Here is a 222,750-nt window from a genome sequence, read left to right as displayed (position 1 = left end):
CAGGTGTGGTCTCACAGTTCACAAAGTGCTATCTGCATAACTCACACATTGCCCTCTGCTGGTTCAATTGGGATTGGACCATGCTATATAAAACTTTGACAGTAGAGGGCAGTAGAGAAGCATGAGCATAATTGTACTGTCGGCATCAAGTGCACAGTAGGTATTCACGGTCGTGTACTCGTCTAACACAAGTGACTTCAGCATATTCTTGACAACACTCACCCTTTTTCAGCGGCATGCATTTAAAAAAGACTTGGCTTCCTGCAAGAATAACTCCCATGATGATACTGATTTTAATAGTTGCATAAACAAGAGACTCAACCTTTCTAATGGTGTATTTATCTATTTCATTAGCTTGTCAAAATCAAAGTTTGAATCCAGAAATGACACTGCACTATTTTTATATTTTTGCAATTATTCCCAAAAGTACCATTTGACTTTTTAAGCTGTTATTCTCCTATTAATGTGATCAAACACTGCTTGTTGGGGACAGGTGAGTAGAGTTATCTTCATGTAATCCTATTTTTAGAACAAAATGCAGGGATGCGCAAGTCTCCATAGCAACTCTTCCTGCTTCCATGATTAAATGTTTCACATGTCAAGAGAAATGAAGAATTTGGTCATTTTTCATATCAAAAACCTTCTACACCCAATGAGTTCATTCTCAATGGATTTTCACTACCATGTGGTAATGGACCAGATCCTTTCAGTCCCAGCGTTAATGCCATATGGTAATTCAGACTCTCACCTCCAGGTGAAGTTAGAGGTAGCATTTGAGGTAGACTACAATCGGCTCCAGTACAACATATCTTCATTGTCAAATAAGTCCATGACATACAAAAAAACCCAACACAACCACTGATGGTCAAGGAATAAATTGGCTACAAATCATTTTAATAATCAATTTAATAACTCTCCTGTTACTAAACATGAGTTTGATGGAAACTTTGTGACAATATTGCATTTACAAATTTTTGAAAGTATGATCCAAATCAGCGTTTCTCAACCGGGGTGCCGTCTGTCTTCATCGGGGGTGCCGTCAAAATATTCTGATGTGAAATAAAAAACTATAGTTTTAAAAATTGAAGTTATTATACGCTTTAAAAATCATTAAAATTTTTCATATGACCAGATCTCTCAAGTTTGGTGGGCGTGAGCTTTTTTTCAGGCGGGGGGGATTGGAATATGTCGCAATGGTTAGTGTAGCGGCTGTGTGTGTGTGTGTGTGTGTGTGTGGTTGGGGAGCGGGGTGGCTAAAGTCTACCAAGAAACAGCACGATCTATATTCTGATTGGTTCAACCTGTTATAATATACAACCGATGGATTGGCTGAATATGCTGCGCTGTGCGGCGATTAGATTATTTAAAAAATAAATTAATAATAATAATATTCAAGCGTGAGAAATTCCATGTGTGGTGTGAGAGCGTGTGAAATCGTTAAATATGCGTGAGTTTCATGCTCAAAGCGTGCATATGACCTGCATATGACCCTTACCAAGGTCAGCACGTGATTACGCAGGTTTCCCACTGACTGTAAGTCACATTGATCTGCTCTTTGTCTTAATAATCAATTCAATAATAATCAATTTTTGTGTTATGTTGCCGGGAGATGGTTGCAGAGAGTATGTTTTCAGGGTTGCCAACTCACGCATTGAGCGTGAGACACACGCATTTGACTGTTTTCACACGCTCTCACGCCACACTTCCGATATCTCACATCCGAAAAAAAAATCTTGTTTATTTATTTGATCCAGATATATGATTCAATGAGTTACTAGTTCGCTCTGGCGCCAACCACCCGCGATCGATAGATTGCGATATAATACTTAATCTGTGTCCATTTTATGTTCACACCCCCCCCCCCCCCCAACAAAACTGTTTTTAACGCATTGTAAACTGGGGTGCCTTAAAATTTTGCATGCATATAAAGGGTGCCACAACTGAAAAAAGGTTGAGAAACACTGATCCAAATAATTACAATGCTGTTACAGTTTCACCAGCAGATGTCACTAGTGAGTGATTAATGAAGCCTCGAGTAATGAACCTTTTTGCAAAGCAAAGAGTTGGAAAGCTTCATTGCTTCATGAGGCTTCATTTGCCCATCACTGTAACGTTGCAGAAGCAACGGAGCGAGGAGACGGACACAAATGCAGAGATGAGCGAGATTTAATACAGGGAATACCAAAACCGGAGTCGAAAGAACAGGCAGGGGTCATAACGTAGGGGCAATCCGAACACGAAACACGACTTGACATAACTCAGGACTAGGAAAACAAAACACGGGTAAAACGTAGAATAACTAAAACAAACAGATAACACTGGGCAGCAAACGGGGAGTACTCACGAACAACAGGATGACTGGCATGAACGGAGAACCACGAAAGCATGGGTAACAGGAACACGATACAGAATGAACAAAGCATAGGCCGACTGGTAGACAAACAAAACCATGGATACTAGACAGGGGGGATACTGGGACTTTTATACAATGACATTTAACGAGGGACAGGTGATGGCAATGACACTGGGGCATGGCAACAAACAAGGAATAAACGCGACAAACGAGCAGGGCGGGACAAACAGGCAGGGAACACGGACATGAGGGAACCCAGAGTGACAGCTACGAGAGGGGGCGTTGCCCTACGTGACAATCACTAACAAAAACATCAAGTTATTTGAAATTGTATAGTGGACACACACACTTAGCTTCAGTTCTCTCTGGAAATTGGACAAACCATATTGCCTGTGTTTTACAGCCACTTGTGGGTGAGTTTAGTATAGCTGTGATGACTCTTAGAGCACAAATGCAACACTTTTGGGACAGGTGTGTGGCTGAGTGCAATTAGAACTGTGATGTGGGTGACCTCTGGTGGCCATTCAGATGTAGTGCAGGTGCATTAATGATAATAGGCTTAACACACTACTATCACTACTATGTCCAGAGACTTATAAACAAATGACCATCAGTTCAAATAAGTGTATGACATTTAACAGTTTGTGATGGTGATTTTGACAGTCACTGATCAAAGATGCTCCATAGTCACAGCAAATGGTGCTTCACAAATAAATGAGGGCTAATGGTGCCACATTTGAGGCAGTGTTTCCAGGTGGACTGCACAGCTCTACAGAGACAAACACTTGTTGACTTGCTTGTTTGGCAAGATTTTGTGAAGAAAAAACATGACAGCTGTATTGCTTATGTCGTGAAGTGAAATATACAAAAGTTCAAATTTTTTCACTGTTCAAAGCATGGACGTACTTTGGGGGGGGGGACCACTTTTTCAAAAGTCGGTTTTGGTGCCATGCAGGTTTTACGGTTAAAAACAAATATTTAAATAGCGACAAATCAAGCGTTAGGACCATGCAGAAAATGACCGCTCCGAGTTCTCACGCTAAACCCGCCCCCCCAGGTCAAAGATCGACAGACACACCAACAATCCCCCCCCCCCCCCCCCAATCAACGTTTGACACGCACACCAACCCCACCCCCCCTCCTTTCCCGCACCCCAGTACTCCATTTGTGTCCCCCCCACCTATGAAATCAAAATTTCATCCATGGTTCAAAGTCTGTGATAGTTTCCTGATATTGTTTCCATCTAAACAAAAGCAGGATTTTCGTTTAGAATGTAATACAAAAAAATAAAGCAATCAGAAGAGATAGCCTCTGAATGGAACTGATAGCCTCTGCATTGGCCGGGAATACAGCTATTCGCAACGGTCCCCTGCGTGGCAGGCGAGAATTCTACCGCTGACCCACCAATGCTTGTTCAATGTCTGTTTTATGTTTTATTTTTCCTGAGAGAGTTTCCATGTAAACAAAACCAAGTTTTTTGTTTGTAAGGTAATACTAGAAAATAAAGCAATCATTTGTCTGGAATGGATAAACTCTGCCTTGGCCTGGATTTGGACCCTGATTGGTTCTAATTCTGGTGTTCGATAACTGATCCCACTCTAGTAATTTCCCGATACACCAAGGCAACACCTAATCCAATCAGCCAGTGATCTAAGTTCCAAATACATATACGTCCCCAATGTCTTCCAAGGAGAGAGGTGCGAGATAACATACATAACTACATAAAGTAGTACATAAAACTTTTAAATATTAATAATAAATAAAAAATGTAAAACAACAACTACCACCAGTGCAAATGTGTGCAATATGCCTACTGCAACATTGTTATTGTATCAAAAGTGCATCTGAAAAGAACGGAGGAGCATATGTGTGTTTTAATATATATTTATTTAAAAACTTGCTTAGCTAAGCTAATAATAGCACCTACTAGCATTGGGCAGTATGACGACAGTATTGTAAAACTGTGGCAGTATATTAACCACGTGATGTGATGCAACTTGCTAAAGCTGTACAGTCATGGCCAAAAGAATTTTGAGAATTACACACATATTTTCACGTGATCTGCTGCCCTCTGGTTTTTATGCGTGTTTGTCAGATGTTTTTATCACATACAGAATTCTGAATCTGAGTCCATTCTTGCACAATCAATGCTTGCATTTTGTCAGAATGTGTACGTTTTTGTTTGTCCACCCGTCTCTTGATGATTGACCACAAGTTCTCAATGGGATTAAGATCTGGGGAGTTTCCAGGCCATGGACCCAAAATCTCTATGTTTTGTTCCCCGAACCATTTAGCTATCACCTTTGCTTTATGGCAAGGTGCTCCATCATGCTGGAAAAGGCATTGTTGATCACCAAACTGCTCTTGGATGGTTGGGAGAAGTTGCTCTCAGAGGACATTCTGGTACCATTCTTTATTAATGGCTGTGTTTTTAGGCAAGACTGTGAGAGAGCCGATTCCCTTGGCTGAGAAGCAACCCCACACATGAATGGTTTCAGGATGCTTTACAGTTGGCATGAGACAAGACTGGTGGTAGCGCTCACCTCGTCTTCTCCGAACAAGCTGTTTTCCAGATGTCCCAAACAATCGGAAAGGGGATTCATCAGAGAAAATGACTTTAGCCCAGTCCTCAGCAGTCCACTCCCTGTACCTTTTGCAGAATATCAGTCTGTCCCTGATGTTTTTTCTGGAGAGAAGTGGCTTCTTTGCTTCCCTCCTTGAGACCAGGCCTTGCTCCAAGAGTCTCCGCCTCACAGTGCGTGCAGATGTACTCACACCTGCCTGCTGCCATTCCTGAGCAAGCTCTGCACTGCTGGTAGCCCGATCCCGCAGCTGAAACACTTTTAAGAGACGGTCCTGGTGCTTGCTGGTCTTTCTTGGGCGCCCTGGAGCTTTTTTAACAACAATGGAACCTCTCCTTGAAGTTCTCGATGATGCGATAGATTGTTGACTGAGGTGCAATCTTTCTAGCTGTGATATTCTTCCCTGTTAGGCCATTCAGGTGTCATTCTTACTCATGGGTTAAAGCAAGAAATTTTCATTTGACTGAAAAATTTTTCCTGGCAAAAGACAATGCCAGCAATTACTGAAAATGTAGTGTAGTTGGGACACGGCCTCTTTTGCCTAATTCTACACAATAAACACATTTATAAAGTATATTTATCTAAACAGCCTGTGTAAGGAGAGAAGAGAGAATGAACACCTGAGCAATAAATGTACATAAATGTTTATATAATGGAGTTATCTGGGGGTCCTCTTCCAGAAAATTATTTAAAGATCAAGTCAAATTTAGTGAATCCTGGTGAGAGGTATGAAGCTCTCTTGTTTTTATCAGATTCACCATCGCAAAAACATAAGCCGTAAGATTACATGCTTTAAGTAGGTATGTTACAAAACATTAACACCACTGGATAGAGCTTTTAAATACAAACAGAACAACAGCATCCATGTTAAGCCTGGTTTAAGCCTTTATACTTGACGCAGCACGAGTGGCGTGAGCAGCACGAGGGTCCGCACGCCGAAAATGACGTAATCGCGGTGGCTCCACCCGTGCGCGAGAGCCTCGCAGTTTTGTAACTTCGCGCGCACAGCGCTTCAGCGCAGTGAACCAAGTCATGTTTGCCGGGTTCATACACCTTTATAAGGTGGAATTAAAGCACTTGTACGTCACTTTCAAGGTCAATTTCAACGCGTTCTCAACGTTAAATTTAAGTTAAATATTTATACACATACTCGAAATGACTCGAAATAATTGGCTTTTTATCACATTAATGGTGGTTTATTTTCAAAACGCCCAATCTTAACGACTTCACGTTCTCTCATGTTTCGTCCTGGAATTACAAGAGGCTCGTATTTGTTAACGTAATAACTGTTCAGTCAGACAGATATTTGTTGTGAAACGAAGTAGTTACATTTTCAAGCATTTTAAAGTACTTTAGCCTAAATTCCAGCACTAATGCAACATTACAATTGGTCAGGTAAATGTTCATTCCCCTGTTTTGAGGGGTGTTTCTTTATACTACCACATATTGCTTCGGACTACACTGCAAAAAGAATGTGATGCAGCAAGTAGCCTCCGCCGTTCGCGCAGGTGTACAGAGTCGCGCGCTACGATCACGCCAGGCAGGAGGGGGGTAAAAACTTTTCTACGTAACATCCGCAAATCTGAAGGCGGAATGAACCGCAAGTCAATCAAATGACACCGTCGTCATCCATCCAGCGCTGATGAGCGCCAGTGAGAATCATATTTCGGCCACAAAACAGATAGCACGCGCGTGTGTTGTTTATTATGATTTGACGGATTTTTTCCCCAAAAAAATCAAATGAGGGAAATCCGTCGTAGTGACGGAGAACTTTAACCCATGTTCTTACTCAGTGGCGGACTTAGCAATTTGGGGGCTCAAGGCGAATTTAGCTAGGGGGCCCATCAACATTAATATGCGAGAAATAAGTTCAGGTTCACACTACACGATTTTAGGCTGGTTTTTCAGTCGCCGACTGTTTTTGTAGATCGCCGACAGAAACTGTGGTCGGGGGCAAATCGGCGATCACTCTGCGTGTATAGGGCTGGGTATTGATTCAAATTCCAAGAACCGATCCGATTCCGATTCTGAAGATTAAGAATCGATTTTTTTCGATTTAATCCGATTTAATCGATTCGATCCGATTTGATCCAATTCGGGGTTTAGTGTTATTAAAAATGTATTTGAGCTGTTTCCTGACTGTGTACAGAAGCAACATGTTAAAACTAGTATTATATCGATATTAATCAGCAAATAGTTACTGGTAGTTGGTAGTTACTGATGGCTGGAAGACTGGTGAAAAGGGTCATCATAAATTTACCTTCAAGAAAGGTAATCCAGGACAATAAACAGAGGACATCTTTGAGGTGTCTATATCTGCAACAGTGGGCTCCTACTGGGACACTAACCAGTGCATTATTATTATGATTGAAATAATTAAGAATTCACCCAAAAGCTGTTGCAACCAAATGCATTTTTATTTTAAAAGTGCTCACACTTAATAAACTGAAAGTATAAAATGTAAACGTGTATTTTTCTTTAAAGTGAGAATATAAGAACAGAACTCCCACATTACGGTCCCCGACCCCTCCGTTTTGGGCGTGTTAACTTCGTCTGCGTCTAATCGTCTACGTCGGTGTATCTCAGTGGGTGCGGGTGCGTCTTGTGATAGTCCTCACCTGTGGCTCGTCTCGTAATCACGTGGGGTTGATGTGGTTTGTCTATTTAATTTGCGCTCGAGCAGCGTCCTGTGCTCGTCGTTGTTTGAGTCACACATGTTCTATGTAAACGTGTTTTATGTGCGCTGTCTGCGCTTCGGTAAATGTAATAAACGTAACGATTTGGAAAGTGCAAGGATTCTGTCTCGTCCATCGCCTTGCGCCCAACGTTACAAGAACATTTTAAACTTTTTTTTTTTTTTAAGTTTTTTGTAACACTGGGTAAACTGTCAGTGACACGGACTAACTGTAAATAGTCACTGACACTGGATAAACTGTCCTTCTGTTTTTAGATTGCCGATTTGACTATCGTCGTTACCGGCACTGTCCGACGCCAGGTCGTTTTACAGTTAGTTAGACCGAGCACGCCTGCGTGAATTGAGGCGGGGGTAAAAGTTCACCAAAAAATCGATATTTGGACGTACGAATCGATAATCAGATCATCATATGCGAATCGATTCTGAATCGGAAAATTGATTTTTTCAACACAGGCCTAGTCGTGTAGTGTGAACTGCTGAAAGACGCTCGCCGAGCCGTCGTAGAGATCTAGCATGTTTAATATCAAGCCTAGTCGGCGACTGAGAGTCAACAGCAGCGTCTAGCTTCATACAACTTTACTACAACACTGTGTTTAAGTTATTGTGACAGCACTGGAGAAATAGTGCGATTGACTATATATATGTTCACTGCAACGGAGAGATGAAATAATTCTGGCAATTTGGGACTATGGAGTGGTTAAACGGTAAAAAAAAATAATAATAATAATAACGAAAATGTTGAGTACATGTACATTGTTTTTTTCTTCTACGTGGTGTTGCTGGTTCTCGTGAGAGTTTCGTTTTCGTGTTCTCGTGTTTTTGGACGGCAGCCAGATGAGTCGGCGATTCCCCAGTCGTTTAATGAGCCCGCGTCGCCGATCAGTCATGTAGTGTGAAAGCCAAAACAACTGAAAGACTCGCGATTACAGCACAACCAGTCGTGTAGTGCGAACGGCACAAAAACCTGACGACTGAAAAGTCGTGTAGTGTGAACCTGGCTTTAGCTAGACAAGGGGGCCCTACTGTGGGAGGGGCCCAAGGCAATTGCCTAGCAACGCCTCTATGCAAAGACCGCCTCTGTTCTTACTTAATCATTACAGATTGATCTCCAGCCCTGTCCTCATCAACACCCTCACCTGTGTTAATGGAGCAATCACTGAAACGATGTTAGCTGGTCCTTTTAAGGCAGGGCTGCAATGAAGTTGAAATGTGTTTTGGGGGATAAAGTTCATTTTCTAGGCAAATATTGACTTTTCAATTAATTGCTGATAAGCTGATCACTCTTTATAACATTCTGGAGTATATGCAAATTGCCATTATAAAAACTTACACAGTAGACTTTGTAAAAATTTATATTTGTATCATTCTCAAAACTTTTGGCCATGAGCGTATGTCGAGTTATCAAGGGTTTTGACTGCCTGAACTCGAACAGGCTCGGCACAGAGGACGCAGGAAACAACTCAGCTCAACTTCATCTCATTTATTTGATTCTCTCGTTGAAAACCAAAGCAGGTTGATAACCTCAAAGAGAAGACAAACAATCATACATTTGTTTACCCATGCACAAGCAAGCATATTGATTGCAATTTTAATAAGTTAAACAAACTCATATTAGTATAATAAATAATATAAACTCATTCTTATACAAACACAAGGTGAGGAAGGAGGTAAACTACATACCAATAGCATCTCTGTGCTCTGCTGACTCAAACTGCACACAGCAAACAGACAAAGGCCTCCCAGGTGCTCTCCCAGGTTACTCTTCCTCTCTGCTTTCTGAACACCAGGTGAACATTTGGGCCCTCTACTGCCCCCTAGCACCCTCCATGCACCAAGCAAGCATTCACCACCTCCCAGTGTGACAAAATAAATGTGAATAATAAAATGATACCAGCATATAGTGCACAACCCAACACTATACTTTGAAAAATGGGGCATTTAAGGCATTTTGCGCATCCATTAAAAAGATCTGTGGGCGGGGTCAGCAGTTGGAGCTCACTGATTGGTTATGGAGTGGTGGTGTTCACTAATATCATAGAGGGGAAAAAGCCACAATGACGACGAGTGTTAGTTGTGAGTCAAGTGAGCTGGTTTCAAAGAAAAACACCACAACTATTGGCAGCATTTTGGATTTGTTTCAAATAAAAAAGAGAGCCAGCAAACCGCCAAAGATGGAAACACATCAAACATGCATTCTCATATTGAATCTAAGCACCCTTCAATTACACTTCAGCAGGTTCTCGAAAAGTTACCACATTAATTGGAGCTTTTGTCAAATACAAAAAATACCTGAGATGATAGAAGGCGAATACACTAGCAACATCTGAAGTTTCTGCTTATTGTAGAGTCTCTGATCAACGAGAATTAAGACCAGCATATTTATTGAAGGGGGGGGGGGGGGGTGTTATGAGGTCTTTTCCGATTTATATAATGAGTTTAGTGAAGAGGGTAACTGACGCTATCACTTGCTAGCTATTAACTACCTTTCTGAAGAGAAACCCATTATATTACCTCTGTTTTTTGCCACCTTTCTTCCTCCAATTTTCTCCTTGTTCTACACTTGTTCTACCCCTGACATCCCTTTTTGACATCTTTACGGGGGGCGAATAAATTGTAAAATAAAATATTTATATCGTGAAATAAAATATTTTTTCCACGTCTCAATGCATATAAAAGTGTGTTTATAAATGGAAATATTATTATTTGAGTGATGATGTTGAACACGTAAAATAAATACTTAAATTAAATGCTTGTGGAACTGGGAGTACAAGAGTGCTTATGGAACTGAAAGACTTGAAACTGCAACAGATGGAACAAATATAAATTATTGATTTTTATTCAAAAAAAGAAGCTTTTTAACAGTGTTGGCAGGGCTCTCAAGTTTTGGATTCATGTCAGAGTGTGAGAGTTGTTGACGGGGGGGGGGTGGCGAACGTTAGTTGTTGAGCGGGGGGGGGGGGGGGGGGGGGAACGTTAATTGTTGAGCTGGGGGGGGGGGGGTTTGACCGTGAGATGTTGAGGGGGGGGGGGGGGTTTGTATATATCGCGATCGGTCGCCAGTGGAGGGCGACATAGATATGGATCGGAGGTAAATAAACTAGATTTTGTGGAAGTATGGCGTGTGAGCGTGTGAAGACGGTCAAATGCGTGTGTCACACGCTCAATGCGTGAGACTTGAGAGCCCTGGTGTTGGGGGTTGAGTCGATTCCTTTTCTTAGATATAATTTTGCCAGCCTTAGAAAACACCCTTTCACATGGCACAGAGGAAGCTGGATTGTATAAAAATGTCAATGCTAGCTGATGTAAATGAGAAAATTGTACATGTATGAGCTCCTTAAAACCCCCATCTTCCACAATGGAAAAGGGCTGGGAGTCTTCGATGACCATATTAATTAGGACATCATCCATCATTTTCTTTGTGAAATCTGAAACAAAATGTAAAGGGGGACATTATAGGGGCCAACCACATGATATAAATAAATCAAAAAAGATGATCTATTACTTTGACTGGTGGACCACTGTCAGCAGACTGGGCATGCTCATGTATTGATGATCTATTACTTTGACTGGTGTCTGGACTACTGTCAGCAGACTGGGCAAGCACATGTATTGATGATCTATTACTTTGACTGGTGTCTGGACAACTGTCAGCAGACTGGGCAAGCTCATGTATTGCTCTGTAATGTCGCAGCATGGAGGGTGTGTTGTTGCTGTAAGTGAGCTCCTTATGACACAGCAAGCACTCTACCTTCATTAGGAAAAAAAACACAAGGAAAGGTTATATATACAGGGTTGCCAACTTTTCAAGATCGCTTGGAGTGAGATTTGAACCTGGAGGGGGTGGCGAACGTAAGTTGTTACTGGGCGGGGTGTAAAATAAACACAAATTAAGTATTATATCGCGATCGGTCGATCGCCAGTGGTTGGCGCCAGAGCGAACTAGTAACTCATTGAATTATAGATGTGGATCAGAAGTAAATAAACGAGATTTTTTTTCGCCGTGAGGAATCGGATGTGTGGCGTGAGAGCGTGTGAAGACGGTCAAATGCGTGTGTCTCACGCTCAATGCGTGAGAGTTGGCAACCCTGTATATAGGCTATGGAGAAGGTCATAATGATGAAACTTAAATACAGCTATGATCTACTTTGTTTTGAGCAACCAATTCGAAATGTTCCCACACAGGAGAAGTCCTCATCTTTCTGGGTGGCTCCATGGTGGACAGGCAGAAACCTACCTAGCTTACAACCAGTGGCGGACTTAGCAATTTGGGGGCTCAAGGCGAATTTAGCTAGGGGGCCCATCAACATTAAAATGCAAGAAATAAGTTAGCTAGTCAGGGGGGCCCCTACAGTGGGCTGCAGTGGGAGGGGCCCAAGGCAGTTGCCTAGCAATGCCTCTATGCAAAGACCGCCTCTGCTTACAACTAGTCTAGTCTATAATAATAATAATAATAATAATAATAATAAATAATAGGTGATCTAATCTATATTATAACAGAACTTTAACCACTACATCTAACTAATTAACCAATGCACACCTCTCACACCAAACGCCAACTCAAAACCCACAAAGGGCCGCAAGGCTCAAACCCCCTTTATGTGATTGTGACCCTCAAAATGAAACGATGACGTGGCCCACTGAATCCGAGGCCTCGTTTGTCAGTGCATTCATTGCATTATGTTAGAAGGATTACAGTAATGAGATGAAATATTATTGTAGTCTGCTGTTCATCTAGGCCAGGGGTCACCAACCTTTTTGAAGTTGGGAGCTACTTCTTGGATACCAATTATTGCGGAGGGCTACCAGAAAGAAAGTTGTTGAGCGAGGGGGGGGGGGGGGGGCGGATGGGGGGGGTGGCGAACGTATTGGGAATGGGTATTGGGTTCATGTGCGCGTGTCAATTGCTAAGCGGGAAGACCGCTAGCAACCGCGGACAATCGCTAATAGCAGCAAAAACATAAACGATGCAGCGCTTTGGTGCATGGCAATATAGTGAGCTGTTTTTAAAACAAGCCCGCGGGCGACTCATAACGTCCTCGCGGGCGACATGGTGACCCCTGATCTAGGCAATAAAGGGGTCATGAACTCTAATCACATTTTATTAGCATATTTTACCTATGGGTGTTGAGCGTATTGAACTGTAGCTGTTTTGAGTTTTGTCATAACATCTAATCTTCATTAACGGTAGGTCCACTGTCTAAGGCAACGTAATTGATTCTATAATCTGGATTAAGAGAAATTTCAAATGCCGGGACCAAATATTAAAAAGAAGGAAAACCGGGACAACGACGTGAAACCCGGGACAGTCCCGGGAAAACCGAGACAGCAACGTGAAAACCGGGACAGTCCCAGGAAAACCGGGACAGGTGGTAACCCTACAAGCTAATGAAATAGATAAATACACCATTAGAAAGCGACAAGAAAGGTTGTTTGAGTCTCTTGTTTATGCAACTATTAAAATCGGTATGGTCATGGGAGTTATTCTTGCAGGAAGCCAAGTCTTTTTTAAATGCATGCCGCTGAAAAAGGGTGAGAGTTGTCAAGAATATGCTGAAGTCACTTGTGTTAGACGAGTACACGACCGTGAATACCTACTGTGCACTTGATGCCGACAGTACAATTATGCTCATGCTTCTCTACTGCCATCTACTATTAAAGTTTTATATAGCATGGTACAATCCCAATTGAACCAGCAGAGGGCAATGTGTGAGTTATGCAGATAGCACTTTGTGAACTGTGAGACCACACCTGTTTTGACTTCATCATTTATAAGGCTTCTGGAAACATTTGCGTAGGATGTAGCTTATGTTGTATTCTCATCTGCCCTTTATCATTTTAACAGTGTGAGTCGTGGAACCTTCCGTACAACTCCACACTGGCTACATTGTTAATGTAGTTTTGTGTAATGTTTAGTTTACATCCCAGTGCTACTGATTGAGCTTGCAACAAGTAGCCTAGCAAAATATTTTATATTAAAATACATAACTAGAAAAAGCTCATTATTAAAAAGGACAACACTGGCTGGAGTGGCAACACTTTTTTTTGTAAGTCATCTTTATTGAGACAAATGAACTCTAATTAAAGGTGTGCAGTGCATGTGCCAAATAATTTAACGTGCTAATTTATTTTCTGTGAGTGCTTTACAACATTGTAGATGATTAAATGTAAATTCATATTTATATGCTTAAGCTAAACACTCTGGGTCACTGACACGAAAGTCCTGCTTCCTGTTTTACTGCCACACAGTCACAATGTTCTCATTTCGTTCCTCAGGTGTTATTAATGCAGAACTGCGTGTTTGGTGTATCAACATAGAAAGGCAGTCAGTATACCTGCATGAACTAAGTGTACAATACAAATAAAAATTACACTGTTACAAGTGTAGTTGCAGTTTTTAAGAGTCTATACATGAGTCCACAGGTTAATTTTATCACAGGGGAAAACATTGCTTCAGCATTGAGGAAATAAATTTCAACAGTCTGACAGGTGACCAGAACCCCCTGCTGATGGTGAAATTGCTTCAGTAATACTCTCAAGTATGATGGTGCTACAAACCTGCACTCACTAACCTCTTCCTTTGTTTCTTTGGCATTTCTTTATAAGACATCTCTTATCAAGCATTTATGAATCTGTTCAAAATTTTTTTTATTATTGGCTATTATAAAATCAGCACCACCAAACCTATAATGTATACATTAGATATATAATATAAAAGGGCACCAGTGACTAATAGCTTGCCAAATGATGATCCCACTGTCATATATAGGGTTAAGCGTCAGTCAAACATGGTAGTTTGAATTATCCAACAGATCATTTATTTTATGACTACCATTTAACCAAAGTTATATCCTATTAGAAATGATTTGCCCTTCATTAACATATGAAAGTACAAAATTCGCATTCTACATGTTAACAAGTCACTGTTGCTTTTTTGTGTTATAATCCTAAGGTTTAATTATATCACTCTTAATTTATACCTATAGATGCATAACTGTCTGTGTAATGATATGTTTATTTAAGGGAGGTTTTGGAATACAACACCACGTGTGTTTCTAGCCCACTGTGAAGTGACCTACTGCCTGCTATGTGGTGCCAGCCTGCTTGATCTGGAAGTAAATGTTATACTTGACAGAGACGATCTGTTATCTAGCAACAAACCACCCCCCCCCCCCCCCCCACCCCAGTATCGGTCACGTAACAATAGTTTCAAAGAAACCAGCAGAGCTAGGGAAGAGTTGGGTTTCCCTGAGACTTTCTGCTCTTGAAAAGGTGTTTCTAAAAAAGAACTATTTTAGAAGTATGAGCCTAGTGCTAGCTTCACACATTATATGGTGAGCTGAGCTGGTTTAAACTGTCAAACGAGCTTCTAAGAAATTCATGAACTAAATCAATGGGCTGGTTTTGTATTCAAAAGTGTAAAATATCACTGACAGGACATTCTGTTCAATAGTATTTGAATGTGTTTAGAAAATTAGCAAAATTGTCAAACTATTGTACGCTTTAAAATGTTGATATATTACATTTGATAAAATATGGATGCATTCCTCAATCTGTCTGAATGACAAATTGCTGTGGTTTAGGTGCATATAGTGACTCAGATAATGCAAAGTAACCAATGACAAACCACCCAATAAGGCATGAGCTGTATATTTGCAATGCCTTACCAAATTAACTGCTTGCTATATATATATATATATATATATATATATATATATATATATATATATATATATATAATATTTAAATTCATTGATCAATATTTCTGCAGTAAACAAATTTATTTTCGTAAATTAAATCTCATTTGGGAGGGTTTCAGCTTTCATATGAGTCATTTCTAAAACCAATCGATGAATTTAAAGTCAGCTTATAAGCTTTTGTTTCCACAACATGGATAAGCGACAGAACTTATGTCAGGGACTGTAGATGTCGTAAAGATGGAAGCTTCTGACCTGATGGTATATTGGTAGATTTCAGAAATCTAGCGTTTGTAAGTTGCTTACTTGTCCAGAGGTTATTTCTTTAGTAATGTGGCCCAGACTTCAAGGCATTACCATAATGGACTGAACAAAGTTCCTGCTTGAATTACAGCCAGAATAGCTTCCACTGAAATATGAGTGTTAGCATCTCCATGCCCCAGGCCTGGGCTTGAACTCACGTGGCATGAAACATGCACATCAGTTCTGGAGGAGGTGGCGAGTGTAAATTGTTGAGCGGGGGGTGGCGAATGTAAGTTGTTGAGCGGGGGGGAGGGGCGAACGTAAAATGGACACAATTTAAGTGTTATATTGCGATTTGGTTGGCGCCAGAGCGAACTAGTAACTCATTGAATCATAGATGTGGATCAGAGGTAAATAAACTGGATTTTTTGTTTCGGCGTGAAATCGGAAGTGTGGAGTGAGAGCGTGTGAAAACAGTCAAATGCGTGTGTCTCACGTTCAATGCGTGAGAGTTGGCAACCCTGTTTCATCACATCAGATCTAAAATCTAAATTAATTCTCATTCTCTTCTAGTTAGAATAACAGTTAAAACTAAAAAGTGAACTGTGACCCATGGGTGCTCTGGGGTCACAATCTTCATTAGATATGTGATGCGAGTTACAAATAATATTTCTACACTTTTCTTCCCATTACAGTTTCCTCCTGTCAAAGGCGGAAATAGTATCTCATTGTTTCCCCTGTCCCGATGATCTGTGCGATCCGTGAGCTTTTGAGAGGTGTCTGTTAGTGAATCTAATGACTGTTTGTTCATCGTTTTAGTGCCCTTGAGGTTTAAGTGCAGGGCTGGGCTTTAGATATGGCCTAGAAACTCAGATAATGTGCTTCCTTGACATTCCACAGGCCAGTGTTGAAAAGCCCCGTCTGGTCTCCTCCTCCTTACAGTGAAGCAGTTTCATTGTCCTGGGTCGGCTTGGGTTCAGACTAGAGTTTCGACAAAGGCAACAGTACAGAGCGCTATTGGAGCATTGACAGAAGGTACACGAGCACAGGCCCTTGGTGCTGATTTCCTGGAGTCTGTCGGAGGAAAACTGCCTTCCCCTAATCCATGATTCCTGCTGTTGAGACATTAGTGGAGTTTGGTAGTAGGCCCTATTTGTAATTTTGTAAATGCTTTGGAGAAAATGCATAGGCTATTCAGATCATTTAAGACATTAAATTATCAACATCTAATTCTACAACAACCAGATATCCTTCTAACCAACATCTAAGAAGTTAGTGTTACCATACATGTTAACCATTTGATTTAGTTGAATTATTAAAGCAAAGTACTGTTATCTTTCAAAAAATACTTATGACGTCTCCTTAATATAAGTAATAGTTTACATATTAATGAATGTAATGTAATGAGTAATTTGAGTTCTGTGAGAGATAATTATGTAATTAAACCTATGAATGTTTCTAAAAATTATTATATTTTTTTAACAGCAGTCACTTTATAAAACAGTTGTTTATTATACTTTACAGGATAGACTGAGCATACTTTAAATAAAATATTTAAAACGGAAAAAAATGAATTACTCATATACAGTTTTATTTTGCCTAAGTACAATGATTAAAAAGCAGTGTTTAATGGTCAGTTATAAATAACCATTACCCCCTCCAGAAAACACAGCCAAAATCACAATCACAGTTTCTTAGTTAACAAAATCACAAAATGTAACCGTTACAAATATCTTTCAGCTGTAACAAGAGAACCAAATGATGAGATGATCCGTTTCTTTTTGACACTTGAAAAAAAAAAGATTTTTTGATTGCATGTTTTTTTTCCTCTTCTTTGGTCAGTGTTATCAGTCTTTCAGTCTGATCAAAGCCAGTGCAAGGTTAGATCATTACCAAATGTCCACCGTACCATAGTTCACACATAGTCTCTCCTGTCATAGCCACTGGGTGGTACAGACCGTGTGGTGGAGTAGACCATCCTGCCTGCCAGACCGTACCTTTTCTCCTCTCTCGGGGGGCAGCTGCAGCACAGAATCACTCCCCCGATCAGTAGCAGAGCGGCGGCAGCCCAGCCCAGGTAGAGGGATGCACCTATCTCCCTCTTCTGTGAGTCCGGCACGAGCGGGTTGTAGAAGGACGTGATGATTGCGTGGGCCGTCCAGGAGACAGGGATCAGCTGCATGACTGCGGCACAGATAAATGTCGCTCCAGCTGTGATCATCACCTTGGCTTTGGTCTGTTCCTCCGCTATGCAGTTAGTGCACTTGGCCCCTACGACAGACACTAAGACACCCAGGATGCCCAGCAGGATGGAGATCACACAGAGGGCCCGGGCGGCCTGCAGGTCGGACTTGAGCGCCAGCATGGAGTCGTAGACCTTACACTGCATCTGCCCTGTGCTCTGCGCCACGCAGCTCATCCAGATGCCCTCCCAGGTGAACTGCACCGTCACGAGGATGGACCCGATGAAGGCCGTGACCCTCCACATGGGCAGGGCGCAGGATAAGATGGCAATGATCCATCCGAGAGACGCCAGTGTGACGCCCAGAATCTCCAACCCCAGACCCACCATTCTATTCTCCTGAAAGCACTACACTTGTAGGGAATCCACTCCAGAAACCAACCCACACAGTTCAGTTGCTGAAGGAGATTGTTGTCAGTGGCCTGGTCCTTTATAACTGTGTCCTGTAGGGGAAGGTGGAGCCTTCCTGGTTGAGCTCTCATGAGGATTGGTCAACCTCTTCAAAATATTTTTTTTTTGTAGAATAGCCTTGGCACAGAAACTTGTCCAACTTGTATGAGAAGTTGGACAATAAGGAAGTGTATGAGAAGTTGGACACTAAGGAAGTGGAAAAGGATCTGTAAAGATTGGCTAGACAGAGAAACCGTGATGGGCAGGATGTGCAGCAGGTTAGGATGATAAAGGAAATGTGTTTGGTGACTTTCGTTTGTAAGGTAAAGCTAAACAATAAAGCAATCAGAACTGAAAGCTTCTGCATTGGCCTAGAATTGTACCTGGGTCTACCACGTGGCAGGTGAGAATTCTACCACTGAACCATCAATGCTTGTTCAAAGTCTGTTTTATGTTTTATTTTTCCAGAGAGAGTTTCGATGCAAAAAAATATTGTGATGTTTATTTGTAAGGTAATGCTTGAAATAAAATAACCCATTGTCTGGAATGGTACAGTCTCTGCATTGGCCGGGAATCGGACCCGGGTCTCCCACGTGGCAGGCGAGAATTCTACCATAGAACCACCAATGCTTGTTCAAAGTCTGTTTTATGTTTTATTTTTCCAGAGAGCGGTTCCATCCAAACAAATTCTTGTGATGTTTATTTGTAAGGTAATGTTTGAAATAAAAGAACCAATTGTTTGGAACGGTACAGTGTCTGCATTGGCCGGGGAATCGGACCCGGGTCTCCCGCGGGCAGGCGAGAACTCTACTACTGAACCACCAATACTTGCTCCAAATCTGTTTTTTGTTTTTTTTTTCCTGAGAGTTTCGATGCAAAAAAATATTGTGATGTTTATTTGTAAGGTAATGCTTGAAATAAAAGAACCCATTGCCTGCAAAGGTACAGTCTCTGCAATGGCCAGGAATCGAACCAGGGTTTCCCGCGTGGCAGGCAAGAATTCTACCATAGAACCACCAATGCTTGTTCAAAGTCTGTTTTATGTTTTATTTTTCCAGAGAACGGTTCCATCCATGCTTGAAATAAAATAACCCATTGTCTGGAATGGTACAGTCTCTGCATTGGCCGGGAATTGGACCCCGGTCTCCCGCGTGGCAGGTTAGAATTCTACCATAGAACCACCAATGCTTGTTCAAAGTCTGTTTTATGTTTTATTTTTCCAGATATTGGAAATATCTTTTTCCAGATTTTTTTCCAATATTGTGTACAGTCTCTGCATTGGCTGGGAATCGGACACCGGTTCTAATGTAAGGTAAAGCTAAACAATGAAGGAATCAGAACAAATAGCCTCTGCATTGGCCGGGAATCAGACCAGTGTTTCCCGCGTGGCAGGCAAGAATTCTACCGTAGAACCTTTGGCCGTGGAATCGGACCCGGGTCTCCCGCGTGGCAAGCGAGAACTCTACTACTGAACCACCAATGCTTGCTCCAAATCTGTTTTTTGTTTTTTTTTCCTGAGAGAGTTTCGATCCAAAAAATATTGTGACGTTTATTTGTAAGGTAATGCTTGAAATAAAAGACCCCATTGTCTGGAATGGTACAGTCTCTGCATTGGCCAAGAATCAGACTCGGGTCTCCCGCGTGGCAGGCGAGAATTCTACCACTGAACCACCAATGCTTGCTCTCTGTCTGTTTTATGTTTTATTTTTCCTGAGATTGTTTCCATCTAAACAAAAGGAGGCCTTTCATTTGTTAGGTAAAGCTAAACAAAGAAGCAATCAGAACAGACAGCCTCTGCATTGGCCAGGAATCAGACCGGGGTCTCCCGCATGGCAGGCGAGAATTCTACCACTGAACCACCAATGCTTGCTCAGAGCCTGTTTTATGTTTTATTTTTCCTGAGATTGTATCCATCTAAACAAAAGGAGGTCTTTCATTTGTTATGTAAAGCTAAACAAAGAAGCAATCAGAACAGACAGCCTCTGCATTGGCTGGGAATCGGACCCGGGTCTCCCGCGTGAGCACCGAGAATTGTTTAGCTAAAATCCCTAAACCGTTTCCCATTCATTCTCTATGGTAGTGCTAAACCACTACGGATTTAATATATTTTTGTCCACTACGACTTTTGTGGCGCTAACCTGCATTTGAAAAAAAACACATCGAGTTTACATCGAGTTTGCGTAAGGGGGTAACTTCTTTAGAGAGGAGCGACTTGCTGATATTTTTTCTTACAGTCATTGTTCTTTCGCGTATCTTCTTTGGAGATCAGCTACTCGTTAATATTACTTACTGCCATTGTTCATTGACAAAGGTAAGATATGTTATTTGGGATGGATGTGAAATGTTTTTTTAATTGTATTTTGATGTTATAGGCTATGATAATATACTTAAATGTCACTATAGTGTCGGCCTTGCGCTTGCATAGCTTTCGAGACCATCGGCGGGCTGTTACTGTCATTGTTCACGGATCAAAGGTAAGATATGTTATTTGGGATGTATGTAAAATGTCTTCTTCAAATATTTTCATGTTATATGATAATAGCAGCACTTTACTGTCACTACAGTGTCGGCCTTGCGCTTGCATAACTTTGGAGACATCCATCCCAAATAACATATCTTGCCTTTGATCTGTGAAAAACCCGTCAATGGTGAAATATATTTTTTTGTATTTCGATGTTATATGATAATATTCTTAAATGTCACTATAGTGTCGGGCTTGCGCTTGCATAGCTTTCGAGACCATCGACGGACTTTTACTGTCATTGTTCACGGATCAAAGGTAAGATATGTTATTTGTAAAATACATGTAAATGTCTTCAAATCATTTCATGTTATACGATATTTTAAGCACTGTACTGTCACTACAGTGTTGTTTCACCAATTGGTGAACATCACTCCATTGGAGAATTTTATCAATAGTGACTGTGGTGAAATAGCGTGACTCTTTCTAAATTGTTTGATATGATGTTTTTTAAACGTTTTTTACGTTTAAGTGAATGATTTTCATGTTAAATGTACGGTACAGATCTGACTTCAGTGTTGATAACAGTAAAAAACATTTGATATGCATTACACTGACGTCCATTAGACTGTCCAAAAGAGTTGAACTGAGCTTGTGTTGGTTAATACCAGACTGAGCGTTGAATGATGTATCAAGCCTATCGTACTACCAGAGTACGGTTTTAGAGAGTTAATATCTATCGTTTGACATCAATATGAATCAAATGTAATTCTTTCTTAGTCTATCATAGTAATCATACCCCACTTAGTAATCATACCCCCTCACCCTTTCTACATTAAATGTATCTTTTTAAAATGACTTGTATTTTATCTTTGGTAGGTCAAGATGCACAGGAACGTGGTGTTCTTCCCAGGCAAAATCGGTGTTGTGTTCTGCAAGGGACCACTCGGATTTCTAATCCAGGAGCCAACCCAAGAAGCCAGGCGAATTAAGGAAGACCCCACTCTGCAGGACAAGTCTGCACCCCTGAAGTCGGATCGTGTCCGGGAAAACGCTCTGGCTGTGGTGCGTCAGAGAGGAGGGGATTCCTCAGACAGGACGGAGGTGCTGGGACAATACATCCTGCAGTTTGGGAAGTATAAAGGCAAATCTTTCAGGTGGCTTTTGGAGAATGATGTAGGATACACTATGTATCTTATCAAGAGTGTCCAGAAGGAGGAGGTTTCAGGGCTTTGTATGGCTGAGGGGCATAGCAAGGACAGCCTACAGGCATTTGTGCATTTTGCTCTAAGTTTTGCAGAGATCCAGTCTGTTCTCCACTATGAGGCCAGTGGAGTGGGTGCAGCCACTGCTTCTTCAGAAGATGACCAACTGGTTGGCTTTGGCTCTCGGGCCAAGAGCACCTGGAAGGAGATATGGGACAGCAGAGCGGATGGCTATGCAGACTTCATCGTGGGGAAGACCTGCATTCCAGGGACGCGCATGCACAAACTGCAACAGTACCTGCAGAAGAGACGGCAGTTGGCCTCCGTATCCACACTTACTGATGAGCATGCACCAAGGGCTCCAGCCAAACCCCTGGGTAAGTTACAGAGGGGAGTGAATTCATATTTATATTCACCGTTTTGAACAAAACACAAGTTTAGTATCTCTGTATGACCAGACATGGTCTTTTACATTTTCCTTGTGATTGTTAAAATGCACATACATGACAGGTGGTACATGCTTGAAATGTACCTTGAAGTGGACACACTGTTCTTACTGTTTATACACATTTAATTCTTGTCTGCATCACAGTGATGGATGAGGATGAAGAACTGGAGAGGGCAATGTTGAGCACTGCAGGACGAAAATTCCTCAACCTATGGAGCTGCTGGACAGAGTGGAGAAAGTCCTTAGACATTTTCATCTGGCCACAGACCCCAACGACGTCCCACTCTTTAAGTCATCCATGCTGAAGACGTGGCGAATCCAGAGAGTGCACATTCTCCGAGGTTGCCTCAGTGACCCTGAACTCTCCCAGGGCATAATGTACAGGTATGGAGGAACTCTTCAGTTGAACCACATACCTGGTGAAGGTGCCAAGGTCCCCATCTGGATTCCTGTCAGAGGTACATCACAGCAGGAGGGGTACCATTTCCACCAGGCCCAGTGGATCACAGGGACTCACGTCTCCACTGAACTGTTCCAGGCCCAGGGCATGATGGGGGTGGCATGGTGGAATTACCAACGGCTAGTGGACCTTAAACAGCCAGAGGTCACCCTCCCTGCTGTCTTTGATCCAGCTTTAATTGCTGAGCTGAACTCTGCCTCCAAGAGAGTGACTGGGCAGGAGAAGTATCCAATACTTCACCTCTCTAACACAGACACCGGAGAGAGGTTTGGCTTAGAGTACAGAGAGCCAGGCTGCCATCCGGTCCCTTTGGATTGGGACAAACACAAACGCCAAAAAAGAGACGAAACAGCTGCTCCTGTGCTGCCATCCCCTGTGAAGACACCCACTTCTGTCCAAGCTCCAAACTTGGTACTCTCCTCTAGTCGAACACCACTCTCTGGCATGGCATCCAGTGAACAGATACCATCCCTCAGCCGTTCACTGTCTGCTGAGGCACTGATACAGCAGGTGCTGTCAGAAGACCAAAAGGACCCTTCAGCAGCAATTGGTAAGTAAACATAATGTTTTGGACATATATTTTTGCATTATATAGTAATGCAATAACATTATCAACTAAGGAACCTTTATTGATTTGTGTTCCAGAAATCTCACATGCCCTGCCCCTGCCACTAAAGTCTTCTCCAAGGAGTGCTCGCACAGGACCCATTAAGACGGGTGGACGGGTTTTTGTGTTGGACCACACACGCTGGACGCCACCTATGAAAGATGCCATCGACCACTTACTGCAGAAGTACCATGGGGAGAAGAACATGCTGAAGCTTGTGGATCGAGATTATGCAGACGTGGTCCATCAGTCTGCTACAGACCCCAACAGCTTGCTGCACCCTACAACCAGACTGCACATATGCCGCTATGTGAAGCACCTGGCAAAGCTACTTAACACCAGTTCTTCTCTGAACACGAGCCCGGAAAAACTTCTGCAGACTCAGCAGCTGTGGCACTCTTTAACAGAGGGGAGTGAAACAACCAGTGTTCCTGTGGTCACCATGGAGCCTGCTATATTCAGTCCACCTGCACCTGCCCTGTTGACACCTGTGACAGAAGACTCCATCAAGAAAATGGTGGAGGGTGTCGTGGAGAAGTGGCAGCAGCAGCAACACCAGCAACAGCCAGAGGTCAAGACAAGGCAGACAAAGACCTGTCTAGCGTGTGGCCAGCCCAAGTCTCGATATGAGACTGATGGATCCTCCAGCCACTTTTTTTACCAGCAAGGGCCTGTGCGATATTTTTATTGCTCACAGAGAGTCCATCAAAGTTATGCTGCTGATGGACTCTCTAACCCCAACATGCCTTTTGAAGAATTTGCACGGACAGAATTCTTCCAGAGGGAGCTGGAGGCCACCAAGAAACGGGTGGAGGAGAAGAAAGACAAAAAGAGGAAAAGGCCAGACTCGGAACAAGCAGGCCGCCGCTGCAGATTCTGCCACAGGGACCTGAAACAGGGACCAAACAGCCCACACATTCATACGGGCTTCCCTGGAGTGGCAGGGAAATACATTTACTGCCCATCTAAAGTGTATTCTTTATACCAACAAAAGGGTATGGCCAAGGAGATGACCTGGAAGGAGTTTCAGAAGTCCCCTTTCTATGAGGCAGAGAGACAAAGATGGGTGGATGAAAAGAAAAAATGATTGTGTTGTGTATATTATATGTGTAACGAGCAGTTGTTGGTAAAAAAAAGTTTAAATGTGTTTTTCTATGCAATCAGTTAAACTATGTTGATCAATAAAACCACTTTAAGTTAAATGACACACTGCCCTCTTCCTTCTTAAACAATAATGATATACCAGATTCATTTATACACATTTTTGCATTTTCTTATTTATGCAATCTACAATAATAGGTTTTGTGTCATTAGAATGCATCAAAATATGAAGCTTCAGTTCAATTGAGCAGCACATCATCAATCATTGCAGATGATGATATTCTAAACACTTTTACTATGTTCAACAGCATTCACATTTTATATAAAATATAAAAACTAATTTTTAAAATATTTTCAATGATTTATACTTATACCTCCCATATTTGGTAATAGTTCTGTGTATTTGAACCCTTCCAATTGTTGAACTCAGCATCAAGACCATTTAAATCTTTTTAGCCGTTTTTCTCAGCATCAGGACCACTTAAATCTTATTGGCTGTTTTTCTCAGCAGCTGGACCGCTTAAATCTTATTGGCTGGCTTTCTGTTACAGCTATTCGCAACGGGCCCCCGCGTGGCAGGCGAGAATTCTACCACTGAACCACCAATGCTTGCTCACTGTCTGTTTTATGTTTTATTTTTCCTGAGATTGTATCCATCTAAACAAAAGGAGGCCTTTCATTTGTTAGGTAAAGCTAAACAAAGAAGCAATCAGAACAGACAGCCTCTGCATTGGCCGGGAATCGGACCCGGGTCTCCCGCGTGGCAGGCGAGAATTCTACCACTGAACCACCAATGCTTGCTCACAGTTTGTTTTATGTTTTATTTTTCCTGAGATTGTATCCATCTAAACAAAAGGAGGCCTTTCATTTGTTAGGTAAAGCTAAACAAAGAAGCAATCAGAACAGACAGCCTCTGCATTGGCCGGGTATCGGACCCGGGTCTCCCGCGTGGCAGGCGAGAATTCTACCACTGAACCACCAATGCTTGCTCACAGTTTGTTTTATGTTTTATTTTTCCTGAGATTGTATCCATCTAAACAAAAGGAGGCCTTTCATTTGTTAGGTAAAGCTAAACAAAGAAGCAATCAGAACAGACAGCCTCTGCATTGGCCGGGAATCGGACCCGGGTCTCCCGCGTGGCAGGCGAGAATTCTACCACTGAACCACCAATGCCTGCTCCAAGTCTGTTTTTTGTTTGTTTTTCCTGAGAGAGTTTCGATCCAAACAATATTGTGACGTTTATTTGTAAGGTAATGCTTGAAATAAAAGACCCATTGTCTGGAATGGTACAGTCTCTGCATTGGCCGGGAATCGGACCCGGGTCTCCCGCGTGGCAGGCGAGAATTCTACCACTGAACCACCAATGCTTGCTCACTGTCTGTTTTATGTTTTGTTTTTCCTGGGATTGTATCCATCTAAACAAAAGGAGGTCTTTCATTTGTTAGGTAAAGCTAAACAAAGAAGCAATCAGAACTGACAGCCTCTGCATTGGCCGGGAATCGGACCCGGGTCTTCCGCGTGGCAGGCGAGAATTCTACCACTGAACCACCAATGCTTGCTCACTGTCTGTTTTATGTTTTATTTTTCCTGATATTGTATCCATCTAAACAAAAGGAGGCCTTTCATTTGTTAGGTAAAGCTAAACAAAGAAGCAATCAGAACAGACAGCCTCTGCATTGGCCGGGAATCGGACCCGGGTCTCCCGCGTGGCAGGCGAGAATTCTACCACTTAACCACCAATGCTTGCTCACAGTTTGTTTTATGTTTTATTTTTCCTGAGATTGTATCCATCTAAACAAAAGGAGGCCTTTCATTTGTTAGGTAAAGCTAAACAAAGAAGCAATCAGAACAGACAGCCTCTGCATTGGCCGGGAATCGGACCCGGGTCTCCCGCGTGGCAGGCGAGAATTCTACCACTGAACCACCAATGCTTGCTCACAGTTTGTTTTATGTTTTATTTTTCCTGAGATTGTATCCATCTAAACAAAAGGAGGCCTTTCATTTGTTAGGTAAAGCTAAACAAAGAAGCAATCAGAACAGACAGCCTCTGCATTGGCCGGGAATTGGACCCGGGTCTCCCGCGTGGCAGGCGAGAATTCTACCACTGAACCACCAATGCTTGCTCACAGTTTGTTTTATGTTTTATTTTTCCTGAGATTGTATCCATCTAAACAAAAGGAGGCCTTTCATTTGTTAGGTAAAGCTAAACAAAGAAGCAATGAGAACAGACACCCTCTGCATTGGCCGGGAATCGGACCCGGGTCTCCCGCGTGGCAGGCGAGAATTCTACCACTGAACCACCAATGCTTGCTCACAGTTTGTTTTATGTTTTATTTTTCCTGAGATTGTATCCATCTAAACAAAAGGAGGCCTTTCATTTGTTAGGTAAAGCTAAACAAAGAAGCAATCAGAACAGACAGCCTCTGCATTGGCCGGGAATCGGACCCGGGTCTCCCGCGTGGCAGGCGAGAATTCTACCACTGAACCACCAATGCTTGCTCACAGTTTGTTTTATGTTTTATTTTTCCTGAGATTGTATCCATCTAAACAAAAGGAGGCCTTTCATTTGTTAGGTAAAGCTAAACAAAGAAGCAATCAGAACAGACAGCCTCTGCATTGGCCGGGAATCGGACCCGGGTCTCCCGCGTGGCAGGCGAGAATTCTACCACTGAACCACCAATGCTTGCTCACAGTTTGTTTTATGTTTTATTTTTCCTGAGATTGTATCCATCTAAACAAAAGGAGGCCTTTCATTTGTTAGGTAAAGCTAAACAAAGAAGCAATCAGAACAGACAGCCTCTGCATTGGCCGGGAATCGGACCCGGGTCTCCCGCGTGGCAGGCGAGAATTCTACCACTGAACCACCAATGCTTGCTCACAGTTTGTTTTATGTTTTATTTTTCCTGAGATTGTATCCATCTAAACAAAAGGAGGCCTTTCATTTGTTAGGTAAAGCTAAACAAAGAAGCAATCAGAACAGACAGCCTCTGCATTGGCCGGGAATCGGACCCGGGTCTCCCGCGTGGCAGGCGAGAATTCTACCACTGAACCACCAATGCTTGCTCACTGTCTGTTTTATGTTTTATTTTTCCTGAGATTGTATCCATCTAAACAAAAGGAGGCCTTTCATTTGTTAGGTAAAGCTAAACAAAGAAGCAATCAGAACAGACAGCCTCTGCATTGGCCGGGAATCGGACCCGGGTCTCCCGCGTGGCAGGCGAGAATTCTACCACTGAACCACCAATGCTTGCTCACTGTCTGTTTTATGTTTTATTTTTCCTGAGATTGTATCCATCTAAACAAAAGGAGGCCTTTCATTTGTTAGGTAAAGCTAAACAAAGAAGCAATCAGAACAGACAGCCTCTGCATTGGCCGGGAATCGGACCCGGGTCTCCCGCGTGGCAGGCGAGAATTCTACCACTGAACCACCAATGCTTGCTCACAGTTTGTTTTATGTTTTATTTTTCCTGAGATTGTATCCATCTAAACAAAAGGAGGCCTTTCATTTGTTAGGTAAAGCTAAACAAAGAAGCAATCAGAACAGACAGCCTCTGCATTGGCCGGGAATCGGACCCGGGTCTCCCGCGTGGCAGGCGAGAATTCTACCACTGAACCACCAATGCTTGCTCACTGTCTGTTTTATGTTTTATTTTTCCTGAGATTGTATCCATCTAAACAAAAGGAGGCCTTTCATTTGTTAGGTAAAGCTAAACAAAGAAGCAATCAGAACAGACAGCCTCTGCATTGGCCGGGAATCGGACCCGGGTCTCCCGCGTGGCAGGCGAGAATTCTACCACTGAACCACCAATGCTTGCTCACAGTTTGTTTTATGTTTTATTTTTCCTGAGATTGTATCCATCTAAACAAAAGGAGGCCTTTCATTTGTTAGGTAAAGCTAAACAAAGAAGCAATCAGAACAGACAGCCTCTGCATTGGCCGGAAATCGGACCCGGGTCTCCCGCGTGGCAGGCGAGAATTCTACCACTGAACCACCAATGCTTGCTCACAGTTTGTTTTATGTTTTATTTTTCCTGAGATTGTATCCATCTAAACAAAAGGAGGCCTTTCATTTGTTAGGTAAAGCTAAACAAAGAAGCAATCAGAACAGACAGCCTCTGCATTGGCCGGGAATCGGACCCGGGTCTCCCGCGTGGCAGGCGAGAATTCTACCACTGAACCACCAATGCTTGCTCACTGTCTGTTTTATGTTTTATTTTTCCTGAGATTGTATCCATCTAAACAAAAGGAGGCCTTTCATTTGTTAGGTAAAGCTAAACAAAGAAGCAATCAGAACAGACAGCCTCTGCATTGGCCGGGAATCGGACCCGGGTCTCCCGCGTGGCAGGCGAGAATTCTACCACTGAACCACCAATGCTTGCTCACTGTCTGTTTTATGTTTTATTTTTCCTGAGATTGTATCCATCTAAACATAAGGAGGCCTTTCATTTGTTAGGTAAAGCTAAACAAAGAAGCAATCAGAACAGACAGCCTCTGCATTGGCCGGGAATCGGACCCGGGTCTCCCGCGTGGCAGGCGAGAATTCTACCACTGAACCACCAATGCTTGCTCACAGTTTGTTTTATGTTTTATTTTTCCTGAGATTGTATCCATCTAAACAAAAGGAGGCCTTTCATTTGTTAGGTAAAGCTAAACAAAGAAGCAATCAGAACAGACAGCCTCTGCATTGGCCGGGAATCGGACCCGGGTCTCCCGCGTGGCAGGCGAGAATTCTACCACTGAACCACCAATGCTTGCTCACTGTCTGTTTTATGTTTTATTTTTCCTGAGATTGTATCCATCTAAACAAAAGGAGGCCTTTCATTTGTTAGGTAAAGCTAAACAAAGAAGCAATCAGAACAGACAGCCTCTGCATTGGCCGGGAATCGGACCCGGGTCTCCCGCGTGGCAGGCGAGAATTCTACCACTGAACCACCAATGCTTGCTCACTGTCTGTTTTATGTTTTATTTTTCCTGAGATTGTATCCATCTAAACAAAAGGAGGCCTTTCATTTGTTAGGTAAAGCTAAACAAAGAAGCAATCAGAACAGACAGCCTCTGCATTGGCCGGGAATCGGACCCGGGTCTCCCGCGTGGCAGGCGAGAATTCTACCACTGAACCACCAATGCTTGCTCACAGTTTGTTTTATGTTTTATTTTTCCTAAGATTGTATCCATCTAAACAAAAGGAGGCCTTTCATTTGTTAGGTAAAGCTAAACAAAGAAGCAATCAGAACAGACAGCCTCTGCATTGGCCGGGAATCGGACCCGGGTCTCCCGCGTGGCAGGCGAGAATTCTACCACTGAACCACCAATGCTTGCTCACTGTCTGTTTTATGTTTTATTTTTCCTGAGATTGTATCCATCTAAACAAAAGGAGGCCTTTCATTTGTTAGGTAAAGCTAAACAAAGAAGCAATCAGAACAGACAGCCTCTGCATTGGCCGGGAATCGGACCCGGGTCTCCCGCGTGGCAGGCGAGAATTCTACCACTGAACCACCAATGCTTGCTCACAGTTTGTTTTATGTTTTATTTTTCCTGAGATTGTATCCATCTAAACAAAAGGAGGCCTTTCATTTGTTAGGTAAAGCTAAACAAAGAAGCAATCAGAACAGACAGCCTCTGCATTGGCCGGGAATCGGACCCGGGTCTCCCGCGTGGCAGGCGAGAATTCTACCACTGAACCACCAATGCTTGCTCACAGTTTGTTTTATGTTTTATTTTTCCTGAGATTGTATCCATCTAAACAAAAGGAGGCCTTTCATTTGTTAGGTAAAGCTAAACAAAGAAGCAATCAGAACAGACAGCCTCTGCATTGGCCGGGAATCGGACCCGGGTCTCCCGCGTGGCAGGCGAGAATTCTACCACTGAACCACCAATGCTTGCTCACTGTCTGTTTTATGTTTTATTTTTCCTGAGATTGTATCCATCTAAACAAAAGGAGGCCTTTCATTTGTTAGGTAAAGCTAAACAAAGAAGCAATCAGAACAGACAGCCTCTGCATTGGCCGGGAATCGGACCCGGGTCTCCCGCGTGGCAGGCGAGAATTCTACCACTGAACCACCAATGCTTGCTCACTGTCTGTTTTATGTTTTATTTTTCCTGAGATTGTATCCATCTAAACAAAAGGAGGCCTTTCATTTGTTAGGTAAAGCTAAACAAAGAAGCAATCAGAACAGACAGCCTCTGCATTGGCCGGGAATCGGACCCGGGTCTCCCGCGTGGCAGGCGAGAATTCTACCACTGAACCACCAATGCTTGCTCACAGTTTGTTTTATGTTTTATTTTTCCTGAGATTGTATCCATCTAAACAAAAAGAGGCCTTTCATTTGTTAGGTAAAGCTAAACAAAGAAGCAATCAGAACAGACAGCCTCTGCATTGGCCGGGAATCGGACCCGGGTCTCCCGCGTGGCAGGCGAGAATTCTACCACTGAACCACCAATGCTTGCTCACAGTTTGTTTTATGTTTTATTTTTCCTGAGATTGTATCCATCTAAACAAAAGGAGGCCTTTCATTTGTTAGGTAAAGCTAAACAAAGAAGCAATCAGAACAGACAGCCTCTGCATTGGCCGGGAATCGGACCCGGGTCTCCCGCGTGGCAGGCGAGAATTCTACCACTGAACCACCAATGCTTGCTCACTGTCTGTTTTATGTTTTATTTTTCCTGAGATTGTATCCATCTAAACAAAAGGAGGCCTTTCATTTGTTAGGTAAAGCTAAACAAAGAAGCAATCAGAACAGACAGCCTCTGCATTGGCCGGGAATCGGACCCGGGTCTCCCGCGTGGCAGGCGAGAATTCTACCACTGAACCACCAATGCTTGCTCACTGTCTGTTTTATGTTTTATTTTTCCTGATATTGTATCCATCTAAACAAAAGGAGGCCTTTCATTTGTTAGGTAAAGCTAAACAAAGAAGCAATCAGAACAGACAGCCTCTGCATTGGCCGGGAATCGGACCCGGGTCTCCCGCGTGGCAGGCGAGAATTCTACCACTTAACCACCAATGCTTGCTCACAGTTTGTTTTATGTTTTATTTTTCCTGAGATTGTATCCATCTAAACAAAAGGAGGCCTTTCATTTGTTAGGTAAAGCTAAACAAAGAAGCAATCAGAACAGACAGCCTCTGCATTGGCCGGGAATCAGACCCGGGTCTCCCGCGTGGCAGGCGAGAATTCTACCACTGAACCACCAATGCTTGCTCACAGTTTGTTTTATGTTTTATTTTTCCTGAGATTGTATCCATCTAAACAAAAGGAGGCCTTTCATTTGTTAGGTAAAGCTAAACAAAGAAGCAATCAGAACAGACAGCCTCTGCATTGGCCGGGAATCGGACCCGGGTCTCCCGCGTGGCAGGCGAGAATTCTACCACTGAACCACCAATGCTTGCTCACAGTTTGTTTTATGTTTTATTTTTCCTGAGATTGTATCCATCTAAACAAAAGGAGGCCTTTCATTTGTTAGGTAAAGCTAAACAAAGAAGCAATGAGAACAGACACCCTCTGCATTGGCCGGGAATCGGACCCGGGTCTCCCGCGTGGCAGGCGAGAATTCTACCACTGAACCACCAATGCTTGCTCACAGTTTGTTTTATGTTTTATTTTTCCTGAGATTGTATCCATCTAAACAAAAGGAGGCCTTTCATTTGTTAGGTAAAGCTAAACAAAGAAGCAATCAGAACAGACAGCCTCTGCATTGGCCGGGAATCGGACCCGGGTCTCCCGCGTGGCAGGCGAGAATTCTACCACTGAACCACCAATGCTTGCTCACAGTTTGTTTTATGTTTTATTTTTCCTGAGATTGTATCCATCTAAACAAAAGGAGGCCTTTCATTTGTTAGGTAAAGCTAAACAAAGAAGCAATCAGAACAGACAGCCTCTGCATTGGCCGGGAATCGGACCCGGGTCTCCCGCGTGGCAGGCGAGAATTCTACCACTGAACCACCAATGCTTGCTCACAGTCTGTTTTATGTTTTATTTTTCCTGAGATTGTATCCATCTAAACAAAAGGAGGCCTTTCATTTGTTAGGTAAAGCTAAACAAAGAAGCAATCAGAACAGACAGCCTCTGCATTGGCCGGGAATCGGACCCGGGTCTCCCGCGTGGCAGGCGAGAATTCTACCACTGAACCACCAATGCTTGCTCACAGTTTGTTTTATGTTTTATTTTTCCTGAGATTGTATCCATCTAAACAAAAGGAGGCCTTTCATTTGTTAGGTAAAGCTAAACAAAGAAGCAATCAGAACAGACAGCCTCTGCATTGGCCGGGAATCGGACCCGGGTCTCCCGCGTGGCAGGCGAGAATTCTACCACTGAACCACCAATGCTTGCTCACAGTTTGTTTTATGTTTTATTTTTCCTGAGATTGTATCCATCTAAACAAAAGGAGGCCTTTCATTTGTTAGGTAAAGCTAAACAAAGAAGCAATCAGAACAGACAGCCTCTGCATTGGCCGGGAATCGGACCCGGGTCTCCCGCGTGGCAGGCGAGAATTCTACCACTGAACCACCAATGCCTGCTCCAAGTCTGTTTTTTGTTTGTTTTTCCTGAGAGAGTTTCGATCCAAACAATATTGTGACGTTTATTTGTAAGGTAATGCTTGAAATAAAAGACCCATTGTCTGGAATGGTACAGTCTCTGCATTGGCCGGGAATCGGACCCGGGTCTCCCGCGTGGCAGGCGAGAATTCTACCACTGAACCACCAATGCTTGCTCACTGTCTGTTTTATGTTTTGTTTTTCCTGAGATTGTATCCATCTAAACAAAAGGAGGCCTTTCATTTGTTAGGTAAAGCTAAACAAAGAAGCAATCAGAACAGACAGCCTCTGCATTGGCCGGGAATCGGACCCGGGTCTCCCGCGTGGCAGGCGAGAATTCTACCACTGAACCACCAATGCTTGCTCACAGTTTGTTTTATGTTTTATTTTTCCTGAGATTGTATCCATCTAAACAAAAGGAGGCCTTTCATTTGTTAGGTAAAGCTAAACAAAGAAGCAATCAGTACAGACAGCCTCTGCATTGGCCGGGAATCGGACCCGGGTCTCCCGCGTGGCAGGCGAGAATTCTACCACTGAACCACCAATGCTTGCTCACAGTTTGTTTTATGTTTTATTTTTCCTGAGATTGTATCCATCTAAACAAAAGGAGGCCTTTCATTTGTTAGGTAAAGCTAAACAAAGAAGCAATCAGAACAGACAGCCTCTGCATTGGCCGGGAATCGGACCCGGGTCTCCCACGTGGCAGGCGAGAATTCTACCACTGAACCACCAATGCTTGCTCACAGTTTGTTTTATGTTTTATTTTTCCTGAGATTGTATCCATCTAAACAAAAGGAGGCCTTTCATTTGTTAGGTAAAGCTAAACAAAGAAGCAATCAGAACAGACAGCCTCTGCATTGGCCGGGAATCGGACCCGGGTCTCCCGCGTGGCAGGCGAGAATTCTACCACTGAACCACCAATGCTTGCTCACTGTCTGTTTTATGTTTTATTTTTCCTGAGATTGTTTCCATCTAAACAAATGGAGGCCTTTCATTCGTTAGGTAAAGCTAAATAAAGAAGCAATCAGAACAGACAGCCTCTGCATTGGCCGGGAATCGGACCCGGGTCTCCCGCGTGGCAGGCGAGAATTCTACCACTGAACCACCAATGCCTGCTCCAAGTCTGTTTTTTGTTTGTTTTTCCTGAGAGAGTTTCGATCCAAACAATATTGTGACATTTATTTGTAAGGTAATGCTTGAAATAAAAGACCCATTGTCTGGAATGGTACAGTCTCTGCATTGGCCGGGAATCGGACCCGGGTCTCCCGCGTGGCAGGCGAGAATTCTACCACTGAACCACCAATGCCTGCTCCAAGTCTGTTTTTTGTTTGTTTTTCCTGAGAGAGTTTCGATCCAAACAATATTGTGACATTTATTTGTAAGGTAATGCTTGAAATAAAAGACCCATTGTCTGGAATGGTACAGTCTCTGCATTGGCCGGGAATCGGACCCGGGTCTCCCGCGTGGCAGGCGAGAATTCTACCACTGAACCACCAATGCTTGCTCACAGTTTGTTTTATGTTTTATTTTTCCTGAGATTGTATCCATCTAAACAAAAGGAGGCCTTTCATTTGTTAGGTAAAGCTAAACAAAGAAGCAATCAAAACAGACAGCCTCTGCATTGGCCGGGAATCGGACCCGGGTCTCCCGCGTGGCAGGCGAGAATTCTACCACTGAACCACCAATGCTTGCTCACTGTCTGTTTTATGTTTTATTTTTCCTGAGATTGTATCCATCTAAACAAAAGGAGGCCTTTCATTTGTTAGGTAAAGCTAAACAAAGAAGCAATCAGAACAGACAGCCTCTGCATTGGCCGGGAATCGGACCCGGGTCTCCCGCGTGGCAGGCGAGAATTCTACCACTGAACCACCAATGCTTGCTCACAGTTTGTTTTATGTTTTATTTTTCCTGAGATTGTATCCATCTAAACAAAAGGAGGCCTTTCATTTGTTAGGTAAAGCTAAACAAAGAAGCAATCAGAACAGACAGCCTCTGCATTGGCCGGGAATCGGACCCGGGTCTCCCGCGTGGCAGGCGAGAATTCTACCACTGAACCACCAATGCTTGCTCACAGTTTGTTTTATGTTTTATTTTTCCTGAGATTGTATCCATCTAAACAAAAGGAGGCCTTTCATTTGTTAGGTAAAGCTAAACAAAGAAGCAATGAGAACAGACACCCTCTGCATTGGCCGGGAATCGGACCCGGGTCTCCCGCGTGGCAGGCGAGAATTCTACCACTGAACCACCAATGCTTGCTCACAGTTTGTTTTATGTTTTATTTTTCCTGAGATTGTATCCATCTAAACAAAAGGAGGCCTTTCATTTGTTAGGTAAAGCTAAACAAAGAAGCAATCAGAACAGACAGCCTCTGCATTGGCCGGGAATCGGACCCGGGTCTCCCGCGTGGCAGGCGAGAATTCTACCACTGAACCACCAATGCTTGCTCACAGTTTGTTTTATGTTTTATTTTTCCTGAGATTGTATCCATCTAAACAAAAGGAGGCCTTTCATTTGTTAGGTAAAGCTAAACAAAGAAGCAATCAGAACAGACAGCCTCTGCATTGGCCGGGAATCGGACCCGGGTCTCCCGCGTGGCAGGCGAGAATTCTACCACTGAACCACCAATGCTTGCTCACAGTCTGTTTTATGTTTTATTTTTCCTGAGATTGTATCCATCTAAACAAAAGGAGGCCTTTCATTTGTTAGGTAAAGCTAAACAAAGAAGCAATCAGAACAGACAGCCTCTGCATTGGCCGGGAATCGGACCCGGGTCTCCCGCGTGGCAGGCGAGAATTCTACCACTGAACCACCAATGCTTGCTCACAGTTTGTTTTATGTTTTATTTTTCCTGAGATTGTATCCATCTAAACAAAAGGAGGCCTTTCATTTGTTAGGTAAAGCTAAACAAAGAAGCAATCAGAACAGACAGCCTCTGCATTGGCCGGGAATCGGACCCGGGTCTCCCGCGTGGCAGGCGAGAATTCTACCACTGAACCACCAATGCTTGCTCACAGTTTGTTTTATGTTTTATTTTTCCTGAGATTGTATCCATCTAAACAAAAGGAGGCCTTTCATTTGTTAGGTAAAGCTAAACAAAGAAGCAATCAGAACAGACAGCCTCTGCATTGGCCGGGAATCGGACCCGGGTCTCCCGCGTGGCAGGCGAGAATTCTACCACTGAACCACCAATGCCTGCTCCAAGTCTGTTTTTTGTTTGTTTTTCCTGAGAGAGTTTCGATCCAAACAATATTGTGACGTTTATTTGTAAGGTAATGCTTGAAATAAAAGACCCATTGTCTGGAATGGTACAGTCTCTGCATTGGCCGGGAATCGGACCCGGGTCTCCCGCGTGGCAGGCGAGAATTCTACCACTGAACCACCAATGCTTGCTCACTGTCTGTTTTATGTTTTGTTTTTCCTGAGATTGTATCCATCTAAACAAAAGGAGGCCTTTCATTTGTTAGGTAAAGCTAAACAAAGAAGCAATCAGAACAGACAGCCTCTGCATTGGCCGGGAATCGGACCCGGGTCTCCCGCGTGGCAGGCGAGAATTCTACCACTGAACCACCAATGCTTGCTCACAGTTTGTTTTATGTTTTATTTTTCCTGAGATTGTATCCATCTAAACAAAAGGAGGCCTTTCATTTGTTAGGTAAAGCTAAACAAAGAAGCAATCAGTACAGACAGCCTCTGCATTGGCCGGGAATCGGACCCGGGTCTCCCGCGTGGCAGGCGAGAATTCTACCACTGAACCACCAATGCTTGCTCACAGTTTGTTTTATGTTTTATTTTTCCTGAGATTGTATCCATCTAAACAAAATGAGGCCTTTCATTTGTTAGGTAAAGCTAAACAAAGAAGCAATCAGAACAGACAGCCTCTGCATTGGCCGGGAATCGGACCCGGGTCTCCCACGTGGCAGGCGAGAATTCTACCACTGAACCACCAATGCTTGCTCACAGTTTGTTTTATGTTTTATTTTTCCTGAGATTGTATCCATCTAAACAAAAGGAGGCCTTTCATTTGTTAGGTAAAGCTAAACAAAGAAGCAATCAGAACAGACAGCCTCTGCATTGGCCGGGAATCGGACCCGGGTCTCCCGCGTGGCAGGCGAGAATTCTACCACTGAACCACCAATGCTTGCTCACTGTCTGTTTTATGTTTTATTTTTCCTGAGATTGTTTCCATCTAAACAAATGGAGGCCTTTCATTCGTTAGGTAAAGCTAAATAAAGAAGCAATCAGAACAGACAGCCTCTGCATTGGCCGGGAATCGGACCCGGGTCTCCCGCGTGGCAGGCGAGAATTCTACCACTGAACCACCAATGCCTGCTCCAAGTCTGTTTTTTGTTTGTTTTTCCTGAGAGAGTTTCGATCCAAACAATATTGTGACATTTATTTGTAAGGTAATGCTTGAAATAAAAGACCCATTGTCTGGAATGGTACAGTCTCTGCATTGGCCGGGAATCGGACCCGGGTCTCCCGCGTGGCAGGCGAGAATTCTACCACTGAACCACCAATGCCTGCTCCAAGTCTGTTTTTTGTTTGTTTTTCCTGAGAGAGTTTCGATCCAAACAATATTGTGACATTTATTTGTAAGGTAATGCTTGAAATAAAAGACCCATTGTCTGGAATGGTACAGTCTCTGCATTGGCCGGGAATCGGACCCGGGTCTCCCGCGTGGCAGGCGAGAATTCTACCACTGAACCACCAATGCTTGCTCACAGTTTGTTTTATGTTTTATTTTTCCTGAGATTGTATCCATCTAAACAAAAGGAGGCCTTTCATTTGTTAGGTAAAGCTAAACAAAGAAGCAATCAAAACAGACAGCCTCTGCATTGGCCGGGAATCGGACCCGGGTCTCCCGCGTGGCAGGCGAGAATTCTACCACTGAACCACCAATGCTTGCTCACTGTCTGTTTTATGTTTTATTTTTCCTGAGATTGTATCCATCTAAACAAAAGGAGGCCTTTCATTTGTTAGGTAAAGCTAAACAAAGAAGCAATCAGAACAGACAGCCTCTGCATTGGCCGGGAATCGGACCCGGGTCTCCCGCGTGGCAGGCGAGAATTCTACCACTGAACCACCAATGCTTGCTCACTGTCTGTTTTATGTTTTATTTTTCCTGAGATTGTATCCATCTAAACAAAAGGAGGACTTTCATTTGTTAGGTAAAGCTAAACAAAGAAGCAATCAGAACAGACAGCCTCTGCATTGGCCGGGAATCGGACCCGGGTCTCCCGCGTGGCAGGCGAGAATTCTACCACTGAACCACCAATGCTTGCTCACAGTTTGTTTTATGTTTTATTTTTCCTGAGATTGTATCCATCTAAACAAAAGGAGGCCTTTCATTTGTTAGGTAAAGCTAAACAAAGAAGCAATCAGAACAGACAGCCTCTGCATTGGCCGGGAATCGGACCCGGGTCTCCCGCGTGGCAGGCGAGAATTCTACCACTGAACCACCAATGCCTGCTCCAAGTCTGTTTTTTGTTTGTTTTTCCTGAGAGAGTTTCGATCCAAACAATATTGTGACGTTTATTTGTAAGGTAATGCTTGAAATAAAAGACCCATTGTCTGGAATGGTACAGTCTCTGCATTGGCCGGGAATAGGACCCGGGTCTCCCGCGTGGCAGGCGAGAATTCTACCACTGAACCACCAATGCTTGCTCACTGTCTGTTTTATGTTTTGTTTTTCCTGGGATTGTATCCATCTAAACAAAAGGAGGTCTTTCATTTGTTAGGTAAAGCTAAACAAAGAAGCAATCAGAACAGACAGCCTCTGCATTGGCCGGGAATCGGACCCGGGTCTCCCGCGTGGCAGGCGAGAATTCTACAACTGAACCACCAATGCTTGCTCACTGTCTGTTTTATGTTTTATTTTTCCTGATATTGTATCCATCTAAACAAAAGGAGGCCTTTCATTTGTTAGGTAAAGCTAAACAAAGAAGCAATCAGAACAGACAGCCTCTGCATTGGCCGGGAATCGGACCCGGGTCTCCCGCGTGGCAGGCGAGAATTCTACCACTGAACCACCAATGCTTGCTCACAGTTTGTTTTATGTTTTATTTTTCCTGAGATTGTATCCATCTAAACAAAAGGAGGACTTTCATTTGTTAGGTTAAGCTAAACAAAGAAGCAATCAGAACAGACAGCCTCTGCATTGGCCGGGAATCGGACCCGGGTCTCCCGCGTGGCAGGCGAGAATTCTACCACTGAACCACCAATGCTTGCTCACAGTTTGTTTTATGTTTTATTTTTCCTGAGATTGTATCCATCTAAACAAAAGGAGGCCTTTCATTTGTTAGGTAAAGCTAAACAAAGAAGCAATCAGAACAGACAGCCTCTGCATTGGCCGGGAATCGGACCCGGGTCTCCCGCGTGGCAGGCGAGAATTCTACCACTGAACCACCAATGCTTGCTCACAGTTTGTTTTATGTTTTATTTTTCCTGAGATTGTATCCATCTAAACAAAAGGAGGCCTTTCATTTGTTAGGTAAAGCTAAACAAAGAAGCAATCAGAACAGACAGCCTCTGCATTGGCCGGGAATCGGACCCGGGTCTCCCGCGTGGCAGGCGAGAATTCTACCACTGAACCACCAATGCTTGCTCACAGTTTGTTTTATGTTTTATTTTTCCTGAGATTGTATCCATCTAAACAAAATGAGGCCTTTCATTTGTTAGGTAAAGCTAAACAAAGAAGCAATCAGAACAGACAGCCTCTGCATTGGCCGGGAATCGGACCCGGGTCTCCCGCGTGGCAGGCGAGAATTCTACCACTGAACCACCAATGCTTGCTCACTGTCTGTTTTATGTTTTATTTTTCCTGAGATTGTATCCATCTAAACAAAAGGAGGACTTTCATTTGTTAGGTAAAGCTAAACAAAGAAGCAATCAGAACAGACAGCCTCTGCATTGGCCGGGAATCGGACCCGGGTCTCCCGCGTGGCAGGCGAGAATTCTACCACTGAACCACCAATGCTTGCTCACAGTTTGTTTTATGTTTTATTTTTCCTGAGATTGTATCCATCTAAACAAAAGGAGGCCTTTCATTTGTTAGGTAAAGCTAAACAAAGAAGCAATCAAAACAGACAGCCTCTGCATTGGCCGGGAATCGGACCCGGGTCTCCCGCGTGGCAGGCGAGAATTCTACCACTGAACCACCAATGCCTGCTCCAAGTCTGTTTTTTGTTTGTTTTTCCTGAGAGAGTTTCGATCCAAACAATATTGTGACGTTTATTTGTAAGGTAATGCTTGAAATAAAAGACCCATTGTCTGGAATGGTACAGTCTCTGCATTGGCCGGGAATAGGACCCGGGTCTCCCGCGTGGCAGGCGAGAATTCTACCACTGAACCACCAATGCTTGCTCACTGTCTGTTTTATGTTTTGTTTTTCCTGGGATTGTATCCATCTAAACAAAAGGAGGTCTTTCATTTGTTAGGTAAAGCTAAACAAAGAAGCAATCAGAACAGACAGCCTCTGCATTGGCCGGGAATCGGACCCGGGTCTCCCGCGTGGCAGGCGAGAATTCTACAACTGAACCACCAATGCTTGCTCACTGTCTGTTTTATGTTTTATTTTTCCTGATATTGTATCCATCTAAACAAAAGGAGGCCTTTCATTTGTTAGGTAAAGCTAAACAAAGAAGCAATCAGAACAGACAGCCTCTGCATTGGCCGGGAATCGGACCCGGGTCTCCCGCGTGGCAGGCGAGAATTCTACCACTGAACCACCAATGCTTGCTCACAGTTTGTTTTATGTTTTATTTTTCCTGAGATTGTATCCATCTAAACAAAAGGAGGACTTTCATTTGTTAGGTTAAGCTAAACAAAGAAGCAATCAGAACAGACAGCCTCTGCATTGGCCGGGAATCGGACCCGGGTCTCCCGCGTGGCAGGCGAGAATTCTACCACTGAACCACCAATGCTTGCTCACAGTTTGTTTTATGTTTTATTTTTCCTGAGATTGTATCCATCTAAACAAAAGGAGGCCTTTCATTTGTTAGGTAAAGCTAAACAAAGAAGCAATCAGAACAGACAGCCTCTGCATTGGCCGGGAATCGGACCCGGGTCTCCCGCGTGGCAGGCGAGAATTCTACCACTGAACCACCAATGCTTGCTCACAGTTTGTTTTATGTTTTATTTTTCCTGAGATTGTATCCATCTAAACAAAAGGAGGCCTTTCATTTGTTAGGTAAAGCTAAACAAAGAAGCAATCAGAACAGACAGCCTCTGCATTGGCCGGGAATCGGACCCGGGTCTCCCGCGTGGCAGGCGAGAATTCTACCACTGAACCACCAATGCTTGCTCACAGTTTGTTTTATGTTTTATTTTTCCTGAGATTGTATCCATCTAAACAAAATGAGGCCTTTCATTTGTTAGGTAAAGCTAAACAAAGAAGCAATCAGAACAGACAGCCTCTGCATTGGCCGGGAATCGGACCCGGGTCTCCCGCGTGGCAGGCGAGAATTCTACCACTGAACCACCAATGCTTGCTCACTGTCTGTTTTATGTTTTATTTTTCCTGAGATTGTTTCCATCTAAACAAATGGAGGCCTTTCATTCGTTAGGTAAAGCTAAACAAAGAAGCAATCAGAACAGACAGCCTCTGCATTGGCCGGGAATCGGACTCGGGTCTCCCGCGTGGCAGGCGAGAATTCTACCACTGAACCACCAATGCCTGCTCCAAGTCTGTTTTTTGTTTGTTTTTCCTGAGAGAGTTTCGATCCAAACAATATTGTGACATTTATTTGTAAGGTAATGCTTGAAATAAAAGACCCATTGTCTGGAATGGTACAGTCTCTGCATTGGCCGGGAATCGGACCTGGGTCTCCCGCGTGGCAGGCGAGAATTCTACCACTGAACCACCAATGCTTGCTCACAGTTTGTTTTATGTTTTATTTTTCCTGAGATTGTATCCATCTAAACAAAAGGAGGCCTTTCATTTGTTAGGTAAAGCTAAACAAAGAAGCAATCAGAACAGACAGCCTCTGCATTGGCCGGGAATCGGACCCGGGTCTCCCGCGTGGCAGGCGAGAATTCTACCACTGAACCACCAATGCTTGCTCACTGTCTGTTTTATGTTTTATTTTTCCTGAGAGAGTTTCGATCCAAACAATATTGTGACATTTATTTGTAAGGTAATGCTTGAAATAAAAGACCCATTGTCTGGAATGGTACAGTCTCTGCATTGGCCGGGAATCGGACCTGGGTCTCCCGCGTGGCAGGCGAGAATTCTACCACTGAACCACCAATGCTTGCTCACTGTCTGTTTTATGTTTTATTTTTCCTGAGATTGTATCCATCTAAACAAAAGGAGGCCTTTCATTTGTTAGGTAAAGCTAAACAAAGAAGCAATCAGAACAGACAGCCTCTGCATTGGCCGGGAATCGGACCCGGGTCTCCCGCGTGGCAGGCGAGAATTCTACCACTGAACCACCAATGCTTGCTCACTGTCTGTTTTATGTTTTATTTTTCCTGAGATTGTATCCATCTAAACAAAAGGAGGCCTTTCATTTGTTAGGTAAAGCTAAACAAAGAAGCAATCAGAACAGACAGCCTCTGCATTGGCCGGGAATCGGACCCGGGTCTCCCGCGTGGCAGGCGAGAATTCTACCACTGAACCACCAATGCTTGCTCACACTTTGTTTTATGTTTTATTTTTCCTGAGATTGTATCCATCTAAACAAAAGGAGGCCTTTCATTTGTTAGGTAAAGCTAAACAAAGAAGCAATCAGAACAGACAGCCTCTGCATTGGCCGGGAATCGGACCCCGGTCTCCCGCGTGGCAGGCGAGAATTCTACCACTGAACCACCAATGCCTGCTCCAAGTCTGTTTTTTGTTTGTTTTTCCTGAGAGAGTTTCGATCCAAACAATATTGTGACGTTTATTTGTAAGGTAATGCTTGAAATAAAAGACCCATTGTCTGGAATGGTACAGTCTCTGCATTGGCCGGGAATCGGACCCGGGTCTCCCGCGTGGCAGGCGAGAATTCTACCACTGAACCACCAATGCTTGCTCACTGTCTGTTTTATGTTTTGTTTTTCCTGGGATTGTATCCATCTAAACAAAAGGAGGTCTTTCATTTGTTAGGTAAAGCTAAACAAAGAAGCAATCAGAACAGACAGCCTCTGCATTGGCCGGGAATCGGATCCGGGTCTCCCGCGTGGCAGGCGAGAATTCTACCACTGAACCACCAATGCTTGCTCACAGTTTGTTTTATGTTTTATTTTTCCTGAGATTGTATCCATCTAAACAAAAGGAGGACTTTCATTTGTTAGGTTAAGCTAAACAAAGAAGCAATCAGAACAGACAGCCTCTGCATTGGCCGGGAATCGGACCCGGGTCTCCCGCGTGGCAGGCGAGAATTCTACCACTGAACCACCAATGCTTGCTCACAGTTTGTTTTATGTTTTATTTTTCCTGAGATTGTATCCATCTAAACAAAAGGAGGCCTTTCATTTGTTAGGTAAAGCTAAACAAAGAAGCAATCAGAACAGACAGCCTCTGCATTGGCCGGGAATCGGACCCGGGTCTCCCGCGTGGCAGGCGAGAATTCTACCACTGAACCACCAATGCTTGCTCACAGTTTGTTTTATGTTTTATTTTTCCTGAGATTGTATCCATCTAAACAAAAGGAGGCCTTTCATTTGTTAGGTAAAGCTAAACAAAGAAGCAATCAGAACAGACAGCCTCTGCATTGGCCGGGAATCGGACCCGGGTCTCCCGCGTGGCAGGCGAGAATTCTACCACTGAACCACCAATGCTTGCTCACAGTTTGTTTTATGTTTTATTTTTCCTGAGATTGTATCCATCTAAACAAAATGAGGCCTTTCATTTGTTAGGTAAAGCTAAACAAAGAAGCAATCAGAACAGACAGCCTCTGCATTGGCCGGGAATCGGACCCGGGTCTCCCGCGTGGCAGGCGAGAATTCTACCACTGAACCACCAATGCTTGCTCACTGTCTGTTTTATGTTTTATTTTTCCTGAGATTGTTTCCATCTAAACAAATGGAGGCCTTTCATTCGTTAGGTAAAGCTAAACAAAGAAGCAATCAGAACAGACAGCCTCTGCATTGGCCGGGAATCGGACTCGGGTCTCCCGCGTGGCAGGCGAGAATTCTACCACTGAACCACCAATGCCTGCTCCAAGTCTGTTTTTTGTTTGTTTTTCCTGAGAGAGTTTCGATCCAAACAATATTGTGACATTTATTTGTAAGGTAATGCTTGAAATAAAAGACCCATTGTCTGGAATGGTACAGTCTCTGCATTGGCCGGGAATCGGACCTGGGTCTCCCGCGTGGCAGGCGAGAATTCTACCACTGAACCACCAATGCTTGCTCACAGTTTGTTTTATGTTTTATTTTTCCTGAGATTGTATCCATCTAAACAAAAGGAGGCCTTTCATTTGTTAGGTAAAGCTAAACAAAGAAGCAATCAGAACAGACAGCCTCTGCATTGGCCGGGAATCGGACCCGGGTCTCCCGCGTGGCAGGCGAGAATTCTACCACTGAACCACCAATGCTTGCTCACTGTCTGTTTTATGTTTTATTTTTCCTGAGATTGTATCCATCTAAACAAAAGGAGGCCTTTCATTTGTTAGGTAAAGCTAAACAAAGAAGCAATCAGAACAGACAGCCTCTGCATTGGCCGGGAATCGGACCCGGGTCTCCCGCGTGGCAGGCGAGAATTCTACCACTGAACCACCAATGCTTGCTCACTGTCTGTTTTATGTTTTATTTTTCCTGAGATTGTATCCATCTAAACAAAAGGAGGCCTTTCATTTGTTAGGTAAAGCTAAACAAAGAAGCAATCAGAACAGACAGCCTCTGCATTGGCCGGGAATCGGACCCGGGTCTCCCGCGTGGCAGGCGAGAATTCTACCACTGAACCACCAATGCTTGCTCACAGTTTGTTTTATGTTTTATTTTTCCTGAGATTGTATCCATCTAAACAAAAGGAGGCCTTTCATTTGTTAGGTAAAGCTAAACAAAGAAGCAATCAGAACAGACAGCCTCTGCATTGGCCGGGAATCGGACCCGGGTCTCCCGCGCGGCAGGCGAGAATTCTACCACTGAACCACCAATGCTTGCTCACACTTTGTTTTATGTTTTATTTTTCCTGAGATTGTATCCATCTAAACAAAAGGAGGCCTTTCATTTGTTAGGTAAAGCTAAACAAAGAAGCAATCAGAACAGACAGCCTCTGCATTGGCCGGGAATCGGACCCCGGTCTCCCGCGTGGCAGGCGAGAATTCTACCACTGAACCACCAATGCCTGCTCCAAGTCTGTTTTTTGTTTGTTTTTCCTGAGAGAGTTTCGATCCAAACAATATTGTGACGTTTATTTGTATGGTAATGCTTGAAATAAAAGACCCATTGTCTGGAATGGTACAGTCTCTGCATTGGCCGGGAATCGGACCCGGGTCTCCCGCGTGGCAGGCGAGAATTCTACCACTGAACCACCAATGCTTGCTCACTGTCTGTTTTATGTTTTGTTTTTCCTGGGATTGTATCCATCTAAACAAAAGGAGGTCTTTCATTTGTTAGGTAAAGCTAAACAAAGAAGCAATCAGAACAGACAGCCTCTGCATTGGCCGGGAATCAGACCCGGGTCTCCCGCGTGGCAGGCGAGAATTCTACCACTGAACCACCAATGCTTGCTCACTGTCTGTTTTATGTTTTATTTTTCCTGAGATTGTTTCCATCTAAACAAAAGGAGGGATTTCATTTGTTAGGTAAAGCTAAACAAAGAAGCAATCAGAACAGACAGCCTCTGCATTGGCCGGGAATCGGACCCGGGTCTCCCGCGTGGCAGGCGAGAATTCTACCACTGAACCACCAATGCTTGCTCACTGTCTGTTTTATGTTTTATTTTTCCTGAGATTGTATCCATCTAAACAAAAGGAGGCCTTTCATTTGTTAGGTAAAGCTAAACAAAGAAGCAATCAGAACAGACAGCCTCTGCATTGGCCGGGAATCGGACCCGGGTCTCCCGCGTGGCAGGCGAGAATTCTACCACTGAACCACCAATGCTTGCTCACTGTCTGTTTTATGTTTTATTTTTCCTGAGATTGTATCCATCTAAACAAAAGGAGGCCTTTCATTTGTTAGGTAAAGCTAAACAAAGAAGCAATCAGAACAGACAGCCTCTGCATTGGCCGGGAATCGGACCCGGGTCTCCCGCGTGGCAGGCGAGAATTCTACCACTGAACCACCAATGCTTGCTCACTGTCTGTTTTATGTTTTATTTTTCCTGAGATTGTATCCATCTAAACAAAAGGAGGCCTTTCATTTGTTAGGTAAAGCTAAACAAAGAAGCAATCAGAACAGACAGCCTCTGCATTGGCCGGGAATCGGACCCGGGTCTCCCGCGTGGCAGGCGAGAATTCTACCACTGAACCACCAATGCTTGCTCACTGTCTGTTTTATGTTTTATTTTTCCTGAGATTGTATCCATCTAAACAAAAGGAGGCCTTTCATTTGTTAGGTAAAGCTAAACAAAGAAGCAATCAGAACAGACAGCCTCTGCATTGGCCGGGAATCGGACCCGGGTCTCCCGCGTGGCAGGCGAGAATTCTACCACTGAACCACCAATGCTTGCTCACTGTCTGTTTTATGTTTTATTTTTCCTGAGATTGTATCCATCTAAACAAAAGGAGGCCTTTCATTTGTTAGGTAAAGCTAAACAAAGAAGCAATCAGAACAGACAGCCTCTGCATTGGCCGGGAATCGGACCCGGGTCTCCCGCGTGGCAGGCGAGAATTCTACCACTGAACCACCAATGCTTGCTCACAGTTTGTTTTATGTTTTATTTTTCCTGAGATTGTATCCATCTAAACAAAAGGAGGCCTTTCATTTGTTAGGTAAAGCTAAACAAAGAAGCAATCAGAACAGACAGCCTCTGCATTGGCCGGGAATAGGACCCGGGTCTCCCGCGCGGCAGGCGAGAATTCTACCACTGAACCACCAATGCTTGCTCACACTTTGTTTTATGTTTTATTTTTCCTGAGATTGTATCCATCTAAACAAAAGGAGGCCTTTCATTTGTTAGGTAAAGCTAAACAAAGAAGCAATCAGAACAGACAGCCTCTGCATTGGCCGGGAATCGGACCCCGGTCTCCCGCGTGGCAGGCGAGAATTCTACCACTGAACCACCAATGCCTGCTCCAAGTCTGTTTTTTGTTTGTTTTTCCTGAGAGAGTTTCGATCCAAACAATATTGTGACGTTTATTTGTAAGGTAATGCTTGAAATAAAAGACCCATTGTCTGGAATGGTACAGTCTCTGCATTGGCCGGGAATCGGACCCGGGTCTCCCGCGTGGCAGGCGAGAATTCTACCACTGAACCACCAATGCTTGCTCACTGTCTGTTTTATGTTTTGTTTTTCCTGGGATTGTATCCATCTAAACAAAAGGAGGTCTTTCATTTGTTAGGTAAAGCTAAACAAAGAAGCAATCAGAACAGACAGCCTCTGCATTGGCCGGGAATCGGACACGGGTCTCCCGCGTGGCAGGCGAGAATTCTACCACTGAACCACCAATGCTTGCTCACTGTCTGTTTTATGTTTTATTTTTCCTGAGATTGTTTCCATCTAAACAAAAGGAGGGATTTCATTTGTTAGGTAAAGCTAAACAAAGAAGCAATCAGAACAGACAGCCTCTGCATTGGCCGGGAATCGGACCCGGGTTTCCCGCGTGGCAGGCGAGAATTCTACCACTGAACCACCAATGCTTGCTCACTGTCTGTTTTATGTTTTATTTTTCCTGATATTGTATCCATCTAAACAAAAGGAGGCCTTTCATTTGTTAGGTAAAGCTAAACAAAGAAGCAATCAGAACAGACAGCCTCTGCATTGGCCGGGAATCGGACCCGGGTCTCCCGCGTGGCAGGCGAGAATTCTACCACTGAACCACCAATGCTTGCTCACAGTTTGTTTTATGTTTTATTTTTCCTGAGATTGTATCCATCTAAACAAAAGGAGGCCTTTCATTTGTTAGGTAAAGCTAAACAAAGAAGCAATCAGAACAGACAGCCTCTGCATTGGCCGGGAATCGGACCCGGGTCTCCCGCGTGGCAGGCGAGAATTCTACCACTGAACCACCAATGCTTGATCACAGTTTGTTTTATGTTTTATTTTTCCTGAGATTGTATCCATCTAAACAAAAGGAGGCCTTTCATTTGTTAGGTAAAGCTAAACAAAGAAGCAATCAGAACAGACAGCCTCTGCATTGGCCGGGAATCGGACCCGGGTCTCCCGCGTGGCAGGCGAGAATTCTACCACTGAACCACCAATGCTTGCTCACTGTCTGTTTTATGTTTTATTTTTCCTGAGATTGTTTCCATCTAAACAAATGGAGGCCTTTCATTCGTTAGGTAAAGCTAAACAAAGAAGCAATCAGAACAGACAGCCTCTGCATTGGCCGGGAATCGGACCCGGGTCTCCCGCGTGGCAGGCGAGAATTCTACCACTGAACCACCAATGCTTGCTCACTGTCTGTTTTATGTTTTATTTTTCCTGAGATTGTTTCCATCTAAACAAATGGAGGCCTTTCATTCGTTAGGTAAAGCTAAATAAAGAAGCAATCAGAACAGACAGCCTCTGCATTGGCCGGGAATCGGACCCGGGTCTCCGGCGTGGCAGGCGAGAATTCTACCACTGAACCACCAATGCCTGCTCCAAGTCTGTTTTTTGTTTGTTTTTCCTGAGAGAGTTTCGATCCAAACAATATTGTGACATTTATTTGTAAGGTAATGCTTGAAATAAAAGACCCATTGTCTGGAATGGTACAGTCTCTGCACTGGCCGGGAATCGGACCCGGGTCTCCCGCGTGGCAGGCGAGAATTCTACCACTGAACCACCAATGCCTGCTCCAAGTCTGTTTTTTGTTTGTTTTTCCTGAGAGAGTTTCGATCCAAACAATATTGTGACATTTATTTGTAAGGTAATGCTTGAAATAAAAGACCCATTGTCTGGAATGGTACAGTCTCTGCATTGGCCGGGAATCGGACCCGGGTCTCCCGCGTGGCAGGCGAGAATTCTACCACTGAACCACCAATGCTTGCTCACAGTTTGTTTTATGTTTTATTTTTCCTGAGATTGTATCCATCTAAACAAAAGGAGGCCTTTCATTTGTTAGGTAAAGCTAAACAAAGAAGCAATCAAAACAGACAGCCTCTGCATTGGCCGGGAATCGGACCCGGGTCTCCCGCGTGGCAGGCGAGAATTCTACCACTGAACCACCAATGCTTGCTCACTGTCTGTTTTATGTTTTATTTTTCCTGAGATTGTATCCATCTAAACAAAAGGAGGCCTTTCATTTGTTAGGTAAAGCTAAACAAAGAAGCAATCAGAACAGACAGCCTCTGCATTGGCCGGGAATCGGACCCGGGTCTCCCGCGTGGCAGGCGAGAATTCTACCACTGAACCACCAATGCTTGCTCACAGTTTGTTTTATGTTTTATTTTTCCTGAGATTGTATCCATCTAAACAAAAGGAGGCCTTTCATTTGTTAGGTAAAGCTAAACAAAGAAGCAATCAGAACAGACAGCCTCTGCATTGGCCGGGAATCGGACCCGGGTCTCCCGCGTGGCAGGTGAGAATTCTACCACTGAACCACCAATGCTTGCTCACAGTTTGTTTTATGTTTTATTTTTCCTGAGATTGTATCCATCTAAACAAAAGGAGGCCTTTCATTTGTTAGGTAAAGCTAAACAAAGAAGCAATCAGAACAGACAGCCTCTGCATTGGCCGGGAATCGGACCCGGGTCTCCCGCGTGGCAGGCGAGAATTCTACCACCGAACCACCAATGCCTGCTCCAAGTCAGTTTTTTGTTTGTTTTTCCTGAGAGAGTTTCGATCCAAACAATATTGTGACGTTTATTTGTAAGGTAATGCTTGAAATAAAAGACCCATTGTCTGGAATGGTGCAGTCTCTGCATTGGCCGGGAATCGGACCCGGGTCTCCCGCGTGGCAGGCGAGAATTCTACCACTGAACCACCAATGCTTGCTCACTGTCTGTTTTATGTTTTGTTTTTCCTGATATTGTATCCATCTAAACAAAAGGAGGCCTTTCATTTGTTAGGTAAAGCTAAACAAAGAAGCAATCAGAACAGACAGCCTCTGCATTGGCCGGGAATCGGACCCGGGTCTCCCGCGTGGCAGGGGAGAATTCTACCACTGAACCACCAATGCTTGCTCACAGTTTGTTTTATGTTTTATTTTTCCTGAGATTGTATCCATCTAAACAAAAGGAGGCCTTTCATTTGTTAGGTAAAGCTAAACAAAGAAGCTATCAGAACAGACAGCCTCTGCATTGGCCGGGAATCGGACCCGGGTCTCCCGCGTGGCAGGCGAGAATTCTACCACTGAACCACCAATGCTTGATCACAGTTTGTTTTATGTTTTATTTTTCCTGAGATTGTATCCATCTAAACAAAAGGAGGCCTTTCATTTGTTAGGTAAAGCTAAACAAAGAAGCAATCAGAACAGACAGCCTCTGCATTGGCCGGGAATCGGACCCGGGTCTCCCGCGTGGCAGGCGAGAATTCTACCACTGAACCACCAATGCCTGCTCCAAGTCTGTTTTTTGTTTGTTTTTCCTGAGAGAGTTTCGATCCAAACAATATTGTGACATTTATTTGTAAGGTAATGCTTGAAATAAAAGACCCATTGTCTGGAATGGTACAGTCTCTGCACTGGCCGGGAATCGGACCCGGGTCTCCCGCGTGGCAGGCGAGAATTCTACCACTGAACCACCAATGCCTGCTCCAAGTCTGTTTTTTGTTTGTTTTTCCTGAGAGAGTTTCGATCCAAACAATATTGTGACATTTATTTGTAAGGTAATGCTTGAAATAAAAGACCCATTGTCTGGAATGGTACAGTCTCTGCATTGGCCGGGAATCGGACCCGGGTCTCCCGCGTGGCAGGCGAGAATTCTACCACTGAACCACCAATGCTTGCTCACAGTTTGTTTTATGTTTTATTTTTCCTGAGATTGTATCCATCTAAACAAAAGGAGGCCTTTCATTTGTTAGGTAAAGCTAAACAAAGAAGCAATCAGAACAGACAGCCTCTGCATTGGCCGGGAATCGGACCCGGGTCTCCCGCGTGGCAGGCGAGAATTCTACCACTGAACCACCAATGCTTGCTCACAGTTTGTTTTATGTTTTATTTTTCTTGAGATTGTATCCATCTAAACAAAAGGAGGCCTTTCATTTGTTAGGTAAAGCTAAACAAAGAAGCAATCAGAACAGACAGCCTCTGCATTGGCCGGGAATCGGACCCGGGTCTCCCGCGTGGCAGGCGAGAATTCTACCACTGAACCACCAATGCTTGCTCACTGTCTGTTTTATGTTTGTTTTTCCTGAGAGAGTTTCGATCCAAACAATATTGTGACGTTTATTTGTAAGGTAATGCTTGAAATAAAAGACCCATTGTCTGGAATGGTACAGTCTCTGCATTGGCCGGGAATCGGACCCGGGTCTCCCGCGTGGCAGGCGAGAATTCTACCACTGAACCACCAATGCTTGCTCACTGTCTGTTTTAGGTTTTATTTTTCCTGAGATTGTTTCCATCTAAACAAATGGAGGGCTTTCAATCGTTAGGTAAAGCTAAACAAAGAAGCAATCAGAACAGACAGCCTCTGCATTGGCCGGGAATCGGACCCGGGTCTCCCGCGTGGCAGGTGAGAATTCTACCACTGAACCACCAATGCCTGCTCCAAGTCTGTTTTTTGTTTGTTTTTCCTGAGAGAGTTTCGATCCAAACAATATTGTGACGTTTATTTGTAAGGTAATGCTTGAAATAAAAGACCCATTGTCTGGAATGGTACAGTCTCTGCATTGGCCGGGAATCGGACCCGGGTCTCCCGCGTGGCAGGCGAGAATTCTACCACTGAACCACCAATGCTTGCTCACTGTCTGTTTTATGTTTTGTTTTTCCTGGGATTGTATCCATCTAAACAAAAGGAGGTCTTTCATTTGTTAGGTAAAGCTAAACAAAGAAGCAATCAGAACAGACAGCCTCTGCATTGGCCGGGAATCGGACCCGGGTCTCCCGCGTGGCAGGCGAGAATTCTACCACTGAACCACCAATGCTTGCTCACAGTTTGTTTTATGTTTTATTTTTCCTGAGATTGTATCCATCTAAACAAAAGGAGGCCTTTCATTTGTTAGGTAAAGCTAAACAAAGAAGCAATCAGAACAGACAGCCTCTGCATTGGCCGGGAATCGGACCCGGGTCTCCCGCGTGGCAGGCGAGAATTCTACCACTGAACCACCAATGCTTGCTCACTGTCTGTTTTATGTTTTATTTTTCCTGATATTGTATCCATCTAAACAAAAGGAGGCCTTTCATTTGTTAGGTAAAGCTAAACAAAGAAGCAATCAGAACAGACAGCCTCTGCATTGGCCGGGAATCGGACCCGGGTCTCCCGCGTGGCAGGCGAGAATTCTACCACTGAACCACCAATGCTTGCTCACAGTTTGTTTTATGTTTTATTTTTCCTGAGATTGTATCCATCTAAACAAAAGGAGGCCTTTCATTTGTTAGGTAAAGCTAAACAAAGAAGCAATCAGAACAGACAGCCTCTGCATTGGCCGGGAATCGGACCCGGGTCTCCCGCGTGGCAGGCGAGAATTCTACCACTGAACCACCAATGCTTGCTCACAGTTTGTTTTATGTTTTATTTTTCCTGAGATTGTATCCATCTAAACAAAAGGAGGCCTTTCATTTGTTAGGTAAAGCTAAACAAAGAAGCAATCAGAACAGACAGCCTCTGCATTGGCCGGGAATCGGACCCGGGTCTCCCGCGTGGCAGGCGAGAATTCTACCACTGAACCACCAATGCTTGCTCACTGTCTGTTTTATGTTTGTTTTTCCTGAGAGAGTTTCGATCCAAACAATATTGTGACGTTTATTTGTAAGGTAATGCTTGAAATAAAAGACCCATTGTCTGGAATGGTACAGTCTCTGCATTGGCCGGGAATCAGACCCGGGTCTCCCGCGTGGCAGGCGAGAATTCTACCACTGAACCACCAATGCTTGCTCACTGTCTGTTTTAGGTTTTATTTTTCCTGAGATTGTTTCCATCTAAACAAATGGAGGGCTTTCATTCGTTAGGTAAAGCTAAACAAAGAAGCAATCAGAACAGACAGCCTCTGCATTGGCCGGGAATCGGACCCGGGTCTCCCGCGTGGCAGGTGAGAATTCTACCACTGAACCACCAATGCCTGCTCCAAGTCTGTTTTTTGTTTGTTTTTCCTGAGAGAGTTTCGATCCAAACAATATTGTGACGTTTATTTGTAAGGTAATGCTTGAAATAAAAGACCCATTGTCTGGAATGGTACAGTCTCTGCATTGGCCGGGAATCGGACCCGGGTCTCCCGCGTGGCAGGCGAGAATTCTACCACTGAACCACCAATGCTTGCTCACTGTCTGTTTTATGTTTTGTTTTTCCTGGGATTGTATCCATCTAAACAAAAGGAGGTCTTTCATTTGTTAGGTAAAGCTAAACAAAGAAGCAATCAGAACAGACAGCCTCTGCATTGGCCGGGAATCGGACCCGGGTCTCCCGCGTGGCAGGCGAGAATTCTACCACTGAACCACCAATGCTTGCTCACTGTCTGTTTTAGGTTTTATTTTTCCTGAGATTGTTTCCATCTAAACAAATGGAGGCCTTTCATTCGTTAGGTAAAGCTAAACAAAGAAGCAATCAGAACAGACAGCCTCTGCATTGGCCGGGAATCGGACCCGGGTCTCCCGCGTGGCAGGCGAGAATTCTACCACTGAACCACCAATGCCTGCTCCAAGTCTGTTTTTTGTTTGTTTTTCCTGAGAGAGAGTTTCGATCCAAACAATATTGTGACGTTTATTTGTAAGGTAATGCTTGAAATAAAAGACCCATTGTCTGGAATGGTACAGTCTCTGCATTGGCCGGGAATCGGACCGGGGTCTCCCGCGTGGCAGGCAAGAATTCTACCACTGAACCACCAATGCTTGCTCACTATTTTATGTTTTGTTTTTCCTGGGATTGTATCCATCTAAACAAAAGGAGGTCTTTCATTTGTTAGGTAAAGCTAAACAAAGAAGCAATCAGAACAGACAGCCTCTGCATTGGCCGGGAATCGGACCCGGGTCTCCCGCGTGGCAGGCGAGAATTCTACCACTGAACCACCAATGCTTGCTCACAGTTTGTTTTATGTTTTATTTTTCCTGAGATTGTATCCATCTAAACAAAAGGAGGCCTTTCATTTGTTAGGTAAAGCTAAACAAAGAAGCAATCAGAACAGACAGCCTCTGCATTGGCCGGGAATCAGACCCGGGTCTCCCGCGTGGCAGGCGAGAATTCTACCACTGAACCACCAATGCTTGCTCACAGTTTGTTTTATGTTTTATTTTTCCTGAGATTGTATCCATCTAAACAAAAGGAGGCCTTTCATTTGTTAGGTAAAGCTAAACAAAGAAGCAATCAGTACAGACAGCCTCTGCATTGGCCGGGAATCGGACCCGGGTCTCCCGCGTGGCAGGCGAGAATTCTACCACTGAACCACCAATGCTTGCTCACAGTTTGTTTTATGTTTTATTTTTCCTGAGATTGTATCCATCTAAACAAAAGGAGGCCTTTCATTTGTTAGGTAAAGCTAAACAAAGAAGCAATCAGAACAGACAGCCTCTGCATTGGCCGGGAATCGGACCCGGGTCTCCCACGTGGCAGGCGAGAATTCTACCACTGAACCACCAATGCTTGCTCACAGTTTGTTTTATGTTTTATTTTTCCTGAGATTGTATCCATCTAAACAAAAGGAGGCCTTTCATTTGTTAGGTAAAGCTAAACAAAGAAGCAATCAGAACAGACAGCCTCTGCATTGGCCGGGAATCGGACCCGGGTCTCCCGCGTGGCAGGCGAGAATTCTACCACTGAACCACCAATGCTTGCTCACTGTCTGTTTTATGTTTTATTTTTCCTGAGATTGTTTCCATCTAAACAAATGGAGGCCTTTCATTCGTTAGGTAAAGCTAAATAAAGAAGCAATCAGAACAGACAGCCTCTGCATTGGCCGGGAATCGGACCCGGGTCTCCCGCGTGGCAGGCGAGAATTCTACCACTGAACCACCAATGCCTGCTCCAAGTCTGTTTTTTGTTTGTTTTTCCTGAGAGAGTTTCGATCCAAACAATATTGTGACATTTATTTGTAAGGTAATGCTTGAAATAAAAGACCCATTGTCTGGAATGGTACAGTCTCTGCATTGGCCGGGAATCGGACCCGGGTCTCCCGCGTGGCAGGCGAGAATTCTACCACTGAACCACCAATGCCTGCTCCAAGTCTGTTTTTTGTTTGTTTTTCCTGAGAGAGTTTCGATCCAAACAATATTGTGACATTTATTTGTAAGGTAATGCTTGAAATAAAAGACCCATTGTCTGGAATGGTACAGTCTCTGCATTGGCCGGGAATCGGACCCGGGTCTCCCGCGTGGCAGGCGAGAATTCTACCACTGAACCACCAATGCTTGCTCACAGTTTGTTTTATGTTTTATTTTTCCTGAGATTGTATCCATCTAAACAAAAGGAGGCCTTTCATTTGTTAGGTAAAGCTAAACAAAGAAGCAATCAAAACAGACAGCCTCTGCATTGGCCGGGAATCGGACCCGGGTCTCCCGCGTGGCAGGCGAGAATTCTACCACTGAACCACCAATGCTTGCTCACTGTCTGTTTTATGTTTTATTTTTCCTGAGATTGTATCCATCTAAACAAAAGGAGGCCTTTCATTTGTTAGGTAAAGCTAAACAAAGAAGCATTCAGAACAGACAGCCTCTGCATTGGCCGGGAATCGGACCCGGGTCTCCCGCGTGGCAGGCGAGAATTCTACCACTGAACCACCAATGCTTGCTCACTGTCTGTTTTATGTTTTATTTTTCCTGAGATTGTATCCATCTAAACAAAAGGAGGACTTTCATTTGTTAGGTAAAGCTAAACAAAGAAGCAATCAGAACAGACAGCCTCTGCATTGGCCGGGAATCGGACCCGGGTCTCCCGCGTGGCAGGCGAGAATTCTACCACTGAACCACCAATGCTTGCTCACAGTTTGTTTTATGTTTTATTTTTCCTGAGATTGTATCCATCTAAACAAAAGGAGGCCTTTCATTTGTTAGGTAAAGCTAAACAAAGAAGCAATCAGAACAGACAGCCTCTGCATTGGCCGGGAATCGGACCCGGGTCTCCCGCGTGGCAGGCGAGAATTCTACCACTGAACCACCAATGCCTGCTCCAAGTCTGTTTTTTGTTTGTTTTTCCTGAGAGAGTTTCGATCCAAACAATATTGTGACGTTTATTTGTAAGGTAATGCTTGAAATAAAAGACCCATTGTCTGGAATGGTACAGTCTCTGCATTGGCCGGGAATAGGACCCGGGTCTCCCGCGTGGCAGGCGAGAATTCTACCACTGAACCACCAATGCTTGCTCACTGTCTGTTTTATGTTTTGTTTTTCCTGGGATTGTATCCATCTAAACAAAAGGAGGTCTTTCATTTGTTAGGTAAAGCTAAACAAAGAAGCAATCAGAACAGACAGCCTCTGCATTGGCCGGGAATCGGACCCGGGTCTCCCGCGTGGCAGGCGAGAATTCTACAACTGAACCACCAATGCTTGCTCACTGTCTGTTTTATGTTTTATTTTTCCTGATATTGTATCCATCTAAACAAAAGGAGGCCTTTCATTTGTTAGGTAAAGCTAAACAAAGAAGCAATCAGAACAGACAGCCTCTGCATTGGCCGGGAATCGGACCCGGGTCTCCCGCGTGGCAGGCGAGAATTCTACCACTGAACCACCAATGCTTGCTCACAGTTTGTTTTATGTTTTATTTTTCCTGAGATTGTATCCATCTAAACAAAAGGAGGACTTTCATTTGTTAGGTTAAGCTAAACAAAGAAGCAATCAGAACAGACAGCCTCTGCATTGGCCGGGAATCGGACCCGGGTCTCCCGCGTGGCAGGCGAGAATTCTACCACTGAACCACCAATGCTTGCTCACAGTTTGTTTTATGTTTTATTTTTCCTGAGATTGTATCCATCTAAACAAAAGGAGGCCTTTCATTTGTTAGGTAAAGCTAAACAAAGAAGCAATCAGAACAGACAGCCTCTGCATTGGCCGGGAATCGGACCCGGGTCTCCCGCGTGGCAGGCGAGAATTCTACCACTGAACCACCAATGCTTGCTCACAGTTTGTTTTATGTTTTATTTTTCCTGAGATTGTATCCATCTAAACAAAAGGAGGCCTTTCATTTGTTAGGTAAAGCTAAACAAAGAAGCAATCAGAACAGACAGCCTCTGCATTGGCCGGGAATCGGACCCGGGTCTCCCGCGTGGCAGGCGAGAATTCTACCACTGAACCACCAATGCTTGCTCACAGTTTGTTTTATGTTTTATTTTTCCTGAGATTGTATCCATCTAAACAAAATGAGGCCTTTCATTTGTTAGGTAAAGCTAAACAAAGAAGCAATCAGAACAGACAGCCTCTGCATTGGCCGGGAATCGGACCCGGGTCTCCCGCGTGGCAGGCGAGAATTCTACCACTGAACCACCAATGCTTGCTCACTGTCTGTTTTATGTTTTATTTTTCCTGAGATTGTATCCATCTAAACAAAAGGAGGACTTTCATTTGTTAGGTAAAGCTAAACAAAGAAGCAATCAGAACAGACAGCCTCTGCATTGGCCGGGAATCGGACCCGGGTCTCCCGCGTGGCAGGCGAGAATTCTACCACTGAACCACCAATGCTTGCTCACAGTTTGTTTTATGTTTTATTTTTCCTGAGATTGTATCCATCTAAACAAAAGGAGGCCTTTCATTTGTTAGGTAAAGCTAAACAAAGAAGCAATCAGAACAGACAGCCTCTGCATTGGCCGGGAATCGGACCCGGGTCTCCCGCGTGGCAGGCGAGAATTCTACCACTGAACCACCAATGCCTGCTCCAAGTCTGTTTTTTGTTTGTTTTTCCTGAGAGAGTTTCGATCCAAACAATATTGTGACGTTTATTTGTAAGGTAATGCTTGAAATAAAAGACCCATTGTCTGGAATGGTACAGTCTCTGCATTGGCCGGGAATAGGACCCGGGTCTCCCGCGTGGCAGGCGAGAATTCTACCACTGAACCACCAATGCTTGCTCACTGTCTGTTTTATGTTTTGTTTTTCCTGGGATTGTATCCATCTAAACAAAAGGAGGTCTTTCATTTGTTAGGTAAAGCTAAACAAAGAAGCAATCAGAACAGACAGCCTCTGCATTGGCCGGGAATCGGACCCGGGTCTCCCGCGTGGCAGGCGAGAATTCTACAACTGAACCACCAATGCTTGCTCACTGTCTGTTTTATGTTTTATTTTTCCTGATATTGTATCCATCTAAACAAAAGGAGGCCTTTCATTTGTTAGGTAAAGCTAAACAAAGAAGCAATCAGAACAGACAGCCTCTGCATTGGCCGGGAATCGGACCCGGGTCTCCCGCGTGGCAGGCGAGAATTCTACCACTGAACCACCAATGCTTGCTCACAGTTTGTTTTATGTTTTATTTTTCCTGAGATTGTATCCTTCTAAACAAAAGGAGGACTTTCATTTGTTAGGTTAAGCTAAACAAAGAAGCAATCAGAACAGACAGCCTCTGCATTGGCCGGGAATCGGACCCGGGTCTCCCGCGTGGCAGGCGAGAATTCTACCACTGAACCACCAATGCTTGCTCACAGTTTGTTTTATGTTTTATTTTTCCTGAGATTGTATCCATCTAAACAAAAGGAGGCCTTTCATTTGTTAGGTAAAGCTAAACAAAGAAGCAATCAGAACAGACAGCCTCTGCATTGGCCGGGAATCGGACCCGGGTCTCCCGCGTGGCAGGCGAGAATTCTACCACTGAACCACCAATGCTTGCTCACAGTTTGTTTTATGTTTTATTTTTCCTGAGATTGTATCCATCTAAACAAAAGGAGGCCTTTCATTTGTTAGGTAAAGCTAAACAAAGAAGCAATCAGAACAGACAGCCTCTGCATTGGCCGGGAATCGGACCCGGGTCTCCCGCGTGGCAGGCGAGAATTCTACCACTGAACCACCAATGCTTGCTCACAGTTTGTTTTATGTTTTATTTTTCCTGAGATTGTATCCATCTAAACAAAATGAGGCCTTTCATTTGTTAGGTAAAGCTAAACAAAGAAGCAATCAGAACAGACAGCCTCTGCATTGGCCGGGAATCGGACCCGGGTCTCCCGCGTGGCAGGCGAGAATTCTACCACTGAACCACCAATGCTTGCTCACTGTCTGTTTTATGTTTTATTTTTCCTGAGATTGTTTCCATCTAAACAAATGGAGGCCTTTCATTCGTTAGGTAAAGCTAAACAAAGAAGCAATCAGAACAGACAGCCTCTGCATTGGCCGGGAATCGGACTCGGGTCTCCCGCGTGGCAGGCGAGAATTCTACCACTGAACCACCAATGCCTGCTCCAAGTCTGTTTTTTGTTTGTTTTTCCTGAGAGAGTTTCGATCCAAACAATATTGTGACATTTATTTGTAAGGTAATGCTTGAAATAAAAGACCCATTGTCTGGAATGGTACAGTCTCTGCATTGGCCGGGAATCGGACCTGGGTCTCCCGCGTGGCAGGCGAGAATTCTACCACTGAACCACCAATGCTTGCTCACAGTTTGTTTTATGTTTTATTTTTCCTGAGATTGTATCCATCTAAACAAAAGGAGGCCTTTCATTTGTTAGGTAAAGCTAAACAAAGAAGCAATCAGAACAGACAGCCTCTGCATTGGCCGGGAATCGGACCCGGGTCTCCCGCGTGGCAGGCGAGAATTCTACCACTGAACCACCAATGCTTGCTCACTGTCTGTTTTATGTTTTATTTTTCCTGAGAGAGTTTCGATCCAAACAATATTGTGACATTTATTTGTAAGGTAATGCTTGAAATAAAAGACCCATTGTCTGGAATGGTACAGTCTCTGCATTGGCCGGGAATCGGACCTGGGTCTCCCGCGTGGCAGGCGAGAATTCTACCACTGAACCACCAATGCTTGCTCACTGTCTGTTTTATGTTTTATTTTTCCTGAGATTGTATCCATCTAAACAAAAGGAGGCCTTTCATTTGTTAGGTAAAGCTAAACAAAGAAGCAATCAGAACAGACAGCCTCTGCATTGGCCGGGAATCGGACCCGGGTCTCCCGCGTGGCAGGCGAGAATTCTACCACTGAACCACCAATGCTTGCTCACTGTCTGTTTTATGTTTTATTTTTCCTGAGATTGTATCCATCTAAACAAAAGGAGGCCTTTCATTTGTTAGGTAAAGCTAAACAAAGAAGCAATCAGAACAGACAGCCTCTGCATTGGCCGGGAATCGGACCCGGGTCTCCCGCGTGGCAGGCGAGAATTCTACCACTGAACCACCAATGCTTGCTCACACTTTGTTTTATGTTTTATTTTTCCTGAGATTGTATCCATCTAAACAAAAGGAGGCCTTTCATTTGTTAGGTAAAGCTAAACAAAGAAGCAATCAGAACAGACAGCCTCTGCATTGGCCGGGAATCGGACCCCGGTCTCCCGCGTGGCAGGCGAGAATTCTACCACTGAACCACCAATGCCTGCTCCAAGTCTGTTTTTTGTTTGTTTTTCCTGAGAGAGTTTCGATCCAAACAATATTGTGACGTTTATTTGTAAGGTAATGCTTGAAATAAAAGACCCATTGTCTGGAATGGTACAGTCTCTGCATTGGCCGGGAATCGGACCCGGGTCTCCCGCGTGGCAGGCGAGAATTCTACCACTGAACCACCAATGCTTGCTCACTGTCTGTTTTATGTTTTGTTTTTCCTGGGATTGTATCCATCTAAACAAAAGGAGGTCTTTCATTTGTTAGGTAAAGCTAAACAAAGAAGCAATCAGAACAGACAGCCTCTGCATTGGCCGGGAATCGGATCCGGGTCTCCCGCGTGGCAGGCGAGAATTCTACCACTGAACCACCAATGCTTGCTCACAGTTTGTTTTATGTTTTATTTTTCCTGAGATTGTATCCATCTAAACAAAAGGAGGACTTTCATTTGTTAGGTTAAGCTAAACAAAGAAGCAATCAGAACAGACAGCCTCTGCATTGGCCGGGAATCGGACCCGGGTCTCCCGCGTGGCAGGCGAGAATTCTACCACTGAACCACCAATGCTTGCTCACAGTTTGTTTTATGTTTTATTTTTCCTGAGATTGTATCCATCTAAACAAAAGGAGGCCTTTCATTTGTTAGGTAAAGCTAAACAAAGAAGCAATCAGAACAGACAGCCTCTGCATTGGCCGGGAATCGGACCCGGGTCTCCCGCGTGGCAGGCGAGAATTCTACCACTGAACCACCAATGCTTGCTCACAGTTTGTTTTATGTTTTATTTTTCCTGAGATTGTATCCATCTAAACAAAAGGAGGCCTTTCATTTGTTAGGTAAAGCTAAACAAAGAAGCAATCAGAACAGACAGCCTCTGCATTGGCCGGGAATCGGACCCGGGTCTCCCGCGTGGCAGGCGAGAATTCTACCACTGAACCACCAATGCTTGCTCACAGTTTGTTTTATGTTTTATTTTTCCTGAGATTGTATCCATCTAAACAAAATGAGGCCTTTCATTTGTTAGGTAAAGCTAAACAAAGAAGCAATCAGAACAGACAGCCTCTGCATTGGCCGGGAATCGGACCCGGGTCTCCCGCGTGGCAGGCGAGAATTCTACCACTGAACCACCAATGCTTGCTCACTGTCTGTTTTATGTTTTATTTTTCCTGAGATTGTTTCCATCTAAACAAATGGAGGCCTTTCATTCGTTAGGTAAAGCTAAACAAAGAAGCAATCAGAACAGACAGCCTCTGCATTGGCCGGGAATCGGACTCGGGTCTCCCGCGTGGCAGGCGAGAATTCTACCACTGAACCACCAATGCCTGCTCCAAGTCTGTTTTTTGTTTGTTTTTCCTGAGAGAGTTTCGATCCAAACAATATTGTGACATTTATTTGTAAGGTAATGCTTGAAATAAAAGACCCATTGTCTGGAATGGTACAGTCTCTGCATTGGCCGGGAATCGGACCTGGGTCTCCCGCGTGGCAGGCGAGAATTCTACCACTGAACCACCAATGCTTGCTCACAGTTTGTTTTATGTTTTATTTTTCCTGAGATTGTATCCATCTAAACAAAAGGAGGCCTTTCATTTGTTAGGTAAAGCTAAACAAAGAAGCAATCAGAACAGACAGCCTCTGCATTGGCCGGGAATCGGACCCGGGTCTCCCGCGTGGCAGGCGAGAATTCTACCACTGAACCACCAATGCTTGCTCACTGTCTGTTTTATGTTTTATTTTTCCTGAGATTGTATCCATCTAAACAAAAGGAGGCCTTTCATTTGTTAGGTAAAGCTAAACAAAGAAGCAATCAGAACAGACAGCCTCTGCATTGGCCGGGAATCGGACCCGGGTCTCCCGCGTGGCAGGCGAGAATTCTACCACTGAACCACCAATGCTTGCTCACTGTCTGTTTTATGTTTTATTTTTCCTGAGATTGTATCCATCTAAACAAAAGGAGGCCTTTCATTTGTTAGGTAAAGCTAAACAAAGAAGCAATCAGAACAGACAGCCTCTGCATTGGCCGGGAATCGGACCCGGGTCTCCCGCGTGGCAGGCGAGAATTCTACCACTGAACCACCAATGCTTGCTCACAGTTTGTTTTATGTTTTATTTTTCCTGAGATTGTATCCATCTAAACAAAAGGAGGCCTTTCATTTGTTAGGTAAAGCTAAACAAAGAAGCAATCAGAACAGACAGCCTCTGCATTGGCCGGGAATCGGACCCGGGTCTCCCGCGCGGCAGGCGAGAATTCTACCACTGAACCACCAATGCTTGCTCACACTTTGTTTTATGTTTTATTTTTCCTGAGATTGTATCCATCTAAACAAAAGGAGGCCTTTCATTTGTTAGGTAAAGCTAAACAAAGAAGCAATCAGAACAGACAGCCTCTGCATTGGCCGGGAATCGGACCCCGGTCTCCCGCGTGGCAGGCGAGAATTCTACCACTGAACCACCAATGCCTGCTCCAAGTCTGTTTTTTGTTTGTTTTTCCTGAGAGAGTTTCGATCCAAACAATATTGTGACGTTTATTTGTATGGTAATGCTTGAAATAAAAGACCCATTGTCTGGAATGGTACAGTCTCTGCATTGGCCGGGAATCGGACCCGGGTCTCCCGCGTGGCAGGCGAGAATTCTACCACTGAACCACCAATGCTTGCTCACTGTCTGTTTTATGTTTTGTTTTTCCTGGGATTGTATCCATCTAAACAAAAGGAGGTCTTTCATTTGTTAGGTAAAGCTAAACAAAGAAGCAATCAGAACAGACAGCCTCTGCATTGGCCGGGAATCAGACCCGGGTCTCCCGCGTGGCAGGCGAGAATTCTACCACTGAACCACCAATGCTTGCTCACTGTCTGTTTTATGTTTTATTTTTCCTGAGATTGTTTCCATCTAAACAAAAGGAGGGATTTCATTTGTTAGGTAAAGCTAAACAAAGAAGCAATCAGAACAGACAGCCTCTGCATTGGCCGGGAATCGGACCCGGGTTTCCCGCGTGGCAGGCGAGAATTCTACCACTGAACCACCAATGCTTGCTCACTGTCTGTTTTATGTTTTATTTTTCCTGATATTGTATCCATCTAAACAAAAGGAGGCCTTTCATTTGTTAGGTAAAGCTAAACAAAGAAGCAATCAGAACAGACAGCCTCTGCATTGGCCGGGAATCGGACTCGGGTCTCCCGCGTGGCAGGCGAGAATTCTACCACTGAACCACCAATGCCTGCTCCAAGTCTGTTTTTTGTTTGTTTTTCCTGAGAGAGTTTCGATCCAAACAATATTGTGACATTTATTTGTAAGGTAATGCTTGAAATAAAAGACCCATTGTCTGGAATGGTACAGTCTCTGCATTGGCCGGGAATCGGACCTGGGTCTCCCGCGTGGCAGGCGAGAATTCTACCACTGAACCACCAATGCTTGCTCACAGTTTGTTTTATGTTTTATTTTTCCTGAGATTGTATCCATCTAAACAAAAGGAGGCCTTTCATTTGTTAGGTAAAGCTAAACAAAGAAGCAATCAGAACAGACAGCCTCTGCATTGGCCGGGAATCGGACCCGGGTCTCCCGCGTGGCAGGCGAGAATTCTACCACTGAACCACCAATGCTTGCTCACTGTCTGTTTTATGTTTTATTTTTCCTGAGAGAGTTTCGATCCAAACAATATTGTGACATTTATTTGTAAGGTAATGCTTGAAATAAAAGACCCATTGTCTGGAATGGTACAGTCTCTGCATTGGCCGGGAATCGGACCTGGGTCTCCCGCGTGGCAGGCGAGAATTCTACCACTGAACCACCAATGCTTGCTCACTGTCTGTTTTATGTTTTATTTTTCCTGAGATTGTATCCATCTAAACAAAAGGAGGCCTTTCATTTGTTAGGTAAAGCTAAACAAAGAAGCAATCAGAACAGACAGCCTCTGCATTGGCCGGGAATCGGACCCGGGTCTCCCGCGTGGCAGGCGAGAATTCTACCACTGAACCACCAATGCTTGCTCACTGTCTGTTTTATGTTTTATTTTTCCTGAGATTGTATCCATCTAAACAAAAGGAGGCCTTTCATTTGTTAGGTAAAGCTAAACAAAGAAGCAATCAGAACAGACAGCCTCTGCATTGGCCGGGAATCGGACCCGGGTCTCCCGCGTGGCAGGCGAGAATTCTACCACTGAACCACCAATGCTTGCTCACACTTTGTTTTATGTTTTATTTTTCCTGAGATTGTATCCATCTAAACAAAAGGAGGCCTTTCATTTGTTAGGTAAAGCTAAACAAAGAAGCAATCAGAACAGACAGCCTCTGCATTGGCCGGGAATCGGACCCCGGTCTCCCGCGTGGCAGGCGAGAATTCTACCACTGAACCACCAATGCCTGCTCCAAGTCTGTTTTTTGTTTGTTTTTCCTGAGAGAGTTTTGATCCAAACAATATTGTGACGTTTATTTGTAAGGTAATGCTTGAAATAAAAGACCCATTGTCTGGAATGGTACAGTCTCTGCATTGGCCGGGAATCGGACCCGGGTCTCCCGCGTGGCAGGCGAGAATTCTACCACTGAACCACCAATGCTTGCTCACTGTCTGTTTTATGTTTTGTTTTTCCTGGGATTGTATCCATCTAAACAAAAGGAGGTCTTTCATTTGTTAGGTAAAGCTAAACAAAGAAGCAATCAGAACAGACAGCCTCTGCATTGGCCGGGAATCGGATCCGGGTCTCCCGCGTGGCAGGCGAGAATTCTACCACTGAACCACCAATGCTTGCTCACAGTTTGTTTTATGTTTTATTTTTCCTGAGATTGTATCCATCTAAACAAAAGGAGGACTTTCATTTGTTAGGTTAAGCTAAACAAAGAAGCAATCAGAACAGACAGCCTCTGCATTGGCCGGGAATCGGACCCGGGTCTCCCGCGTGGCAGGCGAGAATTCTACCACTGAACCACCAATGCTTGCTCACAGTTTGTTTTATGTTTTATTTTTCCTGAGATTGTATCCATCTAAACAAAAGGAGGCCTTTCATTTGTTAGGTAAAGCTAAACAAAGAAGCAATCAGAACAGACAGCCTCTGCATTGGCCGGGAATCGGACCCGGGTCTCCCGCGTGGCAGGCGAGAATTCTACCACTGAACCACCAATGCTTGCTCACAGTTTGTTTTATGTTTTATTTTTCCTGAGATTGTATCCATCTAAACAAAATGAGGCCTTTCATTTGTTAGGTAAAGCTAAACAAAGAAGCAATCAGAACAGACAGCCTCTGCATTGGCCGGGAATCGGACCCGGGTCTCCCGCGTGGCAGGCGAGAATTCTACCACTGAACCACCAATGCTTGCTCACTGTCTGTTTTATGTTTTATTTTTCCTGAGATTGTTTCCATCTAAACAAATGGAGGCCTTTCATTCGTTAGGTAAAGCTAAACAAAGAAGCAATCAGAACAGACAGCCTCTGCATTGGCCGGGAATCGGACTCGGGTCTCCCGCGTGGCAGGCGAGAATTCTACCACTGAACCACCAATGCCTGCTCCAAGTCTGTTTTTTGTTTGTTTTTCCTGAGAGAGTTTCGATCCAAACAATATTGTGACATTTATTTGTAAGGTAATGCTTGAAATAAAAGACCCATTGTCTGGAATGGTACAGTCTCTGCATTGGCCGGGAATCGGACCTGGGTCTCCCGCGTGGCAGGCGAGAATTCTACCACTGAACCACCAATGCTTGCTCACAGTTTGTTTTATGTTTTATTTTTCCTGAGATTGTATCCATCTAAACAAAAGGAGGCCTTTCATTTGTTAGGTAAAGCTAAACAAAGAAGCAATCAGAACAGACAGCCTCTGCATTGGCCGGGAATCGGACCCGGGTCTCCCGCGTGGCAGGCGAGAATTCTACCACTGAACCACCAATGCTTGCTCACTGTCTGTTTTATGTTTTATTTTTCCTGAGATTGTATCCATCTAAACAAAAGGAGGCCTTTCATTTGTTAGGTAAAGCTAAACAAAGAAGCAATCAGAACAGACAGCCTCTGCATTGGCCGGGAATCGGACCCGGGTCTCCCGCGTGGCAGGCGAGAATTCTACCACTGAACCACCAATGCTTGCTCACTGTCTGTTTTATGTTTTATTTTTCCTGAGATTGTATCCATCTAAACAAAAGGAGGCCTTTCATTTGTTAGGTAAAGCTAAACAAAGAAGCAATCAGAACAGACAGCCTCTGCATTGGCCGGGAATCGGACCCGGGTCTCCCGCGTGGCAGGCGAGAATTCTACCACTGAACCACCAATGCTTGCTCACAGTTTGTTTTATGTTTTATTTTTCCTGAGATTGTATCCATCTAAACAAAAGGAGGCCTTTCATTTGTTAGGTAAAGCTAAACAAAGAAGCAATCAGAACAGACAGCCTCTGCATTGGCCGGGAATCGGACCCGGGTCTCCCGCGCGGCAGGCGAGAATTCTACCACTGAACCACCAATGCTTGCTCACACTTTGTTTTATGTTTTATTTTTCCTGAGATTGTATCCATCTAAACAAAAGGAGGCCTTTCATTTGTTAGGTAAAGCTAAACAAAGAAGCAATCAGAACAGACAGCCTCTGCATTGGCCGGGAATCGGACCCGGGTCTCCCGCGTGGCAGGCGAGAATTCTACCACTGAACCACCAATGCTTGCTCACAGTTTGTTTTATGTTTTATTTTTCCTGAGATTGTATCCATCTAAACAAAAGGAGGCCTTTCATTTGTTAGGTAAAGCTAAACAAAGAAGCAATCAGAACAGACAGCCTCTGCATTGGCCGGGAATCGGACCCGGGTCTCCCGCGTGGCAGGCGAGAATTCTACCACTGAACCACCAATGCTTGCTCACAGTCTGTTTTATGTTTTATTTTTCCTGAGATTGTATCCATCTAAACAAAAGGAGGCCTTTCATTTGTTAGGTAAAGCTAAACAAAGAAGCAATCAGAACAGACAGCCTCTGCATTGGCCGGGAATCGGACCCGGGTCTCCCGCGTGGCAGGCGAGAATTCTACCACTGAACCACCAATGCTTGCTCACAGTTTGTTTTATGTTTTATTTTTCCTGAGATTGTATCCATCTAAACAAAAGGAGGCCTTTCATTTGTTAGGTAAAGCTAAACAAAGAAGCAATCAGAACAGACAGCCTCTGCATTGGCCGGGAATCGGACCCGGGTCTCCCGCGTGGCAGGCGAGAATTCTACCACTGAACCACCAATGCTTGCTCACAGTTTGTTTTATGTTTTATTTTTCCTGAGATTGTATCCATCTAAACAAAAGGAGGCCTTTCATTTGTTAGGTAAAGCTAAACAAAGAAGCAATCAGAACAGACAGCCTCTGCATTGGCCGGGAATCGGACCCGGGTCTCCCGCGTGGCAGGCGAGAATTCTACCACTGAACCACCAATGCCTGCTCCAAGTCTGTTTTTTGTTTGTTTTTCCTGAGAGAGTTTCGATCCAAACAATATTGTGACGTTTATTTGTAAGGTAATGCTTGAAATAAAAGACCCATTGTCTGGAATGGTACAGTCTCTGCATTGGCCGGGAATCGGACCCGGGTCTCCCGCGTGGCAGGCGAGAATTCTACCACTGAACCACCAATGCTTGCTCACTGTCTGTTTTATGTTTTGTTTTTCCTGAGATTGTATCCATCTAAACAAAAGGAGGCCTTTCATTTGTTAGGTAAAGCTAAACAAAGAAGCAATCAGAACAGACAGCCTCTGCATTGGCCGGGAATCGGACCCGGGTCTCCCGCGTGGCAGGCGAGAATTCTACCACTGAACCACCAATGCTTGCTCACAGTTTGTTTTATGTTTTATTTTTCCTGAGATTGTATCCATCTAAACAAAAGGAGGCCTTTCATTTGTTAGGTAAAGCTAAACAAAGAAGCAATCAGTACAGACAGCCTCTGCATTGGCCGGGAATCGGACCCGGGTCTCCCGCGTGGCAGGCGAGAATTCTACCACTGAACCACCAATGCTTGCTCACAGTTTGTTTTATGTTTTATTTTTCCTGAGATTGTATCCATCTAAACAAAAGGAGGCCTTTCATTTGTTAGGTAAAGCTAAACAAAGAAGCAATCAGAACAGACAGCCTCTGCATTGGCCGGGAATCGGACCCGGGTCTCCCACGTGGCAGGCGAGAATTCTACCACTGAACCACCAATGCTTGCTCACAGTTTGTTTTATGTTTTATTTTTCCTGAGATTGTATCCATCTAAACAAAAGGAGGCCTTTCATTTGTTAGGTAAAGCTAAACAAAGAAGCAATCAGAACAGACAGCCTCTGCATTGGCCGGGAATCGGACCCGGGTCTCCCGCGTGGCAGGCGAGAATTCTACCACTGAACCACCAATGCTTGCTCACTGTCTGTTTTATGTTTTATTTTTCCTGAGATTGTTTCCATCTAAACAAATGGAGGCCTTTCATTCGTTAGGTAAAGCTAAATAAAGAAGCAATCAGAACAGACAGCCTCTGCATTGGCCGGGAATCGGACCCGGGTCTCCCGCGTGGCAGGCGAGAATTCTACCACTGAACCACCAATGCCTGCTCCAAGTCTGTTTTTTGTTTGTTTTTCCTGAGAGAGTTTCGATCCAAACAATATTGTGACATTTATTTGTAAGGTAATGCTTGAAATAAAAGACCCATTGTCTGGAATGGTACAGTCTCTGCATTGGCCGGGAATCGGACCCGGGTCTCCCGCGTGGCAGGCGAGAATTCTACCACTGAACCACCAATGCCTGCTCCAAGTCTGTTTTTTGTTTGTTTTTCCTGAGAGAGTTTCGATCCAAACAATATTGTGACATTTATTTGTAAGGTAATGCTTGAAATAAAAGACCCATTGTCTGGAATGGTACAGTCTCTGCATTGGCCGGGAATCGGACCCGGGTCTCCCGCGTGGCAGGCGAGAATTCTACCACTGAACCACCAATGCTTGCTCACAGTTTGTTTTATGTTTTATTTTTCCTGAGATTGTATCCATCTAAACAAAAGGAGGCCTTTCATTTGTTAGGTAAAGCTAAACAAAGAAGCAATCAAAACAGACAGCCTCTGCATTGGCCGGGAATCGGACCCGGGTCTCCCGCGTGGCAGGCGAGAATTCTACCACTGAACCACCAATGCTTGCTCACTGTCTGTTTTATGTTTTATTTTTCCTGAGATTGTATCCATCTAAACAAAAGGAGGACTTTCATTTGTTAGGTAAAGCTAAACAAAGAAGCAATCAGAACAGACAGCCTCTGCATTGGCCGGGAATCGGACCCGGGTCTCCCGCGTGGCAGGCGAGAATTCTACCACTGAACCACCAATGCTTGCTCACTGTCTGTTTTATGTTTTATTTTTCCTGAGATTGTATCCATCTAAACAAAAGGAGGACTTTCATTTGTTAGGTAAAGCTAAACAAAGAAGCAATCAGAACAGACAGCCTCTGCATTGGCCGGGAATCGGACCCGGGTCTCCCGCGTGGCAGGCGAGAATTCTACCACTGAACCACCAATGCTTGCTCACAGTTTGTTTTATGTTTTATTTTTCCTGAGATTGTATCCATCTAAACAAAAGGAGGCCTTTCATTTGTTAGGTAAAGCTAAACAAAGAAGCAATCAGAACAGACAGCCTCTGCATTGGCCGGGAATCGGACCCGGGTCTCCCGCGTGGCAGGCGAGAATTCTACCACTGAACCACCAATGCCTGCTCCAAGTCTGTTTTTTGTTTGTTTTTCCTGAGAGAGTTTCGATCCAAACAATATTGTGACGTTTATTTGTAAGGTAATGCTTGAAATAAAAGACCCATTGTCTGGAATGGTACAGTCTCTGCATTGGCCGGGAATAGGACCCGGGTCTCCCGCGTGGCAGGCGAGAATTCTACCACTGAACCACCAATGCTTGCTCACTGTCTGTTTTATGTTTTGTTTTTCCTGGGATTGTATCCATCTAAACAAAAGGAGGTCTTTCATTTGTTAGGTAAAGCTAAACAAAGAAGCAATCAGAACAGACAGCCTCTGCATTGGCCGGGAATCGGACCCGGGTCTCCCGCGTGGCAGGCGAGAATTCTACAACTGAACCACCAATGCTTGCTCACTGTCTGTTTTATGTTTTATTTTTCCTGATATTGTATCCATCTAAACAAAAGGAGGCCTTTCATTTGTTAGGTAAAGCTAAACAAAGAAGCAATCAGAACAGACAGCCTCTGCATTGGCCGGGAATCGGACCCGGGTCTCCCGCGTGGCAGGCGAGAATTCTACCACTGAACCACCAATGCTTGCTCACAGTTTGTTTTATGTTTTATTTTTCCTGAGATTGTATCCATCTAAACAAAAGGAGGACTTTCATTTGTTAGGTTAAGCTAAACAAAGAAGCAATCAGAACAGACAGCCTCTGCATTGGCCGGGAATCGGACCCGGGTCTCCCGCGTGGCAGGCGAGAATTCTACCACTGAACCACCAATGCTTGCTCACAGTTTGTTTTATGTTTTATTTTTCCTGAGATTGTATCCATCTAAACAAAAGGAGGCCTTTCATTTGTTAGGTAAAGCTAAACAAAGAAGCAATCAGAACAGACAGCCTCTGCATTGGCCGGGAATCGGACCCGGGTCTCCCGCGTGGCAGGCGAGAATTCTACCACTGAACCACCAATGCTTGCTCACAGTTTGTTTTATGTTTTATTTTTCCTGAGATTGTATCCATCTAAACAAAAGGAGGCCTTTCATTTGTTAGGTAAAGCTAAACAAAGAAGCAATCAGAACAGACAGCCTCTGCATTGGCCGGGAATCGGACCCGGGTCTCCCGCGTGGCAGGCGAGAATTCTACCACTGAACCACCAATGCTTGCTCACAGTTTGTTTTATGTTTTATTTTTCCTGAGATTGTATCCATCTAAACAAAATGAGGCCTTTCATTTGTTAGGTAAAGCTAAACAAAGAAGCAATCAGAACAGACAGCCTCTGCATTGGCCGGGAATCGGACCCGGGTCTCCCGCGTGGCAGGCGAGAATTCTACCACTGAACCACCAATGCTTGCTCACTGTCTGTTTTATGTTTTATTTTTCCTGAGATTGTATCCATCTAAACAAAAGGAGGACTTTCATTTGTTAGGTAAAGCTAAACAAAGAAGCAATCAGAACAGACAGCCTCTGCATTGGCCGGGAATCGGACCCGGGTCTCCCGCGTGGCAGGCGAGAATTCTACCACTGAACCACCAATGCTTGCTCACAGTTTGTTTTATGTTTTATTTTTCCTGAGATTGTATCCATCTAAACAAAAGGAGGCCTTTCATTTGTTAGGTAAAGCTAAACAAAGAAGCAATCAGAACAGACAGCCTCTGCATTGGCCGGGAATCGGACCCGGGTCTCCCGCGTGGCAGGCGAGAATTCTACCACTGAACCACCAATGCCTGCTCCAAGTCTGTTTTTTGTTTGTTTTTCCTGAGAGAGTTTCGATCCAAACAATATTGTGACGTTTATTTGTAAGGTAATGCTTGAAATAAAAGACCCATTGTCTGGAATGGTACAGTCTCTGCATTGGCCGGGAATAGGACCCGGGTCTCCCGCGTGGCAGGCGAGAATTCTACCACTGAACCACCAATGCTTGCTCACTGTCTGTTTTATGTTTTGTTTTTCCTGGGATTGTATCCATCTAAACAAAAGGAGGTCTTTCATTTGTTAGGTAAAGCTAAACAAAGAAGCAATCAGAACAGACAGCCTCTGCATTGGCCGGGAATCGGACCCGGGTCTCCCGCGTGGCAGGCGAGAATTCTACCACTGAACCACCAATGCTTGCTCACTGTCTGTTTTATGTTTTATTTTTCCTGAGATTGTATCCATCTAAACAAAAGGAGGCCTTTCATTTGTTAGGTAAAGCTAAACAAAGAAGCAATCAGAACAGACAGCCTCTGCATTGGCCGGGAATCGGACCCGGGTCTCCCGCGTGGCAGGCGAGAATTCTACCACTGAACCACCAATGCTTGCTCACACTTTGTTTTATGTTTTATTTTTCCTGAGATTGTATCCATCTAAACAAAAGGAGGCCTTTCATTTGTTAGGTAAAGCTAAACAAAGAAGCAATCAGAACAGACAGCCTCTGCATTGGCCGGGAATCTGTTCTGATTGCTTCTTTGTTTAGCTTTACCTAACAAATGAAAGGCCTCCTTTTGTTTAGATGGATACAATCTCAGGAAAAATAAAACATAAAACAAACTGTGAGCAAGCATTGGTGGTTCAGTGGTAGAATTCTCGCCTGCCACGCGGGAGACCCGGGTCCGATTCCCGGCCAATGCAGAGGCTGTCTGTTCTGATTGCTTCTTTGTTTAGCTTAACCTAACAAATGAAAGTCCTCCTTTTGTTTAGATGGATACAATCTCAGGAAAAATAAAACATAAAACAAACTGTGAGCAAGCATTGGTGGTTCAGTGGTAGAATTCTCGCCTGCCACGCGGGAGACCCGGATCCGATTCCCGGCCAATGCAGAGGCTGTCTGTTCTGATTGCTTCTTTGTTTAGCTTTACCTAACAAATGAAAGACCTCCTTTTGTTTAGATGGATACAATCCCAGGAAAAACAAAACATAAAACAGACAGTGAGCAAGCATTGGTGGTTCAGTGGTAGAATTCTCGCCTGCCACGCGGGAGACCCGGGTCCGATTCCCGGCCAATGCAGAGACTGTACCATTCCAGACAATGGGTCTTTTATTTCAAGCATTACCTTACAAATAAACGTCACAATATTGTTTGGATCGAAACTCTCTCAGGAAAAACAAACAAAAAACAGACTTGGAGCAGGCATTGGTGGTTCAGTGGTAGAATTCTCGCCTGCCACGCGGGAGACCGGGGTCCGATTCCCGGCCAATGCAGAGGCTGTCTGTTCTGATTGCTTCTTTGTTTAGCTTTACCTAACAAATGAAAGGCCTCCTTTTGTTTAGATGGATACAATCTCAGGAAAAATAAAACATAAAACAAAGTGTGAGCAAGCATTGGTGGTTCAGTGGTAGAATTCTCGCCTGCCACGCGGGAGACCCGGGTCCGATTCCCGGCCAATGCAGAGGCTGTCTGTTCTGATTGCTTCTTTGTTTAGCTTTACCTAACAAATGAAAGGCCTCCTTTTGTTTAGATGGATACAATCTCAGGAAAAATAAAACATAAAACAGACAGTGAGCAAGCATTGGTGGTTCAGTGGTAGAATTCTCGCCTGCCACGCGGGAGACCCGGGTCCGATTCCCGGCCAATGCAGAGGCTGTCTGTTCTGATTGCTTCTTTGTTTAGCTTTACCTAACAAATGAAAGGCCTCCTTTTGTTTAGATGGATACAATCTCAGGAAAAATAAAACATAAAACAGACAGTGAGCAAGCATTGGTGGTTCAGTGGTAGAATTCTCGCCTGCCACGCGGGAGACCCAGGTCCGATTCCCGGCCAATGCAGAGACTGTACCATTCCAGACAATGGGTCTTTTATTTCAAGCATTACCTTACAAATAAATGTCACAATATTGTTTGGATCGAAACTCTCTCAGGAAAAATAAAACATAAAACAGACAGTGAGCAAGCATTGGTGGTTCAGTGGTAGAATTCTCGCCTGCCACGCGGGAGACCCGGGTCCGATTCCCGGCCAATGCAGAGGCTGTCTGTTCTGATTGCTTCTTTGTTTAGCTTTACCTAACAAATGAAAGGCCTCCTTTTGTTTAGATGGATACAATCTCAGGAAAAATAAAACATAAAACAAACTGTGAGCAAGCATTGGTGGTTCAGTGGTAGAATTCTCGCCTGCCACGCGGGAGACCCAGGTCCGATTCCCGGCCAATGCAGAGACTGTACCATTCCAGACAATGGGTCTTTTATTTCAAGCATTACCTTACAAATAAATGTCACAATATTGTTTGGATCGAAACTCTCTCAGGAAAAACAAACAAAAAACAGACTTGGAGCAGGCATTGGTGGTTCAGTGGTAGAATTCTCGCCTGCCACGCGGGAGACCCGAGTCCGATTCCCGGCCAATGCAGAGGCTGTCTGTTCTGATTGCTTCTTTGTTTAGCTTTACCTAACGAATGAAAGGCCTCCATTTGTTTAGATGGAAACAATCTCAGGAAAAATAAAACATAAAACAGACAGTGAGCAAGCATTGGTGGTTCAGTGGTAGAATTCTCGCCTGCCACGCGGGAGACCCGGGTCCGATTCCCGGCCAATGCAGAGGCTGTCTGTTCTGATTGCTTCTTTGTTTAGCTTTACCTAACAAATGAAAGGCCTCCTTTTGTTTAGATGGATACAATCTCAGGAAAAATAAAACATAAAACAAACTGTGAGCAAGCATTGGTGGTTCAGTGGTAGAATTCTCGCCTGCCACGCGGGAGACCCGGGTCCGATTCCGATGGTACAGTCTCTGCATTGGCCGGGAATCGGACCCGGGTCTCCCGCGTGGCAGGCGAGAATTCTACCACTGAACCACCAATGCTTGCTCACTGTCTGTTTTATGTTTTGTTTTTCCTGGGATTGTATCCATCTAAACAAAAGGAGGTCTTTCATTTGTTAGGTAAAGCTAAACAAAGAAGCAATCAGAACAGACAGCCTCTGCATTGGCCGGGAATCGGATCCGGGTCTCCCGCGTGGCAGGCGAGAATTCTACCACTGAACCACCAATGCTTGCTCACAGTTTGTTTTATGTTTTATTTTTCCTGAGATTGTATCCATCTAAACAAAAGGAGGACTTTCATTTGTTAGGTTAAGCTAAACAAAGAAGCAATCAGAACAGACAGCCTCTGCATTGGCCGGGAATCGGACCCGGGTCTCCCGCGTGGCAGGCGAGAATTCTACCACTGAACCACCAATGCTTGCTCACAGTTTGTTTTATGTTTTATTTTTCCTGAGATTGTATCCATCTAAACAAAAGGAGGCCTTTCATTTGTTAGGTAAAGCTAAACAAAGAAGCAATCAGAACAGACAGCCTCTGCATTGGCCGGGAATCGGACCCGGGTCTCCCGCGTGGCAGGCGAGAATTCTACCACTGAACCACCAATGCTTGCTCACAGTTTGTTTTATGTTTTATTTTTCCTGAGATTGTATCCATCTAAACAAAAGGAGGCCTTTCATTTGTTAGGTAAAGCTAAACAAAGAAGCAATCAGAACAGACAGCCTCTGCATTGGCCGGGAATCGGACCCGGGTCTCCCGCATGGCAGGCGAGAATTCTACCACTGAACCACCAATGCTTGCTCACAGTTTGTTTTATGTTTTATTTTTCCTGAGATTGTATCCATCTAAACAAAATGAGGCCTTTCATTTGTTAGGTAAAGCTAAACAAAGAAGCAATCAGAACAGACAGCCTCTGCATTGGCCGGGAATCGGACCCGGGTCTCCCGCGTGGCAGGCGAGAATTCTACCACTGAACCACCAATGCTTGCTCACTGTCTGTTTTATGTTTTATTTTTCCTGAGATTGTTTCCATCTAAACAAATGGAGGCCTTTCATTCGTTAGGTAAAGCTAAACAAAGAAGCAATCAGAACAGACAGCCTCTGCATTGGCCGGGAATCGGACTCGGGTCTCCCGCGTGGCAGGCGAGAATTCTACCACTGAACCACCAATGCCTGCTCCAAGTCTGTTTTTTGTTTGTTTTTCCTGAGAGAGTTTCGATCCAAACAATATTGTGACATTTATTTGTAAGGTAATGCTTGAAATAAAAGACCCATTGTCTGGAATGGTACAGTCTCTGCATTGGCCGGGAATCGGACCTGGGTCTCCCGCGTGGCAGGCGAGAATTCTACCACTGAACCACCAATGCTTGCTCACAGTTTGTTTTATGTTTTATTTTTCCTGAGATTGTATCCATCTAAACAAAAGGAGGCCTTTCATTTGTTAGGTAAAGCTAAACAAAGAAGCAATCAGAACAGACAGCCTCTGCATTGGCCGGGAATCGGACCCGGGTCTCCCGCGTGGCAGGCGAGAATTCTACCACTGAACCACCAATGCTTGCTCACTGTCTGTTTTATGTTTTATTTTTCCTGAGATTGTATCCATCTAAACAAAAGGAGGCCTTTCATTTGTTAGGTAAAGCTAAACAAAGAAGCAATCAGAACAGACAGCCTCTGCATTGGCCGGGAATCGGACCCGGGTCTCCCGCGTGGCAGGCGAGAATTCTACCACTGAACCACCAATGCTTGCTCACTGTCTGTTTTATGTTTTATTTTTCCTGAGATTGTATCCATCTAAACAAAAGGAGGCCTTTCATTTGTTAGGTAAAGCTAAACAAAGAAGCAATCAGAACAGACAGCCTCTGCATTGGCCGGGAATCGGACCCGGGTCTCCCGCGTGGCAGGCGAGAATTCTACCACTGAACCACCAATGCTTGCTCACAGTTTGTTTTATGTTTTATTTTTCCTGAGATTGTATCCATCTAAACAAAAGGAGGCCTTTCATTTGTTAGGTAAAGCTAAACAAAGAAGCAATCAGAACAGACAGCCTCTGCATTGGCCGGGAATCGGACCCGGGTCTCCCGCGCGGCAGGCGAGAATTCTACCACTGAACCACCAATGCTTGCTCACACTTTGTTTTATGTTTTATTTTTCCTGAGATTGTATCCATCTAAACAAAAGGAGGCCTTTCATTTGTTAGGTAAAGCTAAACAAAGAAGCAATCAGAACAGACAGCCTCTGCATTGGCCGGGAATCGGACCCCGGTCTCCCGCGTGGCAGGCGAGAATTCTACCACTGAACCACCAATGCCTGCTCCAAGTCTGTTTTTTGTTTGTTTTTCCTGAGAGAGTTTCGATCCAAACAATATTGTGACGTTTATTTGTATGGTAATGCTTGAAATAAAAGACCCATTGTCTGGAATGGTACAGTCTCTGCATTGGCCGGGAATCGGACCCGGGTCTCCCGCGTGGCAGGCGAGAATTCTACCACTGAACCACCAATGCTTGCTCACTGTCTGTTTTATGTTTTGTTTTTCCTGGGATTGTATCCATCTAAACAAAAGGAGGTCTTTCATTTGTTAGGTAAAGCTAAACAAAGAAGCAATCAGAACAGACAGCCTCTGCATTGGCCGGGAATCAGACCCGGGTCTCCCGCGTGGCAGGCGAGAATTCTACCACTGAACCACCAATGCTTGCTCACTGTCTGTTTTATGTTTTATTTTTCCTGAGATTGTTTCCATCTAAACAAAAGGAGGGATTTCATTTGTTAGGTAAAGCTAAACAAAGAAGCAATCAGAACAGACAGCCTCTGCATTGGCCGGGAATCGGACCCGGGTCTCCCGCGTGGCAGGCGAGAATTCTACCACTGAACCACCAATGCTTGCTCACTGTCTGTTTTATGTTTTATTTTTCCTGAGATTGTATCCATCTAAACAAAAGGAGGCCTTTCATTTGTTAGGTAAAGCTAAACAAAGAAGCAATCAGAACAGACAGCCTCTGCATTGGCCGGGAATCGGACCCGGGTCTCCCGCGTGGCAGGCGAGAATTCTACCACTGAACCACCAATGCTTGCTCACTGTCTGTTTTATGTTTTATTTTTCCTGAGATTGTATCCATCTAAACAAAAGGAGGCCTTTCATTTGTTAGGTAAAGCTAAACAAAGAAGCAATCAGAACAGACAGCCTCTGCATTGGCCGGGAATCGGACCCGGGTCTCCCGCGTGGCAGGCGAGAATTCTACCACTGAACCACCAATGCTTGCTCACTGTCTGTTTTATGTTTTATTTTTCCTGAGATTGTATCCATCTAAACAAAAGGAGGCCTTTCATTTGTTAGGTAAAGCTAAACAAAGAAGCAATCAGAACAGACAGCCTCTGCATTGGCCGGGAATCGGACCCGGGTCTCCCGCGTGGCAGGCGAGAATTCTACCACTGAACCACCAATGCTTGCTCACTGTCTGTTTTATGTTTTATTTTTCCTGAGATTGTATCCATCTAAACAAAAGGAGGCCTTTCATTTGTTAGGTAAAGCTAAACAAAGAAGCAATCAGAACAGACAGCCTCTGCATTGGCCGGGAATCGGACCCGGGTCTCCCGCGTGGCAGGCGAGAATTCTACCACTGAACCACCAATGCTTGCTCACTGTCTGTTTTATGTTTTATTTTTCCTGAGATTGTATCCATCTAAACAAAAGGAGGCCTTTCATTTGTTAGGTAAAGCTAAACAAAGAAGCAATCAGAACAGACAGCCTCTGCATTGGCCGGGAATCGGACCCGGGTCTCCCGCGTGGCAGGCGAGAATTCTACCACTGAACCACCAATGCTTGCTCACAGTTTGTTTTATGTTTTATTTTTCCTGAGATTGTATCCATCTAAACAAAAGGAGGCCTTTCATTTGTTAGGTAAAGCTAAACAAAGAAGCAATCAGAACAGACAGCCTCTGCATTGGCCGGGAATAGGACCCGGGTCTCCCGCGCGGCAGGCGAGAATTCTACCACTGAACCACCAATGCTTGCTCACACTTTGTTTTATGTTTTATTTTTCCTGAGATTGTATCCATCTAAACAAAAGGAGGCCTTTCATTTGTTAGGTAAAGCTAAACAAAGAAGCAATCAGAACAGACAGCCTCTGCATTGGCCGGGAATCGGACCCCGGTCTCCCGCGTGGCAGGCGAGAATTCTACCACTGAACCACCAATGCCTGCTCCAAGTCTGTTTTTTGTTTGTTTTTCCTGAGAGAGTTTCGATCCAAACAATATTGTGACGTTTATTTGTAAGGTAATGCTTGAAATAAAAGACCCATTGTCTGGAATGGTACAGTCTCTGCATTGGCCGGGAATCGGACCCGGGTCTCCCGCGTGGCAGGCGAGAATTCTACCACTGAACCACCAATGCTTGCTCACTGTCTGTTTTATGTTTTGTTTTTCCTGGGATTGTATCCATCTAAACAAAAGGAGGTCTTTCATTTGTTAGGTAAAGCTAAACAAAGAAGCAATCAGAACAGACAGCCTCTGCATTGGCCGGGAATCGGACCCGGGTCTCCCGCGTGGCAGGCGAGAATTCTACCACTGAACCACCAATGCTTGCTCACTGTCTGTTTTATGTTTTATTTTTCCTGAGATTGTTTCCATCTAAACAAAAGGAGGGATTTCATTTGTTAGGTAAAGCTAAACAAAGAAGCAATCAGAACAGACAGCCTCTGCATTGGCCGGGAATCGGACCCGGGTTTCCCGCGTGGCAGGCGAGAATTCTACCACTGAACCACCAATGCTTGCTCACTGTCTGTTTTATGTTTTATTTTTCCTGATATTGTATCCATCTAAACAAAAGGAGGCCTTTCATTTGTTAGGTAAAGCTAAACAAAGAAGCAATCAGAACAGACAGCCTCTGCATTGGCCGGGAATCGGACCCGGGTCTCCCGCGTGGCAGGCGAGAATTCTACCACTGAACCACCAATGCTTGCTCACAGTTTGTTTTATGTTTTATTTTTCCTGAGATTGTATCCATCTAAACAAAAGGAGGCCTTTCATTTGTTAGGTAAAGCTAAACAAAGAAGCAATCAGAACAGACAGCCTCTGCATTGGCCGGGAATCGGACCCGGGTCTCCCGCGTGGCAGGCGAGAATTCTACCACTGAACCACCAATGCTTGATCACAGTTTGTTTTATGTTTTATTTTTCCTGAGATTGTATCCATCTAAACAAAAGGAGGCCTTTCATTTGTTAGGTAAAGCTAAACAAAGAAGCAATCAGAACAGACAGCCTCTGCATTGGCCGGGAATCGGACCCGGGTCTCCCGCGTGGCAGGCGAGAATTCTACCACTGAACCACCAATGCTTGCTCACTGTCTGTTTTATGTTTTATTTTTCCTGAGATTGTTTCCATCTAAACAAATGGAGGCCTTTCATTCGTTAGGTAAAGCTAAACAAAGAAGCAATCAGAACAGACAGCCTCTGCATTGGCCGGGAATCGGACCCGGGTCTCCCGCGTGGCAGGCGAGAATTCTACCACTGAACCACCAATGCTTGCTCACTGTCTGTTTTATGTTTTATTTTTCCTGAGATTGTTTCCATCTAAACAAATGGAGGCCTTTCATTCGTTAGGTAAAGCTAAATAAAGAAGCAATCAGAACAGACAGCCTCTGCATTGGCCGGGAATCGGACCCGGGTCTCCCGCGTGGCAGGCGAGAATTCTACCACTGAACCACCAATGCCTGCTCCAAGTCTGTTTTTTGTTTGTTTTTCCTGAGAGAGTTTCGATCCAAACAATATTGTGACATTTATTTGTAAGGTAATGCTTGAAATAAAAGACCCATTGTCTGGAATGGTACAGTCTCTGCACTGGCCGGGAATCGGACCCGGGTCTCCCGCGTGGCAGGCGAGAATTCTACCACTGAACCACCAATGCCTGCTCCAAGTCTGTTTTTTGTTTGTTTTTCCTGAGAGAGTTTCGATCCAAACAATATTGTGACATTTATTTGTAAGGTAATGCTTGAAATAAAAGACCCATTGTCTGGAATGGTACAGTCTCTGCATTGGCCGGGAATCGGACCCGGGTCTCCCGCGTGGCAGGCGAGAATTCTACCACTGAACCACCAATGCTTGCTCACAGTTTGTTTTATGTTTTATTTTTCCTGAGATTGTATCCATCTAAACAAAAGGAGGCCTTTCATTTGTTAGGTAAAGCTAAACAAAGAAGCAATCAAAACAGACAGCCTCTGCATTGGCCGGGAATCGGACCCGGGTCTCCCGCGTGGCAGGCGAGAATTCTACCACTGAACCACCAATGCTTGCTCACTGTCTGTTTTATGTTTTATTTTTCCTGAGATTGTATCCATCTAAACAAAAGGAGGCCTTTCATTTGTTAGGTAAAGCTAAACAAAGAAGCAATCAGAACAGACAGCCTCTGCATTGGCCGGGAATCGGACCCGGGTCTCCCGCGTGGCAGGCGAGAATTCTACCACTGAACCACCAATGCTTGCTCACAGTTTGTTTTATGTTTTATTTTTCCTGAGATTGTATCCATCTAAACAAAAGGAGGCCTTTCATTTGTTAGGTAAAGCTAAACAAAGAAGCAATCAGAACAGACAGCCTCTGCATTGGCCGGGAATCGGACCCGGGTCTCCCGCGTGGCAGGTGAGAATTCTACCACTGAACCACCAATGCTTGCTCACAGTTTGTTTTATGTTTTATTTTTCCTGAGATTGTATCCATCTAAACAAAAGGAGGCCTTTCATTTGTTAGGTAAAGCTAAACAAAGAAGCAATCAGAACAGACAGCCTCTGCATTGGCCGGGAATCGGACCCGGGTCTCCCGCGTGGCAGGCGAGAATTCTACCACCGAACCACCAATGCCTGCTCCAAGTCAGTTTTTTGTTTGTTTTTCCTGAGAGAGTTTCGATCCAAACAATATTGTGACGTTTATTTGTAAGGTAATGCTTGAAATAAAAGACCCATTGTCTGGAATGGTGCAGTCTCTGCATTGGCCGGGAATCGGACCCGGGTCTCCCGCGTGGCAGGCGAGAATTCTACCACTGAACCACCAATGCTTGCTCACTGTCTGTTTTATGTTTTGTTTTTCCTGATATTGTATCCATCTAAACAAAAGGAGGCCTTTCATTTGTTAGGTAAAGCTAAACAAAGAAGCAATCAGAACAGACAGCCTCTGCATTGGCCGGGAATCGGACCCGGGTCTCCCGCGTGGCAGGGGAGAATTCTACCACTGAACCACCAATGCTTGCTCACAGTTTGTTTTATGTTTTATTTTTCCTGAGATTGTATCCATCTAAACAAAAGGAGGCCTTTCATTTGTTAGGTAAAGCTAAACAAAGAAGCTATCAGAACAGACAGCCTCTGCATTGGCCGGGAATCGGACCCGGGTCTCCCGCGTGGCAGGCGAGAATTCTACCACTGAACCACCAATGCTTGATCACAGTTTGTTTTATGTTTTATTTTTCCTGAGATTGTATCCATCTAAACAAAAGGAGGCCTTTCATTTGTTAGGTAAAGCTAAACAAAGAAGCAATCAGAACAGACAGCCTCTGCATTGGCCGGGAATCGGACCCGGGTCTCCCGCGTGGCAGGCGAGAATTCTACCACTGAACCACCAATGCCTGCTCCAAGTCTGTTTTTTGTTTGTTTTTCCTGAGAGAGTTTCGATCCAAACAATATTGTGACATTTATTTGTAAGGTAATGCTTGAAATAAAAGACCCATTGTCTGGAATGGTACAGTCTCTGCATTGGCCGGGAATCGGACCCGGGTCTCCCGCGTGGCAGGCGAGAATTCTACCACTGAACCACCAATGCTTGCTCACAGTTTGTTTTATGTTTTATTTTTCCTGAGATTGTATCCATCTAAACAAAAGGAGGCCTTTCATTTGTTAGGTAAAGCTAAACAAAGAAGCAATCAGAACAGACAGCCTCTGCATTGGCCGGGAATCGGACCCGGGTCTCCCGCGTGGCAGGCGAGAATTCTACCACTGAACCACCAATGCTTGCTCACAGTTTGTTTTATGTTTTATTTTTCCTGAGATTGTATCCATCTAAACAAAAGGAGGCCTTTCATTTGTTAGGTAAAGCTAAACAAAGAAGCAATCAGAACAGACAGCCTCTGCATTGGCCGGGAATCGGACCCGGGTCTCCCGCGTGGCAGGCGAGAATTCTACCACTGAACCACCAATGCTTGCTCACTGTCTGTTTTATGTTTGTTTTTCCTGAGAGAGTTTCGATCCAAACAATATTGTGACGTTTATTTGTAAGGTAATGCTTGAAATAAAAGACCCATTGTCTGGAATGGTACAGTCTCTGCATTGGCCGGGAATCGGACCCGGGTCTCCCGCGTGGCAGGCGAGAATTCTACCACTGAACCACCAATGCTTGCTCACTGTCTGTTTTAGGTTTTATTTTTCCTGAGATTGTTTCCATCTAAACAAATGGAGGGCTTTCAATCGTTAGGTAAAGCTAAACAAAGAAGCAATCAGAACAGACAGCCTCTGCATTGGCCGGGAATCGGACCCGGGTCTCCCGCGTGGCAGGTGAGAATTCTACCACTGAACCACCAATGCCTGCTCCAAGTCTGTTTTTTGTTTGTTTTTCCTGAGAGAGTTTCGATCCAAACAATATTGTGACGTTTATTTGTAAGGTAATGCTTGAAATAAAAGACCCATTGTCTGGAATGGTACAGTCTCTGCATTGGCCGGGAATCGGACCCGGGTCTCCCGCGTGGCAGGCGAGAATTCTACCACTGAACCACCAATGCTTGCTCACTGTCTGTTTTATGTTTTGTTTTTCCTGGGATTGTATCCATCTAAACAAAAGGAGGTCTTTCATTTGTTAGGTAAAGCTAAACAAAGAAGCAATCAGAACAGACAGCCTCTGCATTGGCCGGGAATCGGACCCGGGTCTCCCGCGTGGCAGGCGAGAATTCTACCACTGAACCACCAATGCTTGCTCACAGTTTGTTTTATGTTTTATTTTTCCTGAGATTGTATCCATCTAAACAAAAGGAGGCCTTTCATTTGTTAGGTAAAGCTAAACAAAGAAGCAATCAGAACAGACAGCCTCTGCATTGGCCGGGAATCGGACCCGGGTCTCCCGCGTGGCAGGCGAGAATTCTACCACTGAACCACCAATGCTTGCTCACTGTCTGTTTTATGTTTTATTTTTCCTGATATTGTATCCATCTAAACAAAAGGAGGCCTTTCATTTGTTAGGTAAAGCTAAACAAAGAAGCAATCAGAACAGACAGCCTCTGCATTGGCCGGGAATCGGACCCGGGTCTCCCGCGTGGCAGGCGAGAATTCTACCACTGAACCACCAATGCTTGCTCACAGTTTGTTTTATGTTTTATTTTTCCTGAGATTGTATCCATCTAAACAAAAGGAGGCCTTTCATTTGTTAGGTAAAGCTAAACAAAGAAGCAATCAGAACAGACAGCCTCTGCATTGGCCGGGAATCGGACCCGGGTCTCCCGCGTGGCAGGCGAGAATTCTACCACTGAACCACCAATGCTTGCTCACAGTTTGTTTTATGTTTTATTTTTCCTGAGATTGTATCCATCTAAACAAAAGGAGGCCTTTCATTTGTTAGGTAAAGCTAAACAAAGAAGCAATCAGAACAGACAGCCTCTGCATTGGCCGGGAATCGGACCCGGGTCTCCCGCGTGGCAGGCGAGAATTCTACCACTGAACCACCAATGCTTGCTCACTGTCTGTTTTATGTTTGTTTTTCCTGAGAGAGTTTCGATCCAAACAATATTGTGACGTTTATTTGTAAGGTAATGCTTGAAATAAAAGACCCATTGTCTGGAATGGTACAGTCTCTGCATTGGCCGGGAATCAGACCCGGGTCTCCCGCGTGGCAGGCGAGAATTCTACCACTGAACCACCAATGCTTGCTCACTGTCTGTTTTAGGTTTTATTTTTCCTGAGATTGTTTCCATCTAAACAAATGGAGGGCTTTCATTCGTTAGGTAAAGCTAAACAAAGAAGCAATCAGAACAGACAGCCTCTGCATTGGCCGGGAATCGGACCCGGGTCTCCCGCGTGGCAGGTGAGAATTCTACCACTGAACCACCAATGCCTGCTCCAAGTCTGTTTTTTGTTTGTTTTTCCTGAGAGAGTTTCGATCCAAACAATATTGTGACGTTTATTTGTAAGGTAATGCTTGAAATAAAAGACCCATTGTCTGGAATGGTACAGTCTCTGCATTGGCCGGGAATCGGACCCGGGTCTCCCGCGTGGCAGGCGAGAATTCTACCACTGAACCACCAATGCTTGCTCACTGTCTGTTTTATGTTTTGTTTTTCCTGGGATTGTATCCATCTAAACAAAAGGAGGTCTTTCATTTGTTAGGTAAAGCTAAACAAAGAAGCAATCAGAACAGACAGCCTCTGCATTGGCCGGGAATCGGACCCGGGTCTCCCGCGTGGCAGGCGAGAATTCTACCACTGAACCACCAATGCTTGCTCACAGTTTGTTTTATGTTTTATTTTTCCTGAGATTGTATCCATCTAAACAAAAGGAGGCCTTTCATTTGTTAGGTAAAGCTAAACAAAGAAGCAATCAGAACAGACAGCCTCTGCATTGGCCGGGAATCGGACCCGGGTCTCCCGCGTGGCAGGCGAGAATTCTACCACTGAACCACCAATGCTTGCTCACTGTCTGTTTTATGTTTTATTTTTCCTGATATTGTATCCATCTAAACAAAAGGAGGCCTTTCATTTGTTAGGTAAAGCTAAACAAAGAAGCAATCAGAACAGACAGCCTCTGCATTGGCCGGGAATCGGACCCGGGTCTCCCGCGTGGCAGGCGAGAATTCTACCACTGAACCACCAATGCTTGCTCACTGTCTGTTTTAGGTTTTATTTTTCCTGAGATTGTTTCCATCTAAACAAATGGAGGCCTTTCATTCGTTAGGTAAAGCTAAACAAAGAAGCAATCAGAACAGACAGCCTCTGCATTGGCCGGGAATCGGACCCGGGTCTCCCGCGTGGCAGGCGAGAATTCTACCACTGAACCACCAATGCCTGCTCCAAGTCTGTTTTTTGTTTGTTTTTCCTGAGAGAGAGTTTCGATCCAAACAATATTGTGACGTTTATTTGTAAGGTAATGCTTGAAATAAAAGACCCATTGTCTGGAATGGTACAGTCTCTGCATTGGCCGGGAATCGGACCGGGGTCTCCCGCGTGGCAGGCAAGAATTCTACCACTGAACCACCAATGCTTGCTCACTATTTTATGTTTTGTTTTTCCTGGGATTGTATCCATCTAAACAAAAGGAGGTCTTTCATTTGTTAGGTAAAGCTAAACAAAGAAGCAATCAGAACAGACAGCCTCTGCATTGGCCGGGAATCGGACCCGGGTCTCCCGCGTGGCAGGCGAGAATTCTACCACTGAACCACCAATGCTTGCTCACAGTTTGTTTTATGTTTTATTTTTCCTGAGATTGTATCCATCTAAACAAAAGGAGGCCTTTCATTTGTTAGGTAAAGCTAAACAAAGAAGCAATCAGAACAGACAGCCTCTGCATTGGCCGGGAATCAGACCCGGGTCTCCCGCGTGGCAGGCGAGAATTCTACCACTGAACCACCAATGCTTGCTCACAGTTTGTTTTATGTTTTATTTTTCCTGAGATTGTATCCATCTAAACAAAAGGAGGCCTTTCATTTGTTAGGTAAAGCTAAACAAAGAAGCAATCAGTACAGACAGCCTCTGCATTGGCCGGGAATCGGACCCGGGTCTCCCGCGTGGCAGGCGAGAATTCTACCACTGAACCACCAATGCTTGCTCACAGTTTGTTTTATGTTTTATTTTTCCTGAGATTGTATCCATCTAAACAAAAGGAGGCCTTTCATTTGTTAGGTAAAGCTAAACAAAGAAGCAATCAGAACAGACAGCCTCTGCATTGGCCGGGAATCGGACCCGGGTCTCCCACGTGGCAGGCGAGAATTCTACCACTGAACCACCAATGCTTGCTCACAGTTTGTTTTATGTTTTATTTTTCCTGAGATTGTATCCATCTAAACAAAAGGAGGCCTTTCATTTGTTAGGTAAAGCTAAACAAAGAAGCAATCAGAACAGACAGCCTCTGCATTGGCCGGGAATCGGACCCGGGTCTCCCGCGTGGCAGGCGAGAATTCTACCACTGAACCACCAATGCTTGCTCACTGTCTGTTTTATGTTTTATTTTTCCTGAGATTGTTTCCATCTAAACAAATGGAGGCCTTTCATTCGTTAGGTAAAGCTAAATAAAGAAGCAATCAGAACAGACAGCCTCTGCATTGGCCGGGAATCGGACCCGGGTCTCCCGCGTGGCAGGCGAGAATTCTACCACTGAACCACCAATGCCTGCTCCAAGTCTGTTTTTTGTTTGTTTTTCCTGAGAGAGTTTCGATCCAAACAATATTGTGACATTTATTTGTAAGGTAATGCTTGAAATAAAAGACCCATTGTCTGGAATGGTACAGTCTCTGCATTGGCCGGGAATCGGACCCGGGTCTCCCGCGTGGCAGGCGAGAATTCTACCACTGAACCACCAATGCCTGCTCCAAGTCTGTTTTTTGTTTGTTTTTCCTGAGAGAGTTTCGATCCAAACAATATTGTGACATTTATTTGTAAGGTAATGCTTGAAATAAAAGACCCATTGTCTGGAATGGTACAGTCTCTGCATTGGCCGGGAATCGGACCCGGGTCTCCCGCGTGGCAGGCGAGAATTCTACCACTGAACCACCAATGCTTGCTCACAGTTTGTTTTATGTTTTATTTTTCCTGAGATTGTATCCATCTAAACAAAAGGAGGCCTTTCATTTGTTAGGTAAAGCTAAACAAAGAAGCAATCAAAACAGACAGCCTCTGCATTGGCCGGGAATCGGACCCGGGTCTCCCGCGTGGCAGGCGAGAATTCTACCACTGAACCACCAATGCTTGCTCACTGTCTGTTTTATGTTTTATTTTTCCTGAGATTGTATCCATCTAAACAAAAGGAGGCCTTTCATTTGTTAGGTAAAGCTAAACAAAGAAGCATTCAGAACAGACAGCCTCTGCATTGGCCGGGAATCGGACCCGGGTCTCCCGCGTGGCAGGCGAGAATTCTACCACTGAACCACCAATGCTTGCTCACTGTCTGTTTTATGTTTTATTTTTCCTGAGATTGTATCCATCTAAACAAAAGGAGGACTTTCATTTGTTAGGTAAAGCTAAACAAAGAAGCAATCAGAACAGACAGCCTCTGCATTGGCCGGGAATCGGACCCGGGTCTCCCGCGTGGCAGGCGAGAATTCTACCACTGAACCACCAATGCTTGCTCACAGTTTGTTTTATGTTTTATTTTTCCTGAGATTGTATCCATCTAAACAAAAGGAGGCCTTTCATTTGTTAGGTAAAGCTAAACAAAGAAGCAATCAGAACAGACAGCCTCTGCATTGGCCGGGAATCGGACCCGGGTCTCCCGCGTGGCAGGCGAGAATTCTACCACTGAACCACCAATGCCTGCTCCAAGTCTGTTTTTTGTTTGTTTTTCCTGAGAGAGTTTCGATCCAAACAATATTGTGACGTTTATTTGTAAGGTAATGCTTGAAATAAAAGACCCATTGTCTGGAATGGTACAGTCTCTGCATTGGCCGGGAATAGGACCCGGGTCTCCCGCGTGGCAGGCGAGAATTCTACCACTGAACCACCAATGCTTGCTCACTGTCTGTTTTATGTTTTGTTTTTCCTGGGATTGTATCCATCTAAACAAAAGGAGGTCTTTCATTTGTTAGGTAAAGCTAAACAAAGAAGCAATCAGAACAGACAGCCTCTGCATTGGCCGGGAATCGGACCCGGGTCTCCCGCGTGGCAGGCGAGAATTCTACAACTGAACCACCAATGCTTGCTCACTGTCTGTTTTATGTTTTATTTTTCCTGATATTGTATCCATCTAAACAAAAGGAGGCCTTTCATTTGTTAGGTAAAGCTAAACAAAGAAGCAATCAGAACAGACAGCCTCTGCATTGGCCGGGAATCGGACCCGGGTCTCCCGCGTGGCAGGCGAGAATTCTACCACTGAACCACCAATGCTTGCTCACAGTTTGTTTTATGTTTTATTTTTCCTGAGATTGTATCCATCTAAACAAAAGGAGGACTTTCATTTGTTAGGTTAAGCTAAACAAAGAAGCAATCAGAACAGACAGCCTCTGCATTGGCCGGGAATCGGACCCGGGTCTCCCGCGTGGCAGGCGAGAATTCTACCACTGAACCACCAATGCTTGCTCACAGTTTGTTTTATGTTTTATTTTTCCTGAGATTGTATCCATCTAAACAAAAGGAGGCCTTTCATTTGTTAGGTAAAGCTAAACAAAGAAGCAATCAGAACAGACAGCCTCTGCATTGGCCGGGAATCGGACCCGGGTCTCCCGCGTGGCAGGCGAGAATTCTACCACTGAACCACCAATGCTTGCTCACAGTTTGTTTTATGTTTTATTTTTCCTGAGATTGTATCCATCTAAACAAAAGGAGGCCTTTCATTTGTTAGGTAAAGCTAAACAAAGAAGCAATCAGAACAGACAGCCTCTGCATTGGCCGGGAATCGGACCCGGGTCTCCCGCGTGGCAGGCGAGAATTCTACCACTGAACCACCAATGCTTGCTCACAGTTTGTTTTATGTTTTATTTTTCCTGAGATTGTATCCATCTAAACAAAATGAGGCCTTTCATTTGTTAGGTAAAGCTAAACAAAGAAGCAATCAGAACAGACAGCCTCTGCATTGGCCGGGAATCGGACCCGGGTCTCCCGCGTGGCAGGCGAGAATTCTACCACTGAACCACCAATGCTTGCTCACTGTCTGTTTTATGTTTTATTTTTCCTGAGATTGTATCCATCTAAACAAAAGGAGGACTTTCATTTGTTAGGTAAAGCTAAACAAAGAAGCAATTAGAACAGACAGCCTCTGCATTGGCCGGGAATCGGACCCGGGTCTCCCGCGTGGCAGGCGAGAATTCTACCACTGAACCACCAATGCTTGCTCACAGTTTGTTTTATGTTTTATTTTTCCTGAGATTGTATCCATCTAAACAAAAGGAGGCCTTTCATTTGTTAGGTAAAGCTAAACAAAGAAGCAATCAGAACAGACAGCCTCTGCATTGGCCGGGAATCGGACCCGGGTCTCCCGCGTGGCAGGCGAGAATTCTACCACTGAACCACCAATGCCTGCTCCAAGTCTGTTTTTTGTTTGTTTTTCCTGAGAGAGTTTCGATCCAAACAATATTGTGACGTTTATTTGTAAGGTAATGCTTGAAATAAAAGACCCATTGTCTGGAATGGTACAGTCTCTGCATTGGCCGGGAATAGGACCCGGGTCTCCCGCGTGGCAGGCGAGAATTCTACCACTGAACCACCAATGCTTGCTCACTGTCTGTTTTATGTTTTGTTTTTCCTGGGATTGTATCCATCTAAACAAAAGGAGGTCTTTCATTTGTTAGGTAAAGCTAAACAAAGAAGCAATCAGAACAGACAGCCTCTGCATTGGCCGGGAATCGGACCCGGGTCTCCCGCGTGGCAGGCGAGAATTCTACAACTGAACCACCAATGCTTGCTCACTGTCTGTTTTATGTTTTATTTTTCCTGATATTGTATCCATCTAAACAAAAGGAGGCCTTTCATTTGTTAGGTAAAGCTAAACAAAGAAGCAATCAGAACAGACAGCCTCTGCATTGGCCGGGAATCGGACCCGGGTCTCCCGCGTGGCAGGCGAGAATTCTACCACTGAACCACCAATGCTTGCTCACAGTTTGTTTTATGTTTTATTTTTCCTGAGATTGTATCCATCTAAACAAAAGGAGGACTTTCATTTGTTAGGTTAAGCTAAACAAAGAAGCAATCAGAACAGACAGCCTCTGCATTGGCCGGGAATCGGACCCGGGTCTCCCGCGTGGCAGGCGAGAATTCTACCACTGAACCACCAATGCTTGCTCACAGTTTGTTTTATGTTTTATTTTTCCTGAGATTGTATCCATCTAAACAAAAGGAGGCCTTTCATTTGTTAGGTAAAGCTAAACAAAGAAGCAATCAGAACAGACAGCCTCTGCATTGGCCGGGAATCGGACCCGGGTCTCCCGCGTGGCAGGCGAGAATTCTACCACTGAACCACCAATGCTTGCTCACAGTTTGTTTTATGTTTTATTTTTCCTGAGATTGTATCCATCTAAACAAAAGGAGGCCTTTCATTTGTTAGGTAAAGCTAAACAAAGAAGCAATCAGAACAGACAGCCTCTGCATTGGCCGGGAATCGGACCCGGGTCTCCCGCGTGGCAGGCGAGAATTCTACCACTGAACCACCAATGCTTGCTCACAGTTTGTTTTATGTTTTATTTTTCCTGAGATTGTATCCATCTAAACAAAATGAGGCCTTTCATTTGTTAGGTAAAGCTAAACAAAGAAGCAATCAGAACAGACAGCCTCTGCATTGGCCGGGAATCGGACCCGGGTCTCCCGCGTGGCAGGCGAGAATTCTACCACTGAACCACCAATGCTTGCTCACTGTCTGTTTTATGTTTTATTTTTCCTGAGATTGTTTCCATCTAAACAAATGGAGGCCTTTCATTCGTTAGGTAAAGCTAAACAAAGAAGCAATCAGAACAGACAGCCTCTGCATTGGCCGGGAATCGGACTCGGGTCTCCCGCGTGGCAGGCGAGAATTCTACCACTGAACCACCAATGCCTGCTCCAAGTCTGTTTTTTGTTTGTTTTTCCTGAGAGAGTTTCGATCCAAACAATATTGTGACATTTATTTGTAAGGTAATGCTTGAAATAAAAGACCCATTGTCTGGAATGGTACAGTCTCTGCATTGGCCGGGAATCGGACCTGGGTCTCCCGCGTGGCAGGCGAGAATTCTACCACTGAACCACCAATGCTTGCTCACAGTTTGTTTTATGTTTTATTTTTCCTGAGATTGTATCCATCTAAACAAAAGGAGGCCTTTCATTTGTTAGGTAAAGCTAAACAAAGAAGCAATCAGAACAGACAGCCTCTGCATTGGCCGGGAATCGGACCCGGGTCTCCCGCGTGGCAGGCGAGAATTCTACCACTGAACCACCAATGCTTGCTCACTGTCTGTTTTATGTTTTATTTTTCCTGAGAGAGTTTCGATCCAAACAATATTGTGACATTTATTTGTAAGGTAATGCTTGAAATAAAAGACCCATTGTCTGGAATGGTACAGTCTCTGCATTGGCCGGGAATCGGACCTGGGTCTCCCGCGTGGCAGGCGAGAATTCTACCACTGAACCACCAATGCTTGCTCACTGTCTGTTTTATGTTTTATTTTTCCTGAGATTGTATCCATCTAAACAAAAGGAGGCCTTTCATTTGTTAGGTAAAGCTAAACAAAGAAGCAATCAGAACAGACAGCCTCTGCATTGGCCGGGAATCGGACCCGGGTCTCCCGCGTGGCAGGCGAGAATTCTACCACTGAACCACCAATGCTTGCTCACTGTCTGTTTTATGTTTTATTTTTCCTGAGATTGTATCCATCTAAACAAAAGGAGGCCTTTCATTTGTTAGGTAAAGCTAAACAAAGAAGCAATCAGAACAGACAGCCTCTGCATTGGCCGGGAATCGGACCCGGGTCTCCCGCGTGGCAGGCGAGAATTCTACCACTGAACCACCAATGCTTGCTCACACTTTGTTTTATGTTTTATTTTTCCTGAGATTGTATCCATCTAAACAAAAGGAGGCCTTTCATTTGTTAGGTAAAGCTAAACAAAGAAGCAATCAGAACAGACAGCCTCTGCATTGGCCGGGAATCGGACCCCGGTCTCCCGCGTGGCAGGCGAGAATTCTACCACTGAACCACCAATGCCTGCTCCAAGTCTGTTTTTTGTTTGTTTTTCCTGAGAGAGTTTCGATCCAAACAATATTGTGACGTTTATTTGTAAGGTAATGCTTGAAATAAAAGACCCATTGTCTGGAATGGTACAGTCTCTGCATTGGCCGGGAATCGGACCCGGGTCTCCCGCGTGGCAGGCGAGAATTCTACCACTGAACCACCAATGCTTGCTCACTGTCTGTTTTATGTTTTGTTTTTCCTGGGATTGTATCCATCTAAACAAAAGGAGGTCTTTCATTTGTTAGGTAAAGCTAAACAAAGAAGCAATCAGAACAGACAGCCTCTGCATTGGCCGGGAATCGGATCCGGGTCTCCCGCGTGGCAGGCGAGAATTCTACCACTGAACCACCAATGCTTGCTCACAGTTTGTTTTATGTTTTATTTTTCCTGAGATTGTATCCATCTAAACAAAAGGAGGACTTTCATTTGTTAGGTTAAGCTAAACAAAGAAGCAATCAGAACAGACAGCCTCTGCATTGGCCGGGAATCGGACCCGGGTCTCCCGCGTGGCAGGCGAGAATTCTACCACTGAACCACCAATGCTTGCTCACAGTTTGTTTTATGTTTTATTTTTCCTGAGATTGTATCCATCTAAACAAAAGGAGGCCTTTCATTTGTTAGGTAAAGCTAAACAAAGAAGCAATCAGAACAGACAGCCTCTGCATTGGCCGGGAATCGGACCCGGGTCTCCCGCGTGGCAGGCGAGAATTCTACCACTGAACCACCAATGCTTGCTCACAGTTTGTTTTATGTTTTATTTTTCCTGAGATTGTATCCATCTAAACAAAAGGAGGCCTTTCATTTGTTAGGTAAAGCTAAACAAAGAAGCAATCAGAACAGACAGCCTCTGCATTGGCCGGGAATCGGACCCGGGTCTCCCGCGTGGCAGGCGAGAATTCTACCACTGAACCACCAATGCTTGCTCACAGTTTGTTTTATGTTTTATTTTTCCTGAGATTGTATCCATCTAAACAAAATGAGGCCTTTCATTTGTTAGGTAAAGCTAAACAAAGAAGCAATCAGAACAGACAGCCTCTGCATTGGCCGGGAATCGGACCCGGGTCTCCCGCGTGGCAGGCGAGAATTCTACCACTGAACCACCAATGCTTGCTCACTGTCTGTTTTATGTTTTATTTTTCCTGAGATTGTTTCCATCTAAACAAATGGAGGCCTTTCATTCGTTAGGTAAAGCTAAACAAAGAAGCAATCAGAACAGACAGCCTCTGCATTGGCCGGGAATCGGACTCGGGTCTCCCGCGTGGCAGGCGAGAATTCTACCACTGAACCACCAATGCCTGCTCCAAGTCTGTTTTTTGTTTGTTTTTCCTGAGAGAGTTTCGATCCAAACAATATTGTGACATTTATTTGTAAGGTAATGCTTGAAATAAAAGACCCATTGTCTGGAATGGTACAGTCTCTGCATTGGCCGGGAATCGGACCTGGGTCTCCCGCGTGGCAGGCGAGAATTCTACCACTGAACCACCAATGCTTGCTCACAGTTTGTTTTATGTTTTATTTTTCCTGAGATTGTATCCATCTAAACAAAAGGAGGCCTTTCATTTGTTAGGTAAAGCTAAACAAAGAAGCAATCAGAACAGACAGCCTCTGCATTGGCCGGGAATCGGACCCGGGTCTCCCGCGTGGCAGGCGAGAATTCTACCACTGAACCACCAATGCTTGCTCACTGTCTGTTTTATGTTTTATTTTTCCTGAGATTGTATCCATCTAAACAAAAGGAGGCCTTTCATTTGTTAGGTAAAGCTAAACAAAGAAGCAATCAGAACAGACAGCCTCTGCATTGGCCGGGAATCGGACCCGGGTCTCCCGCGTGGCAGGCGAGAATTCTACCACTGAACCACCAATGCTTGCTCACTGTCTGTTTTATGTTTTATTTTTCCTGAGATTGTATCCATCTAAACAAAAGGAGGCCTTTCATTTGTTAGGTAAAGCTAAACAAAGAAGCAATCAGAACAGACAGCCTCTGCATTGGCCGGGAATCGGACCCGGGTCTCCCGCGTGGCAGGCGAGAATTCTACCACTGAACCACCAATGCTTGCTCACAGTTTGTTTTATGTTTTATTTTTCCTGAGATTGTATCCATCTAAACAAAAGGAGGCCTTTCATTTGTTAGGTAAAGCTAAACAAAGAAGCAATCAGAACAGACAGCCTCTGCATTGGCCGGGAATCGGACCCGGGTCTCCCGCGCGGCAGGCGAGAATTCTACCACTGAACCACCAATGCTTGCTCACACTTTGTTTTATGTTTTATTTTTCCTGAGATTGTATCCATCTAAACAAAAGGAGGCCTTTCATTTGTTAGGTAAAGCTAAACAAAGAAGCAATCAGAACAGACAGCCTCTGCATTGGCCGGGAATCGGACCCCGGTCTCCCGCGTGGCAGGCGAGAATTCTACCACTGAACCACCAATGCCTGCTCCAAGTCTGTTTTTTGTTTGTTTTTCCTGAGAGAGTTTCGATCCAAACAATATTGTGACGTTTATTTGTATGGTAATGCTTGAAATAAAAGACCCATTGTCTGGAATGGTACAGTCTCTGCATTGGCCGGGAATCGGACCCGGGTCTCCCGCGTGGCAGGCGAGAATTCTACCACTGAACCACCAATGCTTGCTCACTGTCTGTTTTATGTTTTGTTTTTCCTGGGATTGTATCCATCTAAACAAAAGGAGGTCTTTCATTTGTTAGGTAAAGCTAAACAAAGAAGCAATCAGAACAGACAGCCTCTGCATTGGCCGGGAATCAGACCCGGGTCTCCCGCGTGGCAGGCGAGAATTCTACCACTGAACCACCAATGCTTGCTCACTGTCTGTTTTATGTTTTATTTTTCCTGAGATTGTTTCCATCTAAACAAAAGGAGGGATTTCATTTGTTAGGTAAAGCTAAACAAAGAAGCAATCAGAACAGACAGCCTCTGCATTGGCCGGGAATCGGACCCGGGTTTCCCGCGTGGCAGGCGAGAATTCTACCACTGAACCACCAATGCTTGCTCACTGTCTGTTTTATGTTTTATTTTTCCTGATATTGTATCCATCTAAACAAAAGGAGGCCTTTCATTTGTTAGGTAAAGCTAAACAAAGAAGCAATCAGAACAGACAGCCTCTGCATTGGCCGGGAATCGGACTCGGGTCTCCCGCGTGGCAGGCGAGAATTCTACCACTGAACCACCAATGCCTGCTCCAAGTCTGTTTTTTGTTTGTTTTTCCTGAGAGAGTTTCGATCCAAACAATATTGTGACATTTATTTGTAAGGTAATGCTTGAAATAAAAGACCCATTGTCTGGAATGGTACAGTCTCTGCATTGGCCGGGAATCGGACCTGGGTCTCCCGCGTGGCAGGCGAGAATTCTACCACTGAACCACCAATGCTTGCTCACAGTTTGTTTTATGTTTTATTTTTCCTGAGATTGTATCCATCTAAACAAAAGGAGGCCTTTCATTTGTTAGGTAAAGCTAAACAAAGAAGCAATCAGAACAGACAGCCTCTGCATTGGCCGGGAATCGGACCCGGGTCTCCCGCGTGGCAGGCGAGAATTCTACCACTGAACCACCAATGCTTGCTCACTGTCTGTTTTATGTTTTATTTTTCCTGAGAGAGTTTCGATCCAAACAATATTGTGACATTTATTTGTAAGGTAATGCTTGAAATAAAAGACCCATTGTCTGGAATGGTACAGTCTCTGCATTGGCCGGGAATCGGACCTGGGTCTCCCGCGTGGCAGGCGAGAATTCTACCACTGAACCACCAATGCTTGCTCACTGTCTGTTTTATGTTTTATTTTTCCTGAGATTGTATCCATCTAAACAAAAGGAGGCCTTTCATTTGTTAGGTAAAGCTAAACAAAGAAGCAATCAGAACAGACAGCCTCTGCATTGGCCGGGAATCGGACCCGGGTCTCCCGCGTGGCAGGCGAGAATTCTACCACTGAACCACCAATGCTTGCTCACTGTCTGTTTTATGTTTTATTTTTCCTGAGATTGTATCCATCTAAACAAAAGGAGGCCTTTCATTTGTTAGGTAAAGCTAAACAAAGAAGCAATCAGAACAGACAGCCTCTGCATTGGCCGGGAATCGGACCCGGGTCTCCCGCGTGGCAGGCGAGAATTCTACCACTGAACCACCAATGCTTGCTCACACTTTGTTTTATGTTTTATTTTTCCTGAGATTGTATCCATCTAAACAAAAGGAGGCATTTCATTTGTTAGGTAAAGCTAAACAAAGAAGCAATCAGAACAGACAGCCTCTGCATTGGCCGGGAATCGGACCCCGGTCTCCCGCGTGGCAGGCGAGAATTCTACCACTGAACCACCAATGCCTGCTCCAAGTCTGTTTTTTGTTTGTTTTTCCTGAGAGAGTTTCGATCCAAACAATATTGTGACGTTTATTTGTAAGGTAATGCTTGAAATAAAAGACCCATTGTCTGGAATGGTACAGTCTCTGCATTGGCCGGGAATCGGACCCGGGTCTCCCGCGTGGCAGGCGAGAATTCTACCACTGAACCACCAATGCTTGCTCACTGTCTGTTTTATGTTTTGTTTTTCCTGGGATTGTATCCATCTAAACAAAAGGAGGTCTTTCATTTGTTAGGTAAAGCTAAACAAAGAAGCAATCAGAACAGACAGCCTCTGCATTGGCCGGGAATCGGATCCGGGTCTCCCGCGTGGCAGGCGAGAATTCTACCACTGAACCACCAATGCTTGCTCACAGTTTGTTTTATGTTTTATTTTTCCTGAGATTGTATCCATCTAAACAAAAGGAGGACTTTCATTTGTTAGGTTAAGCTAAACAAAGAAGCAATCAGAACAGACAGCCTCTGCATTGGCCGGGAATCGGACCCGGGTCTCCCGCGTGGCAGGCGAGAATTCTACCACTGAACCACCAATGCTTGCTCACAGTTTGTTTTATGTTTTATTTTTCCTGAGATTGTATCCATCTAAACAAAAGGAGGCCTTTCATTTGTTAGGTAAAGCTAAACAAAGAAGCAATCAGAACAGACAGCCTCTGCATTGGCCGGGAATCGGACCCGGGTCTCCCGCGTGGCAGGCGAGAATTCTACCACTGAACCACCAATGCTTGCTCACAGTTTGTTTTATGTTTTATTTTTCCTGAGATTGTATCCATCTAAACAAAAGGAGGCCTTTCATTTGTTAGGTAAAGCTAAACAAAGAAGCAATCAGAACAGACAGCCTCTGCATTGGCCGGGAATCGGACCCGGGTCTCCCGCGTGGCAGGCGAGAATTCTACCACTGAACCACCAATGCTTGCTCACAGTTTGTTTTATGTTTTATTTTTCCTGAGATTGTATCCATCTAAACAAAATGAGGCCTTTCATTTGTTAGGTAAAGCTAAACAAAGAAGCAATCAGAACAGACAGCCTCTGCATTGGCCGGGAATCGGACCCGGGTCTCCCGCGTGGCAGGCGAGAATTCTACCACTGAACCACCAATGCTTGCTCACTGTCTGTTTTATGTTTTATTTTTCCTGAGATTGTTTCCATCTAAACAAATGGAGGCCTTTCATTCGTTAGGTAAAGCTAAACAAAGAAGCAATCAGAACAGACAGCCTCTGCATTGGCCGGGAATCGGACTCGGGTCTCCCGCGTGGCAGGCGAGAATTCTACCACTGAACCACCAATGCCTGCTCCAAGTCTGTTTTTTGTTTGTTTTTCCTGAGAGAGTTTCGATCCAAACAATATTGTGACATTTATTTGTAAGGTAATGCTTGAAATAAAAGACCCATTGTCTGGAATGGTACAGTCTCTGCATTGGCCGGGAATCGGACCTGGGTCTCCCGCGTGGCAGGCGAGAATTCTACCACTGAACCACCAATGCTTGCTCACAGTTTGTTTTATGTTTTATTTTTCCTGAGATTGTATCCATCTAAACAAAAGGAGGCCTTTCATTTGTTAGGTAAAGCTAAACAAAGAAGCAATCAGAACAGACAGCCTCTGCATTGGCCGGGAATCGGACCCGGGTCTCCCGCGTGGCAGGCGAGAATTCTACCACTGAACCACCAATGCTTGCTCACTGTCTGTTTTATGTTTTATTTTTCCTGAGATTGTATCCATCTAAACAAAAGGAGGCCTTTCATTTGTTAGGTAAAGCTAAACAAAGAAGCAATCAGAACAGACAGCCTCTGCATTGGCCAGGAATCGGACCCGGGTCTCCCGCGTGGCAGGCGAGAATTCTACCACTGAACCACCAATGCTTGCTCACTGTCTGTTTTATGTTTTATTTTTCCTGAGATTGTATCCATCTAAACAAAAGGAGGCCTTTCATTTGTTAGGTAAAGCTAAACAAAGAAGCAATCAGAACAGACAGCCTCTGCATTGGCCGGGAATCGGACCCGGGTCTCCCGCGTGGCAGGCGAGAATTCTACCACTGAACCACCAATGCTTGCTCACAGTTTGTTTTATGTTTTATTTTTCCTGAGATTGTATCCATCTAAACAAAAGGAGGCCTTTCATTTGTTAGGTAAAGCTAAACAAAGAAGCAATCAGAACAGACAGCCTCTGCATTGGCCGGGAATCGGACCCGGGTCTCCCGCGCGGCAGGCGAGAATTCTACCACTGAACCACCAATGCTTGCTCACACTTTGTTTTATGTTTTATTTTTCCTGAGATTGTATCCATCTAAACAAAAGGAGGCTTTTCATTTGTTAGGTAAAGCTAAACAAAGAAGCAATCAGAACAGACAGCCTCTGCATTGGCCGGGAATCGGACCTCGGTCTCCCGCGTGGCAGGCGAGAATTCTACCACTGAACCACCAATGCCTGCTCCAAGTCTGTTTTTTGTTTGTTTTTCCTGAGAGAGTTTCGATCCAAACAATATTGTGACGTTTATTTGTATGGTAATGCTTGAAATAAAAGACCCATTGTCTGGAATGGTACAGTCTCTGCATTGGCCGGGAATCGGACCCGGGTCTCCCGCGTGGCAGGCGAGAATTCTACCACTGAACCACCAATGCTTGCTCACTGTCTGTTTTATGTTTTGTTTTTCCTGGGATTGTATCCATCTAAACAAAAGGAGGTCTTTCATTTGTTAGGTAAAGCTAAACAAAGAAGCAATCAGAACAGACAGCCTCTGCATTGGCCGGGAATCAGACCCGGGTCTCCCGCGTGGCAGGCGAGAATTCTACCACTGAACCACCAATGCTTGCTCACTGTCTGTTTTATGTTTTATTTTTCCTGAGATTGTTTCCATCTAAACAAAAGGAGGGATTTCATTTGTTAGGTAAAGCTAAACAAAGAAGCAATCAGAACAGACAGCCTCTGCATTGGCCGGGAATCGGACCCGGGTTTCCCGCGTGGCAGGCGAGAATTCTACCACTGAACCACCAATGCTTGCTCACTGTCTGTTTTATGTTTTATTTTTCCTGATATTGTATCCATCTAAACAAAAGGAGGCCTTTCATTTGTTAGGTAAAGCTAAACAAAGAAGCAATCAGAACAGACAGCCTCTGCATTGGCCGGGAATCGGACCCGGGTCTCCCGCGTGGCAGGCGAGAATTCTACCACTGAACCACCAATGCTTGCTCACAGTTTGTTTTATGTTTTATTTTTCCTGAGATTGTATCCATCTAAACAAAAGGAGGCCTTTCATTTGTTAGGTAAAGCTAAACAAAGAAGCAATCAGAACAGACAGCCTCTGCATTGGCCGGGAATCGGACCCGGGTCTCCCGCGTGGCAGGCGAGAATTCTACCACTGAACCACCAATGCTTGCTCACTGTCTGTTTTATGTTTTATTTTTCCTGAGATTGTTTCCATCTAAACAAATGGAGGCCTTTCATTCGTTAGGTAAAGCTAAATAAAGAAGCAATCAGAACAGACAGCCTCTGCATTGGCCGGGAATCGGACCCGGGTCTCCCGCGTGGCAGGCGAGAATTCTACCACTGAACCACCAATGCCTGCTCCAAGTCTGTTTTTTGTTTGTTTTTCCTGAGAGAGTTTCGATCCAAACAATATTGTGACATTTATTTGTAAGGTAATGCTTGAAATAAAAGACCCATTGTCTGGAATGGTACAGTCTCTGCACTGGCCGGGAATCGGACCCGGGTCTCCCGCGTGGCAGGCGAGAATTCTACCACTGAACCACCAATGCCTGCTCCAAGTCTGTTTTTTGTTTGTTTTTCCTGAGAGAGTTTCGATCCAAACAATATTGTGACATTTATTTGTAAGGTAATGCTTGAAATAAAAGACCCATTGTCTGGAATGGTACAGTCTCTGCATTGGCCGGGAATCGGACCTGGGTCTCCCGCGTGGCAGGCGAGAATTCTACCACTGAACCACCAATGCTTGCTCACAGTTTGTTTTATGTTTTATTTTTCCTGAGATTGTATCCATCTAAACAAAAGGAGGCCTTTCATTTGTTAGGTAAAGCTAAACAAAGAAGCAATCAGAACAGACAGCCTCTGCATTGGCCGGGAATCGGACCCGGGTCTCCCGCGTGGCAGGCGAGAATTCTACCACTGAACCACCAATGCTTGCTCACTGTCTGTTTTATGTTTTATTTTTCCTGAGATTGTATCCATCTAAACAAAAGGAGGCCTTTCATTTGTTAGGTAAAGCTAAACAAAGAAGCAATCAGAACAGACAGCCTCTGCATTGGCCGGGAATCGGACCCGGGTCTCCCGCGTGGCAGGCGAGAATTCTACCACTGAACCACCAATGCTTGCTCACTGTCTGTTTTATGTTTTATTTTTCCTGAGATTGTATCCATCTAAACAAAAGGAGGCCTTTCATTTGTTAGGTAAAGCTAAACAAAGAAGCAATCAGAACAGACAGCCTCTGCATTGGCCGGGAATCGGACCCGGGTCTCCCGCGTGGCAGGCGAGAATTCTACCACTGAACCACCAATGCTTGCTCACAGTTTGTTTTATGTTTTATTTTTCCTGAGATTGTATCCATCTAAACAAAAGGAGGCCTTTCATTTGTTAGGTAAAGCTAAACAAAGAAGCAATCAGAACAGACAGCCTCTGCATTGGCCGGGAATCGGACCCGGGTCTCCCGCGTGGCAGGCGAGAATTCTACCACTGAACCACCAATGCTTGCTCACAGTTTGTTTTATGTTTTATTTTTCCTGAGATTGTATCCATCTAAACAAAAGGAGGCCTTTCATTTGTTAGGTAAAGCTAAACAAAGAAGCAATCAGAACAGACAGCCTCTGCATTGGCCGGGAATCGGACCCGGGTCTCCCGCGCGGCAGGCGAGAATTCTACCACTGAACCACCAATGCTTGCTCACACTTTGTTTTATGTTTTATTTTTCCTGAGATTGTATCCATCTAAACAAAAGGAGGCCTTTCATTTGTTAGGTAAAGCTAAACAAAGAAGCAATCAGAACAGACAGCCTCTGCATTGGCCGGGAATCGGACCCCGGTCTCCCGCGTGGCAGGCGAGAATTCTACCACTGAACCACCAATGCCTGCTCCAAGTCTGTTTTTTGTTTGTTTTTCCTGAGAGAGTTTCGATCCAAACAATATTGTGACGTTTATTTGTATGGTAATGCTTGAAATAAAAGACCCATTGTCTGGAATGGTACAGTCTCTGCATTGGCCGGGAATCGGACCCGGGTCTCCCGCGTGGCAGGCGAGAATTCTACCACTGAACCACCAATGCTTGCTCACTGTCTGTTTTATGTTTTGTTTTTCCTGGGATTGTATCCATCTAAACAAAAGGAGGTCTTTCATTTGTTAGGTAAAGCTAAACAAAGAAGCAATCAGAACAGACAGCCTCTGCATTGGCCGGGAATCAGACCCGGGTCTCCCCCGTGGCAGGCGAGAATTCTACCACTGAACCACCAATGCTTGCTCACTGTCTGTTTTATGTTTTATTTTTCCTGAGATTGTTTCCATCTAAACAAAAGGAGGGATTTCATTTGTTAGGTAAAGCTAAACAAAGAAGCAATCAGAACAGACAGCCTCTGCATTGGCCGGGAATCGGACCCGGGTTTCCCGCGTGGCAGGCGAGAATTCTACCACTGAACCACCAATGCTTGCTCACTGTCTGTTTTATGTTTTATTTTTCCTGATATTGTATCCATCTAAACAAAAGGAGGCCTTTCATTTGTTAGGTAAAGCTAAACAAAGAAGCAATCAGAACAGACAGCCTCTGCATTGGCCGGGAATCGGACCCGGGTCTCCCGCGTGGCAGGCGAGAATTCTACCACTGAACCACCAATGCTTGCTCACAGTTTGTTTTATGTTTTATTTTTCCTGAGATTGTATCCATCTAAACAAAAGGAGGCCTTTCATTTGTTAGGTAAAGCTAAACAAAGAAGCAATCAGAACAGACAGCCTCTGCATTGGCCGGGAATCGGACCCGGGTCTCCCGCGTGGCAGGCGAGAATTCTACCACTGAACCACCAATGCTTGCTCACTGTCTGTTTTATGTTTTATTTTTCCTGAGATTGTTTCCATCTAAACAAATGGAGGCCTTTCATTCGTTAGGTAAAGCTAAATAAAGAAGCAATCAGAACAGACAGCCTCTGCATTGGCCGGGAATCGGACCCGGGTCTCCCGCGTGGCAGGCGAGAATTCTACCACTGAACCACCAATGCCTGCTCCAAGTCTGTTTTTTGTTTGTTTTTCCTGAGAGAGTTTCGATCCAAACAATATTGTGACATTTATTTGTAAGGTAATGCTTGAAATAAAAGACCCATTGTCTGGAATGGTACAGTCTCTGCACTGGCCGGGAATCGGACCCGGGTCTCCCGCGTGGCAGGCGAGAATTCTACCACTGAACCACCAATGCCTGCTCCAAGTCTGTTTTTTGTTTGTTTTTCCTGAGAGAGTTTCGATCCAAACAATATTGTGACATTTATTTGTAAGGTAATGCTTGAAATAAAAGACCCATTGTCTGGAATGGTACAGTCTCTGCATTGGCCGGGAATCGGACCTGGGTCTCCCGCGTGGCAGGCGAGAATTCTACCACTGAACCACCAATGCTTGCTCACAGTTTGTTTTATGTTTTATTTTTCCTGAGATTGTATCCATCTAAACAAAAGGAGGCCTTTCATTTGTTAGGTAAAGCTAAACAAAGAAGCAATCAGAACAGACAGCCTCTGCATTGGCCGGGAATCGGACCCGGGTCTCCCGCGTGGCAGGCGAGAATTCTACCACTGAACCACCAATGCTTGCTCACTGTCTGTTTTATGTTTTATTTTTCCTGAGATTGTATCCATCTAAACAAAAGGAGGCCTTTCATTTGTTAGGTAAAGCTAAACAAAGAAGCAATCAGAACAGACAGCCTCTGCATTGGCCGGGAATCGGACCCGGGTCTCCCGCGTGGCAGGCGAGAATTCTACCACTGAACCACCAATGCTTGCTCACTGTCTGTTTTATGTTTTATTTTTCCTGAGATTGTATCCATCTAAACAAAAGGAGGCCTTTCATTTGTTAGGTAAAGCTAAACAAAGAAGCAATCAGAACAGACAGCCTCTGCATTGGCCGGGAATCGGACCCGGGTCTCCCGCGTGGCAGGCGAGAATTCTACCACTGAACCACCAATGCTTGCTCACTGTCTGTTTTATGTTTTATTTTTCCTGAGATTGTATCCATCTAAACAAAAGGAGGCCTTTCATTTGTTAGGTAAAGCTAAACAAAGAAGCAATCAGAACAGACAGCCTCTGCATTGGCCGGGAATCGGACCCGGGTCTCCCGCGTGGCAGGCGAGAATTCTACCACTGAACCACCAATGCTTGCTCACAGTTTGTTTTATGTTTTATTTTTCCTGAGATTGTATCCATCTAAACAAAAGGAGGCCTTTCATTTGTTAGGTAAAGCTAAACAAAGAAGCAATCAGAACAGACAGCCTCTGCATTGGCCGGGAATCGGACCCGGGTCTCCCGCGCGGCAGGCGAGAATTCTACCACTGAACCACCAATGCTTGCTCACACTTTGTTTTATGTTTTATTTTTCCTGAGATTGTATCCATCTAAACAAAAGGAGGCCTTTCATTTGTTAGGTAAAGCTAAACAAAGAAGCAATCAGAACAGACAGCCTCTGCATTGGCCGGGAATCGGACCCCGGTCTCCCGCGTGGCAGGCGAGAATTCTACCACTGAACCACCAATGCCTGCTCCAAGTCTGTTTTTTGTTTGTTTTTCCTGAGAGAGTTTCGATCCAAACAATATTGTGACGTTTATTTGTAAGGTAATGCTTGAAATAAAAGACCCATTGTCTGGAATGGTACAGTCTCTGCATTGGCCGGGAATCGGACCCGGGTCTCCCGCGTGGCAGGCGAGAATTCTACCACTGAACCACCAATGCTTGCTCACTGTCTGTTTTATGTTTTGTTTTTCCTGGGATTGTATCCATCTAAACAAAAGGAGGTCTTTCATTTGTTAGGTAAAGCTAAACAAAGAAGCAATCAGAACAGACAGCCTCTGCATTGGCCGGGAATCGGACCCGGGTCTCCCGCGTGGCAGGCGAGAATTCTACCACTGAACCACCAATGCTTGCTCACTGTCTGTTTTATGTTTTATTTTTCCTGAGATTGTTTCCATCTAAACAAAAGGAGGGATTTCATTTGTTAGGTAAAGCTAAACAAAGAAGCAATCAGAACAGACAGCCTCTGCATTGGCCGGGAATCGGACCCGGGTTTCCCGCGTGGCAGGCGAGAATTCTACCACTGAACCACCAATGCTTGCTCACTGTCTGTTTTATGTTTTATTTTTCCTGATATTGTATCCATCTAAACAAAAGGAGGCCTTTCATTTGTTAGGTAAAGCTAAACAAAGAAGCAATCAGAACAGACAGCCTCTGCATTGGCCGGGAATCGGACCCGGGTCTCCCGCGTGGCAGGCGAGAATTCTACCACTGAACCACCAATGCTTGCTCACAGTTTGTTTTATGTTTTATTTTTCCTGAGATTGTATCCATCTAAACAAAAGGAGGCCTTTCATTTGTTAGGTAAAGCTAAACAAAGAAGCAATCAGAACAGACAGCCTCTGCATTGGCCGGGAATCGGACCCGGGTCTCCCGCGTGGCAGGCGAGAATTCTACCACTGAACCACCAATGCTTGATCACAGTTTGTTTTATGTTTTATTTTTCCTGAGATTGTATCCATCTAAACAAAAGGAGGCCTTTCATTTGTTAGGTAAAGCTAAACAAAGAAGCAATCAGAACAGACAGCCTCTGCATTGGCCGGGAATCGGACCCGGGTCTCCCGCGTGGCAGGCGAGAATTCTACCACTGAACCACCAATGCTTGCTCACTGTCTGTTTTATGTTTTATTTTTCCTGAGATTGTTTCCATCTAAACAAATGGAGGCCTTTCATTCGTTAGGTAAAGCTAAACAAAGAAGCAATCAGAACAGACAGCCTCTGCATTGGCCGGGAATCGGACCCGGGTCTCCCGCGTGGCAGGCGAGAATTCTACCACTGAACCACCAATGCTTGCTCACTGTCTGTTTTATGTTTTATTTTTCCTGAGATTGTTTCCATCTAAACAAATGGAGGCCTTTCATTCGTTAGGTAAAGCTAAATAAAGAAGCAATCAGAACAGACAGCCTCTGCATTGGCCGGGAATCGGACCCGGGTCTCCCGCGTGGCAGGCGAGAATTCTACCACTGAACCACCAATGCCTGCTCCAAGTCTGTTTTTTGTTTGTTTTTCCTGAGAGAGTTTCGATCCAAACAATATTGTGACATTTATTTGTAAGGTAATGCTTGAAATAAAAGACCCATTGTCTGGAATGGTACAGTCTCTGCACTGGCCGGGAATCGGACCCGGGTCTCCCGCGTGGCAGGCGAGAATTCTACCACTGAACCACCAATGCCTGCTCCAAGTCTGTTTTTTGTTTGTTTTTCCTGAGAGAGTTTCGATCCAAACAATATTGTGACATTTATTTGTAAGGTAATGCTTGAAATAAAAGACCCATTGTCTGGAATGGTACAGTCTCTGCATTGGCCGGGAATCGGACCCGGGTCTCCCGCGTGGCAGGCGAGAATTCTACCACTGAACCACCAATGCTTGCTCACAGTTTGTTTTATGTTTTATTTTTCCTGAGATTGTATCCATCTAAACAAAAGGAGGCCTTTCATTTGTTAGGTAAAGCTAAACAAAGAAGCAATCAAAACAGACAGCCTCTGCATTGGCCGGGAATCGGACCCGGGTCTCCCGCGTGGCAGGCGAGAATTCTACCACTGAACCACCAATGCTTGCTCACTGTCTGTTTTATGTTTTATTTTTCCTGAGATTGTATCCATCTAAACAAAAGGAGGCCTTTCATTTGTTAGGTAAAGCTAAACAAAGAAGCAATCAGAACAGACAGCCTCTGCATTGGCCGGGAATCGGACCCGGGTCTCCCGCGTGGCAGGCGAGAATTCTACCACTGAACCACCAATGCTTGCTCACAGTTTGTTTTATGTTTTATTTTTCCTGAGATTGTATCCATCTAAACAAAAGGAGGCCTTTCATTTGTTAGGTAAAGCTAAACAAAGAAGCAATCAGAACAGACAGCCTCTGCATTGGCCGGGAATCGGACCCGGGTCTCCCGCGTGGCAGGTGAGAATTCTACCACTGAACCACCAATGCTTGCTCACAGTTTGTTTTATGTTTTATTTTTCCTGAGATTGTATCCATCTAAACAAAAGGAGGCCTTTCATTTGTTAGGTAAAGCTAAACAAAGAAGCAATCAGAACAGACAGCCTCTGCATTGGCCGGGAATCGGACCCGGGTCTCCCGCGTGGCAGGCGAGAATTCTACCACCGAACCACCAATGCCTGCTCCAAGTCAGTTTTTTGTTTGTTTTTCCTGAGAGAGTTTCGATCCAAACAATATTGTGACGTTTATTTGTAAGGTAATGCTTGAAATAAAAGACCCATTGTCTGGAATGGTGCAGTCTCTGCATTGGCCGGGAATCGGACCCGGGTCTCCCGCGTGGCAGGCGAGAATTCTACCACTGAACCACCAATGCTTGCTCACTGTCTGTTTTATGTTTTGTTTTTCCTGATATTGTATCCATCTAAACAAAAGGAGGCCTTTCATTTGTTAGGTAAAGCTAAACAAAGAAGCAATCAGAACAGACAGCCTCTGCATTGGCCGGGAATCGGACCCGGGTCTCCCGCGTGGCAGGGGAGAATTCTACCACTGAACCACCAATGCTTGCTCACAGTTTGTTTTATGTTTTATTTTTCCTGAGATTGTATCCATCTAAACAAAAGGAGGCCTTTCATTTGTTAGGTAAAGCTAAACAAAGAAGCAATCAGAACAGACAGCCTCTGCATTGGCCGGGAATCGGACCCGGGTCTCCCGCGTGGCAGGCGAGAATTCTACCACTGAACCACCAATGCTTGATCACAGTTTGTTTTATGTTTTATTTTTCCTGAGATTGTATCCATCTAAACAAAAGGAGGCCTTTCATTTGTTAGGTAAAGCTAAACAAAGAAGCAATCAGAACAGACAGCCTCTGCATTGGCCGGGAATCGGACCCGGGTCTCCCGCGTGGCAGGCGAGAATTCTACCACTGAACCACCAATGCCTGCTCCAAGTCTGTTTTTTGTTTGTTTTTCCTGAGAGAGTTTCGATCCAAACAATATTGTGACATTTATTTGTAAGGTAATGCTTGAAATAAAAGACCCATTGTCTGGAATGGTACAGTCTCTGCACTGGCCGGGAATCGGACCCGGGTCTCCCGCGTGGCAGGCGAGAATTCTACCACTGAACCACCAATGCCTGCTCCAAGTCTGTTTTTTGTTTGTTTTTCCTGAGAGAGTTTCGATCCAAACAATATTGTGACATTTATTTGTAAGGTAATGCTTGAAATAAAAGACCCATTGTCTGGAATGGTACAGTCTCTGCATTGGCCGGGAATCGGACCCGGGTCTCCCGCGTGGCAGGCGAGAATTCTACCACTGAACCACCAATGCTTGCTCACAGTTTGTTTTATGTTTTATTTTTCCTGAGATTGTATCCATCTAAACAAAAGGAGGCCTTTCATTTGTTAGGTAAAGCTAAACAAAGAAGCAATCAGAACAGACAGCCTCTGCATTGGCCGGGAATCGGACCCGGGTCTCCCGCGTGGCAGGCGAGAATTCTACCACTGAACCACCAATGCTTGCTCACAGTTTGTTTTATGTTTTATTTTTCCTGAGATTGTATCCATCTAAACAAAAGGAGGCCTTTCATTTGTTAGGTAAAGCTAAACAAAGAAGCAATCAGAACAGACAGCCTCTGCATTGGCCGGGAATCGGACCCGGGTCTCCCGCGTGGCAGGCGAGAATTCTACCACTGAACCACCAATGCTTGCTCACTGTCTGTTTTATGTTTGTTTTTCCTGAGAGAGTTTCGATCCAAACAATATTGTGACGTTTATTTGTAAGGTAATGCTTGAAATAAAAGACCCATTGTCTGGAATGGTACAGTCTCTGCATTGGCCGGGAATCGGACCCGGGTCTCCCGCGTGGCAGGCGAGAATTCTACCACTGAACCACCAATGCTTGCTCACTGTCTGTTTTAGGTTTTATTTTTCCTGAGATTGTTTCCATCTAAACAAATGGAGGGCTTTCAATCGTTAGGTAAAGCTAAACAAAGAAGCAATCAGAACAGACAGCCTCTGCATTGGCCGGGAATCGGACCCGGGTCTCCCGCGTGGCAGGTGAGAATTCTACCACTGAACCACCAATGCCTGCTCCAAGTCTGTTTTTTGTTTGTTTTTCCTGAGAGAGTTTCGATCCAAACAATATTGTGACGTTTATTTGTAAGGTAATGCTTGAAATAAAAGACCCATTGTCTGGAATGGTACAGTCTCTGCATTGGCCGGGAATCGGACCCGGGTCTCCCGCGTGGCAGGCGAGAATTCTACCACTGAACCACCAATGCTTGCTCACTGTCTGTTTTATGTTTTGTTTTTCCTGGGATTGTATCCATCTAAACAAAAGGAGGTCTTTCATTTGTTAGGTAAAGCTAAACAAAGAAGCAATCAGAACAGACAGCCTCTGCATTGGCCGGGAATCGGACCCGGGTCTCCCGCGTGGCAGGCGAGAATTCTACCACTGAACCACCAATGCTTGCTCACAGTTTGTTTTATGTTTTATTTTTCCTGAGATTGTATCCATCTAAACAAAAGGAGGCCTTTCATTTGTTAGGTAAAGCTAAACAAAGAAGCAATCAGAACAGACAGCCTCTGCATTGGCCGGGAATCGGACCCGGGTCTCCCGCGTGGCAGGCGAGAATTCTACCACTGAACCACCAATGCTTGCTCACTGTCTGTTTTATGTTTTATTTTTCCTGATATTGTATCCATCTAAACAAAAGGAGGCCTTTCATTTGTTAGGTAAAGCTAAACAAAGAAGCAATCAGAACAGACAGCCTCTGCATTGGCCGGGAATCGGACCCGGGTCTCCCGCGTGGCAGGCGAGAATTCTACCACTGAACCACCAATGCTTGCTCACAGTTTGTTTTATGTTTTATTTTTCCTGAGATTGTATCCATCTAAACAAAAGGAGGCCTTTCATTTGTTAGGTAAAGCTAAACAAAGAAGCAATCAGAACAGACAGCCTCTGCATTGGCCGGGAATCGGACCCGGGTCTCCCGCGTGGCAGGCGAGAATTCTACCACTGAACCACCAATGCTTGCTCACAGTTTGTTTTATGTTTTATTTTTCCTGAGATTGTATCCATCTAAACAAAAGGAGGCCTTTCATTTGTTAGGTAAAGCTAAACAAAGAAGCAATCAGAACAGACAGCCTCTGCATTGGCCGGGAATCGGACCCGGGTCTCCCGCGTGGCAGGCGAGAATTCTACCACTGAACCACCAATGCTTGCTCACTGTCTGTTTTATGTTTGTTTTTCCTGAGAGAGTTTCGATCCAAACAATATTGTGACGTTTATTTGTAAGGTAATGCTTGAAATAAAAGACCCATTGTCTGGAATGGTACAGTCTCTGCATTGGCCGGGAATCAGACCCGGGTCTCCCGCGTGGCAGGCGAGAATTCTACCACTGAACCACCAATGCTTGCTCACTGTCTGTTTTAGGTTTTATTTTTCCTGAGATTGTTTCCATCTAAACAAATGGAGGGCTTTCATTCGTTAGGTAAAGCTAAACAAAGAAGCAATCAGAACAGACAGCCTCTGCATTGGCCGGGAATCGGACCCGGGTCTCCCGCGTGGCAGGTGAGAATTCTACCACTGAACCACCAATGCCTGCTCCAAGTCTGTTTTTTGTTTGTTTTTCCTGAGAGAGTTTCGATCCAAACAATATTGTGACGTTTATTTGTAAGGTAATGCTTGAAATAAAAGACCCATTGTCTGGAATGGTACAGTCTCTGCATTGGCCGGGAATCGGACCCGGGTCTCCCGCGTGGCAGGCGAGAATTCTACCACTGAACCACCAATGCTTGCTCACAGTTTGTTTTATGTTTTATTTTTCCTGAGATTGTATCCATCTAAACAAAAGGAGGCCTTTCATTTGTTAGGTAAAGCTAAACAAAGAAGCAATCAGAACAGACAGCCTCTGCATTGGCCGGGAATCGGACCCGGGTCTCCCGCGTGGCAGGCGAGAATTCTACCACTGAACCACCAATGCTTGCTCACAGTTTGTTTTATGTTTTATTTTTCCTGAGATTGTATCCATCTAAACAAAAGGAGGCCTTTCATTTGTTAGGTAAAGCTAAACAAAGAAGCAATCAGAACAGACAGCCTCTGCATTGGCCGGGAATCGGACCCGGGTCTCCCGCGTGGCAGGCGAGAATTCTACCACTGAACCACCAATGCTTGCTCACTGTCTGTTTTATGTTTGTTTTTCCTGAGAGAGTTTCGATCCAAACAATATTGTGACGTTTATTTGTAAGGTAATGCTTGAAATAAAAGACCCATTGTCTGGAATGGTACAGTCTCTGCATTGGCCGGGAATCAGACCCGGGTCTCCCGCGTGGCAGGCGAGAATTCTACCACTGAACCACCAATGCTTGCTCACTGTCTGTTTTAGGTTTTATTTTTCCTGAGATTGTTTCCATCTAAACAAATGGAGGGCTTTCATTCGTTAGGTAAAGCTAAACAAAGAAGCAATCAGAACAGACAGCCTCTGCATTGGCCGGGAATCGGACCCGGGTCTCCCGCGTGGCAGGCGAGAATTCTACCACTGAACCACCAATGCTTGCTCACTGTCTGTTTTATGTTTTGTTTTTCCTGGGATTGTATCCATCTAAACAAAAGGAGGTCTTTCATTTGTTAGGTAAAGCTAAACAAAGAAGCAATCAGAACAGACAGCCTCTGCATTGGCCGGGAATCGGACCCGGGTCTCCCGCGTGGCAGGCGAGAATTCTACCACTGAACCACCAATGCTTGCTCACAGTTTGTTTTATGTTTTATTTTTCCTGAGATTGTATCCATCTAAACAAAAGGAGGCCTTTCATTTGTTAGGTAAAGCTAAACAAAGAAGCAATCAGAACAGACAGCCTCTGCATTGGCCGGGAATCGGACCCGGGTCTCCCGCGTGGCAGGCGAGAATTCTACCACTGAACCACCAATGCTTGCTCACTGTCTGTTTTATGTTTTATTTTTCCTGATATTGTATCCATCTAAACAAAAGGAGGCCTTTCATTTGTTAGGTAAAGCTAAACAAAGAAGCAATCAGAACAGACAGCCTCTGCATTGGCCGGGAATCGGACCCGGGTCTCCCGCGTGGCAGGCGAGAATTCTACCACTGAACCACCAATGCTTGCTCACAGTTTGTTTTATGTTTTATTTTTCCTGAGATTGTATCCATCTAAACAAAAGGAGGCCTTTCATTTGTTAGGTAAAGCTAAACAAAGAAGCAATCAGAACAGACAGCCTCTGCATTGGCCGGGAATCGGACCCGGGTCTCCCGCGTGGCAGGCGAGAATTCTACCACTGAACCACCAATGCTTGCTCACAGTTTGTTTTATGTTTTATTTTTCCTGAGATTGTATCCATCTAAACAAAAGGAGGCCTTTCATTTGTTAGGTAAAGCTAAACAAAGAAGCAATCAGAACAGACAGCCTCTGCATTGGCCGGGAATCGGACCCGGGTCTCCCGCGTGGCAGGCGAGAATTCTACCACTGAACCACCAATGCTTGCTCACTGTCTGTTTTATGTTTGTTTTTCCTGAGAGAGTTTCGATCCAAACAATATTGTGACGTTTATTTGTAAGGTAATGCTTGAAATAAAAGACCCATTGTCTGGAATGGTACAGTCTCTGCATTGGCCAGGAATCAGACCCGGGTCTCCCGCGTGGCAGGCGAGAATTCTACCACTGAACCACCAATGCTTGCTCACTGTCTGTTTTAGGTTTTATTTTTCCTGAGATTGTTTCCATCTAAACAAATGGAGGGCTTTCATTCGTTAGGTAAAGCTAAACAAAGAAGCAATCAGAACAGACAGCCTCTGCATTGGCCGGGAATCGGACCCGGGTCTCCCGCGTGGCAGGTGAGAATTCTACCACTGAACCACCAATGCCTGCTCCAAGTCTGTTTTTTGTTTGTTTTTCCTGAGAGAGTTTCGATCCAAACAATATTGTGACGTTTATTTGTAAGGTAATGCTTGAAATAAAAGACCCATTGTCTGGAATGGTACAGTCTCTGCATTGGCCGGGAATCGGACCCGGGTCTCCCGCGTGGCAGGCGAGAATTCTACCACTGAACCACCAATGCTTGCTCACTGTCTGTTTTATGTTTTGTTTTTCCTGGGATTGTATCCATCTAAACAAAAGGAGGTCTTTCATTTGTTAGGTAAAGCTAAACAAAGAAGCAATCAGAACAGACAGCCTCTGCATTGGCCGGGAATCGGACCCGGGTCTCCCGCGTGGCAGGCGAGAATTCTACCACTGAACCACCAATGCTTGCTCACAGTTTGTTTTATGTTTTATTTTTCCTGAGATTGTATCCATCTAAACAAAAGGAGGCCTTTCATTTGTTAGGTAAAGCTAAACAAAGAAGCAATCAGAACAGACAGCCTCTGCATTGGCCGGGAATCGGACCCGGGTCTCCCGCGTGGCAGGCGAGAATTCTACCACTGAACCACCAATGCTTGCTCACTGTCTGTTTTATGTTTTATTTTTCCTGATATTGTATCCATCTAAACAAAAGGAGGCCTTTCATTTGTTAGGTAAAGCTAAACAAAGAAGCAATCAGAACAGACAGCCTCTGCATTGGCCGGGAATCGGACCCGGGTCTCCCGCGTGGCAGGCGAGAATTCTACCACTGAACCACCAATGCTTGCTCACTGTCTGTTTTAGGTTTTATTTTTCCTGAGATTGTTTCCATCTAAACAAATGGAGGCCTTTCATTCGTTAGGTAAAGCTAAACAAAGAAGCAATCAGAACAGACAGCCTCTGCATTGGCCGGGAATCGGACCCGGGTCTCCCGCGTGGCAGGCGAGAATTCTACCACTGAACCACCAATGCCTGCTCCAAGTCTGTTTTTTGTTTGTTTTTCCTGAGAGAGAGTTTCGATCCAAACAATATTGTGACGTTTATTTGTAAGGTAATGCTTGAAATAAAAGACCCATTGTCTGGAATGGTACAGTCTCTGCATTGGCCGGGAATCGGACCGGGGTCTCCCGCGTGGCAGGCAAGAATTCTACCACTGAACCACCAATGCTTGCTCACTGTCTATTTTATGTTTTGTTTTTCCTGGGATTGTATCCATCTAAACAAAAGGAGGTCTTTCATTTGTTAGGTAAAGCTAAACAAAGAAGCAATCAGAACAGACAGCCTCTGCATTGGCCGGGAATCGGACCCGGGTCTCCCGCGTGGCAGGCGAGAATTCTACCACTGAACCACCAATGCTTGCTCACACTTTGTTTTATGTTTTATTTTTCCTGAGATTGTATCCATCTAAACAAAAGGAGGCCTTTCATTTGTTAGGTAAAGCTAAACAAAGAAGCAATCAGAACAGACAGCCTCTGCATTGGCCGGGAATCGGACCCTGGTCTCCCGCGTGGCAGGCGAGAATTCTACCACTGAACCACCAATGCCTGCTCCAAGTCTGTTTTTTGTTTGTTTTTCCTGAGAGAGTTTCGATCCAAACAATATTGTGACGTTTATTTGTAAGGTAATGCTTGAAATAAAAGACCCATTGTCTGGAATGGTACAGTCTCTGCATTGGCCGGGAATCGGACCCGGGTCTCCCGCGTGGCAGGCGAGAATTCTACCACTGAACCACCAATGCTTGCTCACTGTCTGTTTTATGTTTTGTTTTTCCTGGGATTGTATCCATCTAAACAAAAGGAGGTCTTTCATTTGTTAGGTAAAGCTAAACAAAGAAGCAATCAGAACAGACAGCCTCTGCATTGGCCGGGAATCGGATCCGGGTCTCCCGCGTGGCAGGCGAGAATTCTACCACTGAACCACCAATGCTTGCTCACAGTTTGTTTTATGTTTTATTTTTCCTGAGATTGTATCCATCTAAACAAAAGGAGGACTTTCATTTGTTAGGTTAAGCTAAACAAAGAAGCAATCAGAACAGACAGCCTCTGCATTGGCCGGGAATCGGACCCGGGTCTCCCGCGTGGCAGGCGAGAATTCTACCACTGAACCACCAATGCTTGCTCACAGTTTGTTTTATGTTTTATTTTTCCTGAGATTGTATCCATCTAAACAAAAGGAGGCCTTTCATTTGTTAGGTAAAGCTAAACAAAGAAGCAATCAGAACAGACAGCCTCTGCATTGGCCGGGAATCGGACCCGGGTCTCCCGCGTGGCAGGCGAGAATTCTACCACTGAACCACCAATGCTTGCTCACAGTTTGTTTTATGTTTTATTTTTCCTGAGATTGTATCCATCTAAACAAAAGGAGGCCTTTCATTTGTTAGGTAAAGCTAAACAAAGAAGCAATCAGAACAGACAGCCTCTGCATTGGCCGGGAATCGGACCCGGGTCTCCCGCGTGGCAGGCGAGAATTCTACCACTGAACCACCAATGCTTGCTCACAGTTTGTTTTATGTTTTATTTTTCCTGAGATTGTATCCATCTAAACAAAATGAGGCCTTTCATTTGTTAGGTAAAGCTAAACAAAGAAGCAATCAGAACAGACAGCCTCTGCATTGGCCGGGAATCGGACCCGGGTCTCCCGCGTGGCAGGCGAGAATTCTACCACTGAACCACCAATGCTTGCTCACTGTCTGTTTTATGTTTTATTTTTCCTGAGATTGTTTCCATCTAAACAAATGGAGGCCTTTCATTCGTTAGGTAAAGCTAAACAAAGAAGCAATCAGAACAGACAGCCTCTGCATTGGCCGGGAATCGGACTCGGGTCTCCCGCGTGGCAGGCGAGAATTCTACCACTGAACCACCAATGCCTGCTCCAAGTCTGTTTTTTGTTTGTTTTTCCTGAGAGAGTTTCGATCCAAACAATATTGTGACATTTATTTGTAAGGTAATGCTTGAAATAAAAGACCCATTGTCTGGAATGGTACAGTCTCTGCATTGGCCGGGAATCGGACCTGGGTCTCCCGCGTGGCAGGCGAGAATTCTACCACTGAACCACCAATGCTTGCTCACAGTTTGTTTTATGTTTTATTTTTCCTGAGATTGTATCCATCTAAACAAAAGGAGGCCTTTCATTTGTTAGGTAAAGCTAAACAAAGAAGCAATCAGAACAGACAGCCTCTGCATTGGCCGGGAATCGGACCCGGGTCTCCCGCGTGGCAGGCGAGAATTCTACCACTGAACCACCAATGCTTGCTCACTGTCTGTTTTATGTTTTATTTTTCCTGAGATTGTATCCATCTAAACAAAAGGAGGCCTTTCATTTGTTAGGTAAAGCTAAACAAAGAAGCAATCAGAACAGACAGCCTCTGCATTGGCCGGGAATCGGACCCGGGTCTCCCGCGTGGCAGGCGAGAATTCTACCACTGAACCACCAATGCTTGCTCACTGTCTGTTTTATGTTTTATTTTTCCTGAGATTGTATCCATCTAAACAAAAGGAGGCCTTTCATTTGTTAGGTAAAGCTAAACAAAGAAGCAATCAGAACAGACAGCCTCTGCATTGGCCGGGAATCGGACCCGGGTCTCCCGCGTGGCAGGCGAGAATTCTACCACTGAACCACCAATGCTTGCTCACAGTTTGTTTTATGTTTTATTTTTCCTGAGATTGTATCCATCTAAACAAAAGGAGGCCTTTCATTTGTTAGGTAAAGCTAAACAAAGAAGCAATCAGAACAGACAGCCTCTGCATTGGCCGGGAATCGGACCCGGGTCTCCCGCGCGGCAGGCGAGAATTCTACCACTGAACCACCAATGCTTGCTCACACTTTGTTTTATGTTTTATTTTTCCTGAGATTGTATCCATCTAAACAAAAGGAGGCCTTTCATTTGTTAGGTAAAGCTAAACAAAGAAGCAATCAGAACAGACAGCCTCTGCATTGGCCGGGAATCGGACCCCGGTCTCCCGCGTGGCAGGCGAGAATTCTACCACTGAACCACCAATGCCTGCTCCAAGTCTGTTTTTTGTTTGTTTTTCCTGAGAGAGTTTCGATCCAAACAATATTGTGACGTTTATTTGTATGGTAATGCTTGAAATAAAAGACCCATTGTCTGGAATGGTACAGTCTCTGCATTGGCCGGGAATCGGACCCGGGTCTCCCGCGTGGCAGGCGAGAATTCTACCACTGAACCACCAATGCTTGCTCACTGTCTGTTTTATGTTTTGTTTTTCCTGGGATTGTATCCATCTAAACAAAAGGAGGTCTTTCATTTGTTAGGTAAAGCTAAACAAAGAAGCAATCAGAACAGACAGCCTCTGCATTGGCCGGGAATCAGACCCGGGTCTCCCGCGTGGCAGGCGAGAATTCTACCACTGAACCACCAATGCTTGCTCACTGTCTGTTTTATGTTTTATTTTTCCTGAGATTGTTTCCATCTAAACAAAAGGAGGGATTTCATTTGTTAGGTAAAGCTAAACAAAGAAGCAATCAGAACAGACAGCCTCTGCATTGGCCGGGAATCGGACCCGGGTTTCCCGCGTGGCAGGCGAGAATTCTACCACTGAACCACCAATGCTTGCTCACTGTCTGTTTTATGTTTTATTTTTCCTGATATTGTATCCATCTAAACAAAAGGAGGCCTTTCATTTGTTAGGTAAAGCTAAACAAAGAAGCAATCAGAACAGACAGCCTCTGCATTGGCCGGGAATCGGACCCGGGTCTCCCGCGTGGCAGGCGAGAATTCTACCACTGAACCACCAATGCTTGCTCACAGTTTGTTTTATGTTTTATTTTTCCTGAGATTGTATCCATCTAAACAAAAGGAGGCCTTTCATTTGTTAGGTAAAGCTAAACAAAGAAGCAATCAGAACAGACAGCCTCTGCATTGGCCGGGAATCGGACCCGGGTCTCCCGCGTGGCAGGCGAGAATTCTACCACTGAACCACCAATGCTTGCTCACTGTCTGTTTTATGTTTTATTTTTCCTGAGATTGTTTCCATCTAAACAAATGGAGGCCTTTCATTCGTTAGGTAAAGCTAAATAAAGAAGCAATCAGAACAGACAGCCTCTGCATTGGCCGGGAATCGGACCCGGGTCTCCCGCGTGGCAGGCGAGAATTCTACCACTGAACCACCAATGCCTGCTCCAAGTCTGTTTTTTGTTTGTTTTTCCTGAGAGAGTTTCGATCCAAACAATATTGTGACATTTATTTGTAAGGTAATGCTTGAAATAAAAGACCCATTGTCTGGAATGGTACAGTCTCTGCACTGGCCGGGAATCGGACCCGGGTCTCCCGCGTGGCAGGCGAGAATTCTACCACTGAACCACCAATGCCTGTTCCAAGTCTGTTTTTTGTTTGTTTTTCCTGAGAGAGTTTCGATCCAAACAATATTGTGACATTTATTTGTAAGGTAATGCTTGAAATAAAAGACCCATTGTCTGGAATGGTACAGTCTCTGCATTGGCCGGGAATCGGACCTGGGTCTCCCGCGTGGCAGGCGAGAATTCTACCACTGAACCACCAATGCTTGCTCACAGTTTGTTTTATGTTTTATTTTTCCTGAGATTGTATCCATCTAAACAAAAGGAGGCCTTTCATTTGTTAGGTAAAGCTAAACAAAGAAGCAATCAGAACAGACAGCCTCTGCATTGGCCGGGAATCGGACCCGGGTCTCCCGCGTGGCAGGCGAGAATTCTACCACTGAACCACCAATGCTTGCTCACTGTCTGTTTTATGTTTTATTTTTCCTGAGATTGTATCCATCTAAACAAAAGGAGGCCTTTCATTTGTTAGGTAAAGCTAAACAAAGAAGCAATCAGAACAGACAGCCTCTGCATTGGCCGGGAATCGGACCCGGGTCTCCCGCGTGGCAGGCGAGAATTCTACCACTGAACCACCAATGCTTGCTCACTGTCTGTTTTATGTTTTATTTTTCCTGAGATTGTATCCATCTAAACAAAAGGAGGCCTTTCATTTGTTAGGTAAAGCTAAACAAAGAAGCAATCAGAACAGACAGCCTCTGCATTGGCCGGGAATCGGACCCGGGTCTCCCGCGTGGCAGGCGAGAATTCTACCACTGAACCACCAATGCTTGCTCACAGTTTGTTTTATGTTTTATTTTTCCTGAGATTGTATCCATCTAAACAAAAGGAGGCCTTTCATTTGTTAGGTAAAGCTAAACAAAGAAGCAATCAGAACAGACAGCCTCTGCATTGGCCGGGAATCGGACCCGGGTCTCCCGCGTGGCAGGCGAGAATTCTACCACTGAACCACCAATGCTTGCTCACAGTTTGTTTTATGTTTTATTTTTCCTGAGATTGTATCCATCTAAACAAAAGGAGGCCTTTCATTTGTTAGGTAAAGCTAAACAAAGAAGCAATCAGAACAGACAGCCTCTGCATTGGCCGGGAATCGGACCCGGGTCTCCCGCGCGGCAGGCGAGAATTCTACCACTGAACCACCAATGCTTGCTCACACTTTGTTTTATGTTTTATTTTTCCTGAGATTGTATCCATCTAAACAAAAGGAGGCCTTTCATTTGTTAGGTAAAGCTAAACAAAGAAGCAATCAGAACAGACAGCCTCTGCATTGGCCGGGAATCGGACCCCGGTCTCCCGCGTGGCAGGCGAGAATTCTACCACTGAACCACCAATGCCTGCTCCAAGTCTGTTTTTTGTTTGTTTTTCCTGAGAGAGTTTCGATCCAAACAATATTGTGACGTTTATTTGTATGGTAATGCTTGAAATAAAAGACCCATTGTCTGGAATGGTACAGTCTCTGCATTGGCCGGGAATCGGACCCGGGTCTCCCGCGTGGCAGGCGAGAATTCTACCACTGAACCACCAATGCTTGCTCACTGTCTGTTTTATGTTTTGTTTTTCCTGGGATTGTATCCATCTAAACAAAAGGAGGTCTTTCATTTGTTAGGTAAAGCTAAACAAAGAAGCAATCAGAACAGACAGCCTCTGCATTGGCCGGGAATCAGACCCGGGTCTCCCCCGTGGCAGGCGAGAATTCTACCACTGAACCACCAATGCTTGCTCACTGTCTGTTTTATGTTTTATTTTTCCTGAGATTGTTTCCATCTAAACAAAAGGAGGGATTTCATTTGTTAGGTAAAGCTAAACAAAGAAGCAATCAGAACAGACAGCCTCTGCATTGGCCGGGAATCGGACCCGGGTTTCCCGCGTGGCAGGCGAGAATTCTACCACTGAACCACCAATGCTTGCTCACTGTCTGTTTTATGTTTTATTTTTCCTGATATTGTATCCATCTAAACAAAAGGAGGCCTTTCATTTGTTAGGTAAAGCTAAACAAAGAAGCAATCAGAACAGACAGCCTCTGCATTGGCCGGGAATCGGACCCGGGTCTCCCGCGTGGCAGGCGAGAATTCTACCACTGAACCACCAATGCTTGCTCACAGTTTGTTTTATGTTTTATTTTTCCTGAGATTGTATCCATCTAAACAAAAGGAGGCCTTTCATTTGTTAGGTAAAGCTAAACAAAGAAGCAATCAGAACAGACAGCCTCTGCATTGGCCGGGAATCGGACCCGGGTCTCCCGCGTGGCAGGCGAGAATTCTACCACTGAACCACCAATGCTTGCTCACTGTCTGTTTTATGTTTTATTTTTCCTGAGATTGTTTCCATCTAAACAAATGGAGGCCTTTCATTCGTTAGGTAAAGCTAAATAAAGAAGCAATCAGAACAGACAGCCTCTGCATTGGCCGGGAATCGGACCCGGGTCTCCCGCGTGGCAGGCGAGAATTCTACCACTGAACCACCAATGCCTGCTCCAAGTCTGTTTTTTGTTTGTTTTTCCTGAGAGAGTTTCGATCCAAACAATATTGTGACATTTATTTGTAAGGTAATGCTTGAAATAAAAGACCCATTGTCTGGAATGGTACAGTCTCTGCACTGGCCGGGAATCGGACCCGGGTCTCCCGCGTGGCAGGCGAGAATTCTACCACTGAACCACCAATGCCTGCTCCAAGTCTGTTTTTTGTTTGTTTTTCCTGAGAGAGTTTCGATCCAAACAATATTGTGACATTTATTTGTAAGGTAATGCTTGAAATAAAAGACCCATTGTCTGGAATGGTACAGTCTCTGCATTGGCCGGGAATCGGACCTGGGTCTCCCGCGTGGCAGGCGAGAATTCTACCACTGAACCACCAATGCTTGCTCACAGTTTGTTTTATGTTTTATTTTTCCTGAGATTGTATCCATCTAAACAAAAGGAGGCCTTTCATTTGTTAGGTAAAGCTAAACAAAGAAGCAATCAGAACAGACAGCCTCTGCATTGGCCGGGAATCGGACCCGGGTCTCCCGCGTGGCAGGCGAGAATTCTACCACTGAACCACCAATGCTTGCTCACTGTCTGTTTTATGTTTTATTTTTCCTGAGATTGTATCCATCTAAACAAAAGGAGGCCTTTCATTTGTTAGGTAAAGCTAAACAAAGAAGCAATCAGAACAGACAGCCTCTGCATTGGCCGGGAATCGGACCCGGGTCTCCCGCGTGGCAGGCGAGAATTCTACCACTGAACCACCAATGCTTGCTCACTGTCTGTTTTATGTTTTATTTTTCCTGAGATTGTATCCATCTAAACAAAAGGAGGCCTTTCATTTGTTAGGTAAAGCTAAACAAAGAAGCAATCAGAACAGACAGCCTCTGCATTGGCCGGGAATCGGACCCGGGTCTCCCGCGTGGCAGGCGAGAATTCTACCACTGAACCACCAATGCTTGCTCACTGTCTGTTTTATGTTTTATTTTTCCTGAGATTGTATCCATCTAAACAAAAGGAGGCCTTTCATTTGTTAGGTAAAGCTAAACAAAGAAGCAATCAGAACAGACAGCCTCTGCATTGGCCGGGAATCGGACCCGGGTCTCCCGCGTGGCAGGCGAGAATTCTACCACTGAACCACCAATGCTTGCTCACAGTTTGTTTTATGTTTTATTTTTCCTGAGATTGTATCCATCTAAACAAAAGGAGGCCTTTCATTTGTTAGGTAAAGCTAAACAAAGAAGCAATCAGAACAGACAGCCTCTGCATTGGCCGGGAATCGGACCCGGGTCTCCCGCGCGGCAGGCGAGAATTCTACCACTGAACCACCAATGCTTGCTCACACTTTGTTTTATGTTTTATTTTTCCTGAGATTGTATCCATCTAAACAAAAGGAGGCCTTTCATTTGTTAGGTAAAGCTAAACAAAGAAGCAATCAGAACAGACAGCCTCTGCATTGGCCGGGAATCGGACCCCGGTCTCCCGCGTGGCAGGCGAGAATTCTACCACTGAACCACCAATGCCTGCTCCAAGTCTGTTTTTTGTTTGTTTTTCCTGAGAGAGTTTCGATCCAAACAATATTGTGACGTTTATTTGTAAGGTAATGCTTGAAATAAAAGACCCATTGTCTGGAATGGTACAGTCTCTGCATTGGCCGGGAATCGGACCCGGGTCTCCCGCGTGGCAGGCGAGAATTCTACCACTGAACCACCAATGCTTGCTCACTGTCTGTTTTATGTTTTGTTTTTCCTGGGATTGTATCCATCTAAACAAAAGGAGGTCTTTCATTTGTTAGGTAAAGCTAAACAAAGAAGCAATCAGAACAGACAGCCTCTGCATTGGCCGGGAATCGGACCCGGGTCTCCCGCGTGGCAGGCGAGAATTCTACCACTGAACCACCAATGCTTGCTCACTGTCTGTTTTATGTTTTATTTTTCCTGAGATTGTTTCCATCTAAACAAAAGGAGGGATTTCATTTGTTAGGTAAAGCTAAACAAAGAAGCAATCAGAACAGACAGCCTCTGCATTGGCCGGGAATCGGACCCGGGTTTCCCGCGTGGCAGGCGAGAATTCTACCACTGAACCACCAATGCTTGCTCACTGTCTGTTTTATGTTTTATTTTTCCTGATATTGTATCCATCTAAACAAAAGGAGGCCTTTCATTTGTTAGGTAAAGCTAAACAAAGAAGCAATCAGAACAGACAGCCTCTGCATTGGCCGGGAATCGGACCCGGGTCTCCCGCGTGGCAGGCGAGAATTCTACCACTGAACCACCAATGCTTGCTCACAGTTTGTTTTATGTTTTATTTTTCCTGAGATTGTATCCATCTAAACAAAAGGAGGCCTTTCATTTGTTAGGTAAAGCTAAACAAAGAAGCAATCAGAACAGACAGCCTCTGCATTGGCCGGGAATCGGACCCGGGTCTCCCGCGTGGCAGGCGAGAATTCTACCACTGAACCACCAATGCTTGATCACAGTTTGTTTTATGTTTTATTTTTCCTGAGATTGTATCCATCTAAACAAAAGGAGGCCTTTCATTTGTTAGGTAAAGCTAAACAAAGAAGCAATCAGAACAGACAGCCTCTGCATTGGCCGGGAATCGGACCCGGGTCTCCCGCGTGGCAGGCGAGAATTCTACCACTGAACCACCAATGCTTGCTCACTGTCTGTTTTATGTTTTATTTTTCCTGAGATTGTTTCCATCTAAACAAATGGAGGCCTTTCATTCGTTAGGTAAAGCTAAACAAAGAAGCAATCAGAACAGACAGCCTCTGCATTGGCCGGGAATCGGACCCGGGTCTCCCGCGTGGCAGGCGAGAATTCTACCACTGAACCACCAATGCTTGCTCACTGTCTGTTTTATGTTTTATTTTTCCTGAGATTGTTTCCATCTAAACAAATGGAGGCCTTTCATTCGTTAGGTAAAGCTAAATAAAGAAGCAATCAGAACAGACAGCCTCTGCATTGGCCGGGAATCGGACCCGGGTCTCCCGCGTGGCAGGCGAGAATTCTACCACTGAACCACCAATGCCTGCTCCAAGTCTGTTTTTTGTTTGTTTTTCCTGAGAGAGTTTCGATCCAAACAATATTGTGACATTTATTTGTAAGGTAATGCTTGAAATAAAAGACCCATTGTCTGGAATGGTACAGTCTCTGCACTGGCCGGGAATCGGACCCGGGTCTCCCGCGTGGCAGGCGAGAATTCTACCACTGAACCACCAATGCCTGCTCCAAGTCTGTTTTTTGTTTGTTTTTCCTGAGAGAGTTTCGATCCAAACAATATTGTGACATTTATTTGTAAGGTAATGCTTGAAATAAAAGACCCATTGTCTGGAATGGTACAGTCTCTGCATTGGCCGGGAATCGGACCCGGGTCTCCCGCGTGGCAGGCGAGAATTCTACCACTGAACCACCAATGCTTGCTCACAGTTTGTTTTATGTTTTATTTTTCCTGAGATTGTATCCATCTAAACAAAAGGAGGCCTTTCATTTGTTAGGTAAAGCTAAACAAAGAAGCAATCAAAACAGACAGCCTCTGCATTGGCCGGGAATCGGACCCGGGTCTCCCGCGTGGCAGGCGAGAATTCTACCACTGAACCACCAATGCTTGCTCACTGTCTGTTTTATGTTTTATTTTTCCTGAGATTGTATCCATCTAAACAAAAGGAGGCCTTTCATTTGTTAGGTAAAGCTAAACAAAGAAGCAATCAGAACAGACAGCCTCTGCATTGGCCGGGAATCGGACCCGGGTCTCCCGCGTGGCAGGCGAGAATTCTACCACTGAACCACCAATGCTTGCTCACAGTTTGTTTTATGTTTTATTTTTCCTGAGATTGTATCCATCTAAACAAAAGGAGGCCTTTCATTTGTTAGGTAAAGCTAAACAAAGAAGCAATCAGAACAGACAGCCTCTGCATTGGCCGGGAATCGGACCCGGGTCTCCCGCGTGGCAGGTGAGAATTCTACCACTGAACCACCAATGCTTGCTCACAGTTTGTTTTATGTTTTATTTTTCCTGAGATTGTATCCATCTAAACAAAAGGAGGCCTTTCATTTGTTAGGTAAAGCTAAACAAAGAAGCAATCAGAACAGACAGCCTCTGCATTGGCCGGGAATCGGACCCGGGTCTCCCGCGTGGCAGGCGAGAATTCTACCACCGAACCACCAATGCCTGCTCCAAGTCAGTTTTTTGTTTGTTTTTCCTGAGAGAGTTTCGATCCAAACAATATTGTGACGTTTATTTGTAAGGTAATGCTTGAAATAAAAGACCCATTGTCTGGAATGGTGCAGTCTCTGCATTGGCCGGGAATCGGACCCGGGTCTCCCGCGTGGCAGGCGAGAATTCTACCACTGAACCACCAATGCTTGCTCACTGTCTGTTTTATGTTTTGTTTTTCCTGATATTGTATCCATCTAAACAAAAGGAGGCCTTTCATTTGTTAGGTAAAGCTAAACAAAGAAGCAATCAGAACAGACAGCCTCTGCATTGGCCGGGAATCGGACCCGGGTCTCCCGCGTGGCAGGGGAGAATTCTACCACTGAACCACCAATGCTTGCTCACAGTTTGTTTTATGTTTTATTTTTCCTGAGATTGTATCCATCTAAACAAAAGGAGGCCTTTCATTTGTTAGGTAAAGCTAAACAAAGAAGCAATCAGAACAGACAGCCTCTGCATTGGCCGGGAATCGGACCCGGGTCTCCCGCGTGGCAGGCGAGAATTCTACCACTGAACCACCAATGCTTGATCACAGTTTGTTTTATGTTTTATTTTTCCTGAGATTGTATCCATCTAAACAAAAGGAGGCCTTTCATTTGTTAGGTAAAGCTAAACAAAGAAGCAATCAGAACAGACAGCCTCTGCATTGGCCGGGAATCGGACCCGGGTCTCCCGCGTGGCAGGCGAGAATTCTACCACTGAACCACCAATGCCTGCTCCAAGTCTGTTTTTTGTTTGTTTTTCCTGAGAGAGTTTCGATCCAAACAATATTGTGACATTTATTTGTAAGGTAATGCTTGAAATAAAAGACCCATTGTCTGGAATGGTACAGTCTCTGCACTGGCCGGGAATCGGACCCGGGTCTCCCGCGTGGCAGGCGAGAATTCTACCACTGAACCACCAATGCCTGCTCCAAGTCTGTTTTTTGTTTGTTTTTCCTGAGAGAGTTTCGATCCAAACAATATTGTGACATTTATTTGTAAGGTAATGCTTGAAATAAAAGACCCATTGTCTGGAATGGTACAGTCTCTGCATTGGCCGGGAATCGGACCCGGGTCTCCCGCGTGGCAGGCGAGAATTCTACCACTGAACCACCAATGCTTGCTCACAGTTTGTTTTATGTTTTATTTTTCCTGAGATTGTATCCATCTAAACAAAAGGAGGCCTTTCATTTGTTAGGTAAAGCTAAACAAAGAAGCAATCAGAACAGACAGCCTCTGCATTGGCCGGGAATCGGACCCGGGTCTCCCGCGTGGCAGGCGAGAATTCTACCACTGAACCACCAATGCTTGCTCACAGTTTGTTTTATGTTTTATTTTTCCTGAGATTGTATCCATCTAAACAAAAGGAGGCCTTTCATTTGTTAGGTAAAGCTAAACAAAGAAGCAATCAGAACAGACAGCCTCTGCATTGGCCGGGAATCGGACCCGGGTCTCCCGCGTGGCAGGCGAGAATTCTACCACTGAACCACCAATGCTTGCTCACTGTCTGTTTTATGTTTGTTTTTCCTGAGAGAGTTTCGATCCAAACAATATTGTGACGTTTATTTGTAAGGTAATGCTTGAAATAAAAGACCCATTGTCTGGAATGGTACAGTCTCTGCATTGGCCGGGAATCGGACCCGGGTCTCCCGCGTGGCAGGCGAGAATTCTACCACTGAACCACCAATGCTTGCTCACTGTCTGTTTTAGGTTTTATTTTTCCTGAGATTGTTTCCATCTAAACAAATGGAGGGCTTTCAATCGTTAGGTAAAGCTAAACAAAGAAGCAATCAGAACAGACAGCCTCTGCATTGGCCGGGAATCGGACCCGGGTCTCCCGCGTGGCAGGTGAGAATTCTACCACTGAACCACCAATGCCTGCTCCAAGTCTGTTTTTTGTTTGTTTTTCCTGAGAGAGTTTCGATCCAAACAATATTGTGACGTTTATTTGTAAGGTAATGCTTGAAATAAAAGACCCATTGTCTGGAATGGTACAGTCTCTGCATTGGCCGGGAATCAGACCCGGGTCTCCCGCGTGGCAGGCGAGAATTCTACCACTGAACCACCAATGCTTGCTCACTGTCTGTTTTATGTTTTGTTTTTCCTGGGATTGTATCCATCTAAACAAAAGGAGGTCTTTCATTTGTTAGGTAAAGCTAAACAAAGAAGCAATCAGAACAGACAGCCTCTGCATTGGCCGGGAATCGGACCCGGGTCTCCCGCGTGGCAGGCGAGAATTCTACCACTGAACCACCAATGCTTGCTCACAGTTTGTTTTATGTTTTATTTTTCCTGAGATTGTATCCATCTAAACAAAAGGAGGCCTTTCATTTGTTAGGTAAAGCTAAACAAAGAAGCAATCAGAACAGACAGCCTCTGCATTGGCCGGGAATCGGACCCGGGTCTCCCGCGTGGCAGGCGAGAATTCTACCACTGAACCACCAATGCTTGCTCACTGTCTGTTTTATGTTTTATTTTTCCTGATATTGTATCCATCTAAACAAAAGGAGGCCTTTCATTTGTTAGGTAAAGCTAAACAAAGAAGCAATCAGAACAGACAGCCTCTGCATTGGCCGGGAATCGGACCCGGGTCTCCCGCGTGGCAGGCGAGAATTCTACCACTGAACCACCAATGCTTGCTCACAGTTTGTTTTATGTTTTATTTTTCCTGAGATTGTATCCATCTAAACAAAAGGAGGCCTTTCATTTGTTAGGTAAAGCTAAACAAAGAAGCAATCAGAACAGACAGCCTCTGCATTGGCCGGGAATCGGACCCGGGTCTCCCGCGTGGCAGGCGAGAATTCTACCACTGAACCACCAATGCTTGCTCACAGTTTGTTTTATGTTTTATTTTTCCTGAGATTGTATCCATCTAAACAAAAGGAGGCCTTTCATTTGTTAGGTAAAGCTAAACAAAGAAGCAATCAGAACAGACAGCCTCTGCATTGGCCGGGAATCGGACCCGGGTCTCCCGCGTGGCAGGCGAGAATTCTACCACTGAACCACCAATGCTTGCTCACTGTCTGTTTTATGTTTGTTTTTCCTGAGAGAGTTTCGATCCAAACAATATTGTGACGTTTATTTGTAAGGTAATGCTTGAAATAAAAGACCCATTGTCTGGAATGGTACAGTCTCTGCATTGGCCGGGAATCAGACCCGGGTCTCCCGCGTGGCAGGCGAGAATTCTACCACTGAACCACCAATGCTTGCTCACTGTCTGTTTTAGGTTTTATTTTTCCTGAGATTGTTTCCATCTAAACAAATGGAGGGCTTTCATTCGTTAGGTAAAGCTAAACAAAGAAGCAATCAGAACAGACAGCCTCTGCATTGGCCGGGAATCGGACCCGGGTCTCCCGCGTGGCAGGTGAGAATTCTACCACTGAACCACCAATGCCTGCTCCAAGTCTGTTTTTTGTTTGTTTTTCCTGAGAGAGTTTCGATCCAAACAATATTGTGACGTTTATTTGTAAGGTAATGCTTGAAATAAAAGACCCATTGTCTGGAATGGTACAGTCTCTGCATTGGCCGGGAATCGGACCCGGGTCTCCCGCGTGGCAGGCGAGAATTCTACCACTGAACCACCAATGCTTGCTCACTGTCTGTTTTATGTTTTGTTTTTCCTGGGATTGTATCCATCTAAACAAAAGGAGGTCTTTCATTTGTTAGGTAAAGCTAAACAAAGAAGCAATCAGAACAGACAGCCTCTGCATTGGCCGGGAATCGGACCCGGGTCTCCCGCGTGGCAGGCGAGAATTCTACCACTGAACCACCAATGCTTGCTCACAGTTTGTTTTATGTTTTATTTTTCCTGAGATTGTATCCATCTAAACAAAAGGAGGCCTTTCATTTGTTAGGTAAAGCTAAACAAAGAAGCAATCAGAACAGACAGCCTCTGCATTGGCCGGGAATCGGACCCGGGTCTCCCGCGTGGCAGGCGAGAATTCTACCACTGAACCACCAATGCTTGCTCACTGTCTATTTTATGTTTTATTTTTCCTGATATTGTATCCATCTAAACAAAAGGAGGCCTTTCATTTGTTAGGTAAAGCTAAACAAAGAAGCAATCAGAACAGACAGCCTCTGCATTGGCCGGGAATCGGACCCGGGTCTCCCGCGTGGCAGGCGAGAATTCTACCACTGAACCACCAATGCTTGCTCACTGTCTGTTTTAGGTTTTATTTTTCCTGAGATTGTTTCCATCTAAACAAATGGAGGCCTTTCATTCGTTAGGTAAAGCTAAACAAAGAAGCAATCAGAACAGACAGCCTCTGCATTGGCCGGGAATCGGACCCGGGTCTCCCGCGTGGCAGGCGAGAATTCTACCACTGAACCACCAATGCCTGCTCCAAGTCTGTTTTTTGTTTGTTTTTCCTGAGAGAGAGTTTCGATCCAAACAATATTGTGACGTTTATTTGTAAGGTAATGCTTGAAATAAAAGACCCATTGTCTGGAATGGTACAGTCTCTGCATTGGCCGGGAATCGGACCGGGGTCTCCCGCGTGGCAGGCAAGAATTCTACCACTGAACCACCAATGCTTGCTCACTGTCTATTTTATGTTTTGTTTTTCCTGGGATTGTATCCATCTAAACAAAAGGAGGTCTTTCATTTGTTAGGTAAAGCTAAACAAAGAAGCAATCAGAACAGACAGCCTCTGCATTGGCCGGGAATCGGACCCGGGTCTCCCGCGTGGCAGGCGAGAATTCTACCACTGAACCACCAATGCTTGCTCACAGTTTGTTTTATGTTTTATTTTTCCTGAGATTGTATCCATCTAAACAAAAGGAGGCCTTTCATTTGTTAGGTAAAGCTAAACAAAGAAGCAATCAGAACAGACAGCCTCTGCATTGGCCGGGAATCAGACCCGGGTCTCCCGCGTGGCAGGCGAGAATTCTACCACTGAACCACCAATGCTTGCTCACAGTTTGTTTTATGTTTTATTTTTCCTGAGATTGTATCCATCTAAACAAAAGGAGGCCTTTCATTTGTTAGGTAAAGCTAAACAAAGAAGCAATCAGAACAGACAGCCTCTGCATTTGCCGGGAATCGGACTCGGGGCTCCAGCGTGGCAGGCGAGAATTCTACCACTGAACCACCAATGCTTGCTCACTGTTTGTTTTATGTTTTATTTTTCCTGAGATTGTATCCATCTAAACAAAAGGAGGCCTTTCATTTGTTAGGTAAAGCTAAACAAAGAAGCAATCAGAACAGACAGCCTCTGCATTGGCCGGGAATCGGACCCGGGTCTCCCGCGTGGCAGGCGAGAATTCTACCACTGAACCACCAATGCTTGCTCACAGTTTGTTTTATGTTTTATTTTTCCTGAGATTGTATCCATCTAAACAAAAGGAGGCCTTTCATTTGTTAGGTAAAGCTAAACAAAGAAGCAATCAGAACAGACAGCCTCTGCATTGGCCAGGAATCGGACCCGGGTCTCCCGCGTGGCAGGCGAGAATTCTACCACTGAACCACCAATGCTTGCTCACTGTCTGTTTTGTTTTGTTTTTCCTGGGATTGTATCCATCTAAACAAAAGGAGGTCTTTCATTTGTTAGGTAAAGCTAAACAAAGAAGCAATCAGAACAGACAGCCTCTGCATTGGCCGGGAATCGGACCCGGGTCTCCCGCGTGGCAGGCGAGAATTCTACCACTGAACCACCAATGCTTGCTCACAGTTTGTTTTATGTTTTATTTTTCCTGAGATTGTATCCATCTAAACAAAAGGAGGCCTTTCATTTGTTAGGTAAAGCTAAACAAAGAAGCAATCAGAACAGACAGCCTCTGCATTGGCCGGGAATCGGACCCGGATCTCCCGCGTGGCAGGCGAGAATTCTACCACTGAACCACCAATGCTTGCTCACAGTTTGTTTTATGTTTTATTTTTCCTGAGATTGTATCCATCTAAACAAAAGGAGGCCTTTCATTTGTTAGGTAAAGCTAAACAAAGAAGCAATCAGAACAGACAGCCTCTGCATTGGCCGGGAATCGGACCCGGGTCTCCCGCGTGGCAGGCGAGAACTCTACCACTGAACCACCAATGATTGCTCACTGTCTGTTTTATGTTTTATTTTTCCTGAGATTGTTTCCATCTAAACAAATGGAGGCCTTTCATTCGTTAGGTAAAGCTAAACAAAGAAGCAATCAGAACAGACAGCCTCTGCATTGGCCGGGAATCGGACCCGGGTCTCCCGCGTGGCAGGCGAGAATTCTACCACTGAACCACCAATGCCTGCTCCAAGTCTGTTTTTTGTTTGTTTTTCCTGAGAGAGTTTCGATCCAAACAATATTGTGACGTTTATTTGTAAGGTAATGCTTGAAATAAAAGACCCATTGTCTGGAATGGTACAGTCTCTGCATTGGCCGGGAATCGGACCCGGGTCTCCCGCGTGGCAGGCGAGAATTCTACCACTGAACCACCAATGCTTGCTCACTGTCTGTTTTATGTTTTGTTTTTCCTGGGATTGTATCCATCTAAACAAAAGGAGGTCTTTCATTTGTTAGGTAAAGCTAAACAAAGAAGCAATCAGAACAGACAGCCTCTGCATTGGCCGGGAATCGGACCCGGGTCTCCCGCGTGACAGGCGAGAATTCTACCACTGAACCACCAATGCTTGCTCACAGTTTGTTTTATGTTTTATTTTTCCTGAGATTGTATCCATCTAAACAAAAGGAGGCCTTTCATTTGTTAGGTAAAGCTAAACAAAGAAGCAATCAGAACAGACAGCCTCTGCATTGGCCGGGAATCGGACCCGGGTCTCCCGCGTGGCAGGCGAGAATTCTACCACTGAACCACCAATGCTTGCTCACAGTTTGTTTTATGTTTTATTTTTCCTGAGATTGTATCCATCTAAACAAAAGGAGGCCTTTCATTTGTTAGGTAAAGCTAAACAAAGAAGCAATCAGAACAGACAGCCTCTGCATTGGCCGGGAATCGGACCCGGGTCTCCCGCGTGGCAGGCGAGAACTCTACCACTGAACCACCAATGATTGCTCACTGTCTGTTTTATGTTTTATTTTTCCTGAGATTGTTTCCATCTAAACAAATGGAGGCCTTTCATTCGTTAGGTAAAGCTAAACAAAGAAGCAATCAGAACAGACAGCCTCTGCATTGGCCGGGAATCGGACCCGGGTCTCCCGCGTGGCAGGCGAGAATTCTACCACTGAACCACCAATGCCTGCTCCAAGTCTGTTTTTTGTTTGTTTTTCCTGAGAGAGTTTCGATCCAAACAATATTGTGACGTTTATTTGTAAGGTAATGCTTGAAATAAAAGACCCATTGTCTGGAATGGTACAGTCTCTGCATTGGCCGGGAATCGGACCCGGGTCTCCCGCGTGGCAGGCGAGAATTCTACCACTGAACCACCAATGCTTGCTCACTGTCTGTTTTATGTTTTGTTTTTCCTGGGATTGTATCCATCTAAACAAAAGGAGGTCTTTCATTTGTTAGGTAAAGCTAAACAAAGAAGCAATCAGAACAGACAGCCTCTGCATTGGCCGGGAATCGGACCCGGGTCTCCCGCGTGGCAGGCGAGAATTCTACCACTGAACCACCAATGCTTGCTCACTGTCTGTTTTATGTTTTGTTTTTCCTGGGATTGTATCCATCTAAACAAAAGGAGGTCTTTCATTTGTTAGGTAAAGCTAAACAAAGAAGCAATCAGAACAGACAGCCTCTGCATTGGCCGGGAATCGGACCCGGGTCTCCCGCGTGGCAGGCGAGAATTCTACCACTGAACCACCAATGCTTGCTCACTGTCTGTTTTATGTTTTGTTTTTCCTGGGATTGTATCCATCTAAACAAAAGGAGGTCTTTCATTTGTTAGGTAAAGCTAAACAAAGAAGCAATCAGAACAGACAGCCTCTGCATTGGCCGGGAATCGGACCCGGGTCTCCCGCGTGGCAGGCGAGAATTCTACCACTGAACCACCAATGCTTGCTCACTGTCTGTTTTATGTTTTATTTTTCCTGATATTGTATCCATCTAAACAAAAGGAGGCCTTTCATTTGTTAGGTAAAGCTAAACAAAGAAGCAATCAGAACAGACAGCCTCTGCATTGGCAGGGAATCGGACCCGGGTCTCCCGCGTGGCAGGCGAGAATTCTACCACTGAACCACCAATGCTTGCTCACAGTTTGTTTTATGTTTTATTTTTCCTGAGATTGTATCCATCTAAACAAAAGGAGGCCTTTCATTTGTTAGGTAAAGCTAAACAAAGAAGCAATCAGAACAGACAGCCTCTGCATTGGCCGGGAATCGGACCCGGGTCTCCCGCGTGGCAGGCGAGAATTCTACCACTGAACCACCAATGCTTGCTCACTGTCTGTTTTAGGTTTTATTTTTCCTGAGATTGTTTCCATCTAAACAAATGGAGGCCTTTCATTCGTTAGGTAAAGCTAAACAAAGAAGCAATCAGAACAGACAGCCTCTGCATTGGCCGGGAATCGGACCCGGGTCTCCCGCGTGGCAGGTGAGAATTCTACCACTGAACCACCAATGCCTGCTCCAAGCCTGTTTTTTGTTTGTTTTTCCTGAGAGAGTTTCGATCCAAACAATATTGTAACGTTTATTTGTAAGGTAATGCTTGAAATAAAAGACCCATTGTCTGGAATGGTACAGTCTCTGCATTGGCCGGGAATCGGACCCGGGTCTCCCGCGTGGCAGGCGAGAATTCTACCACTGAACCACCAATGCTTGCTCACTGTCTGTTTTATGTTTTGTTTTTCCTGGGATTGTATCCATCTAAACAAAAGGAGGTCTTTCATTTGTTAGGTAAAGCTAAACAAAGAAGCAATCAGAACAGACAGCCTCTGCATTGGCCGGGAATCGGACCCGGGTCTCCCGCGTGGCAGGCGAGAATTCTACCACTGAACCACCAATGCTTGCTCACAGTTTGTTTTATGTTTTATTTTTCCTGAGATTGTATCCATCTAAACAAAAGGAGGCCTTTCATTTGTTAGGTAAAGCTAAACAAAGAAGCAATCAGAACAGACAGCCTCTGCATTGGCCGGGAATCGGACCCGGGTCTCCCGCGCGGCAGGCGAGAATTCTACCACTGAACCACCAATGCTTGCTCACTGTCTGTTTTATGTTTTATTTTTCCTGATATTGTATCCATCTAAACAAAAGGAGGCCTTTCATTTGTTAGGTAAAGCTAAACAAAGAAGCAATCAGAACAGACAGCCTCTGCATTGGCCGGGAATCGGACCCGGGTCTCCCGCGTGGCAGGCGAGAATTCTACCACTGAACCACCAATGCTTGCTCACAGTTTGTTTTATGTTTTATTTTTCCTGAGATTGTATCCATCTAAACAAAAGGAGGCCTTTCATTTGTTAGGTAAAGCTAAACAAAGAAGCAATCAGAACAGACAGCCTCTGCATTGGCCGGGAATCGGACCCGGGTCTCCCGCGTGGCAGGCGAGAATTCTACCACTGAACCACCAATGCTTGCTCACAGTTTGTTTTATGTTTTATTTTTCCTGAGATTGTATCCATCTAAACAAAAGGAGGCCTTTCATTTGTTAGGTAAAGCTAAACAAAGAAGCAATCAGAACAGACAGCCTCTGCATTGGCCGGGAATCGGACCCGGGTCTCCCGCGTGGCAGGCGAGAATTCTACCACTGAACCACCAATGCTTGCTCACTGTCTGTTTTAGGTTTTATTTTTCCTGAGATTGTTTCCATCTAAACAAATGGAGGCCTTTCATTCGTTAGGTAAAGCTAAACAAAGAAGCAATCAGAACAGACAGCCTCTGCATTGGCCGGGAATCGGACCCGGGTCTCCCGCGTGGCAGGTGAGAATTCTACCACTGAACCACCAATGCCTGCTCCAAGTCTGTTTTTTGTTTGTTTTTCCTGAGAGAGTTTCGATCCAAACAATATTGTGACGTTTATTTGTAAGGTAATGCTTGAAATAAAAGACCCATTGTCTGGAATGGTACAGTCTCTGCATTGGCCGGGAATCGGACCCGGGTCTCCCGCGTGGCAGGCGAGAATTCTACCACTGAACCACCAATGCTTGCTCACTGTCTGTTTTATGTTTTGTTTTTCCTGGGATTGTATCCATCTAAACAAAAGGAGGTCTTTCATTTGTTAGGTAAAGCTAAACAAAGAAGCAATCAGAACAGACAGCCTCTGCATTGGCCGGGAATCGGACCCGGGTCTCCCGCGTGGCAGGCGAGAATTCTACCACTGAACCACCAATGCTTGCTCACAGTTTGTTTTATGTTTTATTTTTCCTGAGATTGTATCCATCTAAACAAAAGGAGGCCTTTCATTTGTTAGGTAAAGCTAAACAAAGAAGCAATCAGAACAGACAGCCTCTGCATTGGCCGGGAATCGGACCCGGGTCTCCCGCGTGGCAGGCGAGAATTCTACCACTGAACCACCAATGCTTGCTCACTGTCTGTTTTATGTTTTATTTTTCCTGATATTGTATCCATCTAAACAAAAGGAGGCCTTTCATTTGTTAGGTAAAGCTAAACAAAGAAGCAATCAGAACAGACAGCCTCTGCATTGGCCGGGAATCGGACCCGGGTCTCCCGCGTGGCAGGCGAGAATTCTACCACTGAACCACCAATGCTTGCTCACAGTTTGTTTTATGTTTTATTTTTCCTGAGATTGTATCCATCTAAACAAAAGGAGGCCTTTCATTTGTTAGGTAAAGCTAAACAAAGAAGCAATCAGAACAGACAGCCTCTGCATTGGCCGGGAATCGGACCCGGGTCTCCCGCGTGGCAGGCGAGAATTCTACCACTGAACCACCAATGCTTGCTCACTGTCTGTTTTAGGTTTTATTTTTCCTGAGATTGTTTCCATCTAAACAAATGGAGGCCTTTCATTCGTTAGGTAAAGCTAAACAAAGAAGCAATCAGAACAGACAGCCTCTGCATTGGCCGGGAATCGGACCCGGGTCTCCCGCGTGGCAGGTGAGAATTCTACCACTGAACCACCAATGCCTGCTCCAAGTCTGTTTTTTGTTTGTTTTTCCTGAGAGAGTTTCGATCCAAACAATATTGTGACGTTTATTTGTAAGGTAATGCTTGAAATAAAAGACCCATTGTCTGGAATGGTACAGTCTCTGCATTGGCCGGGAATCGGACCCGGGTCTCCCGCGTGGCAGGCGAGAATTCTACCACTGAACCACCAATGCTTGCTCACTGTCTGTTTTATGTTTTGTTTTTCCTGGGATTGTATCCATCTAAACAAAAGGAGGTCTTTCATTTGTTAGGTAAAGCTAAACAAAGAAGCAATCAGAACAGACAGCCTCTGCATTGGCCGGGAATCGGACCCGGGTCTCCCGCGTGGCAGGCGAGAATTCTACCACTGAACCACCAATGCTTGCTCACAGTTTGTTTTATGTTTTATTTTTCCTGAGATTGTATCCATCTAAACAAAAGGAGGCCTTTCATTTGTTAGGTAAAGCTAAACAAAGAAGCAATCAGAACAGACAGCCTCTGCATTGGCCGGGAATCGGACCCGGGTCTCCCGCGTGGCAGGCGAGAATTCTACCACTGAACCACCAATGCTTGCTCACTGTCTGTTTTATGTTTTATTTTTCCTGATATTGTATCCATCTAAACAAAAGGAGGCCTTTCATTTGTTAGGTAAAGCTAAACAAAGAAGCAATCAGAACAGACAGCCTCTGCATTGGCCGGGAATCGGACCCGGGTCTCCCGCGTGGCAGGCGAGAATTCTACCACTGAACCACCAATGCTTGCTCACAGTTTGTTTTATGTTTTATTTTTCCTGAGATTGTATCCATCTAAACAAAAGGAGGCCTTTCATTTGTTAGGTAAAGCTAAACAAAGAAGCAATCAGAACAGACAGCCTCTGCATTGGCCGGGAATCGGACCCGGGTCTCCCGCGTGGCAGGCGAGAATTCTACCACTGAACCACCAATGCTTGCTCACAGTTTGTTTTATGTTTTATTTTTCCTGAGATTGTATCCATCTAAACAAAAGGAGGCCTTTCATTTGTTAGGTAAAGCTAAACAAAGAAGCAATCAGAACAGACAGCCTCTGCATTGGCAGGGAATCGGACCCGGGTCTCCCGCGTGGCAGGCGAGAATTCTACCACTGAACCATCAATGCTTGCTCACTGTTTGTTTTATGTTTTATTTTTCCTGAGATTGTATCCATCTAAACAAAAGGAGGCCTTTCATTTGTTAGGTAAAGCTAAACAAAGAAGCAATCAGAACAGACAGCCTCTGCATTGGCCGGGAATCGGACCCGGGTCTCCCGCGTGGCAGGCGAGAATTCTACCACTGAACCACCAATGCTTGCTCACTGTTTGTTTTATGTTTTATTTTTCCTGAGATTGTATCCATCTAAACAAAAGGAGGCCTTTCATTTGTTAGGTAAAGCTAAACAAAGAAGCAATCAGAACAGACAGCCTCTGCATTGGCCGGGAATCGGACCCGGGTCTCCCGCGTGGCAGGCGAGAATTCTACCACTGAACCACCAATGCTTGCTCACAGTTTGTTTTATGTTTTATTTTTCCTGAGATTGTATCCATCTAAACAAAAGGAGGCCTTTCATTTGTTAGGTAAAGCTAAACAAAGAAGCAATCAGAACAGACAGCCTCTGCATTGGCCAGGAATCGGACCCGGGTCTCCCGCGTGGCAGGCGAGAATTCTACCACTGAACCACCAATGCTTGCTCACTGTCTGTTTTATGTTTTGTTTTTCCTGGGATTGTATCCATCTAAACAAAAAGCGGCCTTTCATTTGTTAGGTAAAGCTAAACAAAGAAGCAATCAGAACAGACAGCCTCTGCATTGGCCGGGAATCGGACCCGGGTCTCCCGCGTGGCAGGTGAGAATTCTACCACTGAACCACCAATGCCTGCTCCAAGTCTGTTTTTTGTTTGTTTTTCCTGAGAGAGTTTCGATCCAAACAATATTGTGACGTTTATTTGTAAGGTAATGCTTGAAATAAAAGACCCATTGTCTGGAATGGTACAGTCTCTGCATTGGCCGGGAATCGGACCCGGGTCTCCCGCGTGGCAGGCGAGAATTCTACCACTGAACCACCAATGCTTGCTCACTGTCTGTTTTATGTTTTGTTTTTCCTGGGATTGTATCCATCTAAACAAAAGGAGGCCTTTCATTTGTTAGGTAAAGCTAAACAAAGAAGCAATCAGAACAGACAGCCTCTGCATTGGCCGGGAATCGGACCCGGATCTCCCGCGTGGCAGGCGAGAATTCTACCACTGAACCACCAATGCTTGCTCACAGTTTGTTTTATGTTTTATTTTTCCTGAGATTGTATCCATCTAAACAAAAGGAGGCCTTTCATTTGTTAGGTAAAGCTAAACAAAGAAGCAATCAGAACAGACAGCCTCTGCATTGGCCGGGAATCGGACCCGGGTCTCCCGCGTGGCAGGCGAGAACTCTACCACTGAACCACCAATGATTGCTCACTGTCTGTTTTATGTTTTATTTTTCCTGAGATTGTTTCCATCTAAACAAATGGAGGCCTTTCATTCGTTAGGTAAAGCTAAACAAAGAAGCAATCAGAACAGACAGCCTCTGCATTGGCCGGGAATCGGACCCGGGTCTCCCGCGTGGCAGGCGAGAATTCTACCACTGAACCACCAATGCCTGCTCCAAGTCTGTTTTTTGTTTGTTTTTCCTGAGAGAGTTTCGATCCAAACAATATTGTGACGTTTATTTGTAAGGTAATGCTTGAAATAAAAGACCCATTGTCTGGAATGGTACAGTCTCTGCATTGGCCGGGAATCGGACCCGGGTCTCCCGCGTGGCAGGCGAGAATTCTACCACTGAACCACCAATGCTTGCTCACTGTCTGTTTTATGTTTTGTTTTTCCTGGGATTGTATCCATCTAAACAAAAGGAGGTCTTTCATTTGTTAGGTAAAGCTAAACAAAGAAGCAATCAGAACAGACAGCCTCTGCATTGGCCGGGAATCGGACCCGGGTCTCCCGCGTGACAGGCGAGAATTCTACCACTGAACCACCAATGCTTGCTCACAGTTTGTTTTATGTTTTATTTTTCCTGAGATTGTATCCATCTAAACAAAAGGAGGCCTTTCATTTGTTAGGTAAAGCTAAACAAAGAAGCAATCAGAACAGACAGCCTCTGCATTGGCCGGGAATCGGACCCGGGTCTCCCGCGTGGCAGGCGAGAATTCTACCACTGAACCACCAATGCTTGCTCACAGTTTGTTTTATGTTTTATTTTTCCTGAGATTGTATCCATCTAAACAAAAGGAGGCCTTTCATTTGTTAGGTAAAGCTAAACAAAGAAGCAATCAGAACAGACAGCCTCTGCATTGGCCGGGAATCGGACCCGGGTCTCCCGCGTGGCAGGCGAGAACTCTACCACTGAACCACCAATGATTGCTCACTGTCTGTTTTATGTTTTATTTTTCCTGAGATTGTTTCCATCTAAACAAATGGAGGCCTTTCATTCGTTAGGTAAAGCTAAACAAAGAAGCAATCAGAACAGACAGCCTCTGCATTGGCCGGGAATCGGACCCGGGTCTCCCGCGTGGCAGGCGAGAATTCTACCACTGAACCACCAATGCCTGCTCCAAGTCTGTTTTTTGTTTGTTTTTCCTGAGAGAGTTTCGATCCAAACAATATTGTGACGTTTATTTGTAAGGTAATGCTTGAAATAAAAGACCCATTGTCTGGAATGGTACAGTCTCTGCATTGGCCGGGAATCGGACCCGGGTCTCCCGCGTGGCAGGCGAGAATTCTACCACTGAACCACCAATGCTTGCTCACTGTCTGTTTTATGTTTTGTTTTTCCTGGGATTGTATCCATCTAAACAAAAGGAGGTCTTTCATTTGTTAGGTAAAGCTAAACAAAGAAGCAATCAGAACAGACAGCCTCTGCATTGGCCGGGAATCGGACCCGGGTCTCCCGCGTGGCAGGCGAGAATTCTACCACTGAACCACCAATGCTTGCTCACTGTCTGTTTTATGTTTTGTTTTTCCTGGGATTGTATCCATCTAAACAAAAGGAGGTCTTTCATTTGTTAGGTAAAGCTAAACAAAGAAGCAATCAGAACAGACAGCCTCTGCATTGGCCGGGAATCGGACCCGGGTCTCCCGCGTGGCAGGCGAGAATTCTACCACTGAACCACCAATGCTTGCTCACTGTCTGTTTTATGTTTTGTTTTTCCTGGGATTGTATCCATCTAAACAAAAGGAGGTCTTTCATTTGTTAGGTAAAGCTAAACAAAGAAGCAATCAGAACAGACAGCCTCTGCATTGGCCGGGAATCGGACCCGGGTCTCCCGCGTGGCAGGCGAGAATTCTACCACTGAACCACCAATGCTTGCTCACTGTCTGTTTTATGTTTTATTTTTCCTGATATTGTATCCATCTAAACAAAAGGAGGCCTTTCATTTGTTAGGTAAAGCTAAACAAAGAAGCAATCAGAACAGACAGCCTCTGCATTGGCAGGGAATCGGACCCGGGTCTCCCGCGTGGCAGGCGAGAATTCTACCACTGAACCACCAATGCTTGCTCACAGTTTGTTTTATGTTTTATTTTTCCTGAGATTGTATCCATCTAAACAAAAGGAGGCCTTTCATTTGTTAGGTAAAGCTAAACAAAGAAGCAATCAGAACAGACAGCCTCTGCATTGGCCGGGAATCGGACCCGGGTCTCCCGCGTGGCAGGCGAGAATTCTACCACTGAACCACCAATGCTTGCTCACTGTCTGTTTTAGGTTTTATTTTTCCTGAGATTGTTTCCATCTAAACAAATGGAGGCCTTTCATTCGTTAGGTAAAGCTAAACAAAGAAGCAATCAGAACAGACAGCCTCTGCATTGGCCGGGAATCGGACCCGGGTCTCCCGCGTGGCAGGTGAGAATTCTACCACTGAACCACCAATGCCTGCTCCAAGCCTGTTTTTTGTTTGTTTTTCCTGAGAGAGTTTCGATCCAAACAATATTGTAACGTTTATTTGTAAGGTAATGCTTGAAATAAAAGACCCATTGTCTGGAATGGTACAGTCTCTGCATTGGCCGGGAATCGGACCCGGGTCTCCCGCGTGGCAGGCGAGAATTCTACCACTGAACCACCAATGCTTGCTCACTGTCTGTTTTATGTTTTGTTTTTCCTGGGATTGTATCCATCTAAACAAAAGGAGGTCTTTCATTTGTTAGGTAAAGCTAAACAAAGAAGCAATCAGAACAGACAGCCTCTGCATTGGCCGGGAATCGGACCCGGGTCTCCCGCGTGGCAGGCGAGAATTCTACCACTGAACCACCAATGCTTGCTCACAGTTTGTTTTATGTTTTATTTTTCCTGAGATTGTATCCATCTAAACAAAAGGAGGCCTTTCATTTGTTAGGTAAAGCTAAACAAAGAAGCAATCAGAACAGACAGCCTCTGCATTGGCCGGGAATCGGACCCGGGTCTCCCGCGTGGCAGGCGAGAATTCTACCACTGAACCACCAATGCTTGCTCACTGTCTGTTTTATGTTTTATTTTTCCTGATATTGTATCCATCTAAACAAAAGGAGGCCTTTCATTTGTTAGGTAAAGCTAAACAAAGAAGCAATCAGAACAGACAGCCTCTGCATTGGCCGGGAATCGGACCCGGGTCTCCCGCGTGGCAGGCGAGAATTCTACCACTGAACCACCAATGCTTGCTCACTGTCTGTTTTATGTTTTATTTTTCCTGATATTGTATCCATCTAAACAAAAGGAGGCCTTTCATTTGTTAGGTAAAGCTAAACAAAGAAGCAATCAGAACAGACAGCCTCTGCATTGGCAGGGAATCGGACCCGGGTCTCCCGCGTGGCAGGCGAGAATTCTACCACTGAACCACCAATGCTTGCTCACAGTTTGTTTTATGTTTTATTTTTCCTGAGATTGTATCCATCTAAACAAAAGGAGGCCTTTCATTTGTTAGGTAAAGCTAAACAAAGAAGCAATCAGAACAGACAGCCTCTGCATTGGCCGGGAATCGGACCCGGGTCTCCCGCGTGGCAGGCGAGAATTCTACCACTGAACCACCAATGCTTGCTCACTGTCTGTTTTAGGTTTTATTTTTCCTGAGATTGTTTCCATCTAAACAAATGGAGGCCTTTCATTCGTTAGGTAAAGCTAAACAAAGAAGCAATCAGAAAAGACAGCCTCTGCATTGGCCGGGAATCGGACCCGGGTCTCCCGCGTGGCAGGTGAGAATTCTACCACTGAACCACCAATGCCTGCTCCAAGCCTGTTTTTTGTTTGTTTTTCCTGAGAGAGTTTCGATCCAAACAATATTGTAACGTTTATTTGTAAGGTAATGCTTGAAATAAAAGACCCATTGTCTGGAATGGTACAGTCTCTGCATTGGCCGGGAATCGGACCCGGGTCTCCCGCGTGGCAGGCGAGAATTCTACCACTGAACCACCAATGCTTGCTCACTGTCTGTTTTATGTTTTGTTTTTCCTGGGATTGTATCCATCTAAACAAAAGGAGGTCTTTCATTTGTTAGGTAAAGCTAAACAAAGAAGCAATCAGAACAGACAGCCTCTGCATTGGCCGGGAATCGGACCCGGGTCTCCCGCGTGGCAGGCGAGAATTCTACCACTGAACCACCAATGCTTGCTCACAGTTTGTTTTATGTTTTATTTTTCCTGAGATTGTATCCATCTAAACAAAAGGAGGCCTTTCATTTGTTAGGTAAAGCTAAACAAAGAAGCAATCAGAACAGACAGCCTCTGCATTGGCCGGGAATCGGACCCGGGTCTCCCGCGCGGCAGGCGAGAATTCTACCACTGAACCACCAATGCTTGCTCACTGTCTGTTTTATGTTTTATTTTTCCTGATATTGTATCCATCTAAACAAAAGGAGGCCTTTCATTTGTTAGGTAAAGCTAAACAAAGAAGCAATCAGAACAGACAGCCTCTGCATTGGCCGGGAATCGGACCCGGGTCTCCCGCGTGGCAGGCGAGAATTCTACCACTGAACCACCAATGCTTGCTCACAGTTTGTTTTATGTTTTATTTTTCCTGAGATTGTATCCATCTAAACAAAAGGAGGCCTTTCATTTGTTAGGTAAAGCTAAACAAAGAAGCAATCAGAACAGACAGCCTCTGCATTGGCCGGGAATCGGACCCGGGTCTCCCGCGTGGCAGGCGAGAATTCTACCACTGAACCACCAATGCTTGCTCACAGTTTGTTTTATGTTTTATTTTTCCTGAGATTGTATCCATCTAAACAAAAGGAGGCCTTTCATTTGTTAGGTAAAGCTAAACAAAGAAGCAATCAGAACAGACAGCCTCTGCATTGGCCGGGAATCGGACCCGGGTCTCCCGCGTGGCAGGCGAGAATTCTACCACTGAACCACCAATGCTTGCTCACTGTCTGTTTTAGGTTTTATTTTTCCTGAGATTGTTTCCATCTAAACAAATGGAGGCCTTTCATTCGTTAGGTAAAGCTAAACAAAGAAGCAATCAGAACAGACAGCCTCTGCATTGGCCGGGAATCGGACCCGGGTCTCCCGCGTGGCAGGTGAGAATTCTACCACTGAACCACCAATGCCTGCTCCAAGTCTGTTTTTTGTTTATTTTTCCTGAGAGAGTTTCGATCCAAACAATATTGTGACGTTTATTTGTAAGGTAATGCTTGAAATAAAAGACCCATTGTCTGGAATGGTACAGTCTCTGCATTGGCCGGGAATCGGACCCGGGTCTCCCGCGTGGCAGGCGAGAATTCTACCACTGAACCACCAATGCTTGCTCACTGTCTGTTTTATGTTTTGTTTTTCCTGGGATTGTATCCATCTAAACAAAAGGAGGTCTTTCATTTGTTAGGTAAAGCTAAACAAAGAAGCAATCAGAACAGACAGCCTCTGCATTGGCCGGGAATCGGACCCGGGTCTCCCGCGTGGCAGGCGAGAATTCTACCACTGAACCACCAATGCTTGCTCACAGTTTGTTTTATGTTTTATTTTTCCTGAGATTGTATCCATCTAAACAAAAGGAGGCCTTTCATTTGTTAGGTAAAGCTAAACAAAGAAGCAATCAGAACAGACAGCCTCTGCATTGGCCGGGAATCGGACCCGGGTCTCCCGCGTGGCAGGCGAGAATTCTACCACTGAACCACCAATGCTTGCTCACTGTCTGTTTTATGTTTTATTTTTCCTGATATTGTATCCATCTAAACAAAAGGAGGCCTTTCATTTGTTAGGTAAAGCTAAACAAAGAAGCAATCAGAACAGACAGCCTCTGCATTGGCCGGGAATCGGACCCGGGTCTCCCGCGTGGCAGGCGAGAATTCTACCACTGAACCACCAATGCTTGCTCACAGTTTGTTTTATGTTTTATTTTTCCTGAGATTGTATCCATCTAAACAAAAGGAGGCCTTTCATTTGTTAGGTAAAGCTAAACAAAGAAGCAATCAGAACAGACAGCCTCTGCATTGGCCGGGAATCGGACCCGGGTCTCCCGCGTGGCAGGCGAGAATTCTACCACTGAACCACCAATGCTTGCTCACTGTCTGTTTTAGGTTTTATTTTTCCTGAGATTGTTTCCATCTAAACAAATGGAGGCCTTTCATTCGTTAGGTAAAGCTAAACAAAGAAGCAATCAGAACAGACAGCCTCTGCATTGGCCGGGAATCGGACCCGGGTCTCCCGCGTGGCAGGTGAGAATTCTACCACTGAACCACCAATGCCTGCTCCAAGTCTGTTTTTTGTTTGTTTTTCCTGAGAGAGTTTCGATCCAAACAATATTGTGACGTTTATTTGTAAGGTAATGCTTGAAATAAAAGACCCATTGTCTGGAATGGTACAGTCTCTGCATTGGCCGGGAATCGGACCCGGGTCTCCCGCGTGGCAGGCGAGAATTCTACCACTGAACCACCAATGCTTGCTCACTGTCTGTTTTATGTTTTGTTTTTCCTGGGATTGTATCCATCTAAACAAAAGGAGGTCTTTCATTTGTTAGGTAAAGCTAAACAAAGAAGCAATCAGAACAGACAGCCTCTGCATTGGCCGGGAATCGGACCCGGGTCTCCCGCGTGGCAGGCGAGAATTCTACCACTGAACCACCAATGCTTGCTCACAGTTTGTTTTATGTTTTATTTTTCCTGAGATTGTATCCATCTAAACAAAAGGAGGCCTTTCATTTGTTAGGTAAAGCTAAACAAAGAAGCAATCAGAACAGACAGCCTCTGCATTGGCCGGGAATCGGACCCGGGTCTCCCGCGTGGCAGGCGAGAATTCTACCACTGAACCACCAATGCTTGCTCACTGTCTGTTTTATGTTTTATTTTTCCTGATATTGTATCCATCTAAACAAAAGGAGGCCTTTCATTTGTTAGGTAAAGCTAAACAAAGAAGCAATCAGAACAGACAGCCTCTGCATTGGCCGGGAATCGGACCCGGGTCTCCCGCGTGGCAGGCGAGAATTCTACCACTGAACCACCAATGCTTGCTCACAGTTTGTTTTATGTTTTATTTTTCCTGAGATTGTATCCATCTAAACAAAAGGAGGCCTTTCATTTGTTAGGTAAAGCTAAACAAAGAAGCAATCAGAACAGACAGCCTCTGCATTGGCCGGGAATCGGACCCGGGTCTCCCGCGTGGCAGGCGAGAATTCTACCACTGAACCACCAATGCTTGCTCACAGTTTGTTTTATGTTTTATTTTTCCTGAGATTGTATCCATCTAAACAAAAGGAGGCCTTTCATTTGTTAGGTAAAGCTAAACAAAGAAGCAATCAGAACAGACAGCCTCTGCATTGGCAGGGAATCGGACCCGGGTCTCCCGCGTGGCAGGCGAGAATTCTACCACTGAACCATCAATGCTTGCTCACTGTTTGTTTTATGTTTTATTTTTCCTGAGATTGTATCCATCTAAACAAAAGGAGGCCTTTCATTTGTTAGGTAAAGCTAAACAAAGAAGCAATCAGAACAGACAGCCTCTGCATTGGCCGGGAATCGGACCCGGGTCTCCCGCGTGGCAGGCGAGAATTCTACCACTGAACCACCAATGCTTGCTCACTGTTTGTTTTATGTTTTATTTTTCCTGAGATTGTATCCATCTAAACAAAAGGAGGCCTTTCATTTGTTAGGTAAAGCTAAACAAAGAAGCAATCAGAACAGACAGCCTCTGCATTGGCCGGGAATCGGACCCGGGTCTCCCGCGTGGCAGGCGAGAATTCTACCACTGAACCACCAATGCTTGCTCACAGTTTGTTTTATGTTTTATTTTTCCTGAGATTGTATCCATCTAAACAAAAGGAGGCCTTTCATTTGTTAGGTAAAGCTAAACAAAGAAGCAATCAGAACAGACAGCCTCTGCATTGGCCAGGAATCGGACCCGGGTCTCCCGCGTGGCAGGCGAGAATTCTACCACTGAACCACCAATGCTTGCTCACTGTCTGTTTTATGTTTTGTTTTTCCTGGGATTGTATCCATCTAAACAAAAAGCGGCCTTTCATTTGTTAGGTAAAGCTAAACAAAGAAGCAATCAGAACAGACAGCCTCTGCATTGGCCGGGAATCGGACCCGGGTCTCCCGCGTGGCAGGTGAGAATTCTACCACTGAACCACCAATGCCTGCTCCAAGTCTGTTTTTTGTTTGTTTTTCCTGAGAGAGTTTCGATCCAAACAATATTGTGACGTTTATTTGTAAGGTAATGCTTGAAATAAAAGACCCATTGTCTGGAATGGTACAGTCTCTGCATTGGCCGGGAATCGGACCCGGGTCTCCCGCGTGGCAGGCGAGAATTCTACCACTGAACCACCAATGCTTGCTCACTGTCTGTTTTATGTTTTGTTTTTCCTGGGATTGTATCCATCTAAACAAAAGGAGGTCTTTCATTTGTTAGGTAAAGCTAAACAAAGAAGCAATCAGAACAGACAGCCTCTGCATTGGCCGGGAATCGGACCCGGGTCTCCCGCGTGGCAGGCGAGAATTCTACCACTGAACCACCAATGCTTGCTCACAGTTTGTTTTATGTTTTATTTTTCCTGAGATTGTATCCATCTAAACAAAAGGAGGCCTTTCATTTGTTAGGTAAAGCTAAACAAAGAAGCAATCAGAACAGACAGCCTCTGCATTGGCCGGGAATCGGACCCGGGTCTCCCGCGTGGCAGGCGAGAATTCTACCACTGAACCACCAATGCTTGCTCACTGTCTGTTTTAGGTTTTATTTTTCCTGAGATTGTTTCCATCTAAACAAATGGAGGCCTTTCATTCGTTAGGTAAAGCTAAACAAAGAAGCAATCAGAACAGACAGCCTCTGCATTGGCCGGGAATCGGACCCGGGTCTCCCGCGTGGCAGGTGAGAATTCTACCACTGAACCACCAATGCCTGCTCCAAGTCTGTTTTTTGTTTGTTTTTCCTGAGAGAGTTTCGATCCAAACAATATTGTGACGTTTATTTGTAAGGTAATGCTTGAAATAAAAGACCCATTGTCTGGAATGGTACAGTCTCTGCATTGGCCGGGAATCGGACCCGGGTCTCCCGCGTGGCAGGCGAGAATTCTACCACTGAACCACCAATGCTTGCTCACTGTCTGTTTTATGTTTTGTTTTTCCTGGGATTGTATCCATCTAAACAAAAGGAGGTCTTTCATTTGTTAGGTAAAGCTAAACAAAGAAGCAATCAGAACAGACAGCCTCTGCATTGGCCGGGAATCGGACCCGGGTCTCCCGCGTGGCAGGCGAGAATTCTACCACTGAACCACCAATGCTTGCTCACAGTTTGTTTTATGTTTTATTTTTCCTGAGATTGTATCCATCTAAACAAAAGGAGGCCTTTCATTTGTTAGGTAAAGCTAAACAAAGAAGCAATCAGAACAGACAGCCTCTGCATTGGCAGGGAATCGGACCCGGGTCTCCCGCGTGGCAGGCGAGAATTCTACCACTGAACCACCAATGCTTGCTCACTGTTTGTTTTATGTTTTATTTTTCCTGAGATTGTATCCATCTAAACAAAAGGAGGCCTTTCATTTGTTAGGTAAAGCTAAACAAAGAAGCAATCAGAACAGACAGCCTCTGCATTGGCCGGGAATCGGACCCGGGTCTCCCGCGTGGCAGGCGAGAATTCTACCACTGAACCACCAATGCTTGCTCACTGTTTGTTTTATGTTTTATTTTTCCTGAGATTGTATCCATCTAAACAAAAGGAGGCCTTTCATTTGTTAGGTAAAGCTAAACAAAGAAGCAATCAGAACAGACAGCCTCTGCATTGGCCGGGAATCGGACCCGGGTCTCCCGCGTGGCAGGCGAGAATTCTACCACTGAACCACCAATGCTTGCTCACAGTTTGTTTTATGTTTTATTTTTCCTGAGATTGTATCCATCTAAACAAAGGGAGGCCTTTCATTTGTTAGGTAAAGCTAAACAAAGAAGCAATCAGAACAGACAGCCTCTGCATTGGCCAGGAATCGGACCCGGGTCTCCCGCGTGGCAGGCGAGAATTCTACCACTGAACCACCAATGCTTGCTCACTGTCTGTTTTATGTTTTGTTTTTCCTGGGATTGTATCCATCTAAACAAAAAGAGGCCTTTCATTTGTTAGGTAAAGCTAAACAAAGAAGCAATCAGAACAGACAGCCTCTGCATTGGCCGGGAATCGGACCCGGGTCTCCCGCGTGGCAGGTGAGAATTCTACCACTGAACCACCAATGCCTGCTCCAAGTCTGTTTTTTGTTTGTTTTTCCTGAGAGAGTTTCGATCCAAACAATATTGTGACGTTTATTTGTAAGGTAATGCTTGAAATAAAAGACCCATTGTCTGGAATGGTACAGTCTCTGCATTGGCCGGGAATCGGACCCGGGTCTCCCGCGTGGCAGGCGAGAATTCTACCACTGAACCACCAATGCTTGCTCACTGTCTGTTTTATGTTTTGTTTTTCCTGGGATTGTATCCATCTAAACAAAAGGAGGTCTTTCATTTGTTAGGTAAAGCTAAACAAAGAAGCAATCAGAACAGACAGCCTCTGCATTGGCCGGGAATCGGACCCGGGTCTCCCGCGTGGCAGGCGAGAATTCTACCACTGAACCACCAATGCTTGCTCACAGTTTGTTTTATGTTTTATTTTTCCTGAGATTGTATCCATCTAAACAAAAGGAGGCCTTTCATTTGTTAGGTAAAGCTAAACAAAGAAGCAATCAGAACAGACAGCCTCTGCATTGGCCGGGAATCGGACCCGGGTCTCCCGCGTGGCAGGCGAGAATTCTACCACTGAACCACCAATGCTTGCTCACAGTTTGTTTTATGTTTTATTTTTCCTGAGATTGTATCCATCTAAACAAAAGGAGGCCTTTCATTTGTTAGGTAAAGCTAAACAAAGAAGCAATCAGAACAGACAGCCTCTGCATTGGCCAGGAATCGGACCCGGGTCTCCCGCGTGGCAGGCGAGAATTCTACCACTGAACCACCAATGCTTGCTCACTGTTTGTTTTATGTTTTATTTTTCCTGAGATTGTATCCATCTAAACAAAAGGAGGCCTTTCATTTGTTAGGTAAAGCTAAACAAAGAAGCAATCAGAACAGACAGCCTCTGCATTGGCCGGGAATCGGACCCGGGTCTCCCGCGTGGCAGGCGAGAATTCTACCACTGAACCACCAATGCTTGCTCACAGTTTGTTTTATGTTTTATTTTTCCTGAGATTGTATCCATCTAAACAAAGGGAGGCCTTTCATTTGTTAGGTAAAGCTAAACAAAGAAGCAATCAGAACAGACAGCCTCTGCATTGGCCAGGAATCGGACCCGGGTCTCCCGCGTGGCAGGCGAGAATTCTACCACTGAACCACCAATGCTTGCTCACTGTCTGTTTTATGTTTTGTTTTTCCTGGGATTGTATCCATCTAAACAAAAAGAGGCCTTTCATTTGTTAGGTAAAGCTAAACAAAGAAGCAATCAGAACAGACAGCCTCTGCATTGGCCGGGAATCGGACCCGGGTCTCCCGCGTGGCAGGTGAGAATTCTACCACTGAACCACCAATGCCTGCTCCAAGTCTGTTTTTTGTTTGTTTTTCCTGAGAGAGTTTCGATCCAAACAATATTGTGACGTTTATTTGTAAGGTAATGCTTGAAATAAAAGACCCATTGTCTGGAATGGTACAGTCTCTGCATTGGCCGGGAATCGGACCCGGGTCTCCCGCGTGGCAGGCGAGAATTCTACCACTGAACCACCAATGCTTGCTCACTGTCTGTTTTATGTTTTGTTTTTCCTGGGATTGTATCCATCTAAACAAAAGGAGGTCTTTCATTTGTTAGGTAAAGCTAAACAAAGAAGCAATCAGAACAGACAGCCTCTGCATTGGCCGGGAATCGGACCCGGGTCTCCCGCGTGGCAGGCGAGAATTCTACCACTGAACCACCAATGCTTGCTCACTGTCTGTTTTATGTTTTGTTTTTCCTGGGATTGTATCCATCTAAACAAAAAGAGGCCTTTCATTTGTTAGGTAAAGCTAAACAAAGAAGCAATCAGAACAGACAGCCTCTGCATTGGCCGGGAATCGGACCCGGGTCTCCCGCGTGGCAGGCGAGAATTCTACCACTGAACCACCAATGCTTGCTCACAGTTTGTTTTATGTTTTATTTTTCCTGAGATTGTATCCATCTAAACAAAAAGAGGCCTTTCATTTGTTAGGTAAAGCTAAACAAAGAAGCAATCAGAACAGACAGCCTCTGCATTGGCCGGGAATCGGACCCGGGTCTCCCGCGTGGCAGGCGAGAATTCTACCACTGAACCACCAATGCTTGCTCACTGTTTGTTTTATGTTTTATTTTTCCTGAGATTGTATCCATCTAAACAAAAGGAGGCCTTTCATTTGTTAGGTAAAGCTAAACAAAGAAGCAATCAGAACAGACAGCCTCTGCATTGGCCGGGAATCAGACCCGGGTCTCCCGCGTGGCAGGCGAGAATTCTACCACTGAACCACCAATGCTTGCTCACTGTCTGTTTTAGGTTTTATTTTTCCTGAGATTGTTTCCATCTAAACAAATGGAGGCCTTTCATTCGTTAGGTAAAGCTAAACAAAGAAGCAATCAGAACAGACAGCCTCTGCATTGGCCGGGAATCGGACCCGGGTCTCCCGCGTGGCAGGCAAGAATTCTACCACTGAACCACCAATGCCTGCTCCGAGTCTGTTTTTTGTTTGTTTTTCCTGAGATTGTATCCATCTAAACAAATGGAGGCCTTTCATTCGTTAGGTAAAGCTAAACAAAGAAGCAATCAGAACAGACAGCCTCTGCATTGGCCGGGAATCGGACCCGGGTCTCCCGCGTGGCAGGCGAGAATTCTACCACTGAACCACCAATGCCTGCTCCAAGTCTGTTTTTTGTTTGTTTTTCCTGAGAGAGTTTCGATCCAAACAATATTGTGACGTTTATTTGTAAGGTAATGCTTGAAATAAAAGACCCATTGTCTGGAATGGTACAGTCTCTGCATTGGCCGGGAATCGGACCCGGGTCTCCCGCGTGGCAGGCGAGAATTCTACCACTGAACCACCAATGCTTGCTCACTGTCTGTTTTATGTTTTGTTTTTCCTGGGATTGTATCCATCTAAACAAAAGGAGGTCTTTCATTTGTTAGGTAAAGCTAAACAAAGAAGCAATCAGAACAGACAGCCTCTGCATTGGCCGGGAATCGGACCCGGGTCTACCGCGTGGCAGGCGAGAATTCTACCACTGAACCACCAATGCTTGCTCACTGTCTGTTTTATGTTTTATTTTTCCTGAGATTGTTTCCATCTAAACAAAAGGAGGGATTTCATTTGTTAGGTAAAGCTAAACAAAGATGCAATCAGAACAGACAGCCTCTGCATTGGCCGGGAATCGGACCCGGGTCTCCCGCGTGGCAGGCGAGAATTCTACCACTGAACCACCAATGCTTGCTCACTGTCTGTTTTATGTTTTATTTTTCCTGATATTGTATCCATCTAAACAAAAGGAGGCCTTTCATTTGTTAGGTAAAGCTAAACAAAGAAGCAATCAGAACAGACAGCCTCTGCATTGGCCGGGAATCGGACCCGGGTCTCCCGCGTGGCAGGCGAGAATTCTACCACTGAACCACCAATGCTTGCTCACAGTTTGTTTTATGTTTTATTTTTCCTGAGATTGTATCCATCTAAACAAAAGGAGGCCTTTCATTTGTTAGGTAAAGCTAAACAAAGAAGCAATCAGAACAGACAGCCTCTGCATTGGCCGGGAATCGGACCCGGGTCTCCCGCGTGGCAGGCGAGAATTCTACCACTGAACCACCAATGCTTGCTCACTGTCTGTTTTAGGTTTTATTTTTCCTGAGATTGTTTCCATCTAAACAAATGGAGGCCTTTCATTCGTTAGGTAAAGCTAAACAAAGAAGCAATCAGAACAGACAGCCTCTGCATTGGCCGGGAATCGGACCCGGGTCTCTCGCGTGGCAGGCGAGAATTCTACCACTGAACCACCAATGCCTGCTCCAAGTCTGTTTTTTGTTTGTTTTTCCTGAGAGAGAGTTTCGATCCAAACAATATTGTGACGTTTATTTGTAAGGTAATGCTTGAAATAAAAGACCCATTGTCTGGAATGGTACAGTCTCTGCATTGGCCGGGAATCGGACCCGGGTCTCCCGCGTGGCAGGCAAGAATTCTACCACTGAACCACCAATGCTTGCTCACTGTCTGTTTTATGTTTTGTTTTTCCTGGGATTGTATCCATCTAAACAAAAGGAGGTCTTTCATTTGTTAGGTAAAGCTAAACAAAGAAGCAATCAGAACAGACAGCCTCTGCATTGGCCGGGAATCGGACCCGGGTCTCCCGCGTGGCAGGCGAGAATTCTACCACTGAACCACCAATGCTTGCTCACAGTTTGTTTTATGTTTTATTTTTCCTGAGATTGTATCCATCTAAACAAAAGGAGGCCTTTCATTTGTTAGGTAAAGCTAAACAAAGAAGCAATCAGAACAGACAGCCTCTGCATTGGCCGGGAATCAGACCCGGGTCTCCCGCGTGGCAGGCGAGAATTCTACCACTGAACCACCAATGCTTGCTCACAGTTTGTTTTATGTTTTATTTTTCCTGAGATTGTATCCATCTAAACAAAAGGAGGCCTTTCATTTGTTAGGTAAAGCTAAATAAAGAAGCAATCAGTACAGACAGCCTCTGCATTGGCCGGGAATCGGACCCGGGTCTCCAGCGTGGCAGGCGAGAATTCTACCACTGAACCACCAATGCTTGCTCACTGTTTGTTTTATGTTTTATTTTTCCTGAGATTGTATCCATCTAAACAAAAGGAGGCCTTTCATTTGTTAGGTAAAGCTAAACAAAGAAGCAATCAGAACAGACAGCCTCTGCATTGGCCGGGAATCGGACCCGGGTCTCCCGCGTGGCAGGCGAGAATTCTACCACTGAACCACCAATGCTTGCTCACAGTTTGTTTTATGTTTTATTTTTCCTGAGATTGTATCCATCTAAACAAAAGGAGGCCTTTCATTTGTTAGGTAAAGCTAAACAAAGAAGCAATCAGAACAGACAGCCTCTGCATTGGCCAGGAATCGGACCCGGGTCTCCCGCGTGGCAGGCGAGAATTCTACCACTGAACCACCAATGCTTGCTCACTGTCTGTTTTATGTTTTGTTTTTCCTGGGATTGTATCCATCTAAACAAAAGGAGGTCTTTCATTTGTTAGGTAAAGCTAAACAAAGAAGCAATCAGAACAGACAGCCTCTGCATTGGCCGGGAATCGGACCCGGGTCTCTCGCGTGGCAGGCGAGAATTCTACCACTGAACCACCAATGCTTGCTCACAGTTTGTTTTATGTTTTATTTTTCCTGAGATTGTATCCATCTAAACAAAAGGAGGCCTTTCATTTGTTAGGTAAAGCTAAACAAAGAAGCAATCAGAACAGACAGCCTCTGCATTGGCCGGGAATCGGACCCGGGTCTCCCGCGTGGCAGGCGAGAATTCTACCACTGAACCACCAATGCTTGCTCACAGTTTGTTTTATGTTTTATTTTTCCTGAGATTGTATCCATCTAAACAAAAGGAGGCCTTTCATTTGTTAGGTAAAGCTAAACAAAGAAGCAATCAGAACAGACAGCCTCTGCATTGGCCGGGAATCGGACCCGGGTCTCCCGCGTGGCAGGCGAGAACTCTACCACTGAACCACCAATGATTGCTCACTGTCTGTTTTATGTTTTATTTTTCCTGAGATTGTTTCCATCTAAACAAATGGAGGCCTTTCATTCGTTAGGTAAAGCTAAACAAAGAAGCAATCAGAACAGACAGCCTCTGCATTGGCCGGGAATCGGACCCGGGTCTCCCGCGTGGCAGGCGAGAATTCTACCACTGAACCACCAATGCTTGCTCACTGTCTGTTTTAGGTTTTATTTTTCCTGAGATTGTTTCCATCTAAACAAATGGAGGCCTTTCATTCGTTAGGTAAAGCTAAACAAAGAAGCAATCAGAACAGACAGCCTCTGCATTGGCCGGGAATCGGACCCGGGTCTCCCGCGTGGCAGGTGAGAATTCTACCACTGAACCACCAATGCCTGCTCCAAGTCTGTTTTTTGTTTGTTTTTCCTGAGAGAGTTTCGATCCAAACAATATTGTGACGTTTATTTGTAAGGTAATGCTTGAAATAAAAGACCCATTGTCTGGAATGGTACAGTCTCTGCATTGGCCGGGAATCGGACCCGGGTCTCCCGCGTGGCAGGCGAGAATTCTACCACTGAACCACCAATGCTTGCTCACTGTCTGTTTTATGTTTTGTTTTTCCTGGGATTGTATCCATCTAAACAAAAGGAGGTCTTTCATTTGTTAGGTAAAGCTAAACAAAGAAGCAATCAGAACAGACAGCCTCTGCATTGGCCGGGAATCGGACCCGGGTCTCCCGCGTGGCAGGCGAGAATTCTACCACTGAACCACCAATGCTTGCTCACAGTTTGTTTTATGTTTTATTTTTCCTGAGATTGTATCCATCTAAACAAAAGGAGGCCTTTCATTTGTTAGGTAAAGCTAAACAAAGAAGCAATCAGAACAGACAGCCTCTGCATTGGCCGGGAATAGGACCCGGGTCTCCCACGTGGCAGGCGAGAATTCTACCACTGAACCACCAATGCTTGCTCACTGTTTGTTTTATGTTTTATTTTTCCTGAGATTGTATCCATCTAAACAAAAGGAGGCCTTTCATTTGTTAGGTAAAGCTAAACAAAGAAGCAATCAGAACAGACAGCCTCTGCATTGGCCGGGAATCGGACCCGGGTCTCCCGCGTGGCAGGCGAGAATTCTACCACTGAACCACCAATGCTTGCTCACTGTTTGTTTTATGTTTTATTTTTCCTGAGATTGTATCCATCTAAACAAAAGGAGGCCTTTCATTTGTTAGGTAAAGCTAAACAAAGAAGCAATCAGAACAGACAGCCTCTGCATTGGCCGGGAATCGGACCCGGGTCTACCGCGTGGCAGGCGAGAATTCTACCACTGAACCACCAATGCTTGCTCACTGTCTGTTTTATGTTTTATTTTTCCTGATATTGTATCCATCTAAACAAAAGGAGGCCTTTCATTTGTTAGGTAAAGCTAAACAAAGAAGCAATCAGAACAGACAGCCTCTGCATTGGCCGGGAATCGGACCCGGGTCTCCCGCGTGGCAGGCGAGAATTCTACCACTGAACCACCAATGCTTGCTCACAGTTTGTTTTATGTTTTATTTTTCCTGAGATTGTATCCATCTAAACAAAAGGAGGCCTTTCATTTGTTAGGTAAAGCTAAACAAAGAAGCAATCAGAACAGACAGCCTCTGCATTGGCCGGGAATCGGACCCGGGTCTCCCGCGTGGCAGGCGAGAATTCTACCACTGAACCACCAATGCTTGCTCACTGTCTGTTTTAGGTTTTATTTTTCCTGAGATTGTTTCCATCTAAACAAATGGAGGCCTTTCATTCGTTAGGTAAAGCTAAACAAAGAAGCAATCAGAACAGACAGCCTCTGCATTGGCCGGGAATCGGACCCGGGTCTCCCGCGTGGCAGGTGAGAATTCTACCACTGAACCACCAATGCCTGCTCCAAGTCTGTTTTTTGTTTGTTTTTCCTGAGAGAGTTTCGATCCAAACAATATTGTGACGTTTATTTGTAAGGTAATGCTTGAAATAAAAGACCCATTGTCTGGAATGGTACAGTCTCTGCATTGGCCGGGAATCGGACCCGGGTCTCCCGCGTGGCAGGCGAGAATTCTACCACTGAACCACCAATGCTTGCTCACTGTCTGTTTTATGTTTTGTTTTTCCTGGGATTGTATCCATCTAAACAAAAGGAGGTCTTTCATTTGTTAGGTAAAGCTAAACAAAGAAGCAATCAGAACAGACAGCCTCTGCATTGGCCGGGAATCGGACCCGGGTCTCCCGCGTGGCAGGCGAGAATTCTACCACTGAACCACCAATGCTTGCTCACAGTTTGTTTTATGTTTTATTTTTCCTGAGATTGTATCCATCTAAACAAAAGGAGGCCTTTCATTTGTTAGGTAAAGCTAAACAAAGAAGCAATCAGAACAGACAGCCTCTGCATTGGCCGGGAATCGGACCCGGGTCTCCCGCGTGGCAGGCGAGAATTCTACCACTGAACCACCAATGCTTGCTCACTGTTTGTTTTATGTTTTATTTTTCCTGAGATTGTATCCATCTAAACAAAAGGAGGCCTTTCATTTGTTAGGTAAAGCTAAACAAAGAAGCAATCAGAACAGACAGCCTCTGCATTGGCCGGGAATCGGACCCGGGTCTCCCGCGTGGCAGGCGAGAACTCTACCACTGAACCACCAATGATTGCTCACTGTCTGTTTTATGTTTTATTTTTCCTGAGATAGTTTCCATCTAAACAAATGGAGGCCTTTCATTCGTTAGGTAAAGCTAAACAAAGAAGCAATCAGAACAGACAGCCTCTGCATTGGCCGGGAATCGGACCCGGGTCTCCCGCGTGGCAGGCGAGAATTCTACCACTGAACCACCAATGCCTGCTCCAAGTTTGTTTTTTGTTTGTTTTTCCTGAGAGAGTTTCGATCCAAACAATATTGTGACGTTTATTTGTAAGGTAATGCTTGAAATAAAAGACCCATTGTCTGGAATGGTACAGTCTCTGCATTGGCCGGGAATCGGACCCGGGTCTCCCGCGTGGCAGGCGAGAATTCTACCACTGAACCACCAATGCTTGCTCACTGTCTGTTTTATGTTTTGTTTTTCCTGGGATTGTATCCATCTAAACAAAAGGAGGTCTTTCATTTGTTAGGTAAAGCTAAACAAAGAAGCAATCAGAACAGACAGCCTCTGCATTGGCCGGGAATCGGACACGGGTCTACCGCGTGGCAGGCGAGAATTCTACCACTGAACCACCAATGCTTGCTCACTGTCTGTTTTATGTTTTATTTTTCCTGAGATTGTTTCCATCTAAACAAAAGGAGGGATTTCATTTGTTAGGTAAAGCTAAACAAAGATGCAATCAGAACAGACAGCCTCTGCATTGGCCGGGAATCGGACCCGGGTCTCCCGCGTGGCAGGCGAGAATTCTACCACTGAACCACCAATGCTTGCTCACTGTCTGTTTTATGTTTTATTTTTCCTGATATTGTATCCATCTAAACAAAAGGAGGCCTTTCATTTGTTAGGTAAAGCTAAACAAAGAAGCAATCAGAACAGACAGCCTCTGCATTGGCCGGGAATCGGACCCGGGTCTCCCGCGTGGCAGGCGAGAATTCTACCACTGAACCACCAATGCTTGCTCACAGTTTGTTTTATGTTTTATTTTTCCTGAGATTGTATCCATCTAAACAAAAGGAGGCCTTTCATTTGTTAGGTAAAGCTAAACAAAGAAGCAATCAGAACAGACAGCCTCTGCATTGGCCGGGAATCGGACCCGGGTCTCCCGCGTGGCAGGCGAGAATTCTACCACTGAACCACCAATGCTTGCTCACAGTTTGTTTTATGTTTTATTTTTCCTGAGATTGTATCCATCTAAACAAAAGGAGGCCTTTCATTTGTTAGGTAAAGCTAAACAAAGAAGCAATCAGAACAGACAGCCTCTGCATTGGCCGGGAATCGGACCCGGGTCTCCCGCGTGGCAGGCGAGAATTCTACCACTGAACCACCAATGCTTGCTCACTGTTTGTTTTATGTTTTATTTTTCCTGAGATTGTATCCATCTAAACAAAAGGAGGCCTTTCATTTGTTAGGTAAAGCTAAACAAAGAAGCAATCAGAACAGACAGCCTCTGCATTGGCCGGGAATCGGACCCGGGTCTACCGCGTGGCAGGCGAGAATTCTACCACTGAACCACCAATGCTTGCTCACTGTCTGTTTTATGTTTTATTTTTCCTGAGATTGTTTCCATCTAAACAAAAGGAGGGATTTCATTTGTTAGGTAAAGCTAAACAAAGATGCAATCAGAACAGACAGCCTCTGCATTGGCCGGGAATCGGACCCGGGTCTCCCGCGTGGCAGGCGAGAATTCTACCACTGAACCACCAATGCTTGCTCACTGTCTGTTTTATGTTTTATTTTTCCTGATATTGTATCCATCTAAACAAAAGGAGGCCTTTCATTTGTTAGGTAAAGCTAAACAAAGAAGCAATCAGAACAGACAGCCTCTGCATTGGCCGGGAATCGGACCCGGGTCTCCCGCGTGGCAGGCGAGAATTCTACCACTGAACCACCAATGCTTGCTCACAGTTTGTTTTATGTTTTATTTTTCCTGAGATTGTATCCATCTAAACAAAAGGAGGCCTTTCATTTGTTAGGTAAAGCTAAACAAAGAAGCAATCAGAACAGACAGCCTCTGCATTGGCCGGGAATCGGACCCGGGTCTCCCGCGTGGCAGGCGAGAATTCTACCACTGAACCACCAATGCTTGCTCACAGTTTGTTTTATGTTTTATTTTTCCTGAGATTGTATCCATCTAAACAAAAGGAGGCCTTTCATTTGTTAGGTAAAGCTAAACAAAGAAGCAATCAGAACAGACAGCCTCTGCATTGGCCGGGAATCGGACCCGGGTCTCCCGCGTGGCAGGCGAGAATTCTACCACTGAACCACCAATGCTTGCTCACTGTTTGTTTTATGTTTTATTTTTCCTGAGATTGTATCCATCTAAACAAAAGGAGGCCTTTCATTTGTTAGGTAAAGCTAAACAAAGAAGCAATCAGAACAGACAGCCTCTGCATTGGCCGGGAATCGGACCCGGGTCTCCCGCGTGGCAGGCGAGAACTCTACCACTGAACCACCAATGATTGCTCACTGTCTGTTTTATGTTTTATTTTTCCTGAGATTGTTTCCATCTAAACAAATGGAGGCCTTTCATTCGTTAGGTAAAGCTAAACAAAGAAGCAATCAGAACAGACAGCCTCTGCATTGGCCGGGAATCGGACCCGGGTCTCCCGCGTGGCAGGCGAGAATTCTACCACTGAACCACCAATGCCTGCTCCAAGTCTGTTTTTTGTTTGTTTTTCCTGAGAGAGTTTCGATCCAAACAATATTGTGACGTTTATTTGTAAGGTAATGCTTGAAATAAAAGACCCATTGTCTGGAATGGTACAGTCTCTGCATTGGCCGGGAATCGGACCCGGGTCTCCCGCGTGGCAGGCGAGAATTCTACCACTGAACCACCAATGCTTGCTCACTGTCTGTTTTATGTTTTGTTTTTCCTGGGATTGTATCCATCTAAACAAAAGGAGGTCTTTCATTTGTTAGGTAAAGCTAAACAAAGAAGCAATCAGAACAGACAGCCTCTGCATTGGCCGGGAATCGGACCCGGGTCTACCGCGTGGCAGGCAAGAATTCTACCACTGAACCACCAATGCTTGCTCACTGTCTGTTTTATGTTTTATTTTTCCTGAGATTGTTTCCATCTAAACAAAAGGAGGGATTTCATTTGTTAGGTAAAGCTAAACAAAGATGCAATCAGAACAGACAGCCTCTGCATTGGCCGGGAATCGGACCCGGGTCTCCCGCGTGGCAGGCGAGAATTCTACCACTGAACCACCAATGCTTGCTCACTGTCTGTTTTATGTTTTATTTTTCCTGATATTGTATCCATCTAAACAAAAGGAGGCCTTTCATTTGTTAGGTAAAGCTAAACAAAGAAGCAATCAGAACAGACAGCCTCTGCATTGGCCGGGAATCGGACCCGGGTCTCCCGCGTGGCAGGCGAGAATTCTACCACTGAACCACCAATGCTTGCTCACAGTTTGTTTTATGTTTTATTTTTCCTGAGATTGTATCCATCTAAACAAAAGGAGGCCTTTCATTTGTTAGGTAAAGCTAAACAAAGAAGCAATCAGAACAGACAGCCTCTGCATTGGCCGGGAATCGGACCCGGGTCTCCCGCGTGGCAGGCGAGAATTCTACCACTGAACCACCAATGCTTGCTCACTGTCTGTTTTAGGTTTTATTTTTCCTGAGATTGTTTCCATCTAAACAAATGGAGGCCTTTCATTCGTTAGGTAAAGCTAAACAAAGAAGCAATCAGAACAGACAGCCTCTGCATTGGCCGGGAATCGGACCCGGGTCTCCCGCGTGGCAGGTGAGAATTCTACCACTGAACCACCAATGCCTGCTCCAAGGCTGTTTTTTGTTTGTTTTTCCTGAGAGAGTTTCGATCCAAACAATATTGTGACGTTTATTTGTAAGGTAATGCTTGAAATAAAAGACCCATTGTCTGGAATGGTACAGTCTCTGCATTGGCCGGGAATCGGACCCGGGTCTCCCGCGTGGCAGGCGAGAATTCTACCACTGAACCACCAATGCTTGCTCACTGTCTGTTTTATGTTTTGTTTTTCCTGGGATTGTATCCATCTAAACAAAAGGAGGTCTTTCATTTGTTAGGTAAAGCTAAACAAAGAAGCAATCAGAACAGACAGCCTCTGCATTGGCCGGGAATCGGACCCGGGTCTCCCGCGTGGCAGGCGAGAATTCTACCACTGAACCACCAATGCTTGCTCACAGTTTGTTTTATGTTTTATTTTTCCTGAGATTGTATCCATCTAAACAAAAGGAGGCCTTTCATTTGTTAGGTAAAGCTAAACAAAGAAGCAATCAGAACAGACAGCCTCTGCATTGGCCGGGAATCGGACCCGGGTCTCCCGCGTGGCAGGCGAGAATTCTACCACTGAACCACCAATGCTTGCTCACTGTTTGTTTTATGTTTTATTTTTCCTGAGATTGTATCCATCTAAACAAAAGGAGGCCTTTCATTTGTTAGGTAAAGCTAAACAAAGAAGCAATCAGAACAGACAGCCTCTGCATTGGCCGGGAATCGGACCCGGGTCTACCGCGTGGCAGGCGAGAATTCTACCACTGAACCACCAATGCTTGCTCACTGTCTGTTTTATGTTTTATTTTTCCTGATATTGTATCCATCTAAACAAAAGGAGGCCTTTCATTTGTTAGGTAAAGCTAAACAAAGAAGCAATCAGAACAGACAGCCTCTGCATTGGCCGGGAATCGGACCCGGGTCTCCCGCGTGGCAGGCGAGAATTCTACCACTGAACCACCAATGCTTGCTCACAGTTTGTTTTATGTTTTATTTTTCCTGAGATTGTATCCATCTAAACAAAAGGAGGCCTTTCATTTGTTAGGTAAAGCTAAACAAAGAAGCAATCAGAACAGACAGCCTCTGCATTGGCCGGGAATCGGACCCGGGTCTCCCGCGTGGCAGGCGAGAATTCTACCACTGAACCACCAATGCTTGCTCACTGTCTGTTTTAGGTTTTATTTTTCCTGAGATTGTTTCCATCTAAACAAATGGAGGCCTTTCATTCGTTAGGTAAAGCTAAACAAAGAAGCAATCAGAACAGACAGCCTCTGCATTGGCCGGGAATCGGACCCGGGTCTCCCGCGTGGCAGGTGAGAATTCTACCACTGAACCACCAATGCCTGCTCCAAGTCTGTTTTTTGTTTGTTTTTCCTGAGAGAGTTTCGATCCAAACAATATTGTGACGTTTATTTGTAAGGTAATGCTTGAAATAAAAGACCCATTGTCTGGAATGGTACAGTCTCTGCATTGGCCGGGAATCGGACCCGGGTCTCCCGCGTGGCAGGCGAGAATTCTACCACTGAACCACCAATGCTTGCTCACTGTCTGTTTTATGTTTTGTTTTTCCTGGGATTGTATCCATCTAAACAAAAGGAGGTCTTTCATTTGTTAGGTAAAGCTAAACAAAGAAGCAATCAGAAAAGACAGCCTCTGCATTGGCCGGGAATCGGACCCGGGTCTCCCGCGTGGCAGGCGAGAATTCTACCACTGAACCACCAATGCTTGCTCACAGTTTGTTTTATGTTTTATTTTTCCTGAGATTGTATCCATCTAAACAAAAGGAGGCCTTTCATTTGTTAGGTAAAGCTAAACAAAGAAGCAATCAGAACAGACAGCCTCTGCATTGGCCGGGAATCGGACCCGGGTCTCCCGCGTGGCAGGCGAGAATTCTACCACTGAACCACCAATGCTTGCTCACTGTTTGTTTTATGTTTTATTTTTCCTGAGATTGTATCCATCTAAACAAAAGGAGGCCTTTCATTTGTTAGGTAAAGCTAAACAAAGAAGCAATCAGAACAGACAGCCTCTGCATTGGCCGGGAATCGGACCCGGGTCTCCCGCGTGGCAGGCGAGAACTCTACCACTGAACCACCAATGATTGCTCACTGTCTGTTTTATGTTTTATTTTTCCTGAGATTGTTTCCATCTAAACAAATGGAGGCCTTTCATTCGTTAGGTAAAGCTAAACAAAGAAGCAATCAGAACAGACAGCCTCTGCATTGGCCGGGAATCGGACCCGGGTCTCCCGCGTGGCAGGCGAGAATTCTACCACTGAACCACCAATGCCTGCTCCAAGTCTGTTTTTTGTTTGTTTTTCCTGAGAGAGTTTCGATCCAAACAATATTGTGACGTTTATTTGTAAGGTAATGCTTGAAATAAAAGACCCATTGTCTGGAATGGTACAGTCTCTGCATTGGCCGGGAATCGGACCCGGGTCTCCCGCGTGGCAGGCGAGAATTCTACCACTGAACCACCAATGCTTGCTCACTGTCTGTTTTATGTTTTGTTTTTCCTGGGATTGTATCCATCTAAACAAAAGGAGGTCTTTCATTTGTTAGGTAAAGCTAAACAAAGAAGCAATCAGAACAGACAGCCTCTGCATTGGCCGGGAATCGGACCCGGGTCTACCGCGTGGCAGGCGAGAATTCTACCACTGAACCACCAATGCTTGCTCACTGTCTGTTTTATGTTTTATTTTTCCTGAGATTGTTTCCATCTAAACAAATGGAGGGATTTCATTTGTTAGGTAAAGCTAAACAAAGATGCAATCAGAACAGACAGCCTCTGCATTGGCCGGGAATCGGACCCGGGTCTCCCGCGTGGCAGGCGAGAATTCTACCACTGAACCACCAATGCTTGCTCACTGTCTGTTTTATGTTTTATTTTTCCTGATATTGTATCCATCTAAACAAAAGGAGGCCTTTCATTTGTTAGGTAAAGCTAAACAAAGAAGCAATCAGAACAGACAGCCTCTGCATTGGCCGGGAATCGGACCCGGGTCTCCCGCGTGGCAGGCGAGAATTCTACCACTGAACCACCAATGCTTGCTCACAGTTTGTTTTATGTTTTATTTTTCCTGAGATTGTATCCATCTAAACAAAAGGAGGCCTTTCATTTGTTAGGTAAAGCTAAACAAAGAAGCAATCAGAACAGACAGCCTCTGCATTGGCCGGGAATCGGACCCGGGTCTCCCGCGTGGCAGGCGAGAATTCTACCACTGAACCACCAATGCTTGCTCACTGTCTGTTTTAGGTTTTATTTTTCCTGAGATTGTTTCCATCTAAACAAATGGAGGCCTTTCATTCGTTAGGTAAAGCTAAACAAAGAAGCAATCAGAACAGACAGCCTCTGCATTGGCCGGGAATCGGACCCGGATCTCCCGCGTGGCAGGTGAGAATTCTACCACTGAACCACCAATGCCTGCTCCAAGGCTGTTTTTTGTTTGTTTTTCCTGAGAGAGTTTCGATCCAAACAATATTGTGACGTTTATTTGTAAGGTAATGCTTGAAATAAAAGACCCATTGTCTGGAATGGTACAGTCTCTACATTGGCCGGGAATCGGACCCGGGTCTCCCGCGTGGCAGGCGAGAATTCTACCACTGAACCACCAATGCTTGCTCACTGTCTGTTTTATGTTTTGTTTTTCCTGGGATTGTATCCATCTAAACAAAAGGAGGTCTTTCATTTGTTAGGTAAAGCTAAACAAAGAAGCAATCAGAACAGACAGCCTCTGCATTGGCCGGGAATCGGACCCGGGTCTCCCGCGTGGCAGGCGAGAATTCTACCACTGAACCACCAATGCTTGCTCACAGTTTGTTTTATGTTTTATTTTTCCTGAGATTGTATCCATCTAAACAAAAGGAGGCCTTTCATTTGTTAGGTAAAGCTAAACAAAGAAGCAATCAGAACAGACAGCCTCTGCATTGGCCGGGAATCGGACCCGGGTCTCCCGCGTGGCAGGCGAGAATTCTACCACTGAAACACCAATGCTTGCTCACTGTTTGTTTTATGTTTTATTTTTCCTGAGATTGTATCCATCTAAACAAAAGGAGGCCTTTCATTTGTTAGGTAAAGCTAAACAAAGAAGCAATCAGAACAGACAGCCTCTGCATTGGCCGGGAATCGGACCCGGGTCTCCCGCGTGGCAGGCGAGAATTCTACCACTGAACCACCAATGCTTGCTCACTGTTTGTTTTATGTTTTATTTTTCCTGAGATTGTATCCATCTAAACAAAAGGAGGCCTTTCATTTGTTAGGTAAAGCTAAACAAAGAAGCAATCAGAACAGACAGCCTCTGCATTGGCCGGGAATCGGACCCGGGTCTCCCGCGTGGCAGGCGAGAATTCTACCACTGAAGCACCAATGCTTGCTCACAGTTTGTTTTATGTTTTATTTTTCCTGAGATTGTATCCATCTAAACAAAAGGAGGCCTTTCATTTGTTAGGTAAAGCTAAACAAAGAAGCAATCAGAACAGACAGCCTCTGCATTGGCCAGGAATCGGACCCGGGTCTCCCGCGTGGCAGGCGAGAATTCTACCACTGAACCACCAATGCCTGCTCCAAGTCTGTTTTTTGTTTGTTTTTCCTGAGAGAGTTTCGATCCAAACAATATTGTGACGTTTATTTGTAAGGTAATGCTTGAAATAAAAGACCCATTGTCTGGAATGGTACAGTCTCTGCATTGGCCGGGAATCGGACCCGGGTCTCCCGCGTGGCAGGCGAGAATTCTACCACTGAACCACCAATGCTTGCTCACTGTCTGTTTTATGTTTTGTTTTTCCTGGGATTGTATCCATCTAAACAAAAGGAGGTCTTTCATTTGTTAGGTAAAGCTAAACAAAGAAGCAATCAGAACAGACAGCCTCTGCATTGGCCGGGAATCGGACCCGGGTCTCCCGCGTGGCAGGCGAGAATTCTACCACTGAACTACCAATGCTTGCTCACTGTCTGTTTTATGTTTTATTTTTCCTGAGATTGTATCCATCTAAACAAAAGGAGGGATTTCATTTGTTAGGTAAAGCTAAACAAAGAAGCAATCAGAACAGACAGCCCCTGCATTGGCCGGGAATCGGACCCGGGTCTCCCGCGTGGCAGGCGAGAATTCTACCACTGAACCACCAATGCTTGCTCACTGTCTGTTTTATGTTTTGTTTTTCCTGGGATTGTATCCATCTAAACAAAAGGAGGTCTTTCATTTGTTAGGTAAAGCTAAACAAAGAAGCAATCAGAACAGACAGCCTCTGCATTGGCCGGGAATCGGACCCGGGTCTCCCGCGTGGCAGGCGAGAATTCTACCACTGAACCACCAATGCTTGCTCACTGTCTGTTTTATGTTTTATTTTTCCTGAGATTGTATCCATCTAAACAAAAGGAGGCCTTTCATTTGTTAGGTAAAGCTAAACAAAGAAGCAATCAGAACAGACAGCCTCTGCATTGGCCGGGAATCGGACCCGGGTCTCCCGCGTGGCAGGCGAGAATTCTACCACTGAACCACCAATGCTTGCTCACTGTCTGTTTTATGTTTTATTTTTCCTGAGATTGTATCCATCTAAACAAAAGGAGGGATTTCATTTGTTAGGTAAAGCTAAACAAAGAAGCAATCAGAACAGACAGCCTCTGCATTGGCCGGGAATCGGACCCGGGTCTCCCGCGTGGCAGGCGAGAATTCTACCACTGAACCACCAATGCTTGCTCACTGTCTGTTTTATGTTTTGTTTTTCCTGGGATTGTATCCATCTAAACAAAAGGAGGTCTTTCATTTGTTAGGTAAAGCTAAACAAAGAAGCAATCAGAACAGACAGCCTCTGCATTGGCCGGGAATCGGACCTGGGTCTCCCGCGTGGCAGGCGAGAATTCTACCACTGAACCACCAATGCTTGCTCACTGTCTGTTTTATGTTTTGTTTTTCCTGATATTGTATCCATCTAAACAAAAGGAGGCCTTTCATTTGTTAGGTAAAGCTAAACAAAGAAGCAATCAGAACAGACAGCCTCTGCATTGGCCGGGAATCGGACCCGGGTCTCCCGCGTGGCAGGCGAGAACTCTACCACTGAACCACCAATGATTGCTCACTGTCTGTTTTATGTTTTATTTTTCCTGAGATTGTTTCCATCTAAACAAATGGAGGCCTTTCATTCGTTAGGTAAAGCTAAACAAAGAAGCAATCAGAACAGACAGCCTCTGCCATTGGCCGGGAATCGGACCCGGGTCTCCCGCGTGGCAGGCGAGAATTCTACCACTGAACCACCAATGCTTGCTCACAGTTTGTTTTATGTTTTATTTTTCCTGAGATTGTATCCATCTAAACAAAAGGAGGCCTTTCATTTGTTAGGTAAAGCTAAACAAAGAAGCAATCAGAACAGACAGCCTCTGCATTGGCCGGGAATCGGACTCGGGTCTCCCGCGTGGCAGGCGAGAATTCTACCACTGAACCACCAATGCTTGCTCACAGTTTGTTTTATGTTTTATTTTTCCTGAGATTGTATCCCTCTAAACAAAAGGAGGCCTTTCATTTGTTAGGTAAAGCTAAACAAAGAAGCAATCAGAACAGACAGCCTCTGCATTGGCCGGGAATCGGACCCGGGTCTCCCGCGTGGCAGGCGAGAATTCTACCACTGAACCACCAATGCTTGCTCACTGTCTGTTTTAGGTTTTATTTTTCCTGAGATTGTTTCCATCTAAACAAATGGAGGCCTTTCATTCGTTAGGTAAAGCTAAACAAAGAAGCAATAAGAACAGACAGCCTCTGCATTGGCCGGGAATCGGACCCGGGTCTCCCGCGTGGCAGGCGAGAATTCTACCACTGAACCACCAATGCTTGCTCACTGTCTGTTTTATGTTTTATTTTTCCTGAGATTGTATCCATCTAAACAAAATGAGGGATTTCATTTGTTAGGTAAAGCTAAACAAAGAAGCAATCAGAACAGACAGCCTCTGCATTGGCCGGGAATCGGACCCGGGTCTCCCGCGTGGCAGGCGAGAATTCTACCACTGAACCACCAATGCTTGCTCACTGTCTGTTTTATGTTTTGTTTTTCCTGGGATTGTATCCATCTAAACAAAAGGAGGTCTTTCATTTGTTAGGTAAAGCTAAACAAAGAAGCAATCAGAACAGACAGCCTCTGCATTGGCCGGGAATCGGACCCGGGTCTCCCGCGTGGCAGGCGAGAATTCTACCACTGAACCACCAATGCTTGCTCACAGTTTGTTTTATGTTTTATTTTTCCTGAGATTGTATCCATCTAAACAAAAGGAGGCCTTTCATTTGTTAGGTAAAGCTAAACAAAGAAGCAATCAGAACAGACAGCCTCTGCATTGGCCGGGAATCGGACCCGGGTCTCCCGCGTGGCAGGCGAGAATTCTACCACTGAACCACCAATGCTTGCTCACAGTTTGTTTTATGTTTTATTTTTCCTGAGATTGTATCCATCTAAACAAAAGGAGGCCTTTCATTTGTTAGGTAAAGCTAAACAAAGAAGCAATCAGAACAGACAGCCTCTGCATTGGCCGGGAATCGGACCCGGGTCTCCCGCGTGGCAGGCGAGAATTCTACCACTGAACCACCAATGCTTGCTCACTGTCTGTTTTATGTTTTATTTTTCCTGAGATTGTATCCATCTAAACAAAAGGAGGCCTTTCATTTGTTAGGTAAAGCTAAACAAAGAAGCAATCAGAACAGACAGCCTCTGCATTGGCCGGGAATCGGACCCGGGTCTCCCGCGTGGCAGGCGAGAATTCTACCACTGAACCACCAATGCTTGCTCGCTGTCTGTTTTATGTTTTATTTTTCCTGAGATTGTATCCATCTAAACAAAAGGAGGGATTTCATTTGTTAGGTAAAGCTAAACAAAGAAGCAATCAGAACAGACAGCCTCTGCATTGGCCGGGAATCGGACCCGGGTCTCCCGCGTGGCAGGCGAGAATTCTACCACTGAACCACCAATGCTTGCTCACTGTCTGTTTTATGTTTTGTTTTTCCTGGGATTGTATCCATCTAAACAAAAGGAGGTCTTTCATTTGTTAGGTAAAGCTAAACAAAGAAGCAATCAGAACAGACAGCCTCTGCATTGGCCGGGAATCGGACCCGGGTCTCCCGCGTGGCAGGCGAGAATTCTACCACTGAACCACCAATGCTTGCTCACTGTCTGTTTTATGTTTTATTTTTCCTGATATTGTATCCATCTAAACAAAAGGAGGCCTTTCATTTGTTAGGTAAAGCTAAACAAAGAAGCAATCAGAACAGACAGCCTCTGCATTGGCCGGGAATCGGACCCGGGTCTCCCGCGTGGCAGGCGAGAATTCTACCACTGAACCACCAATGCTTGCTCACAGTTTGTTTTATGTTTTATTTTTCCTGAGATTGTATCCAACTAAACAAAAGGAGGCCTTTCATTTGTTAGGTAAAGCTAAACAAAGAAGCAATCAGAACAGACAGCCTCTGCATTGGCCGGGAATCGGACCCGGGTCTCCCGCGTGGCAGGCGAGAATTCTACCACTGAACCACCAATGCTTGCTCACAGTTTGTTTTATGTTTTATTTTTCCTGAGATTGTATCCATCTAAACAAAAGGAGGCCTTTCATTTGTTAGGTAAAGCTAAACAAAGAAGCAATCAGAACAGACAGCCTCTGCATTGGCCGGGAATCGGACCCGGGTCTCCCGCGTGGCAGGCGAGAATTCTACCACTGAACCACCAATGCTTGCTCACTGTCTGTTTTATGTTTTATTTTTCCTGAGATTGTTTCCATCTAAACAAAAGGAGGGATTTCATTTGTTAGGTAAAGCTAAACAAAGAAGCAATCAGAACAGACAGCCTCTGCATTGGCGGGGAATCGGACCCGGGTCTCCCGCGTGGCAGGCGAGAATTCTACCACTGAACCACCAATGCTTGCTCACTGTCTGTTTTATGTTTTATTTTTCCTGAGATTGTTTCCATCTAAACAAAAGGAGGGATTTCATTTGTTAGGTAAAGCTAAACAAAGAAGCAATCAGAACAGACAGCCTCTGCATTGGCCGGGAATCGGACCCGGGTCTCCCGCGTGGCAGGGGAGAATTCTACCACTGAACCACCAATGCTTGCTCACTGTCTGTTTTATGTTTTGTTTTTCCTGAGATTGTATCCATCTAAACAAAAGGAGGCCTTTCATTTGTTAGGTAAAGCTAAACAAAGAAGCAATCAGAACAGACAGCCTCTGCATTGGCGGGGAATCGGACCCGGGTCTCCCGCGTGGCAGGGGAGAATTCTACCACTGAACCACCAATGCTTGCTCACTGTCTGTTTTATGTTTTGTTTTTCCTGAGATTGTATCCATCTAAACAAAAGGAGGCCTTTCATTTGTTAGGTAAAGCTAAACAAAGAAGCAATCAGAACAGACAGCCTCTGCATTGGCCGGGAATCGGACCCGGGTCTCCCGCGTGGCAGGCGAGAATTCTACCACTGAACCACCAATGCTTGCTCACTGTCTGTTTTATGTTTTATTTTTCCTGAGATTGTTTCCATCTAAACAAAAGGAGGGATTTCATTTGTTAGGTAAAGCTAAACAAAGAAGCAATCAGAACAGACAGCCTCTGCATTGGCGGGGAATCGGACCCGGGTCTCCCGCGTGGCAGGCGAGAATTCTACCACTGAACCACCAATGCTTGCTCACTGTCTGTTTTATGTTTTATTTTTCCTGGGATTGTTTCCATCTAAACAAAAGGAGGGATTTCATTTGTTAGGTAAAGCTAAACAAAGAAGCAATCAGAACAGACAGCCTCTGCATTGGCCGGGAATCGGACCCGGGTCTCCCGCGTGGCAGGGGAGAATTCTACCACTGAACCACCAATGCTTGCTCACTGTCTGTTTTATGTTTTGTTTTTCCTGAGATTGTATCCATCTAAACAAAAGGAGGCCTTTCATTTGTTAGGTAAAGCTAAACAAAGAAGCAATCAGAACAGACAGCCTCTGCATTGGCGGGGAATCGGACCCGGGTCTCCCGCGTGGCAGGGGAGAATTCTACCACTGAACCACCAATGCTTGCTCACTGTCTGTTTTATGTTTTGTTTTTCCTGAGATTGTATCCATCTAAACAAAAGGAGGCCTTTCATTTGTTAGGTAAAGCTAAACAAAGAAGCAATCAGAACAGACAGCCTCTGCATTGGCCGGGAATCGGACCCGGGTCTCCCGCGTGGCAGGCGAGAATTCTACCACTGAACCACCAATGCCTGCTCCAAGTCTGTTTTTTGTTTGCTTTTCCTGAGAGAGTTTCGATCCAAACAATATTGTGACGTTTATTTGTAAGGTAATGCTTGAAATAAAAGACCCATTGTCTGGAATGGTACAGTCTCTGCATTGGCAGGGAATCGGACCCGGGTCTCCCGCGTGGCAGGCGAGAATTCTACCACTGAACCACCAATGCTTGCTCACTGTCTCTTTTATGTTTTGTTTTTCCTGGGATTGTATCCATCTAAACAAAAGGAGGTCTTTCATTTGTTAGGTAAAGCTAAACAAAGAAGCAATCAGAACAGACAGCCTCTGCATTGGCCGGGAATCGGACCCGGGTCTCCCGCGTGGCAGGCGAGAATTCTACCACTGAACCACCAATGCTTGCTCACAGTTTGTTTTATGTTTTATTTTTCCTGAGATTGTATCCATCTAAACAAAAGGAGGCCTTTCATTTGTTAGGTAAAGCTAAACAAAGAAGCAATCAGAACAGACAGCCTCTGCATTGGCCAGGAATCGGACCCGGGTCTCCCGCGTGGCAGGGGAGAATTCTACCACTGAACCACCAATGCCTGCTCCAAGTCTGTTTTTTGTTTGTTTTTCCTGAGAGAGTTTCGATCCAAACAATATTGTGACGTTTATTTGTAAGGTAATGCTTGAAATAAAAGACCCATTGTCTGGAATGGTACAGTCTCTGCATTGGCCGGGAATCGGACCCGGGTGTCCCGCGTGGCAGGCGAGAATTCTACCACTGAACCACCAATGCTTGCTCACTGTCTGTTTTATGTTTTGTTTTTCCTGGGATTGTATCCATCTAAACAAAAGGAGGTCTTTCATTTGTTAGGTAAAGCTAAACAAAGAAGCAATCAGAACAGACAGCCTCTGCATTGGCCGGGAATCGGACCCGGGTCTCCCGCGTGGCAGGCGAGAATTCTACCACTGAACCACCAATGCTTGCTCACAGTTTGTTTTATGTTTTATTTTTCCTGAGATTGTATCCATCTAAACAAAAGGAGGCCTTTCATTTGTTAGGTAAAGCTAAACAAAGAAGCAATCAGAACAGACAGCCTCTGCATTGGCGGGGAATCGGACCCGGGTCTCCCGCGTGGCAGGCGAGAATTCTACCACTGAACCACCAATGCTTGCTCACAGTTTGTTTTATGTTTTATTTTTCCTGAGATTGTATCCATCTAAACAAAAGGAGGCCTTTCATTTGTTAGGTAAAGCTAAACAAAGAAGCAATCAGAACAGACAGCCTCTGCATTGGCCGGGAATCGGACCCGGGTCTCCCGCGTGGCAGGCGAGAATTCTACCACTGAACCACCAATGCCTGCTCCAAGTCTGTTTTTTGTTTGTTTTTCCTGAGAGAGTTTCGATCCAAACAATATTGTGACGTTTATTTGTAAGGTAATGCTTGAAATAAAAGACCCTTTGTCTGGAATGGTACAGTCTCTGCATTGGCCGGGAATCGGACCCGGGTCTCCCGCGTGGCAGGCGAGAATTCTACCACTGAACCACCAATGCTTGCTCACAGTTTGTTTTATGTTTTATTTTTCCTGAGATTGTATCCATCTAAACAAAAGGAGGCCTTTCATTTGTTAGGTAAAGCTAAACAAAGAAGCAATCAGAACAGACAGCCTCTGCATTGGCCGGGAATCGGACCCGGGTCTCCCGCGTGGCAGGCGAGAATTCTACCACTGAACCACCAATGCTTGCTCACTGTCTGTTTTAGGTTTTATTTTTCCTGAGATTGTTTCCATCTAAACAAATGGAGGCCTTTCATTCGTTAGGTAAAGCTAAACAAAGAAGCAATCAGAACAGACAGCCTCTGCATTGGCCGGGAATCGGACCCGGGTCTCCCGCGTGGCAGGCGAGAATTCTACCACTGAACCACCAATGCCTGCTCCAAGTCTGTTTTTTGTTTGTTTTTCCTGAGAGAGTTTCGATCCAAACAATATTGTGACGTTTATTTGTAAGGTAATGCTTGAAATAAAAGACCCTTTGTCTGGAATGGTACAGTCTCTGCATTGGCCGGGAATCGGACCCGGGTCTCCCGCGTGGCAGGCGAGAATTCTACCACTGAACCACCAATGCTTGCTCACAGTTTGTTTTATGTTTTATTTTTCCTGAGATTGTATCCATCTAAACAAAAGGAGGCCTTTCATTTGTTAGGTAAAGCTAAACAAAGAAGCAATCAGAACAGACAGCCTCTGCATTGGCCGGGAATCGGACCCGGGTCTCCCGCGTGGCAGGCGAGAATTCTACCACTGAACCACCAATGCTTGCTCACAGTTTGTTTTATGTTTTATTTTTCCTGAGATTGTATCCATCTAAACAAAAGGAGGCCTTTCATTTGTTAGGTAAAGCTAAACAAAGAAGCAATCAGAACAGACAGCCTCTGCATTGGCCGGGAATCGGACCCAGGTCTCCCGCGTGGCAGGCGAGAATTCTACCACTGAACCACCAATGCTTGCTCACAGTTTGTTTTATGTTTTATTTTTCCTGAGATTGTATCCATCTAAACAAAAGGAGGCCTTTCATTTGTTAGGTAAAGCTAAACAAAGAAGCAATAAGAACAGACAGCCTCTGCATTGGCCGGGAATCGGACCCGGGTCTCCCGCGTGGCAGGCGAGAATTCTACCACTGAACCACCAGTGCTTGCTCACAGTTTGTTTTATGTTTTATTTTTCCTGAGATTGTATCCATCTAAACAAAAGGAGGACTTTCATTTGTTAGGTAAAGCTAAACAAAGAAGCAATCAGAACAGACAGCCTCTGCATTGGCCGGGAATCGGACCCGGGTCTCCCGCGTGGCAGGCGAGAATTCTACCACTGAACCACCAATGCTTGCTCACTGTCTGTTTTATGTTTTATTTTTCCTGAGATTGTTTCCATCTAAACAAATGGAGGCCTTTCATTCGTTAGGTAAAGCTAAACAAAGAAGCAATCAGAACAGACAGCCTCTGCATTGGCCGGGAATCGGACCCGGGTCTCCCGCGTGGCAGTCGAGAATTCTACCACTGAACCACCAATGCCTGCTCCAAGTCTGTTTTTTGTTTGTTTTTCCTGAGAGAGTTTCGATCCAAACAATATTGTGACATTTATTTGTAAGGTAATGCTTGAAATAAAAGACCCATTGTCTGGAATGGTACAGTCTCTGCATTGGCCGGGAAACGGACCCGGGTCTCCCGCGTGGCAGGCGAGAATTCTACCACTGAACCACCAATGCTTGCTCACTGTCTGTTTTATGTTTTGTTTTTCCTGGGATTGTATCCATCTAAACAAAAGGAGGTCTTTCATTTGTTAGGTAAAGCTAAACAAAGAAGCAATCAGAACAGACAGCCTCTGCATTGGCCGGGAATCGGACCCGGGTCTCCCGCGTGGCAGGCGAGAATTCTACCACTGAACCACCAATGCTTGCTCACAGTTTGTTTTATGTTTTATTTTTCCTGAGATTGTATCCATCTAAACAAAAGGAGGCCTTTCATTTGTTAGGTAAAGCTAAACAAAGAAGCAATCAGAACAGACAGCCTCTGCATTGGCCGGGAATCGGACCCGGGTCTCCCGCGTGGCAGGCGAGAATTCTACCACTGAAGCACCAATGCTTGCTCACAGTTTGTTTTATGTTTTATTTTTCCTGAGATTGTATCCATCTAAACAAAAGGAGGCCTTTCATTTGTTAGGTAAAGCTAAACAAAGAAGCAATCAGAACAGACAGCCTCTGCATTGGCCGGGAATCGGACCCGGGTCTCCCGCGTGGCAGGCGAGAATTCTACCACTGAACCACCAATGCTTGCTCACAGTTTGTTTTATGTTTTATTTTTCCTGAGATTGTATCCATCTAAACAAAAGGAGGCCTTTCATTTGTTAGGTAAAGCTAAACAAAGAAGCAATCAGAACAGACAGCCTCTGCATTGGCCGGGAATCGGACCCGGGTCTCCCGCGTGGCAGGCGAGAATTCTACCACTGAACCACCAATGCTTGCTCACAGTTTGTTTTATGTTTTATTTTTCCTGAGATTGTATCCATCTAAACAAAAGGAGGCCTTTCATTTGTTAGGTAAAGCTAAACAAAGAAGCAATCAGAACAGACAGCCTCTGCATTGGCCGGGAATCGGACCCGGGTCTCCCGCGTGGCAGGCGAGAATTCTACCACTGAACCACCAATGCTTGCTCACTGTCTGTTTTAGGTTTTATTTTTCCTGAGATTGTTTCCATCTAAACAAATGGAGGCCTTTCATTCGTTAGGTAAAGCTAAACAAAGAAGCAATCAGAACAGACAGCCTCTGCATTGGCCGGGAATCTGACCCGGGTCTCCCGCGTGGCAGGCGAGAATTCTACCACTGAACCACCAATGCCTGCTCCAAGTCTGTTTTTTGTTTGTTTTTCCTGAGAGAGTTTCGATCCAAACAATATTGTGACGTTTATTTGTAAGGTAATGCTTGAAATAAAAGACCCTTTGTCTGGAATGGTACAGTCTCTGCATTGGCCGGGAATCGGACCCGGGTCTCCCGCGTGGCAGGCGAGAATTCTACCACTGAACCACCAATGCTTGCTCACAGTTTGTTTTATGTTTTATTTTTCCTGAGATTGTATCCATCTAAACAAAAGGAGGCCTTTCATTTGTTAGGTAAAGCTAAACAAAGAAGCAATCAGAACAGACAGCCTCTGCATTGGCCGGGAATCGGACCCGGGTCTCCCGCGTGGCAGGCGAGAATTCTACCACTGAACCACCAATGCTTGCTCACAGTTTGTTTTATGTTTTATTTTTCCTGAGATTGTATCCATCTAAACAAAAGGAGGCCTTTCATTTGTTAGGTAAAGCTAAACAAAGAAGCAATCAGAACAGACAGCCTCTGCATTGGCCGGGAATCGGACCCGGGTCTCCCGCGTGGCAGGCGAGAATTCTACCACTGAACCACCAATGCTTGATCACAGTTTGTTTTATGTTTTATTTTTCCTGAGATTGTATCCATCTAAACAAAAGGAGGCCTTTCATTTGTTAGGTAAAGCTAAACAAAGAAGCAATCAGAACAGACAGCCTCTGCATTGGCCGGGAATCGGACCCGGGTCTCCCGCGTGGCAGGCGAGAATTCTACCACTGAACCACCAATGCTTGCTCACAGTTTGTTTTATGTTTTATTTTTCCTGAGATTGTATCCATCTAAACAAAAGGAGGCCTTTCATTTGTTAGGTAAAGCTAAACAAAGAAGCAATCAGAACAGACAGCCTCTGCATTGGCCGGGAATCGGACCCGGGTCTCCCGCGTGGCAGGCGAGAATTCTACCACTGAACCACCAATGCTTGCTCACTGTCTGTTTTAGGTTTTATTTTTCCTGAGATTGTTTCCATCTAAACAAATGGAGGCCTTTCATTCGTTAGGTAAAGCTAAACAAAGAAGCAATCAGAACAGACAGCCTCTGCATTGGCCGGGAATCTGACCCGGGTCTCCCGCGTGGCAGGCGAGAATTCTACCACTGAACCACCAATGCCTGCTCCAAGTCTGTTTTTTGTTTGTTTTTCCTGAGAGAGTTTCGATCCAAACAATATTGTGACGTTTATTTGTAAGGTAATGCTTGAAATAAAAGACCCTTTGTCTGGAATGGTACAGTCTCTGCATTGGCCGGGAATCGGACCCGGGTCTCCCGCGTGGCAGGCGAGAATTCTACCACTGAACCACCAATGCTTGCTCACAGTTTGTTTTATGTTTTATTTTTCCTGAGATTGTATCCATCTAAACAAAAGGAGGCCTTTCATTTGTTAGGTAAAGCTAAACAAAGAAGCAATCAGAACAGACAGCCTCTGCATTGGCCGGGAATCGGACCCGGGTCTCCCGCGTGGCAGGCGAGAATTCTACCACTGAACCACCAATGCTTGCTCACAGTTTGTTTTATGTTTTATTTTTCCTGAGATTGTATCCATCTAAACAAAAGGAGGCCTTTCATTTGTTAGGTAAAGCTAAACAAAGAAGCAATCAGAACAGACAGCCTCTGCATTGGCCGGGAATCGGACCCAGGTCTCCCGCGTGGCAGGCGAGAATTCTACCACTGAACCACCAATGCTTGCTCACAGTTTGTTTTATGTTTTATTTTTCCTGAGATTGTATCCATCTAAACAAAAGGAGGCCTTTCATTTGTTAGGTAAAGCTAAACAAAGAAGCAATAAGAACAGACAGCCTCTGCATTGGCCGGGAATCGGACCCGGGTCTCCCGCGTGGCAGGCGAGAATTCTACCACTGAACCACCAGTGCTTGCTCACAGTTTGTTTTATGTTTTATTTTTCCTGAGATTGTATCCATCTAAACAAAAGGAGGACTTTCATTTGTTAGGTAAAGCTAAACAAAGAAGCAATCAGAACAGACAGCCTCTGCATTGGCCGGGAATCGGACCCGGGTCTCCCGCGTGGCAGGCGAGAATTCTACCACTGAACCACCAATGCTTGCTCACTGTCTGTTTTATGTTTTATTTTTCCTGAGATTGTTTCCATCTAAACAAATGGAGGCCTTTCATTCGTTAGGTAAAGCTAAACAAAGAAGCAATCAGAACAGACAGCCTCTGCATTGGCCGGGAATCGGACCCGGGTCTCCCGCGTGGCAGTCGAGAATTCTACCACTGAACCACCAATGCCTGCTCCAAGTCTGTTTTTTGTTTGTTTTTCCTGAGAGAGTTTCGATCCAAACAATATTGTGACATTTATTTGTAAGGTAATGCTTGAAATAAAAGACCCATTGTCTGGAATGGTACAGTCTCTGCATTGGCCGGGAAACGGACCCGGGTCTCCCGCGTGGCAGGCGAGAATTCTACCACTGAACCACCAATGCTTGCTCACTGTCTGTTTTATGTTTTGTTTTTCCTGGGATTGTATCCATCTAAACAAAAGGAGGTCTTTCATTTGTTAGGTAAAGCTAAACAAAGAAGCAATCAGAACAGACAGCCTCTGCATTGGCCGGGAATCGGACCCGGGTCTCCCGCGTGGCAGGCGAGAATTCTACCACTGAACCACCAATGCTTGCTCACAGTTTGTTTTATGTTTTATTTTTCCTGAGATTGTATCCATCTAAACAAAAGGAGGCCTTTCATTTGTTAGGTAAAGCTAAACAAAGAAGCAATCAGAACAGACAGCCTCTGCATTGGCCGGGAATCGGACCCGGGTCTCCCGCGTGGCAGGCGAGAATTCTACCACTGAACCACCAATGCTTGCTCACAGTTTGTTTTATGTTTTATTTTTCCTGAGATTGTATCCATCTAAACAAAAGGAGGCCTTTCATTTGTTAGGTAAAGCTAAACAAAGAAGCAATCAGAACAGACAGCCTCTGCATTGGCCGGGAATCGGACCCGGGTCTCCCGCGTGGCAGGCGAGAATTCTACCACTGAACCACCAATGCTTGCTCACAGTTTGTTTTATGTTTTATTTTTCCTGAGATTGTATCCATCTAAACAAAAGGAGGCCTTTCATTTGTTAGGTAAAGCTAAACAAAGAAGCAATCAGAACAGACAGCCTCTGCATTGGCCGGGAATCGGACCCGGGTCTCCCGCGTGGCAGGCGAGAATTCTACCACTGAACCACCAATGCTTGCTCACAGTTTGTTTTATGTTTTATTTTTCCTGAGATTGTATCCATCTAAACAAAAGGAGGCCTTTCATTTGTTAGGTAAAGCTAAACAAAGAAGCAATCAGAACAGACAGCCTCTGCATTGGCCGGGAATCGGACCCGGGTCTCCCGCGTGGCAGGCGAGAATTCTACCACTGAACCACCAATGCTTGCTCACTGTCTGTTTTAGGTTTTATTTTTCCTGAGATTGTTTCCATCTAAACAAATGGAGGCCTTTCATTCGTTAGGTAAAGCTAAACAAAGAAGCAATCAGAACAGACAGCCTCTGCATTGGCCGGGAATCTGACCCGGGTCTCCCGCGTGGCAGGCGAGAATTCTACCACTGAACCACCAATGCCTGCTCCAAGTCTGTTTTTTGTTTGTTTTTCCTGAGAGAGTTTCGATCCAAACAATATTGTGACGTTTATTTGTAAGGTAATGCTTGAAATAAAAGACCCTTTGTCTGGAATGGTACAGTCTCTGCATTGGCCGGGAATCGGACCCGGGTCTCCCGCGTGGCAGGCGAGAATTCTACCACTGAACCACCAATGCTTGCTCACAGTTTGTTTTATGTTTTATTTTTCCTGAGATTGTATCCATCTAAACAAAAGGAGGCCTTTCATTTGTTAGGTAAAGCTAAACAAAGAAGCAATCAGAACAGACAGCCTCTGCATTGGCCGGGAATCGGACCCGGGTCTCCCGCGTGGCAGGCGAGAATTCTACCACTGAACCACCAATGCTTGCTCACAGTTTGTTTTATGTTTTATTTTTCCTGAGATTGTATCCATCTAAACAAAAGGAGGCCTTTCATTTGTTAGGTAAAGCTAAACAAAGAAGCAATCAGAACAGACAGCCTCTGCATTGGCCGGGAATCGGACCCGGGTCTCCCGCGTGGCAGGCGAGAATTCTACCACTGAACCACCAATGCTTGATCACAGTTTGTTTTATGTTTTATTTTTCCTGAGATTGTATCCATCTAAACAAAAGGAGGCCTTTCATTTGTTAGGTAAAGCTAAACAAAGAAGCAATCAGAACAGACAGCCTCTGCATTGGCCGGGAATCGGACCCGGGTCTCCCGCGTGGCAGGCGAGAATTCTACCACTGAACCACCAATGCTTGCTCACAGTTTGTTTTATGTTTTATTTTTCCTGAGATTGTATCCATCTAAACAAAAGGAGGCCTTTCATTTGTTAGGTAAAGCTAAACAAAGAAGCAATCAGAACAGACAGCCTCTGCATTGGCCGGGAATCGGACCCGGGTCTCCCGCGTGGCAGGCGAGAATTCTACCACTGAACCACCAATGCTTGCTCACTGTCTGTTTTAGGTTTTATTTTTCCTGAGATTGTTTCCATCTAAACAAATGGAGGCCTTTCATTCGTTAGGTAAAGCTAAACAAAGAAGCAATCAGAACAGACAGCCTCTGCATTGGCCGGGAATCTGACCCGGGTCTCCCGCGTGGCAGGCGAGAATTCTACCACTGAACCACCAATGCCTGCTCCAAGTCTGTTTTTTGTTTGTTTTTCCTGAGAGAGTTTCGATCCAAACAATATTGTGACGTTTATTTGTAAGGTAATGCTTGAAATAAAAGACCCTTTGTCTGGAATGGTACAGTCTCTGCATTGGCCGGGAATCGGACCCGGGTCTCCCGCGTGGCAGGCGAGAATTCTACCACTGAACCACCAATGCTTGCTCACAGTTTGTTTTATGTTTTATTTTTCCTGAGATTGTATCCATCTAAACAAAAGAAGGCCTTTCATTTGTTAGGTAAAGCTAAACAAAGAAGCAATCAGAACAGACAGCCTCTGCATTGGCCGGGAATCGGACCCGGGTCTCCCGCGTGGCAGGCGAGAATTCTACCACTGAACCACCAATGCTTGCTCACAGTTTGTTTTATGTTTTATTTTTCCTGAGATTGTATCCATCTAAACAAAAGGAGGCCTTTCATTTGTTAGGTAAAGCTAAACAAAGAAGCAATCAGAACAGACAGCCTCTGCATTGGCCGGGAATCGGACCCGGGTCTCCCGCGTGGCAGGCGAGAATTCTACCACTGAACCACCAATGCTTGATCACAGTTTGTTTTATGTTTTATTTTTCCTGAGATTGTATCCATCTAAACAAAAGGAGGCCTTTCATTTGTTAGGTAAAGCTAAACAAAGAAGCAATCAGAACAGACAGCCTCTGCATTGGCCGGGAATCGGACCCGGGTCTCCCGTGTGGCAGGCGAGAATTCTACCACTGAACCACCAATGCTTGCTCACTGTCTGTTTTAGGTTTTATTTTTCCTGAGATTGTTTCCATCTAAACAAATGGAGGCCTTTCATTCGTTAGGTAAAGCTAAACAAAGAAGCAATCAGAACAGACAGCCTCTGCATTGGCCGGGAATCGGACCCGGGTCTCCCGCGTGGCAGGCGAGAATTCTACCACTGAACCACCAATGCTTGCTCACAGTTTGTTTTATGTTTTATTTTTCCTGAGATTGTATCCATCTAAACAAAAGGAGGCCTTTCATTTGTTAGGTAAAGCTAAACAAAGAAGCAATCAGAACAGACAGCCTCTGCATTGGCCGGGAATCGGACCCGGGTCTCCCGCGTGGCAGGCGAGAATTCTACCACTGAACCACCAATGCTTGCTCACTGTCTGTTTTAGGTTTTATTTTTCCTGAGATTGTTTCCATCTAAACAAATGGAGGCCTTTCATTCGTTAGGTAAAGCTAAACAAAGAAGCAATCAGAACAGACAGCCTCTGCATTGGCCGGGAATCGGACCCGGGTCTCCCGCGTGGCAGGCGAGAATTCTACCACTGAACCACCAATGCCTGCTCCAAGTCTGTTTTTTGTTTGTTTTTCCTGAGAGAGTTTCGATCCAAACAATATTGTGACGTTTATTTGTAAGGTAATGCTTGAAATAAAAGACCCTTTGTCTGGAATGGTACAGTCTCTGCATTGGCCGGGAATCGGACCCGGGTCTCCCGCGTGGCAGGCGAGAATTCTACCACTGAACCACCAATGCTTGCTCACAGTTTGTTTTATGTTTTATTTTTCCTGAGATTGTATCCATCTAAACAAAAGGAGGCCTTTCATTTGTTAGGTAAAGCTAAACAAAGAAGCAATCAGAACAGACAGCCTCTGCATTGGCCGGGAATCGGACCCAGGTCTCCCGCGTGGCAGGCGAGAATTCTACCACTGAACCACCAATGCTTGCTCACAGTTTGTTTTATGTTTTATTTTTCCTGAGATTGTATCCATCTAAACAAAAGGAGGCCTTTCATTTGTTAGGTAAAGCTAAACAAAGAAGCAATAAGAACAGACAGCCTCTGCATTGGCCGGGAATCGGACCCGGGTCTCCCGCGTGGCAGGCGAGAATTCTACCACTGAACCACCAGTGCTTGCTCACAGTTTGTTTTATGTTTTATTTTTCCTGAGATTGTATCCATCTAAACAAAAGGAGGCCTTTCATTTGTTAGGTAAAGCTAAACAAAGAAGCAATCAGAACAGACAGCCTCTGCATTGGCCGGGAATCGGACCCGGGTCTCCCGCGTGGCAGGCGAGAATTCTACCACTGAACCACCAATGCTTGCTCACTGTCTGTTTTATGTTTTATTTTTCCTGAGATTGTTTCCATCTAAACAAATGGAGGCCTTTCATTCGTTAGGTAAAGCTAAACAAAGAAGCAATCAGAACAGACAGCCTCTGCATTGGCCGGGAATCGGACCCGGGTCTCCCGCGTGGCAGTCGAGAATTCTACCACTGAACCACCAATGCCTGCTCCAAGTCTGTTTTTTGTTTGTTTTTCCTGAGAGAGTTTCGATCCAAACAATATTGTGACATTTATTTGTAAGGTAATGCTTGAAATAAAAGACCCATTGTCTGGAATGGTACAGTCTCTGCATTGGCCGGGAAACGGACCCGGGTCTCCCGCGTGGCAGGCGAGAATTCTACCACTGAACCACCAATGCTTGCTCACTGTCTGTTTTATGTTTTGTTTTTCCTGGGATTGTATCCATCTAAACAAAAGGAGGTCTTTCATTTGTTAGGTAAAGCTAAACAAAGAAGCAATCAGAACAGACAGCCTCTGCATTGGCCGGGAATCGGACCCGGGTCTCCCGCGTGGCAGGCGAGAATTCTACCACTGAACCACCAATGCTTGCTCACAGTTTGTTTTATGTTTTATTTTTCCTGAGATTGTATGCATCTAAACAAAAGGAGGCCTTTCATTTGTTAGGTAAAGCTAAACAAAGAAGCAATCAGAACAGACAGCCTCTGCATTGGCCGGGAATCGGACCCGGGTCTCCCGCGTGGCAGGCGAGAATTCTACCACTGAACCACCAATGCTTGCTCACAGTTTGTTTTATGTGTTATTTTTCCTGAGATTGTATCCATCTAAACAAAAGGAGGCCTTTCATTTGTTAGGTAAAGCTAAACAAAGAAGCAATCAGAACAGACAGCCTCTGCATTGGCCGGGAATCGGACCCGGGTCTCCCGCGTGGCAGGCGAGAATTCTACCACTGAACCACCAATGCCTGCTCCAAGTCTGTTTTTTGTTTGTTTTTCCTGAGAGAGTTTCGATCCAAACAATATTGTGACATTTATTTGTAAGGTAATGCTTGAAATAAAAGACCCTTTGTCTGGAATGGTACAGTCTCTGCATTGGCCGGGAATCGGACCCGGGTCTCCCGCGTGGCAGGCGAGAATTCTACCACTGAACCACCAATGCTTGCTCACAGTTTGTTTTATGTTTTATTTTTCCTGAGATTGTATCCATCTAAACAAAAGGAGGCCTTTCATTTGTTAGGTAAAGCTAAACAAAGAAGCAATCAGAACAGACAGCCTCTGCATTGGCCGGGAATCGGACCCGGGTCTCCCGCGTGGCAGGCGAGAATTCTACCACTGAACCACCAATGCTTGCTCACTGTCTGTTTTAGGTTTTATTTTTCCTGAGATTGTTTCCATCTAAACAAATGGAGGCCTTTCATTCGTTAGGTAAAGCTAAACAAAGAAGCAACCAGAACAGACAGCCTCTGCATTGGCCGGGAATCGGACCCGGGTCTCCCGCGTGGCAGGCGAGAATTCTAACACTGAACCACCAATGCCTGCTCCAAGTCTGTTTTTTGTTTGTTTTTCCTGAGAGAGTTTCGATCCAAACAATATTGTGACGCTTATTTGTAAGGTAATGCTTGAAATAAAAGACCCTTTGTCTGGAATGGTACAGTCTCTGCATTGGCCGGGAATCGGACCCTGGTCTCCCGCGTGGCAGGCGAGAATTCTACCACTGAACCACCAATGCTTGCTCACAGTTTGTTTTATGTTTTATTTTTCCTGAGATTGTATCCATCTAAACAAAAGGAGGCCTTTCATTTGTTAGGTAAAGCTAAACAAAGAAGCAATCAGAACAGACAGCCTCTGCATTGGCCGGGAATCGGACCCGGGTCTCCCGCGTGGCAGTCGAGAATTCTACCACTGAACCACCAATGCCTGCTCCAAGTCTGTTTTTTGTTTGTTTTTCCTGAGAGAGTTTCGATCCAAACAATATTGTGACATTTATTTGTAAGGTAATGCTTGAAATAAAAGACCCATTGTCTGGAATGGTACAGTCTCTGCATTGGCCGGGAAACGGACCCGGGTCTCCCGCGTGGCAGGCGAGAATTCTACCACTGAACCACCAATGCTTGCTCACTGTCTGTTTTATGTTTTGTTTTTCCTGGGATTGTATCCATCTAAACAAAAGGAGGTCTTTCATTTGTTAGGTAAAGCTAAACAAAGAAGCAATCAGAACAGACAGCCTCTGCATTGGCCGGGAATCGGACCCGGGTCTCCCGCGTGGCAGGCGAGAATTCTACCACTGAACCACCAATGCTTGCTCACAGTTTGTTTTATGTTTTATTTTTCCTGAGATTGTATCCATCTAAACAAAAGGAGGCCTTTCATTTGTTAGGTAAAGCTAAACAAAGAAGCAATCAGAACAGACAGCCTCTGCATTGGCCGGGAATCGGACCCGGGTCTCCCGCGTGGCAGGCGAGAATTCTACCACTGAACCACCAATGCTTGCTCACAGTTTGTTTTATGTGTTATTTTTCCTGAGATTGTATCCATCTAAACAAAAGGAGGCCTTTCATTTGTTAGGTAAAGCTAAACAAAGAAGCAATCAGAACAGACAGCCTCTGCATTGGCCGGGAATCGGACCCGGGTCTCCCGCGTGGCAGGCGAGAATTCTACCACTGAACCACCAATGCCTGCTCCAAGTCTGTTTTTTGTTTGTTTTTCCTGAGAGAGTTTCGATCCAAACAATATTGTGACATTTATTTGTAAGGTAATGCTTGAAATAAAAGACCCTTTGTCTGGAATGGTACAGTCTCTGCATTGGCCGGGAATCGGACCCGGGTCTCCCGCGTGGCAGGCGAGAATTCTACCACTGAACCACCAATGCTTGCTCACAGTTTGTTTTATGTTTTATTTTTCCTGAGATTGTATCCATCTAAACAAAAGGAGGCCTTTCATTTGTTAGGTAAAGCTAAACAAAGAAGCAATCAGAACAGACAGCCTCTGCATTGGCCGGGAATCGGACCCGGGTCTCCCGCGTGGCAGGCGAGAATTCTACCACTGAACCACCAATGCTTGCTCACTGTCTGTTTTAGGTTTTATTTTTCCTGAGATTGTTTCCATCTAAACAAATGGAGGCCTTTCATTCGTTAGGTAAAGCTAAACAAAGAAGCAACCAGAACAGACAGCCTCTGCATTGGCCGGGAATCGGACCCGGGTCTCCCGCGTGGCAGGCGAGAATTCTAACACTGAACCACCAATGCCTGCTCCAAGTCTGTTTTTTGTTTGTTTTTCCTGAGAGAGTTTCGATCCAAACAATATTGTGACGCTTATTTGTAAGGTAATGCTTGAAATAAAAGACCCTTTGTCTGGAATGGTACAGTCTCTGCATTGGCCGGGAATCGGACCCTGGTCTCCCGCGTGGCAGGCGAGAATTCTACCACTGAACCACCAATGCTTGCTCACAGTTTGTTTTATGTTTTATTTTTCCTGAGATTGTATCCATCTAAACAAAAGGAGGCCTTTCATTTGTTAGGTAAAGCTAAACAAAGAAGCAATCAGAACAGACAGCCTCTGCATTGGCCGGGAATCGGACCCGGGTCTCCCGCGTGGCAGGCGAGAATTCTACCACTGAACCACCAATGCTTGCTCACAGTTTGTTTTATGTTTTATTTTTCCTGAGATTGTATCCATCTAAACAAAAGGAGGCCTTTCATTTGTTAGGTAAAGCTAAACAAAGAAGCAATCAGAACAGACAGCCTCTGCATTGGCCGGGAATCGGACCCGGGTCTCCCGCGTGGCAGGCGAGAATTCTACCACTGAACCACCAATGCTTGCTCACAGTTTGTTTTATGTTTTATTTTTCCTGAGATTGTATCCATCTAAACAAAAGGAGGCCTTTCATTTGTTAGGTAAAGCTAAACAAAGAAGCAATCAGAACAGACAGCCTCTGCATTGGCCGGGAATCGGACCCGGGTCTCCCGCGTGGCAGGCGAGAATTCTACCACTGAACCACCAGTGCTTGCTCACAGTTTGTTTTATGTTTTATTTTTCCTGAGATTGTATCCATCTAAACAAAAGGAGGCCTTTCATTTGTTAGGTAAAGCTAAACAAAGAAGCAATCAGAACAGACAGCCTCTGCATTGGCCGGGAATCGGACCCGGGTCTCCCGCGTGGCAGGCGAGAATTCTACCACTGAACCACCAATGCTTGCTCACTGTCTGTTTTATGTTTTATTTTTCCTGAGATTGTTTCCATCTAAACAAATGGAGGCCTTTCATTCGTTAGGTAAAGCTAAACAAAGAAGCAATCAGAACAGACAGCCTCTGCATTGGCCGGGAATCGGACCCGGGTCTCCCGCGTGGCAGTCGAGAATTCTACCACTGAACCACCAATGCCTGCTCCAAGTCTGTTTTTTGTTTGTTTTTCCTGAGAGAGTTTCGATCCAAACAATATTGTGACATTTATTTGTAAGGTAATGCTTGAAATAAAAGACCCATTGTCTGGAATGGTACAGTCTCTGCATTGGCCGGGAAACGGACCCGGGTCTCCCGCGTGGCAGGCGAGAATTCTACCACTGAACCACCAATGCTTGCTCACTGTCTGTTTTATGTTTTGTTTTTCCTGGGATTGTATCCATCTAAACAAAAGGAGGTCTTTCATTTGTTAGGTAAAGCTAAACAAAGAAGCAATCAGAACAGACAGCCTCTGCATTGGCCGGGAATCGGACCCGGGTCTCCCGCGTGGCAGGCGAGAATTCTACCACTGAACCACCAATGCTTGCTCACAGTTTGTTTTATGTTTTATTTTTCCTGAGATTGTATCCATCTAAACAAAAGGAGGCCTTTCATTTGTTAGGTAAAGCTAAACAAAGAAGCAATCAGAACAGACAGCCTCTGCATTGGCCGGGAATCGGACCCGGGTCTCCCGCGTGGCAGGCGAGAATTCTACCACTGAACCACCAATGCTTGCTCACAGTTTGTTTTATGTGTTATTTTTCCTGAGATTGTATCCATCTAAACAAAAGGAGGCCTTTCATTTGTTAGGTAAAGCTAAACAAAGAAGCAATCAGAACAGACAGCCTCTGCATTGGCCGGGAATCGGACCCGGGTCTCCCGCGTGGCAGGCGAGAATTCTACCACTGAACCACCAATGCTTGCTCACTGTCTGTTTTAGGTTTTATTTTTCCTGAGATTGTTTCCATCTAAACAAATGGAGGCCTTTCATTCGTTAGGTAAAGCTAAACAAAGAAGCAATCAGAACAGACAGCCTCTGCATTGGCCGGGAATCGGACCCGGGTCTCCCGCGTGGCAGGCGAGAATTCTACCACTGAACCACCAATGCCTGCTCCAAGTCTGTTTTTTGTTTGTTTTTCCTGAGAGAGTTTCGATCCAAACAATATTGTGACATTTATTTGTAAGGTAATGCTTGAAATAAAAGACCCTTTGTCTGGAATGGTACAGTCTCTGCATTGGCCGGGAATCGGACCCGGGTCTCCCGCGTGGCAGGCGAGAATTCTACCACTGAACCACCAATGCTTGCTCACAGTTTGTTTTATGTTTTATTTTTCCTGAGATTGTATCCATCTAAACAAAAGGAGGCCTTTCATTTGTTAGGTAAAGCTAAACAAAGAAGCAATCAGAACAGACAGCCTCTGCATTGGCCGGGAATCGGACCCGGGTCTCCCGCGTGGCAGGCGAGAATTCTACCACTGAACCACCAATGCTTGCTCACAGTTTGTTTTATGTTTTATTTTTCCTGAGATTGTATCCATCTAAACAAAAGGAGGCCTTTCATTTGTTAGGTAAAGCTAAACAAAGAAGCAATCAGAACAGACAGCCTCTGCATTGGCCGGGAATCGGACCCGGGTCTCCCGCGTGGCAGGCGAGAATTCTACCACTGAACCACCAATGCTTGCTCACTGTCTGTTTTATGTTTTATTTTTCCTGAGATTGTTTCCATCTAAACAAATGGAGGCCTTTCATTCGTTAGGTAAAGCTAAACAAAGAAGCAATCAGAACAGACAGCCTCTGCATTGGCCGGGAATCGGACCCGGGTCTCCCGCGTGGCAGTCGAGAATTCTACCACTGAACCACCAATGCCTGCTCCAAGTCTGTTTTTTGTTTGTTTTTCCTGAGAGAGTTTCGATCCAAACAATATTGTGACATTTATTTGTAAGGTAATGCTTGAAATAAAAGACCCATTGTCTGGAATGGTACAGTCTCTGCATTGGCCGGGAATCGGACCCGGGTCTCCCGCGTGGCAGGCGAGAATTCTACCACTGAACCACCAATGCTTGCTCACAGTTTGTTTTATGTTTTATTTTTCCTGAGATTGTATCCATCTAAACAAAAGGAGGCCTTTCATTTGTTAGGTAAAGCTAAACAAAGAAGCAATCAGAACAGACAGCCTCTGCATTGGCCGGGAATCGGACCCGGGTCTCCCGCGTGGCAGGCGAGAATTCTACCACTGAACCACCAATGCTTGCTCACAGTTTGTTTTATGTTTTATTTTTCCTGAGATTGTATCCATCTAAACAAAAGGAGGCCTTTCATTTGTTAGGTAAAGCTAAACAAAGAAGCAATCAGAACAGACAGCCTCTGCATTGGCCGGGAATCGGACCCGGGTCTCCCGCGTGGCAGGCGAGAATTCTACCACTGAACCACCAGTGCTTGCTCACAGTTTGTTTTATGTTTTATTTTTCCTGAGATTGTATCCATCTAAACAAAAGGAAGCCTTTCATTTGTTAGGTAAAGCTAAACAAAGAAGCAATCAGAACAGACAGCCTCTGCATTGGCCGGGAATCGGACCCGGGTCTCCCGCGTGGCAGGCGAGAATTCTACCACTGAACCACCAATGCTTGCTCACTGTCTGTTTTATGTTTTATTTTTCCTGAGATTGTTTCCATCTAAACAAATAGAGGCCTTTCATTCGTTAGGTAAAGCTAAACAAAGAAGCAATCAGAACAGACAGCCTCTGCATTGGCCGGGAATCGGACCCGGGTCTCCCGCGTGGCAGTCGAGAATTCTACCACTGAACCACCAATGCCTGCTCCAAGTCTGTTTTTTGTTTGTTTTTCCTGAGAGAGTTTCGATCCAAACAATATTGTGACATTTATTTGTAAGGTAATGCTTGAAATAAAAGACCCATTGTCTGGAATGGTACAGTCTCTGCATTGGCCGGGAAACGGACCCGGGTCTCCCGCGTGGCAGGCGAGAATTCTACCACTGAACCACCAATGCTTGCTCACTGTCTGTTTTATGTTTTGTTTTTCCTGGGATTGTATCCATCTAAACAAAAGGAGGTCTTTCATTTGTTAGGTAAAGCTAAACAAAGAAGCAATCAGAACAGACAGCCTCTGCATTGGCCGGGAATCGGACCCGGGTCTCCCGCGTGGCAGGCGAGAATTCTACCAATGAACCACCAATGCTTGCTCACAGTTTGTTTTATGTTTTATTTTTCCTGAGATTGTATCCATCTAAACAAAAGGAGGCCTTTCATTTGTTAGGTAAAGCTAAACAAAGAAGCAATCAGAACAGACAGCCTCTGCATTGGCCGGGAATCGGACCCGGGTCTCCCGCGTGGCAGGCGAGAATTCTACCACTGAACCACCAATGCTTGCTCACAGTTTGTTTTATGTGTTATTTTTCCTGAGATTGTATCCATCTAAACAAAAGGAGGCCTTTCATTTGTTAGGTAAAGCTAAACAAAGAAGCAATCAGAACAGACAGCCTCTGCATTGGCCGGGAATCGGACCCGGGTCTCCTGCGTGGCAGGCGAGAATTCTACCACTGAACCACCAATGCTTGCTCACTGTCTGTTTTAGGTTTTATTTTTCCTGAGATTGTATCCATCTAAACAAATGGAGGCCTTTCATTCGTTAGGTATAGCTAAACAAAGAAGCAATCAGAACAGACAGCCTCTGCATTGGCCGGGAATCGGACCCGGGTCTCCCGCGTGGCAGGCGAGAATTCTACCACTGAACCACCAATGCTTGCTCACAGTTTGTTTTATGTTTTATTTTTCCTGAGATTGTATCCATCTAAACAAAAGGAGGCCTTTCATTTGTTAGGTAAAGCTAAACAAAGAAGCAATCAGAACAGACAGCCTCTGCATTGGCCGGGAATCGGACCCGGGTCTCCCGCGTGGCAGGCGAGAATTCTACCACTGAACCACCAGTGCTTGCTCACAGTTTGTTTTATGTTTTATTTTTCCTGAGATTGTATCCATCTAAACAAAAGGAAGCCTTTCATTTGTTAGGTAAAGCTAAACAAAGAAGCAATCAGAACAGACAGCCTCTGCATTGGCCGGGAATCGGACCCGGGTCTCCCGCGTGGCAGGCGAGAATTCTACCACTGAACCACCAATGCTTGCTCACTGTCTGTTTTATGTTTTATTTTTCCTGAGATTGTTTCCATCTAAACAAATGGAGGCCTTTCATTCGTTAGGTAAAGCTAAACAAAGAAGCAATCAGAACAGACAGCCTCTGCATTGGCCGGGAATCGGACCCGGGTCTCCCGCGTGGCAGGCGAGAATTCTACCACTGAACCACCAATGCCTGCTCCAAGTCTGTTTTTTGTTTGTTTTTCCTGAGAGAGTTTCGATCCAAACAATATTGTGACATTTATTTGTAAGGTAATGCTTGAAATAAAAGACCCTTTGTCTGGAATGGTACAGTCTCTGCATTGGCCGGGAATCGGACCCGGGTCTCCCGCGTGGCAGGCGAGAATTCTACCACTGAACCACCAATGCTTGCTCACAGTTTGTTTTATGTTTTATTTTTCCTGAGATTGTATCCATCTAAACAAAAGGAGGCCTTTCATTTGTTAGGTAAAGCTAAACAAAGAAGCAATCAGAACAGACAGCCTCTGCATTGGCCGGGAATCGGACCCGGGTCTCCCGCGTGGCAGGCGAGAATTCTACCACTGAACCACCAATGCTTGCTCACAGTTTGTTTTATGTTTTATTTTTCCTGAGATTGTATCCATCTAAACAAAAGGAGGCCTTTCATTTGTTAGGTAAAGCTAAACAAAGAAGCAATCAGAACAGACAGCCTCTGCATTGGCCGGGAATCGGACCCGGGTCTCCCGCGTGGCAGGCGAGAATTCTACCACTGAACCACCAATGCTTGCTCACTGTCTGTTTTATGTTTTATTTTTCCTGAGATTGTTTCCATCTAAACAAATGGAGGCCTTTCATTCGTTAGGTAAAGCTAAACAAAGAAGCAATCAGAACAGACAGCCTCTGCATTGGCCGGGAATCGGACCCGGGTCTCCCGCGTGGCAGTCGAGAATTCTACCACTGAACCACCAATGCCTGCTCCAAGTCTGTTTTTTGTTTGTTTTTCCTGAGAGAGTTTCGATCCAAACAATATTGTGACATTTATTTGTAAGGTAATGCTTGAAATAAAAGACCCTTTGTCTGGAATGGTACAGTCTCTGCATTGGCCGGGAATCGGACCCGGGTCTCCCGCGTGGCAGGCGAGAATTCTACCACTGAACCACCAATGCTTGCTCACAGTTTGTTTTATGTTTTATTTTTCCTGAGATTGTATCCATCTAAACAAAAGGAGGCCTTTCATTTGTTAGGTAAAGCTAAACAAAGAAGCAATCAGAACAGACAGCCTCTGCATTGGCCGGGAATCGGACCCGGGTCTCCCGCGTGGCAGGCGAGAATTCTACCACTGAACCACCAATGCTTGCTCACAGTTTGTTTTATGTTTTATTTTTCCTGAGATTGTATCCATCTAAACAAAAGGAGGCCTTTCATTTGTTAGGTAAAGCTAAACAAAGAAGCAATCAGAACAGACAGCCTCTGCATTGGCCGGGAATCGGACCCGGGTCTCCCGCGTGGCAGGCGAGAATTCTACCACTGAACCACCAATGCTTGCTCACTGTCTGTTTTATGTTTTATTTTTCCTGAGATTGTTTCCATCTAAACAAATGGAGGCCTTTCATTCGTTAGGTAAAGCTAAACAAAGAAGCAATCAGAACAGACAGCCTCTGCATTGGCCGGGAATCGGACCCGGGTCTCCCGCGTGGCAGTCGAGAATTCTACCACTGAACCACCAATGCCTGCTCCAAGTCTGTTTTTTGTTTGTTTTTCCTGAGAGAGTTTCGATCCAAACAATATTGTGACATTTATTTGTAAGGTAATGCTTGAAATAAAAGACCCATTGTCTGGAATGGTACAGTCTCTGCATTGGCCGGGAATCGGACCCGGGTCTCCCGCGTGGCAGGCGAGAATTCTACCACTGAACCACCAATGCTTGCTCACAGTTTGTTTTATGTTTTATTTTTCCTGAGATTGTATCCATCTAAACAAAAGGAGGCCTTTCATTTGTTAGGTAAAGCTAAACAAAGAAGCAATCAGAACAGACAGCCTCTGCATTGGCCGGGAATCGGACCCGGGTCTCCCGCGTGGCAGGCGAGAATTCTACCACTGAACCACCAATGCTTGCTCACAGTTTGTTTTATGTTTTATTTTTCCTGAGATTGTATCCATCTAAACAAAAGGAGGCCTTTCATTTGTTAGGTAAAGCTAAACAAAGAAGCAATCAGAACAGACAGCCTCTGCATTGGCCGGGAATCGGACCCGGGTCTCCCGCGTGGCAGGCGAGAATTCTACCACTGAACCACCAATGCTTGCTCACAGTTTGTTTTATGTGTTATTTTTCCTGAGATTGTATCCATCTAAACAAAAGGAGGCCTTTCATTTGTTAGGTAAAGCTAAACAAAGAAGCAATCAGAACAGACAGCCTCTGCATTGGCCGGGAATCGGACCCGGGTCTCCCGCGTGGCAGGCGAGAATTCTACCACTGAACCACCAATGCTTGCTCACTGTCTGTTTTAGGTTTTATTTTTCCTGAGATTGTATCCATCTAAACAAAAGGAGGCCTTTCATTTGTTAGGTAAAGCTAAACAAAGAAGCAATCAGAACAGACAGCCTCTGCATTGGCCGGGAATCGGACCCGGGTCTCCCGCGTGGCAGGCGAGAATTCTACCACTGAACCACCAATGCTTGCTCACAGTTTGTTTTATGTGTTATTTTTCCTGAGATTGTATCCATCTAAACAAATGGAGGCCTTTCATTCGTTAGGTAAAGCTAAACAAAGAAGCAATCAGAACAGACAGCCTCTGCATTGGCCGGGAATCGGACCCGGGTCTCCCGCGTGGCAGGCGAGAATTCTACCACTGAACCACCAATGCTTGCTCACAGTTTGTTTTATGTTTTATTTTTCCTGAGATTGTATCCATCTAAACAAAAGGAGGCCTTTCATTTGTTAGGTAAAGCTAAACAAAGAAGCAATCAGAACAGACAGCCTCTGCATTGGCCGGGAATCGGACCCGGGTCTCCCGCGTGGCAGGCGAGAATTCTACCACTGAACCACCAGTGCTTGCTCACAGTTTGTTTTATGTTTTATTTTTCCTGAGATTGTATCCATCTAAACAAAAGGAGGCCTTTCATTTGTTAGGTAAAGCTAAACAAAGAAGCAATCAGAACAGACAGCCTCTGCATTGGCCGGGAATCGGACCCGGGTCTCCCGCGTGGCAGGCGAGAATTCTACCACTGAACCACCAATGCTTGCTCACTGTCTGTTTTATGTTTTATTTTTCCTGAGATTGTTTCCATCTAAACAAATGGAGGCCTTTCATTCGTTAGGTAAAGCTAAACAAAGAAGCAATCAGAACAGACAGCCTCTGCATTGGCCGGGAATCGGACCCGGGTCTCCCGCGTGGCAGTCGAGAATTCTACCACTGAACCACCAATGCCTGCTCCAAGTCTGTTTTTTGTTTGTTTTTCCTGAGAGAGTTTCAATCCAAACAATATTGTGACATTTATTTGTAAGGTAATGCTTGAAATAAAAGACCCATTGTCTGGAATGGTACAGTCTCTGCATTGGCCGGGAAACGGACCCGGGTCTCCCGCGTGGCAGGCGAGAATTCTACCACTGAACCACCAATGCTTGCTCACTGTCTGTTTTATGTTTTGTTTTTCCTGGGATTGTATCCATCTAAACAAAAGGAGGTCTTTCATTTGTTAGGTAAAGCTAAACAAAGAAGCAATCAGAACAGACAGCCTCTGCATTGGCCGGGAATCGGACCCGGGTCTCCCGCGTGGCAGGCGAGAATTCTACCACTGAACCACCAATGCTTGCTCACAGTTTGTTTTATGTTTTATTTTTCCTGAGATTGTATCCATCTAAACAAAAGGAGGCCTTTCATTTGTTAGGTAAAGCTAAACAAAGAAGCAATCAGAACAGACAGCCTCTGCATTGGCCGGGAATCGGACCCGGGTCTCCCGCGTGGCAGGCGAGAATTCTACCACTGAACCACCAATGCTTGCTCACTGTCTGTTTTAGGTTTTATTTTTCCTGAGATTGTTTCCATCTAAACAAATGGAGGCCTTTCATTCGTTAGGTAAAGCTAAACAAAGAAGCAATCAGAACAGACAGCCTCTGCATTGGCCGGGAATCGGACCCGGGTCTCCCGCGTGGCAGGCGAGAATTCTACCACTGAACCACCAATGCCTGCTCCAAGTCTGTTTTTTGTTTGTTTTTCCTGAGAGAGTTTCGATCCAAACAATATTGTGACATTTATTTGTAAGGTAATGCTTGAAATAAAAGACCCTTTGTCTGGAATGGTACAGTCTCTGCATTGGCCGGGAATCGGACCCGGGTCTCCCGCGTGGCAGGCGAGAATTCTACCACTGAACCACCAATGCTTGCTCACAGTTTGTTTTATGTTTTATTTTTCCTGAGATTGTATCCATCTAAACAAAAGGAGGCCTTTCATTTGTTAGGTAAAGCTAAACAAAGAAGCAATCAGAACAGACAGCCTCTGCATTGGCCGGGAATCGGACCCGGGTCTCCCGCGTGGCAGGCGAGAATTCTACCACTGAACCACCAATGCTTGCTCACAGTTTGTTTTATGTTTTATTTTTCCTGAGATTGTATCCATCTAAACAAAAGGAGGCCTTTCATTTGTTAGGTAAAGCTAAACAAAGAAGCAATCAGAACAGACAGCCTCTGCATTGGCCAGGAATCGGACCCGGGTCTCCCGCGTGGCAGGCGAGAATTCTACCACTGAACCACCAATGCTTGCTCACAGTTTGTTTTATGTGTTATTTTTCCTGAGATTGTATCCATCTAAACAAAAGGAGGCCTTTCATTTGTTAGGTAAAGCTAAACAAAGAAGCAATCAGAACAGACAGCCTCTGCATTGGCCGGGAATCGGACCCGGGTCTCCCGCGTGGCAGGCGAGAATTCTACCACTGAACCACCAATGCTTGCTCACTGTCTGTTTTAGGTTTTATTTTTCCTGAGATTGTATCCATCTAAACAAATGGAGGCCTTTCATTCGTTAGGTAAAGCTAAACAAAGAAGCAATCAGAACAGACAGCCTCTGCATTGGCCGGGAATCGGACCCGGGTCTCCCGCGTGGCAGGCGAGAATTCTACCACTGAACCACCAATGCTTGCTCACAGTTTGTTTTATGTTTTATTTTTCCTGAGATTGTATCCATCTAAACAAAAGGAGGCCTTTCATTTGTTAGGTAAAGCTAAACAAAGAAGCAATCAGAACAGACAGCCTCTGCATTGGCCGGGAATCGGACCCGGGTCTCCCGCGTGGCAGGCGAGAATTCTACCACTGAACCACCAGTGCTTGCTCACAGTTTGTTTTATGTTTTATTTTTCCTGAGATTGTATCCATCTAAACAAAAGGAGGCCTTTCATTTGTTAGGTAAAGCTAAACAAAGAAGCAATCAGAACAGACAGCCTCTGCATTGGCCGGGAATCGGACCCGGGTCTCCCGCGTGGCAGGCGAGAATTCTACCACTGAACCACCAATGCTTGCTCACTGTCTGTTTTAGGTTTTATTTTTCCTGAGATTGTATCCATCTAAACAAATGGAGGCCTTTCATTCGTTAGGTAAAGCTAAACAAAGAAGCAATCAGAACAGACAGCCTCTGCATTGGCCGGGAATCGGACCCGGGTCTCCCGCGTGGCAGGCGAGAATTCTACCACTGAACCACCAATGCTTGCTCACAGTTTGTTTTATGTTTTATTTTTCCTGAGATTGTATCCATCTAAACAAAAGGAGGCCTTTCATTTGTTAGGTAAAGCTAAACAAAGAAGCAATCAGAACAGACAGCCTCTGCGTTGGCCGGGAATCGGACCCGGGTCTCCCGCGTGGCAGGCGAGAATTCTACCACTGAACCACCCGTGCTTGCTCACAGTTTGTTTTATGTTTTATTTTTCCTGAGATTGTATCCATCTAAACAAAAGGAGGCCTTTCATTTGTTAGGTAAAGCTAAACAAAGAAGCAATCAGAACAGACAGCCTCAGCATTGGCCGGGAATCGGACCCGGGTCTCTCGCGTGGCAGGCGAGAATTCTACCACTGAACCACCAATGCTTGCTCACTGTCTGTTTTATGTTTTATTTTTCCTGAGATTGTTTCCATCTAAACAAATGGAGGTCTTTCATTCGTTAGGTAAAGCTAAACAAAGAAGCAATCAGAACAGACAGCCTCTGCATTGGCCGGGAATCGGACCCGGGTCTCCCGCGTGGCAGTCGAGAATTCTACCACTGAACCACCAATGCCTGCTCCAAGTCTGTTTTTTGTTTGTTTTTCCTGAGAGAGTTTCGATCCAAACAATATTGTGACATTTATTTGTAAGGTAATGCTTGAAATAAAAGACCCATTGTCTGGAATGGTACAGTCTCTGCATTGGCCGGGAAACGGACCCGGGTCTCCCGCGTGGCAGGCGAGAATTCTACCACTGAACCACCAATGCTTGCTCACTGTCTGTTTTATGTTTTGTTTTTCCTGGGATTGTATCCATCTAAACAAAAGGAGGTCTTTCATTTGTTAGGTAAAGCTAAACAAAGAAGCAATCAGAACAGACAGCCTCTGCATTGGCCGGGAATCGGACCCGGGTCTCCCGCGTGGCAGGTGAGAATTCTACCACTGAACCACCAATGCTTGCTCACAGTTTGTTTTATGTTTTATTTTTCCTGAGATTGTATCCATCTAAACAAAAGGAGGCCTTTCATTTGTTAGGTAAAGCTAAACAAAGAAGCAATCAGAACAGACAGCCTCTGCATTGGCCGGGAATCGGACCCGGGTCTCCCGCGTGGCAGGCGAGAATTCTACCACTGAACCACCAATGCTTGCTCACAGTTTGTTTTATGTGTTATTTTTCCTGAGATTGTATCCATCTAAACAAATGGAGGCCTTTCATTCGTTAGGTAAAGCTAAACAAAGAAGCAATCAGAACAGACAGCCTCTGCATTGGCCGGGAATCGGACCCGGGTCTCCCGCGTGGCAGGCGAGAATTCTACCACTGAACCACCAATGCTTGCTCACAGTTTGTTTTATGTTTTATTTTTCCTGAGATTGTATCCATCTAAACAAAAGGAGGCCTTTCATTTGTTAGGTAAAGCTAAACAAAGAAGCAATCAGAACAGACAGCCTCTGCATTGGCCGGGAATCGGACCCGGGTCTCCCGCGTGGCAGGCGAGAATTCTACCACTGAACCACCAGTGCTTGCTCACAGTTTGTTTTATGTTTTATTTTTCCTGAGATTGTATCCATCTAAACAAAAGGAGGCCTTTCATTTGTTAGGTAAAGCTAAACAAAGAAGCAATCAGAACAGACAGCCTCTGCATTGGCCGGGAATCGGACCCGGGTCTCCCGCGTGGCAGGCGAGAATTCTACCACTGAACCACCAATGCTTGCTCACTGTCTGTTTTATGTTTTATTTTTCCTGAGATTGTTTCCATCTAAACAAATGGAGGCCTTTTATTCGTTAGGTAAAGCTAAACAAAGAAGCAATCAGAACAGACAGCCTCTGCATTGGCCGGGAATCGGACCCGGGTCTCCCGCGTGGCAGTCGAGAATTCTACCACTGAACCACCAATGCCTGCTCCAAGTCTGTTTTTTGTTTGTTTTTCCTGAGAGAGTTTCGATCCAAACAATATTGTGACATTTATTTGTAAGGTAATGCTTGAAATAAAAGACCCATTGTCTGGAATGGTACAGTCTCTGCATTGGCCGGGAAACGGACCCGGGTCTCCCGCGTGGCAGGCGAGAATTCTACCACTGAACCACCAATGCTTGCTCACTGTCTGTTTTATGTTTTGTTTTTCCTGGGATTGTATCCATCTAAACAAAAGGAGGTCTTTCATTTGTTAGGTAAAGCTAAACAAAGAAGCAATCAGAACAGACAGCCTCTGCATTGGCCGGGAATCGGACCCGGGTCTCCCGCGTGGCAGGCGAGAATTCTACCACTGAACCACCAATGCTTGCTCACAGTTTGTTTTATGTTTTATTTTTCCTGAGATTGTATCCATCTAAACAAAAGGAGGCCTTTCATTTGTTAGGTAAAGCTAAACAAAGAAGCAATCAGAACAGACAGCCTCTGCATTGGCCGGGAATCGGACCCGGGTCTCCCGCGTGGCAGGCGAGAATTCTACCACTGAACCACCAATGCTTGCTCACAGTTTGTTTTATGTGTTATTTTTCCTGAGATTGTATCCATCTAAACAAAAGGAGGCCTTTCATTTGTTAGGTAAAGCTAAACAAAGAAGCAATCAGAACAGACAGCCTCTGCATTGGCCGGGAATCGGACCCGGGTCTCCCGCGTGGCAGGCGAGAATTCTACCACTGAACCACCAATGCTTGCTCACTGTCTGTTTTAGGTTTTATTTTTCCTGAGATTGTTTCCATCTAAACAAATGGAGGCCTTTCATTCGTTAGGTAAAGCTAAACAAAGAAGCAATCAGAACAGACAGCCTCTGCATTGGCCGGGAATCGGACCCGGGTCTCCCGCGTGGCAGGCGAGAATTCTACCACTGAACCACCAATGCCTGCTCCAAGTCTGTTTTTTGTTTGTTTTTCCTGAGAGAGTTTCGATCCAAACAATATTGTGACATTTATTTGTAAGGTAATGCTTGAAATAAAAGACCCTTTGTCTGGAATGGTACAGTCTCTGCATTGGCCGGGAATCGGACCCGGGTCTCCCGCGTGGCAGGCGAGAATTCTACCACTGAACCACCAATGCTTGCTCACAGTTTGTTTTATGTTTTATTTTTCCTGAGATTGTATCCATCTAAACAAAAGGAGGCCTTTCATTTGTTAGGTAAAGCTAAACAAAGAAGCAATCAGAACAGACAGCCTCTGCATTGGCCGGGAATCGGACCCGGGTCTCCCGCGTGGCAGGCGAGAATTCTACCACTGAACCACCAATGCTTGCTCACAGTTTGTTTTATGTTTTATTTTTCCTGAGATTGTATCCATCTAAACAAAAGGAGGCCTTTCATTTGTTAGGTAAAGCTAAACAAAGAAGCAATCAGAACAGACAGCCTCTGCATTGGCCGGGAATCGGACTCGGGTCTCCCGCGTGGCAGGCGAGAATTCTACCACTGAACCACCAATGCTTGCTCACTGTCTGTTTTATGTTTTATTTTTCCTGAGATTGTTTCCATCTAAACAAATGGAGGCCTTTCATTCGTTAGGTAAAGCTAAACAAAGAAGCAATCAGAACAGACAGCCTCTGCATTGGCCGGGAATCGGACCCGGGTCTCCCGCGTGGCAGTCGAGAATTCTACCACTGAACCACCAATGCCTGCTCCAAGTCTGTTTTTTGTTTGTTTTTCCTGAGAGAGTTTCGATCCAAACAATATTGTGACATTTATTTGTAAGGTAATGCTTGAAATAAAAGACCCATTGTCTGGAATGGTACAGTCTCTGCATTGGCCGGGAATCGGACCCGGGTCTCCCGCGTGGCAGGCGAGAATTCTACCACTGAACCACCAATGCTTGCTCACAGTTTGTTTTATGTTTTATTTTTCCTGAGATTGTATCCATCTAAACAAAAGGAGGCCTTTCATTTGTTAGGTAAAGCTAAACAAAGAAGCAATCAGAACAGACAGCCTCTGCATTGGCCGGGAATCGGACCCGGGTCTCCCGCGTGGCAGGCGAGAATTCTACCACTGAACCACCAATGCTTGCTCACAGTTTGTTTTATGTTTTATTTTTCCTGAGATTGTATCCATCTAAACAAAAGGAGGCCTTTCATTTGTTAGGTAAAGCTAAACAAAGAAGCAATCAGAACAGACAGCCTCTGCATTGGCCGGGAATCGGACCCGGGTCTCCCGCGTGGCAGGCGAGAATTCTACCACTGAACCACCAATGCTTGCTCACAGTTTGTTTTATGTTTTATTTTTCCTGAGATTGTATCCATCTAAACAAATGGAGGCCTTTCATTTGTTAGGTAAAGCTAAACAAAGAAGCAATCAGAACAGACAGCCTCTGCATTGGCCGGGAATCGGACCCGGGTCTCCCGCGTGGCAGGCGAGAATTCTACCACTGAACCACCAATGCTTGCTCACTGTCTGTTTTAGGTTTTATTTTTCCTGAGATTGTTTCCATCTAAACAAATGGAGGCCTTTCATTCGTTAGGTAAAGCTAAACAAAGAAGCAATCAGAACAGACAGCCTCTGCATTGGCCGGGAATCGGACCCGGGTCTCCCGCGTGGCAGGCGAGAATTCTACCACTGAACCACCAATGCCTGCTCCAAGTCTGTTTTTTGTTTGTTTTTCCTGAGAGAGTTTCGATCCAAACAATATTGTGACGTTTATTTGTAAGGTAATGCTTGAAATAAAAGACCCTTTGTCTGGAATGGTACAGTCTCTGCATTGGCCGGGAATCGGACCCGGGTCTCCCGCGTGGCAGGCGAGAATTCTACCACTGAACCACCAATGCTTGCTCACAGTTTGTTTTATGTTTTATTTTTCCTGAGATTGTATCCATCTAAACAAAAGGAGGCCTTTCATTTGTTAGGTAAAGCTAAACAAAGAAGCAATCAGAACAGACAGCCTCTGCATTGGCCGGGAATCGGACCCGGGTCTCCCGCGTGGCAGGCGAGAATTCTACCACTGAACCACCAATGCTTGCTCACAGTTTGTTTTATGTTTTATTTTTCCTGAGATTGTATCCATCTAAACAAAAGGAGGCCTTTCATTTGTTAGGTAAAGCTAAACAAAGAAGCAATCAGAACAGACAGCCTCTGCATTGGCCGGGAATCGGACCCGGGTCTCCCGCGTGGCAGGCGAGAATTCTACCACTGAACCACCAATGCTTGCTCACAGTTTGTTTTATGTTTTATTTTTCCTGAGATTGTATCCATCTAAACAAAAGGAGGCCTTTCATTTGTTAGGTAAAGCTAAACAAAGAAGCAATCAGAACAGACAGCCTCTGCATTGGCCGGGAATCGGACCCGGGTCTCCCGCGTGGCAGGCGAGAATTCTACCACTGAACCACCAATGCTTGCTCACTGTCTGTTTTAGGTTTTATTTTTCCTGAGATTGTTTCCATCTAAACAAATGGAGGCCTTTCATTCGTTAGGTAAAGCTAAACAAAGAAGCAATCAGAACAGACAGCCTCTGCATTGGCCGGGAATCGGACCCGGGTCTCCCGCGTGGCAGGCGAGAATTCTACCACTGAACCACCAATGCCTGCTCCAAGTCTGTTTTTTGTTTGTTTTTCCTGAGAGAGTTTCGATCCAAACAATATTGTGACGTTTATTTGTAAGGTAATGCTTGAAATAAAAGACCCTTTGTCTGGAATGGTACTGTCTCTGCATTGGCCGGGAATCGGACCCGGGTCTCCCGCGTGGCAGGCGAGAATTCTACCACTGAACCACCAATGCTTGCTCACAGTTTGTTTTATGTTTTATTTTTCCTGAGATTGTATCCATCTAAACAAAAGGAGGCCTTTCATTTGTTAGGTAAAGCTAAACAAAGAAGCAATCAGAACAGACAGCCTCTGCATTGGCCGGGAATCGGACCCGGGTCTCCCGCGTGGCAGGCGAGAATTCTACCACTGAACCACCAATGCTTGCTCACAGTTTGTTTTATGTTTTATTTTTCCTGAGATTGTATCCATCTAAACAAAAGGAGGCCTTTCATTTGTTAGGTAAAGCTAAACAAAGAAGCAATCAGAACAGACAGCCTCTGCATTGGCCGGGAATCGGACCCGGGTCTCCCGCGTGGCAGGCGAGAATTCTACCACTGAACCACCAATGCTTGCTCACAGTTTGTTTTATGTTTTATTTTTCCTGAGATTGTATCCATCTAAACAAAAGGAGGCCTTTCATTTGTTAGGTAAAGCTAAACAAAGAAGCAATCAGAACAGACAGCCTCTGCATTGGCCGGGAATCGGACCCGGGTCTCCCGCGTGGCAGGCGAGAATTCTACCACTGAACCACCAATGCCTGCTCCAAGTCTGTTTTTTGTTTGTTTTTCCTGAGAGAGTTTCGATCCAAACAATATTGTTACGTTTATTTGTAAGGTAATGCTTGAAATAAAAGACCCTTTGTCTGGAATGGTACAGTCTCTGCATTGGCCGGGAATCGGACCCGGGTCTCCCGCGTGGCAGGCGAGAATTCTACCACTGAACCACCAATGCTTGCTCACAGTTTGTTTTATGTTTTATTTTTCCTGAGATTGTATCCATCTAAACAAAAGGAGGCCTTTCATTTGTTAGGTAAAGCTAAACAAAGAAGCAATCAGAACAGACAGCCTCTGCATTGGCCGGGAATCGGACCCGGGTCTCCCGCGTGGCAGGCGAGAATTCTACCACTGAACCACCAATGCTTGCTCACAGTTTGTTTTATGTTTTATTTTTCCTGAGATTGTATCCATCTAAACAAAAGGAGGCCTTTCATTTGTTAGGTAAAGCTAAACAAAGAAGCAATCAGAACAGACAGCCTCTGCATTGGCCGGGAATCGGACCCGGGTCTCCCGCGTGGCAGGCGAGAATTCTACCACTGAACCACCAATGCTTGCTCACAGTTTGTTTTATGTTTTATTTTTCCTGAGATTGTATCCATCTAAACAAAAGGAGGCCTTTCATTTGTTAGGTAAAGCTAAACAAAGAAGCAATCAGAACAGACAGCCTCTGCATTGGCCGGGAATCGGACCCGGGTCTCCCGCGTGGCAGGCGAGAATTCTACCACTGAACCACCAATGCTTGCTCACTGTTTGTTTTAGGTTTTATTTTTCCTGAGATTGTTTCCATCTAAACAAATGGAGGCCTTTCATTCGTTAGGTAAAGCTAAACAAAGAAGCAATCAGAACAGACAGCCTCTGCATTGGCCGGGAATCTGACCCGGGTCTCCCGCGTGGCAGGCGAGAATTCTACCACTGAACCACCAATGCCTGCTCCAAGTCTGTTTTTTGTTTGTTTTTCCTGAGAGAGTTTCGATCCAAACAATATTGTGACGTTTATTTGTAAGGTAATGCTTGAAATAAAAGACCCTTTGTCTGGAATGGTACAGTCTCTGCATTGGCCGGGAATCGGACCCGGGTCTCCCGCGTGGCAGGCGAGAATTCTACCACTGAACCACCAATGCTTGCTCACAGTTTGTTTTATGTTTTATTTTTCCTGAGATTGTATCCATCTAAACAAAAGGAGGCCTTTCATTTGTTAGGTAAAGCTAAACAAAGAAGCAATCAGAACAGACAGCCTCTGCATTGGCCGGGAATCGGACCCGGGTCTCCCGCGTGGCAGGCGAGAATTCTACCACTGAACCACCAATGCTTGCTCACAGTTTGTTTTATGTTTTATTTTTCCTGAGATTGTATCCATCTAAACAAATGGAGGCCTTTCATTTGTTAGGTAAAGCTAAACAAAGAAGCAATCAGAACAGACAGCCTCTGCATTGGCCGGGAATCGGACCCGGGTCTCCCGCGTGGCAGGCGAGAATTCTACCACTGAACCACCAATGCTTGCTCACTGTCTGTTTTAGGTTTTATTTTTCCTGAGATTGTTTCCATCTAAACAAATGGAGGCCTTTCATTCGTTAGGTAAAGCTAAACAAAGAAGCAATCAGAACAGACAGCCTCTGCATTGGCCGGGAATCGGACCCGGGTCTCCCGCGTGGCAGGCGAGAATTCTACCACTGAACCACCAATGCCTGCTCCAAGTCTGTTTTTTGTTTGTTTTTCCTGAGAGAGTTTCGATCCAAACAATATTGTGACGTTTATTTGTAAGGTAATGCTTGAAATAAAAGACCCTTTGTCTGGAATGGTACAGTCTCTGCATTGGCCGGGAATCGGACCCGGGTCTCCCGCGTGGCAGGCGAGAATTCTACCACTGAACCACCAATGCTTGCTCACAGTTTGTTTTATGTTTTATTTTTCCTGAGATTGTATCCATCTAAACAAAAGGAGGCCTTTCATTTGTTAGGTAAAGCTAAACAAAGAAGCAATCAGAACAGACAGCCTCTGCATTGGCCGGGAATCGGACCCGGGTCTCCCGCGTGGCAGGCGAGAATTCTACCACTGAACCACCAATGCTTGCTCACAGTTTGTTTTATGTTTTATTTTTCCTGAGATTGTATCCATCTAAACAAAAGGAGGCCTTTCATTTGTTAGGTAAAGCTAAACAAAGAAGCAATCAGAACAGACAGCCTCTGCATTGGCCGGGAATCGGACCCGGGTCTCCCGCGTGGCAGTGGTTCTACCACTGAACCACCAATGCTTGCTCACAGTTTGTTTTATGTTTTATTTTTCCTGAGATTGTATCCATCTAAACAAAAGGAGGCCTTTCATTTGTTAGGTAAAGCTAAACAAAGAAGCAATCAGAACAGACAGCCTCTGCATTGGCCGGGAATCGGACCCGGGTCTCCCGCGTGGCAGGCGAGAATTCTACCACTGAACCACCAATGCTTGCTCACAGTTTGTTTTATGTTTTATTTTTCCTGAGATTGTATCCATCTAAACAAAAGGAGGCCTTTCATTTGTTAGGTAAAGCTAAACAAAGAAGCAATCAGAACAGACAGCCTCTGCATTGGCCGGGAATCGGACCCGGGTCTCCCGCGTGGCAGGCGAGAATTCTACCACTGAACCACCAATGCTTGCTCACAGTTTGTTTTATGTTTTATTTTTCCTGAGATTGTATCCATCTAAACAAAAGGAGGCCTTTCATTTGTTAGGTAAAGCTAAACAAAGAAGCAATCAGAACAGACAGCCTCTGCATTGGCCGGGAATCGGACCCGGGTCTCCCGCGTGGCAGGCGAGAATTCTACCACTGAACCACCAATGCTTGCTCACAGTTTGTTTTATGTTTTATTTTTCCTGAGATTGTATCCATCTAAACAAAAGGAGGCCTTTCATTTGTTAGGTAAAGCTAAACAAAGAAGCAATCAGAACAGACAGCCTCTGCATTGGCCGGGAATCGGACCCGGGTCTCCCGCGTGGCAGGCGAGAATTCTACCACTGAACCACCAATGCTTGCTCACTGTCTGTTTTAGGTTTTATTTTTCCTGAGATTGTTTCCATCTAAACAAATGGAGGCCTTTCATTCGTTAGGTAAAGCTAAACAAAGAAGCAATCAGAACAGACAGCCTCTGCATTGGCCGGGAATCTGACCCGGGTCTCCCGCGTGGCAGGCGAGAATTCTACCACTGAACCACCAATGCCTGCTCCAAGTCTGTTTTTTGTTTGTTTTTCCTGAGAGAGTTTCGATCCAAACAATATTGTGACGTTTATTTGTAAGGTAATGCTTGAAATAAAAGACCCTTTGTCTGGAATGGTACAGTCTCTGCATTGGCCGGGAATCGGACCCGGGTCTCCCGCGTGGCAGGCGAGAATTCTACCACTGAACCACCAATGCTTGCTCACAGTTTGTTTTATGTTTTATTTTTCCTGAGATTGTATCCATCTAAACAAAAGGAGGCCTTTCATTTGTTAGGTAAAGCTAAACAAAGAAGCAATCAGAACAGACAGCCTCTGCATTGGCCGGGAATCGGACCCGGGTCTCCCGCGTGGCAGGCGAGAATTCTACCACTGAACCACCAATGCTTGCTCACAGTTTGTTTTATGTTTTATTTTTCCTGAGATTGTATCCATCTAAACAAAAGGAGGCCTTTCATTTGTTAGGTAAAGCTAAACAAAGAAGCAATCAGAACAGACAGCCTCTGCATTGGCCGGGAATCGGACCCGGGTCTCCCGCGTGGCAGGCGAGAATTCTACCACTGAACCAACAATGCTTGATCACAGTTTGTTTTATGTTTTATTTTTCCTGAGATTGTATCCATCTAAACAAAAGGAGGCCTTTCATTTGTTAGGTAAAGCTAAACAAAGAAGCAATCAGAACAGACAGCCTCTGCATTGGCCGGGAATCGGACCCGGGTCTCCCGCGTGGCAGGCGAGAATTCTACCACTGAACCACCAATGCCTGCTCCAAGTCTGTTTTTTGTTTGTTTTTCCTGAGAGAGTTTCGATCCAAACAATATTGTTACGTTTATTTGTAAGGTAATGCTTGAAATAAAAGACCCTTTGTCTGGAATGGTACAGTCTCTGCATTGGCCGGGAATCGGACCCGGGTCTCCCGCGTGGCAGGCGAGAATTCTACCACTGAACCACCAATGCTTGCTCACAGTTTGTTTTATGTTTTATTTTTCCTGAGATTGTATCCATCTAAACAAAAGGAGGCCTTTCATTTGTTAGGTAAAGCTAAACAAAGAAGCAATCAGAACAGACAGCCTCTGCATTGGCCGGGAATCGGACCCGGGTCTCCCGCGTGGCAGGCGAGAATTCTACCACTGAACCACCAATGCTTGCTCACAGTTTGTTTTATGTTTTATTTTTCCTGAGATTGTATCCATCTAAACAAAAGGAGGCCTTTCATTTGTTAGGTAAAGCTAAACAAAGAAGCAATCAGAACAGACAGCCTCTGCATTGGCCGGGAATCGGACCCGGGTCTCCCGCGTGGCAGGCGAGAATTCTACCACTGAACCACCAATGCTTGCTCACTGTCTGTTTTAGGTTTTATTTTTCCTGAGATTGTTTCCATCTAAACAAATGGAGGCCTTTCATTCGTTAGGTAAAGCTAAACAAAGAAGCAATCAGAACAGACAGCCTCTGCATTGGCCGGGAATCTGACCCGGGTCTCCCGCGTGGCAGGCGAGAATTCTACCACTGAACCACCAATGCCTGCTCCAAGTCTGTTTTTTGTTTGTTTTTCCTGAGAGAGTTTCGATCCAAACAATATTGTGACGTTTATTTGTAAGGTAATGCTTGAAATAAAAGACCCTTTGTCTGGAATGGTACAGTCTCTGCATTGGCAGGGAATCGGACCCGGGTCTCCCGCGTGGCAGGCGAGAATTCTACCACTGAACCACCAATGCTTGCTCACAGTTTGTTTTATGTTTTATTTTTCCTGAGATTGTATCCATCTAAACAAAAGGAGGCCTTTCATTTGTTAGGTAAAGCTAAACAAAGAAGCAATCAGAACAGACAGCCTCTGCATTGGCCGGGAATCGGACCCGGGTCTCCCGCGTGGCAGGCGAGAATTCTACCACTGAACCACCAATGCTTGCTCACAGTTTGTTTTATGTTTTATTTTTCCTGAGATTGTATCCATCTAAACAAAAGGAGGCCTTTCATTTGTTAGGTAAAGCTAAACAAAGAAGCAATCAGAACAGACAGCCTCTGCATTGGCCGGGAATCGGACCCGGGTCTCCCGCGTGGCAGGCGAGAATTCTATCACTGAACCACCAATGCTTGATCACAGTTTGTTTTATGTTTTATTTTTCCTGAGATTGTATCCATCTAAACAAAAGGAGGCCTTTCATTTGTTAGGTAAAGCTAAACAAAGAAGCAATCAGAACAGACAGCCTCTGCATTGGCCGGGAATCGGACCCGGGTCTCCCGTGTGGCAGGCGAGAATTCTACCACTGAACCACCAATGCTTGCTCACTGTCTGTTTTAGGTTTTATTTTTCCTGAGATTGTTTCCATCTAAACAAATGGAGGCCTTTCATTCGTTAGGTAAAGCTAAACAAAGAAGCAATCAGAACAGACAGACTCTGCATTGGCCGGGAATCGGACCCGGGTCTCCCGCGTGGCAGGCGAGAATTCTACCACTGAACCACCAATGCTTGCTTACTGTCTGTTTTAGGTTTTATTTTTCCTGAGATTGTTTCCATCTAAACAAATGGAGGCCTTTCATTCGTTAGGTAAAGCTAAACAAAGAAGCAATCAGAACAGACAGCCTCTGCATTGGCCGGGAATCTGACCCGGGTCTCCCGCGTGGCAGGCGAGAATTCTACCACTGAACCACCAATGCCTGCTCCAAGTCTGTTTTTTGTTTGTTTTTCCTGAGAGAGTTTCGATCCAAACAATATTGTGACGTTTATTTGTAAGGTAATGCTTGAAATAAAAGACCCTTTGTCTGGAATGGTACAGTCTCTGCATTGGCCGGGAATCGGACCCGGGTCTCCCGCGTGGCAGGCGAGAATTCTACCACTGAACCACCAATGCTTGCTCACAGTTTGTTTTATGTTTTATTTTTCCTGAGATTGTATCCATCTAAACAAAAGGAGGCCTTTCATTTGTTAGGTAAAGCTAAACAAAGAAGCAATCAGAACAGACAGCCTCTGCATTGGCCGGGAATCGGACCCGGGTTTCCCGCGTGGCAGGCGAGAATTCTACCACTGAACCACCAATGCTTGCTCACAGTTTGTTTTATGTTTTATTTTTCCTGAGATTGTATCCATCTAAACAAAAGGAGGCCTTTCATTTGTTAGGTAAAGCTAAACAAAGAAGCAATCAGAACAGACAGCCTCTGCATTGGCCGGGAATCGGACCCGGGTCTCCCGCGTGGCAGGCGAGAATTCTACCACTGAACCACCAATGCTTGATCACAGTTTGTTTTATGTTTTATTTTTCCTGAGATTGTATCCATCTAAACAAAAGGAGGCCTTTCATTTGTTAGGTAAAGCTAAACAAAGAAGCAATCAGAACAGACAGCCTCTGCATTGGCCGGGAATCGGACCCGGGTCTCCCGCGTGGCAGGCGAGAATTCTACCACTGAACCACCAATGCCTGCTCCAAGTCTGTTTTTTGTTTGTTTTTCCTGAGAGAGTTTCGATCCAAACAATATTGTTACGTTTATTTGTAAGGTAATGCTTGAAATAAAAGACCCTTTGTCTGGAATGGTACAGTCTCTGCATTGGCCGGGAATCGGACCCGGGTCTCCCGCGTGGCAGGCGAGAATTCTACCACTGAACCACCAATGCTTGCTCACAGTTTGTTTTATGTTTTATTTTTCCTGAGATTGTATCCATCTAAACAAAAGGAGGCCTTTCATTTGTTAGGTAAAGCTAAACAAAGAAGCAATCAGAACAGACAGCCTCTGCATTGGCCGGGAATCGGACCCGGGTCTCCCGCGTGGCAGGCGAGAATTCTACCACTGAACCACCAATGCTTGCTCACAGTTTGTTTTATGTTTTATTTTTCCTGAGATTGTATCCATCTAAACAAAAGGAGGCCTTTCATTTGTTAGGTAAAGCTAAACAAAGAAGCAATCAGAACAGACAGCCTCTGCATTGGCCGGGAATCGGACCCGGGTCTCCCGCGTGGCAGGCGAGAATTCTACCACTGAACCACCAATGCTTGCTCACTGTCTGTTTTAGGTTTTATTTTTCCTGAGATTGTTTCCATCTAAACAAATGGAGGCCTTTCATTCGTTAGGTAAAGCTAAACAAAGAAGCAATCAGAACAGACAGCCTCTGCATTGGCCGGGAATCTGACCCGGGTCTCCCGCGTGGCAGGCGAGAATTCTACCACTGAACCACCAATGCCTGCTCCAAGTCTGTTTTTTGTTTGTTTTTCCTGAGAGAGTTTCGATCCAAACAATATTGTGACGTTTATTTGTAAGGTAATGCTTGAAATAAAAGACCCTTTGTCTGGAATGGTACAGTCTCTGCATTGGCAGGGAATCGGACCCGGGTCTCCCGCGTGGCAGGCGAGAATTCTACCACTGAACCACCAATGCTTGCTCACAGTTTGTTTTATGTTTTATTTTTCCTGAGATTGTATCCATCTAAACAAAAGGAGGCCTTTCATTTGTTAGGTAAAGCTAAACAAAGAAGCAATCAGAACAGACAGCCTCTGCATTGGCCGGGAATCGGACCCGGGTCTCCCGCGTGGCAGGCGAGAATTCTACCACTGAACCACCAATGCTTGCTCACAGTTTGTTTTATGTTTTATTTTTCCTGAGATTGTATCCATCTAAACAAAAGGAGGCCTTTCATTTGTTAGGTAAAGCTAAACAAAGAAGCAATCAGAACAGACAGCCTCTGCATTGGCCGGGAATCGGACCCGGGTCTCCCGCGTGGCAGGCGAGAATTCTATCACTGAACCACCAATGCTTGATCACAGTTTGTTTTATGTTTTATTTTTCCTGAGATTGTATCCATCTAAACAAAAGGAGGCCTTTCATTTGTTAGGTAAAGCTAAACAAAGAAGCAATCAGAACAGACAGCCTCTGCATTGGCCGGGAATCGGACCCGGGTCTCCCGTGTGGCAGGCGAGAATTCTACCACTGAACCACCAATGCTTGCTCACTGTCTGTTTTAGGTTTTATTTTTCCTGAGATTGTTTCCATCTAAACAAATGGAGGCCTTTCATTCGTTAGGTAAAGCTAAACAAAGAAGCAATCAGAACAGACAGCCTCTGCATTGGCCGGGAATCTGACCCGGGTCTCCCGCGTGGCAGGCGAGAATTCTACCACTGAACCACCAATGCCTGCTCCAAGTCTGTTTTTTGTTTGTTTTTCCTGAGAGAGTTTCGATCCAAACAATATTGTGACGTTTATTTGTAAGGTAATGCTTGAAATAAAAGACCCTTTGTCTGGAATGGTACAGTCTCTGCATTGGCCGGGAATCGGACCCGGGTCTCCCGCGTGGCAGGCGAGAATTCTACCACTGAACCACCAATGCTTGCTCACAGTTTGTTTTATGTTTTATTTTTCCTGAGATTGTATCCATCTAAACAAAAGGAGGCCTTTCATTTGTTAGGTAAAGCTAAACAAAGAAGCAATCAGAACAGACAGCCTCTGCATTGGCCGGGAATCGGACCCGGGTCTCCCGCGTGGCAGGCGAGAATTCTACCACTGAACCACCAATGCTTGCTCACAGTTTGTTTTATGTTTTATTTTTCCTGAGATTGTATCCATCTAAACAAAAGGAGGCCTTTCATTTGTTAGGTAAAGCTAAACAAAGAAGCAATCAGAACAGACAGCCTCTGCATTGGCCGGGAATCGGACCCGGGTCTCCCGCGTGGCAGGCGAGAATTCTACCACTGAACCAACAATGCTTGATCACAGTTTGTTTTATGTTTTATTTTTCCTGAGATTGTATCCATCTAAACAAAAGGAGGCCTTTCATTTGTTAGGTAAAGCTAAACAAAGAAGCAATCAGAACAGACAGCCTCTGCATTGGCCGGGAATCGGACCCGGGTCTCCCGCGTGGCAGGCGAGAATTCTACCACTGAACCACCAATGCCTGCTCCAAGTCTGTTTTTTGTTTGTTTTTCCTGAGAGAGTTTCGATCCAAACAATATTGTTACGTTTATTTGTAAGGTAATGCTTGAAATAAAAGACCCTTTGTCTGGAATGGTACAGTCTCTGCATTGGCCGGGAATCGGACCCGGGTCTCCCGCGTGGCAGGCGAGAATTCTACCACTGAACCACCAATGCTTGCTCACAGTTTGTTTTATGTTTTATTTTTCCTGAGATTGTATCCATCTAAACAAAAGGAGGCCTTTCATTTGTTAGGTAAAGCTAAACAAAGAAGCAATCAGAACAGACAGCCTCTGCATTGGCCGGGAATCGGACCCGGGTCTCCCGCGTGGCAGGCGAGAATTCTACCACTGAACCACCAATGCTTGCTCACAGTTTGTTTTATGTTTTATTTTTCCTGAGATTGTATCCATCTAAACAAAAGGAGGCCTTTCATTTGTTAGGTAAAGCTAAACAAAGAAGCAATCAGAACAGACAGCCTCTGCATTGGCCGGGAATCGGACCCGGGTCTCCCGCGTGGCAGGCGAGAATTCTACCACTGAACCACCAATGCTTGCTCACTGTCTGTTTTAGGTTTTATTTTTCCTGAGATTGTTTCCATCTAAACAAATGGAGGCCTTTCATTCGTTAGGTAAAGCTAAACAAAGAAGCAATCAGAACAGACAGCCTCTGCATTGGCCGGGAATCTGACCCGGGTCTCCCGCGTGGCAGGCGAGAATTCTACCACTGAACCACCAATGCCTGCTCCAAGTCTGTTTTTTGTTTGTTTTTCCTGAGAGAGTTTCGATCCAAACAATATTGTGACGTTTATTTGTAAGGTAATGCTTGAAATAAAAGACCCTTTGTCTGGAATGGTACAGTCTCTGCATTGGCAGGGAATCGGACCCGGGTCTCCCGCGTGGCAGGCGAGAATTCTACCACTGAACCACCAATGCTTGCTCACAGTTTGTTTTATGTTTTATTTTTCCTGAGATTGTATCCATCTAAACAAAAGGAGGCCTTTCATTTGTTAGGTAAAGCTAAACAAAGAAGCAATCAGAACAGACAGCCTCTGCATTGGCCGGGAATCGGACCCGGGTCTCCCGCGTGGCAGGCGAGAATTCTACCACTGAACCACCAATGCTTGCTCACAGTTGGTTTTATGTTTTATTTTTCCTGAGATTGTATCCATCTAAACAAAAGGAGGCCTTTCATTTGTTAGGTAAAGCTAAACAAAGAAGCAATCAGAACAGACAGCCTCTGCATTGGCCGGGAATCGGACCCGGGTCTCCCGCGTGGCAGGCGAGAATTCTATCACTGAACCACCAATGCTTGATCACAGTTTGTTTTATGTTTTATTTTTCCTGAGATTGTATCCATCTAAACAAAAGGAGGCCTTTCATTTGTTAGGTAAAGCTAAACAAAGAAGCAATCAGAACAGACAGCCTCTGCATTGGCCGGGAATCGGACCCGGGTCTCCCGTGTGGCAGGCGAGAATTCTACCACTGAACCACCAATGCTTGCTCACTGTCTGTTTTAGGTTTTATTTTTCCTGAGATTGTTTCCATCTAAACAAATGGAGGCCTTTCATTCGTTAGGTAAAGCTAAACAAAGAAGCAATCAGAACAGACAGACTCTGCATTGGCCGGGAATCGGACCCGGGTCTCCCGCGTGGCAGGCGAGAATTCTACCACTGAACCACCAATGCTTGCTTACTGTCTGTTTTAGGTTTTATTTTTCCTGAGATTGTTTCCATCTAAACAAATGGAGGCCTTTCATTCGTTAGGTAAAGCTAAACAAAGAAGCAATCAGAACAGACAGCCTCTGCATTGGCCGGGAATCTGACCCGGGTCTCCCGCGTGGCAGGCGAGAATTCTACCACTGAACCACCAATGCCTGCTCCAAGTCTGTTTTTTGTTTGTTTTTCCTGAGAGAGTTTCGATCCAAACAATATTGTGACGTTTATTTGTAAGGTAATGCTTGAAATAAAAGACCCTTTGTCTGGAATGGTACAGTCTCTGCATTGGCCGGGAATCGGACCCGGGTCTCCCGCGTGGCAGGCGAGAATTCTACCACTGAACCACCAATGCTTGCTCACAGTTTGTTTTATGTTTTATTTTTCCTGAGATTGTATCCATCTAAACAAAAGGAGGCCTTTCATTTGTTAGGTAAAGCTAAACAAAGAAGCAATCAGAACAGACAGCCTCTGCATTGGCCGGGAATCGGACCCGGGTCTCCCGCGTGGCAGGCGAGAATTCTACCACTGAACCACCAATGCTTGCTCACAGTTTGTTTTATGTTTTATTTTTCCTGAGATTGTATCCATCTAAACAAAAGGAGGCCTTTCATTTGTTAGGTAAAGCTAAACAAAGAAGCAATCAGAACAGACAGCCTCTGCATTGGCCGGGAATCGGACCCGGGTCTCCCGCGTGGCAGGCGAGAATTCTACCACTGAACCAACAATGCTTGATCACAGTTTGTTTTATGTTTTATTTTTCCTGAGATTGTATCCATCTAAACAAAAGGAGGCCTTTCATTTGTTAGGTAAAGCTAAACAAAGAAGCAATCAGAACAGACAGCCTCTGCATTGGCCGGGAATCGGACCCGGGTCTCCCGCGTGGCAGGCGAGAATTCTACCACTGAACCACCAATGCCTGCTCCAAGTCTGTTTTTTGTTTGTTTTTCCTGAGAGAGTTTCGATCCAAACAATATTGTTACGTTTATTTGTAAGGTAATGCTTGAAATAAAAGACCCTTTGTCTGGAATGGTACAGTCTCTGCATTGGCCGGGAATCGGACCCGGGTCTCCCGCGTGGCAGGCGAGAATTCTACCACTGAACCACCAATGCTTGCTCACAGTTTGTTTTATGTTTTATTTTTCCTGAGATTGTATCCATCTAAACAAAAGGAGGCCTTTCATTTGTTAGGTAAAGCTAAACAAAGAAGCAATCAGAACAGACAGCCTCTGCATTGGCCGGGAATCGGACCCGGGTCTCCCGCGTGGCAGGCGAGAATTCTACCACTGAACCAACAATGCTTGATCACAGTTTGTTTTATGTTTTATTTTTCCTGAGATTGTATCCATCTAAACAAAAGGAGGCCTTTCATTTGTTAGGTAAAGCTAAACAAAGAAGCAATCAGAACAGACAGCCTCTGCATTGGCCGGGAATCGGACCCGGGTCTCCCGCGTGGCAGGCGAGAATTCTACCACTGAACCACCAATGCCTGCTCCAAGTCTGTTTTTTGTTTGTTTTTCCTGAGAGAGTTTCGATCCAAACAATATTGTTACGTTTATTTGTAAGGTAATGCTTGAAATAAAAGACCCTTTGTCTGGAATGGTACAGTCTCTGCATTGGCCGGGAATCGGACCCGGGTCTCCCGCGTGGCAGGCGAGAATTCTACCACTGAACCACCAATGCTTGCTCACAGTTTGTTTTATGTTTTATTTTTCCTGAGATTGTATCCATCTAAACAAAAGGAGGCCTTTCATTTGTTAGGTAAAGCTAAACAAAGAAGCAATCAGAACAGACAGCCTCTGCATTGGCCGGGAATCGGACCCGGGTCTCCCGCGTGGCAGGCGAGAATTCTACCACTGAACCACCAATGCTTGCTCACAGTTTGTTTTATGTTTTATTTTTCCTGAGATTGTATCCATCTAAACAAAAGGAGGCCTTTCATTTGTTAGGTAAAGCTAAACAAAGAAGCAATCAGAACAGACAGCCTCTGCATTGGCCGGGAATCGGACCCGGGTCTCCCGCGTGGCAGGCGAGAATTCTACCACTGAACCACCAATGCTTGCTCACTGTCTGTTTTAGGTTTTATTTTTCCTGAGATTGTTTCCATCTAAACAAATGGAGGCCTTTCATTCGTTAGGTAAAGCTAAACAAAGAAGCAATCAGAACAGACAGCCTCTGCATTGGCCGGGAATCTGACCCGGGTCTCCCGCGTGGCAGGCGAGAATTCTACCACTGAACCACCAATGCCTGCTCCAAGTCTGTTTTTTGTTTGTTTTTCCTGAGAGAGTTTCGATCCAAACAATATTGTGACGTTTATTTGTAAGGTAATGCTTGAAATAAAAGACCCTTTGTCTGGAATGGTACAGTCTCTGCATTGGCAGGGAATCGGACCCGGGTCTCCCGCGTGGCAGGCGAGAATTCTACCACTGAACCACCAATGCTTGCTCACAGTTTGTTTTATGTTTTATTTTTCCTGAGATTGTATCCATCTAAACAAAAGGAGGCCTTTCATTTGTTAGGTAAAGCTAAACAAAGAAGCAATCAGAACAGACAGCCTCTGCATTGGCCGGGAATCGGACCCGGGTCTCCCGCGTGGCAGGCGAGAATTCTACCACTGAACCACCAATGCTTGCTCACAGTTGGTTTTATGTTTTATTTTTCCTGAGATTGTATCCATCTAAACAAAAGGAGGCCTTTCATTTGTTAGGTAAAGCTAAACAAAGAAGCAATCAGAACAGACAGCCTCTGCATTGGCCGGGAATCGGACCCGGGTCTCCCGCGTGGCAGGCGAGAATTCTATCACTGAACCACCAATGCTTGATCACAGTTTGTTTTATGTTTTATTTTTCCTGAGATTGTATCCATCTAAACAAAAGGAGGCCTTTCATTTGTTAGGTAAAGCTAAACAAAGAAGCAATCAGAACAGACAGCCTCTGCATTGGCCGGGAATCGGACCCGGGTCTCCCGTGTGGCAGGCGAGAATTCTACCACTGAACCACCAATGCTTGCTCACTGTCTGTTTTAGGTTTTATTTTTCCTGAGATTGTTTCCATCTAAACAAATGGAGGCCTTTCATTCGTTAGGTAAAGCTAAACAAAGAAGCAATCAGAACAGACAGACTCTGCATTGGCCGGGAATCGGACCCGGGTCTCCCGCGTGGCAGGCGAGAATTCTACCACTGAACCACCAATGCTTGCTTACTGTCTGTTTTAGGTTTTATTTTTCCTGAGATTGTTTCCATCTAAACAAATGGAGGCCTTTCATTCGTTAGGTAAAGCTAAACAAAGAAGCAATCAGAACAGACAGCCTCTGCATTGGCCGGGAATCTGACCCGGGTCTCCCGCGTGGCAGGCGAGAATTCTACCACTGAACCACCAATGCCTGCTCCAAGTCTGTTTTTTGTTTGTTTTTCCTGAGAGAGTTTCGATCCAAACAATATTGTGACGTTTATTTGTAAGGTAATGCTTGAAATAAAAGACCCTTTGTCTGGAATGGTACAGTCTCTGCATTGGCCGGGAATCGGACCCGGGTCTCCCGCGTGGCAGGCGAGAATTCTACCACTGAACCACCAATGCTTGCTCACAGTTTGTTTTATGTTTTATTTTTCCTGAGATTGTATCCATCTAAACAAAAGGAGGCCTTTCATTTGTTAGGTAAAGCTAAACAAAGAAGCAATCAGAACAGACAGCTTCTGCATTGGCCGGGAATCGGACCCGGGTTTCCCGCGTGGCAGGCGAGAATTCTACCACTGAACCACCAATGCTTGCTCACAGTTTGTTTTATGTTTTATTTTTCCTGAGATTGTATCCATCTAAACAAAAGGAGGCCTTTCATTTGTTAGGTAAAGCTAAACAAAGAAGCAATCAGAACAGACAGCCTCTGCATTGGCCGGGAATCGGACCCGGGTCTCCCGCGTGGCAGGCGAGAATTCTACCACTGAACCACCAATGCTTGCTCACAGTTTGTTTTATGTTTTATTTTTCCTGAGATTGTATCCATCTAAACAAAAGGAGGCCTTTCATTTGTTAGGTAAAGCTAAACAAAGAAGCAATCAGAACAGACAGCCTCTGCATTGGCCGGGAATCGGACCCGGGTCTCCCGCGTGGCAGGCGAGAATTCTACCACTGAACCACCAATGCTTGCTCACTGTCTGTTTTAGGTTTTATTTTTCCTGAGATTGTTTCCATCTAAACAAATGGAGGCCTTTCATTCGTTAGGTAAAGCTGAACAAAGAAGCAATCAGAACAGACAGCCTCTGCATTGGCCGGGAATCTGACCCGGGTCTCCCGCGTGGCAGGCGAGAATTCTACCACTGAACCACCAATGCCTGCTCCAAGTCTGTTTTTTGTTTGTTTTTCCTGAGAGAGTTTCGATCCAAACAATATTGTGACGTTTATTTGTAAGGTAATGCTTGAAATAAAAGACCCTTTGTCTGGAATGGTACAGTCTCTGCATTGGCAGGGAATCGGACCCGGGTCTCCCGCGTGGCAGGCGAGAATTCTACCACTGAACCACCAATGCTTGCTCACAGTTTGTTTTATGTTTTATTTTTCCTGAGATTGTATCCATCTAAACAAAAGGAGGCCTTTCATTTGTTAGGTAAAGCTAAACAAAGAAGCAATCAGAACAGACAGCCTCTGCATTGGCCGGGAATCGGACCCGGGTCTCCCGCGTGGCAGGCGAGAATTCTACCACTGAACCACCAATGCTTGCTCACAGTTTGTTTTATGTTTTATTTTTCCTGAGATTGTATCCATCTAAACAAAAGGAGGCCTTTCATTTGTTAGGTAAAGCTAAACAAAGAAGCAATCAGAACAGACAGCCTCTGCATTGGCCGGGAATCGGACCCGGGTCTCCCGCGTGGCAGGCGAGAATTCTATCACTGAACCACCAATGCTTGATCACAGTTTGTTTTATGTTTTATTTTTCCTGAGATTGTATCCATCTAAACAAAAGGAGGCCTTTCATTTGTTAGGTAAAGCTAAACAAAGAAGCAATCAGAACAGACAGCCTCTGCATTGGCCGGGAATCGGACCCGGGTCTCCCGTGTGGCAGGCGAGAATTCTACCACTGAACCACCAATGCTTGCTCACTGTCTGTTTTAGGTTTTATTTTTCCTGAGATTGTTTCCATCTAAACAAATGGAGGCCTTTCATTCGTTAGGTAAAGCTAAACAAAGAAGCAATCAGAACAGACAGACTCTGCATTGGCCGGGAATCGGACCCGGGTCTCCCGCGTGGCAGGCGAGAATTCTACCACTGAACCACCAATGCTTGCTTACTGTCTGTTTTAGGTTTTATTTTTCCTGAGATTGTTTCCATCTAAACAAATGGAGGCCTTTCATTCGTTAGGTAAAGCTAAACAAAGAAGCAATCAGAACAGACAGCCTCTGCATTGGCCGGGAATCTGACCCGGGTCTCCCGCGTGGCAGGCGAGAATTCTACCACTGAACCACCAATGCCTGCTCCAAATCTGTTTTTTGTTTGTTTTTCCTGAGAGAGTTTCGATCCAAACAATATTGTGACGTTTATTTGTAAGGTAATGCTTGAAATAAAAGACCCTTTGTCTGGAATGGTACAGTCTCTGCATTGGCCGGGAATCGGACCCGGGTCTCCCGCGTGGCAGGCGAGAATTCTACCACTGAACCACCAATGCTTGCTCACAGTTTGTTTTATGTTTTATTTTTCCTGAGATTGTATCCATCTAAACAAAAGGAGGCCTTTCATTTGTTAGGTAAAGCTAAACAAAGAAGCAATCAGAACAGACAGCCTCTGCATTGGCCGGGAATCGGACCCGGGTTTCCCGCGTGGCAGGCGAGAATTCTACCACTGAACCACCAATGCTTGCTCACAGTTTGTTTTATGTTTTATTTTTCCTGAGATTGTATCCATCTAAACAAAAGGAGGCCTTTCATTTGTTAGGTAAAGCTAAACAAAGAAGCAATCAGAACAGACAGCCTCTGCATTGGCCGGGAATCGGACCCGGGTCTCCCGCGTGGCAGGCGAGAATTCTACCACTGAACCACCAATGCTTGATCACAGTTTGTTTTATGTTTTATTTTTCCTGAGATTGTATCCATCTAAACAAAAGGAGGCCTTTCATTTGTTAGGTAAAGCTAAACAAAGAAGCAATCAGAACAGACAGCCTCTGCATTGGCCGGGAATCGGACCCGGGTCTCCCGCGTGGCAGGCGAGAATTCTACCACTGAACCACCAATGCCTGCTCCAAGTCTGTTTTTTGTTTGTTTTTCCTGAGAGAGTTTCGATCCAAACAATATTGTTACGTTTATTTGTAAGGTAATGCTTGAAATAAAAGACCCTTTGTCTGGAATGGTACAGTCTCTGCATTGGCCGGGAATCGGACCCGGGTCTCCCGCGTGGCAGGCGAGAATTCTACCACTGAACCACCAATGCTTGCTCACAGTTTGTTTTATGTTTTATTTTTCCTGAGATTGTATCCATCTAAACAAAAGGAGGCCTTTCATTTGTTAGGTAAAGCTAAACAAAGAAGCAATCAGAACAGACAGCCTCTGCATTGGCCGGGAATCGGACCCGGGTCTCCCGCGTGGCAGGCGAGAATTCTATCACTGAACCACCAATGCTTGATCACAGTTTGTTTTATGTTTTATTTTTCCTGAGATTGTATCCATCTAAACAAAAGGAGGCCTTTCATTTGTTAGGTAAAGCTAAACAAAGAAGCAATCAGAACAGACAGCCTCTGCATTGGCCGGGAATCGGACCCGGGTCTCCCGTGTGGCAGGCGAGAATTCTACCACTGAACCACCAATGCTTGCTCACTGTCTGTTTTAGGTTTTATTTTTCCTGAGATTGTTTCCATCTAAACAAATGGAGGCCTTTCATTCGTTAGGTAAAGCTAAACAAAGAAGCAATCAGAACAGACAGACTCTGCATTGGCCGGGAATCGGACCCGGGTCTCCCGCGTGGCAGGCGAGAATTCTACCACTGAACCACCAATGCTTGCTTACTGTCTGTTTTAGGTTTTATTTTTCCTGAGATTGTTTCCATCTAAACAAATGGAGGCCTTTCATTCGTTAGGTAAAGCTAAACAAAGAAGCAATCAGAACAGACAGCCTCTGCATTGGCCGGGAATCTGACCCGGGTCTCCCGCGTGGCAGGCGAGAATTCTACCACTGAACCACCAATGCCTGCTCCAAATCTGTTTTTTGTTTGTTTTTCCTGAGAGAGTTTCGATCCAAACAATATTGTGACGTTTATTTGTAAGGTAATGCTTGAAATAAAAGACCCTTTGTCTGGAATGGTACAGTCTCTGCATTGGCCGGGAATCGGACCCGGGTCTCCCGCGTGGCAGGCGAGAATTCTACCACTGAACCACCAATGCTTGCTCACAGTTTGTTTTATGTTTTATTTTTCCTGAGATTGTATCCATCTAAACAAAAGGAGGCCTTTCATTTGTTAGGTAAAGCTAAACAAAGAAGCAATCAGAACAGACAGCCTCTGCATTGGCCGGGAATCGGACCCGGGTTTCCCGCGTGGCAGGCGAGAATTCTACCACTGAACCACCAATGCTTGCTCACAGTTTGTTTTATGTTTTATTTTTCCTGAGATTGTATCCATCTAAACAAAAGGAGGCCTTTCATTTGTTAGGTAAAGCTAAACAAAGAAGCAATCAGAACAGACAGCCTCTGCATTGGCCGGGAATCTGACCCGGGTCTCCCGCGTGGCAGGCGAGAATTCTACCACTGAACCACCAATGCTTGATCACAGTTTGTTTTATGTTTTATTTTTCCTGAGATTGTATCCATCTAAACAAAAGGAGGCCTTTCATTTGTTAGGTAAAGCTAAACAAAGAAGCAATCAGAACAGACAGCCTCTGCATTGGCCGGGAATCGGACCCGGGTCTCCCGCGTGGCAGGCGAGAATTCTACCACTGAACCACCAATGCCTGCTCCAAGTCTGTTTTTTGTTTGTTTTTCCTGAGAGAGTTTCGATCCAAACAATATTGTTACGTTTATTTGTAAGGTAATGCTTGAAATAAAAGACCCTTTGTCTGGAATGGTACAGTCTCTGCATTGGCCGGGAATCGGACCCGGGTCTCCCGCGTGGCAGGCGAGAATTCTACCACTGAACCACCAATGCTTGCTCACAGTTTGTTTTATGTTTTATTTTTCCTGAGATTGTTTCCATCTAAACAAATGGAGGCCTTTCATTCGTTAGGTAAAGCTAAACAAAGAAGCAATCAGAACAGACAGCCTCTGCATTGGCCGGGAATCTGACCCGGGTCTCCCGCGTGGCAGGCGAGAATTCTACCACTGAACCACCAATGCCTGCTCCAAGTCTGTTTTTTGTTTGTTTTTCCTGAGAGAGTTTCGATCCAAACAATATTGTGACGTTTATTTGTAAGGTAATGCTTGAAATAAAAGACCCTTTGTCTGGAATGGTACAGTCTCTGCATTGGCAGGGAATCGGACCCGGGTCTCCCGCGTGGCAGGCGAGAATTCTACCACTGAACCACCAATGCCTGCTCCAAGTCTGTTTTTTGTTTGTTTTTCCTGAGAGAGTTTCGATCCAAACAATATTGTTACGTTTATTTGTAAGGTAATGCTTGAAATAAAAGACCCTTTGTCTGGAATGGTACAGTCTCTGCATTGGCCGGGAATCGGACCCGGGTCTCCCGCGTGGCAGGCGAAAATTCTACCACTGAACCACCAATGCTTGCTCACAGTTTGTTTTATGTTTTATTTTTCCTGAGATTGTATCCATCTAAACAAAAGGAGGCCTTTCATTTGTTAGGTAAAGCTAAACAAAGAAGCAATCAGAACAGACAGCCTCTGCATTGGCCGGGAATCGGACCCGGGTCTCCCGCGTGGCAGGCGAGAATTCTACCACTGAACCACCAATGCTTGCTCACAGTTTGTTTTATGTTTTATTTTTCCTGAGATTGTATCCATCTAAACAAAAGGAGGCCTTTCATTTGTTAGGTAAAGCTAAACAAAGAAGCAATCAGAACAGACAGCCTCTGCATTGGCCGGGAATCGGACCCGGGTCTCCCGCGTGGCAGGCGAGAATTCTACCACTGAACCACCAATGCTTGCTCACTGTCTGTTTTAGGTTTTATTTTTCCTGAGATTGTTTCCATCTAAACAAATGGAGGCCTTTCATTCGTTAGGTAAAGCTAAACAAAGAAGCAATCAGAACAGACAGCCTCTGCATTGGCCGGGAATCTGACCCGGGTCTCCCGCGTGGCAGGCGAGAATTCTACCACTGAACCACCAATGCCTGCTCCAAGTCTGTTTTTTGTTTGTTTTTCCTGAGAGAGTTTCGATCCAAACAATATTGTGACGTTTATTTGTAAGGTAATGCTTGAAATAAAAGACCCTTTGTCTGGAATGGTACAGTCTCTGCATTGGCAGGGAATCGGACCCGGGTCTCCCGCGTGGCAGGCGAGAATTCTACCACTGAACCACCAATGCTTGCTCACAGTTTGTTTTATGTTTTATTTTTCCTGAGATTGTATCCATCTAAACAAAAGGAGGCCTTTCATTTGTTAGGTAAAGCTAAACAAAGAAGCAATCAGAACAGACAGCCTCTGCATTGGCCGGGAATCGGACCCGGGTCTCCCGCGTGGCAGGCGAGAATTCTACCACTGAACCACCAATGCTTGCTCACAGTTTGTTTTATGTT

The 222,750-nt window shown here is 45.0% G+C and overlaps 3 protein-coding genes and 487 non-coding genes across 490 annotated transcripts; 8 read left to right on the top strand and 482 right to left on the bottom strand.

Moving 5' to 3' along the window:
- Positions 1-17,189: 17,189 nt before the first annotated feature.
- LOC143482630 (claudin-4-like) lies at positions 17,190-18,189 on the bottom strand. The gene has a single exon (XM_076981034.1). The coding sequence runs from the start codon at positions 18,137-18,139 to the stop codon at positions 17,483-17,485; it is 657 nt and encodes a 218-aa protein (XP_076837149.1). The 5' UTR covers positions 18,140-18,189; the 3' UTR covers positions 17,190-17,482.
- A 2,457-nt stretch (positions 18,190-20,646) lies between these two features.
- On the top strand, positions 20,647-22,289 carry LOC143483368 (uncharacterized). The gene is made up of 3 exons (XM_076982205.1): positions 20,647-20,673; positions 20,908-20,978; positions 21,540-22,289. The coding sequence occupies exon 3, from the start codon at positions 21,546-21,548 to the stop codon at positions 22,287-22,289; it is 744 nt and encodes a 247-aa protein (XP_076838320.1). The 5' UTR covers positions 20,647-20,673; positions 20,908-20,978; positions 21,540-21,545.
- A 232-nt stretch (positions 22,290-22,521) lies between these two features.
- Positions 22,522-24,467, top strand: LOC143482628 (uncharacterized). The gene is made up of 2 exons (XM_076981032.1): positions 22,522-23,323; positions 23,419-24,467. Exons 1-2 carry the CDS (start codon positions 22,525-22,527, stop codon positions 24,465-24,467), a joined length of 1,848 nt encoding a protein of 615 aa, XP_076837147.1. The 5' UTR covers positions 22,522-22,524.
- Positions 24,468-25,207: 740 nt separating this feature from the next.
- trnag-gcc (transfer RNA glycine (anticodon GCC)) lies at positions 25,208-25,278 on the bottom strand. The gene has a single exon. It is a non-coding gene; the product is annotated as a tRNA-Gly (tRNA).
- Positions 25,279-25,583: 305 nt separating this feature from the next.
- On the bottom strand, positions 25,584-25,654 carry trnag-gcc (transfer RNA glycine (anticodon GCC)). Its single transcript has one exon. It is a non-coding gene; the product is annotated as a tRNA-Gly (tRNA).
- A 123-nt stretch (positions 25,655-25,777) lies between these two features.
- Positions 25,778-25,848, bottom strand: trnag-gcc (transfer RNA glycine (anticodon GCC)). The gene has a single exon. It is a non-coding gene; the product is annotated as a tRNA-Gly (tRNA).
- Positions 25,849-26,341: 493 nt separating this feature from the next.
- trnag-gcc (transfer RNA glycine (anticodon GCC)) lies at positions 26,342-26,412 on the bottom strand. The gene has a single exon. It is a non-coding gene; the product is annotated as a tRNA-Gly (tRNA).
- Positions 26,413-26,717: 305 nt separating this feature from the next.
- Positions 26,718-26,788, bottom strand: trnag-gcc (transfer RNA glycine (anticodon GCC)). Its single transcript has one exon. It is a non-coding gene; the product is annotated as a tRNA-Gly (tRNA).
- Positions 26,789-26,905: 117 nt separating this feature from the next.
- On the bottom strand, positions 26,906-26,976 carry trnag-gcc (transfer RNA glycine (anticodon GCC)). Its single transcript has one exon. It is a non-coding gene; the product is annotated as a tRNA-Gly (tRNA).
- Positions 26,977-27,093: 117 nt separating this feature from the next.
- On the bottom strand, positions 27,094-27,164 carry trnag-gcc (transfer RNA glycine (anticodon GCC)). The gene has a single exon. It is a non-coding gene; the product is annotated as a tRNA-Gly (tRNA).
- A 117-nt stretch (positions 27,165-27,281) lies between these two features.
- trnag-gcc (transfer RNA glycine (anticodon GCC)) lies at positions 27,282-27,352 on the bottom strand. The gene has a single exon. It is a non-coding gene; the product is annotated as a tRNA-Gly (tRNA).
- Positions 27,353-27,469: 117 nt separating this feature from the next.
- Positions 27,470-27,540, bottom strand: trnag-gcc (transfer RNA glycine (anticodon GCC)). The gene has a single exon. It is a non-coding gene; the product is annotated as a tRNA-Gly (tRNA).
- A 117-nt stretch (positions 27,541-27,657) lies between these two features.
- On the bottom strand, positions 27,658-27,728 carry trnag-gcc (transfer RNA glycine (anticodon GCC)). The gene has a single exon. It is a non-coding gene; the product is annotated as a tRNA-Gly (tRNA).
- A 117-nt stretch (positions 27,729-27,845) lies between these two features.
- trnag-gcc (transfer RNA glycine (anticodon GCC)) lies at positions 27,846-27,916 on the bottom strand. Its single transcript has one exon. It is a non-coding gene; the product is annotated as a tRNA-Gly (tRNA).
- Positions 27,917-28,033: 117 nt separating this feature from the next.
- trnag-gcc (transfer RNA glycine (anticodon GCC)) lies at positions 28,034-28,104 on the bottom strand. Its single transcript has one exon. It is a non-coding gene; the product is annotated as a tRNA-Gly (tRNA).
- Positions 28,105-28,221: 117 nt separating this feature from the next.
- On the bottom strand, positions 28,222-28,292 carry trnag-gcc (transfer RNA glycine (anticodon GCC)). The gene has a single exon. It is a non-coding gene; the product is annotated as a tRNA-Gly (tRNA).
- A 305-nt stretch (positions 28,293-28,597) lies between these two features.
- Positions 28,598-28,668, bottom strand: trnag-gcc (transfer RNA glycine (anticodon GCC)). Its single transcript has one exon. It is a non-coding gene; the product is annotated as a tRNA-Gly (tRNA).
- Positions 28,669-28,785: 117 nt separating this feature from the next.
- Positions 28,786-28,856, bottom strand: trnag-gcc (transfer RNA glycine (anticodon GCC)). Its single transcript has one exon. It is a non-coding gene; the product is annotated as a tRNA-Gly (tRNA).
- Positions 28,857-28,973: 117 nt separating this feature from the next.
- Positions 28,974-29,044, bottom strand: trnag-gcc (transfer RNA glycine (anticodon GCC)). Its single transcript has one exon. It is a non-coding gene; the product is annotated as a tRNA-Gly (tRNA).
- A 117-nt stretch (positions 29,045-29,161) lies between these two features.
- On the bottom strand, positions 29,162-29,232 carry trnag-gcc (transfer RNA glycine (anticodon GCC)). The gene has a single exon. It is a non-coding gene; the product is annotated as a tRNA-Gly (tRNA).
- A 117-nt stretch (positions 29,233-29,349) lies between these two features.
- Positions 29,350-29,420, bottom strand: trnag-gcc (transfer RNA glycine (anticodon GCC)). Its single transcript has one exon. It is a non-coding gene; the product is annotated as a tRNA-Gly (tRNA).
- A 117-nt stretch (positions 29,421-29,537) lies between these two features.
- trnag-gcc (transfer RNA glycine (anticodon GCC)) lies at positions 29,538-29,608 on the bottom strand. Its single transcript has one exon. It is a non-coding gene; the product is annotated as a tRNA-Gly (tRNA).
- A 117-nt stretch (positions 29,609-29,725) lies between these two features.
- On the bottom strand, positions 29,726-29,796 carry trnag-gcc (transfer RNA glycine (anticodon GCC)). The gene has a single exon. It is a non-coding gene; the product is annotated as a tRNA-Gly (tRNA).
- Positions 29,797-29,913: 117 nt separating this feature from the next.
- trnag-gcc (transfer RNA glycine (anticodon GCC)) lies at positions 29,914-29,984 on the bottom strand. The gene has a single exon. It is a non-coding gene; the product is annotated as a tRNA-Gly (tRNA).
- Positions 29,985-30,101: 117 nt separating this feature from the next.
- trnag-gcc (transfer RNA glycine (anticodon GCC)) lies at positions 30,102-30,172 on the bottom strand. Its single transcript has one exon. It is a non-coding gene; the product is annotated as a tRNA-Gly (tRNA).
- Positions 30,173-30,289: 117 nt separating this feature from the next.
- trnag-gcc (transfer RNA glycine (anticodon GCC)) lies at positions 30,290-30,360 on the bottom strand. The gene has a single exon. It is a non-coding gene; the product is annotated as a tRNA-Gly (tRNA).
- A 117-nt stretch (positions 30,361-30,477) lies between these two features.
- Positions 30,478-30,548, bottom strand: trnag-gcc (transfer RNA glycine (anticodon GCC)). The gene has a single exon. It is a non-coding gene; the product is annotated as a tRNA-Gly (tRNA).
- Positions 30,549-30,665: 117 nt separating this feature from the next.
- trnag-gcc (transfer RNA glycine (anticodon GCC)) lies at positions 30,666-30,736 on the bottom strand. The gene has a single exon. It is a non-coding gene; the product is annotated as a tRNA-Gly (tRNA).
- Positions 30,737-30,853: 117 nt separating this feature from the next.
- Positions 30,854-30,924, bottom strand: trnag-gcc (transfer RNA glycine (anticodon GCC)). Its single transcript has one exon. It is a non-coding gene; the product is annotated as a tRNA-Gly (tRNA).
- Positions 30,925-31,041: 117 nt separating this feature from the next.
- Positions 31,042-31,112, bottom strand: trnag-gcc (transfer RNA glycine (anticodon GCC)). Its single transcript has one exon. It is a non-coding gene; the product is annotated as a tRNA-Gly (tRNA).
- A 117-nt stretch (positions 31,113-31,229) lies between these two features.
- On the bottom strand, positions 31,230-31,300 carry trnag-gcc (transfer RNA glycine (anticodon GCC)). Its single transcript has one exon. It is a non-coding gene; the product is annotated as a tRNA-Gly (tRNA).
- Positions 31,301-31,793: 493 nt separating this feature from the next.
- trnag-gcc (transfer RNA glycine (anticodon GCC)) lies at positions 31,794-31,864 on the bottom strand. Its single transcript has one exon. It is a non-coding gene; the product is annotated as a tRNA-Gly (tRNA).
- Positions 31,865-31,981: 117 nt separating this feature from the next.
- On the bottom strand, positions 31,982-32,052 carry trnag-gcc (transfer RNA glycine (anticodon GCC)). Its single transcript has one exon. It is a non-coding gene; the product is annotated as a tRNA-Gly (tRNA).
- A 117-nt stretch (positions 32,053-32,169) lies between these two features.
- Positions 32,170-32,240, bottom strand: trnag-gcc (transfer RNA glycine (anticodon GCC)). Its single transcript has one exon. It is a non-coding gene; the product is annotated as a tRNA-Gly (tRNA).
- Positions 32,241-32,357: 117 nt separating this feature from the next.
- On the bottom strand, positions 32,358-32,428 carry trnag-gcc (transfer RNA glycine (anticodon GCC)). The gene has a single exon. It is a non-coding gene; the product is annotated as a tRNA-Gly (tRNA).
- Positions 32,429-32,545: 117 nt separating this feature from the next.
- Positions 32,546-32,616, bottom strand: trnag-gcc (transfer RNA glycine (anticodon GCC)). Its single transcript has one exon. It is a non-coding gene; the product is annotated as a tRNA-Gly (tRNA).
- Positions 32,617-32,733: 117 nt separating this feature from the next.
- trnag-gcc (transfer RNA glycine (anticodon GCC)) lies at positions 32,734-32,804 on the bottom strand. Its single transcript has one exon. It is a non-coding gene; the product is annotated as a tRNA-Gly (tRNA).
- A 117-nt stretch (positions 32,805-32,921) lies between these two features.
- On the bottom strand, positions 32,922-32,992 carry trnag-gcc (transfer RNA glycine (anticodon GCC)). Its single transcript has one exon. It is a non-coding gene; the product is annotated as a tRNA-Gly (tRNA).
- Positions 32,993-33,115: 123 nt separating this feature from the next.
- On the bottom strand, positions 33,116-33,186 carry trnag-gcc (transfer RNA glycine (anticodon GCC)). The gene has a single exon. It is a non-coding gene; the product is annotated as a tRNA-Gly (tRNA).
- Positions 33,187-33,303: 117 nt separating this feature from the next.
- trnag-gcc (transfer RNA glycine (anticodon GCC)) lies at positions 33,304-33,374 on the bottom strand. Its single transcript has one exon. It is a non-coding gene; the product is annotated as a tRNA-Gly (tRNA).
- A 117-nt stretch (positions 33,375-33,491) lies between these two features.
- On the bottom strand, positions 33,492-33,562 carry trnag-gcc (transfer RNA glycine (anticodon GCC)). The gene has a single exon. It is a non-coding gene; the product is annotated as a tRNA-Gly (tRNA).
- A 305-nt stretch (positions 33,563-33,867) lies between these two features.
- Positions 33,868-33,938, bottom strand: trnag-gcc (transfer RNA glycine (anticodon GCC)). The gene has a single exon. It is a non-coding gene; the product is annotated as a tRNA-Gly (tRNA).
- A 117-nt stretch (positions 33,939-34,055) lies between these two features.
- trnag-gcc (transfer RNA glycine (anticodon GCC)) lies at positions 34,056-34,126 on the bottom strand. Its single transcript has one exon. It is a non-coding gene; the product is annotated as a tRNA-Gly (tRNA).
- A 123-nt stretch (positions 34,127-34,249) lies between these two features.
- On the bottom strand, positions 34,250-34,320 carry trnag-gcc (transfer RNA glycine (anticodon GCC)). The gene has a single exon. It is a non-coding gene; the product is annotated as a tRNA-Gly (tRNA).
- A 123-nt stretch (positions 34,321-34,443) lies between these two features.
- Positions 34,444-34,514, bottom strand: trnag-gcc (transfer RNA glycine (anticodon GCC)). The gene has a single exon. It is a non-coding gene; the product is annotated as a tRNA-Gly (tRNA).
- Positions 34,515-34,631: 117 nt separating this feature from the next.
- trnag-gcc (transfer RNA glycine (anticodon GCC)) lies at positions 34,632-34,702 on the bottom strand. The gene has a single exon. It is a non-coding gene; the product is annotated as a tRNA-Gly (tRNA).
- Positions 34,703-34,819: 117 nt separating this feature from the next.
- On the bottom strand, positions 34,820-34,890 carry trnag-gcc (transfer RNA glycine (anticodon GCC)). Its single transcript has one exon. It is a non-coding gene; the product is annotated as a tRNA-Gly (tRNA).
- Positions 34,891-35,007: 117 nt separating this feature from the next.
- On the bottom strand, positions 35,008-35,078 carry trnag-gcc (transfer RNA glycine (anticodon GCC)). Its single transcript has one exon. It is a non-coding gene; the product is annotated as a tRNA-Gly (tRNA).
- A 117-nt stretch (positions 35,079-35,195) lies between these two features.
- Positions 35,196-35,266, bottom strand: trnag-gcc (transfer RNA glycine (anticodon GCC)). Its single transcript has one exon. It is a non-coding gene; the product is annotated as a tRNA-Gly (tRNA).
- A 117-nt stretch (positions 35,267-35,383) lies between these two features.
- On the bottom strand, positions 35,384-35,454 carry trnag-gcc (transfer RNA glycine (anticodon GCC)). Its single transcript has one exon. It is a non-coding gene; the product is annotated as a tRNA-Gly (tRNA).
- Positions 35,455-35,571: 117 nt separating this feature from the next.
- trnag-gcc (transfer RNA glycine (anticodon GCC)) lies at positions 35,572-35,642 on the bottom strand. Its single transcript has one exon. It is a non-coding gene; the product is annotated as a tRNA-Gly (tRNA).
- Positions 35,643-35,759: 117 nt separating this feature from the next.
- On the bottom strand, positions 35,760-35,830 carry trnag-gcc (transfer RNA glycine (anticodon GCC)). Its single transcript has one exon. It is a non-coding gene; the product is annotated as a tRNA-Gly (tRNA).
- A 117-nt stretch (positions 35,831-35,947) lies between these two features.
- trnag-gcc (transfer RNA glycine (anticodon GCC)) lies at positions 35,948-36,018 on the bottom strand. Its single transcript has one exon. It is a non-coding gene; the product is annotated as a tRNA-Gly (tRNA).
- Positions 36,019-36,135: 117 nt separating this feature from the next.
- On the bottom strand, positions 36,136-36,206 carry trnag-gcc (transfer RNA glycine (anticodon GCC)). The gene has a single exon. It is a non-coding gene; the product is annotated as a tRNA-Gly (tRNA).
- Positions 36,207-36,329: 123 nt separating this feature from the next.
- trnag-gcc (transfer RNA glycine (anticodon GCC)) lies at positions 36,330-36,400 on the bottom strand. Its single transcript has one exon. It is a non-coding gene; the product is annotated as a tRNA-Gly (tRNA).
- Positions 36,401-36,517: 117 nt separating this feature from the next.
- On the bottom strand, positions 36,518-36,588 carry trnag-gcc (transfer RNA glycine (anticodon GCC)). Its single transcript has one exon. It is a non-coding gene; the product is annotated as a tRNA-Gly (tRNA).
- Positions 36,589-36,705: 117 nt separating this feature from the next.
- Positions 36,706-36,776, bottom strand: trnag-gcc (transfer RNA glycine (anticodon GCC)). The gene has a single exon. It is a non-coding gene; the product is annotated as a tRNA-Gly (tRNA).
- Positions 36,777-37,081: 305 nt separating this feature from the next.
- Positions 37,082-37,152, bottom strand: trnag-gcc (transfer RNA glycine (anticodon GCC)). Its single transcript has one exon. It is a non-coding gene; the product is annotated as a tRNA-Gly (tRNA).
- A 117-nt stretch (positions 37,153-37,269) lies between these two features.
- On the bottom strand, positions 37,270-37,340 carry trnag-gcc (transfer RNA glycine (anticodon GCC)). The gene has a single exon. It is a non-coding gene; the product is annotated as a tRNA-Gly (tRNA).
- A 123-nt stretch (positions 37,341-37,463) lies between these two features.
- trnag-gcc (transfer RNA glycine (anticodon GCC)) lies at positions 37,464-37,534 on the bottom strand. Its single transcript has one exon. It is a non-coding gene; the product is annotated as a tRNA-Gly (tRNA).
- Positions 37,535-37,657: 123 nt separating this feature from the next.
- On the bottom strand, positions 37,658-37,728 carry trnag-gcc (transfer RNA glycine (anticodon GCC)). Its single transcript has one exon. It is a non-coding gene; the product is annotated as a tRNA-Gly (tRNA).
- A 117-nt stretch (positions 37,729-37,845) lies between these two features.
- trnag-gcc (transfer RNA glycine (anticodon GCC)) lies at positions 37,846-37,916 on the bottom strand. The gene has a single exon. It is a non-coding gene; the product is annotated as a tRNA-Gly (tRNA).
- Positions 37,917-38,033: 117 nt separating this feature from the next.
- trnag-gcc (transfer RNA glycine (anticodon GCC)) lies at positions 38,034-38,104 on the bottom strand. Its single transcript has one exon. It is a non-coding gene; the product is annotated as a tRNA-Gly (tRNA).
- Positions 38,105-38,221: 117 nt separating this feature from the next.
- trnag-gcc (transfer RNA glycine (anticodon GCC)) lies at positions 38,222-38,292 on the bottom strand. The gene has a single exon. It is a non-coding gene; the product is annotated as a tRNA-Gly (tRNA).
- Positions 38,293-38,409: 117 nt separating this feature from the next.
- trnag-gcc (transfer RNA glycine (anticodon GCC)) lies at positions 38,410-38,480 on the bottom strand. Its single transcript has one exon. It is a non-coding gene; the product is annotated as a tRNA-Gly (tRNA).
- A 499-nt stretch (positions 38,481-38,979) lies between these two features.
- trnag-gcc (transfer RNA glycine (anticodon GCC)) lies at positions 38,980-39,050 on the bottom strand. The gene has a single exon. It is a non-coding gene; the product is annotated as a tRNA-Gly (tRNA).
- A 117-nt stretch (positions 39,051-39,167) lies between these two features.
- On the bottom strand, positions 39,168-39,238 carry trnag-gcc (transfer RNA glycine (anticodon GCC)). Its single transcript has one exon. It is a non-coding gene; the product is annotated as a tRNA-Gly (tRNA).
- Positions 39,239-39,355: 117 nt separating this feature from the next.
- On the bottom strand, positions 39,356-39,426 carry trnag-gcc (transfer RNA glycine (anticodon GCC)). Its single transcript has one exon. It is a non-coding gene; the product is annotated as a tRNA-Gly (tRNA).
- A 117-nt stretch (positions 39,427-39,543) lies between these two features.
- trnag-gcc (transfer RNA glycine (anticodon GCC)) lies at positions 39,544-39,614 on the bottom strand. Its single transcript has one exon. It is a non-coding gene; the product is annotated as a tRNA-Gly (tRNA).
- A 117-nt stretch (positions 39,615-39,731) lies between these two features.
- Positions 39,732-39,802, bottom strand: trnag-gcc (transfer RNA glycine (anticodon GCC)). The gene has a single exon. It is a non-coding gene; the product is annotated as a tRNA-Gly (tRNA).
- A 117-nt stretch (positions 39,803-39,919) lies between these two features.
- Positions 39,920-39,990, bottom strand: trnag-gcc (transfer RNA glycine (anticodon GCC)). Its single transcript has one exon. It is a non-coding gene; the product is annotated as a tRNA-Gly (tRNA).
- Positions 39,991-40,107: 117 nt separating this feature from the next.
- Positions 40,108-40,178, bottom strand: trnag-gcc (transfer RNA glycine (anticodon GCC)). Its single transcript has one exon. It is a non-coding gene; the product is annotated as a tRNA-Gly (tRNA).
- A 499-nt stretch (positions 40,179-40,677) lies between these two features.
- On the bottom strand, positions 40,678-40,748 carry trnag-gcc (transfer RNA glycine (anticodon GCC)). Its single transcript has one exon. It is a non-coding gene; the product is annotated as a tRNA-Gly (tRNA).
- A 117-nt stretch (positions 40,749-40,865) lies between these two features.
- trnag-gcc (transfer RNA glycine (anticodon GCC)) lies at positions 40,866-40,936 on the bottom strand. Its single transcript has one exon. It is a non-coding gene; the product is annotated as a tRNA-Gly (tRNA).
- A 117-nt stretch (positions 40,937-41,053) lies between these two features.
- On the bottom strand, positions 41,054-41,124 carry trnag-gcc (transfer RNA glycine (anticodon GCC)). The gene has a single exon. It is a non-coding gene; the product is annotated as a tRNA-Gly (tRNA).
- A 117-nt stretch (positions 41,125-41,241) lies between these two features.
- On the bottom strand, positions 41,242-41,312 carry trnag-gcc (transfer RNA glycine (anticodon GCC)). The gene has a single exon. It is a non-coding gene; the product is annotated as a tRNA-Gly (tRNA).
- A 117-nt stretch (positions 41,313-41,429) lies between these two features.
- Positions 41,430-41,500, bottom strand: trnag-gcc (transfer RNA glycine (anticodon GCC)). Its single transcript has one exon. It is a non-coding gene; the product is annotated as a tRNA-Gly (tRNA).
- Positions 41,501-41,999: 499 nt separating this feature from the next.
- Positions 42,000-42,070, bottom strand: trnag-gcc (transfer RNA glycine (anticodon GCC)). The gene has a single exon. It is a non-coding gene; the product is annotated as a tRNA-Gly (tRNA).
- Positions 42,071-42,382: 312 nt separating this feature from the next.
- On the bottom strand, positions 42,383-42,453 carry trnag-gcc (transfer RNA glycine (anticodon GCC)). Its single transcript has one exon. It is a non-coding gene; the product is annotated as a tRNA-Gly (tRNA).
- A 117-nt stretch (positions 42,454-42,570) lies between these two features.
- On the bottom strand, positions 42,571-42,641 carry trnag-gcc (transfer RNA glycine (anticodon GCC)). Its single transcript has one exon. It is a non-coding gene; the product is annotated as a tRNA-Gly (tRNA).
- A 311-nt stretch (positions 42,642-42,952) lies between these two features.
- trnag-gcc (transfer RNA glycine (anticodon GCC)) lies at positions 42,953-43,023 on the bottom strand. Its single transcript has one exon. It is a non-coding gene; the product is annotated as a tRNA-Gly (tRNA).
- A 305-nt stretch (positions 43,024-43,328) lies between these two features.
- trnag-gcc (transfer RNA glycine (anticodon GCC)) lies at positions 43,329-43,399 on the bottom strand. Its single transcript has one exon. It is a non-coding gene; the product is annotated as a tRNA-Gly (tRNA).
- A 117-nt stretch (positions 43,400-43,516) lies between these two features.
- trnag-gcc (transfer RNA glycine (anticodon GCC)) lies at positions 43,517-43,587 on the bottom strand. The gene has a single exon. It is a non-coding gene; the product is annotated as a tRNA-Gly (tRNA).
- Positions 43,588-43,704: 117 nt separating this feature from the next.
- trnag-gcc (transfer RNA glycine (anticodon GCC)) lies at positions 43,705-43,775 on the bottom strand. The gene has a single exon. It is a non-coding gene; the product is annotated as a tRNA-Gly (tRNA).
- A 117-nt stretch (positions 43,776-43,892) lies between these two features.
- Positions 43,893-43,963, bottom strand: trnag-gcc (transfer RNA glycine (anticodon GCC)). The gene has a single exon. It is a non-coding gene; the product is annotated as a tRNA-Gly (tRNA).
- Positions 43,964-44,462: 499 nt separating this feature from the next.
- trnag-gcc (transfer RNA glycine (anticodon GCC)) lies at positions 44,463-44,533 on the bottom strand. The gene has a single exon. It is a non-coding gene; the product is annotated as a tRNA-Gly (tRNA).
- Positions 44,534-44,650: 117 nt separating this feature from the next.
- trnag-gcc (transfer RNA glycine (anticodon GCC)) lies at positions 44,651-44,721 on the bottom strand. Its single transcript has one exon. It is a non-coding gene; the product is annotated as a tRNA-Gly (tRNA).
- Positions 44,722-44,838: 117 nt separating this feature from the next.
- Positions 44,839-44,909, bottom strand: trnag-gcc (transfer RNA glycine (anticodon GCC)). The gene has a single exon. It is a non-coding gene; the product is annotated as a tRNA-Gly (tRNA).
- A 499-nt stretch (positions 44,910-45,408) lies between these two features.
- trnag-gcc (transfer RNA glycine (anticodon GCC)) lies at positions 45,409-45,479 on the bottom strand. Its single transcript has one exon. It is a non-coding gene; the product is annotated as a tRNA-Gly (tRNA).
- A 305-nt stretch (positions 45,480-45,784) lies between these two features.
- Positions 45,785-45,855, bottom strand: trnag-gcc (transfer RNA glycine (anticodon GCC)). Its single transcript has one exon. It is a non-coding gene; the product is annotated as a tRNA-Gly (tRNA).
- A 117-nt stretch (positions 45,856-45,972) lies between these two features.
- Positions 45,973-46,043, bottom strand: trnag-gcc (transfer RNA glycine (anticodon GCC)). Its single transcript has one exon. It is a non-coding gene; the product is annotated as a tRNA-Gly (tRNA).
- A 117-nt stretch (positions 46,044-46,160) lies between these two features.
- Positions 46,161-46,231, bottom strand: trnag-gcc (transfer RNA glycine (anticodon GCC)). The gene has a single exon. It is a non-coding gene; the product is annotated as a tRNA-Gly (tRNA).
- Positions 46,232-46,348: 117 nt separating this feature from the next.
- On the bottom strand, positions 46,349-46,419 carry trnag-gcc (transfer RNA glycine (anticodon GCC)). The gene has a single exon. It is a non-coding gene; the product is annotated as a tRNA-Gly (tRNA).
- Positions 46,420-46,536: 117 nt separating this feature from the next.
- Positions 46,537-46,607, bottom strand: trnag-gcc (transfer RNA glycine (anticodon GCC)). Its single transcript has one exon. It is a non-coding gene; the product is annotated as a tRNA-Gly (tRNA).
- A 117-nt stretch (positions 46,608-46,724) lies between these two features.
- On the bottom strand, positions 46,725-46,795 carry trnag-gcc (transfer RNA glycine (anticodon GCC)). Its single transcript has one exon. It is a non-coding gene; the product is annotated as a tRNA-Gly (tRNA).
- A 499-nt stretch (positions 46,796-47,294) lies between these two features.
- Positions 47,295-47,365, bottom strand: trnag-gcc (transfer RNA glycine (anticodon GCC)). The gene has a single exon. It is a non-coding gene; the product is annotated as a tRNA-Gly (tRNA).
- Positions 47,366-47,858: 493 nt separating this feature from the next.
- Positions 47,859-47,929, bottom strand: trnag-gcc (transfer RNA glycine (anticodon GCC)). Its single transcript has one exon. It is a non-coding gene; the product is annotated as a tRNA-Gly (tRNA).
- A 117-nt stretch (positions 47,930-48,046) lies between these two features.
- On the bottom strand, positions 48,047-48,117 carry trnag-gcc (transfer RNA glycine (anticodon GCC)). The gene has a single exon. It is a non-coding gene; the product is annotated as a tRNA-Gly (tRNA).
- Positions 48,118-48,234: 117 nt separating this feature from the next.
- trnag-gcc (transfer RNA glycine (anticodon GCC)) lies at positions 48,235-48,305 on the bottom strand. The gene has a single exon. It is a non-coding gene; the product is annotated as a tRNA-Gly (tRNA).
- Positions 48,306-48,422: 117 nt separating this feature from the next.
- On the bottom strand, positions 48,423-48,493 carry trnag-gcc (transfer RNA glycine (anticodon GCC)). The gene has a single exon. It is a non-coding gene; the product is annotated as a tRNA-Gly (tRNA).
- A 505-nt stretch (positions 48,494-48,998) lies between these two features.
- trnag-gcc (transfer RNA glycine (anticodon GCC)) lies at positions 48,999-49,069 on the bottom strand. The gene has a single exon. It is a non-coding gene; the product is annotated as a tRNA-Gly (tRNA).
- Positions 49,070-49,186: 117 nt separating this feature from the next.
- On the bottom strand, positions 49,187-49,257 carry trnag-gcc (transfer RNA glycine (anticodon GCC)). Its single transcript has one exon. It is a non-coding gene; the product is annotated as a tRNA-Gly (tRNA).
- A 117-nt stretch (positions 49,258-49,374) lies between these two features.
- Positions 49,375-49,445, bottom strand: trnag-gcc (transfer RNA glycine (anticodon GCC)). Its single transcript has one exon. It is a non-coding gene; the product is annotated as a tRNA-Gly (tRNA).
- A 499-nt stretch (positions 49,446-49,944) lies between these two features.
- On the bottom strand, positions 49,945-50,015 carry trnag-gcc (transfer RNA glycine (anticodon GCC)). The gene has a single exon. It is a non-coding gene; the product is annotated as a tRNA-Gly (tRNA).
- A 305-nt stretch (positions 50,016-50,320) lies between these two features.
- trnag-gcc (transfer RNA glycine (anticodon GCC)) lies at positions 50,321-50,391 on the bottom strand. The gene has a single exon. It is a non-coding gene; the product is annotated as a tRNA-Gly (tRNA).
- Positions 50,392-50,508: 117 nt separating this feature from the next.
- On the bottom strand, positions 50,509-50,579 carry trnag-gcc (transfer RNA glycine (anticodon GCC)). Its single transcript has one exon. It is a non-coding gene; the product is annotated as a tRNA-Gly (tRNA).
- A 317-nt stretch (positions 50,580-50,896) lies between these two features.
- On the bottom strand, positions 50,897-50,967 carry trnag-gcc (transfer RNA glycine (anticodon GCC)). The gene has a single exon. It is a non-coding gene; the product is annotated as a tRNA-Gly (tRNA).
- Positions 50,968-51,084: 117 nt separating this feature from the next.
- Positions 51,085-51,155, bottom strand: trnag-gcc (transfer RNA glycine (anticodon GCC)). The gene has a single exon. It is a non-coding gene; the product is annotated as a tRNA-Gly (tRNA).
- Positions 51,156-51,272: 117 nt separating this feature from the next.
- trnag-gcc (transfer RNA glycine (anticodon GCC)) lies at positions 51,273-51,343 on the bottom strand. Its single transcript has one exon. It is a non-coding gene; the product is annotated as a tRNA-Gly (tRNA).
- Positions 51,344-51,466: 123 nt separating this feature from the next.
- On the bottom strand, positions 51,467-51,537 carry trnag-gcc (transfer RNA glycine (anticodon GCC)). The gene has a single exon. It is a non-coding gene; the product is annotated as a tRNA-Gly (tRNA).
- A 311-nt stretch (positions 51,538-51,848) lies between these two features.
- Positions 51,849-51,919, bottom strand: trnag-gcc (transfer RNA glycine (anticodon GCC)). The gene has a single exon. It is a non-coding gene; the product is annotated as a tRNA-Gly (tRNA).
- Positions 51,920-52,036: 117 nt separating this feature from the next.
- trnag-gcc (transfer RNA glycine (anticodon GCC)) lies at positions 52,037-52,107 on the bottom strand. Its single transcript has one exon. It is a non-coding gene; the product is annotated as a tRNA-Gly (tRNA).
- Positions 52,108-52,224: 117 nt separating this feature from the next.
- Positions 52,225-52,295, bottom strand: trnag-gcc (transfer RNA glycine (anticodon GCC)). The gene has a single exon. It is a non-coding gene; the product is annotated as a tRNA-Gly (tRNA).
- A 117-nt stretch (positions 52,296-52,412) lies between these two features.
- Positions 52,413-52,483, bottom strand: trnag-gcc (transfer RNA glycine (anticodon GCC)). The gene has a single exon. It is a non-coding gene; the product is annotated as a tRNA-Gly (tRNA).
- A 117-nt stretch (positions 52,484-52,600) lies between these two features.
- trnag-gcc (transfer RNA glycine (anticodon GCC)) lies at positions 52,601-52,671 on the bottom strand. Its single transcript has one exon. It is a non-coding gene; the product is annotated as a tRNA-Gly (tRNA).
- Positions 52,672-52,788: 117 nt separating this feature from the next.
- trnag-gcc (transfer RNA glycine (anticodon GCC)) lies at positions 52,789-52,859 on the bottom strand. The gene has a single exon. It is a non-coding gene; the product is annotated as a tRNA-Gly (tRNA).
- Positions 52,860-53,364: 505 nt separating this feature from the next.
- Positions 53,365-53,435, bottom strand: trnag-gcc (transfer RNA glycine (anticodon GCC)). Its single transcript has one exon. It is a non-coding gene; the product is annotated as a tRNA-Gly (tRNA).
- A 117-nt stretch (positions 53,436-53,552) lies between these two features.
- Positions 53,553-53,623, bottom strand: trnag-gcc (transfer RNA glycine (anticodon GCC)). The gene has a single exon. It is a non-coding gene; the product is annotated as a tRNA-Gly (tRNA).
- A 117-nt stretch (positions 53,624-53,740) lies between these two features.
- Positions 53,741-53,811, bottom strand: trnag-gcc (transfer RNA glycine (anticodon GCC)). The gene has a single exon. It is a non-coding gene; the product is annotated as a tRNA-Gly (tRNA).
- Positions 53,812-54,120: 309 nt separating this feature from the next.
- trnag-gcc (transfer RNA glycine (anticodon GCC)) lies at positions 54,121-54,191 on the bottom strand. Its single transcript has one exon. It is a non-coding gene; the product is annotated as a tRNA-Gly (tRNA).
- Positions 54,192-54,496: 305 nt separating this feature from the next.
- On the bottom strand, positions 54,497-54,567 carry trnag-gcc (transfer RNA glycine (anticodon GCC)). Its single transcript has one exon. It is a non-coding gene; the product is annotated as a tRNA-Gly (tRNA).
- Positions 54,568-54,872: 305 nt separating this feature from the next.
- On the bottom strand, positions 54,873-54,943 carry trnag-gcc (transfer RNA glycine (anticodon GCC)). Its single transcript has one exon. It is a non-coding gene; the product is annotated as a tRNA-Gly (tRNA).
- Positions 54,944-55,060: 117 nt separating this feature from the next.
- Positions 55,061-55,131, bottom strand: trnag-gcc (transfer RNA glycine (anticodon GCC)). The gene has a single exon. It is a non-coding gene; the product is annotated as a tRNA-Gly (tRNA).
- A 123-nt stretch (positions 55,132-55,254) lies between these two features.
- trnag-gcc (transfer RNA glycine (anticodon GCC)) lies at positions 55,255-55,325 on the bottom strand. Its single transcript has one exon. It is a non-coding gene; the product is annotated as a tRNA-Gly (tRNA).
- Positions 55,326-55,448: 123 nt separating this feature from the next.
- trnag-gcc (transfer RNA glycine (anticodon GCC)) lies at positions 55,449-55,519 on the bottom strand. The gene has a single exon. It is a non-coding gene; the product is annotated as a tRNA-Gly (tRNA).
- Positions 55,520-55,636: 117 nt separating this feature from the next.
- On the bottom strand, positions 55,637-55,707 carry trnag-gcc (transfer RNA glycine (anticodon GCC)). Its single transcript has one exon. It is a non-coding gene; the product is annotated as a tRNA-Gly (tRNA).
- Positions 55,708-55,824: 117 nt separating this feature from the next.
- trnag-gcc (transfer RNA glycine (anticodon GCC)) lies at positions 55,825-55,895 on the bottom strand. The gene has a single exon. It is a non-coding gene; the product is annotated as a tRNA-Gly (tRNA).
- Positions 55,896-56,012: 117 nt separating this feature from the next.
- trnag-gcc (transfer RNA glycine (anticodon GCC)) lies at positions 56,013-56,083 on the bottom strand. Its single transcript has one exon. It is a non-coding gene; the product is annotated as a tRNA-Gly (tRNA).
- Positions 56,084-56,200: 117 nt separating this feature from the next.
- On the bottom strand, positions 56,201-56,271 carry trnag-gcc (transfer RNA glycine (anticodon GCC)). The gene has a single exon. It is a non-coding gene; the product is annotated as a tRNA-Gly (tRNA).
- Positions 56,272-56,770: 499 nt separating this feature from the next.
- Positions 56,771-56,841, bottom strand: trnag-gcc (transfer RNA glycine (anticodon GCC)). The gene has a single exon. It is a non-coding gene; the product is annotated as a tRNA-Gly (tRNA).
- Positions 56,842-56,958: 117 nt separating this feature from the next.
- Positions 56,959-57,029, bottom strand: trnag-gcc (transfer RNA glycine (anticodon GCC)). Its single transcript has one exon. It is a non-coding gene; the product is annotated as a tRNA-Gly (tRNA).
- A 117-nt stretch (positions 57,030-57,146) lies between these two features.
- trnag-gcc (transfer RNA glycine (anticodon GCC)) lies at positions 57,147-57,217 on the bottom strand. The gene has a single exon. It is a non-coding gene; the product is annotated as a tRNA-Gly (tRNA).
- A 117-nt stretch (positions 57,218-57,334) lies between these two features.
- trnag-gcc (transfer RNA glycine (anticodon GCC)) lies at positions 57,335-57,405 on the bottom strand. Its single transcript has one exon. It is a non-coding gene; the product is annotated as a tRNA-Gly (tRNA).
- Positions 57,406-57,522: 117 nt separating this feature from the next.
- Positions 57,523-57,593, bottom strand: trnag-gcc (transfer RNA glycine (anticodon GCC)). The gene has a single exon. It is a non-coding gene; the product is annotated as a tRNA-Gly (tRNA).
- Positions 57,594-57,710: 117 nt separating this feature from the next.
- On the bottom strand, positions 57,711-57,781 carry trnag-gcc (transfer RNA glycine (anticodon GCC)). The gene has a single exon. It is a non-coding gene; the product is annotated as a tRNA-Gly (tRNA).
- Positions 57,782-57,898: 117 nt separating this feature from the next.
- trnag-gcc (transfer RNA glycine (anticodon GCC)) lies at positions 57,899-57,969 on the bottom strand. Its single transcript has one exon. It is a non-coding gene; the product is annotated as a tRNA-Gly (tRNA).
- A 499-nt stretch (positions 57,970-58,468) lies between these two features.
- trnag-gcc (transfer RNA glycine (anticodon GCC)) lies at positions 58,469-58,539 on the bottom strand. Its single transcript has one exon. It is a non-coding gene; the product is annotated as a tRNA-Gly (tRNA).
- A 117-nt stretch (positions 58,540-58,656) lies between these two features.
- Positions 58,657-58,727, bottom strand: trnag-gcc (transfer RNA glycine (anticodon GCC)). The gene has a single exon. It is a non-coding gene; the product is annotated as a tRNA-Gly (tRNA).
- A 117-nt stretch (positions 58,728-58,844) lies between these two features.
- On the bottom strand, positions 58,845-58,915 carry trnag-gcc (transfer RNA glycine (anticodon GCC)). The gene has a single exon. It is a non-coding gene; the product is annotated as a tRNA-Gly (tRNA).
- Positions 58,916-59,032: 117 nt separating this feature from the next.
- Positions 59,033-59,103, bottom strand: trnag-gcc (transfer RNA glycine (anticodon GCC)). The gene has a single exon. It is a non-coding gene; the product is annotated as a tRNA-Gly (tRNA).
- Positions 59,104-59,220: 117 nt separating this feature from the next.
- On the bottom strand, positions 59,221-59,291 carry trnag-gcc (transfer RNA glycine (anticodon GCC)). The gene has a single exon. It is a non-coding gene; the product is annotated as a tRNA-Gly (tRNA).
- Positions 59,292-59,790: 499 nt separating this feature from the next.
- Positions 59,791-59,861, bottom strand: trnag-gcc (transfer RNA glycine (anticodon GCC)). The gene has a single exon. It is a non-coding gene; the product is annotated as a tRNA-Gly (tRNA).
- A 312-nt stretch (positions 59,862-60,173) lies between these two features.
- trnag-gcc (transfer RNA glycine (anticodon GCC)) lies at positions 60,174-60,244 on the bottom strand. The gene has a single exon. It is a non-coding gene; the product is annotated as a tRNA-Gly (tRNA).
- Positions 60,245-60,361: 117 nt separating this feature from the next.
- Positions 60,362-60,432, bottom strand: trnag-gcc (transfer RNA glycine (anticodon GCC)). The gene has a single exon. It is a non-coding gene; the product is annotated as a tRNA-Gly (tRNA).
- Positions 60,433-60,743: 311 nt separating this feature from the next.
- trnag-gcc (transfer RNA glycine (anticodon GCC)) lies at positions 60,744-60,814 on the bottom strand. Its single transcript has one exon. It is a non-coding gene; the product is annotated as a tRNA-Gly (tRNA).
- Positions 60,815-61,119: 305 nt separating this feature from the next.
- On the bottom strand, positions 61,120-61,190 carry trnag-gcc (transfer RNA glycine (anticodon GCC)). Its single transcript has one exon. It is a non-coding gene; the product is annotated as a tRNA-Gly (tRNA).
- A 117-nt stretch (positions 61,191-61,307) lies between these two features.
- On the bottom strand, positions 61,308-61,378 carry trnag-gcc (transfer RNA glycine (anticodon GCC)). Its single transcript has one exon. It is a non-coding gene; the product is annotated as a tRNA-Gly (tRNA).
- Positions 61,379-61,495: 117 nt separating this feature from the next.
- On the bottom strand, positions 61,496-61,566 carry trnag-gcc (transfer RNA glycine (anticodon GCC)). The gene has a single exon. It is a non-coding gene; the product is annotated as a tRNA-Gly (tRNA).
- Positions 61,567-61,683: 117 nt separating this feature from the next.
- trnag-gcc (transfer RNA glycine (anticodon GCC)) lies at positions 61,684-61,754 on the bottom strand. The gene has a single exon. It is a non-coding gene; the product is annotated as a tRNA-Gly (tRNA).
- Positions 61,755-62,253: 499 nt separating this feature from the next.
- On the bottom strand, positions 62,254-62,324 carry trnag-gcc (transfer RNA glycine (anticodon GCC)). Its single transcript has one exon. It is a non-coding gene; the product is annotated as a tRNA-Gly (tRNA).
- A 117-nt stretch (positions 62,325-62,441) lies between these two features.
- Positions 62,442-62,512, bottom strand: trnag-gcc (transfer RNA glycine (anticodon GCC)). Its single transcript has one exon. It is a non-coding gene; the product is annotated as a tRNA-Gly (tRNA).
- A 117-nt stretch (positions 62,513-62,629) lies between these two features.
- On the bottom strand, positions 62,630-62,700 carry trnag-gcc (transfer RNA glycine (anticodon GCC)). The gene has a single exon. It is a non-coding gene; the product is annotated as a tRNA-Gly (tRNA).
- Positions 62,701-63,199: 499 nt separating this feature from the next.
- On the bottom strand, positions 63,200-63,270 carry trnag-gcc (transfer RNA glycine (anticodon GCC)). Its single transcript has one exon. It is a non-coding gene; the product is annotated as a tRNA-Gly (tRNA).
- An 875-nt stretch (positions 63,271-64,145) lies between these two features.
- On the bottom strand, positions 64,146-64,216 carry trnag-gcc (transfer RNA glycine (anticodon GCC)). The gene has a single exon. It is a non-coding gene; the product is annotated as a tRNA-Gly (tRNA).
- A 312-nt stretch (positions 64,217-64,528) lies between these two features.
- On the bottom strand, positions 64,529-64,599 carry trnag-gcc (transfer RNA glycine (anticodon GCC)). The gene has a single exon. It is a non-coding gene; the product is annotated as a tRNA-Gly (tRNA).
- A 117-nt stretch (positions 64,600-64,716) lies between these two features.
- Positions 64,717-64,787, bottom strand: trnag-gcc (transfer RNA glycine (anticodon GCC)). The gene has a single exon. It is a non-coding gene; the product is annotated as a tRNA-Gly (tRNA).
- Positions 64,788-65,098: 311 nt separating this feature from the next.
- On the bottom strand, positions 65,099-65,169 carry trnag-gcc (transfer RNA glycine (anticodon GCC)). Its single transcript has one exon. It is a non-coding gene; the product is annotated as a tRNA-Gly (tRNA).
- Positions 65,170-65,474: 305 nt separating this feature from the next.
- Positions 65,475-65,545, bottom strand: trnag-gcc (transfer RNA glycine (anticodon GCC)). The gene has a single exon. It is a non-coding gene; the product is annotated as a tRNA-Gly (tRNA).
- Positions 65,546-65,662: 117 nt separating this feature from the next.
- trnag-gcc (transfer RNA glycine (anticodon GCC)) lies at positions 65,663-65,733 on the bottom strand. Its single transcript has one exon. It is a non-coding gene; the product is annotated as a tRNA-Gly (tRNA).
- Positions 65,734-65,850: 117 nt separating this feature from the next.
- On the bottom strand, positions 65,851-65,921 carry trnag-gcc (transfer RNA glycine (anticodon GCC)). The gene has a single exon. It is a non-coding gene; the product is annotated as a tRNA-Gly (tRNA).
- Positions 65,922-66,420: 499 nt separating this feature from the next.
- On the bottom strand, positions 66,421-66,491 carry trnag-gcc (transfer RNA glycine (anticodon GCC)). Its single transcript has one exon. It is a non-coding gene; the product is annotated as a tRNA-Gly (tRNA).
- Positions 66,492-66,608: 117 nt separating this feature from the next.
- Positions 66,609-66,679, bottom strand: trnag-gcc (transfer RNA glycine (anticodon GCC)). The gene has a single exon. It is a non-coding gene; the product is annotated as a tRNA-Gly (tRNA).
- Positions 66,680-66,796: 117 nt separating this feature from the next.
- trnag-gcc (transfer RNA glycine (anticodon GCC)) lies at positions 66,797-66,867 on the bottom strand. Its single transcript has one exon. It is a non-coding gene; the product is annotated as a tRNA-Gly (tRNA).
- Positions 66,868-67,172: 305 nt separating this feature from the next.
- On the bottom strand, positions 67,173-67,243 carry trnag-gcc (transfer RNA glycine (anticodon GCC)). Its single transcript has one exon. It is a non-coding gene; the product is annotated as a tRNA-Gly (tRNA).
- A 117-nt stretch (positions 67,244-67,360) lies between these two features.
- On the bottom strand, positions 67,361-67,431 carry trnag-gcc (transfer RNA glycine (anticodon GCC)). Its single transcript has one exon. It is a non-coding gene; the product is annotated as a tRNA-Gly (tRNA).
- A 117-nt stretch (positions 67,432-67,548) lies between these two features.
- On the bottom strand, positions 67,549-67,619 carry trnag-gcc (transfer RNA glycine (anticodon GCC)). The gene has a single exon. It is a non-coding gene; the product is annotated as a tRNA-Gly (tRNA).
- A 117-nt stretch (positions 67,620-67,736) lies between these two features.
- On the bottom strand, positions 67,737-67,807 carry trnag-gcc (transfer RNA glycine (anticodon GCC)). The gene has a single exon. It is a non-coding gene; the product is annotated as a tRNA-Gly (tRNA).
- A 117-nt stretch (positions 67,808-67,924) lies between these two features.
- trnag-gcc (transfer RNA glycine (anticodon GCC)) lies at positions 67,925-67,995 on the bottom strand. Its single transcript has one exon. It is a non-coding gene; the product is annotated as a tRNA-Gly (tRNA).
- Positions 67,996-68,118: 123 nt separating this feature from the next.
- Positions 68,119-68,189, bottom strand: trnag-gcc (transfer RNA glycine (anticodon GCC)). The gene has a single exon. It is a non-coding gene; the product is annotated as a tRNA-Gly (tRNA).
- Positions 68,190-68,306: 117 nt separating this feature from the next.
- trnag-gcc (transfer RNA glycine (anticodon GCC)) lies at positions 68,307-68,377 on the bottom strand. The gene has a single exon. It is a non-coding gene; the product is annotated as a tRNA-Gly (tRNA).
- A 117-nt stretch (positions 68,378-68,494) lies between these two features.
- trnag-gcc (transfer RNA glycine (anticodon GCC)) lies at positions 68,495-68,565 on the bottom strand. Its single transcript has one exon. It is a non-coding gene; the product is annotated as a tRNA-Gly (tRNA).
- Positions 68,566-68,870: 305 nt separating this feature from the next.
- Positions 68,871-68,941, bottom strand: trnag-gcc (transfer RNA glycine (anticodon GCC)). The gene has a single exon. It is a non-coding gene; the product is annotated as a tRNA-Gly (tRNA).
- A 117-nt stretch (positions 68,942-69,058) lies between these two features.
- trnag-gcc (transfer RNA glycine (anticodon GCC)) lies at positions 69,059-69,129 on the bottom strand. Its single transcript has one exon. It is a non-coding gene; the product is annotated as a tRNA-Gly (tRNA).
- A 123-nt stretch (positions 69,130-69,252) lies between these two features.
- trnag-gcc (transfer RNA glycine (anticodon GCC)) lies at positions 69,253-69,323 on the bottom strand. The gene has a single exon. It is a non-coding gene; the product is annotated as a tRNA-Gly (tRNA).
- A 123-nt stretch (positions 69,324-69,446) lies between these two features.
- On the bottom strand, positions 69,447-69,517 carry trnag-gcc (transfer RNA glycine (anticodon GCC)). Its single transcript has one exon. It is a non-coding gene; the product is annotated as a tRNA-Gly (tRNA).
- A 117-nt stretch (positions 69,518-69,634) lies between these two features.
- On the bottom strand, positions 69,635-69,705 carry trnag-gcc (transfer RNA glycine (anticodon GCC)). The gene has a single exon. It is a non-coding gene; the product is annotated as a tRNA-Gly (tRNA).
- Positions 69,706-69,822: 117 nt separating this feature from the next.
- trnag-gcc (transfer RNA glycine (anticodon GCC)) lies at positions 69,823-69,893 on the bottom strand. The gene has a single exon. It is a non-coding gene; the product is annotated as a tRNA-Gly (tRNA).
- A 117-nt stretch (positions 69,894-70,010) lies between these two features.
- On the bottom strand, positions 70,011-70,081 carry trnag-gcc (transfer RNA glycine (anticodon GCC)). The gene has a single exon. It is a non-coding gene; the product is annotated as a tRNA-Gly (tRNA).
- A 117-nt stretch (positions 70,082-70,198) lies between these two features.
- trnag-gcc (transfer RNA glycine (anticodon GCC)) lies at positions 70,199-70,269 on the bottom strand. Its single transcript has one exon. It is a non-coding gene; the product is annotated as a tRNA-Gly (tRNA).
- Positions 70,270-70,768: 499 nt separating this feature from the next.
- On the bottom strand, positions 70,769-70,839 carry trnag-gcc (transfer RNA glycine (anticodon GCC)). Its single transcript has one exon. It is a non-coding gene; the product is annotated as a tRNA-Gly (tRNA).
- Positions 70,840-70,956: 117 nt separating this feature from the next.
- On the bottom strand, positions 70,957-71,027 carry trnag-gcc (transfer RNA glycine (anticodon GCC)). The gene has a single exon. It is a non-coding gene; the product is annotated as a tRNA-Gly (tRNA).
- Positions 71,028-71,144: 117 nt separating this feature from the next.
- trnag-gcc (transfer RNA glycine (anticodon GCC)) lies at positions 71,145-71,215 on the bottom strand. Its single transcript has one exon. It is a non-coding gene; the product is annotated as a tRNA-Gly (tRNA).
- Positions 71,216-71,332: 117 nt separating this feature from the next.
- trnag-gcc (transfer RNA glycine (anticodon GCC)) lies at positions 71,333-71,403 on the bottom strand. Its single transcript has one exon. It is a non-coding gene; the product is annotated as a tRNA-Gly (tRNA).
- Positions 71,404-71,520: 117 nt separating this feature from the next.
- trnag-gcc (transfer RNA glycine (anticodon GCC)) lies at positions 71,521-71,591 on the bottom strand. Its single transcript has one exon. It is a non-coding gene; the product is annotated as a tRNA-Gly (tRNA).
- Positions 71,592-71,708: 117 nt separating this feature from the next.
- On the bottom strand, positions 71,709-71,779 carry trnag-gcc (transfer RNA glycine (anticodon GCC)). The gene has a single exon. It is a non-coding gene; the product is annotated as a tRNA-Gly (tRNA).
- A 117-nt stretch (positions 71,780-71,896) lies between these two features.
- On the bottom strand, positions 71,897-71,967 carry trnag-gcc (transfer RNA glycine (anticodon GCC)). The gene has a single exon. It is a non-coding gene; the product is annotated as a tRNA-Gly (tRNA).
- Positions 71,968-72,278: 311 nt separating this feature from the next.
- On the bottom strand, positions 72,279-72,349 carry trnag-gcc (transfer RNA glycine (anticodon GCC)). The gene has a single exon. It is a non-coding gene; the product is annotated as a tRNA-Gly (tRNA).
- A 117-nt stretch (positions 72,350-72,466) lies between these two features.
- Positions 72,467-72,537, bottom strand: trnag-gcc (transfer RNA glycine (anticodon GCC)). The gene has a single exon. It is a non-coding gene; the product is annotated as a tRNA-Gly (tRNA).
- A 242-nt stretch (positions 72,538-72,779) lies between these two features.
- trnag-gcc (transfer RNA glycine (anticodon GCC)) lies at positions 72,780-72,850 on the top strand. Its single transcript has one exon. It is a non-coding gene; the product is annotated as a tRNA-Gly (tRNA).
- A 305-nt stretch (positions 72,851-73,155) lies between these two features.
- On the top strand, positions 73,156-73,226 carry trnag-gcc (transfer RNA glycine (anticodon GCC)). The gene has a single exon. It is a non-coding gene; the product is annotated as a tRNA-Gly (tRNA).
- Positions 73,227-73,537: 311 nt separating this feature from the next.
- Positions 73,538-73,608, top strand: trnag-gcc (transfer RNA glycine (anticodon GCC)). Its single transcript has one exon. It is a non-coding gene; the product is annotated as a tRNA-Gly (tRNA).
- A 117-nt stretch (positions 73,609-73,725) lies between these two features.
- Positions 73,726-73,796, top strand: trnag-gcc (transfer RNA glycine (anticodon GCC)). Its single transcript has one exon. It is a non-coding gene; the product is annotated as a tRNA-Gly (tRNA).
- A 312-nt stretch (positions 73,797-74,108) lies between these two features.
- On the top strand, positions 74,109-74,179 carry trnag-gcc (transfer RNA glycine (anticodon GCC)). The gene has a single exon. It is a non-coding gene; the product is annotated as a tRNA-Gly (tRNA).
- A 499-nt stretch (positions 74,180-74,678) lies between these two features.
- trnag-gcc (transfer RNA glycine (anticodon GCC)) lies at positions 74,679-74,749 on the top strand. Its single transcript has one exon. It is a non-coding gene; the product is annotated as a tRNA-Gly (tRNA).
- Positions 74,750-74,940: 191 nt separating this feature from the next.
- Positions 74,941-75,011, bottom strand: trnag-gcc (transfer RNA glycine (anticodon GCC)). The gene has a single exon. It is a non-coding gene; the product is annotated as a tRNA-Gly (tRNA).
- A 305-nt stretch (positions 75,012-75,316) lies between these two features.
- Positions 75,317-75,387, bottom strand: trnag-gcc (transfer RNA glycine (anticodon GCC)). Its single transcript has one exon. It is a non-coding gene; the product is annotated as a tRNA-Gly (tRNA).
- A 117-nt stretch (positions 75,388-75,504) lies between these two features.
- On the bottom strand, positions 75,505-75,575 carry trnag-gcc (transfer RNA glycine (anticodon GCC)). The gene has a single exon. It is a non-coding gene; the product is annotated as a tRNA-Gly (tRNA).
- Positions 75,576-75,880: 305 nt separating this feature from the next.
- Positions 75,881-75,951, bottom strand: trnag-gcc (transfer RNA glycine (anticodon GCC)). The gene has a single exon. It is a non-coding gene; the product is annotated as a tRNA-Gly (tRNA).
- Positions 75,952-76,450: 499 nt separating this feature from the next.
- On the bottom strand, positions 76,451-76,521 carry trnag-gcc (transfer RNA glycine (anticodon GCC)). The gene has a single exon. It is a non-coding gene; the product is annotated as a tRNA-Gly (tRNA).
- Positions 76,522-76,638: 117 nt separating this feature from the next.
- On the bottom strand, positions 76,639-76,709 carry trnag-gcc (transfer RNA glycine (anticodon GCC)). Its single transcript has one exon. It is a non-coding gene; the product is annotated as a tRNA-Gly (tRNA).
- Positions 76,710-76,826: 117 nt separating this feature from the next.
- On the bottom strand, positions 76,827-76,897 carry trnag-gcc (transfer RNA glycine (anticodon GCC)). Its single transcript has one exon. It is a non-coding gene; the product is annotated as a tRNA-Gly (tRNA).
- Positions 76,898-77,396: 499 nt separating this feature from the next.
- On the bottom strand, positions 77,397-77,467 carry trnag-gcc (transfer RNA glycine (anticodon GCC)). The gene has a single exon. It is a non-coding gene; the product is annotated as a tRNA-Gly (tRNA).
- A 305-nt stretch (positions 77,468-77,772) lies between these two features.
- Positions 77,773-77,843, bottom strand: trnag-gcc (transfer RNA glycine (anticodon GCC)). Its single transcript has one exon. It is a non-coding gene; the product is annotated as a tRNA-Gly (tRNA).
- Positions 77,844-77,960: 117 nt separating this feature from the next.
- Positions 77,961-78,031, bottom strand: trnag-gcc (transfer RNA glycine (anticodon GCC)). Its single transcript has one exon. It is a non-coding gene; the product is annotated as a tRNA-Gly (tRNA).
- Positions 78,032-78,148: 117 nt separating this feature from the next.
- On the bottom strand, positions 78,149-78,219 carry trnag-gcc (transfer RNA glycine (anticodon GCC)). The gene has a single exon. It is a non-coding gene; the product is annotated as a tRNA-Gly (tRNA).
- Positions 78,220-78,336: 117 nt separating this feature from the next.
- Positions 78,337-78,407, bottom strand: trnag-gcc (transfer RNA glycine (anticodon GCC)). The gene has a single exon. It is a non-coding gene; the product is annotated as a tRNA-Gly (tRNA).
- A 117-nt stretch (positions 78,408-78,524) lies between these two features.
- On the bottom strand, positions 78,525-78,595 carry trnag-gcc (transfer RNA glycine (anticodon GCC)). Its single transcript has one exon. It is a non-coding gene; the product is annotated as a tRNA-Gly (tRNA).
- Positions 78,596-78,712: 117 nt separating this feature from the next.
- trnag-gcc (transfer RNA glycine (anticodon GCC)) lies at positions 78,713-78,783 on the bottom strand. Its single transcript has one exon. It is a non-coding gene; the product is annotated as a tRNA-Gly (tRNA).
- A 499-nt stretch (positions 78,784-79,282) lies between these two features.
- On the bottom strand, positions 79,283-79,353 carry trnag-gcc (transfer RNA glycine (anticodon GCC)). The gene has a single exon. It is a non-coding gene; the product is annotated as a tRNA-Gly (tRNA).
- A 117-nt stretch (positions 79,354-79,470) lies between these two features.
- On the bottom strand, positions 79,471-79,541 carry trnag-gcc (transfer RNA glycine (anticodon GCC)). The gene has a single exon. It is a non-coding gene; the product is annotated as a tRNA-Gly (tRNA).
- A 305-nt stretch (positions 79,542-79,846) lies between these two features.
- Positions 79,847-79,917, bottom strand: trnag-gcc (transfer RNA glycine (anticodon GCC)). Its single transcript has one exon. It is a non-coding gene; the product is annotated as a tRNA-Gly (tRNA).
- Positions 79,918-80,034: 117 nt separating this feature from the next.
- trnag-gcc (transfer RNA glycine (anticodon GCC)) lies at positions 80,035-80,105 on the bottom strand. The gene has a single exon. It is a non-coding gene; the product is annotated as a tRNA-Gly (tRNA).
- A 117-nt stretch (positions 80,106-80,222) lies between these two features.
- On the bottom strand, positions 80,223-80,293 carry trnag-gcc (transfer RNA glycine (anticodon GCC)). Its single transcript has one exon. It is a non-coding gene; the product is annotated as a tRNA-Gly (tRNA).
- A 117-nt stretch (positions 80,294-80,410) lies between these two features.
- trnag-gcc (transfer RNA glycine (anticodon GCC)) lies at positions 80,411-80,481 on the bottom strand. The gene has a single exon. It is a non-coding gene; the product is annotated as a tRNA-Gly (tRNA).
- A 117-nt stretch (positions 80,482-80,598) lies between these two features.
- On the bottom strand, positions 80,599-80,669 carry trnag-gcc (transfer RNA glycine (anticodon GCC)). Its single transcript has one exon. It is a non-coding gene; the product is annotated as a tRNA-Gly (tRNA).
- A 317-nt stretch (positions 80,670-80,986) lies between these two features.
- Positions 80,987-81,057, bottom strand: trnag-gcc (transfer RNA glycine (anticodon GCC)). The gene has a single exon. It is a non-coding gene; the product is annotated as a tRNA-Gly (tRNA).
- Positions 81,058-81,174: 117 nt separating this feature from the next.
- trnag-gcc (transfer RNA glycine (anticodon GCC)) lies at positions 81,175-81,245 on the bottom strand. Its single transcript has one exon. It is a non-coding gene; the product is annotated as a tRNA-Gly (tRNA).
- Positions 81,246-81,362: 117 nt separating this feature from the next.
- On the bottom strand, positions 81,363-81,433 carry trnag-gcc (transfer RNA glycine (anticodon GCC)). The gene has a single exon. It is a non-coding gene; the product is annotated as a tRNA-Gly (tRNA).
- Positions 81,434-81,932: 499 nt separating this feature from the next.
- On the bottom strand, positions 81,933-82,003 carry trnag-gcc (transfer RNA glycine (anticodon GCC)). The gene has a single exon. It is a non-coding gene; the product is annotated as a tRNA-Gly (tRNA).
- A 305-nt stretch (positions 82,004-82,308) lies between these two features.
- Positions 82,309-82,379, bottom strand: trnag-gcc (transfer RNA glycine (anticodon GCC)). Its single transcript has one exon. It is a non-coding gene; the product is annotated as a tRNA-Gly (tRNA).
- Positions 82,380-82,496: 117 nt separating this feature from the next.
- On the bottom strand, positions 82,497-82,567 carry trnag-gcc (transfer RNA glycine (anticodon GCC)). Its single transcript has one exon. It is a non-coding gene; the product is annotated as a tRNA-Gly (tRNA).
- A 123-nt stretch (positions 82,568-82,690) lies between these two features.
- Positions 82,691-82,761, bottom strand: trnag-gcc (transfer RNA glycine (anticodon GCC)). Its single transcript has one exon. It is a non-coding gene; the product is annotated as a tRNA-Gly (tRNA).
- A 117-nt stretch (positions 82,762-82,878) lies between these two features.
- On the bottom strand, positions 82,879-82,949 carry trnag-gcc (transfer RNA glycine (anticodon GCC)). The gene has a single exon. It is a non-coding gene; the product is annotated as a tRNA-Gly (tRNA).
- A 117-nt stretch (positions 82,950-83,066) lies between these two features.
- Positions 83,067-83,137, bottom strand: trnag-gcc (transfer RNA glycine (anticodon GCC)). The gene has a single exon. It is a non-coding gene; the product is annotated as a tRNA-Gly (tRNA).
- Positions 83,138-83,260: 123 nt separating this feature from the next.
- On the bottom strand, positions 83,261-83,331 carry trnag-gcc (transfer RNA glycine (anticodon GCC)). The gene has a single exon. It is a non-coding gene; the product is annotated as a tRNA-Gly (tRNA).
- Positions 83,332-83,642: 311 nt separating this feature from the next.
- On the bottom strand, positions 83,643-83,713 carry trnag-gcc (transfer RNA glycine (anticodon GCC)). Its single transcript has one exon. It is a non-coding gene; the product is annotated as a tRNA-Gly (tRNA).
- Positions 83,714-83,830: 117 nt separating this feature from the next.
- trnag-gcc (transfer RNA glycine (anticodon GCC)) lies at positions 83,831-83,901 on the bottom strand. Its single transcript has one exon. It is a non-coding gene; the product is annotated as a tRNA-Gly (tRNA).
- A 117-nt stretch (positions 83,902-84,018) lies between these two features.
- On the bottom strand, positions 84,019-84,089 carry trnag-gcc (transfer RNA glycine (anticodon GCC)). Its single transcript has one exon. It is a non-coding gene; the product is annotated as a tRNA-Gly (tRNA).
- A 117-nt stretch (positions 84,090-84,206) lies between these two features.
- Positions 84,207-84,277, bottom strand: trnag-gcc (transfer RNA glycine (anticodon GCC)). Its single transcript has one exon. It is a non-coding gene; the product is annotated as a tRNA-Gly (tRNA).
- A 117-nt stretch (positions 84,278-84,394) lies between these two features.
- Positions 84,395-84,465, bottom strand: trnag-gcc (transfer RNA glycine (anticodon GCC)). Its single transcript has one exon. It is a non-coding gene; the product is annotated as a tRNA-Gly (tRNA).
- Positions 84,466-84,582: 117 nt separating this feature from the next.
- On the bottom strand, positions 84,583-84,653 carry trnag-gcc (transfer RNA glycine (anticodon GCC)). Its single transcript has one exon. It is a non-coding gene; the product is annotated as a tRNA-Gly (tRNA).
- Positions 84,654-85,158: 505 nt separating this feature from the next.
- trnag-gcc (transfer RNA glycine (anticodon GCC)) lies at positions 85,159-85,229 on the bottom strand. Its single transcript has one exon. It is a non-coding gene; the product is annotated as a tRNA-Gly (tRNA).
- Positions 85,230-85,346: 117 nt separating this feature from the next.
- trnag-gcc (transfer RNA glycine (anticodon GCC)) lies at positions 85,347-85,417 on the bottom strand. Its single transcript has one exon. It is a non-coding gene; the product is annotated as a tRNA-Gly (tRNA).
- Positions 85,418-85,534: 117 nt separating this feature from the next.
- Positions 85,535-85,605, bottom strand: trnag-gcc (transfer RNA glycine (anticodon GCC)). The gene has a single exon. It is a non-coding gene; the product is annotated as a tRNA-Gly (tRNA).
- A 117-nt stretch (positions 85,606-85,722) lies between these two features.
- On the bottom strand, positions 85,723-85,793 carry trnag-gcc (transfer RNA glycine (anticodon GCC)). The gene has a single exon. It is a non-coding gene; the product is annotated as a tRNA-Gly (tRNA).
- A 117-nt stretch (positions 85,794-85,910) lies between these two features.
- trnag-gcc (transfer RNA glycine (anticodon GCC)) lies at positions 85,911-85,981 on the bottom strand. The gene has a single exon. It is a non-coding gene; the product is annotated as a tRNA-Gly (tRNA).
- A 309-nt stretch (positions 85,982-86,290) lies between these two features.
- Positions 86,291-86,361, bottom strand: trnag-gcc (transfer RNA glycine (anticodon GCC)). Its single transcript has one exon. It is a non-coding gene; the product is annotated as a tRNA-Gly (tRNA).
- Positions 86,362-86,666: 305 nt separating this feature from the next.
- On the bottom strand, positions 86,667-86,737 carry trnag-gcc (transfer RNA glycine (anticodon GCC)). Its single transcript has one exon. It is a non-coding gene; the product is annotated as a tRNA-Gly (tRNA).
- Positions 86,738-87,042: 305 nt separating this feature from the next.
- On the bottom strand, positions 87,043-87,113 carry trnag-gcc (transfer RNA glycine (anticodon GCC)). The gene has a single exon. It is a non-coding gene; the product is annotated as a tRNA-Gly (tRNA).
- A 117-nt stretch (positions 87,114-87,230) lies between these two features.
- trnag-gcc (transfer RNA glycine (anticodon GCC)) lies at positions 87,231-87,301 on the bottom strand. The gene has a single exon. It is a non-coding gene; the product is annotated as a tRNA-Gly (tRNA).
- Positions 87,302-87,424: 123 nt separating this feature from the next.
- trnag-gcc (transfer RNA glycine (anticodon GCC)) lies at positions 87,425-87,495 on the bottom strand. Its single transcript has one exon. It is a non-coding gene; the product is annotated as a tRNA-Gly (tRNA).
- A 123-nt stretch (positions 87,496-87,618) lies between these two features.
- trnag-gcc (transfer RNA glycine (anticodon GCC)) lies at positions 87,619-87,689 on the bottom strand. The gene has a single exon. It is a non-coding gene; the product is annotated as a tRNA-Gly (tRNA).
- A 117-nt stretch (positions 87,690-87,806) lies between these two features.
- On the bottom strand, positions 87,807-87,877 carry trnag-gcc (transfer RNA glycine (anticodon GCC)). The gene has a single exon. It is a non-coding gene; the product is annotated as a tRNA-Gly (tRNA).
- Positions 87,878-87,994: 117 nt separating this feature from the next.
- Positions 87,995-88,065, bottom strand: trnag-gcc (transfer RNA glycine (anticodon GCC)). Its single transcript has one exon. It is a non-coding gene; the product is annotated as a tRNA-Gly (tRNA).
- Positions 88,066-88,182: 117 nt separating this feature from the next.
- On the bottom strand, positions 88,183-88,253 carry trnag-gcc (transfer RNA glycine (anticodon GCC)). Its single transcript has one exon. It is a non-coding gene; the product is annotated as a tRNA-Gly (tRNA).
- Positions 88,254-88,370: 117 nt separating this feature from the next.
- trnag-gcc (transfer RNA glycine (anticodon GCC)) lies at positions 88,371-88,441 on the bottom strand. The gene has a single exon. It is a non-coding gene; the product is annotated as a tRNA-Gly (tRNA).
- Positions 88,442-88,940: 499 nt separating this feature from the next.
- Positions 88,941-89,011, bottom strand: trnag-gcc (transfer RNA glycine (anticodon GCC)). The gene has a single exon. It is a non-coding gene; the product is annotated as a tRNA-Gly (tRNA).
- A 117-nt stretch (positions 89,012-89,128) lies between these two features.
- Positions 89,129-89,199, bottom strand: trnag-gcc (transfer RNA glycine (anticodon GCC)). Its single transcript has one exon. It is a non-coding gene; the product is annotated as a tRNA-Gly (tRNA).
- Positions 89,200-89,316: 117 nt separating this feature from the next.
- On the bottom strand, positions 89,317-89,387 carry trnag-gcc (transfer RNA glycine (anticodon GCC)). Its single transcript has one exon. It is a non-coding gene; the product is annotated as a tRNA-Gly (tRNA).
- A 117-nt stretch (positions 89,388-89,504) lies between these two features.
- On the bottom strand, positions 89,505-89,575 carry trnag-gcc (transfer RNA glycine (anticodon GCC)). Its single transcript has one exon. It is a non-coding gene; the product is annotated as a tRNA-Gly (tRNA).
- Positions 89,576-89,692: 117 nt separating this feature from the next.
- Positions 89,693-89,763, bottom strand: trnag-gcc (transfer RNA glycine (anticodon GCC)). The gene has a single exon. It is a non-coding gene; the product is annotated as a tRNA-Gly (tRNA).
- Positions 89,764-89,880: 117 nt separating this feature from the next.
- Positions 89,881-89,951, bottom strand: trnag-gcc (transfer RNA glycine (anticodon GCC)). Its single transcript has one exon. It is a non-coding gene; the product is annotated as a tRNA-Gly (tRNA).
- Positions 89,952-90,068: 117 nt separating this feature from the next.
- On the bottom strand, positions 90,069-90,139 carry trnag-gcc (transfer RNA glycine (anticodon GCC)). Its single transcript has one exon. It is a non-coding gene; the product is annotated as a tRNA-Gly (tRNA).
- Positions 90,140-90,638: 499 nt separating this feature from the next.
- trnag-gcc (transfer RNA glycine (anticodon GCC)) lies at positions 90,639-90,709 on the bottom strand. The gene has a single exon. It is a non-coding gene; the product is annotated as a tRNA-Gly (tRNA).
- A 117-nt stretch (positions 90,710-90,826) lies between these two features.
- Positions 90,827-90,897, bottom strand: trnag-gcc (transfer RNA glycine (anticodon GCC)). The gene has a single exon. It is a non-coding gene; the product is annotated as a tRNA-Gly (tRNA).
- Positions 90,898-91,014: 117 nt separating this feature from the next.
- On the bottom strand, positions 91,015-91,085 carry trnag-gcc (transfer RNA glycine (anticodon GCC)). The gene has a single exon. It is a non-coding gene; the product is annotated as a tRNA-Gly (tRNA).
- A 117-nt stretch (positions 91,086-91,202) lies between these two features.
- trnag-gcc (transfer RNA glycine (anticodon GCC)) lies at positions 91,203-91,273 on the bottom strand. Its single transcript has one exon. It is a non-coding gene; the product is annotated as a tRNA-Gly (tRNA).
- A 117-nt stretch (positions 91,274-91,390) lies between these two features.
- trnag-gcc (transfer RNA glycine (anticodon GCC)) lies at positions 91,391-91,461 on the bottom strand. The gene has a single exon. It is a non-coding gene; the product is annotated as a tRNA-Gly (tRNA).
- A 499-nt stretch (positions 91,462-91,960) lies between these two features.
- On the bottom strand, positions 91,961-92,031 carry trnag-gcc (transfer RNA glycine (anticodon GCC)). The gene has a single exon. It is a non-coding gene; the product is annotated as a tRNA-Gly (tRNA).
- Positions 92,032-92,343: 312 nt separating this feature from the next.
- On the bottom strand, positions 92,344-92,414 carry trnag-gcc (transfer RNA glycine (anticodon GCC)). Its single transcript has one exon. It is a non-coding gene; the product is annotated as a tRNA-Gly (tRNA).
- A 117-nt stretch (positions 92,415-92,531) lies between these two features.
- Positions 92,532-92,602, bottom strand: trnag-gcc (transfer RNA glycine (anticodon GCC)). The gene has a single exon. It is a non-coding gene; the product is annotated as a tRNA-Gly (tRNA).
- Positions 92,603-92,913: 311 nt separating this feature from the next.
- On the bottom strand, positions 92,914-92,984 carry trnag-gcc (transfer RNA glycine (anticodon GCC)). Its single transcript has one exon. It is a non-coding gene; the product is annotated as a tRNA-Gly (tRNA).
- Positions 92,985-93,289: 305 nt separating this feature from the next.
- trnag-gcc (transfer RNA glycine (anticodon GCC)) lies at positions 93,290-93,360 on the bottom strand. Its single transcript has one exon. It is a non-coding gene; the product is annotated as a tRNA-Gly (tRNA).
- A 117-nt stretch (positions 93,361-93,477) lies between these two features.
- On the bottom strand, positions 93,478-93,548 carry trnag-gcc (transfer RNA glycine (anticodon GCC)). Its single transcript has one exon. It is a non-coding gene; the product is annotated as a tRNA-Gly (tRNA).
- A 117-nt stretch (positions 93,549-93,665) lies between these two features.
- On the bottom strand, positions 93,666-93,736 carry trnag-gcc (transfer RNA glycine (anticodon GCC)). The gene has a single exon. It is a non-coding gene; the product is annotated as a tRNA-Gly (tRNA).
- Positions 93,737-93,853: 117 nt separating this feature from the next.
- Positions 93,854-93,924, bottom strand: trnag-gcc (transfer RNA glycine (anticodon GCC)). Its single transcript has one exon. It is a non-coding gene; the product is annotated as a tRNA-Gly (tRNA).
- Positions 93,925-94,423: 499 nt separating this feature from the next.
- On the bottom strand, positions 94,424-94,494 carry trnag-gcc (transfer RNA glycine (anticodon GCC)). The gene has a single exon. It is a non-coding gene; the product is annotated as a tRNA-Gly (tRNA).
- Positions 94,495-94,611: 117 nt separating this feature from the next.
- Positions 94,612-94,682, bottom strand: trnag-gcc (transfer RNA glycine (anticodon GCC)). Its single transcript has one exon. It is a non-coding gene; the product is annotated as a tRNA-Gly (tRNA).
- A 117-nt stretch (positions 94,683-94,799) lies between these two features.
- trnag-gcc (transfer RNA glycine (anticodon GCC)) lies at positions 94,800-94,870 on the bottom strand. The gene has a single exon. It is a non-coding gene; the product is annotated as a tRNA-Gly (tRNA).
- A 499-nt stretch (positions 94,871-95,369) lies between these two features.
- trnag-gcc (transfer RNA glycine (anticodon GCC)) lies at positions 95,370-95,440 on the bottom strand. Its single transcript has one exon. It is a non-coding gene; the product is annotated as a tRNA-Gly (tRNA).
- An 875-nt stretch (positions 95,441-96,315) lies between these two features.
- Positions 96,316-96,386, bottom strand: trnag-gcc (transfer RNA glycine (anticodon GCC)). The gene has a single exon. It is a non-coding gene; the product is annotated as a tRNA-Gly (tRNA).
- A 312-nt stretch (positions 96,387-96,698) lies between these two features.
- On the bottom strand, positions 96,699-96,769 carry trnag-gcc (transfer RNA glycine (anticodon GCC)). The gene has a single exon. It is a non-coding gene; the product is annotated as a tRNA-Gly (tRNA).
- Positions 96,770-96,886: 117 nt separating this feature from the next.
- On the bottom strand, positions 96,887-96,957 carry trnag-gcc (transfer RNA glycine (anticodon GCC)). Its single transcript has one exon. It is a non-coding gene; the product is annotated as a tRNA-Gly (tRNA).
- A 311-nt stretch (positions 96,958-97,268) lies between these two features.
- On the bottom strand, positions 97,269-97,339 carry trnag-gcc (transfer RNA glycine (anticodon GCC)). Its single transcript has one exon. It is a non-coding gene; the product is annotated as a tRNA-Gly (tRNA).
- A 305-nt stretch (positions 97,340-97,644) lies between these two features.
- trnag-gcc (transfer RNA glycine (anticodon GCC)) lies at positions 97,645-97,715 on the bottom strand. The gene has a single exon. It is a non-coding gene; the product is annotated as a tRNA-Gly (tRNA).
- Positions 97,716-97,832: 117 nt separating this feature from the next.
- trnag-gcc (transfer RNA glycine (anticodon GCC)) lies at positions 97,833-97,903 on the bottom strand. The gene has a single exon. It is a non-coding gene; the product is annotated as a tRNA-Gly (tRNA).
- Positions 97,904-98,020: 117 nt separating this feature from the next.
- On the bottom strand, positions 98,021-98,091 carry trnag-gcc (transfer RNA glycine (anticodon GCC)). Its single transcript has one exon. It is a non-coding gene; the product is annotated as a tRNA-Gly (tRNA).
- A 117-nt stretch (positions 98,092-98,208) lies between these two features.
- trnag-gcc (transfer RNA glycine (anticodon GCC)) lies at positions 98,209-98,279 on the bottom strand. The gene has a single exon. It is a non-coding gene; the product is annotated as a tRNA-Gly (tRNA).
- Positions 98,280-98,778: 499 nt separating this feature from the next.
- Positions 98,779-98,849, bottom strand: trnag-gcc (transfer RNA glycine (anticodon GCC)). The gene has a single exon. It is a non-coding gene; the product is annotated as a tRNA-Gly (tRNA).
- Positions 98,850-99,154: 305 nt separating this feature from the next.
- On the bottom strand, positions 99,155-99,225 carry trnag-gcc (transfer RNA glycine (anticodon GCC)). The gene has a single exon. It is a non-coding gene; the product is annotated as a tRNA-Gly (tRNA).
- Positions 99,226-99,724: 499 nt separating this feature from the next.
- On the bottom strand, positions 99,725-99,795 carry trnag-gcc (transfer RNA glycine (anticodon GCC)). The gene has a single exon. It is a non-coding gene; the product is annotated as a tRNA-Gly (tRNA).
- Positions 99,796-100,288: 493 nt separating this feature from the next.
- Positions 100,289-100,359, bottom strand: trnag-gcc (transfer RNA glycine (anticodon GCC)). The gene has a single exon. It is a non-coding gene; the product is annotated as a tRNA-Gly (tRNA).
- A 117-nt stretch (positions 100,360-100,476) lies between these two features.
- Positions 100,477-100,547, bottom strand: trnag-gcc (transfer RNA glycine (anticodon GCC)). Its single transcript has one exon. It is a non-coding gene; the product is annotated as a tRNA-Gly (tRNA).
- Positions 100,548-100,664: 117 nt separating this feature from the next.
- trnag-gcc (transfer RNA glycine (anticodon GCC)) lies at positions 100,665-100,735 on the bottom strand. The gene has a single exon. It is a non-coding gene; the product is annotated as a tRNA-Gly (tRNA).
- Positions 100,736-101,240: 505 nt separating this feature from the next.
- trnag-gcc (transfer RNA glycine (anticodon GCC)) lies at positions 101,241-101,311 on the bottom strand. The gene has a single exon. It is a non-coding gene; the product is annotated as a tRNA-Gly (tRNA).
- Positions 101,312-101,428: 117 nt separating this feature from the next.
- trnag-gcc (transfer RNA glycine (anticodon GCC)) lies at positions 101,429-101,499 on the bottom strand. Its single transcript has one exon. It is a non-coding gene; the product is annotated as a tRNA-Gly (tRNA).
- Positions 101,500-101,616: 117 nt separating this feature from the next.
- trnag-gcc (transfer RNA glycine (anticodon GCC)) lies at positions 101,617-101,687 on the bottom strand. The gene has a single exon. It is a non-coding gene; the product is annotated as a tRNA-Gly (tRNA).
- Positions 101,688-101,804: 117 nt separating this feature from the next.
- trnag-gcc (transfer RNA glycine (anticodon GCC)) lies at positions 101,805-101,875 on the bottom strand. The gene has a single exon. It is a non-coding gene; the product is annotated as a tRNA-Gly (tRNA).
- A 499-nt stretch (positions 101,876-102,374) lies between these two features.
- On the bottom strand, positions 102,375-102,445 carry trnag-gcc (transfer RNA glycine (anticodon GCC)). The gene has a single exon. It is a non-coding gene; the product is annotated as a tRNA-Gly (tRNA).
- A 493-nt stretch (positions 102,446-102,938) lies between these two features.
- trnag-gcc (transfer RNA glycine (anticodon GCC)) lies at positions 102,939-103,009 on the bottom strand. The gene has a single exon. It is a non-coding gene; the product is annotated as a tRNA-Gly (tRNA).
- A 117-nt stretch (positions 103,010-103,126) lies between these two features.
- On the bottom strand, positions 103,127-103,197 carry trnag-gcc (transfer RNA glycine (anticodon GCC)). The gene has a single exon. It is a non-coding gene; the product is annotated as a tRNA-Gly (tRNA).
- Positions 103,198-103,314: 117 nt separating this feature from the next.
- Positions 103,315-103,385, bottom strand: trnag-gcc (transfer RNA glycine (anticodon GCC)). The gene has a single exon. It is a non-coding gene; the product is annotated as a tRNA-Gly (tRNA).
- Positions 103,386-103,890: 505 nt separating this feature from the next.
- On the bottom strand, positions 103,891-103,961 carry trnag-gcc (transfer RNA glycine (anticodon GCC)). The gene has a single exon. It is a non-coding gene; the product is annotated as a tRNA-Gly (tRNA).
- Positions 103,962-104,078: 117 nt separating this feature from the next.
- On the bottom strand, positions 104,079-104,149 carry trnag-gcc (transfer RNA glycine (anticodon GCC)). The gene has a single exon. It is a non-coding gene; the product is annotated as a tRNA-Gly (tRNA).
- A 117-nt stretch (positions 104,150-104,266) lies between these two features.
- Positions 104,267-104,337, bottom strand: trnag-gcc (transfer RNA glycine (anticodon GCC)). The gene has a single exon. It is a non-coding gene; the product is annotated as a tRNA-Gly (tRNA).
- Positions 104,338-104,454: 117 nt separating this feature from the next.
- Positions 104,455-104,525, bottom strand: trnag-gcc (transfer RNA glycine (anticodon GCC)). Its single transcript has one exon. It is a non-coding gene; the product is annotated as a tRNA-Gly (tRNA).
- Positions 104,526-105,024: 499 nt separating this feature from the next.
- trnag-gcc (transfer RNA glycine (anticodon GCC)) lies at positions 105,025-105,095 on the bottom strand. Its single transcript has one exon. It is a non-coding gene; the product is annotated as a tRNA-Gly (tRNA).
- A 117-nt stretch (positions 105,096-105,212) lies between these two features.
- On the bottom strand, positions 105,213-105,283 carry trnag-gcc (transfer RNA glycine (anticodon GCC)). The gene has a single exon. It is a non-coding gene; the product is annotated as a tRNA-Gly (tRNA).
- Positions 105,284-105,588: 305 nt separating this feature from the next.
- trnag-gcc (transfer RNA glycine (anticodon GCC)) lies at positions 105,589-105,659 on the bottom strand. Its single transcript has one exon. It is a non-coding gene; the product is annotated as a tRNA-Gly (tRNA).
- Positions 105,660-105,776: 117 nt separating this feature from the next.
- trnag-gcc (transfer RNA glycine (anticodon GCC)) lies at positions 105,777-105,847 on the bottom strand. The gene has a single exon. It is a non-coding gene; the product is annotated as a tRNA-Gly (tRNA).
- Positions 105,848-105,964: 117 nt separating this feature from the next.
- trnag-gcc (transfer RNA glycine (anticodon GCC)) lies at positions 105,965-106,035 on the bottom strand. The gene has a single exon. It is a non-coding gene; the product is annotated as a tRNA-Gly (tRNA).
- Positions 106,036-106,152: 117 nt separating this feature from the next.
- trnag-gcc (transfer RNA glycine (anticodon GCC)) lies at positions 106,153-106,223 on the bottom strand. Its single transcript has one exon. It is a non-coding gene; the product is annotated as a tRNA-Gly (tRNA).
- Positions 106,224-106,340: 117 nt separating this feature from the next.
- On the bottom strand, positions 106,341-106,411 carry trnag-gcc (transfer RNA glycine (anticodon GCC)). The gene has a single exon. It is a non-coding gene; the product is annotated as a tRNA-Gly (tRNA).
- Positions 106,412-106,728: 317 nt separating this feature from the next.
- Positions 106,729-106,799, bottom strand: trnag-gcc (transfer RNA glycine (anticodon GCC)). Its single transcript has one exon. It is a non-coding gene; the product is annotated as a tRNA-Gly (tRNA).
- Positions 106,800-106,916: 117 nt separating this feature from the next.
- On the bottom strand, positions 106,917-106,987 carry trnag-gcc (transfer RNA glycine (anticodon GCC)). The gene has a single exon. It is a non-coding gene; the product is annotated as a tRNA-Gly (tRNA).
- A 117-nt stretch (positions 106,988-107,104) lies between these two features.
- trnag-gcc (transfer RNA glycine (anticodon GCC)) lies at positions 107,105-107,175 on the bottom strand. The gene has a single exon. It is a non-coding gene; the product is annotated as a tRNA-Gly (tRNA).
- Positions 107,176-107,674: 499 nt separating this feature from the next.
- On the bottom strand, positions 107,675-107,745 carry trnag-gcc (transfer RNA glycine (anticodon GCC)). Its single transcript has one exon. It is a non-coding gene; the product is annotated as a tRNA-Gly (tRNA).
- A 305-nt stretch (positions 107,746-108,050) lies between these two features.
- trnag-gcc (transfer RNA glycine (anticodon GCC)) lies at positions 108,051-108,121 on the bottom strand. Its single transcript has one exon. It is a non-coding gene; the product is annotated as a tRNA-Gly (tRNA).
- A 117-nt stretch (positions 108,122-108,238) lies between these two features.
- trnag-gcc (transfer RNA glycine (anticodon GCC)) lies at positions 108,239-108,309 on the bottom strand. The gene has a single exon. It is a non-coding gene; the product is annotated as a tRNA-Gly (tRNA).
- Positions 108,310-108,626: 317 nt separating this feature from the next.
- On the bottom strand, positions 108,627-108,697 carry trnag-gcc (transfer RNA glycine (anticodon GCC)). Its single transcript has one exon. It is a non-coding gene; the product is annotated as a tRNA-Gly (tRNA).
- Positions 108,698-108,814: 117 nt separating this feature from the next.
- trnag-gcc (transfer RNA glycine (anticodon GCC)) lies at positions 108,815-108,885 on the bottom strand. Its single transcript has one exon. It is a non-coding gene; the product is annotated as a tRNA-Gly (tRNA).
- Positions 108,886-109,002: 117 nt separating this feature from the next.
- trnag-gcc (transfer RNA glycine (anticodon GCC)) lies at positions 109,003-109,073 on the bottom strand. Its single transcript has one exon. It is a non-coding gene; the product is annotated as a tRNA-Gly (tRNA).
- A 123-nt stretch (positions 109,074-109,196) lies between these two features.
- trnag-gcc (transfer RNA glycine (anticodon GCC)) lies at positions 109,197-109,267 on the bottom strand. The gene has a single exon. It is a non-coding gene; the product is annotated as a tRNA-Gly (tRNA).
- Positions 109,268-109,578: 311 nt separating this feature from the next.
- trnag-gcc (transfer RNA glycine (anticodon GCC)) lies at positions 109,579-109,649 on the bottom strand. The gene has a single exon. It is a non-coding gene; the product is annotated as a tRNA-Gly (tRNA).
- A 117-nt stretch (positions 109,650-109,766) lies between these two features.
- On the bottom strand, positions 109,767-109,837 carry trnag-gcc (transfer RNA glycine (anticodon GCC)). Its single transcript has one exon. It is a non-coding gene; the product is annotated as a tRNA-Gly (tRNA).
- Positions 109,838-109,954: 117 nt separating this feature from the next.
- Positions 109,955-110,025, bottom strand: trnag-gcc (transfer RNA glycine (anticodon GCC)). The gene has a single exon. It is a non-coding gene; the product is annotated as a tRNA-Gly (tRNA).
- Positions 110,026-110,142: 117 nt separating this feature from the next.
- Positions 110,143-110,213, bottom strand: trnag-gcc (transfer RNA glycine (anticodon GCC)). Its single transcript has one exon. It is a non-coding gene; the product is annotated as a tRNA-Gly (tRNA).
- A 117-nt stretch (positions 110,214-110,330) lies between these two features.
- trnag-gcc (transfer RNA glycine (anticodon GCC)) lies at positions 110,331-110,401 on the bottom strand. The gene has a single exon. It is a non-coding gene; the product is annotated as a tRNA-Gly (tRNA).
- A 117-nt stretch (positions 110,402-110,518) lies between these two features.
- trnag-gcc (transfer RNA glycine (anticodon GCC)) lies at positions 110,519-110,589 on the bottom strand. The gene has a single exon. It is a non-coding gene; the product is annotated as a tRNA-Gly (tRNA).
- A 505-nt stretch (positions 110,590-111,094) lies between these two features.
- trnag-gcc (transfer RNA glycine (anticodon GCC)) lies at positions 111,095-111,165 on the bottom strand. The gene has a single exon. It is a non-coding gene; the product is annotated as a tRNA-Gly (tRNA).
- Positions 111,166-111,282: 117 nt separating this feature from the next.
- On the bottom strand, positions 111,283-111,353 carry trnag-gcc (transfer RNA glycine (anticodon GCC)). The gene has a single exon. It is a non-coding gene; the product is annotated as a tRNA-Gly (tRNA).
- Positions 111,354-111,470: 117 nt separating this feature from the next.
- On the bottom strand, positions 111,471-111,541 carry trnag-gcc (transfer RNA glycine (anticodon GCC)). The gene has a single exon. It is a non-coding gene; the product is annotated as a tRNA-Gly (tRNA).
- A 311-nt stretch (positions 111,542-111,852) lies between these two features.
- trnag-gcc (transfer RNA glycine (anticodon GCC)) lies at positions 111,853-111,923 on the bottom strand. The gene has a single exon. It is a non-coding gene; the product is annotated as a tRNA-Gly (tRNA).
- Positions 111,924-112,040: 117 nt separating this feature from the next.
- trnag-gcc (transfer RNA glycine (anticodon GCC)) lies at positions 112,041-112,111 on the bottom strand. Its single transcript has one exon. It is a non-coding gene; the product is annotated as a tRNA-Gly (tRNA).
- Positions 112,112-112,228: 117 nt separating this feature from the next.
- Positions 112,229-112,299, bottom strand: trnag-gcc (transfer RNA glycine (anticodon GCC)). Its single transcript has one exon. It is a non-coding gene; the product is annotated as a tRNA-Gly (tRNA).
- A 117-nt stretch (positions 112,300-112,416) lies between these two features.
- On the bottom strand, positions 112,417-112,487 carry trnag-gcc (transfer RNA glycine (anticodon GCC)). Its single transcript has one exon. It is a non-coding gene; the product is annotated as a tRNA-Gly (tRNA).
- Positions 112,488-112,604: 117 nt separating this feature from the next.
- Positions 112,605-112,675, bottom strand: trnag-gcc (transfer RNA glycine (anticodon GCC)). The gene has a single exon. It is a non-coding gene; the product is annotated as a tRNA-Gly (tRNA).
- A 117-nt stretch (positions 112,676-112,792) lies between these two features.
- Positions 112,793-112,863, bottom strand: trnag-gcc (transfer RNA glycine (anticodon GCC)). Its single transcript has one exon. It is a non-coding gene; the product is annotated as a tRNA-Gly (tRNA).
- Positions 112,864-113,368: 505 nt separating this feature from the next.
- Positions 113,369-113,439, bottom strand: trnag-gcc (transfer RNA glycine (anticodon GCC)). The gene has a single exon. It is a non-coding gene; the product is annotated as a tRNA-Gly (tRNA).
- Positions 113,440-113,556: 117 nt separating this feature from the next.
- On the bottom strand, positions 113,557-113,627 carry trnag-gcc (transfer RNA glycine (anticodon GCC)). The gene has a single exon. It is a non-coding gene; the product is annotated as a tRNA-Gly (tRNA).
- Positions 113,628-113,744: 117 nt separating this feature from the next.
- On the bottom strand, positions 113,745-113,815 carry trnag-gcc (transfer RNA glycine (anticodon GCC)). Its single transcript has one exon. It is a non-coding gene; the product is annotated as a tRNA-Gly (tRNA).
- A 117-nt stretch (positions 113,816-113,932) lies between these two features.
- On the bottom strand, positions 113,933-114,003 carry trnag-gcc (transfer RNA glycine (anticodon GCC)). Its single transcript has one exon. It is a non-coding gene; the product is annotated as a tRNA-Gly (tRNA).
- A 117-nt stretch (positions 114,004-114,120) lies between these two features.
- On the bottom strand, positions 114,121-114,191 carry trnag-gcc (transfer RNA glycine (anticodon GCC)). The gene has a single exon. It is a non-coding gene; the product is annotated as a tRNA-Gly (tRNA).
- Positions 114,192-114,504: 313 nt separating this feature from the next.
- trnag-gcc (transfer RNA glycine (anticodon GCC)) lies at positions 114,505-114,575 on the bottom strand. The gene has a single exon. It is a non-coding gene; the product is annotated as a tRNA-Gly (tRNA).
- Positions 114,576-114,886: 311 nt separating this feature from the next.
- Positions 114,887-114,957, bottom strand: trnag-gcc (transfer RNA glycine (anticodon GCC)). Its single transcript has one exon. It is a non-coding gene; the product is annotated as a tRNA-Gly (tRNA).
- Positions 114,958-115,262: 305 nt separating this feature from the next.
- On the bottom strand, positions 115,263-115,333 carry trnag-gcc (transfer RNA glycine (anticodon GCC)). The gene has a single exon. It is a non-coding gene; the product is annotated as a tRNA-Gly (tRNA).
- A 117-nt stretch (positions 115,334-115,450) lies between these two features.
- On the bottom strand, positions 115,451-115,521 carry trnag-gcc (transfer RNA glycine (anticodon GCC)). Its single transcript has one exon. It is a non-coding gene; the product is annotated as a tRNA-Gly (tRNA).
- Positions 115,522-115,638: 117 nt separating this feature from the next.
- trnag-gcc (transfer RNA glycine (anticodon GCC)) lies at positions 115,639-115,709 on the bottom strand. Its single transcript has one exon. It is a non-coding gene; the product is annotated as a tRNA-Gly (tRNA).
- Positions 115,710-115,826: 117 nt separating this feature from the next.
- Positions 115,827-115,897, bottom strand: trnag-gcc (transfer RNA glycine (anticodon GCC)). Its single transcript has one exon. It is a non-coding gene; the product is annotated as a tRNA-Gly (tRNA).
- Positions 115,898-116,396: 499 nt separating this feature from the next.
- Positions 116,397-116,467, bottom strand: trnag-gcc (transfer RNA glycine (anticodon GCC)). The gene has a single exon. It is a non-coding gene; the product is annotated as a tRNA-Gly (tRNA).
- A 117-nt stretch (positions 116,468-116,584) lies between these two features.
- Positions 116,585-116,655, bottom strand: trnag-gcc (transfer RNA glycine (anticodon GCC)). Its single transcript has one exon. It is a non-coding gene; the product is annotated as a tRNA-Gly (tRNA).
- Positions 116,656-116,772: 117 nt separating this feature from the next.
- Positions 116,773-116,843, bottom strand: trnag-gcc (transfer RNA glycine (anticodon GCC)). Its single transcript has one exon. It is a non-coding gene; the product is annotated as a tRNA-Gly (tRNA).
- Positions 116,844-117,342: 499 nt separating this feature from the next.
- Positions 117,343-117,413, bottom strand: trnag-gcc (transfer RNA glycine (anticodon GCC)). The gene has a single exon. It is a non-coding gene; the product is annotated as a tRNA-Gly (tRNA).
- Positions 117,414-117,906: 493 nt separating this feature from the next.
- Positions 117,907-117,977, bottom strand: trnag-gcc (transfer RNA glycine (anticodon GCC)). The gene has a single exon. It is a non-coding gene; the product is annotated as a tRNA-Gly (tRNA).
- A 117-nt stretch (positions 117,978-118,094) lies between these two features.
- On the bottom strand, positions 118,095-118,165 carry trnag-gcc (transfer RNA glycine (anticodon GCC)). The gene has a single exon. It is a non-coding gene; the product is annotated as a tRNA-Gly (tRNA).
- A 117-nt stretch (positions 118,166-118,282) lies between these two features.
- trnag-gcc (transfer RNA glycine (anticodon GCC)) lies at positions 118,283-118,353 on the bottom strand. The gene has a single exon. It is a non-coding gene; the product is annotated as a tRNA-Gly (tRNA).
- A 505-nt stretch (positions 118,354-118,858) lies between these two features.
- trnag-gcc (transfer RNA glycine (anticodon GCC)) lies at positions 118,859-118,929 on the bottom strand. The gene has a single exon. It is a non-coding gene; the product is annotated as a tRNA-Gly (tRNA).
- A 117-nt stretch (positions 118,930-119,046) lies between these two features.
- Positions 119,047-119,117, bottom strand: trnag-gcc (transfer RNA glycine (anticodon GCC)). Its single transcript has one exon. It is a non-coding gene; the product is annotated as a tRNA-Gly (tRNA).
- Positions 119,118-119,234: 117 nt separating this feature from the next.
- Positions 119,235-119,305, bottom strand: trnag-gcc (transfer RNA glycine (anticodon GCC)). The gene has a single exon. It is a non-coding gene; the product is annotated as a tRNA-Gly (tRNA).
- A 117-nt stretch (positions 119,306-119,422) lies between these two features.
- Positions 119,423-119,493, bottom strand: trnag-gcc (transfer RNA glycine (anticodon GCC)). The gene has a single exon. It is a non-coding gene; the product is annotated as a tRNA-Gly (tRNA).
- Positions 119,494-119,992: 499 nt separating this feature from the next.
- Positions 119,993-120,063, bottom strand: trnag-gcc (transfer RNA glycine (anticodon GCC)). Its single transcript has one exon. It is a non-coding gene; the product is annotated as a tRNA-Gly (tRNA).
- A 493-nt stretch (positions 120,064-120,556) lies between these two features.
- Positions 120,557-120,627, bottom strand: trnag-gcc (transfer RNA glycine (anticodon GCC)). The gene has a single exon. It is a non-coding gene; the product is annotated as a tRNA-Gly (tRNA).
- A 117-nt stretch (positions 120,628-120,744) lies between these two features.
- trnag-gcc (transfer RNA glycine (anticodon GCC)) lies at positions 120,745-120,815 on the bottom strand. Its single transcript has one exon. It is a non-coding gene; the product is annotated as a tRNA-Gly (tRNA).
- Positions 120,816-120,932: 117 nt separating this feature from the next.
- On the bottom strand, positions 120,933-121,003 carry trnag-gcc (transfer RNA glycine (anticodon GCC)). Its single transcript has one exon. It is a non-coding gene; the product is annotated as a tRNA-Gly (tRNA).
- A 505-nt stretch (positions 121,004-121,508) lies between these two features.
- trnag-gcc (transfer RNA glycine (anticodon GCC)) lies at positions 121,509-121,579 on the bottom strand. Its single transcript has one exon. It is a non-coding gene; the product is annotated as a tRNA-Gly (tRNA).
- Positions 121,580-121,696: 117 nt separating this feature from the next.
- trnag-gcc (transfer RNA glycine (anticodon GCC)) lies at positions 121,697-121,767 on the bottom strand. The gene has a single exon. It is a non-coding gene; the product is annotated as a tRNA-Gly (tRNA).
- A 117-nt stretch (positions 121,768-121,884) lies between these two features.
- On the bottom strand, positions 121,885-121,955 carry trnag-gcc (transfer RNA glycine (anticodon GCC)). The gene has a single exon. It is a non-coding gene; the product is annotated as a tRNA-Gly (tRNA).
- A 117-nt stretch (positions 121,956-122,072) lies between these two features.
- On the bottom strand, positions 122,073-122,143 carry trnag-gcc (transfer RNA glycine (anticodon GCC)). Its single transcript has one exon. It is a non-coding gene; the product is annotated as a tRNA-Gly (tRNA).
- A 499-nt stretch (positions 122,144-122,642) lies between these two features.
- trnag-gcc (transfer RNA glycine (anticodon GCC)) lies at positions 122,643-122,713 on the bottom strand. The gene has a single exon. It is a non-coding gene; the product is annotated as a tRNA-Gly (tRNA).
- A 117-nt stretch (positions 122,714-122,830) lies between these two features.
- On the bottom strand, positions 122,831-122,901 carry trnag-gcc (transfer RNA glycine (anticodon GCC)). Its single transcript has one exon. It is a non-coding gene; the product is annotated as a tRNA-Gly (tRNA).
- A 305-nt stretch (positions 122,902-123,206) lies between these two features.
- Positions 123,207-123,277, bottom strand: trnag-gcc (transfer RNA glycine (anticodon GCC)). The gene has a single exon. It is a non-coding gene; the product is annotated as a tRNA-Gly (tRNA).
- A 117-nt stretch (positions 123,278-123,394) lies between these two features.
- Positions 123,395-123,465, bottom strand: trnag-gcc (transfer RNA glycine (anticodon GCC)). Its single transcript has one exon. It is a non-coding gene; the product is annotated as a tRNA-Gly (tRNA).
- A 117-nt stretch (positions 123,466-123,582) lies between these two features.
- On the bottom strand, positions 123,583-123,653 carry trnag-gcc (transfer RNA glycine (anticodon GCC)). Its single transcript has one exon. It is a non-coding gene; the product is annotated as a tRNA-Gly (tRNA).
- Positions 123,654-123,770: 117 nt separating this feature from the next.
- trnag-gcc (transfer RNA glycine (anticodon GCC)) lies at positions 123,771-123,841 on the bottom strand. Its single transcript has one exon. It is a non-coding gene; the product is annotated as a tRNA-Gly (tRNA).
- Positions 123,842-123,958: 117 nt separating this feature from the next.
- Positions 123,959-124,029, bottom strand: trnag-gcc (transfer RNA glycine (anticodon GCC)). The gene has a single exon. It is a non-coding gene; the product is annotated as a tRNA-Gly (tRNA).
- Positions 124,030-124,346: 317 nt separating this feature from the next.
- trnag-gcc (transfer RNA glycine (anticodon GCC)) lies at positions 124,347-124,417 on the bottom strand. The gene has a single exon. It is a non-coding gene; the product is annotated as a tRNA-Gly (tRNA).
- Positions 124,418-124,534: 117 nt separating this feature from the next.
- Positions 124,535-124,605, bottom strand: trnag-gcc (transfer RNA glycine (anticodon GCC)). The gene has a single exon. It is a non-coding gene; the product is annotated as a tRNA-Gly (tRNA).
- Positions 124,606-124,722: 117 nt separating this feature from the next.
- Positions 124,723-124,793, bottom strand: trnag-gcc (transfer RNA glycine (anticodon GCC)). Its single transcript has one exon. It is a non-coding gene; the product is annotated as a tRNA-Gly (tRNA).
- A 499-nt stretch (positions 124,794-125,292) lies between these two features.
- On the bottom strand, positions 125,293-125,363 carry trnag-gcc (transfer RNA glycine (anticodon GCC)). Its single transcript has one exon. It is a non-coding gene; the product is annotated as a tRNA-Gly (tRNA).
- Positions 125,364-125,668: 305 nt separating this feature from the next.
- Positions 125,669-125,739, bottom strand: trnag-gcc (transfer RNA glycine (anticodon GCC)). The gene has a single exon. It is a non-coding gene; the product is annotated as a tRNA-Gly (tRNA).
- Positions 125,740-125,856: 117 nt separating this feature from the next.
- On the bottom strand, positions 125,857-125,927 carry trnag-gcc (transfer RNA glycine (anticodon GCC)). The gene has a single exon. It is a non-coding gene; the product is annotated as a tRNA-Gly (tRNA).
- Positions 125,928-126,244: 317 nt separating this feature from the next.
- trnag-gcc (transfer RNA glycine (anticodon GCC)) lies at positions 126,245-126,315 on the bottom strand. The gene has a single exon. It is a non-coding gene; the product is annotated as a tRNA-Gly (tRNA).
- A 117-nt stretch (positions 126,316-126,432) lies between these two features.
- trnag-gcc (transfer RNA glycine (anticodon GCC)) lies at positions 126,433-126,503 on the bottom strand. Its single transcript has one exon. It is a non-coding gene; the product is annotated as a tRNA-Gly (tRNA).
- Positions 126,504-126,620: 117 nt separating this feature from the next.
- trnag-gcc (transfer RNA glycine (anticodon GCC)) lies at positions 126,621-126,691 on the bottom strand. The gene has a single exon. It is a non-coding gene; the product is annotated as a tRNA-Gly (tRNA).
- A 123-nt stretch (positions 126,692-126,814) lies between these two features.
- On the bottom strand, positions 126,815-126,885 carry trnag-gcc (transfer RNA glycine (anticodon GCC)). Its single transcript has one exon. It is a non-coding gene; the product is annotated as a tRNA-Gly (tRNA).
- A 499-nt stretch (positions 126,886-127,384) lies between these two features.
- Positions 127,385-127,455, bottom strand: trnag-gcc (transfer RNA glycine (anticodon GCC)). Its single transcript has one exon. It is a non-coding gene; the product is annotated as a tRNA-Gly (tRNA).
- A 117-nt stretch (positions 127,456-127,572) lies between these two features.
- trnag-gcc (transfer RNA glycine (anticodon GCC)) lies at positions 127,573-127,643 on the bottom strand. The gene has a single exon. It is a non-coding gene; the product is annotated as a tRNA-Gly (tRNA).
- A 117-nt stretch (positions 127,644-127,760) lies between these two features.
- Positions 127,761-127,831, bottom strand: trnag-gcc (transfer RNA glycine (anticodon GCC)). Its single transcript has one exon. It is a non-coding gene; the product is annotated as a tRNA-Gly (tRNA).
- Positions 127,832-127,948: 117 nt separating this feature from the next.
- On the bottom strand, positions 127,949-128,019 carry trnag-gcc (transfer RNA glycine (anticodon GCC)). The gene has a single exon. It is a non-coding gene; the product is annotated as a tRNA-Gly (tRNA).
- A 117-nt stretch (positions 128,020-128,136) lies between these two features.
- Positions 128,137-128,207, bottom strand: trnag-gcc (transfer RNA glycine (anticodon GCC)). The gene has a single exon. It is a non-coding gene; the product is annotated as a tRNA-Gly (tRNA).
- A 505-nt stretch (positions 128,208-128,712) lies between these two features.
- trnag-gcc (transfer RNA glycine (anticodon GCC)) lies at positions 128,713-128,783 on the bottom strand. Its single transcript has one exon. It is a non-coding gene; the product is annotated as a tRNA-Gly (tRNA).
- A 117-nt stretch (positions 128,784-128,900) lies between these two features.
- Positions 128,901-128,971, bottom strand: trnag-gcc (transfer RNA glycine (anticodon GCC)). The gene has a single exon. It is a non-coding gene; the product is annotated as a tRNA-Gly (tRNA).
- Positions 128,972-129,088: 117 nt separating this feature from the next.
- On the bottom strand, positions 129,089-129,159 carry trnag-gcc (transfer RNA glycine (anticodon GCC)). Its single transcript has one exon. It is a non-coding gene; the product is annotated as a tRNA-Gly (tRNA).
- Positions 129,160-129,276: 117 nt separating this feature from the next.
- On the bottom strand, positions 129,277-129,347 carry trnag-gcc (transfer RNA glycine (anticodon GCC)). Its single transcript has one exon. It is a non-coding gene; the product is annotated as a tRNA-Gly (tRNA).
- Positions 129,348-129,464: 117 nt separating this feature from the next.
- trnag-gcc (transfer RNA glycine (anticodon GCC)) lies at positions 129,465-129,535 on the bottom strand. The gene has a single exon. It is a non-coding gene; the product is annotated as a tRNA-Gly (tRNA).
- Positions 129,536-129,848: 313 nt separating this feature from the next.
- On the bottom strand, positions 129,849-129,919 carry trnag-gcc (transfer RNA glycine (anticodon GCC)). The gene has a single exon. It is a non-coding gene; the product is annotated as a tRNA-Gly (tRNA).
- A 493-nt stretch (positions 129,920-130,412) lies between these two features.
- On the bottom strand, positions 130,413-130,483 carry trnag-gcc (transfer RNA glycine (anticodon GCC)). Its single transcript has one exon. It is a non-coding gene; the product is annotated as a tRNA-Gly (tRNA).
- A 303-nt stretch (positions 130,484-130,786) lies between these two features.
- trnag-gcc (transfer RNA glycine (anticodon GCC)) lies at positions 130,787-130,857 on the bottom strand. The gene has a single exon. It is a non-coding gene; the product is annotated as a tRNA-Gly (tRNA).
- A 493-nt stretch (positions 130,858-131,350) lies between these two features.
- trnag-gcc (transfer RNA glycine (anticodon GCC)) lies at positions 131,351-131,421 on the bottom strand. The gene has a single exon. It is a non-coding gene; the product is annotated as a tRNA-Gly (tRNA).
- A 123-nt stretch (positions 131,422-131,544) lies between these two features.
- On the bottom strand, positions 131,545-131,615 carry trnag-gcc (transfer RNA glycine (anticodon GCC)). Its single transcript has one exon. It is a non-coding gene; the product is annotated as a tRNA-Gly (tRNA).
- A 117-nt stretch (positions 131,616-131,732) lies between these two features.
- On the bottom strand, positions 131,733-131,803 carry trnad-guc (transfer RNA aspartic acid (anticodon GUC)). The gene has a single exon. It is a non-coding gene; the product is annotated as a tRNA-Asp (tRNA).
- Positions 131,804-131,920: 117 nt separating this feature from the next.
- On the bottom strand, positions 131,921-131,991 carry trnag-gcc (transfer RNA glycine (anticodon GCC)). Its single transcript has one exon. It is a non-coding gene; the product is annotated as a tRNA-Gly (tRNA).
- Positions 131,992-132,296: 305 nt separating this feature from the next.
- On the bottom strand, positions 132,297-132,367 carry trnag-gcc (transfer RNA glycine (anticodon GCC)). Its single transcript has one exon. It is a non-coding gene; the product is annotated as a tRNA-Gly (tRNA).
- A 123-nt stretch (positions 132,368-132,490) lies between these two features.
- Positions 132,491-132,561, bottom strand: trnag-gcc (transfer RNA glycine (anticodon GCC)). Its single transcript has one exon. It is a non-coding gene; the product is annotated as a tRNA-Gly (tRNA).
- A 117-nt stretch (positions 132,562-132,678) lies between these two features.
- trnag-gcc (transfer RNA glycine (anticodon GCC)) lies at positions 132,679-132,749 on the bottom strand. Its single transcript has one exon. It is a non-coding gene; the product is annotated as a tRNA-Gly (tRNA).
- A 117-nt stretch (positions 132,750-132,866) lies between these two features.
- Positions 132,867-132,937, bottom strand: trnag-gcc (transfer RNA glycine (anticodon GCC)). Its single transcript has one exon. It is a non-coding gene; the product is annotated as a tRNA-Gly (tRNA).
- Positions 132,938-133,054: 117 nt separating this feature from the next.
- trnag-gcc (transfer RNA glycine (anticodon GCC)) lies at positions 133,055-133,125 on the bottom strand. The gene has a single exon. It is a non-coding gene; the product is annotated as a tRNA-Gly (tRNA).
- A 305-nt stretch (positions 133,126-133,430) lies between these two features.
- Positions 133,431-133,501, bottom strand: trnag-gcc (transfer RNA glycine (anticodon GCC)). The gene has a single exon. It is a non-coding gene; the product is annotated as a tRNA-Gly (tRNA).
- A 311-nt stretch (positions 133,502-133,812) lies between these two features.
- trnag-gcc (transfer RNA glycine (anticodon GCC)) lies at positions 133,813-133,883 on the bottom strand. Its single transcript has one exon. It is a non-coding gene; the product is annotated as a tRNA-Gly (tRNA).
- Positions 133,884-134,000: 117 nt separating this feature from the next.
- Positions 134,001-134,071, bottom strand: trnag-gcc (transfer RNA glycine (anticodon GCC)). Its single transcript has one exon. It is a non-coding gene; the product is annotated as a tRNA-Gly (tRNA).
- Positions 134,072-134,376: 305 nt separating this feature from the next.
- On the bottom strand, positions 134,377-134,447 carry trnag-gcc (transfer RNA glycine (anticodon GCC)). Its single transcript has one exon. It is a non-coding gene; the product is annotated as a tRNA-Gly (tRNA).
- A 117-nt stretch (positions 134,448-134,564) lies between these two features.
- Positions 134,565-134,635, bottom strand: trnag-gcc (transfer RNA glycine (anticodon GCC)). The gene has a single exon. It is a non-coding gene; the product is annotated as a tRNA-Gly (tRNA).
- A 117-nt stretch (positions 134,636-134,752) lies between these two features.
- trnag-gcc (transfer RNA glycine (anticodon GCC)) lies at positions 134,753-134,823 on the bottom strand. The gene has a single exon. It is a non-coding gene; the product is annotated as a tRNA-Gly (tRNA).
- A 311-nt stretch (positions 134,824-135,134) lies between these two features.
- On the bottom strand, positions 135,135-135,205 carry trnag-gcc (transfer RNA glycine (anticodon GCC)). Its single transcript has one exon. It is a non-coding gene; the product is annotated as a tRNA-Gly (tRNA).
- Positions 135,206-135,322: 117 nt separating this feature from the next.
- On the bottom strand, positions 135,323-135,393 carry trnag-gcc (transfer RNA glycine (anticodon GCC)). Its single transcript has one exon. It is a non-coding gene; the product is annotated as a tRNA-Gly (tRNA).
- Positions 135,394-135,510: 117 nt separating this feature from the next.
- On the bottom strand, positions 135,511-135,581 carry trnag-gcc (transfer RNA glycine (anticodon GCC)). Its single transcript has one exon. It is a non-coding gene; the product is annotated as a tRNA-Gly (tRNA).
- Positions 135,582-135,698: 117 nt separating this feature from the next.
- Positions 135,699-135,769, bottom strand: trnag-gcc (transfer RNA glycine (anticodon GCC)). The gene has a single exon. It is a non-coding gene; the product is annotated as a tRNA-Gly (tRNA).
- A 117-nt stretch (positions 135,770-135,886) lies between these two features.
- trnag-gcc (transfer RNA glycine (anticodon GCC)) lies at positions 135,887-135,957 on the bottom strand. Its single transcript has one exon. It is a non-coding gene; the product is annotated as a tRNA-Gly (tRNA).
- A 311-nt stretch (positions 135,958-136,268) lies between these two features.
- trnag-gcc (transfer RNA glycine (anticodon GCC)) lies at positions 136,269-136,339 on the bottom strand. Its single transcript has one exon. It is a non-coding gene; the product is annotated as a tRNA-Gly (tRNA).
- A 117-nt stretch (positions 136,340-136,456) lies between these two features.
- On the bottom strand, positions 136,457-136,527 carry trnag-gcc (transfer RNA glycine (anticodon GCC)). Its single transcript has one exon. It is a non-coding gene; the product is annotated as a tRNA-Gly (tRNA).
- A 117-nt stretch (positions 136,528-136,644) lies between these two features.
- On the bottom strand, positions 136,645-136,715 carry trnag-gcc (transfer RNA glycine (anticodon GCC)). Its single transcript has one exon. It is a non-coding gene; the product is annotated as a tRNA-Gly (tRNA).
- A 117-nt stretch (positions 136,716-136,832) lies between these two features.
- On the bottom strand, positions 136,833-136,903 carry trnag-gcc (transfer RNA glycine (anticodon GCC)). The gene has a single exon. It is a non-coding gene; the product is annotated as a tRNA-Gly (tRNA).
- Positions 136,904-137,020: 117 nt separating this feature from the next.
- Positions 137,021-137,091, bottom strand: trnag-gcc (transfer RNA glycine (anticodon GCC)). Its single transcript has one exon. It is a non-coding gene; the product is annotated as a tRNA-Gly (tRNA).
- Positions 137,092-137,396: 305 nt separating this feature from the next.
- trnag-gcc (transfer RNA glycine (anticodon GCC)) lies at positions 137,397-137,467 on the bottom strand. The gene has a single exon. It is a non-coding gene; the product is annotated as a tRNA-Gly (tRNA).
- Positions 137,468-137,584: 117 nt separating this feature from the next.
- On the bottom strand, positions 137,585-137,655 carry trnag-gcc (transfer RNA glycine (anticodon GCC)). Its single transcript has one exon. It is a non-coding gene; the product is annotated as a tRNA-Gly (tRNA).
- A 499-nt stretch (positions 137,656-138,154) lies between these two features.
- trnag-gcc (transfer RNA glycine (anticodon GCC)) lies at positions 138,155-138,225 on the bottom strand. The gene has a single exon. It is a non-coding gene; the product is annotated as a tRNA-Gly (tRNA).
- A 493-nt stretch (positions 138,226-138,718) lies between these two features.
- trnag-gcc (transfer RNA glycine (anticodon GCC)) lies at positions 138,719-138,789 on the bottom strand. The gene has a single exon. It is a non-coding gene; the product is annotated as a tRNA-Gly (tRNA).
- Positions 138,790-138,912: 123 nt separating this feature from the next.
- On the bottom strand, positions 138,913-138,983 carry trnag-gcc (transfer RNA glycine (anticodon GCC)). Its single transcript has one exon. It is a non-coding gene; the product is annotated as a tRNA-Gly (tRNA).
- Positions 138,984-139,100: 117 nt separating this feature from the next.
- On the bottom strand, positions 139,101-139,171 carry trnad-guc (transfer RNA aspartic acid (anticodon GUC)). The gene has a single exon. It is a non-coding gene; the product is annotated as a tRNA-Asp (tRNA).
- A 117-nt stretch (positions 139,172-139,288) lies between these two features.
- trnag-gcc (transfer RNA glycine (anticodon GCC)) lies at positions 139,289-139,359 on the bottom strand. Its single transcript has one exon. It is a non-coding gene; the product is annotated as a tRNA-Gly (tRNA).
- Positions 139,360-139,664: 305 nt separating this feature from the next.
- trnag-gcc (transfer RNA glycine (anticodon GCC)) lies at positions 139,665-139,735 on the bottom strand. The gene has a single exon. It is a non-coding gene; the product is annotated as a tRNA-Gly (tRNA).
- A 123-nt stretch (positions 139,736-139,858) lies between these two features.
- trnag-gcc (transfer RNA glycine (anticodon GCC)) lies at positions 139,859-139,929 on the bottom strand. Its single transcript has one exon. It is a non-coding gene; the product is annotated as a tRNA-Gly (tRNA).
- A 117-nt stretch (positions 139,930-140,046) lies between these two features.
- Positions 140,047-140,117, bottom strand: trnag-gcc (transfer RNA glycine (anticodon GCC)). Its single transcript has one exon. It is a non-coding gene; the product is annotated as a tRNA-Gly (tRNA).
- A 117-nt stretch (positions 140,118-140,234) lies between these two features.
- trnag-gcc (transfer RNA glycine (anticodon GCC)) lies at positions 140,235-140,305 on the bottom strand. Its single transcript has one exon. It is a non-coding gene; the product is annotated as a tRNA-Gly (tRNA).
- A 117-nt stretch (positions 140,306-140,422) lies between these two features.
- On the bottom strand, positions 140,423-140,493 carry trnag-gcc (transfer RNA glycine (anticodon GCC)). The gene has a single exon. It is a non-coding gene; the product is annotated as a tRNA-Gly (tRNA).
- Positions 140,494-140,798: 305 nt separating this feature from the next.
- On the bottom strand, positions 140,799-140,869 carry trnag-gcc (transfer RNA glycine (anticodon GCC)). The gene has a single exon. It is a non-coding gene; the product is annotated as a tRNA-Gly (tRNA).
- Positions 140,870-141,180: 311 nt separating this feature from the next.
- Positions 141,181-141,251, bottom strand: trnag-gcc (transfer RNA glycine (anticodon GCC)). The gene has a single exon. It is a non-coding gene; the product is annotated as a tRNA-Gly (tRNA).
- A 117-nt stretch (positions 141,252-141,368) lies between these two features.
- Positions 141,369-141,439, bottom strand: trnag-gcc (transfer RNA glycine (anticodon GCC)). Its single transcript has one exon. It is a non-coding gene; the product is annotated as a tRNA-Gly (tRNA).
- A 117-nt stretch (positions 141,440-141,556) lies between these two features.
- trnag-gcc (transfer RNA glycine (anticodon GCC)) lies at positions 141,557-141,627 on the bottom strand. Its single transcript has one exon. It is a non-coding gene; the product is annotated as a tRNA-Gly (tRNA).
- A 117-nt stretch (positions 141,628-141,744) lies between these two features.
- Positions 141,745-141,815, bottom strand: trnag-gcc (transfer RNA glycine (anticodon GCC)). Its single transcript has one exon. It is a non-coding gene; the product is annotated as a tRNA-Gly (tRNA).
- Positions 141,816-142,120: 305 nt separating this feature from the next.
- trnag-gcc (transfer RNA glycine (anticodon GCC)) lies at positions 142,121-142,191 on the bottom strand. The gene has a single exon. It is a non-coding gene; the product is annotated as a tRNA-Gly (tRNA).
- A 311-nt stretch (positions 142,192-142,502) lies between these two features.
- Positions 142,503-142,573, bottom strand: trnag-gcc (transfer RNA glycine (anticodon GCC)). Its single transcript has one exon. It is a non-coding gene; the product is annotated as a tRNA-Gly (tRNA).
- Positions 142,574-142,690: 117 nt separating this feature from the next.
- On the bottom strand, positions 142,691-142,761 carry trnag-gcc (transfer RNA glycine (anticodon GCC)). The gene has a single exon. It is a non-coding gene; the product is annotated as a tRNA-Gly (tRNA).
- Positions 142,762-143,066: 305 nt separating this feature from the next.
- trnag-gcc (transfer RNA glycine (anticodon GCC)) lies at positions 143,067-143,137 on the bottom strand. Its single transcript has one exon. It is a non-coding gene; the product is annotated as a tRNA-Gly (tRNA).
- Positions 143,138-143,254: 117 nt separating this feature from the next.
- On the bottom strand, positions 143,255-143,325 carry trnag-gcc (transfer RNA glycine (anticodon GCC)). Its single transcript has one exon. It is a non-coding gene; the product is annotated as a tRNA-Gly (tRNA).
- A 117-nt stretch (positions 143,326-143,442) lies between these two features.
- trnag-gcc (transfer RNA glycine (anticodon GCC)) lies at positions 143,443-143,513 on the bottom strand. The gene has a single exon. It is a non-coding gene; the product is annotated as a tRNA-Gly (tRNA).
- A 311-nt stretch (positions 143,514-143,824) lies between these two features.
- On the bottom strand, positions 143,825-143,895 carry trnag-gcc (transfer RNA glycine (anticodon GCC)). The gene has a single exon. It is a non-coding gene; the product is annotated as a tRNA-Gly (tRNA).
- Positions 143,896-144,012: 117 nt separating this feature from the next.
- trnag-gcc (transfer RNA glycine (anticodon GCC)) lies at positions 144,013-144,083 on the bottom strand. Its single transcript has one exon. It is a non-coding gene; the product is annotated as a tRNA-Gly (tRNA).
- A 117-nt stretch (positions 144,084-144,200) lies between these two features.
- trnag-gcc (transfer RNA glycine (anticodon GCC)) lies at positions 144,201-144,271 on the bottom strand. The gene has a single exon. It is a non-coding gene; the product is annotated as a tRNA-Gly (tRNA).
- A 117-nt stretch (positions 144,272-144,388) lies between these two features.
- On the bottom strand, positions 144,389-144,459 carry trnag-gcc (transfer RNA glycine (anticodon GCC)). The gene has a single exon. It is a non-coding gene; the product is annotated as a tRNA-Gly (tRNA).
- A 117-nt stretch (positions 144,460-144,576) lies between these two features.
- Positions 144,577-144,647, bottom strand: trnag-gcc (transfer RNA glycine (anticodon GCC)). The gene has a single exon. It is a non-coding gene; the product is annotated as a tRNA-Gly (tRNA).
- A 311-nt stretch (positions 144,648-144,958) lies between these two features.
- trnag-gcc (transfer RNA glycine (anticodon GCC)) lies at positions 144,959-145,029 on the bottom strand. Its single transcript has one exon. It is a non-coding gene; the product is annotated as a tRNA-Gly (tRNA).
- Positions 145,030-145,146: 117 nt separating this feature from the next.
- On the bottom strand, positions 145,147-145,217 carry trnag-gcc (transfer RNA glycine (anticodon GCC)). The gene has a single exon. It is a non-coding gene; the product is annotated as a tRNA-Gly (tRNA).
- Positions 145,218-145,334: 117 nt separating this feature from the next.
- On the bottom strand, positions 145,335-145,405 carry trnag-gcc (transfer RNA glycine (anticodon GCC)). Its single transcript has one exon. It is a non-coding gene; the product is annotated as a tRNA-Gly (tRNA).
- Positions 145,406-145,522: 117 nt separating this feature from the next.
- On the bottom strand, positions 145,523-145,593 carry trnag-gcc (transfer RNA glycine (anticodon GCC)). Its single transcript has one exon. It is a non-coding gene; the product is annotated as a tRNA-Gly (tRNA).
- Positions 145,594-145,710: 117 nt separating this feature from the next.
- Positions 145,711-145,781, bottom strand: trnag-gcc (transfer RNA glycine (anticodon GCC)). Its single transcript has one exon. It is a non-coding gene; the product is annotated as a tRNA-Gly (tRNA).
- A 305-nt stretch (positions 145,782-146,086) lies between these two features.
- On the bottom strand, positions 146,087-146,157 carry trnag-gcc (transfer RNA glycine (anticodon GCC)). The gene has a single exon. It is a non-coding gene; the product is annotated as a tRNA-Gly (tRNA).
- Positions 146,158-146,274: 117 nt separating this feature from the next.
- On the bottom strand, positions 146,275-146,345 carry trnag-gcc (transfer RNA glycine (anticodon GCC)). Its single transcript has one exon. It is a non-coding gene; the product is annotated as a tRNA-Gly (tRNA).
- A 499-nt stretch (positions 146,346-146,844) lies between these two features.
- Positions 146,845-146,915, bottom strand: trnag-gcc (transfer RNA glycine (anticodon GCC)). Its single transcript has one exon. It is a non-coding gene; the product is annotated as a tRNA-Gly (tRNA).
- Positions 146,916-147,032: 117 nt separating this feature from the next.
- trnag-gcc (transfer RNA glycine (anticodon GCC)) lies at positions 147,033-147,103 on the bottom strand. The gene has a single exon. It is a non-coding gene; the product is annotated as a tRNA-Gly (tRNA).
- Positions 147,104-147,220: 117 nt separating this feature from the next.
- On the bottom strand, positions 147,221-147,291 carry trnag-gcc (transfer RNA glycine (anticodon GCC)). The gene has a single exon. It is a non-coding gene; the product is annotated as a tRNA-Gly (tRNA).
- Positions 147,292-147,602: 311 nt separating this feature from the next.
- Positions 147,603-147,673, bottom strand: trnag-gcc (transfer RNA glycine (anticodon GCC)). Its single transcript has one exon. It is a non-coding gene; the product is annotated as a tRNA-Gly (tRNA).
- A 117-nt stretch (positions 147,674-147,790) lies between these two features.
- trnag-gcc (transfer RNA glycine (anticodon GCC)) lies at positions 147,791-147,861 on the bottom strand. Its single transcript has one exon. It is a non-coding gene; the product is annotated as a tRNA-Gly (tRNA).
- A 305-nt stretch (positions 147,862-148,166) lies between these two features.
- Positions 148,167-148,237, bottom strand: trnag-gcc (transfer RNA glycine (anticodon GCC)). Its single transcript has one exon. It is a non-coding gene; the product is annotated as a tRNA-Gly (tRNA).
- Positions 148,238-148,354: 117 nt separating this feature from the next.
- Positions 148,355-148,425, bottom strand: trnag-gcc (transfer RNA glycine (anticodon GCC)). The gene has a single exon. It is a non-coding gene; the product is annotated as a tRNA-Gly (tRNA).
- Positions 148,426-148,924: 499 nt separating this feature from the next.
- On the bottom strand, positions 148,925-148,995 carry trnag-gcc (transfer RNA glycine (anticodon GCC)). The gene has a single exon. It is a non-coding gene; the product is annotated as a tRNA-Gly (tRNA).
- A 117-nt stretch (positions 148,996-149,112) lies between these two features.
- trnag-gcc (transfer RNA glycine (anticodon GCC)) lies at positions 149,113-149,183 on the bottom strand. The gene has a single exon. It is a non-coding gene; the product is annotated as a tRNA-Gly (tRNA).
- A 117-nt stretch (positions 149,184-149,300) lies between these two features.
- trnag-gcc (transfer RNA glycine (anticodon GCC)) lies at positions 149,301-149,371 on the bottom strand. Its single transcript has one exon. It is a non-coding gene; the product is annotated as a tRNA-Gly (tRNA).
- A 305-nt stretch (positions 149,372-149,676) lies between these two features.
- On the bottom strand, positions 149,677-149,747 carry trnag-gcc (transfer RNA glycine (anticodon GCC)). The gene has a single exon. It is a non-coding gene; the product is annotated as a tRNA-Gly (tRNA).
- Positions 149,748-150,246: 499 nt separating this feature from the next.
- Positions 150,247-150,317, bottom strand: trnag-gcc (transfer RNA glycine (anticodon GCC)). The gene has a single exon. It is a non-coding gene; the product is annotated as a tRNA-Gly (tRNA).
- A 117-nt stretch (positions 150,318-150,434) lies between these two features.
- trnag-gcc (transfer RNA glycine (anticodon GCC)) lies at positions 150,435-150,505 on the bottom strand. Its single transcript has one exon. It is a non-coding gene; the product is annotated as a tRNA-Gly (tRNA).
- Positions 150,506-150,622: 117 nt separating this feature from the next.
- On the bottom strand, positions 150,623-150,693 carry trnag-gcc (transfer RNA glycine (anticodon GCC)). The gene has a single exon. It is a non-coding gene; the product is annotated as a tRNA-Gly (tRNA).
- A 117-nt stretch (positions 150,694-150,810) lies between these two features.
- Positions 150,811-150,881, bottom strand: trnag-gcc (transfer RNA glycine (anticodon GCC)). The gene has a single exon. It is a non-coding gene; the product is annotated as a tRNA-Gly (tRNA).
- A 492-nt stretch (positions 150,882-151,373) lies between these two features.
- trnag-gcc (transfer RNA glycine (anticodon GCC)) lies at positions 151,374-151,444 on the bottom strand. Its single transcript has one exon. It is a non-coding gene; the product is annotated as a tRNA-Gly (tRNA).
- Positions 151,445-151,567: 123 nt separating this feature from the next.
- trnag-gcc (transfer RNA glycine (anticodon GCC)) lies at positions 151,568-151,638 on the bottom strand. Its single transcript has one exon. It is a non-coding gene; the product is annotated as a tRNA-Gly (tRNA).
- A 305-nt stretch (positions 151,639-151,943) lies between these two features.
- On the bottom strand, positions 151,944-152,014 carry trnag-gcc (transfer RNA glycine (anticodon GCC)). Its single transcript has one exon. It is a non-coding gene; the product is annotated as a tRNA-Gly (tRNA).
- A 117-nt stretch (positions 152,015-152,131) lies between these two features.
- On the bottom strand, positions 152,132-152,202 carry trnag-gcc (transfer RNA glycine (anticodon GCC)). Its single transcript has one exon. It is a non-coding gene; the product is annotated as a tRNA-Gly (tRNA).
- Positions 152,203-152,319: 117 nt separating this feature from the next.
- On the bottom strand, positions 152,320-152,390 carry trnag-gcc (transfer RNA glycine (anticodon GCC)). Its single transcript has one exon. It is a non-coding gene; the product is annotated as a tRNA-Gly (tRNA).
- A 117-nt stretch (positions 152,391-152,507) lies between these two features.
- Positions 152,508-152,578, bottom strand: trnag-gcc (transfer RNA glycine (anticodon GCC)). Its single transcript has one exon. It is a non-coding gene; the product is annotated as a tRNA-Gly (tRNA).
- Positions 152,579-152,891: 313 nt separating this feature from the next.
- On the bottom strand, positions 152,892-152,962 carry trnag-gcc (transfer RNA glycine (anticodon GCC)). The gene has a single exon. It is a non-coding gene; the product is annotated as a tRNA-Gly (tRNA).
- Positions 152,963-153,455: 493 nt separating this feature from the next.
- Positions 153,456-153,526, bottom strand: trnag-gcc (transfer RNA glycine (anticodon GCC)). The gene has a single exon. It is a non-coding gene; the product is annotated as a tRNA-Gly (tRNA).
- A 305-nt stretch (positions 153,527-153,831) lies between these two features.
- trnag-gcc (transfer RNA glycine (anticodon GCC)) lies at positions 153,832-153,902 on the bottom strand. The gene has a single exon. It is a non-coding gene; the product is annotated as a tRNA-Gly (tRNA).
- Positions 153,903-154,019: 117 nt separating this feature from the next.
- trnag-gcc (transfer RNA glycine (anticodon GCC)) lies at positions 154,020-154,090 on the bottom strand. Its single transcript has one exon. It is a non-coding gene; the product is annotated as a tRNA-Gly (tRNA).
- A 305-nt stretch (positions 154,091-154,395) lies between these two features.
- Positions 154,396-154,466, bottom strand: trnag-gcc (transfer RNA glycine (anticodon GCC)). The gene has a single exon. It is a non-coding gene; the product is annotated as a tRNA-Gly (tRNA).
- Positions 154,467-154,777: 311 nt separating this feature from the next.
- trnag-gcc (transfer RNA glycine (anticodon GCC)) lies at positions 154,778-154,848 on the bottom strand. Its single transcript has one exon. It is a non-coding gene; the product is annotated as a tRNA-Gly (tRNA).
- Positions 154,849-154,965: 117 nt separating this feature from the next.
- On the bottom strand, positions 154,966-155,036 carry trnag-gcc (transfer RNA glycine (anticodon GCC)). Its single transcript has one exon. It is a non-coding gene; the product is annotated as a tRNA-Gly (tRNA).
- Positions 155,037-155,341: 305 nt separating this feature from the next.
- On the bottom strand, positions 155,342-155,412 carry trnag-gcc (transfer RNA glycine (anticodon GCC)). Its single transcript has one exon. It is a non-coding gene; the product is annotated as a tRNA-Gly (tRNA).
- Positions 155,413-155,717: 305 nt separating this feature from the next.
- Positions 155,718-155,788, bottom strand: trnag-gcc (transfer RNA glycine (anticodon GCC)). Its single transcript has one exon. It is a non-coding gene; the product is annotated as a tRNA-Gly (tRNA).
- Positions 155,789-155,905: 117 nt separating this feature from the next.
- Positions 155,906-155,976, bottom strand: trnag-gcc (transfer RNA glycine (anticodon GCC)). The gene has a single exon. It is a non-coding gene; the product is annotated as a tRNA-Gly (tRNA).
- Positions 155,977-156,287: 311 nt separating this feature from the next.
- On the bottom strand, positions 156,288-156,358 carry trnag-gcc (transfer RNA glycine (anticodon GCC)). Its single transcript has one exon. It is a non-coding gene; the product is annotated as a tRNA-Gly (tRNA).
- Positions 156,359-156,475: 117 nt separating this feature from the next.
- trnag-gcc (transfer RNA glycine (anticodon GCC)) lies at positions 156,476-156,546 on the bottom strand. The gene has a single exon. It is a non-coding gene; the product is annotated as a tRNA-Gly (tRNA).
- A 117-nt stretch (positions 156,547-156,663) lies between these two features.
- trnag-gcc (transfer RNA glycine (anticodon GCC)) lies at positions 156,664-156,734 on the bottom strand. Its single transcript has one exon. It is a non-coding gene; the product is annotated as a tRNA-Gly (tRNA).
- Positions 156,735-157,039: 305 nt separating this feature from the next.
- trnag-gcc (transfer RNA glycine (anticodon GCC)) lies at positions 157,040-157,110 on the bottom strand. The gene has a single exon. It is a non-coding gene; the product is annotated as a tRNA-Gly (tRNA).
- A 123-nt stretch (positions 157,111-157,233) lies between these two features.
- Positions 157,234-157,304, bottom strand: trnag-gcc (transfer RNA glycine (anticodon GCC)). Its single transcript has one exon. It is a non-coding gene; the product is annotated as a tRNA-Gly (tRNA).
- Positions 157,305-157,609: 305 nt separating this feature from the next.
- On the bottom strand, positions 157,610-157,680 carry trnag-gcc (transfer RNA glycine (anticodon GCC)). The gene has a single exon. It is a non-coding gene; the product is annotated as a tRNA-Gly (tRNA).
- A 117-nt stretch (positions 157,681-157,797) lies between these two features.
- On the bottom strand, positions 157,798-157,868 carry trnag-gcc (transfer RNA glycine (anticodon GCC)). Its single transcript has one exon. It is a non-coding gene; the product is annotated as a tRNA-Gly (tRNA).
- A 117-nt stretch (positions 157,869-157,985) lies between these two features.
- trnag-gcc (transfer RNA glycine (anticodon GCC)) lies at positions 157,986-158,056 on the bottom strand. Its single transcript has one exon. It is a non-coding gene; the product is annotated as a tRNA-Gly (tRNA).
- Positions 158,057-158,173: 117 nt separating this feature from the next.
- Positions 158,174-158,244, bottom strand: trnag-gcc (transfer RNA glycine (anticodon GCC)). The gene has a single exon. It is a non-coding gene; the product is annotated as a tRNA-Gly (tRNA).
- A 305-nt stretch (positions 158,245-158,549) lies between these two features.
- On the bottom strand, positions 158,550-158,620 carry trnag-gcc (transfer RNA glycine (anticodon GCC)). The gene has a single exon. It is a non-coding gene; the product is annotated as a tRNA-Gly (tRNA).
- Positions 158,621-196,342: 37,722 nt separating this feature from the next.
- On the bottom strand, positions 196,343-196,413 carry trnag-gcc (transfer RNA glycine (anticodon GCC)). Its single transcript has one exon. It is a non-coding gene; the product is annotated as a tRNA-Gly (tRNA).
- Positions 196,414-222,750: the final 26,337 nt, after the last annotated feature.

Source organism: Brachyhypopomus gauderio, chromosome 19 (assembly GCF_052324685.1).
Source record: "Brachyhypopomus gauderio isolate BG-103 chromosome 19, BGAUD_0.2, whole genome shotgun sequence".
In the NCBI taxonomy this organism is placed as follows: Eukaryota; Metazoa; Chordata; class Actinopteri; order Gymnotiformes; family Hypopomidae; genus Brachyhypopomus; species Brachyhypopomus gauderio.
Note: the sequence above shows the minus strand (reverse complement) of the source record. Positions and strands in the feature narration are given on the sequence as shown.

Bases quoted from the DNA above. Each gene is read 5' to 3' on its own strand.
- LOC143482628 (XM_076981032.1), top strand. From the start codon at position 22,525: ATGGAGCTGCTGGACAGAGTGGAGAAAGTCCTTAGACATTTTCATCTG. The intron at 23,324-23,418 runs GTAAGTAAACAT...TTTGTGTTCCAG, and splicing joins GGACCCTTCAGCAGCAATTG to AAATCTCACATGCCCTGCCC.
- LOC143483368 (XM_076982205.1), top strand. From the start codon at position 21,546: ATGCACAGGAACGTGGTGTTCTTCCCAGGCAAAATCGGTGTTGTGTTC.
- LOC143482630 (XM_076981034.1), bottom strand. From the start codon at position 18,139: ATGGTGGGTCTGGGGTTGGAGATTCTGGGCGTCACACTGGCGTCTCTC.